Below are 279,303 nucleotides of genomic sequence, written 5' to 3'. Positions count from 1 at the left end.
CCTTATAAATGAACAAAAATCAATAAAATGTACATTCAACTTGAAAAGTGTCAGAATTGGTGTTGTGTGTATATTTTGAACAGGAATGTAAAAATCCAAGAGAAAAGCTATGTAAAGTGAAAGTTATATACATGTCTGCATGAGCATGATATTAATCCCTGAAAAAAAAATTGAGGCATGTTTCAAGAAAGGTATTCGGTAAGGGGATATGTCTAAGACACGTGTTTTTTTTTTTTTTTTTTTTTTTTTTTTGAGGGCTGCAGGTGCAAGTGACACGTCTGTTGCTTTCTGTCTTCACTGCATCTGCATGTGACAGTTAATAAACAGCTGTCATTTACAGGATTACGGATTTAATACTTAAATGTTGTGTAATTAAACACTTTTCTTACATACTGTATTCATGAAGAATAACATAAAGGAAATGTAAATATGTAAGACATGTGAAAATATGTGCGAACACACCATTCTCTTATTTGGGTGGAAGAAATAGTCAATTAGAAAATCATCAGAAAAATCAAATCCAAACATAAATTAAGACATAAATATACTGTAGGACTGGACTGCCATGACAAATAACACATTTTCTGTCTCCATCCGTCTGACATTAGGTCGGTTTCTTTTTTTATTCATTTTGTTTCCTTCATTCGTTTTCTGATTTAATGTGCAAAATAACAGTTCAGGGATATACAGTAGTATATATTATATTTACATTAACGTATGGGTCATATTTGGAAGCCATGAAAGGATTTGGCTACACAAATATCAAACATTTAGACTGGGAACCTGTTGTTTATGGACACTGATTTGACAAAAAAAAAAAAAAAATTCATATGAAATACTATAGTAGTTAAAAAAAAAACTAACACCACATATGTGTTTAATGTGATATTTTTCAAACAAAAATGGAAAAGGCAGCATACAGAAAATTTAGCATACAGAAATTGTGATTAATTGTATAGTTTTCAATATATTTCAACAAACATGAAAACATTTGACAAGACCTATACAATAATATTATATTTATTATTTTATAACATTATTCTTTTATAACATTCTCCAATCTATTTATGAAAATCATCCTTACGTAATTTAACCTTTAGAGTCAAATACAGTATTTATATTGCATTCCTTTGTTTATGCAAGAGCTATTATGAAAATATAATATTGGAACTTCTGTTTTAAGAATAGACAGCATTTCTAATGGATAACCTTCTAAGAACTACATTCTTTAGTCAGTGATTCATGCCTTTAGTTTCAGAGCACTTGTCTGAATCCCCTTGCCGCAGTAAGGGGCTCTGCTCATTTAAAATGACTCCAGAGAGTCTGGTAACAAATGAATTTCATGAGGTTGATCTCCATAAACCTCACAGTCAGTCTGCTGCGGTCACAGCAGGTCAGAAGAGGCTCAGCTGGAGCACTTTACAAGACAGGCCATGTTTTTCACAAATTAAACTTTCATGATGTTATGTGATAAATTTGGAGAGGTATGCTGGCTTTCTGCAAAACTGCAGAGAAACTTTAGTTGCATTAATTAATGTGTTAATTATAACGACCTGCTGTTTTATAAGGTTGTGCATAATTATGCATAATTTACTGTTATTACTATTTTAAATACGGATAACGTGTAACATTACTGTTAAATAAAGTTTTACCAAAGCTTCTATATATGCCCATTATTTTATCTGTGATATGATGACATTATACAGTCTTTATTTTTTCTCAAGTATTGTTAATAATTATATGGTGTGCAGCTGTCCTATTAAACGTTATGTAAAGTGCACTGCATACCAGGGTTGTATGTTTAATGTGAGCCTACAAAATTCTTAAGAAGATCAAAAGGTTAAAGTTCAGAAGGCTAGAAGTGAGGGTCACCCGCCACCTTCTGGCATCCTGCTGCCCCCCAAATCTGACATGAGAATTTCTTGAGAATTGTTTTGCATGAACAGTGTACTGGAGATTTTTTGTTTGTTTGTTTGTTTTAAATAAAACTACTTGGTTTGATTTGTGTGTAATGTAGTGCAATGATATTCATATTTGTAGTTGTGACTTAAGAGTCCAAAATTTTGGAGGACATTTTTACAATGTTTGTTTCCTTGCACAGATGCTTTACTCAAATCTCAAATAAGCACGTGGTGTACAGAAATTAATAGTGTCTTATTGTGAAAAAGTCTGTGAATGTGATGAATTTTGTGTATGTGTGTGTGTGTGTGTGTGTTTTAATAAATATAAGACAACAACAACCACAATTATTATTATTAATAAATTAATTAATTAATATAATAACAGTAACAATACTAATACTACTACTGCTAATAATAATGATGAACTGTATTAAACTTCAGGGAAAATAATAATTCAAAAATGTTTTTTTATTAAAATATAAGCCAATCTCCATGTCCCAAAGAGAGTAATAATGGATTAATTAATATATACTTATAAATGCTATATAAATGCTTCATTCATTCATGCATTCATTCAATTCAATTATATTTATAAAAACTATGGCTAGCATATTGAAACAAAAATAACAACCTTTTTTTTTACGATCCTCATCTCCATGGTAAATAGAGTAAGTAGTTGTAACAGTGTGAAATCTGAGCCTGTGTCTTTAAGAAGTGGCCCCATGCAGTGGGAGCCTGAGGCGCCTTTAGCCAAATTACTGAAGTTCAGAGGAAGTGACGGGAATACGGGAGCTTTACATGTTAACGTTAGACGAACAGGAGAAAAAAAACTGTATAAAGAGAAGGCTTTTAAGAAGAAAATGTTCGTGTATAAATAACCCGGTGTTTTCTGAATCACGAGTAAACATTAAATGGAAATTCAAACTTGATGGAGGCGCAATTTCTGCGACCACGATCGAGCTGCAAGTAACAGTTATTTTTCTTATTATGTGATTTAGTCATCGAACGTTAACTAACCTAACGTTACCTCTTTAAAAAAGTTGTTTACATTCGCTTTCCACCGTTCTGTCGCCTGTTTTAAGTAATTTGCTCTGACGATATGTCCCATTGTTGTGTTAAATGAGTTTACATCCTTGGCGTCTTTTGTAATGAACTCGAGAGCCACTTTACAGGCTTCAGTCCAGACAGCGTTCGTCGCGTTTGCGCTGCTGTTGTCGGTAAGTGTTTGCTCACGGTTGACGGTGCTCGTTCGTCTCAACGATGGTCAAATAACGGAGGAGCTTTTAGAGGCGGATAGTGAGAAGGACATTATAACAGTTGAGTTCAAGCAGACAGACGGGACTCTCATCACATTCCTCTCTGATTTCAAGCGCGTGAGTATAAATCCAACTAAATATAATTCAACCACAAGTGAACTGAAAATAATTAGAGGAGCGCACTTTTAAATTCCTGCGCAGCCCTGCTTTATCTTTATTATTGTGTGGCAACAAAACTTAAAGTTTGATTGTGCAAAAGTGAAGTGTTTATGTTTGTTGGACATGCAGCACTGTTGGTATTCTTATACTGTGATATGTGAATTTCAATACTATGGTATCTCAGAGCTATTACGTAGCATTTTTCTGAAAAGTACCATGGTATTTTAAAATACATATTCCAAAAACATGGATGTACAGTGATACTTTTTTTGTAGGCTAAGTATTATTATTTTATTTTTCTCTTCTTATTTTATGAATCACATTACACACATGTATTCTTTTCCAGCTTTTTATGAATGTTATTTTAAAAGGTTGGAGAACTTTAAAGTGGCATTGTTCAATTAATATTAGACCATCTATTTATACAAAAGTTTGTGTTGATGTAATCTTGCGCCGGAATTCATGGCATCTTTCATTGGCTAAGTCCCACTCTTGAGGCCGTTTGACCGACATGTCAAACAACCAATCACAATTTGTTTCATTCATCGTCAGGTTTCGGTACGTGGGAATGTTGCCACAATAACATGGCACGAACCTTAAATATTTCACATACTTTTTAAAAAATCCAGCTTTTAGTTGCTCCTGATAAGTACTCCTCATTGCAGTTGTAAACACTAAAGTTTTCTTCATTCGTGAGGGGGTTTGGCGCCAAGGGATCTTTGTTTTCAGGCCAAACGTTAAAGAACGCGACACACACGTCTCGTTGAAATCCTGTAGAATTCAACCAATCCGATGACGACTTCGAAACTCCTGAAGTGTTTCCACTTTTGTGTCCCATATACATCAGACGTTCAGCCAGCGGTCTGTGGGCGTGATGTCTGAGGCTGAGACTAGTGTTGATGTAAATTACTATCTGAAGATCATATTTTGTCCAAAAAAACTGTCAGCACTCTGAAACAGCATTTTTTCCCCAATGTAGAAATCTCTTCCAGACCACATTTTAGTCTGATAGCTTTTCATCCATGGAAAGTTGGATGAAATCAAGCTGCAAGTTGCCAAATAGTCTTGCAGCCAAAGTCATGCTGTGGGCTGTAAGGGAAACATGCAGTGCAGCCAAAGAAACACAGGCCAGGGAATATCATAGACTCCATGATTATATATTATACAACTGTTAAGGTCCCTACAAAGGTCTAGGAGTTTAAAGGGACGCATAACATAATAGATGGACACAGCTGGAGTATCCCAAAATAATCATTTATTTTAACACAAAATACTCACAAAAGTAACCAATCATGAGATAGGGAGCCCAGCAACATAATAAGGAAATAACTAAACTAAAAGAAACAGGCTGGGGCTCCCTACTCCAAAATAACAACAAAATAGGAGCAGGAGACGATGTGGTAATGGAGAAGTCTGTGGCTGGCAGCGAGCGCCTGAAAGGGTCCGCCTACATCCATTTTATAGCCTTGTTTCCCCAGCTCGACCAATCAGAATCTGAAGACAAAAGAATTAAGAAATGAGCACTACTAATTATTTGAGGACTCTGGGCCGGGGCGTACGTGAGACGCACGTAACAACAACATTGCAATTAAATTCATTTGTCCATTTTTTTGTTTGTGTTATTTCACACTGATTACCCCGAAACGTTAAAGCACATGATATGGATGAATTTAAAAGAAGGTTTTGGGTTCAATACAAGTTATTGTTAGCATAGTGTAATAACATTAAAATCACTTTTCAGTGCAGTGGGGTCTCCCTACAGTCGAAATCACATTTCAGGGGAGCAGGGAGATTTGCTTTGTCCACGGAAAATTAAAATAATCGGCAGTATAACAGTAGCTCAATTCCTCACTCTGTGTAACAAAATCTACAAGACCTTTCCAAAACAAATATTCTTCTAGTTTTTTTTTTTTTTTTTTTAAGAAAAAGAGCCTGTTCCCTAGCTGATGTTCACACAACTCCAGTCATATTCAGTATGAATACAGTTGTGCAGTTACCACTAGGACGGAGGCAAAGAAAAGCAGTATTGTTGTCATGAAAGAGAGGCTGTACTCTTGGTTATATGTGCATATGGGAACAGTTAGCATGCTTTGCTCTGGGTAAGTTAGTGGATCAGCTGATGCTCAGAGTGTGGTAAGAATTTACGATCGAGTTGCATTGCATGTGCTCTGAAAAGCTGGAGCCACTGTATTTTAATAGTGTTCACAAAATAAAGGCTTTAAAAATAGGTTCTATCTAATGCAAATTTACTTCTAAGGTAAATCCTTTTTTTTCAGCACCCTCTTATAATATTACAACTCTTGGTAAATAGGATTAGAACAGGCTATAAACATATTTTCACTGTTTATTATTTTACTCTTTTATATTACATTATATCTATATTGGTACATATAGATAGATAGATAGATATTAGTGTTTTATTTAAATATTCAATAGACTCTTACCTTTGATTGAAGTAAAATTATGGGAAAAAATGCAAGTGAATTAAATGAAATAAATATTTGTTCCACCAAAACCTCTTTGTGAAGCTGTTGTTCGGGCAGAGGGAGGTTGTACAAAGTATTACATGAAGGCTTGCAAGGCATTGTGGCACATATATACAGTATTATAAAGTAAATATTTTTGCAAATGTTTTTAGGAATATTTTCAATAAAAGACCAAGTGAATAAACAGTGAAGAAATGTTTGACAGCCTAAAAAACTTTATTACATCTAACAACATTTGCTGAGGTTTATACAAAAGTTTATAAAAAGAGATTTTTTTTTTAGATTCTCATCTTTTGCAGTTTAGCCTCTCTGTGAATTCCAAGTAAATCCCTATTGTTTAAGGATTAAATATTTTTACTGGAAAATAATAAATGTCTGTAAATGTAAACTTGTTCTTCTAATTTGCATGTCCTGTAATTTCATCGGAAAAATATCCTGGTAATACAATCCCCTAATTCATGGATTAAAATGTAGGTTATGACTGTGTGTCTAAGCACACGTTTTCTTCTTCCTCTTTTTTTCCTTCTAATAGCATGTAAAGATTTTTCGTGCACTGGTGCTTGGGGAGCCAGAGAAGGGCCAATCTCAGTACCAGGCCCTCTGCTTCATCTCACATTTGGATAATGGAGAGCTCATCCCCAGTGAGGCCATGGCTCGACTCAGACAGGTCCATTTTTAAAGAATTTTACAACACCATCTGTGGCACCCTGCTTAAATGAACAGCTTAGGCTAACTTTCATGCTGGTCATCAAATTTGTCTTTTATTCACCCTAATGTCAAATTCAAACTTGTACAGTATACAGTATTTCTAAGACTTACACATGTATGTTATGTATTCATAATCAGCAAGATGAGAATTATTGAATCACTGATGGTGTATTGTCAGTATTTTCTGTGTTATGTGTCTTAATTTCTTAGCACTAACTTTATACCCTGAGGTGTTCTGAAGTTTCTTATTTGAACCCAACAGAAAAACCCTCATGTGGTGCGAAGTGCGGAGGAGAGACGTGGTGTGGAAGAGTTCACTATGAACGCGGTGCTCAACATGAGTCGTTCCTGGCACCTCAGTACTCATATTCATAATGTCTGCAGGGATGCACGAGACCTTGTGTACACAAGACAACAAGATGTCAAATACTGGCTGGACAAAGGTTAGACAACAGGGCCATTAATGCAGTCCCGCTAAGGCTGCAAGTGACTTTGTCGCTGCATTCAGCTAGTGTTTATACTGTGTCATTTATGCTCATGCACATTCCAAGTGCTGTCATTCTTATGTTATCAAAAGACTGCACATCTCAACACAGCTGAAGAAATAAGAAAAAGAGCCATCAATGTAGGAATCACACTCAGTAAGAATGCTGACAGTTCATTTTCATGCATTTTTTCTTGTATCCATGAGTGTGTTTACAGACCAATCATATAGAATAGTGAAATTTTAGTTTTTGCTCTCGAAAGCTGTTCTTCGTTTGCATGTTGCTGGATGTCACCAGCGAAATAGTTGGATAGATGGACAGATGCTCAGACAGACAGACCGACCGACCGGCTGACATACAAAGAATGACAGACTGACAGACAGGGAATGACAGACAGACAGACATACAGTGAATGACTGACAGACAGACAGACAGTGAATGACAAACAGACAGAAAGTGAATGACAGACAGACAAACAGACAGACAGTGAATGACGGACAGACAGAGAGACAGTGAATGACAGACAGAAAGACAGACAGACAGACAGACAAACAGACAGACAGTGAATGACAGGCAGACAGACAGACAGACAGAGAGACAGTGAATGACGGACAGACAGAGAGACAGTGAATGACAGACAGACAAACAGACAGACAGTGAATGACGGACAGACAGAGAGACAGTGAATGACAGACAGAAAGACAGACAGACAGACAAACAGACAGACAGTGAATGACAGGCAGACAGACAGAGAGACAGTGAATGACAGACAGAAAGACAGACAGACAGACAAACAGACAGACAGTGAATGACAGGCAGACAGACAGACAGACAGAGAGACAGTGAATGACGGACAGACAGAGAGACAGTGAATGACAGACAGACAAACAGACAGACAGTGAATGACAGACAGACAGAGAGACAGTGAATGACAGACAGACAGAGAGACAGTGAATGACAGACAGAAAGACAGACAGACAAACAGACAGACAGTGAATGACAGACAGACAGAGAGACAGTGAATGACAGACAGACAGAGAGACAGTGAATGACAGACAGACAGACAGACAGTGAATGACAGACAGACAGAGAGACACTGAATAACAGACAGACAGACAGTGAATAACAGACAGTGAATGACAGACAGACAAACAGACAGACAGTGAATGACAGACAGACAGTGATTGACAGACAGACAGACAGACAGTGAATGACAGACAGACAGACAAACAGACAGACATTGAATGACAGACAGACAGACAGACAGTGAATGACAGATAAACAAACAGTGAATGACAGACAAACAGACAGTGAATGACAGACAAACAGACAGTGAATGACAGACAGACAGTGAATGACAGACAGAAAGACAGACAGTGAATGACAGACAGTGAATGACAGACAGACAAACAGACAGACAGTGAATGACAGACAGACAAACAGACAGACAGACATTGAATAACAGACAAACAAGACAGTGAATGACAAACAGACAGACAGTGAATGACAAACAGACAGACAGTGAATGACAGACAGACAGACAGACAGTGAATGACAGACAGACAAGACAGTGAATGACAGACAGACAAGACAGTGAATGACAAACAGACAGACAGTGAATGACAGACAGACAGACAGTGAATGACAGACAGACAAGACAGTGAATGACAGACAGACAGACAGACAGACAGACAGACAGTGAATGACATAAATAGATTTTTTTAGGATATTACTAATTTTATTACTAAATTTTAAATAAACACTGTTCTTTGGAGTGTTTTATTAAATGAAGAGTCCTGGGATAAAAATGTCACAGTTTCCACAAAAATATTAAGCATGGTTTTCGACAATATTGATATTAAACTGTTTCTAACATTGGTAATAATAAAAAAATGTTTCTTGAGTACCAAATCAGCAGATTAGAATGATTTCTGAAGGATCGTGTGACACTGACGACTGTAGTAATGATGATGAAAATTCAACTTTGCCTCTAAATTACATCTTGAAATCCATTCAAAAAGAAAACACTTATTTTAAATTGTAATAATGTTTTGCAATATTACTGTTTTAGTGTTAGGGTTGAATGTGAGTGCAAAAAAAGACTAGTAACCTGCAAATGTCATATCACTCTATATTATTTACAGTAATTTTGTTTTGTGTCAAGAATTTATTTGTTTATTTATTTATTGAAAATGACTATGATTGCATTCTCGGCCTTTTCAACCAAGTCTTTTTCTCTTTGACAGGGGTGGAAGGTTCAATATTTGAGGTCTTTCCTCAGAGTCTGAATGTGACTGGCTTGGAGAGCTGCAGCTCCACAACAGACCCGTGGCAGCCCTGTGCCTGTAGTTACAGGTTAAACCTGGAGTGGTTCCCCTGTCAGCTGAAGTACTGCCGGGGCCAGGGGCCGAACCCTTACAAGTGTGGCATTAAGAGCTGCAGCAAAAGCTATCGCTTTGACTTCTACACACCTCATAAACAGCTGTGCCTTTGGGATGAGGACACTTAGTAGGACCTCACAAAGGAAAATTACTTTTCCTCAAAAGGTTTTTTTTTTTTTTTGTGGAAAACATTTTTGTAAGGTACTCTACAACAAAGTAAATATTTTACTGAAAGGAATCGTTTTGATAATGAGATTATCTTGAAATTACTTGCGCGCTTCAGTGTTTTGAAAGCAGCTATACATTTTGTCTCAACAGACAACTTTCTCTGACTTTAATGGGAGTGGGGGAATGGGTATTTTGATATGGATTGTCAAGCCATTTGTCTTTTCTACTTTGGACATCACTACAATGGTACCTCAGGGCAGGAAATTGTGCTATCATTGAAGTAAAGTTTTATATTTAGTTCTGCTTAGGGTAGCTCTTGTTTTCATTCTTTTTAGTTTTTTCTTGTTACAATTTTTGAATGTAAAATTCTTAGCTATCCATAACATTCAAAATGTTGATGATAGAATTAGTATAAAGCAGAGTATTTTGATAAATATTCAAATCCCATTGTACAAAATAATTACAGTATGATGTCGGAATGTTTTTTGTGTGTGTGTGTGTGTGTGTGTGTGTGTGTGTGTGTGTATTTTAGAAGGTTTCTAAGCTGTTTGATTTTTGTTTTTTTGTTTTATGTTAAACCTTATTCATGTTCTTTTACTTGCTTTTACCATGTTGCCTTCAGGAATAGTTCAGACAAAAATGAAAATGTTACTCACCCTCGGGCCATTCAAGATGTAGATGTAGCATGAAGCAGAAATGTAGCATTACATCACTTGTTGACCATGGATCCTCTGCAGTGAATGGGTGCCATCAAAATAAGAGTCCAAACAGTTGATAAAAACATCACAATAATCTACAAGTAATCCACATCACTCCAGTCTATAAATAAACATCTAAAAAGCTATGTGCTTGTTAGAACCAATCCATTTGGGACTTTTTTTTCCCGTTTTTGGGTGAACTATTCCTTTTAGTGCTTCAGAGACTTGTGATTCTGCCTACTGCATTGTCAAATTATTGCCATGTAATACTCTGCAACTGCTGCAACATAATTTCTTTGAGTTTTCAGCATCATCATAAACATTTAAATAATTCACACGTTTGCTCTGTTCATAAAGCTGTGAATGTAAAACTGTAAGAAAAGGCCTAAGTGGCAGCTAAGACTTTGTCTCTGGACATATTGTGATGTCAATTCATTGCAAATTTATTCAGTAGATGCTAAATTTCTTATTCTCAGCTAAGTTGCTCTCCATAGCCTTGACTAATTCTAATTTACATTTCAATTGCAGCTGTCTTATGAAGAGTCCTTCGCTTTGGTTTGTGATATCTAACATGGGTGTGTGAGCTTCGGTCAGGCGAGGCTTTCTAAAGACACAGCCCATTATTCTCTTACTTGCTGCTTTCTTGTGTCATTGTCCTAAAATAATTTCTATATATTTCATATAATATTTCATATAATAGTTTCTCTAATTTATATTTTTAGACTTTTTGTATTTACAAGATAAAGCATTTGTGATTGGTTAATGTGGTTCTGCATGCAGTGTAATTTTTCACATAACTACTAAATTTTGTGTACTTTCTCACAACAAGAGACCTCAATATTTATTTTTACATTTTATGTATAAATTTACAGTTATCTGCAATCACCTTGGTACTAATTTCACAACCCCTATGCCTTTTTTTCTTCTCACACTCAGATGGCTCAGACTGCATAATGGTTTTAGTCAGGTATGTCATCGTGACCTCTGATCAGTATTCATAGGTCTGTGTGGGACACTTAACACCCGTTCACTTTGCGAAGAGACACTGGGTGCCACTGAAAAAAAATGGTGTAATTCAAAAATTATTATAAAGACACTGTAACACAAGTAACACATTAAACAAAACATTTGGAAGAAGAAAGACAGAAATAGTATTGTAAAACACTCCAATAATTATAATGATTTGAAATAAAGCATTTTAAAATGCTTTAGTAGGCCTATTCCTGCTATTTTAAGTATCTGCTTAATTCTTTATTTAAATTTTATAGTGAAAACACAAACTATAGGCTACTGAGATATACTGTACACTAAAACACTATCTGTAAATGTATGTACATTAGAAATGTGTGTAATGTAGTATTGCTTATGCAAAATAGTGCATACTTGTACTTCATCTGACTGAGTAGGCTACACTGTAGGCTATATGTCGTGTATTTTTGCCTCATTTGTTATGATGCGGGCGATCCTTCAATACTAAACTACTGTATCCCACTGTAAAGTCACCTTACATCAACATGTTAAATGCATTTGATTTCAGGTAAGCCTTAAAAAACATAATGTGCTCAAAGTAAACTATTGTTTGTTTTGTTAAACCATAATCTACGTACAAATCTCATATGCAAATTGTCAACATTACGAGCACTGTGCGGTGTCTCATCTCCTGAGAGACTGAATGCTGCCCTCTAGTGTAAAGTCTTCATTTATGTTCACTCTGGATGGTGTGACGGTAAAATTCATCTTTAGAAGGTAAAGTTATAACTTATTAACGTAACGTGGTTAATTCATGAATGTGACCTAGAGGTGGAACTTTACCTGACAGAGTTTATATCTGCACAAACACGCTCTGCCATCCGCGACCAACCAAACGCAGCTGTGCACACACGAACTGGATTAGCTAACCGATGTTAACGGTTTTTACTTTAGGATAAACGTTTAGTGGTAATGAAATCTCCAAAATGCAGTACAATGACACATGGAACAAATGTGACATGGATAGTATTATAAATTATGGTGGCATTAACTTAGTCTAATAGGAATACATTTCATAAAGCCTACATACACAAATAAATTAATATAACAGAATTAAAAATAATAATTTAAATAATAATTCGCAGAAATCAATCAGGTTTCCGTATAATAACACTCCACCCCTGCACTTCACATCCTGTAGTCATGAGAAACCTGCTGGTGGTCTAATCAAGTGGAATAGTGTGGGGGATATAAACAAAAATCTCTTTGGATACAGTTTAATAACTGCAAAAAGTAAATTAAAACTCCTAAGAGAGACTTTCAGTTGGCAGTTTTGCTTTCAAATCTATTCCCACAGAACTCTGGCTGAGAAACAAACTTTTGGTCTCTGTTGTGCAATGAATGACCTGTCGCCCTTTTAATGCCAGAATAACGAGGCAGACCTCTGAGATATATGTTTGGAACCATTACATTTGACGTAAGTGTAAAAACATCACTTTGGGAATTTATATCAAATGTAACTGAAGTCAAATCTGTTCTCACTAGTAAAAAGAACAATCATATTTCCTGCCTTTATGCATATAGTGATGTATTTGAATAAACAGAGTTATGCCATGTTCAATCAAAGACAAAGCACACTTCAAGTTTGCCAGTGTACATACAGGCAGGCTTTCACGCATGCTCTTATTCTCAAGCTTTTCGAAGTTTGCCGTCTGCCTATTGTTGTTTTATGCAAAAAGTCAGAGGCTGGATAGGACACACGAGGGCCTTATGCAAATGACGTGTCTATCGGCTGGTGTGGGATACTGAAGAGGTGAATGCTCTTCTACTAACCCACTTGGCTAAATGTGTCTCTCTGAACCTTTTTGAGAAAAGTTCACTCAGTTTGGCACACAAGACCTGAGAAAAGCACCACAGACGCAGGGATATAATCTACAGAGCCTGGACCCGGGGAGCTTTCCTGCTATAAGGTAAGTCTACTTCTCAAGGTTTTTATCCAGATGTCTGCTTTCTTCTCAAACAGGGACCGTTTTGTGGAATCATATTGTTTTGCATTCTACCTGTTCGCAGCTCTCTATATTGACAGATTTAAATGTTTTTGACTAGAAGAGATTAGGGTGGAGAGACAGAGTGATTGTGGTGAATGGTGAATGGGGATACCCTTGCTCTTATGAATATTACAACAAGCCCTTTACATAAAGGAGACCATTTGAAAGCTCCACGCATTAGAATAAACCTCAAGATGATTTTACTGGCTGGGTCATGACATGAATTGCCCCAGTGTCTGCATAAAGTTGTGATCCTGTAGGTAAATCAGCTGTATTTATCATTACAGATATTAAGATGAGCACAGAGGCTGTTGAACAGACAGAATCTCAGCATGAACAAGCTGGTAAGGAGACTTTTCACTCCGTGGAATATTGTCAGTTCCCTCGGAATGGTAAAATGAACTTTTAACTAATGTATGATAGCATTTGAATGTAAATAACACGAACATATGTTATCGATTATATGGCAATTAGAGTTGTCTGTTTACGCCTTTTAATGCTGTAAAATAGCATCAAGCTGTGTGTCTTGAAACAGACTGTAATAAGTGAAAAAAGTATAATAAACAAATGTAAATGTTAAAATTTTCTGTGGTACATTAGAAATATTATGTGATTTTTACTTAAATCCATCAAACAATTTCACAGCTTTTAGATCTAAAGGTGGATTTTCATCAGCTAGCTGTGTAGAAATGGTCTCAGAAAATTGTCTGTTTTTCCAGTTATTGAGTCTTTTATTGATCTGTGGTTGACTGCGAGTACTGAGTCGACTGATTCAGTTTTACGCTCCTTTGAAATGAGGATCATAATTTCGAGAACTGCCACCGGGCTTCTTCACAATAACCGTTTGTGGTTATGACCAAAAGTTTAACTCTGTGTTGATGGGACACACTGGTCACGCTCTCGCTTTGTGCCAACCAAGTCGTTTTTATGTGGATTTCTATTTATACATTTTCTTTTTACATTTTATTTGCCTCCCTAAATATGTGTATTTATAAAAACGAGTTCATCTTGCAGCTTAAGTTCAGTTGACTTCAGAGTTCATCGGACATTTGTGTGCGTGATGAGCGCAGGCTGATGGATGAGAAGTCTACCAGGATGTGTGTGGCGGTTTGTTTGCAGTGAAGCACTCATAGCCTCAGGCAGTACTGAATCATGGGCTGCTCACAATGGCTTCAGTACGGAACCATCTTCTTCAAATGAGGAACCTGACAGAAATGCCAATTCAGAGAGAGTAGGGTATTGTCACTGAATGTTGAATATATATTTCATTTATGTTCCATCACCTCTATGGTGTGAAATGTTTGAGTAGGGATTAGGGTTATGGTTAGACCTATCAGATGTCCCATCAGGTCATGTGATATCTACAAATATTTGAATTGAACGAAAAATGTTGTTCATGTTTACAAGTAGTCATGTTACAAAAAAAAAACAAAAACAAAAACATACATGCAAAGTATATTTATATCTAAATCTAGGTTTTTATTTGTATTTTTAAAATTAAAAAATGTAATTAAAATTAAATTTATGCATTTAGCAGACACTTTTATCCGAAGCGACTTACAGTGCATTCAGGCGATCAATTTTTACCTATCATGTGTTCCCAGGGAATCGAACCTACAACCTTGCTTGACAATGCAATGCTCTACCACTTGAGCTACAGGAACACTTATTTTATTGGGAACACAATTTTTAAAGACATTGTATTATTTTGGAGATGCAAAGACACAGAGAGCGAAGAGATTTGATGTAGAAACAGTTTTAATTTAAAAATTGCTTGTAAATTTTACAATTAATTACAAAGAAAAGGCAAGTAATGTTGAATTAAAGATGACTTTTTTAAAATCTGAAAATGTAGTCCTGTAATATTTTTTATTTACAACTTTGAACAATAATTTTAAAAGTATCATCATTTATGTGCAAACACACCACTCTAACCATTCTGACTTTAAGATCAGCGATTTTCAAAGGATATGATGTCATTCAAATACAGAAAATAGGATACAGCAGGTTTTATAATCATATTAATGTATAATTTAAAACTGTGTGTGTGTGTGTGTGTGTGAGAGAGAGAGAGAGAGAGAGAGAGAGGTTAAGAGATGCACCTGGAGGTCTGCAAGTATTCAAATGTGAAGGCCTCTAAAGGTTGCCATGGAAACTCATTTGCATGATCTGATGATTTCCATACTGGAAGTTTGGCTCAGGAGAAGGGGAGATTTCCATATTGTGGAGCGAGTGAGTGCCGTTCTAACCACGACCTCATAGAGATAGATTTGAATTTCAAATGAAGGGAGATTGCCTGGTATTGATGACCTTTGAACCCTCCCTGCTCAGTTTAATGGAACATTTGCGAGTTTGTTTTCATGGTATAGTCCATTATCGGTCTAATGATGAAAAACCCTGGGAAGAAATCGTGATAAAAGTCTAAATGAGAACTAAAAGGTTTTGTCAAATTAGCAGGATCCAGTGGGAGGCGGCTTGAATGTTAATGCATAACTCTCAGTCTGATGCTAAATGTGATTATCTTTTCATTTTACAGACATTGAACAAAACGGCTTCACCAGACAAGTGAGTATTTACAATGTTTTACTTAATATCCCTCATCGACTGGTTTGGTATTCAGAGCAGCTCATTGCTCCTCTTATAAAAAGAAACTCTTGGGTTCAAGGGTAAACAGTTTGAAGGATGACAAAAGTTTCCTAGCGTTACTGTACATGAGACATCTGAGTCATAATGAATGAGCTTCCTTAGTTCATCAGATGAGCCTGTCATATGATCTAGTGTTGAGGACAGTGCAACGTTTCGTGCACAGGAACTAGCTTCAGGCTTGTCAGGGAATTTGCATACTGTGCCTGCGGGAAGGGAAGAAATGTTTGTTAAAGGCCCTCTCCTGCAGAACGAGTCCAGCAGCCTTACTGGTCTCTGAGTACACACAAAGAGCGCATGCATACACACACACACACACACACACACATGCCTGAGGACCAAAACACACCAGCGAACTGCTCCACATCTTCAAATGTTCGTCAGGTTTGTGTTGTCTAACAAAGCCGTTGTTTCATGTACAGATTAAGACTGAGAACCTGAATGATTCACCTCATTCTGGAGCGTCCCACAAGACATGCCACTTGACTCAGGGATCACCGGTGCATGGAGGTCACCTCACTGGGGTACGTCCTCATCAGCCCAGTCATACGGGAATCATGAAAGCCATCAAGTGCATGCTCGGGTCATAGATTTCACATTTAACAAAGACGCAAACTTAAAGCCTGTTTTGACACTGTAACAGTACTTTTTGACACTGTAACAGTACTTTTTGACTCTGTAACAGTACTTTTTGTAATAATACCTAAGCAACACTTAGGCAACACATTTACATTTTTAATTTCTAACCAAACTAACTAACTAAATTTAATGAGAAACATTAATTTTAGTATTCAAGTATTTAAAAAACGTGGTAGTATTTGTTAACTGTCTTTAATTCCTAAAATAAAACAAATTCTATTAATACGCTAAAATATAATCTAATGCAATTCAATTTAAACTTGAAAAAAAGATGTTAATTAAGTATTCTGTTATTCAAACATTTATGAGGGAAAAAAAGCAATTTATTAAATATTGGTTATCATAATTATTCAATTATTTATAAAACTTTGTACTATCTGTTAACTATTTTTAAATAATAATAATACGGTAAATTAAATATTTATCTTTTATTTGTAATGATTTAAATGAATTAAATAATTTTTTAATACAGCAAAATATAATCTAGTCCATTATCACCATTAAAAATAATGTAAATTAAAAACAAAAGCAAAAAGCATTAGGTTAATGAGATTTTGGGGGAAATGTGCTTAACTGTCTTGAAAGTAGTGTCATAATGCAAACCATCTTAATAGACTTTATGCAAAATACGTTTTCTTCGTTCTTTCTTTTTTTTGTTTTTGTTGATGAAATGTGACCTGAGCATGTTTTTGTGGGATTCAATCCTCTAAACTTAACACAAAGTGGGACTGTGGTAAAAGATGAAACAAGCAATGGCTGATTGGTGTTTTTTAGGAGCTGTCCTCCCTGCACCCTCTGCCCCAGCTCGTCCTGATGCCTGGATCTCACCTGTCCTCTCCTTCATCATTTCTCCTCTCACAGGCCCAATCAGGACACCAAGGTCAGTAGATGTACAGGCTCATTTTAGGGGTAATGCATCAGTGAGAACATTCTTTTTGTCTGATGTAACTACAGTACATGGGTATTTAAATACTGTTTTCTTCAGCACTGCTGCAGCCCAATCTGCTTTCCTTGCCCTCCCAGTCCCAGACAGGACTCCTGCCGCACCAGCCTGGTCTCGCACTCACACCCCAGGTACATCACAGCCATCACAGTCTTAGATTACTTCTTAAATTGGAAATAAATAAATACAACTGAAAGTTACAGTAAAGTAGAGTAAAAATAACAGTAAAGTCAACACTGTGAAATATCAGGGATACAAGTGTGAGAATAATTATATTTTGTTTTGCACCTCATTTTTATTATTATTTTTAATTGTAATATTTTATTAAGGTACTATTACTTTTATTAAGGATCAGATAATAAGACAAATGGCATATAAGCAAACAGAAATGATAACAGCTGATTGCCTAGACTCTAATGGTTTTGATTTTCTCATAAGGCAATGGGCAGGTCAGGTCTGGCCGGCTCCTCGATGGACGGACACCTGGATATGTCTCACTTACAGGTGCCGAAACATATGGGGTCACCACAAGATGAACCCAGTGACCTGGAGGAACTCGAGCAGTTTGCCAAAGCCTTCAAACAGAGACGCATCAAACTAGGCTTTACTCAGGTCAGACTACCTGCCTGATATTATAACTGTTTTAGCTGGATATTTGATAGTTTTTTATTTTTATTTTAATCAAGGATCTTTATCTCTCTAATAATAATATCGATTTCCCATTTATATGAAAATCTTTTTATTTAATATTCACTTTCTACATCTCGTTTTGAAAACAGACTGTAAGTTATGAATATTATCAGCAGCAGAACAGAATTGAGAATGCATTTTAGTTTTGATTCAGTTCCTGAATTTGAACTGAAAGTAAAGCAGTGAACATGATGCAGAATTAAATGGGTTAGGAATTAAATAAATACACTTAATCATATAAAATAAAATCATATATATTCATATAACCAGTCTAAGTTTTTTTTCTAATGCATTTAATTTCTCACAACAACACAACATGTAAGAAATGTGTATTTTCCAATCTATAGGATAACTGCATTTAAATACATTTCATGATAACACTTTACAATAAAGTTCCTTTTGTTAATGTGTTAACTAACATGGACAATATATTACAGATTATTATTAATCTTTGTCATTTTTAGCTAATGAAAATACAGTCATTCATTGATAGTTGACAGTGCATTAACTAATGTTAACAAGCACAACTTTCCATTTGAATGCATTAGTAAATGTGGAAATTAACATTAACTAAGATTAATAAATGCGCTAGAAGTATTGTCCATTTTAAAGTAGTTAACTTTAGACTGAAAAATCCTTCTAGAGCATTTATTAACTAATGAACTTTATTGTAAAGTGTTACCCATTTCATTATATTTAATACATACATTTTTATTGACTATGGTGTGCTTTGTGTTTATTCAGTGAATAATCAAGCATATTTAGCCAAAACTGATGATGTATTTATGCTTGTCAGATGTATTAAATTCGAATATATATTGATTTATTGACTGTTTTTATTATTGATATATATAGTTGAACTAAAAAAGAAGCCAGTTGTGTAATACTCAATGTTTCTCAGCTCTGCTGTGGACCTGATCCAGTTCTCAAACTCTCGTGTGTTGTGGCTGCAGGGTGACGTTGGTCTGGCCATGGGAAAGCTGTATGGAAATGACTTCAGTCAGACTACAATCTCACGCTTTGAGGCTCTCAATCTAAGCTTCAAAAACATGTGCAAGCTCAAGCCCTTGCTGGAGAAGTGGCTGAGTGACGCAGGTATGTGCCGCTGCCCTCTCGTGGACAGAACTGACTAACGTTTTCTCTGTAAGCCTCTGTTTTGAGGACTGGACTCCTGTAAACCTTCCTTTCACTTCCCTCTCATCAGAGAACTCACCATCCGACTCCATGACCAGCCCCACCACCTTACCACCCCTGATGGAGGGTTATGGGAGGAAGAGGAAAAAGAGGACAAGCATTGAAACTAACATCAAACTCACACTAGAGAAACGCTTTTTAGATGTGAGTCTGTGGTATTTTACTCATATTTTTATTACTATTTTACATTTTTAACATTTTCTGCTTTCATTTTCATTTTAGTTCACATTTTAGTAATTTTGTTACATTTTGTCATTTATATATAATATATACATACACATATATTTATATATACGTATAGTTTTAACACAGTTGTATATTTTGTCTAAATATTTTTATTAATTTTTTTATTTTATTTTTAGTTACTTGTTTTTACTTATAGTTACTTATTTTAGTAAGTGAATCTAAACGAAAATGAGAAATGTTGCCTTGCCAAATTTATGAAATTGAAAAAGTTGAACTTTGTTTAAGTATGGTTTTAGCTATTAAAAAATCTTAATGTGAATTTGCAGTTTTTACTTATTTTCAGATGCTTCAGATCTATGAGCATTATATATTTTTTACTTGTATTTATTAGTCGTGTAAGGTGGAATTAATTAGGGAGAAGGACATTCTAGATAGCATTTGATTAATACAGAATGAGCAAAAAAAGGATGATTAATGTTTTTTAATGTTTTTTAATTGTTTAATGTTATATTTTATAGTAATATACTGTAGAATAATTTTGTAGCATTTATAATTTATTATTTAAAGTTAATTTAATCAACATTGTACATTAGCATGAGCAGGTTTATGCTTAAACTATAGATTTAAAAACTATAAGGTGTCACTGCTTGCTCTAGACGGGTAACCATAACCTGCTTCTGGTAAGCTGTACTTACTAACACTGTGTAATGTAGTTTTGATTCAGCAATGACAAAGTGCAGCAGTTTGTTTGCAGTGCCCCCTGCAGGCTGTGATACATAAACACACTTTCTACCCTATACAGAACCCAAAACCCAACTCTGAAGAGATCACGCTCATCTCAGAGCAGCTGTCCATGGAGAAAGAAGTAGTGCGAGTTTGGTTCTGCAACCGGCGGCAGAAAGAGAAGCGGATATACTGCCCCATCTCCAGTTCACCCATAAAGTCTCACAACTACAACCCTCGTCTGGTGAGTCTGAGTCAGCATTATTCAACCGCTCTCTAGTAATGATTCATTGAATACCTTAATACAGTTCAGAGAAAATTAACATGAGAGAACATGATCGATAATGCACATGTACAACATAAATGGTGTCATGTTTTATTAGGAATAATCTCTGGTTCAATGTGGACAGAGCCACACTTGTTTCAGCCAGGATGTTTTTAAGAAAAGTTTTAAGTTTTAAGAAAGTATTTTCCACCAGAGAACAGCTCTAAACATTAGATTAATATTATATGGTTGGGGTCACTAGGACTTTTTTTTTTTTTTAGAACTTAATACTGGATTAATTAAAAGTGACAGTAAATGCATTTATGCATTAATTCAGCTTTGCCATCACAACAATAAATTACATTATAAAATAAGCATTTAAATTGTAAAGTTCATTTTAGTTGTAATATTTCACAATATTACAGTTTTTCTTGATTTTTGTGGAGTGTCTTTCGTGCTTTTTTAAATCTCTACTTGATGAGATAAACTAGTAGCCACAATATAATGAATCTTAAATGAATAATTGGTTTTCCTAGCATGTTTATAACATTATCATCCTCTCCAAACTGAGTGTGTTTTGGAAGGTTTGTGGTTGAAGGGATGTTTGTTTTCCATAAACAAGTTCTCCACCCAATTTCCCACTAATCCGGTTCATTTCCTGTTTCAGCCTTCCACTTCCCGCTCATTCAGTCCACTCGCCACTGGAGGTGGTAAGTATTGAGCTGGTGCCTCGACAAGCCACACTTCTGCCATTGTAGGAAAATCTCGTCTTGAGGGATTTAGAATTTTTATTTCTTTTAATCTGCCTTTAATATCCAATGATACTTCCATTAATACTTTTTAAGAATCAAAGTTCTGAGCATTACAAACATAACAGTGTGATGTTCTGTAAAGCTGCTTTGAAATTCTATGTATTGTGAATAGCACAGTACAAATAAATGGGATTGTTGTGTTGTTCCTGCAGTGTCATCAAGCTCCTCCCCCAGCAGCCCCAGTCGAGGCTCCTCCCCCAGCACTCTCTCCACTACATCCAGTCCACTGACCGCACAGGGGGTCAACCAGACGTTCAACACCACAGGGTAAACCCACAGCATGTAACTTCACATGCACACCCATCTTAAGTTGAACTAACCATAGGACCAGAAAACTGTACAAAATGATGAATTGGACTCTTCCTCAGATCCTGGTATCGCTGGAACACCACATCATACCACCACTGAGCCCCCCTGAAGGCAACAGCTTCACTCATTCTGTAATGTTTACAAGCAGCACTAAATGAGACGGCAGAACGCAGAGAACCACTGTTCTTCTTCAGGGCTTGTGAATACAGCTTCACTGCTAACTATCGAAGGGAAAAAAGCACTACTATGCAATGGCACATTGTTTAGATATGCAATCTTGCTACAAAGAACATGACAGGCATGTTCAGCATTTTCAGCCGAGCTTTTATTTTGCATGAAACCTTATTTCACTTTCTGTGTAATATCTCTGTGCCAATTTTGTTGAAGATGAAGGCTCATATCTGGCTTTTTGTTTATTGATAAAGTTGATGTGAAAATCTGCATGTAACCCAAAACAAGACCACTGACTTTTGAGTATCTTGTTTCAATATAGCTTTATTAGACTGTTGTTTCTTCACTGTTGTTTTAAATGATGTAGCAGGATACTTTTTACTTTTATTGGCTCCGGCTCTGATATGTGCAGTGACGCTGAGACAACATATAGCAGAGTGGTCAACATAGTTTACAGTTCTCGATATATTTCCGGCACACACCTAGCTTTGTGTTTCTGAACATTTATGAGGATTTCTGGCAGGGAAAACATTTTTATACGCCTGGTGTGGAATATGTGCATCTCACACTATTTTTATGCAGCATTGTCCAAAGCATTCGAAGTTCCTTGAGTTTCACATTTTAGCTTTTGTGTATGATTAATAATATCTAGTTATTGTTTGTTTGGTTGTTCTTTGCTTAAAAAAAAAAAAAAAAAAAAAAAAAAAAAAAAGATTTTGAATAACATTTGTATATTTCAGTTTCACTATTTGACATTAAAATTTGCACTTATGACGTCTCACTTTTTTATATATATGTATACATGTATATATACTTTACAACCCTTATGCAATGTACAGGTTTCAGTTAATATCTTTTGAGCAAAGTTTTGGATTTAAGAGCACAGTGCAGCGAGCTTTGTGATTGTTTCATACATAATGAGAATTCTGACAGTGTTCACTGTATATAGACATATGAAAGCATATTTCTACCTCATAAAAAAATGCTTTGGTCAATCATATTTATGAAATAAAATTTTTATTTTTAGAGGTAAATGATGAAATGCAAGGTATAATTCTGAAAGAATTTTGAAATTATGCAAATCAAATTTTTTATTTGTAAATCTATAATTACAAATCTAAACTTTTTGTCCTAACTATGATTAGTACCTTTAATTTTTCAATTATGTATAATTCTAACTTTCATCACAATTTCGACTTTCTAATAAAACGGCATGATGGTAACACCTTCCAGTTTCAACTGAGTAAAAAAAACATTATTTAACTTCAGTCCTTTATCGCAAAATCATCATTTAGGTTAAAACGCAAGTAAAACTAAATTGATTTATTAAGCAAGGCAAGGCAAGTTTATTTATATAGCACATTTCGTACACAATGGTAATTCAAAGTGCTTTACAAAAAAGAAAGTAAAATAATCATGAAGAAAAATAATAACAAAAATAAAACAAGCAATTTTAAAACTTTTAAAATGATTAAAACATTTAAAACAGTTAGAAAATGATTTTACATAAAAAAAATAAAAATAAAATAAAACAGTGAAATTATAGTGCAATATTATTAACATGATTCTAAGACAAAACATAAATCCGTCACATGCAACCTAAGAGTAAACATTCACAGTTATCATGAAGGGACACGTCATAAATGATACTGATAGTAAATACAAAAATGACAAAGCAGAACTTCAGGCCTTCTAAAGCATAAAAACAATAAAGAGATTAGCCTAAATGTTCTTAATAATCAGTTTTGATTTCACAAGAAGACATGATGTACCCTACAAATATTTTGATCTTACTCTTAGACTTCAGAAGATGTGGATGGCATATAGTGTATTAGCTCTATGGACCACTTTGATAACACCTGTTTGAAAATATAGCATTCTATGTTCCACACAAGGTCATATGGGTTTGGTAAAGTTACAAGTGACTATCCTGCTTGTTCCGGAAACAGGTGTAACTTGATCATAATACAGTACAAAACGTTAGTTAGTCATTGTCGCTCAGAATATAATAAAGGATTTGGTGCGTCAGCATGCATACAGATTGAAGGTGTAACGCAGGGAAGGGCTTTTATTTTAGACTCACCTGGACAAACCTGTTTTCTGAGGACACTGATTGGCTCAAACGTGCCGTTCTGTCCCGCTCGTCTGGTTTTAGCTGTACTGTTATTTCCCATCCCACAGTTTCATCCAGAGCATTCTGAGTTGTACACACATCTGGACTCTACAGGACAACATGCTGAATCTTCTTTTCATCCTGGGGATCTTGTGTCCCTTAAACTTGGCAGGTAAAAACTCAATTTTTATGGTTTCACATTTTCTACTTCTAGCTACTGTTGCATAATATTTGTTGTTAGTAATTATTTGTTATAAAACACATTTTATTCCAAGGGGTCAATTATTGTTTTCTTCTTAGAAATAGAAATTCGACTGCTGGATCCTAAAATAGATGGTGTGCTGGCGAGTCGGTTCCCAAACTCTTTTCTGCTGGGTCTGCCAGACTGCAGCGTTTATGGAAACAAGTCCGCCGAGCTGCTGTACACAGAACTGCCGTCCAATGAAAACAGTACGCGCATCACTTTCATCCTGAATGTGGCTCACGTGACATCATTGAAATGTTAAGCATTATGACTTATGTGTGCTGCAGAAACAAAGAGTTTCATCGTCCCATCTTGTTCTGTCACTCGGCTGGGGTTGCTTCTGCAAAACCTAAAAAATGGCACAACATACAAGTAAGTGTGCATGTTTGCATGCATATGTGTGGGTACAGTTATGTATCACGTGTCAGGTTTGTGTGAGGTTTTAGGGATATGGTGTATAAGCTATAGTAAATGTCTTTATCCATGGGAGTTCTTTACTATAATAAATGTATGTGTGTGTGTGTGTGTGTGTGTAACCATCTAAACCAAGGCTAAACGACAATCTTAATTGTTTTTCTTTTTCAGCATGCAGTACAAAATTGCAGGCTCAAATGATACAAGTGCAAACTTGACTATGGCGACTACCAATGGTATATACAGAAAAAAATACAGTTATTTCAAGTGAGCTTCTTGTAATATACTGAATGATGTAGGCCTATGTGGTTGTGATATATCTCATCTTTCTTTGTAGTCATTGATTTCCAGCAGATAGACAGTGGTCTTCCAGCGCGCAGTGGAGCCATGGTGGTCATCACCGTCATTCTGTCTGTGGCTATGGCGGCCCTCCTCATCGGCCTCATTGTTGTCCTCTTTTCCAGCTAGCCTGAACATGATGCACTTCAACACTATAAAAAAATTATAATATAGATACATTTCAGATACTTTGAGAGATCACTTTCTTTTTCAATTGAAGTCTACACCAGTACCTGGGTGCTTACATTAACAGGGAATTACACAAATGTATATATTAATCAATTATTTAAAACTGAATTTCGCAAAATTGTGGTGGTGTAACTCAATTTAAAATAAATCCTGTTCCTAAATATATTTCTTTTTTTTTCCAACAAGCAGATTTTAGCCAAAAGGCTGAAATAGGATCTAGAAATCTAGAAATTTATACTGTAGAAATTGCTTTAATAAGTACATTAACTAGGCTTTTATACTGGAAAAAAAAGCTTTCATGGGCAGACTGGAATATCAGGCACTTTCACAATAAAATAAACTTTTTTTCTTTATTAAATAATATAATAATAATAATAATAAACTTTGTTTTCTTTCTCTGTATCATTGTTTCTACACTGGTGATTTTTTTCAGCTAACTTTTTATTTAAACCAAACAAGACCATAATCATATCTAGAACATTCTATTATTGTTTTGAGGAAAATATTAAGACCAGACCACTATGGTAATGGTAATGGTAAAGGAACCAAATAAATAATAAGACTGTTTTGTACAGTAATCAATAATATATTTTTTAGTTACTTTAAAATATTCATATCTTAAAAGTGCAAGACAGAAAAATGCTGTTGTCGTCACAATAATTATGAATTAAAAAAGAGAAAAAAGGTTGAATATTTTGCATCACTCGATAATACAGTCTCTATAGTAAGTAATTCTTACATTCAACATTAACAACAAGTCAAAAAGGGTAACTTTTGACTGTATAATAGTCTATGTATTTTAGACGCTTATATAGGCTATGCTCGTATATTTCTGCCAATTTTCGCTCATTGTCAGCCTCTGCTTTTCTGCAACAAACTAAAGCCTCCACGTGAACTCAGCGCACTTACATTCAGATAATAAAATAAATATGCTGCAATTATCTGGAATTACTTTATGATTGTTTGGCCAGTCTCAAGCATAGCTTTAACTTCTCAAAATACAGTCGGCTTCAGATTAGTTTTAATTAGTTTTAATTAGTTTTCCTGCCCTTGCCTGGAACCGGCCCTGATGTCAGACTTACTTATTTTGTCTTGGACAATAAACCCAGAACAGAATGTTAAACAGCATATTTATAGTCAAATGTATCTGCATATGATGGGGAAGTCGTGGCCTAGTGGTTAGAGAATGTTTGACTCCTAACTCTAGGGTTGTGGGTTTGAATCTTGGTCTGGCAATACCACGAATTAGGTGCCTTTGAACAAGGCATTGAACCCCCAACTGCTCCCCGGGCGCTGCAGTGTGTGTGTGTGTGTGTGTGTTGGTCTTTGTGATTTATGAGGACATTTCATATGAATACACGCCACATTATGAGGACATTTTGAATTACGAGGACATGGCCTGTGTCCTCATAATTCGGCCGATGTAGAAGTGTTCCAACAGCTAAGGGGAGCTGAAATCCAAAGTTTCTCCACATGTCTTTATATATATATATATATATATATATATATATATATATATATATATATATATATATATATATATATATATATATATAAATAGCCTTGTGGTTAGAGAGTTAGACTCGTAAAGAGGTCGCTGGTTCGATGTTCAGTGCCAGCAAATGACTGAAGTGATAGCTGCACACTGCTTACTGTGAGTATCTTTGGATAAAACTGTCTGCCAAATGAATACATGTAAATGCGAATGATGATGGACATTCATATCACAGAATATATGTTATTACAAAGCTATATTAGGTCAAATGTACAGACAGCTGGTTGTTCTTACAAAATACATTGTTTCACCCTGGAGAGGTTAATTTTGTGATTACATCTAGCTGGATGTGCCATTTTTCTGCTTGGTACAGTTACAGCCACAGTACTACAGGAACACAAACTTGAAATATCAAATCAAATTATTTTGATGTATTATTATTTAATAAATGTCATTAAATTGTACTGACTCAGAGTACCTGGACAAGCCTTGTGTTACCAGTTTCAGCAGACCTGAGAATGTTGCCTACACTTTGTTAAACCATTTGTCCTCCTAAATCACGTTTGTCCTCATAAAACACAATGTTTTCACGTTTGTGTTTGTGTTAAACCGTTTGTCCTCATAGATCACGTTTGTCCTCATAATACACAATGTTTTCACTTTTGTGTTTGTGTTAAATCGTTTGTCTTCAAAGATCACGTTTGTCCTCATAACACACAATGTTTTCACGTTTGTCCTCATAACACACAATGTTTTCACGTTTGTCCTCATAACACACAATGTTTTCACGTTTGTGTTTGCATTTTTAAGGTTTCATTTAAAGATGTTCCTGGGGATGCATATAAAAAAATAAATGGCTTGGTTGTCCAGGGATAAGACATTGGAAGACATAAAGCTCATACATTCACACTTAGTGAAGAAGATGAACAGAAAAATAATTACTCTTGTTTCTGATTGAGCTAATTATTGAATTATGTGTATGCTTGGTTAAAGAGATGAGTTTGTAAACTTAAACTGATCAAGTGTGTCTAAATTCTGAACAAGGCTGTGGTGGCTTTCAAAGTTCAGGAGTGAAGTCAGAAAACTGTTTACTGCCTTTTAAAGGATTTTGATATTCAGGGCATTATTAACAGACCAGAACTTTGTGACCAGAAGGGTTTGACTGACAATAGTCTCATAAGGGTTCACAAATACATTGAAGTTTTAAGCCATTTGGCCTCAGGCCAGCAGTGTAATTTTAATACTCAATGCCTTAATTTTGTGTATGTTTAGATATGTCCTATTAATACATGTGTGTCCCTTTAATACACAATAATGGCATGTGTGTGTGTGTGTGTTATAGCTACTGTCCTCATAATAAAGGTTTTTATCATAGGCGGGGCTTGCATGTAAATATGTCCTGTCCTTATAATTGTGTATTTTGTCAGGTTGTCACAATATCACTTGTGTTGAGTGTAAAAGAATTTTGAAGTGAGATCTGTGTTCTGTGGCTAAAACAAAATTTTTTGATGTGCACCTCAACTCTGTAGAGCAAGTAGAAAGGGGTGTCCCCATAATACAGCAAAAAACTGGTTTGGGCCAAAGTGTCCTTGTAATACACATAAACCCGTGTGTGTGTGTGTGTGTGTGTGTGTGTGTGAGACTTTTGATGGGTTAAATGCAGAGCATGAATTCTGAGTATGGGTCACCATACTTGGCTGAATGTCACTTTCACGTTCATATGGACAGACTGAATCAATATGCACAAAATATAGCCTAATACTCCCAATTAGCTTTATGAACTATGGATGAAAACCTGCTGATACCTTTGACTGCTAATAATCAATCAATGATTTCCACCTGTTATAGCAGACGATCAATATCACCACAGTTTGTCTTCTTCGAAGAGAAGTTCTTGCATAGGCCTAGTTGAAGAAATGTATTTACAGCTTCAATCCAAAAGCAGATTTCTAGATCATGACTAGGACATGAATGAGGAAATAAACCTAAGAAGATCATTCCCAGCAGCACAGAGGAGCTACCAGCTGCCCCTCAGCAACACTAAAGCCTCCTTTTGTCCTGACTACAACACAAAAGTCAAGTCAAGTCACCTTTATTTATATAGCGCTTTAAATAAAATACATTGTGTCAAAGCAACTGAACCACATTCATTAGGAAAACAGTGTGTCAATAATGCAAAATGACAGTTAAAGGCAGTTCATCATTGAATTCAGTTATGTCATCTCTGTTCAGTTTAAATAGTGTCTGTGCATTTATTTGCAATCAAGTCAATGACATCACTGTAGATGAAGTGTCCCTCCCGCGACAGCGGCAAGGAACCGAAACTCCATCAGTGACAGAATGGAGAAAAAAACCTTGGGAGAAACCAGGCTCAGTTGGGGGGCCAGTTCTCCTCTGACCAGACAAAACCATTAGTTCAATTCCAGGCTGCATCAAAGTCAGATTGTGCAGAAGAATCATCTGTTTCTTGTGGTCTTGTCCTGGTGCTCCTCTGAGACAAGGTCTTTACAGGGGATCTGTATCTGGGGCTCTAGTTGTCCTGGTCTCCGCTGTCTTTCAGGGCAATAGAGGTCCTTTCTAGGTGCTGATCCACCATCTGGTCTGGATACATACTGGATCCGGGCGACTGCAGTGACCCTCTGATCTGGATACAGACTGGAAACAGGTCTGTAAAGGAAACAGGTCAATTTAGGGAATCATTTAAAGGGGGGGGGGGGGGTGAAATGCTCGTTTTCACTCAATCTCCTGTTAATCTTGAGTACCTATAGAGTAGTACTGCATCCTTCATAACTCCAAAAAGTCTTTAGTTTTATTATATTCATAAGAGAAACATAGTCTGTACCGATTTTTCCCGGACAAACACGACTGGCTGGAGGCGTGACGTTTGGGCGGAGCTAAAGAATCATGAGCGCCAGTAGGCTTTTGCGTTGAGAGCGTCTGGAAACTGTGACATTACCGTGAGGAAAAAACATCATCCAAAACAAACCATGGCTTACAGTCAGATTCAGCCGTTTATTTATGATCCAGAATCAGATCCCGAGGCTGAAACTGAATGAGAGCAGCAGCAGCAATGACTCGCTCCGAGCGGGGCTCAAACCCGGGTCTCTGGCAGGGGAGGGGACGCAATAACAAGAAGGCAGAGATGTTTGAAGCAGTTTTACTCACCGCCTGCGGTTCCAACACATAAAATAAAATAAACTCCATCCACTGGTCCCTTAATGCTGTTTTTTCTTTGGTAATCTGTGCAGGGTTGTCTTGCCCTGGCAACCAAAAACACTCTCCTTTTGTGACATTTCGCGACGCTCTCGCTCTGATCAGTGAATGTCTGTTGTGCTCTCAGTGCTCTGCTATACGGGAGCGCGCGCTCTTCCGGCAGACGTGCCCTCAGGACCCATATAAGGAAATTCCGCTCCATCTAACGTCACACAGAGCCATACTCGAAAAAAACTTTCCGAAACTTGTGACAAACCGGAAGGAGTATTTTTGGAACAGAAATACTCCTTCAAACGTACAACTTAATTTTTGAAACTTTGTCCATGTTTAGCATGGGAATCCAATTCTTTAACAGTGTAAAAAACTCAGTGTGGCGAGTGGGGCGGGGCCGAGAGGCGTGGGAACGAGGAGTGAGGCCAGGTGTAGTGATTGGAGATGAGCTACACCTGAGCCCCACCGTCGGTATCGAGTCCCACGTAGGAGATGGAAGGATATAAAACTGGAGCGACGACCGTGAAGGACGAGAGAGGACCAGGCCTGGGATATTATTTTATGTGTTTGCTTTTATTTGTGCGCGTCAGTCGCCGGGAGGGGCTGACGCGCTGTTTTGTTTATCTTTTGAATTATTAAAATTATGTTTTGATTGTGCGCCGGTTCCCGCCTCCTTCTTCCCGATGAATAGGAAGTCGTATTGTTACAGTGGTGCCGAAGCCCGGGAGAAGGAGGGACGCGCTGCTGAAGATCCCTCGCCACTGTGGTGAATCCGCGGTGCCCTCGAGCTGGCGAGGTATGTGCCGCCAGGGACGCTCGAGGCGGTGGGCTGGAGCGAGTTGCCGGGGACGGGCGAGCTCGCTGCTGGCCGCCCACGATATGGAGGGGCGGCTGCCGTCCGTGAGGGAGCAGAGGAGTCGGCGCCGTTCGCCAGGGGGCCGGAGCCTGCTGCCTCCGCGAAGGAATTCGGAGGGGCAGGGAACGGGGGACTCCTGCTGGCTGCCCAAAACCGGAGGAGCCGTCGCCGTCCATCGGGCGGCGGAGGAGTGTCGCGCCGTCCGCCGAGGGCCGTCCAGTGCCACCGCCGGGCACCGCGGAGGAGATCACCCAGCTGGTGGAGGGCCGAGCAGCAGTGCGTCTGGGAACCGGATTTTTTTTTTTTTTCTTCCTCTCTCCCCTCTCTCGTCCTTGTCGCTCCTCCTTCCATCTCCTTTTCTCTCGCCTCGTCTGTCCTACCCCCAGGTTCCTGCAGGTCCCCGTGAGCGGTCCCCCCCGGAGGGAAGGGGGGGGGGGTGGAGTAGAGCGCAGTCTCGAGGGTACCCCCCGGCCTGCGAGGGGCGATGGGGGTATGTGGCGAGTGGGGCGGGGCCGAGAGGCGTGGGAACGAGGAGTGAGGCCAGGTGTAGTGATTGGAGATGAGCTGCACCTGCACCCCACCGCCAGTATCGAGTCCCACGTAGGAGATGGAAGGATATAAAACTGGAGCGACGACCGTGAAGGACGAGAGAGGACCAGGCCTGGGATATTATTTTATGTGTTTGCTTTTATTTGTGCGCGTCAGTCGCCGGGAGGGGCTGACGCGCTGTTTTGTTTATCTTTTGAATTATTAAAATTATGTTTTGATTGTGCGCCGGTTCCCGCCTCCTTCTTCCCGATGAATAGGAAGTCGTATTGTTACACTCAGTATGCATGAAATAGCATTTCACCCCCCCTTTAAGATTTTAAAGGGAATTTGAACAGAATCACTGTTTCACGGCTGATCAGTGAGACGCCCTGCGATTCACTGAACGAGCCGTTTAACATCAAATCTGCGCTGGATATTAATATCCAAAGTATAGTGAAAACACTATCAATTAGCACAGTAACAAGATCGGCAGTTTAAGACATTAACTTATAAGCACAAAACACAAGATACTTTTCAATATGAATAAGGCTTTATTAGATAAATCTAAGACATATAAACTAATCTAACACATAAACGCACGCACGCACACATTCACACGAGAGAGAAAGTCATGAAAGAATGATTTTTAGAGAATGAAAAGAGAGTGTGAAGTCCCAAGTTTACAGCAATACGTGAAATTGCATAGACATGAACAACCATCAATCACTTAATTAACCCTCGCATTGAGTTCCTCAGTAAGGTTAAAATTATATTAAATACACCAGTATAAATCAGTCTGGAGGTAAGTTACTTGCGTCTCCTGTGTAAAGGGAGTTCCCTTTGTTGTCATTGAAAAGGGGGGTTCCCAAGGTTGCTGATTGGCTGGAAGTTCAGTAGTCGCTGAAGTGACGTCTTGGGAAGCCCGTGGTTGGGCGTCACCTGAAGACGTGGAGGTGTGGGCTGTTTGAAGTTTTAGGCAGGCACTCAAGCTCAGATTCGGAGACACAGTGTTACAAAACTTAACTCAGAACACGAAACTCTCAGTGGAAAAGAAAAGAAACTAAAGTAAAAGAACAGAAGTAAAGTTTGATGAGATTAGGTGGTGTTCCTTCTCATCATGATCTAAGTAGCAGCAGCGTGCAGACCCAAGCACACTGGAACCGTGCTCAAAGAACGCTGACAGTAATGAGTAAAAGCAAAGCTGAAAAGCAAAAGCTAAAAGCAAAATGTGATGGTGTCCTGAGTATTTAAACTGGCCTCTTGGACACACCTCAAAGGTTGTCTTGACCAATTAGATATTGTCTTTGCTTTCGGTGTCATAAATCATATGTTATCTTATCAAGCACGTGGTCTGAATTTTCCTGCTCTTGCAGGGTGTCATTTTTGATTACTATAACAAGAATATGATACATTTGACAAATAACTGATGGTCAGAAACTTTTCAAGCTAGAAGATTCAATCACACACATACCAAACAGGATTATGAATCCTTAAGCTATTCAATAGTTATTAAAAAGACATACACAATAAGTGATTGGAAACATGATAGTCAAATGTGTGGGTAACATATAAATGAATATGGAGTTAAGCAGTGGACTGATATTCATTTATAAGTCCTTTTGAGTTAATTTTGGTCCATTTATATCTAGAAAAGACAGTTCCTGTGCCATTCTCTGACATAAGGACGTTCTATGGAGACCAGAGGTTAAAAGGACCTCTTAAAGGAATTTCAGTCTGGTTCTTCTAGGTGAGGGGAAGTCAATCCAATGATCTTGTTTGTTCTCATGGGTTTACATGTGAGGGTCAGGCTGTGCATCTCTTTGACCATCAATCTGAATTACTTGCCCCAAATTTGACAATCTCTTTTCCGAATTGAAATTGTCAATAATTGTTCTAATGGTGTTAATGTTGAAAGCTGTTCTGTGAAAGAGTTGGTTGGTTAGCTTGCTTCAGACTGTGGTGCTATGCATTGATTTACAACATCCTGTTGTCTTTCTGAAGAATCGGCTCCTCATGTTTCAACCATGCTCCCGATCAAATCTTTAATTTGTCTGGTTCGGGTCTGATACGCTACAACACACACACACACACACACACACAGCTCTCTCTCTCTCTCTCTCTCTCTCTCTCTCTCTCTCTCTCTATATATATATATATATATATTAAAGCAAGAAGTCGTGAGTGAATTTATAACTGTTAAGGGGCATTGTTAGGCCAACAGGAAGCGGAGTGACTTAAACCCCCTTAATTCACTGTAAACCACATCTTCAAAGGGTTTATTGCTTTTATAAAATGCTTATTCCATATACATAGTAAGGTTACACAAATTAAAACAGAGCAAATAAAGTGTAATGATATTAATAAAAAACAGTGTTCTTCCACCAAATAATGTAGTTCCCCAGAATCAGTAGTGGTTGCAACAAAGTGATTGCCGAGCAACACACAGAAGTAAACAAAGGTGTATGTTTGTAGAGTCATTTATGAATGAATCATACATTTATTATACTATTTATAAACCTTTGTTAATGTTAATGAAAAACAGTCGTTCACTGTTCATGCTAATCCAAGTATAACCTGTCCCTTAAACTACCCTAGTAATTACCCCAGAGCCCCAACACCCCCAAAACCGTTACAGCAGTCAGCGCTGCCACGAACCACCACACCTGTTCTGAAAGGGTTTGCGCCCAGTGAAACTGCATGATGAGACCTGCCTGAATGAGTCAATGCTCGAAAACTCCCTCTCCTGCGAGTGTCAGGTATGAGAAAAGCAGCGTTGCACACTTTGGTTGTTTGCCACTTTGCGATTATGTCATGCAAACCCGAGAGAATAATGCCTGGAGAATGCCACATATATAAAAAATAAAATTAAGTGAAAGATTATTATAATGAGATGATATCTAATGCAGCTGCCCTATCATCACTTTTCACAGATGAAGAGGACGCTTCCTCTGTTTGTTGTAAGGTAAAGGGTGCACTGAAGGGGAGGACGCCCAAAGCATCTACTCACAAGCTGGGCCTGATGCAGTTTTTGTTTTTGTCTTTTTGTTTTGTTTTTTCACAATAAAGAACCATTTGTTTAGTGGAAAGATTACATGGATGTTAAAGGTTTCTTAATGGACAGAAGCTGCCCATAAATAAGTTTTATTTTTGAAAGTGTGTAGGCTGAATTATTTTTATTTTATATTTTTTCCTAGCATGGCTTCAGTCATTCTTTGTCTCTCTCTCTATCTCTCTCTCCCTCTCTCTCTCTCTCTCTCTCTCACACACACACACACAAATCCCAAATTATGAAAACTGATTCCATTTTAATTTCTGTCTGTCTAGAGAGCACTTTTTCCTTTTCCCTTACAGTTCCAGATGAGTGGAAAAACACAATCCGCCATAATCTATGTTTCAGCAACAGTTTAAAAAAGACCCTGCAGCAGGTGTCTGGGGATGGCAAGAGGAAGTCATGTCTTGGATGGCCGACAGAGACTGAGAGATGAGATTAATACACTCACGGGAGATTCATTCAGAATGCTGACAAGGAGCATGAACTATCCAGGCGAGGACTTGGATCTTAAAGGGACTGAGTGCTGAAGTAACCTGATTTCCCTCTCATTTGTGTCTGTTACAGATCTGATTCAAGAGCTGGTAGAGCAAATGACATCATCATCAGGCTGGGCAACTGGAAGTGCTGAGACAGATTTTTCTTTATGAACTTGTGAATGTTAGCACTATTTGTTATTACTGTTATCACTGTGTCGTTTTTCTTTTTGTGTGTCTGTCTTTTCTTCTTCAATGACACATTGAGCCTTAAATAAACAAATGCATTGACGTGGCTGTTAGCTTAAAAAAATGAATGCCTTAAATCTATGCAATATTATTATATACTGTATACACACACCAAGTAATTTAAACTTCAGGGATGTCAGTCTGTCCAATTATAGGAAGCATAGGTGATTGTGAATCAGTTTCACCTGTTTTGGTGCACTGGAGAGGCAACAGCAGGACAATCTCCAATAAGGGAATCCTTTTAAAGGTGGTGGCCACACACAGTTGTTTTTAGTTTTGTTAGGGTCCTTGTCGAGTTAAGCTTTGTCTGTAGCATGAGGCAGTACCCAATCAGGTTGCACAGGTGTCTAGCTCCTCCAGGATGACCAGACCTCCATGTGTTAGGAAATGGTTCTCTTACTGCTGTTAGGTACCAGGATGAAATCCTCAGAGCCGCTGTCAGATCTTATGCTGGAGCAGTGGGTTCTGGGTTCCTCCTGGTGCACAATAATGCACGGCCTCATGTGGATAGTTTTTAGATGACCAGTGCATTTATGCCATAGACTGGGCCACACATTCCCAGACCTGAGAACCTCTGGAACATTATGTTTCGGAGCATCTGAAGCCACAGACCGTCTGGGCTCTCACTGATGCTCTGATCCAGGACTCAGGACACCATCATATGTGATGTACTGTACTTCATGCAAGTTGGATCAGCCTGAAACTTCAGTTTTATTTTTTCATGGATTTTTGGTGTGATTGTGAATCCAGTCCTCAATTTGTTGATGCTTTTGGTTTCCAGTGACTTTGTCACACAAGTTTGTTCTTAAATTATAAAATGTATATAGATCATTTTCAAAAGTAATATTTCATTAAAAAGAAATTGTGATTTAAGTGTCACCTTTTTGGCATTGTATAATATCTCAAAGGTTCAGAATTAAGTTTTATTTTTTATAAAATATGTATCAGTCAACATTTATTTATATAATATGTAACACTTTTCCAAACAAATTGAAGCAGTTCAACTGCTTTACAGGCAATTGTATTTGTTATTATAATTGTATAAGTTATTATAAATTTTTACAATGGCAAAAAAAAAAAGAAAGAAAAGAAAACAGTTTTCTATTTTAATATATCCTAAAATGTTATTTATGCATGTGTTGACAAAGCTGAATTTTTTGCCTCATTACTTCAGTCTCCAGTGTCATATGGTCCTTCTGAAATAAATCGTTTAATCATTTTAAAGGGAGAACTCATCCACAAGAGGGCGCTATTGCATTTTTGAAATAAAAAAAACGTCACTATGTTTGGACATAGACAGTGTGTGTTTGGACAACATCACGCTTGTTGCATTCATTCACTAAAGAAACAAACCCCGAAACAGCCAAATGGGCGCGTTTTATTGCTCTATCTGCAGAAAAACAACACATTTATGGGAAAAGCCACCAGAGCAAACTTAAAGTAATTCTCGTCAAATTCGTGGAAAAGGTAAGCGTGCTAATAGGACACTAACGTTAGCTGAAGATGCTGCCACAGTGGCTCCAAATGCGATTTGGACACACAATGATTACGCTTTATTGGTTAACGCATACAATAATAAAACATTAAATAAAGTAAGCATTTTTTGCAGTTCCTTTTAATCAAGTGGTGTCAAAGTGAGAATTGGAGGATGAGTCGATGACCTGTAAATGTTTTTAATGTCGCATGTTTTTCTTGTTTGTAACGTTATAGGTTTTGTTCATAAAAGTTACATTAAGCTGCTTATCTTTTAATCTCCGATATGTTTCTCCTGGTTAAATAAAATTCAGTGGCGTTCACCAAACTAACTATGAACTACGTCAGCTGGTTGACAACCACAAAATGTCATTTATATATGTTTATATGTTTGGTGCCATGAACAGTAATGCCCGTATTTGTTGCTCTTTGTAATAACATTTCTTTATGTTATAACAGGTCAAAAAAGCGCGGCGGACCATTAAAAATCCTCAGGTGGAGAAATCCAGTCCCCATCACGAGGAGCAGTTCTGGTGTTACTGCTGCGCGCTGGAGGTGCAGAAGCACGTGACTAACAGGAACATCAGCGTGCTGTACGGAGGACTGCTGGAGCACGTGAGCTCACATCAGAACCCGTGAGAAACAGCGGAGTTAGCACTTCATACACTCACCGCTTCTCATTTCAGCCCAGAGCACCGGACAAACACACACAAGTTCTGGTGGGACAAGCAGAGCCCAAACTGCGAGAAAATCATAACAGAAGAGGAAACTGAGAGGTCATTGCTTGCTTATTTAAGTTTGGGGACATGGGTGTGTTTCATAATTGCTGTTAAAGTTTGCAGATGTTCTACAAAGAAAGAAATAATTATATGTATACATATATTAGAGGTGGGCATAGATTCATTTTTTAAATCTAGATTAATCTCACTGTAATCTTGGAATTAATCTAGATTAAAATGGATCATTTGAATTCTGCCGAAGGCATTCAGAATATGTGTGCTACCCAAATAAAATAATGACTAAAAGTAAGTCTTTTAGAACGGGTTTCTAAAGCCAGGTGGTGCATTAGACCAGGGGCTCATCTCCTGTTTCCAAAATGCATCACAAAGTGCTTGAGAAAGCTGTAAACTAATTCCACATTGCACAAGGTGCAAACAACCTTACGCCTGTTTCACACATACTCCGTCTGCAGTGCGTATGTGTTTTGTATTTTTTTACACACCCATGTTAACGGATTCAAGCGTTCACGTGGTTGCGGTCCGTCAGTGTGTTCCAGGAGCGGTGCGTCTGCAGCAGTGAAGAGATCGTTCACTTACCGAGTAGCGGACTGAAAACGCGTCCTGTGTGAAAGCACAATGAACATGAGTCCGTGCTGCTTCTGCACCACATAAGCCCCTTTCACACTGCACGTCGGACCCGCAATATTCCCGTAACATTGCCTGGTCGCCTTCTGTGTGAAAGCAACCACGTCCCGGAATTGATTACCGAATCGAATCCGGGTCGGGGACATAGTAACATTGCAGTAATCGATCCGGAACGAGCGCTGTGTGAACAAAAGCCAGATCTAATTCGGTATCGAAGTGATGACGCGCGTTATCGCGCGACTCTTTTACCGGCTGTTTTGAAGCAAGATCAACATTCGCGACGAAAACACATGTGCAAACTGTAATGAAGCAGAGATCAGTTAGTTCCTCACTTTCCGCGCTGACGCAGAGATCGTTTGCTTGCTTCAGTTAAAGTATAACGTGCCAAGTGTTGCCAACTCGTACATTACACGTCACGCGCTGATGTCACGTGTCGTTACGGGATCTTCAGGGGTTGTGTGTGAAAGCACGCACATATACCGGGTCATCACTGGCTGTGTGAAAGTGCCAAATCTAGCGACCAGGGAACAATTACAGGAACACTTTACCCCTGTATTTGCCGGAATGGCAGTGTGAAAGGGGCTATACGTAACGCACAAGGACTGCATACACACTGCAGACGGAGTATGTGTGAAACAGGTGTGCATCTTGTCGAGGTTTGCATTGGGAAGCTTCTTTAAAATAAAAAATTCCCTGAGGCAAACCCGGCGGCTTTAGCTGCGTCCATGTTAGCACGTCACGTTTGATGTGGTAATTTCACAGTAGGCATACACACAGGTTTGAAGACTCGTTCTCGCCCCCTACAGTGCAATTCAGTTATGCAATTCAGGCATACATCCACGCTAAAATATCATGGTGAAAGTCATGCGTAGTATAGACCCAGCTCTCAGCCCAAGTTTGAGAATAGATTAATGGCGATATTTTTTTTTATCGCTTGAGAAGAGTCTCCCATCAACGCAGCATGTTAACGCCTATAACGGCCCACCACTAATATATAAATATATATATATATATATATATATATATATATATATATATTTTTTTTTTTTAGATTCAAGTCTGAGGTTTCCAAGGCTCTGGAACAGTTTGAGGAAAAAGAGGACGTGCTTATTAAACAGGTAAAGACATTTTTACAGATACTATTGGTGGTAATGGATGTTGTTTTACCATATCTAAACATTTCTTCTCTTCTTTCATCCTCAGCAGGTGGCAGTGATCCGATCCCAGGAGCAGCACAGACTGGACGTCCTTCAGTCATTATCAGAGGTTGGTTTTCCTGGGATGCTCCAAGCGTATCCTTATCTCAGCTCTCAGTTAAAATTAAAAAGCTTACAATTATGAATTAAAAATGAATAGGAAATGTTATTTGTGACTCTGTTGCTAGTTAGCCTTTTTTTAAAGCATGTATAAATTATGATGTTTAAAAGACATGGAGTATTCCTGTTGACTTTCCTGAATCAAACTTAGCCTGATCCAGAACTGGTCCAAGCTGCTGAAGTGGACCTGCATGCAGCCAGGTAAAAGAAATGCAAAAATGATGTTATCTGAACACTGTTGCACCGATACCTCTCTCTCTATATCCATTCCAATACACTATTATTCAAAAGTTTAGGGTCAGTAAGATTTTAATTTCTTTCAAGAAATGTAAACTTTCGTTCAGCAAAGATCCATTAAATTGAACAAAAAGTAACGCAGAGACAAATTTATAAAATACATTTATAATGTTCATAAGAACATAAACTTATTTCAAAATATTAAATTCTTGCCGACCCCAGATTTTGTAATAGTTATTGTATTTATTCGGTATGAGAGATATATTGCAGGTGAAAGAGTTTAACAGTAACGACAGTACATTTGTCATACAAGACTCAATTGTAAAAATCTCAATAATAAATGCATAGTTGTGTCCAGATATTTTACTTCTGCTAATACAAGTCAAGGTTTTAATATGCTGGTTCCGGTACTGATAAACAGAAATTACATTTGATTAAATTTCTTCTTCATTATCACAGAATGATCAGATTTATTTTTTCTTCATAATCTGAAACTTAAGAGTTTCTAATGAGTTTTGATGTTTGATAGGAAGTTCTCACAGTCGCTTTATGAAATGGAGGCACAACCCGGGCCGAGCCACGAGGATTTCAGCTCACACAGTCAGTGGAATGAACCAGAACTCGGCTTAACTTTCATTGGTTACCAGGTAATCTTCATAAATCTATAAATGCAACAATTATTGATTAGATTAATAAAGAAGGTCAAGGATCATTTAGGTTTGCTACTCCTATTTGCAGGACTCAGCCAGCAGTGGAAATGTTCATACCGGTGAGTAAAATAGACTTGGTTTGGGTTTATTCTTTGAGAAGATACTGAGCAGATGGTGTTGAACTGTAGGAGCTGTACCGCCGTGGCTTCTTGAGGAGCCTGATGAAGCCTGGAGCAGTGGACAGCAGGACATGGGCCCATCACTTCAGGAGTTCCTCAAGCACAGTGTGTACTCCAATCTCATATTCATACTCTCCGTCTTGGGCTTTTTAAACACTTAAAAGCGATGATTCAATCATTTACGCACCCTCACATCGTTCCAGACCCGTATGAAAGAAAGTTGGTAAATGAGCAGTTTCAGTTCCCATTGACTTCCATTGTATTTTTGTCCATAAATGTAATACTATATAAAAACATACCTGTATTTTTCTTAAAACTGAATCTTATTTTAAACAGAAGTAGTATTAACTTAATATTTTAATGATTTTATATTAAAGCTTGGTTCCATTGACTACAATGTGCTTCCATTTAATAATTTGATGCAAAGCACTCACGGTATTGTGTACATGCATGTTTTTACATTGTACTTATATTTGAAAAATATTGCATGTAAATACATCTGTAATATAATTATACTGTTGACCCACCCTTACACCTATGAACACAAGAATATGAACACAATAAGTACATTATACTTATTTTTGATCTAAGTAAATGGTAGTTAATGTAACGTGGGACCTCTTACCATTTTGATCTCACTATTTATGTATGTTAAGCCAGTTTAAGTAGTCAACCAGGTTTATGTTCATTGCAAGTTGTTTTGCGTATATAACTGTGTATGTTACAAATAAAGAATCTTGAATTACAGACGAGCAAGAGAAGCTCAAGAGCTTCCGCCCAACCGAGTGTGTGCAAACTTTGACCACGGCTCACATACTGATGCCAACTGGCTGCCATCGTTTGGACGTGTGTGGAATAGTGGCAGGCGCTGGCAGTCAAGGTGAGCTCGAACTACTGCACATTAGCAGGTTCATTCACTTCTTGTTCTTATTGACACTTGTTTTTTTTTCACCCTCAGGCATCAGTTCAGAGAAGAGGAGGCAAAAACGAGGGGGAAGAGGGAAGATGTTGGGAAAGCAACAAAGAAGCAAAAAGACCTCAGTAATGGAGAGTTATGAACACTGGATGCCCCACATATATCGGCAGTATGGGAAAGGTGGTGTATGCATTGGCTTTCTCATATTGAGAACTGTTTAAAAGCAAGCTTCAATTTGATGTGTTTCAACTTGTGTATTTCCAAAACAATCATTATGAAGGGCTTTGCACAAGAAATGAACATCACCATTTGCATTTCCAGTTTATTTAATACATTTTGCTACAGATGTTGTGTGATTTCCTTTTTGGTCATAAATCCAAAACCGAATATTCTTCCCACTCTCCTCGAAAGGTAAAGGTGAAAAAATGAAGACATAATGTGCAATATCTTCTTTCCATTTTGAACAATACATCAGTTCATTGAAATTTAATACAATCTTGTCTATTAGAGCTATTTCATGTTCTCAATGGAAAGCCAAGATCATATTAATGTTCAATAATATAATAAAATACCTCAGACGTCTAGACAGAATAATAAAAATACAGATTACATTAATATTAAAGGATACCTTGCAGTCTTTTGTTTTTCTTCTTTTTTTAGTAGTTTCTGTTAAAATAATACATGACTGAATGCTTTAGAACGCAAAAGAAGAAAAGTGTCTCTGTAAGAGATGCAGTGTTGGTCATAACTGTACAATACATTACATTTAAAACTGACCGTTAAGGGTCTTCATGAAGCTTCTTTCTATTTAACTTCATTCTCAAAACCAAGAATATCTGAAAGCTGGATCGGGCCGAGCTGCGCGAAACGTGTCGCATCAGCTCGACCCGACGACATTACGAAAGGTCCGGTCTTCCCTTGGCCGCAAGCCAGAGAAAACACTTTCAGTAGCTTCATTAAATAGCGAATAATGTGGTTTATTAAGAGAGGAGGAATGAGGAGAGACACCACCACCATCATCAGCCCATCCTCAGACCCTTTACCTTCATCATCAGTCAGCAAACATTGCCAGTTCCTCTCTGAGACGTCTCATTTCAGGCTCACGTGACTGATATTCTCCGCACATGCTCTAGCGGTACAGGACTTCAAGCAGAAGTTTTTCACCCCACTCACCACTGTTGTCAAAAGTGGTTTCTACATCATAAAATCACGTATTACACACGCCGTATTGAATTGGAAGTCAGGTCAAAGATCTGTTTAGCTATCTTAGTAAAAATCATGTGACCACTCATGCTGTACTGCCATTGGTTAATATCGACTCTAACGTTATCAAACTTCATGAAGAAATGTCATGCAACCTGGGGAAGTTTTGTAGATCCACTGAGTTGTGTAGTTTACCCTCAAACCTCTTGTTTTTTTCCCCCATCCATCCTGGTTTTGATAGTGACGGAGGTTTGCTGCTGTGTGAATGCAGCTGGTGGAGCGAGAGGTGAGGAAACGTCCTTACATGGCAGTCTTTCTCAAAGTACCAAGACCATGCTGGTGTGCAGATGGACAGAGATTTGGAGTGAGTGATTGGGGTCGTCCTGTATAGTGAGCGTGAACAATAACTCCAGATCTCCTGTCTATTCTGTCTGTCTCTGTCCATGCATGAGCACTGTTTGAAGAGGAGCAGGACTGCAGCAGCCCAGGGTCTCGGTGTCTCCTCCAGTCTCAATAAACCGAAAGAGTGCTCTGCTTAACTAACTTTTATCTGAGAGAGAGAAGGATAAAAGAGAAAGAGAAGTATGAATGAAAGCTCTTAGGGCAGCACACCACCAAACCACAAAAGGTAGAATTAAAAGCGCAGTACCTTTGTTTTCCTCTGTGTCAGTAGCGGTTTCCTCTGATAGCCTTTGGCGTAGCTGATTATACTTGATTTCTGTATCCTGCAAAACAGATTCAAGTATTAATGTTTTTGTGTGTGTGTAAACCGATAAGACGGACTTAAACGAGATAGACACTAAAGTCACTTTAAAAGGTATGAATGTTCTTGCATTAAATCAGTTAAAAAAATTATTTAAATTTAATTTCTATTTTAGGAAAGGGGGCCCTTGCAAGGGAAATATTTATATTGGGGATATAATGATACTATGCCATTATTTTACATAAGTTAAACAATTGGAAGTCAAAAGCATTAAAATGTTTTCTGGACAATATTTACTGTAATTACAGCATATATTTCTTTCTTTTTGTTCCTATTATTGGAATAATAAAATTTTCAATAATTTTTTTTTTTTTTTTTAGCTCTTTTCACAATAAATTCCAAATACCCGAACAGCCAGCAAGCGCAACGAGAGATTTAATATAGAAAAAACTTACTTCTGAGAAACAGTCCACAGCCCCATTTGTAAGCATATGCCATTAAGTTTTGACGTAATAAAATTATATAATATTATTCATAACTCGTATAATTCAACAAAACTAAAGCATTATATACATTCAAATAATTTTTGGTCATTGTCCCTAATAAAACTGGTCACAGATAGACAAATATACAAACACGTCACCTTCAGATGCTGCAGGTCGGCCTGTAGTAGACGTATGTGTGTCATGATCCGTCTGTTGAGGTTTGGTCCTCTGCTGCTCTGAGAGGAGGAAGACAGGAGCTTCTTCAAGTCAATGCCTGAGTCTCCCCCGGCCACTGGCTCCCCGCTGCTGCCCTGCACCTCATCATCTGTGCTGCTCTCGCCTGAGCCGCCACACACCTCCAGCACCATGTAACTGCCTGCGGAGACTGACACGAACCAGAGGAAGACTTACTAGACTGAAACTGTGGTGTATATGTAGTGTAAAAGTAGGGTTCATCCAAATACACATACTGCCCTAATATATATTTTTTCAATGATCTGAAACATGTGACACATTTCAAAGCAACTTATATAATGCAATTAACGTCCAGCATGTAAAGCACAAATTTGTGGTACATGAGCACTACTAGATTCCAGGATTTTTCTGCATATAATGGACTTCAATGGAGATCACCGGGCTGAAGGTCCAAACTGAAGTTTCAGTGCAGCTTCAAAGGGCTCTTCACGATCCAAGCCGAGGAATAAAGTTCTTATCTAGTGAAACGATCGGTCATTTAAAAAAAAAAGTATAATATATATGTGTATATATATATATATATATATATACACGTGTATATATAAACATGTAATGTATGTATATATATATACATATATATATATATATATATATATATATATATATATACACATACATATATCTGTCATTATATGATATATATAATAGCTCGACTCACTAGCTCTTGACGTTCGTCTGCAAATTCATACATTACGTAGTCACGATGGAAAGTTCACACATAGGCGAAAAACTCCATCTCATTTTCTCCAACTTCAGAATCGTCGGAAATTACCTTTTTTTGCCAAGGGCATTTGACTTTCTTTGCGTGTTCACTTTGTAATCACTGGGTCGTTACTTCCGCCTGCATCTTAGTGACCATTCCAACATGACTATGTAATGCACAAAGTCGAGCTAGTGCAAGATGAGCATTTGTGGTTAAAAAGTATGTACATTTTTATCTTTTTAAGAAAATGACAAATTGTTTCACTAGATAAGACACTTATTCCTTGGCTGGGATCTAGTAAAGCCCTTTGTAGCTTCACAGTAATTGCAGTTTTGACCTTTAGCACGTTGAGTCTCATTGAGTCATAATATGGAAAGAAATCTGGGAATGTTTTCCTCAAAAACCTGAATTTTTTGCGAATTAAGAAAGAAAAGACCTGGGGGTATAGTAAATTATCAGGGAATTTTTACTCCAGAAGTGAACTAATCCTTTCATTCGTAACAGTCTAAACATAGTGTTAAGAAAGAAAATGACCATTTCCTGATGACTTGATAAAAATCAAAACACCACAACACACCACAATCCTCAGAGGTCTCAAAGAAGCCTGTGTCTCCGGAGGGCAGTTCCTGTGCGTTCTCTGCCCTGTCTGAGCCGTTCGCAACAGTGGAGCTGATCGCAGTGCTGTCCTCTGATCCCTGCTGAGAGCCAGTCCTAGCCACATCTTCCTGCTGCTCTCGTCTTTCACCATCTCTGTCTGTGTCCTCCTGACTGGACATATGGTTGATCAGGAGCTGCCTCAAAGTTGCCACTAAAAAAAAATAATAATAAATGAGTGGACAAATGGACAGACTAGGAGGCTTACAGTGAATCCAAGACTGTTGGACTTCAGTAGATGTCCCTACCTGTATGATTTTTCAGTGTATTAGCAGAGATACAGCTCTTAGCAGGACTACAGTCATGTCTTCTACTCACGTGTTCTGAGAGCTTCGTCAGCTCGGAGTGGCTGGAGCTCAAAGGCCTCGGCCTCGTCCTCGTCTATGGCGATGCCCAGCCTCGAGCGCTGCTTCAGGAATATCAGTCGATCGGTCACATCGGCCGCCTCGAACGCTTCATCATCCTCAGCTTGATCCTGTAGTGAATTTTCTTCTTCATCCTCCTCATCAGATTTGGTCTCAAATGGGTTGGTGCTACATGGTGGGGTCGGCATGACCTCAGTGCAATCTTTTTCTACAGAAATACACAGAAAAACTTGAGTCATGCAAATATTTTGAAAGATATTTTTGAGGACGGACACCGGACGTGTTGCCAGTCCCATGCTATATCAGTTGAACAACTACTCTGTATGAATTAACCACTTTATTGCCAGACTATTATTATGGTATCAGTTTTATATTTACTCTCAAAAAATACAAGAAAGAAACAAGTTTACCTGGAGGCTGAATGCTCACTAAAGAAATAGGCTCAGAGTCTTTGTTTAGTTTCTGAACACCAGAGTTCATCAACTCGACCGCTTCCCGTTCCCCACTGCAAAACATTTCATATGTTTAACATCACCTTACAGCTTATAAAACACTTCTCTCATATTATAAATGATATAGAAACATTAAACTCACTCAGTCTGAGGCAGTGGAATGATGTTGAGTAGTTTGGTCTTCATGCAATCTGCTCTTTGTGTTATCAGACACTGCCACCTATTGATTGGAAATCCAAACAAACATTGCAAGTAGTAAACAGAAACCGAAATATGTTGAAATGCTAAAATTAATTGAAAAAATTAGTTTAGAAATAATAATAATAAAAGGAAAGCTATATGGGAACACATAAAAAATTAAATGCTACAATATTTTATAAACTAAAAATAACACTATAATATAAATAATTAAATAAAACTCAATTAAACAACAAAAAAAAACTATTAAATAAACATTCATCCACTATTAATTCTGTTTTAGAGGTACATTTTGTTCACTTTTAATAACCGAACACTCTAAAAGCAGATCAAATGGAACTATGGGTAAAGAATGCAGCACTCACGTCTTTTGCTCAGACACAGTCTGGGCCATTAGTTCATAGATCTGGGCTCCATTATCAGACATAGAGATCACAAAGAATGACCTGTTGTCTGCAAAGCATTCAGACAACAATATTAGTTCAAATTACTCTTGAATATACTTTGTTTCCATCAAGAAGCAAATAAACACCTTTTATACATACATCATGAGGTTTTTGACAAATGTATGATCGGACACATTTTTCCCCCACTCAGTCTATCCTGTTTTTAAAAGCAGTGCTTCTTCTTACCGGTGGCGACGGAGCGCACCATCACAGTGCTGAGTTTGATGATGGGGCTGAAGATGTGTTTGGTCTCAGCGGTGCCCGCCAGATTCTTACTGTGGCATTTTAAGATTAGCTTCTCATCTTGTCTTTGAAGTAGCACCAATATATCCTCCAGCAGCAATGTGTACAGCTCTGGAAACACACACCACATCATATGAAACCATTTCGCAATAATATAGCATTAGATTTTATATAACACACTTTTGCAGCATTTAATTTGTGCCCCGATGTCAACTTATAATGTCAGTCGTGGTTTCTTGCACCAAACACAGTCATAATTTAGTTTCTCATGACCATTTCCGCCTCAGAATTAAACGGTCTGTTTTGGGAATGCATCTTTAAGAGATAATTAAGCAAATAATATAATAATGATCTAAAAGTCAGTTCTCTAATATGAGTTTGGGCCACGGTGAATTCTGTGACGAGCCACACCCACCAATCGTTTTGTCTTTGTTGACCTTCCAGGACAGCGGTCCCTCATGCACCATCTTCCTCTTAGTCAAGTCCAGGTTCTAGATGGAGAGTAAAATCCATGTTGTTTATAATAAGCGGTCAGTTACAGGTTAATTATAAATCGATTTCAAATACGAGGTCTCACCTTAAACTCGGCGATCATGGGGTTCTCGCTCTGTTTCAGTGAGGACAGGTCCAGTCGTCTCTGGTAGTCCTCCAGCCTCTGGGGGCAGCAGAGGATCAGAGATCAGGTCAGCATGTTTTAGATTAGCACTGATCTGCGGTCAGGTCCCACTGTGGTATTGACTCACCTGTTTGTTCTCAGCTTCCTTCACCTCCTGGTTGACGTGAGTCAGAATATTTCGGCAGCATTCGCCAGCCTGTTTCACTTTCCTTCTCTCCTCAGGATCCTCTGCGGGCAAAAACCAGCAGTCAATCATTCACAGGTTACAGACTAACCCCACTCACAAATATTACATATTTACTGTACCCGATCACAACTGTCTGATTCAATTGTGAGAATACAGAGATCTATTATAGGTTCTTAAGATATCTCTAAGGATTGGATTAGATTACGATTCAGGGGGATGCGATGTGATGATAAAACGATTATCAATGCTTCCTGACAGATCTATTTTAACATATTAGGTGTCTTAAGACATAATTGACTGTCTACATAAATTTTGCATCATACATAAAAGCAGTTGTAAGTCATGAGTGCATTAAACAGCTAATGTATACTGCATTCCAAGCAGCATGAAGTACACGTTCATACAGCATTAGGAAGTCAAAAACTGAATATATGGGAAAAGCTAAACTCAGAATCGGTTAAAAATCGTTGATTTGAATGCTGCTGATGAGACCGTACCTGTGTATTTGGCGATGTTTTCCAGGAGCAGGGGATACTTTGTGAGTCTTTGAGTCTCCACAGGAATAATGTCCTTCAGCTGCAGCCTGCGACAATGACGGTTACTCTCCGCCTCCTGAAATACAAACACTTTCATGTTAATATTACATGTATTATCTTTGCCATCTGTGGAACAGCCAGATAGAAAACATACACACACGCTCGAATGCAAGTAGAAAGCAACCACTGTGCTATTAAGCCACTGACCAGTATGAAGGAGTTGAAGCGCTGGTCTTTCTTCTGTTTGCTCTTGATGAGTTCCAGGGCGAAAGGCTGATTACTGCAGTACGTGCCTGCAGCTCTTTTGATCTTCGCCTCCTCTTCCCCACTGAACTGTGGGAAAAAAACACAACTGAGCGTGAAATATCACTGGTGGGTAGTCTAATATTAACTCATTTTAGATGGATTCTAGCTTGTTAAAACTAGTTATTTATGATCATTAGCTGGTCCAACTTGGATTAGTTGGTAGATAAAGCCAATTTGTAAGAGAAACAAACCAGCTACCATGTTCAAGCTACTCCCTTAAGCCAATATGATCAGAGTTTTTGGTTTTTATTTGCAGGAAGCTTTCTTTAATGTATATTTGCTGCTTCTTACCCAGGAAAGCAGATCATCTCCAATTGAGTCAATGAGCGCAGTCTCATTTTTCTTCCGAACTGCAGTCATTTGTTCCGTTAAAGACACTGAAGTGTAAAGAGAAGAGGAATGCATTTAGATGAACGGTTTACTTTAGAGGTGTTCAAGGATTTAGGGGGGTGTGAAGTCTTGTGTTTTACCGTGCAGCTGAACGATCTCCTCAAGGTTGCTGAAGATGTTTTTGATGTCTGCAGGAGGCAGGATGGCCTCTCTGATCAGCGGCTGGTAAAACACATTTTCCAGAACCTTCATCATTCGAACATGTGCTCTCTCTGTGTAGAACAACTCTGTGAAAGCAATGGCAGCAGTTGTGATTACTTTAGGGAGACACTTCCCCACCACTGCTCATACAGTCCACTACACTTGTCACTCACCGTTGATGACTTCCTGTCTCTTGATTTCGTGATTGGTAAGTGTGGACAGGACGTCTCTGCTCACCAGCGTCTGCCAGTTAGGAGTCTCTAGCTCCACCTCAACACACTGATCATCTTCGCTCTGCACCTCTCCAGAGCCCAGCGGCTCCATCCTGCTGGACAAACACAGCAAACGCTCGTCAAACCACATGTCTAATCATTTCAACTCAGAAAACGTTGAAAATGATTAGTTTAGAACATCTGGAACAATCATTTTTTACTGTTGTACGATTTACTGCTAATTAACAATAAAAACTGTGATAATCAAATTAATTCTTACAACTAACAATGCAATCAGCGTTTTCAAATGCAATTAGCTCAAAACATTTTTATAAATCAAAATATTTATATTCCTTAAAAACGTTTAAAATGAATTTTAGTATTATATTGAGAAGTACATTTACTACACAGATAATAATATAGTTCTGTTAAACCAAACTTTTATTCTAACAGATTAAGCTTCTCTGTGAATTTGAAGATTTTTTTTTTTTTATCAAATGATATTTGAAACGCTCAGGAGATGACCTTCATGTAGAGAGTCCTTATATAATGTCTATAATATATAATTATACAGTAAATATATATATATATATATATATATATATATATATATATATTATATTTATTAATAAACTTATATATATATATATATATATATATATATATATATATATATATATATATATATATATATATTTTATATATATTTATTAATAAATATATATTTATTAATAAACTTGCGCAAAATAAATTTGATATAATCGTGATGCATCGTGATATCGTATCGAATCTTTGACTTGATAATCATAATTGAATCGAATAGTGAAACCAGTGACAATTCACACTCCTAATGCACAGACACACACACACACACACACACACACACACAAACACACATAAATATATATATATATATATATATATATATATATATATATATATATATATATATATATATATATATATATATATATATACATATATATATATATATATGTGTGTGTGTGTGTGTGTTTTCATATTAATGCCTATACTGTCTGAAAAGGCCGTGAAATGATATCAGCCTTGACCACTGAAAAACCTGCACTGGTGGAGCACAGAAGAAGCCTCACCTCTTGTCAGACCTGGGGGTGCCGGTCTCCTGCGTCCTGTAAGGGAAATCACATTCCAGTTACCCTACAGAAGTAAGAATCCCAACATCCCAAAAGCTGCATGTTCTCAACGTTCCCTTTCTCTTCTCAAGAGCACCAAGTCATGAGGCACAAGCTTCATTCTCTGTGTCTGTCCCAGTAAGATCATTTACAGAGCAGAGCACCACAGAGCAAAGCTTTGTTTCAAACGCTGCGTGTGCATCGTCACTATAGAGAGTTAAGGAACAAAAATAGCTGTGAGGCCTGTATGGTGGCCACTGAGACAGATGAGACCGCTCTTACTCTTAACAGTCTGATTAGGAGACAGCGACTGCTTGTCTTAAAATGAAAATACAAATTCAGTGTAGAAGCATTTTGTCCAGTCAGTATTAAATGTCAGATTATAGTCTCATTCAGAATGCAGTAGAAAGAGACTGAGCAAACAGAAAACAGATGTGATTTGATAAATCTGGATTGTGCGCAGTGAGAAAAAGCGATTTTATTCATATAAGATCGCTGGATGTGATCACATGACTCACTTTTCTGTCTCAGCTTCCTCCTCCTGTAGATGCTCCAGTGTACAGGGGCTGAAGTCAAAGTGAGTGTTTGAAGAGGACGAGTCCTGCGATTCTCCCGGGATGACACCGTCTCCCAGTCTGGGAAGTGCAGAAAAGGGAGGTCCACCTAATCCACAGCCAGAGAGAGAGAGAGATAGAGAGAGAGAGTGTGTCAGAAAATGAAAAGCTCTTGAAATCAGACAACTTGAAACTGGTCTTTGCTGGGTGGGCTTTTCCTATTGAAAGTTGAAACAAAAACAAACAAACTATACATTTATGCACACAATGAATGAAGTCTCCAACTGAGTCACGTAAGAAAAAAATCCCTCTCTCTAAATGTGGGCACATCCGATTTGACCATCTCCAATTAAAATGTAAAGTAAAAATAAATAAATAATTTAAACTGCAAATTATTCTCTGACAAAGGTTAGTCAGCAGATCTGAGCCATGACCCTGATAACCAGGAGAGCACTGGCATAGCTCAGACAAAGCAAACCAATAAAAACATCTCAAATCAAACCTGGGGCAGTATTACTGTAACATCCTAAATTACAATCCATGGTTACATGCCTTAGAAACTAGACCTTATTCAAATCTTGAGTCAAGAAATAAGATTTGTTTTTGTAAAACAGCTGCAGAAAATTTGTGGAAATATATTGCAAGGAAAGGAGAGAAAGAGGAATCATTAAAGGGCAGATAACAACAAGAAGGGACAATGACAGTGGAGAAAAAGAGGAGAGAAAGAACAATAAGGTCCCATGAGTTAATATTAGTTAATGCAGTATTTATTTTTATTTAGACATAGTATGTATTAATCCTAGGCAACGTTAATAAATAATAAATTAATAAATAAACTGTTAATTGTTAGTTCATGTTTACTCGGGTCTATTAATATTAACAGATGCAACTTTAGATTTTAATACTGTTGTAGCAAATGTTCTTGGTTCAAATTGTTGGTTCATGTTCACTGTTAGCTAATTTTAACAAATGAAACCTTATTGTAAAGTGTTACCAAGAAAATAAGTATGACTGATCTTCACTGGCGGGATTTTCTATTGATTTCAATCTTTAAATGACTGACCATCCCAATAATAACCAAAAAGATTTGAAAGAGGAAAGCAGACCACAGACACTTGACAGGAATGATGTCTCACCAGTCTCCGACTCTCGGCTGAAGCTGTCTGTGCCCTGTGCTGCCGGAGCGCTGTTAGGGGGTAACGTGACCAGGGTAGCGGTGCCATCTGGGCCCTCACTGGACTGACTGCCCCGTACGGGAGGAGACGACCCGTCTGCCTGCTCTCCAGCGCCCAATGGCAGCTGAGGCTTCGTCGGTCGCTGCCTCGGCTCCAGAGCCTTGCTGACTGCAGGGAGAGAGAGAGAGAGAGAGAGAGGGAGAGGGAGAGAGAGAGAGAGAAATCAGTGTTGGGGCCGGGTGAGTTTGAAAGACTCTTGGGACAGCTGACAGAATTGTTCGTTATGTTTATGTGATGTAAAGAGCTTTACTGACAGGTATATTTACACATACAAGGAATTAGTTTTGGTTCCACAGCACAAACAGATTAGAGTGACGAAACACAGAATAAGTAAAAAGGAAATAATAATATACCTCAAATATATAGATAAAAATACACAATATACAAATATATATATCCATTTTGGAAGGACTACCTTACGTGATTTCTTCCTCTGTTGCTTGTAATTTGTTCTTCTCATTTTATTACTAACCGTTTACTCGTCTTTACTAATGCTTAAACTTGTAATAGTTAGTAGTCGTTCCTGTGATATCGAAAACTGGAATCGAGAATTGACAACATTTTGATATTTTGACAACATTATGTAAAATCAAAACCAGCTATTTATTTATTTGTTTGTTTGTGCGTGTGTTGCAGGCCCAGTAGGAAAAAAGACTTCACTTTGAGTTCTGCATGGTATGTGTCCCTTCAAAATATAAAGAAGATTACAAATAGGTTGTTGTCTGTATAAAATGGTCACAAATACGGAAGTAAAACAAACCAACAAGGAGCTTCACAAGGAACTACATAATACATAAACTGAAACAAAATCTTTTCACTGAGAAATTAACCCGTTTTTTTCCCCCTTTAGTTGTAAGACTATTAAGTAAACTCAAGTTTTCCTGAGAAATATTATTTAAATAAGTTACTTTTTTAAATACTATTTCACCATCTGTAAAGCCTAGAATTAAACAGATCTCTTATTTTGCTACTGTACCCTGAAGAATCATAAAGCTACATGTAAACGAGCTCTGTTATGATTAGCTGACATTTCCCCTACTGACTGCATAACTACAAAAATCATTTTGTGTTGTAACCCAGTGGTTTCTCAAGGCCAGATTACTTTAAAAGGTAAAAAATCATATTAAACAAACACACACACACACACACACACATCAAGATTTATTTTGCCCCCTCAATAACAATAGTACAATATGGGGACCTTTTTCGATGGACGATGGGGCCTTTGAGGGGGCCACTGGTTTAACTGTTAGTGAAATGAACCATAAACTTACGTGATGAAGGGTCAATCCTGCTCGGCCTTCTCTGAGGAAAAACATTTGGAAATCTTGTTTTCTTCGATTTCTCCTCATTTCCATCTTTCTCAGGCTTCTTCTGTTTAGAAAGCACAGAGACACTGGTTTGGTTTCATGGAGTCATTTGGAGACAAAAACTAAGGATGTTCGCTGAGAGTTTGTACCATTTTCTTCTTAGGGAAAAGATTCATTAGCTTGGGCTTGTGCTTCACTTTTACACCGAGCTGCTTCATATACGACAGTATCACAAACTGCATGGTGCTACTGTGAAAGAAAATGACAATATGAGAAAAAAATAACACTTGGAATCTGTTCAAATCCCTAACTTTAAGTATGAACAACAGTAATGCATTCACATTGCTTTATTATATATGTATATATACCCAGGTGTTGAGGATTCAGTCAAAACTGAATACTAGCAGATATATAGTTTTCTAATTCAACCTTTGACTTCAACTAAGTTTCACTCTTGTAGTTCTGCTGAATCATTATCTGTAACTTCCAGCAGGGGAAGCAAGAGCTCCGTTCAGTCCATGCCGAAATACTTTATAGTGTGCAGAAAATTATTCTGACAGCTAGGACCCCAGCTGAAGAACTTCCAAAGCTGTTCTCACAAACACTTACAAGCCAAACAGATGACTTGTACAATGCGTAACCGCAGTCAGTGCCAGAGCAGAAATAGCCCTCACAAGCTCCTGTCAGAGGCTTCATGAGGCTCCACTTGCTTGCATGCCATCTGGGTGGACACACAACGCCTCAATCCCTGCTGCTGCTGCCCATATGGGCTCCTGATTGATCATATGCTGCAACTACACACCACTCACAAGACTGCAGCTAAAACTGGGAGGGAAACTATAGGGCTAGTATGATTTGTAGCCTGTATTTGCCTTTAAAAATGTACCTTTTCAGACTTAAATGTTTGGTTTTACTACATTATAAAGTACCGTAAAATTGTGCCATTTTATTAAATATACAATTTCTATGTGACCTTGAATTTATTCCTCAAGCTATGAGGCTGGACAGTGTTTCGGGGTTAATCTAGGGTGATATAATTTGTCATTTATGGAAGGAGAGGACATGAGAATTCCCCTTACCACTTGTCTTCCTCTGTGGCCTGTGACGTCAATCTGAAACCAAAAAAAAGTTGCACATTTAATGAAGTGTGAGAGACACACACAACTTCCAATGTTTTACTTCTCATTTGAAAGGTGTAAGGTTTAAATATTATTTACCCATTTTGATTGGTATATGTTAAATATGTTAACATAATCAGTTTAAACTCAATGCTATCATATTAGTCTAGGTTTAATCTTAGTTAATCTAACTATTCAATACAATTCAATTCAAGTTTATTTTTGTATAGCACTCTTTACGATACAAATCATTGCAAAGCAACTTTACAGAAAGCTGTAAATGACTCTATAAAATAATAGAGAGACTAACTCTATAAAATAATGTAACATTCTGTAAATCAAGTAATTTGGTCAAAATGACATCATTATCCTCTGAGGAAGTGAACACAGCTAAGAAAAGAAAATGCTTCCTCTTTGTTCCAACTTTATTTTCATTTTGTTATATTCATCAGTTGGGAATTTTTTTTTTTTTATTTAAAAGTCTATAAAGTATTTAAATCAGCATTACATTAGCATGAATTTCTCTTTTTAAAAAGCCCCTTACAAACTGTTACGAGTAACCTATTACCTTTCTCAAGAAATACACAATTCTGATCAGTTTACATACTGGACTCTTGCAAAATTTACATACTCCTTAAAAATGTACATTTATATAAAAGAAGAGGACCAAGAACAGAGCCCTGTGGGATACCCTGTGTTAGACGAGTATTGCAAAATTTGAAGTCATGGACAGCAATTAAGTGTTCTCTATTAGTGAGAAGCTGTATCTTTTATAAATATATTTTAGGTGGCTTATATAGCAAGTATATTCACATACATTTATGTCAGAATTGCACTTACAGTACATCTTCTATCTTAGAGATGATGTGCTCTGCACAGGATCGCTCTTTTTCCAGAGCCACACGGTCTCTTATTCTCTCTGTATCCAGACGGGTTAGCTCCGCTTCAGCTAGGGTCAAACCCATACTGCGCTTGTGCCTGAGACATACAAATAATACATGGGTGAACATACTGGAAAAGGTGGATTTGTCTGACACTTGTGCTGAAACAGAGTTGTAGAGTGTGTTTGGAGGGTTTTATCTGATTTTGTGTGTGTATTAGGTAAGTGCATTTCACCTGAAGTCTTCTAGGTTCTTCTGGATGTCAGGCAGAAGTGTGTCCTGCAGTTGCTGCACATACTGTCGGTGGACATCCTCTGAGTTTGGTTCCGGCCTCTTCCGTTCCACATTTACTGAGTGTGCAGTACGTTCTACATTCACACAAACATTTATAAAAGTCATGCAAAGTTCCACTTTAGTGTCACTAAAATGAGATGGGTGGCTTTTAAAAGAAAATAGATGAACAACATATATTGTTAATCAGACGTTTTTCCTCATTTACCAATAAATCAGTCAATACAGATTAATTTAAAAGTAAAAAACTAAATACAAAAGATAATATAGTTAAAATGTTTTAAACAAGTGATATTTTGCTGTTTTCCTTTTTAATAACAAAAGTTTCCACTTACCCAGGTCAGAGATGATGGATTCAGGCACTGTTACTTTCAAGCTCTGTTTAAGAACAAAATGCAACTCTTAATCAGAGACCACATCATCTGTGACAAGCTAAACAAGCCGAGACTGTTTTAAAGTTCCTCACAGCTGTTTTGTCTATGAAGAAGGTATCCATGAGGATTCGTCGTGTCTCTTTGGAGCTGGTCTGTTTGTAAAGTTCAGCATAGAGGTAGCACAGCTGCAGAGCGAGAAGGGAAATGAGTGATGAGACTCATCTTGTCTGAGACCAAACCATAAGCATGCAAGAGAGATTCATGGAACATGGAAAGTAATATATATATATCTTTTTAGATGCCTGGAAATTACAGGTTCGTGGGTAAGAGGGGTGATCGATCTCACCAGAGGCGCAGGGTCAAACTGAGAGACCACGTGATGGATGAAAGCTGCCAGGTGAGCAGGCCGAGACTTCAGAAAGTCTATGCTCTGAAAACAGCTACACTGGCCATTCATCTAGAGACAGAGGGAGTACAAATTAATATATAATATTCAACTTTATGATTTAATGCTAAACTTAAAGGCATTGCTTGGGTTGGGCCCAGACTGGATTGAGGTCCCGGCAGAGGGATTGCCATTTCAAATGCAATGTGGGCATGTAAAGCAACACAACACCATTGAGAAAAGATACTCAGTGATTTTAAACAAATGAGAAATGATTTAATGCATAAAATTCTAACAGGAGTGAAATTTTAATTGTGTGAATGTTTGTGTGAGATCAAACCCTTACAGATAGAAACAAAGATGTCTCACCCATATTACTATGACTGGGAGAAATGGAGGAATATGGTGGAAAAGGTTCTGCCTTCTAAATACAAAAGCTGATCAACCTTTCCCATAGAAACTTAGTGTTCTGAGTTTTGCTCTTAGGACTACACATGTATTCGCTTGAGCAAACTGAAATACCTGGATGCTTTTTAAAACTATTTGAGCGTAATGTTTGTTTTCACATTTATTGTTTCACATTTAATGTCCAGTCATTACAATACAAAATATACACAATTAGGAATTTCGTGTGAGGGCAAATGATTTCCATACAAAGTATTAGTAACGTGTTAAAGTTGGTGACAACGATTCACTGTGCTGCTCGGTTTTAAAGTGATTTCTGTGAGAAGTCCACTGAGTTCAGACACAAGTAAAAATACAAACACACCTGGGAGTGCTTCATGGTAAAAATTGAAGTTGTAAATGGCACAACACTCTTTTTTCATGTTTCATTCTAGGGCTGGAGCAGAATATTCAATTTTGAGATTTGAATATTCTTTTCATTTCTTTTTTCATACACCTGGCATCCCCCACAAAACGGTTCTCATTCTCAACTGCTGTTTTCTCACCACCATCATTTCTGTTGTGTTTTTTTTGTTATTGAGAGGAAAGCCTGCAGCACGCATTACAAATTATTCTAAACTCTCAGCAGCATAGCCAGCGCTGGGAGGTTTGCTTGCAGTATACCACTGTTCAGATATTTCAAACTTCTTTTTACCCCTAAGCAAAGAACAGATAACTTTGTTGTGAATACATTAGGGCCTTAGTTAGGCAGCTCACTAGTGTTTGGAGTAGAGCCTGTGAGTCCAAAAATGAAAAGGAAAAAATAAACATACAGACAACAACCGAGCCACGGTCACACCTACCTGTTCCTGCTCTGTGTCAAAGTCTTCATCTTCAGCACCAATGATGTGTGCTACCGGACGAGAGGTGGGGGTCCCCACACTCGACTGAGAATCCTAAATGAGAAACATTCAGATCATGCACGGCACAGAAACTAAAAATGAAGGCATGCTGTCAAGAGGTCACTCACAAGGTCAGGTGTGTCTTCAGCGTCCGGTGAAGGACAGGAGTTGAGGCTGTCTCGGGGGGTGGTCTTTGGGCTGTGGCAGGGGGTCTCTCTTTGGCATGGGCTCTCTGGGACAGGACTGGGAGTGACCTGCATGGATCAGTTGAGAGTAAATGTCAATCACACAGAGGAATCACAAATCAGCATCTAAGCAAATGTGTGAAATGTGGAAGGTGAAGTTGATGGGGAGCAGCAGTTCAGGAGGTGTACTGACAGGGGTTGTGGTATTGTTGGTCCATGGTGGCTCCAATCCAGCATCACCCTGCCAGGAAGGAGGCCGATCCGAATCTCGCCCTCCATCCTCCTGCTCTCCTTCTCGTGGCCTTGGAGATAAGGAGCCATCCTACAACAAACACAAACAGACATTTATTAGGACTGGCGTGACATCATGACATATTGCAAGAAAGCGAAGTGTCATTTCTGCACCACCAGTGGTGCTTGAACATTCAGAGTCACAAAAAAGTACTGTTACTGAAGCCCATAGAGGTCAAGCATTATTATTTTCCTGCCTAGTTTTGATGATGATGTAACATGCAGAAACTTCATACAACTTTCCTAAGAACAGAAGAAAAAAAATAGAAACTACTGTATGTTTATGAACCCTGGTATTTGGTGTCACCAATTTCTAAAAAGGTGTCTTTTTTAATGTTAACCATGATTTTTTTTTTTTACTTAAGTTAAGTTATTATAGTACTACAACTTCAACTAAACAAAACTGAGAAATGCTGCCAAATAAAATGTTTTTTTTTTCTTTTCTTTAGGTAATGAAAATGTTTTTAGCTTTAGTTAACCCTAGACTACACGATCTAAACGTCCAATGGAAGCTGAACCAGGGGTTTCCATTTGAAATATGTTACTTGATGTCACGTTCCACATGTTTTTCTGAGAAATACAATTTATAGACATTACTAATTCCAGCCCTTAAAGAGCCAAATTACGATGTAAAGTGATGGTTAATTTTCTCAGTTGCCTTCACACCTGCTGTTAAATACAGTGTCACTTGCAAAAATGTATGATTTAACATGAACAAACTCAATAAGTTTTCCTTTAGTTTCAATTTTGATGAACTTGATATTATAGCTGAGTGTGTATTTATACCAAAGAATACCAAATAAATATTATTTGTGATTGGGTGAATCTCATGAATATTTCACCTCACAATATTAATAAAGAAAATACAAAACTATGTTTTGCATAAAAGAAACGAGGCCCTTAAGTGAAAATATGGTAATTTCAATTAAGCACATCTAATAAATGTAAAAAATAAAAATAACCCAATGTATTACTGTAATGCAAAGATCTCACACATTTTTTCAACATTACATTAGCATGTGTATATATAGAATGTATTACAGTATTTCTCTTTTATTTCACATTTCAGAAGTGAGAATTCCTCTGAACCACAGCCTGTTTGTTGGTTCGTGTGCGTGTGTGTGTGTGTGTGTGTGTGTGTACGAGTATGTACCTGTCCAGTCCCAGTGGGCTTGCTGAGCTGCTCCTGGTGCTGTGGAATGTGCTTCTTGGCGTCCTGGATTTCCTTCAGTAGTTTAGTTGTAGGGTTCCTGCTCTGCTCCTCCGTCATGGCCTGTAATTTATCAAACATCGCAGAAGATCTGATTATTCCCACGTCTCTTGTCATAGAGGATGTGAGATTGAACACTCAGAGAGTGCTGTCACGACATCACGTGGTTGATACAAGTGCACTTAACTGTATGAGCGCAGTGACGGCCTTAATCACACATCAGTCAGTCTATAATAATAGCTTCAGTTCTGCAAATTAAGTCAGCAAGCATGCACAATACAGAGGAAAGAAACTCAAAGGTTTGGAACAAGAGAAGGGGTTTTTTTCTATTATTTTACAAAGTAAATATAATATAAAAAAAGGAGTCCCAAAAACAGAAATATCTGATCATCGTCCATACATCGCTGTTTGTATTACACTTGCATTACCAAGGCAACAACTGACACATTTGTATTTTATTCCACAGAGCTCCATTATGAGCACCACAGTGGATCAGTGGAAAGTCAACCTAGTACAGCAGTGTATAATTGAATCCATTATGAAAGGAAATAGTCAATTTAATAACCCAGGAATAACTTTTGTTTGCTGCCTGTATGAAAGCATGTGACTGCTGTTGCTGTTTTGCTGCTTTGATGCTTTAAACTCAACCAGAAAAACACATGATGAGTTACTGTAGTTAAAAGGCATACAGTGCTATGAAAGAAAGAAGGCAGATGATATGAGGCTGAGGGAGATCAAGGCTGTTTCTCAATGATCTGAGCTCTTACCCATACAGGAAGAGGGGTCTGTTTGCGCTCCGAGGGGCTGGGGGAGGAAGACGAGCGGTCTGGACCGATGGGCCCCGGGGAGTGAGGGATGGTGAGCGAGAAGAGAGGCCCCTCCTCCCCCTCGCCGTCTGAGAGGGGGATCTGAGGCAAACCCGGCGGTCTCCCCAGCACGGTTAGGGCCACGTAGGAGCCCGCTGTACACAAACACACCAGCAACTGTACAGTACTGTTCATTTTAAACCTGAATAACTTCACTAAAATGATTAAAGTGTATGACACGTTACTTACATTTTATTAGCTTTACAACTTCTACATGATTTGAATGTGTAACTAATGTCCCATTGACCTGCATAAAAAACACACATTAAACACGCTGATTAATGGAAAATCATAGATGAATCTTAAGAAGGCACAGTCAATTTCTATTATTGATTTTTTAAATACGCCTATATTGTTTTTATTTATTTGTATTTTCGGTTACTCCAGTGAAAGTTAAACAATGAAAATGAGACGTTGCTCTGGTACCTAGCAGAAATAAAATAAGTTTTGTTTTAAATATTTTATTTCAGTTAATGTTTATTTTATTTAGTAGCAAACTTTTTTTTTATGGTTTGAGTTTTAGTTATATAATATGATATGAGCATACACTACCATTCAAAACTTTGGGTTTAGTAAAAAATTTAGTACTTATTATTATTACTTTTATTCAGCAAGGACAAATTAAACTGGTCAAGTGTAACAATAATAACATGTATAATGTTTACATTTTAAATAAATGCTTTTCTTTTGAGCCATCTATTCATCAGTGAATCTTGACAAATGCTCTGTGATATTTTTTCATAAAATAAATAACGGTAAGAAATGTTTCTGGAGCACTAAATTAGTATTTTAGAACGATTTCTAAAGGATTGTCTGAAACTGAAGACTGGAGTAAAGATGCTGAAAATTCAGCTTTGCCATCATAAGCACAAATTACATTTAAAAATATATTCGAACAGAAAATAGTTATTTTAATTGGAAAAATGATTTCACTTCATTTTTAAGCAAATAAATGCAGCTTGGTGCAAAAGAGACTTCATTCAAAAACATAAGCGTACAGTCCCCAAACTTTTGAATGACAGTCTACACATCACACCATAATTATGATTTCTGAACTCATAATTAGGACCAGAGAAATATGTAGAGCTATAATTCTCCATTCAGTCAGCAGGTGGCAGAGCACAGCAGCGGAGACATCCTGGACATCAGGTGAGTCTGTCTGGAGAGTCTGTGTGTTGTAGTTTCAGGGCTTCAAGACACAAGCCTCAGTAACAGTCTCTGGGGTTGGTCAGACGGATTGTGCTCCTTTTGAACCGAATCGTGCCATTTTCTATTCAAATCGACTTCTCTTACTAATAAATCTGAACTTCATCACGGTGGAGCCCCTGATGATCCTCACCTTTATGATCCGGTCGCCTGTCTGAACACCAGCTCGCATGGCAGCTCCATCTACACGCAAAAGAGGAGAAAGAGAGAAGAGAATCATGCATATCCCACGGTGCCATCTGATACGGTCATTGTGCCATGGTACTGCCACAGTACAGTGTATGTAGCTTGAATACACATTCTTACTGCCTCACTGTAGTAACAGGAAGCGCAACTATGTATTTAGCACTGTTAGTGTCGTAATTATACTGTACTGTGGTGTTACACAAACAGATAATTATCCATGCCTTGGTGGTTAAAGGAGACAAGTGTGTATTTAAGTCACTCGTGAAACTGTTCTGCATGTGCATGTTATGAAGGGCAAAACAAGAACGATGAACAACAGGGATTTTGTCTTTCTTACCCTCTTTTACAAGCTGTACAAACACAGGGTTATCGCCGCTCACTGTCAGCCCAAAGCCATTCTCATCTCTCTGGATGATAACACAACGCTGCACAAGCCCTGAGAGACAGACAGAGAGGGAGAGAGGGGGATAAAGCAATGGAAAGATATGGGGGGTGCAAAAAAGAGGACGAGGACTTGGTAAGTAGCAGTCAAGGAGCTGGATAGAGTGTGTTCACGTACAGTACAGTGGTTGTGTGTGTGTAGTACCAGATCAAACGGCTGAGAGACAGTAGATAACGCACCCAAAAAAAGATTTCTTAAAAGGCTTGGAACATTCCAGATGCACTCAGTCAGCACAGTGCTTTAGAAACTACATCAACAACAAATACCTGTTTCTTTTCTGGCATGCTTGTGACTTCACAGGAAGTCTATGTGAGAAAATGTGAGAAAGCTACTCAACCATACACAGCTGATCAAAAGTGCTCAATAAGATAAAAATAAATAAATAAATAAATAATCTAATAAATTCATGATTGATAATATAAGATGTCTACTGAGCACCCAATCATAATTAAAATGATTTGTGAAGGATCATTTGACACCAAAGACTTGATTCTATGGAAGCCTGTTTCCGCCACTGGATTGAAAAAAAAAAAAAAAAAAAAAAAAAAAATTCTGAATATATATATATATATATATATATATATATATATATATATATATATATATATATATATATATATATATATATATATAAACGTACAATTCTGACTTTTTTGCAAAAATAGTACAAACTCACAGATGTTATAATGTCAGAATTGTGAGATATAATGTCAGAATTGCGAAATAAATACTTTTTTCTGCGAGTTTATATCACGCAATTATGAGAAAAAAAAGGTTTTTATTTTTTATTCAGTGGTGAAAACAGGCTTCCATATGATTTAGCTCTGGCATGACAGGAATAAATCATATTTTAAAAGATAATAAAATATAAAACATTCATTTTAAATGGTAAAAGCCACAATATTACTGTTTTGCTGTATTTTTGCATTGGAGAGCACAAGAAAGACTCTTTTAAAAATATTTTTTTTAAATCCCCATTTTTAAGAATGGTAGCATGTGTGTAAAATTAAACCTCATTTGACGATATAAATGTGCTCAAGGAGAAATTTAAGAGATTGTAGTATATAGCAAAGTCTACAAGAAATGGTGTTCTCAAACTATTTTACTTTTGTAATAAGACATATTCCTAAATTGTACAGATTTTCAGCAAAAAAATGATTAATAAAACATTCATAATAAGTATTAGTAGTAGTAGTACTAGAATAAGCAAGAGAACTTAACACAAATTTAGAAAATTATGGGTCGTGATGATACCAAAACGATTGATTGCAAAATCTTTTGCGAAAGATTGCAAAAATACTTTAACATGTTAACAAAAATAATGTTAACATGTTAAATCACAATTTACATATATATCTTAAGAGTGTATAAATAAAAAATTAGGTAAATTTTGATTTCAAGATGACTGTAAAGTGGGATATCCTTACACTACTATGAAGAGTATATACTTGTAATAGACCTTTTGTACAGATCATAAATTAAGCCGTACCCTGCAATCAATCAGGCACATTTGTGTCAGCATCATCACATAACAATAAATCTCTCAACTTAACTAAAATCATAGTCCTCGCAAACAGATAAACATCGAGATACAAAACACTTGTATGCCAACTAAACAGATTAAGATTCAAGCATACTGTCATTCAGGATCTGACAATGTAAATGTGTAGCACAAAAAAACGTTTGACGCCTCTGCAGACTGGTGTCTTTTAATGTTTTTACATGGACACTGCTTGTGTGAAGTGTGGATGTGTGAAAGAAAAACAAGAACATGTCAGACAAGTATCTCACCAGACTGGATCTGTCTGCAAAGTGTTTTCACGAAACACTGTGGTGTAAGTTATAAACTATTCATGTGTGATGGCTACAAAAGTGCATCTTCTTCCATTTGTGCTACTAACACAAAAACAGGCACCCGCACACATTCACACACACTCTGGCTGAGTGTAGCCAATATATTGAAATTGATTGACTGGTGTTTTCCAAATTCGTGACAACTACACTAAATAAAACACAACCAGACGACCTGCCTTTGGTATTGTATTGCTTTATGGATGTGACATCTGGCCTGGATGAATTGAATGTATGCATCTTTCAAACCTCCTGGAAACTGTTGGAATGATTGGGATGATTATATCTCGCTCTCATGCATTATTAGAAAGGCTTATTCAAGAGAATCACTCGTTTGAAAGATCGTTTCAAACTAGTTGTTTTACCGGTTGTATTCAGTGTAAATGTATGAGGCTGTCAACCTGAAAGTAATAAGAATCGTCTCCAAAAGTAACTCTAGTAAATGTAGACAACATTGTTTGTAAAATGTAGCGTAGAAATGGGGATTTCAATTTCATTTAAGACAAAAACACCCAGATATGTTGATTCCCCTGTGAAGAACCTGACCAAATTAAAGAAGCTAAATATTTTATACTGTGTGATGAAAAATAGCAGTATTTAAAATTAAAAATTTATATTTATTGTGCTGAAGCCAAAAGCAATGATTAAAACATTATCTGGAAAATATTATCATCAATAATAAAAAGAAAACAGTATTTGAAATTGAAATTTTAGAGTATCATGTATGTAGCTTGCATAATTACCATAGTTATCTTTTTTACATGTGAAATATACACTACAGTTCAGTATATATATATATATATATATATATATATATATATATATTTTTTTTTTTTTTTTTTTTCAACATGGATGCATTAAAAACTTTTGAACTTTGATGCATTTGCTTTTAAACTTTCTGTTCAAAGGTTCCTGAAAAAAAGTCACAATTGTTTCAACATTGTTAATAATAAAAGTTGTTTTGTGTGTGTGTGTGTATTTTTGTTTTTATGGTAGTGTACACATTTTATAAATTGAAACATCCTGCATTAATAATTTTATATAAATCTTAAATATAGACTATCATCAATATTAATATAAATGTATATGAAAAAAATTGTGCATGTAATCTGAGTTGGTTATAAATTTTAACCCAAATGTACAAAAAAAATTAATAAATGACAACTTAAGCTTAAATCAATAAATCCAGATTTTTGCATGCACAAAAAAACTTGTCTATACCGGTTCATGGATGTGAACCCATGTTACAAAACTAGTACGTTGTGTTGGTTGTCAAACTACTTTATTAAAAAAATTTTTTTTATTTAAAATAAATTCTTAGTTAACAACTTGGGCTGAGTGCACTTGGTCAAGTCACCACAAAGAATTGGCTAAATGTTTCAAGCATCTGTTCATACATTCTGTTCACTTACATCAAACAGATGGCTGTAAAGTAAGTTTAAAAGAAAACTAAAGGCATGATAGATTAAAAAAGCCAAACAAAGTGAGCTAGAAAGAGACTGCAGAAAGGTTAAGGTGTGTGAGGACAAGGCACAGCACGCCACCAACATAATGCAAACGGTTCAAGATTGCTGACAATTAAACACCTTTGAGCAAGTGCAGTTCCATCAAAGTACAGCCTGACACCAAGACATGCTAAGAAATAGATGCAGGTCAAGTCTGATGAGCGGCAGTCATGAAAGAAAAACAATGAGGCTCACACACACACACACACACACACACACAAACCACAGCAAATCCCCAAAGCAGCGGCAGTGACCCAGTGACTCTTACCGCAGGACTCTGGCCTTCTGTCGGATACTACACTTTGAACAGGCAGTTCTGACAGCAGAAAACATGCGGCACACACACACACACACACACACACACAAACAGCAGGAGAAAGAATACGATTATGACAAATCACACAAAAAAAAGAAAAAGTAACTAATATTTAGGTTTTATATGGAAGCATTATGCAAGATTCAAAATGCAAAAATGTTTCAAACAAAAACTTATAATGAATAATAATAAAAAACTAAAACACAATAAAACATTAGTTCTTAATCTCACTATCTCTTGGGCTCACGAAATCAGCCACACTTTTACCAAATTTGAGACGCTTTATCCATGACCAACAGACACCGCTTCCTTTTCCTCCCGACTCAATTTATAAAACGATGACTCAGACCCATCTGAGACACACCCTGTATATCCTCCTTGATGACTCAGCTAGATCCCTAACTCTAATAAACCTCCATCCTCTCTGATGGGCGCACAGTTGTGTGTCCTCGCAGCAGGATGAGAGAGAGAGAGGGATTACAGCCCTTTGACAACATCTGGAGCTTGTGATGAGATGGGCCTCCCACATAATGGTATAACCAAGCCGCTAAAACGACATCAAGCCCAAAGCGCTGGGAATTAAAGAGTTAAACTTCCATACTGCATGGCAACATGGGCTCTGGTGTGCTTGATTTGATCACTTCAGTCATGTCTGGTTAATCCCAAGTAAGATTATAAAAGAGTCATGATTTCAAGCCCAGGTTTGAAACACAGATGTGAGATAAGTTCCCTTCAGTATACAAGGAGCAAATTTTCACAGCTAAATGATGATAAAACGAAATAATACATTCTCATGGAGCTTTTTCCACTGAGTGTGAACACTCAAACTGTGACAGTGCGCCATTTTGTTTTTGTTATCTGTTTTTGTCATTTGTTCATGTGTCTGGAATCAGCATTTGATATTGCTGTTCGCCGAGTAAAACAGCAAAAAGCATAAAATATATAATGCAAAAAAATAATAATACACCAAGTAAACAAAATAGAAAAAAATATAGAAATATAAAAAATTTATAATTAAAGATCCTCTTCTTTTTCTTCTCTGTATTTCTCCTCTGCTCTAGTTTGTCTCCTAATCCAGTTTTATCTCATTAGACTGAATGTAAGGGCCTGCAATAATGCGGTTTGACCAGTGTGGCGCTCTAGAGCAAGACCGTGTATTTTCAAGACGGTGTAAACGCAGCCCAACCAAACCAGACGCTGCTGACAGCGCCATATGAATACGTAAATATGTGCTGCACGCTTTCCTCTCAATAATGAAATAAACGCAACAAATATAACAGTGGTGAGAAAACAGCAGTTAAGAAAGTATCTGATCATAGCGATGTGGATAAGTTTGCACCCGCTCGGCAATCAGCACTCCAGTCACATCATGTTTATTTATATAGCACTAAGATTGATGGTAAAATGATCATGATAAAATAATGCTAAAATCTTTTTATTAGTAAATGCAAAAATAAATAACTGAAATAAATAAATACAAAATCATATTATTACATTAAAGTGATAGTTTGGTTTGAATATGTTAAAGCCTAATCTAGCTATACACTATAAGGTGTTTCAAGTTTTGAGTTTTAAGCTAATGTTTTGAATAAAATAATTTCGAGTCTAAAAATAAAATGTCTTATCACTAGGGTTGTAACAGTATTTGTTACAAGTTGGTTAGAACAAGCAAGAGTATCATACCGTGAACATTTGCATTTACTACAGTTGTATAATAATTATAATTTTACAGTGGCATATCAACGATTGTATAATTATCGTAATTTTACAGTGGTAATATAATTGTTTGACATTTTCAAAAGCTGAAGTAATTACCTTGTTTTATTTATTAGTTAGAATGTGTGTAACCAACTGTAAAAGCTAGATAATAGAACAAAGCCTACTGATTAATATGTGATATGTCAATTAATCATTATAATGACTGTTAGAGTAATCGATTATCCAAATAATCATTTGTTGCAGCCCTAGTTTTAAGTGGTATTTTGGTTCTCTTTTTAGGCTTGGCAACCTAAGGTCTCATTCATTTTCATTTTATGGAAAAGGTATTTGTTATAAATATTTTTGGATATTTTCTCTGCTGCATAGATTTAGAATATTTATGTAAGGCTGTATTGAAACAATATGTATTGTCAAGGGCGAACTGAATTTAATGGGTTATGTTAAGCCAAATACTTTTTAAAGCTTCATATGTTTTATGTTTTTCATTGTCTTATTCTCATTTTCATATGCCTCGATTGAAAAGTTTGTGGTCAGTAAGATTTTTGTAATATTTCTGATTAGGTCTCTGCATTGAAGGCTGCATTTATTAGATAAAAAAATAAAAAAATAGTAATTTTCAGTATCACATGATACTTCGGATATCACTGTCTTCACTGTCATTTGCTAATTCGGTGCTCAAAAACATTTCTTATTATTTTGAAGAATGTAAAAGAATGTAAAAGTCTTTCTTACTTATTTAATACATCCTTTCTGAATAAAATATTTATTTCTTCAATAAAAATAAATAAATAAATACAAATCGTACTGACCCCAATTTTTTAAATAGTAGTTGCCGATATGTTTAATGCCAGGTTCTATTGTTTATGGGTAAACAATCCCTTTAAGAGTTGCACATCAGCAGTGACCAACGGTCAGTGTTAAGCTTTTAAACAAGGTGCTGCTCCAGCATTTAAATGATGATTGAGGCTCATGTGGTCCCTCTGAAGTCTGGTCCTGCTGTAATTAACTTCATACAAACTGAAACAGTCCAGGAGCATACACCGGGTCTGCATTCAATCTCACCGCCACAATAAATCTACAGGCATACAGTTCACTGGTCTTTAGAGCAATGTGCACTGTATCTGCACACTAACCAAGCTGTCACAACCCAGATATATGCATTTGACTATAAATAACCTGATTAAATTGGTCAGTTAATTACAGTTTCTTCTTGTTTTGCACTACAAAATATTCTTGGAGTGCGGAAAAAGACAGTTGTGCATAACTGAGATGCCTTTCAAAGAGAGGTTCTTACCTGTGGGGTCAAACTCATGCGAGGAGGGGACTGACGCCTTGTCGCTTTTGGGTTTTTTGTCTGGGGGATGGTCCTTGCTGAGAATACTTCCTGTCCTGTGCACAAATACACACAAACGGGAAAAGGGTCACCGTCTCTGCCACATCATGCTATTCTTATCCATCAGCACAAAAAACCAGACAGGATGTGTGGATCCACTTACAAAAGGTCACACTTGTGCACCCCGTCCAAAAACAGGCACAGAGAGAGCAGACAAAACATTTCTGACCAACACAATGCAAACTACTGTTGACTGTGAATTTGATGGTTACAAAGAGCTATCATGACTAGGGATGGGTCAGGATGATCAAATAGTCGTCCCTTGATCATATTTTGAGTTTAGCTATAATATGGTACTTTAAAGAGGATGAATTTAATAATGACACTTTCAAGACCAGACTTTAGCATGCTGACACATCTGAACAACTTACTAACCACAATTTTTTGAACGTGAAATAAATCTATATTTTCCACTAAGTAATTTGTTTAAATTCATCAGATTAAGATTTTTACAACTTCATTTTAAATATTTTAAATATTTAATTCCTAAAAAGCTGGTGAGCTTTGGAAACCTATCAATGGCATTTTTTTTTTCATATTTGGCAAGTGTACGTTTTGGACCCTGCACACGCGCAAATAAACAAGCTGAAACAGCAAGAAAAGATAACTGTCTACAAGCATGTAGAACTTGAGTTAATGCTGTGGATCTGAGAGTTTTACTATCACATGTTCATATCAGCGGCAGCATCAGTGTTGTGTCTACGCTCAATCTGCTCATATCGCTGTCTGCAGAAAACTGCCATTAGCTGCCTGTCTGGCTGCTGTGCTTCTCTCTGGGGCTATGAGGGCGTTTCACTAGGAAAGAGCAACAGGAGGGAGGCACTGCACTCACCTGCTCGCTTTTTTGGGAAACCTGAAAGACAAAGGAAGTTTTTTTTTTTTAGAAAAGATGTTTGAAAAAAAAAACACGCTAATAAAGAATAACAATAGTAATTTGATTTCCACAATACCATTCAAAAGGTTGACAGGATTTCTTTTTTTAACAGTGACAAGGTCTAAAAAGAAGCCTTTAAGAGCACCAAGCCTGCATTTATTTAATAAAAAAATACAGTAAAAACTATTTTATAGTAAACTATATAGTTTTAAATAATGGTTTTCTATGTGAACATATTTTATTCACAATCTTTCAGAAATCATTCTAATATATTGATCTGTCACGGTGTGGTGCGTGAGAGAAGAACTTAAACGAGGAAGATGATGATGAAACAAAGTCTTTAATAACCCACAGAGGGGAAATCCGTAAGGAGATGGCACAGACACACGTACACAACAAAACCGGAACAACCAAGAGAGGAGGAGCCGAGGTGGAGACGGAGAGCCGATAAGCCAGGGCGACAAAGAGGATCCGGAGGGCCAAGGCGGAACAGACAGCACCAGCGACCGAGGCGAAGACGGGGATCAGGAAGGCCACAGTGGAGCCGGAGCGACAGAGGACTGAGGTGGAACAGGAGGGCAGGAGGAACATGACAGAGTCGAAGGTCAGGTCAGGGTCAGAGTCAGGATCGAAGAGCCGAGGTGGAGTCCGGGACTCAAAGGCTGGAGGTGGAGACAAGGGATCCTCAAACCATGACGCTGATGGAGAGTGGCAGACCCATGCCGAATCCAGTGCACAGATGGTGGGCTGAGGGTGAGCTCATTGGCTGTCAGGATACAGCGGTGACAGAGCTGAAGCATTAGGAATGATAGGAGGAGGCAGGAGAGGGAGGGTGGGTGGGAAATCCAGGCATGTATACAGTTCAGGGTAGCTAGAGCGCTCAGATGAAGGCGGAAGCAGAACAGACATGTCTGCATATATATCCAGATTAATAAAATCATCATTACTGTCCATAGAGCGCTGCTCACCCTCGGCCATGATGCAGTGGGCGGAGCTCTGCTAAAGAAACATTTCTCATTATGTTGAAAATTTCAGTAACACTTTACCATAAGGTTCTATTAGTTAATGTTAGTGCATGTACTAACGAACATGAACAAGCAATGAACAATACTTTTGTTACAGTATTTATTAATCTTTGTCAGTGTTAATGAAAATACAGTCGTTCATTGTTAGTTCAGTGCATTAACTAATGTTAACAAGCACAACTTTTGATTTTAATAATGCATTAGTAGCCTAAAATTTGCATCAACTAAGATTAATAATGTAGAAAGTATTGTTCATTCTTAGTTCATGTTAACTGAAGTAGTTAACCCATGAACCTTAATGTAAAGTGTTACCAAATGTTTTTTTAGGATTCTCTGATTAAAAGTTCAAAAGAACAGCATTTATTTGTAACAACATAAATGCCTTTCACTTGCTCAATAAAATAATAAATATAATTGACCCCAATCTTTTGAATGGTAGTGAATATGTGTGATATTAACTTTATTCTAAAATAACATTAAACATGTTATCTCCGTGTCGGCAGGAGTTGTAGGTGGGCGGAGTGAATGAACAGTGCTCTCTTCCTCCCTCAATACCCATGGCTGAAGTGCCCTTGAGCTCTGGATATATAGCTGCCCACTGCTCCGGGTGTGTGTTCATGGTGTGTTCACTTCTCATTGCTGTGTGTGTGCACTGGCATGGGTTAAATTCAGAGCACCAATTCTGAGTATGGGTTACCATACTTGACAAATGTCACGACTTTCACTTTCATATAAATGTTAATAAAACATATTAAAAGTTGATAAGAAAAACCAAACATAATCTTACATTACGGTAAGGGTAAATAACAATACAGCCATTTCTGTAATTCAACAAAGAAAAGTTTTATATACTTCATAACTATTTAGAAAGGACTATTTATTGATAATCTAGTGAATTATAATTAGCACAAATAAACAGTCTAGTGGAATCTCTACTGGAAGACATTCTGTCCTCAGCAACCACCACTAATGACTTTTTCCAAACAAATCCAAACAAGCCCACGAGGGCCATGAAATATTATTTTTCTGTCTTGTTTTCTTAGGAACATTACATCATTATTTTTGCAGTTCTGTTGGTGCAGAAATGACACGCTCTGCTTTCCCTCACTATTATGTTGTAACCGCCTATATACACTGTATGTGCACCACTGATGGTTATTATTGCATAATACATTTGAATATTTGACTTTCCATCACCCTAAACATTCCCCTGACCCATGTGCAGCCAATAATCTGTTTAGTGTGTCTTCATATACTGTACCAGGATCAGATTCAGCTGTAAGCACTCTCTTGGGACCCAACATTACCTTGGACAAAATGTTGTCTTCTTTCAAAACACAAGACTGAAGGCTCATCCTCTTCACAAAGGACATAGATTGCAATTGCTAAAAACATTTTGGTTTAGTGGTACATTAGAGCTACAACCAGATCCTAGTAAATGAGCTGGTTACATGGTTTATAGTTGGACATTTACAGTCATTAGCTGCTCCAAGCTGGTCTACATGGTTGATCAGATGGACTACCAGATTGTGAATCTTGTTTTGCCTGGCAGATCATATTGCTCAGACTAGATAGAGCTAACAGACAACCTTTGACCAGCAGGCCAACTACCATGACTAAAATAAGGGACAGGTCACAGTGGTCGTCTGGTGGACCACAAGTCAGTTGGTGAAGTTGACTATTTCAGCGGTTTTCAAACATTATAACAAACTTGAGGATTATATTGTGAGGGATTCACTTTCACTGCATGAAAAAAAAATCTTTCATTTTGTTCTTGCACTAAGGCCAAAACAAATTATTTACATTTCTGTAAAATATAACAAATAAACATGTCTAGAACTGTATCACATTCATTTCTTAAATATATACATGTATGTGTGTGAATTTATATATACATATAAATACACACAGCACACACACATACATGTATATTATGTTAACACTACATTTTATTTTGGAAGTGATTGATCTCAATTAATCCATTTTTTAGGGTTATTTATTTTTTTTTAACCCAAATGCTGGGTTCAGCCTATTGGTTCATTTTATCAGGTTAATTTTTTTTTTTGTATTTTTTATTTTTTTGACACAGGTAACTGTAACTCAGCTGTTGGGTCATTTTTACTGTCAATACAAATGATGAACACCATCACATAAACCAGCACCGGGTCAGTCTAACCTAATGCTATCTGTGCCAAACCAGTTAAACTGGATACATTAATGGTAATTTTGTGTTCTGTCCTGAGAGAAAACTGCCTGAATTAAATTAAGGTTTTACACAGTATTTATATCAAATTCTTACTGAACAAATACTGTCACACCCCAAAAAGTTTTCTGAATGTTTTTGAGTATTTTATGATTGCAAAAGACTGACTTGCCATTGAATAGAAAATACTGTACATGATTTGTACTTGTCCTATATATACAGTACAGACCAAAAGTTTGGACACGCCTTCTCATTCAAAGAGTTTTCATTATTTTCATGACTATGAAAATTGTAGAGTCAAACACAGCTTTTGTTTGGGGTGTTTTTGTGAGTTCCATCACGAAAGATCTCAGAGGGAATGTCAGCCACATTAAAAAAGTTAACAGCATAAGTCATTTGTGTATTAATGCGTATTAGAGATGCGAACCGTTTAAAACGATTCAGTTAGATTTGGTGAACTGAATGATTCGTTCGTGAACCGGATATCCAAACTGCTTTGATTTGAACTCTCTCTCACAACAGACACAGAAGAGAAGACAATGCTGAATAAAGTCGTCGTTTTTGCTGTTTTTGGACCAAAATTTATTTTAAAAGCTTCAAAAAATTCTAACTGACCCTCTGATGTCACATGGACTACTTTGATGATGTTCTTCTTACTTTTCTGGACATGGACAGTAGACCGTACACACAGCTTCAATGGAGGGACTGAGAGCTCTCGGACTAAATCTAAAATATCTTAAACTGTGTTCCCAAGATAAACGGAGGTCTCACGGGTTTGGAACAACATGAGGGTGAGTTATTTATTACATAATTTTGCTATCTGGGTGAACTAACCCTTTAAGTCTCACCAAAGAACAATTAATTGATTAGGTGATTTTGAAAGTATGTATTTTTGTATTTTTGTACTCTACTACTTCAAAAATCAAAACAAACAAAAAAAGCATGAACATGTTAAGCTGATATGATTTTTCCAGCAGGGATTTCTGCTCATGACCACAGAGCGGAAAAGACATTGGTTATGTACAGTAAGACTTTCATCAAACACACAAGTTTTGATGTTTCCATGGACATCAGATCCTCCGTTCTCAGGAGCCACATGTATTTTTGACTTGTGCGTCAGTCTTAAACATGGCAGACTCCTGAGATAGATCACAGCGATAAACTCTGCAGCTCAACATGCAAGAGTCGCCGTATCTCATCAGCAGAAAGGGTACCACTCTTGGAGAAGGAGCCTCTTTACAGAAATAGCTCAGACATCTCGTCCTCCCTCCCTCTCGGCTTCTTCCTCGGGTGTTTTTTGTTTTTGCTGCTGTTCCTTCCCCTCCACAATGGAGCTCCAAACGGGAACAATAGCCTTCACGTCAGAGCTGGCCCACTACACAGCAGCCCTGTGGGCCTGATTCCCGGAAACAGAAAGGGCTTCTGGCAGGGTCCCCTGTTTCCTGAATGTGTGAATGAGGGAGGGAGGGGGGAAGGGGCGTTTGGGGTGGCTAAGAGTAAAGGCAGGGGGCAGGACTGGGCCAAAATAAAAATTCTCAGGGCTTTGCTCCCTTACGCTTCCTACTTCTCTCTCTTTTCCAAAGCATTGCTTTCCCTTTCTCTCGAAGAACGTCTTTAAGCTTTTAACGGCCAACAAACAAAATCACAGCTTAAACATGACTGAAACCTGAAGCACTGCCGATCCAGGCCACAACAAACAAGGTGGGGATAAAGGAGAACATCAATTCTCCAAGAAATCAAATGTGAGGTTTTTTCTTAATGCTGTGCGAAAATTAAAGAATTATTGACTCAAAAGAAAATCTGAAAAGTTATTAAATCTGATTCAGTCTGGCCTCTGCTTTCGATAAGAAGGGAAAATCTGTAGGCCTAATTATCTTGTGTGCCTTTGTGGAAATGGGGAGAGCTTCATAATCTAGTTCAAAAGAAATTTGATAAGAAAAGAGAGCATTAATGTCATACTTTAGTCTGCGTGATGATTCAGCTGAATCACAAAATGATTCAGACTGTTTAGTTAACCTGTTTCTTGATTCATATATATATAAATGAATGATCCAAATAACAATTAGTTCGCATCGGAGCAATGCTGGTTTTGATTCTAAACAGCAAATAACAGACCGATAAAATAAGACGTGACTGAAAAGATATTGTAAAAGAAAATGGTTCACTTGGTCATATTCCTCCTCAGACAAATATTTGATCATTAAATCTTTACTTATTATGCAGTAAAGAGTTTAAAGGACACCCACACAAGATACTATACTCTGGTTAAAAACTCTATTACTGTTCCCTCGTTTTATTTAAGTAATATATTTGTCGACTCCAATATTTTGGGCTCCATAGACCATAAAAAAAAAAAAAAAAAAAAAAAATGTCCAAATATTCTCAGGGATATATTTTAAAGAACTAGCTATGAATGTCACAGATCTGCGAACAGTCTCTATATAGAAGACATCACAGAAACAAACATGAAACACTGTTACCATATAGCATTTGCCATATATTTTTAAATCACTAAGTGTCTGTCTGTCTACACACATATACACACCTGGTGCATCATGCATCACTGGTCATAACTGACACAATCAATTAAGATTAAGTGAATAATAAAGATATAAATATTAGTCTATTCTTCAGACAAAGGTATCGTATCACAGAAACCGTAGTAGCGACAGATCATTTCTTCCAATATCATATATTATGACGTACATCCAAAGGCAACATATAATGGAAAAAGAAAAAATGTAGGGTGGGAATTGAAAGATCTGAATGACAGCTTGAGGTTGTAAGAAAGGGGTGGGGTAGTCACATTAATTGATTTGGATACTTCACCGCCATACAGAGGTCTGTCATTTCATGGGGAAAAACTAAAAATTAAACATTATTATTAAAATTAATATATTATTAATAATGCATTTGGTAGATGCTTTTATCCAAAGAGACTTATATTGCTTTGAAAAGTAATAACATTTTATAACTTCATGCATTCACTGAGAATTGAACCCATGACCTTGGCATCACTAACACCATTCTCTACAGTTTGAGCTACAAGAATACTGAACACATGAATGGACATAATTGTCTGAAATAAGATCATCAATATACACGTAAAAAAAAAAATGGAGCGAATTTCCTTTTCATGCCTACTTTGAGACTTGTGAACATGCAGCACGAGTTTTGGAGCACAGTCCACTTTCGCTGTAATAAAAAGAGCAGCTTGCACATTCTGAAAAGTTTCTCCTTTTACATTCCACAGAAGAAAGTCAGTCACACAGATTTGAAACAACATACGTGTGAGAAAATGATGACAGAATGTTCACTTTTGGGTGAACTATCCTTTTAACACTCTGCTGTGCAAGTTACTCAAGACATAAAACCATTTCAGACAAACAAACTATGGGACAATCCACAATTTCTAAAACCCTTAATCCATTAAACTATTACTGATCCCAAATCAGTCAAACAGTAAATGGTTCCCAAGCCACGTCTCTCAAAAACACCACCAGCAATGTAGTAGTACTCAACAGTAGCAGTAGATCTGAAATATGATGCCATTGTAAAAGGGGAATAATGATTATGCTAAGCTGCTCAGAAAACATTTAGCACCTAATTTTTCCTTCGTTTGATGGCCAACAGCAGCCTTTGGATTATAGAGTCATTTGCGTGTTTTTGGTTGTATTTGAAATGATTTGTGCATCTTTGCCTCACTGAGCTCTTAAGCTTGTTAGTGTAAGACTGGACTTTAACCAAACAAGTTATCAATGAATCGCACACAGGAGCACTGGTACACAGTATTACACACATATGCACCAACTATGTTAATTCAAAGAACCATGTAAGAAAAAACTAAACAAAAACAAAAAAACTAGTTTTTTATTTTATTTATTTTTTTACTTTTTTAGATGTTTTCTATGGTAATAACATGTTATTGTAATATGGAACAATGACAATGTCTTGACTTTGGAAGTGGTTCCCCTTTACAAAAAAAGTACTGTGGTGAAACAATGGCAAGTGATTTTTTCAGATGGTAATACCATGGTTAACATACCAAAGCTTTTCCCTGGTACTCTACAGTGCTTTCAAAACACTACCATGGTAAACGCCCACCAAGCATAATAATACCATGGGAATTTCTTGTGTAACATGGTAATACGCTTTTTATTAAGATATGTGTTTGATATCACGTGTTTCTGGCCTTGTACCATAGAAGTACTGTGGTTTTCTTTGTAGTTTACTGGAGTATGCAGTTAATAACACGATACATGAATATGTTAATCAAAGAACAATAACTATCAGATATCATCAATGTACCATGGAAAAACCACATATTTTTGTCTATACTGGAGGAGGTTCTCCACATTAGGTTAAATCAAAAAATATATCAACTAATGAGGAAAAAAAACACCATTGGATTCCTTCCTTCTTTGTTTCCATCTATTTTGCGGGTAACACTCTTCTCGAATCCTATTGGCAGGCAAGTCTTAAAATATGTAGGATCACAGCAGAACTTGCCTCAAGTGTGATGGTAACAGTGACCACACTTTCTGTCCTATTGCCCCATTTCACTGTCTCAAAGTGCTTGAAGTATGGGGTCTCATCTCCAGAGCAAGCTCTCATTCTGCCCCAATAAACCCGATGAGAGCGACAGAACCAGTGTGCTCGGGGATGTACATTTCTTCACGCTAGACTGTCTCTTCACGTTTTATTATGATTAGGATGGGCTGGTGGGGGCAGGGACTGAGAGGGTGAGAGGAATATATTATATTATATTATATATATATATATATATATATATATATATATACACACACATACATACACACACACACACACACACACACATATATATATATATATATATATATTTGGGATGTTCATTTTAAGTGGTTAACAGTTAACCGACCGTTGAGAATTTTGACCAATTAATACAATCATAGTTAAACAATTTAAAAAGTCATTTATTTATTTTCAGTAATTTATCAAAATATTTAAAAAGGTTTGCTGCATGGTTAAAATATGCTATGCGTATAAAATATTTTGTTTTTAGAAAAAAATTAAAAAACAAAACATAAGTCACGTATAATAAGTCGCATTTTATTATTTCATTCAGAAACAAATGTTAGTATTTCTAACGGGTCACGACACTTATTCTTTCTAATTGAATTCAATTCTAATTTAAATAATCAGTCATCACCACAGTTAAAAAGTGTGGGATTGATCTATTTTTATGGTTTTAATAGAAGACTTTTCTGCTGACCAAGGCTGCATTTATTTGATCACAGACACAGTAAAAACAGTTAATATTGTGAAATATTATAATGATTTAAAATAACTTGTTTTCTATTTTAATATATTTTAAAATGTAATTTATTCTTCTGATGGCAATGCAGAATTTTTCAGAAGCCATTATTCCAGTCTTCAGTGTCATGATCCTTTAGAAATCATTCTGAAAAATCATGCTGATTTTTTTGTTCAAGAAACATTTCTTATTATTATCTAGGTTAAATACAGTTGTGCTGCTTAATAATTTTGTGGGAACCATGATATTTTTCAGGATTCTTTGATGAACAGAACATTGAATGGTACATTATTTTAATGACTTTACTGAATGTGCAGAACTTGATCAGAAAGCTGTAAAGTAAATGAGACTGCAAAGATAATTAATAGTTTGTGTATGCAACACTATTCGATCACTTAAATGAAAGTGATTCTGAGGTCGGGTGACTTTAACTTATTGAAAGCTGAGTTAATATGAAAAGCCCTGTTTTGATTCTGCTTTGAAGAAGTTCAAATGATTATTCAATTTCACTAGCTTCCAATTGGCAAGAGAAAGTCTAACAGACATGATACTGAGAGTTTATGAATGCAGATTTGCTTTCATCACATTTGTGTGGGAGTTGAATTGTGATTAAAAGGAGACTTCGGTGCATTTTCGGCCTAGTTCCTTTATTGCCATTGTCAACAGCGCATGCAAATGCTGCGGTCTTTGACCATAACGCATCTTTAAAACCATATCAAAGATATTTTAAATAAACACAGTGGACGGCTCACAGAGGCAGAAGCTGAGATAATATTTTCATGAAACTCTTCATGAACCTCTGACTGCAGAAAAAATTGATCAGCACTGGTTTTACTTGTACTGGTCATTTGTCAAAATCTACCTGCAAATGGCTTACTTACTTAATGACTCTAGATATTAAACTACAAACAGCAATTTAACCTATTTTAACATCAAAAAATGTGCAAACATAATGGTAGGTTAGGTCAAAGGTCAAAGAATATGGATGAACACAAGCTGAGGCACATAGCATAGCAGTGCAGTCCCAGACTTGAGATTCTCCCTCCAGAAAACAGCATTTCTTCACCGATCACAAACTCAATTTACTCACACAATTCCTCGCTTTAATCCTTTTAAGAACGAGTGCAAAAAGGCTCCGGGCTCCAAACAAACACGATTTACACTTCAGAAGATACAGTCTGGTCACAGTGGTGTGAGAAAGATTTATAATGATTCGTGAGTGTAAAAGAGCACAGTGTTCATGACAGATGCAGTGGTTTCCTCAGGTCAATCCCTGCAGGCCTCAATCAACTCTTTAATTGACAGCGTACACGCAAGAAACACGCCTGACATGAGTCGAGACTTGCTCTGTGCACCACTCATTAGAAAACTGAAATGACTTGAGATACATCATGGTTAGACTCTATGTCTGCCCCCTGGCTACTGTTACTTGTTGAAACTAATGACGCATATAGTAAAGTATGGTGAGACAATATATATTATAATATAACTTTAATCATTACAGGCAAGTAAATAATTGAGCCCAGATGTTATAATAGTTAAAGAATTTCTAAAGTCCCAAAAGTCAATATGAACCCTGAAGGAAGAATGTTTACGTAGACAAAAAAACAAAAATATTATTACTATTATGGAAAAATAAATTAATTTAATTTAATAAATATGTCTAAAATCTTTCAAAAACATTTCAAAAAATGTATTGTTGAGGAAAAGAGAGTTTTGATTGTTAAATCAGTTTACAATTAAAAGACAGTAAAACACTGCCATAAAAACAGACCAAAGAACAAATTCACAAACGTGAATGAAGCCTATTTGTTAATTTACTGAAGTTGTTTTTCCAAACAATACTAAATATACTGTAAATCAGTGTTATTTTTAGTGGTCGACCGATATTGTTTTTTTTTTTTTGTTTTTTTTTTTGACAGCAGCTGCCGATATCTTGGAAAGCAGGTGTGTCGATAACCGATATAAAGCCGAGATATTATTATTATTACCATATTTTTCGGACTATAAGTCACACCTGAGTATAAGTCGCATCAGTCCAAAAATACGTCATGATGAGGAAAAAAACATATATAAGTCACACTGGACTATAAGTCGCATTCATTTAGACCCAAGAACCAAGAGAAAACATTACCGTCTACAGCCGCGAGAGGGCGCTCTATGACTTCAGTGTAGACTACAGGAGCAATGAGCAGCGTAGAGCGCCCTCTCGCGGCTGTAGACGGTAATGTTTTTCTCTTGGTTCATTTCTCTTTGTTCATTTCTCTCAGTTCATGTCAAATTAATTTTGATAAATAAGTCGCACCTGACTATAAGTCGCAGGACCTGCCATATTATGAAAAAAGTGCGACTTATAGTCTGGAAAATACGGTATATATATATATATAAGAAATTTAAAATAATTTGACAATGGATTAAAAAAAGAAATGTGTAAAATAACTTACTTATACTTTAGACGACAAAGTATTTTTCACAAAAAACACTGTAACCAACAAGGCACTTAGTATTCTGGGAAGTTTGTGTGCACTGGGAATCATATTTTTCAAATAAAGCAAAGGTAACACACATTTTACATACAGCACACAGAGAAAATGACCTGAATATGACAGTGGGCAAATGCATAAAGCACAGCATAATTTGAAATCATGAGTTTAAATTTGTAAGCATTAAAACGGGCCGACCGTCACACAAAGAACGTGCAATCATGTCACATGCACACTTCACAAGATCTCACAACTGGATTCAACTAAGTTTGCAAGGTTTGTGAAATTAAATGTTCATTAGTCATTCAAACATTTGTTTAAATTATATAAACGTGTGTTTGCTTAATGGTAACTTATTATAATGTTTGCCTTTCTATTACTAACAATATCTAATCAATCGTTATAATACTTTCTGTATACATTAATTCCTTTGTTTAAACGTTCTATCGTAATTTTTAGACAGACTTCTATCAGTATTAGACAGACCTGTTAATGACGACAGCGAACAAGAGGGAGAATGTGAGCACTGTGTGCTCTGGCGCTGGCTTTCTCAACACAGTCAACAAAAAAAAAAAATTACCGGCTGATGTCGATTTTTATAAAGTGCCAAATATCAGCCAATATATCAGCCTTGGCGATATATTGGTCGACCACTAGTTATTTTATTATGTATATATGATTATGATTATATTTATTAATATTTCGAATTAACTTTTATATTATATTTTCAGCCTTCATTTTAATTTTAGTTTCGGTTTTAATAATTTTGTTCTGGGTTTTGTCATTTTATCAACTTTTTCACATAAAATATAAATATTAGTGCTGAAATTAGAAAGACGAGCGAGAGGGCGTGAGAGAGAGAGAGAGAGAGAGAGAGACATCCTCTCTGACTGTCAGTGTCTGTTGTTTGGCAGCAGTGTGTGGGATTCTCCACATCATCTCACAGATCAATATTTCAAGCATGCTCCAATTACACCAACTCAATTATATCAGTCTCAACCCCACTGAACCATACAGTTCATTTAACCAAATGGATAAACCAACCATTGAGCGTCCAGCAGGGCAAAAAATTTGACACCAGTAACCAGACGGACAAAGAGCTCAATACAACATTAAGTGCCAATCCAAACAACAGTACACAGAGCCAGAAATCCAAACCAACTCTACCATAGACACATTAATACAGCAGAAGAGAAAGTTATTCATCTCACAAAGCATGCCAATGCAATGTCTTAATCAAATCAAAAGAACAAACAGATAGATAGATGGATGGATGGATGGATCACCTGTTTTCACTGTCATAAAAACGGGCTGATGACTTCCTTGTTCTATGAAATCCCTCCTTCAGAAATGCGTAATGAGTTCTGATTGTGCCAATGGTTCCTGTGTTGTGATTCGACAGCAGATGAGCGCGCGCTGCCCTCCTGGAAACGCGATTGGGCTTGAACACACATGCTGGAGACGTACTTATAATCACAGGAGCCTTTTTACTGACAAGATGTGCATGAAAATCGCATTTGATTGTTTTGCACAGCCCTAACATCTAGTTAACAAAGCTAAACAGCGTTGGCCTTTGTTACACTTACCGGTTGTGGTCCATAAACAACGCCTTCTGCAAACAAAGAGGGAACTGCTCCATCTTTCAAGAATAATCTTTGTGCGCATCCGGCATTAAACTGATTGAGATTGAGGAAGTTGTCCTCAGCAAGCTGTCCTCAGCAAAATGTGCTGCACATAGTTTTACATGTGGATTACAATTTTCGGGAACTGAGTTAAACATAAATTGTAACCATTACTCTCCAAGTACAGCGTCCCTGGGAAGCCCAAACAAAGGTGAAAGGACTCAGAGATGAAAATAACTGCGTTTCGACGACATGGCGACAAGCGCAGCTCTCCCTCTTTTCTGTGCAACAAGACCACGCCCCCTTTTTGTGAATTCATGTGGGCCGGTTTAGTCAAAAAACTGTTTTAGTGACGTCATTACTGCAGGAACTAGAGGGATGTAGTCCAAACAGGTCATTTTTTGTAGGCGAATTCTGTTAAATAAAATATCTCGCTTGGCATTGAACTTTGAGCTTTAGAATTTTAAAGATATTATTTATACTCTAACAACAACATTACACACTAACTGAAGTTTGAAACATGGGATCACGAAGAAGGGGACCTTGAAATCAACTGATAAAGGCATAAACTGAAAGGATTTTGAACTTCTCTAGCATCTCATGGTACATGGTAAATGAAAGTCTGGAGGCTGTATTCTCACAGTTAGCACAACTCAACAGAGACTGCACTAAAGAGCACTCACTAGATTCATGGTCAACACTCAAAGGACATAATTCTTGACTAGCTACTACACTCCAAATCATCAGATGGCTGCGGTCTCTTTTAGTGTAGAGATCAGCATGACATTTTCCTGGCATTGTCAGCATAAGAACGGTGTTTTCAGAGTTGTAGGACAGACGAGAACAGATTTTGGATGTTTTATGACTCTGTATACCTGTATGAGTCTTGCTGCGATATGACCAGTCGAACAAAGAGTGAACAAGGGCTACAGTTTCCCACAGTGGTAAATTACATTTTTACGATTGTTATGTTGGTTAGTGGTGAGGAGATTCAAATGCAAAAGCTGTGAGTTTTGGACTGGACATCCAAAGAATAGGAAAAAAATGAAGATATTTCCAAAACTCAGAGAGACCTCAGGAACCATTGAAAGCAGTCATTCCGGTTCTGATGCCAGAATTCCCAAAAACCCAGGACCCCGCTCTATTTATAGCAACTTGATTACGAAAAAAAAAAAAAGGCACAACAACAATACTCTCATGTCCTGAATGCCAAAAATACCAGACAATTCCTGAGGGGTGATTCAAGCACTGGCCTTTCACAGCCTGGCGCTAGAGTCATATGCTTTTATCTACTCAAGTCTAACACTAGCCATTACAACAAAACCTTTTACCATTAACAAATAAACTAATCCTTACTTTCTTAAAACAGCTCTGCTCCAAAACCTAGAGACCTGCCTAGGTAGACAGCCTATACATATTTGACAGTGTGAACAGCCCAAACCAAATGGAATCTGATTTGGGCCACTTTCACATATTTTATCTAAAATCTGATTAAGGTCAGATTTAGCAATGCAATGCAACATAAGTCTGAACGGACATATCGGAATTGATTTTTACATAATTCCACATAGATCGTCACATAGATCGCCACTTGTCATGATTCTGTGATGATGGGAGTCACTGCAAAGATTTTAGAAGTTCCTTATGACAGACAGCTGTGGAGGCAGTCAGTGAAGTGTTGTTATACTGTGTATTATAGTGACAGCTCTATACGAGCTAAACTTAAGAGGTTGCACTGTAAATATTTAAAAACTTTACTCTTTATCTCTCCCCATCTTCTGCTCACAAATTCGATGGCTTTTGCTGCAAATCAGCTTATAAATGATCATGATCGGCCGATCGTTAATGCGCATCTCGTCAGTAAAGCCGGTTTCTCTAATCAGCAGTAAATTCCATCAGGTGCGTGATTTCACATAGAGCAGCTGTTACTACACAGAGCCAGATGCGCAAAGATGCGCAAATCCACGTTCATTTTCAACGTTTATTTGCGCATCTTCTCAGTTAACAATGGCTCTGAGTATTAACAGCTGCTATATGTGAAATCACGGACCTGATGGAATTTACTGCTAATTAGAAAACTGGCTTTACTGACGAGATGCGCATTAACGATCGGCTGATCGTGATCGGAGCACCCCTAACGCAAACTATTACTTCTATAGCCTCTGTGTTTACTTTCGTATGACAGCGCTCTTCATGCCGACTTGTTTCTTGTGCGCAAACAGATCAGTTCAGCATTATCATCATCACACTGGAATCTGATATTGGCCACATTTAAAAATGATAATGTGAACAGCCATAATAAAAACAATTAAAAAAAAAATCAGATCTGAGCAATAAATCAGAATTGTGCACTTATGCCTGCAGTTTCAATTTAGCTAAACTGTCCACCATGACAGTAGTTGAACACAGAAGTTTGCATTTTCACTATATCACCTCTTGAAACGGCTGCAAATGCATCATACCTCTGTTGTGTTTTGATTAACTGAGGTCTGACAAATTTCTGAATGTTAACGATGCATGAAATCAGGCTTGAGAAGAAGCACTAGTATTTATTATTTGCGTAGAGCATGTTTCAGGACTGTTGCCCATGTAGGCAGCAGACTGCAGAGCAGCTGACTGCATTTTAGAGTAGAATCTCAGGGAATGTGGGACCTCAAAAAATGTAGCCTTCTCTGTTTCACAAATCACTACAGATTTCTCTGAAACAAAAAATGCCAAAAATCTTTCAACAACCAATAAAACTAGTGCTGCTTGATTTGAGTGGATGAAAACTGAAGTATGGATGGAGAATAGACGAAGCGAGAGATCTGAGCACAGAAGGAAAGAATGCTTTCAAGACCAGATAAGCCCTGCAGCAGGAATGAGATGGTGAACAGCGAGAGCTATACTGAATACCAAAATCTTTCAGTTCATGTCTCGGCTATGAAGTAGTTTCCAGGCAACTCCCAGGTCTGTCAGTAGCCTCTGCCTCCTCTAGTTGATAAATTTCTGTAGCGCAGGCATGTCCCAGTGCTGTAACACCGGGGGAGGTTGGCTTGTGCACTTTGTTGGGAGAACAAAAACAAAAGGCTGGGCTCAGCAGTTGCTTTTGTCACCAGTTACTTAGAGTGAGAGAGTACACTGAAATTTTAACAGTGCAATACATCTGGGGCCTATTCAGGTATAGAAACATACCATTCTCTCTATCTGCAATGTTTGATGATAAGGTTCAGTTGTCTGTTGATTTTTGACATTTGCTGAACTTGATGGAAGAAATTTTAACCACGTGCCAAAACGATAAAGCTATGTTTCTGGGTTAAGATCTTTTGTTGCTCCTGAAACATAAATAATGTTTCTGACAAGCTACGTAATATCATGTTCATTGTCGCAGATGAATCGCCTTTGATAATGAACGCGATATTGCGTAGCTTGACAGTGATCTACGGCTCTGTCTATTAAATGCCGCTCCATTTAAAAGCAGGTGATGGCGATTTAGCGGTAATTTAATGGGAGCATTGAATCTTCTTGGAGATTGTTTCATCGTCTTGACTATTGTAACTGAACGCGACGTGCAGTTTGAATGCTGAATGGAGGATGACAGAAAGCCGCAGTGAAGAGAGTTTACGCAAACTTGAATTTAATGACTTTAATATTATCTGTATATCTGTCCCTCACATTAATCTATGTAACCGCTTCAGAAAACATGGAATAAAGTGCACGCAAACTTTATGATGCTTTATGAAGTTTATGCACCTTTCACAGGCTTAAACAATAACACAGAATAGTATACGCACAATATCAGATTTGGATTAGAGCCCGACCGATATATCGGCCGGCCGATATGAGCTTATTGCATTTAAATCGGCATCGGCGTTTATAACGGCCGATGGAACATGAGAAACGGAGTCTCATGCTTTACTCATGTTATGAGTGTTGCATAGTTTACCCACCAGAAGGAGCTCTGCAGCTCCAGAGTTGACAACAGCGCCAGAAATCCACTAGCGAAGAAAGCGATCAGCCAAGCCAGCCACGGAGATTTTTTTTCTGTTTTGACGGTGAGTCTGTCGTTCTTCATGTGAAATGATTTAGTTCATACACTGTATATACAATGATGTGGTAGTTCTAGCTAACGGTCCTATCATTATCACTTATAAATATTCTGTAACATCACTTACAGCCGCTTAATGCATTGCTATATTAGAATCTATATATTAGATTAGCCACGGAGCTAATACCATGTTTATCAGTGGAAGAGTGCGAACGTTAATAAGATGTCAAACTATAACGTTATCGTTTAACTTATTCTAAATATATCTGCAGTGTTTCCCACATAATGACCGGGTAACTGTGGCAGGGGGGCAATGACTAGAAGTTATGTACAGCGTGCCTCGAAAAAACAACAGCTGTTATGTTATTGAATGAATTCATTAAAAATAAGTCATTGCACTTACATCAAATCACGATATTGACGAATATCTGTAAGTATTAAGACGGAATAGTCTGTTTAAATATGAATCCTGCATGTTCTGCGTGTCTCTGTTAATGAATGGTGCAGAAGCGCCTCTTCATTCATTAAACACACGTAAGCGCGCATTAAGCTCGCGGTGAATTCAGCGTCCGCTGTCTCACTAAATAAGCACGTGAACACATGAACAACATCTCCAGAACTGCTCTGACAGTCACTTCATGAGCATTTGACCGTTTGATTTAAGTAAAAGCAGCATCACATCACACACACAGAACTGTAAATGTACGCCAACCCGTCAAAATAAAAGTCCAGTTAAAGGCTGTTGTTCAGCAGAATGTACAAAAGCCTATCATAGACCCAATTACTAAAATATTCGATATTTACAGCCTTATGTTATTCTAACGCTTATATAGCTTCCTTTTTAGCAGGCCCCTTAAATGCTTGCTATTAACGTGATTGAAGGTGTTTCTTCTCAAAATTGACAGCGGTGTTTTCATGACACTAACGTTAACCATTCAACTTCGAGTAGGTGCGTCAGAAATGATTAACCAGAGGGGACATGTAAATAAATGTGAGCTGAACAAGCGCTTTTTTATTTTATTTATTTTTATTTTTTACAGATTGTTTCAAAGCAGCTTTAAAGACATAACAGGAAAATGTTGTAATATTGTTAAATAGAAGTAGGTAATAGGTAATACCTATTTGTTGACAAATAAAAAATATATATATTTCTCATTTTTGCCTATGTAGGAGATCCCTGTTTATTATCATTCTAATTCTAATGATGACACGAGTAATGATACATGGTGATATTATTAATACACATGCTTATTCTTTCTCTGTCTCTTTCTGCCCTACAGATGGCTGAAAAAGGTGAATGCTGTAGCAGCAAAGTGTCGGACTACTTCTGCAAATACTTTAACTTATTTACAGAACACACACAGACTGTTAAAACCAGCTTCAACTGGAAGAAAGTAAAAGTGTTAAATGTTTAAAATCAGACTGTTTTTTTGACCATTAAAAATATATACTTTTGATGTGCAATTGTTTAGTCATTGAGACTATAATCTAAGGCTTTTTTTTTTTTTTTACATAATCTCTTCTGGAAAATGGTTTATACAGCCCACATACATAGAACAGGCAGATATTTTGCTATTGAATGTTGTGTAAGTGCAGTATATAGGAAATGGGTCTAATATCCAGTTTATTTTCAAAATCAAAATATCGGCTTATAAATCGGCTCTTTTCGAGTTAATATCGGCATCGGCCCCCAAAAATCCATATCGGTCGGGCTCTAATTTGGATCCGTCTCGTCTGACCGATACCCGATCGAGCATAAAATGGCAGTATTGGAGCAATACCGATACCGAGTATCGTATCAGTGCATCCTTATAACTAATTACAGGAAAGGGGATTTGGGCAGGTTGGAGCTAAACTCTGAAGGACTTTGGCCCTCCAGGAGCAGAATTGGACACCCTTGCCCGTGTTGCCAAGTCAGCGGTTTTCCTGCAGATTTGGGAAACTTTTATACCTCTGCCATGTGTAGTTTTTTTAGCCTGCAGGTTGAAGCAAAACCCCCTGCCCCCATGGAACGTGATTTCAACAGAGATTTAATGCACTGGAAGCAGTTTTTGACCTCCCTGAACACAATTTTGATAGCGTGATAGCATTCCCTGGAATGTGGACTGGTTTTGAGTATCAAATGGGTTGGTTTTGTTTCGCAGACCTGGCAACCCTGACCCCTGCCCTAAAATCATAGCTCATCAAGTTACACTGTTCTCACATCTCATAAATACAAAACAGTTGCAACAAGCTGTTAAAATGAAAGCAGAGATTTCCTGTTAATTACGGTCACAAGCACATTCTGATGTTCCTGGCAGATGTCAAGCCAAACCAGAATCCCTGAGTCTTGCCGTCATCTGGGAAAGTCCGAGAGGGATGGAGCAGGCAGACGTGCAGTGCTATAGTTCTGTGGGTTTGGTAATGGTCTGCTGGAGCAGGAAGCAGACGGGCACGGATGCTGAGTGGAACGTGTGGCAGGGTGGAGCGGCCAAGCCCATCTTATCTCCCTCTCAGAAGCAGATGTTGCTAGCTGTGTGGAGCAGAGATAGTGATCGGGGTGCGCCTCCTGTTGAGACTCGCTCCAATGGACTGGAGAGCCAAGAGGTGGGGGAGAAAGCGGGATACATTGGGGATACAGCTTTACAGGCCCAACCACTGATTCTGACAGCAGAGATTCTACTGAGCCCACAGCAGGTCAAAACTGTGTTTCTTAAAATGTTAAACATCAATCTGATGCCGATTCAAAACCAATGATAAAAAAATGCCATGGTTGAACATAATATGAATCATATCTCAGCCAATTTCAACATACGATAGATTTTTTTAAGTGTGCCACTTGAGATGACTTTTTGAGATTGTCTGAAAACATGTGTTCTCAACTGTGTACTTCACAACTGAATCATCAACACAAAGGTACACAAAAGTACAACAAATTATACTGACTGTATGCCATGTTTTCTTTTGGGTCAAATGAAATGCGTCATCTACCCCTGAGCCAAGTCCATTAAAATGCTTCACATTTCTCAGACAATTGCCCATATGATGTACAGCTCACAATGGTTTAAGAAAGCAACAACTGCTGTCAACATGATCAGGTTCTTCTAAAGCTTACTGTACATCAACACCTCTGGAAATGAACAAAAGCATAAAATTTTTTCCTTATGTGAAACCAGTTTTTCTGTCTGTGAAACTAAGAACTGACTATCATATAAATGTCGGCATATAACAGCAACATAAACAACCTGTCTGGAGCAACCTTGGGGGGCCTTACTCAAGTGCACAATGGTTATAGATACTGAACCAGCAATCTTGCCTGTCTGTTTGACAGAATGGTGGACAGGGCTACTACTACTAATAATAATATTATTAACATTTGTGTTGACAGCACCATCTCCACTAGTGAAGTATGCTGCTTTCCCAAAAACACCAGTGCCCTAAAGGCTCTACTGAATGACAAGAGACCCTTAAAGAAGGGAGACAGGGAAAAAAAACGAATGTTTACAAAGAAAGCTTAAACTGACGTTGAGGGAAAGAGTTCAGGGACACCGAACAGTAAGACTGTTTCGGGAGCAGCAGAAGAACCTGGAGATGGCCAACAAGCTGAACCAGTTTTTAAATAGTATTTAGTCAAGGTCCTCTTTGGTTCACCACCCAACCCCCATGACCTACAGCTCCCTGAGACCTCACAGCTCCAAATGCTTTTCACCTCAAAGATTGTGACACAGAGATTGTGAATGTGGCATCTACTTACACAACTTAATTAAAAATATAAGAAGCAGAATTTAACGAAATACTTACACATTTAAAAAATGCCCACAGGGAAATGTTTGAGTGACGAATTGACGTAAGCTGCTGCACTGGAACTTTTTAAACAAATTGACTTCCATAAATAAATCAGACTGGATGATTGCTAAAATAAATTTCTCATTTGTGCCTCTGTCTGCTTGAGAGCGAGAGATGAATACACAAGTTCAGTTTTAAATTCTCCCTTGCCTCATAAAATTAGCCCTGACTGCACCAAGAAATATCATGTGAGTTTATGCAGATACTTAGGCTAAATGGTATGACATTATATGAAAGTAATAAATAACAAAAGTGGTACTAGAAAAATGTAAGTTAAGGAAAAAAGTGGCTCCAAGATCAGTTCTTGTAAGCTATTTTTTCCCATTCTCATATTCTTACATACATTGATTGTTATAGAAAGTGATGCATTAGATCCCTCTTGAGTGACACACACTTTTGTCCACGCTTTAACAAGTCTGATGTAACTGACCTTTCACAATCTGGCACGCTGAGGGAATGCCACAATTGTAAGACAAAGTTGAAGCATGACATGCAAAGATGATCAAAGTCGTACTGCAGAAAATATATTTCAGGAACAAATAAGATAATGCTTGACTGAAAATGCATTTTTGCAGTGTCTTTTTCCTCCCAACTTTCACAACAAAGACACAAAGATCTGGAGTAGATAATTGCAGTAAACAACCTCAACAACCACCTCATCCCAAAGACTGTAGTGTGTCAGCAGGTCGACGAGCTGTATAGTCGGCCTGTCCAAAGGTTGGATCTGTGAAGGTCAATTTCTTTCCTAACTACTCGTCTGGCACAGGAGGATGGGAAAGCAGCAGCAACATTACTTGCAGTTTCCAAGGTGATGCAGCTGGGAGAGTCAAAGCGCCTGTCACGTGTGTGTAGCACGAGGACTCTGTGTGCTGTTCTGGCTCCAATAACTCCAGCCTCCAAAAGCAGACTGGCTCCCACAGCCACTTCCTACTTTTTCAACACGGGTCTTTAACCCCGTCGCTGTCTCTCTCGCTCACTCTCTCTCCCCAGCCACACTTCCTGTGGGAACTGTAGGCAGCAAAGCCATTTAAGAGATTAACATCCTTCAGTCCTTTCAATTTAAACAGGCCTACTACTTTAGTTATTAAACTCATGTTAATTACACTGAGATAGCATTAAACATACGGTCAGTTAGTAGTATGGTGCAATTGTGTATTGGCCTCAGCTCTTCCTAAAGAACAGTTATCCGTATTAAAGCTTTTTTTTTTGTTTAGTATATATATTCTAGCAAGTACAAATGGACCAAAAATGCTGCTAGATTTGCAACATGTCAAATTTGTTTGGCGGAAACATCGAGAGGTGCATGTTTCCAAAGAACTTCAGAATTTATCACTTGAGAACCGGATCCTTTTTTCGGTTAACCGAAAACTGGATCAACACAATTACCAAAAACAGAAGTTCGGTTTTCAGTAAATCAAAATTCATTTGAGGCATACAAAATGCCTGGAAATTGCATTTTAGTGCATCACTACTAGATCGCTTTGAATGCTGCTTAATGACACCGTACAGCCTTCTGTGTGTGCATTATGCAAATCCAGTGAGTATGTAAGTTATGGGAGTAAATCGCAGTAACACTTGCACATATCCTTTTCAACCATGCAGTCTGAAAAACTGATCTCTCATAAATACTGGGAGAAGCAGCGTTTGTAAGAAATCACAGTGTTTAATAGTCTAGTTTAAATCACCACAGCTTTTAACACCATGACATTGTGTCACTTCCTGTTGTACTCAAGCTCCACCCCTCCCCCTCCACTTCAGTGCCATGATTCACTATGGCCAGAGTCTGAGAGTCTCTCTATTTGTTTCTTTAATTTCTCCCAACTCTTTCCAATAGCCCATGTTCACGCAATCAAACTTTGTATTATCAAAAGCTTTCTGAAAGACATTTGTTCTTAATTTAGAAATGAACAGTAAGTCGTATTTGGTAGGGAACTCTTCTCCTCCAGTGTCTGGTTCGCTGGGGTGTGGGCCGCCATTAGCAAGCTGAGGCATGTCAAGCACAGTAAGAGGGGGGTATTTAATTAAATGGGCCAAAATTACCATGTGGAACTGCTCATCTATTACTCATCCTTTCTCATGTCATTTGTGTTCACTGTAGGTGAAATGTTGAAGACTGCAGGTCTATATTTATGTGGTCATACACAGTCCCGAAAGGGATCCTCATTACTAATAGGCAGCGCTATCACCTCCAATACACGGATGCAAAAGTTGTTTTTAGTACACTATATATATGTATTACATATAATATTTCTGCAGTAGTACATTGATGTCATATAAATTTAGATTTATTTTGCAGCAATATAATTTTGTATGCCTCAATTTAATACACATTGATTGACCTTTTAATAAGCGGTTTCTGTTTTTGATCGAAATGGCAAAAATTGGATTACAAAAGCTACCATCCCTACCCCACAGACGATCCTAAAGATTTAATTGGTCATGGCAATAACAGTGCTGACTGCCTACTGCATGATCGAGTTGACCAGTGAAATTGGCTGTGGGGTGGTGTTTAAACTAAAAATAGCTGATAAAATAGGAGTAAGTACACTATGCAGTGTACACTATTATTCCTTAATGAACACAGCTGATTTTGGGTCCGAATTATAATTATGACATTTAATGTTTCTGATTGACTAATGCAATAAAGCAATAATGAATGTTTACAACAATATTTAGAAAACATAAATGGCTAAGATCCCTTAACAAATCAGAAATGGCTTTGCCATCAAAACTTCAATTAAATGTTTGAATAAAAGTGGAAAACTAGAAAAGATCTGTCTCTGAGCAAGAGAAATTAGAAAGATTATCTCATGGTATTTAATATATTATCATTACAGCATTATTCAGCACATCTGTTTTTCAGGAATTTCTCAATCTCTCACAAACACGCTCGCACATATTTTCTGCACAGCCAATGAGAGAGGCACATAAAATGCTGACTAGGCCTGCCGACCATCAGCTGACCAAACATAGCAAAGCTTGCCTTCCACCAACAAAACCATCCTAGCTGGGGAAAGCCTGGCAGGTGGCCCTGCTCCATACATCTTCTCCATTCTCTGCTATTCTAAATCAATAAAATTAGACAAAGACTGAGCCCTCATTAGGATGAACCTAGTCTTGCATACCCAGACCTTCAGACTGACGGCTGAGGGTCTGCAATCTATGGCAGCTTTCATTGGCCAAGGCCCTCCCATGACAACCAATGACAGTTAGTTTCATTCAGTGTCACATTTCAGGGTGTGGAGATGTCGCCACAATAACAGACTGGTGTGTTCAATTCTCGAACGTATATATTAAAAGATTCTTTATATATTTGACTATGAATATTTGACATAGTTTTGAATATCCGGCGTTTAGTTGACTCTGTTAAGCACTTGTTGTCACAGTTGATAACTCGATGGCTTTCTTCTTTCTTGAGAGGGTTTGGCGCCACAGCATTTTTGTTTCGAGGTGGAACATTAATGAATGCGACACACACATCTCCCGGAAATCCTGTATAATTCAACCAATCCAACGACAACTTCAACACTCCTGAAGTGTTTCCACTTTTGTGTCCCATATAGGGGTGTGACGGTTAGTATATAACCGTGAGACCGGCGGTTATAGTTGAACACCGTCATTAGAACTTTATAACCGCCAAAACCGTGTCACTAAAATATTTTACAAACATTTTTTTATCAAAAATTATTTTCATTTTTTAGATAGGATCATCAGATGCGCAATATATCGGGAGACATGGTTTTTACCACTTAATGAAGTTTTGTAAATTGTCAGACATGATATTTACCACTTTAAATTTTGCTTTGTAGAAAACCTTTCTTAAAAACGAATTTCGTTTTGAACAAATTTTATCTTAATTTTAATAGATGTTTCATCAACCAATTGCATGTATTTTAATAAATAAAAAGCAAATATAGCAGACAATGATAACCGTGACATGGAAGCACCAGCGCGCCGCGTTCACTTGCACTGCACTGCACTAGAGCGCATCTCATTGTAAACGAAACTCAGCGTAGGCCTATGCCTCATACTCTAGCATTAAATATTGTTGCTGCATCCTTTCCAGAACAGATAATGGCTTTTTTTTTTTTTTTTTTTTTTTTGCGCGGATGATGAGTTTTGTGACAGATCTCCTTAATAAACGGAGGTCTGAAATCTCTGCCCCTTTACCGATCAGAGCGCGCGCTGACACGGAGTTAACCCGCTATCTCCAAGATCAACCAATTGACTCTACGGCAGATCCACTAGCATGGTGGCGAGACAATATGAAACAAAATGAAACAAGCTATCCGCCTTACCCCCCCCCCCCCCCCCCCCCCGGACGGTTATGTTATGAACCGTCACATTTGACTCACGTCATAACCGTCATCACCAATTCTGAAACCGGCACACCCCTAGTCCCATATGCATCAGACGTTCAGCCAGCGGTCTGTGGGCATGACATCCAAGCCTAGAGACTAGGATGAACCAGATTCATATCAAATACACCCCGTGACATCCGTCAAATTAAACTGGTTGGTTGTAAATCACCACATGAATATGAGTCTAAAAATAATTTTTCAGAAACGAGGGACAAGCAGACTTGCAAGATTAGTGTCATAGTGTCACTATGAGTTTATAGGGAGCGAGCACCTGTAGCAGAATGTACCTGATGGTAAAAATCAGGAAAGACACTTAAAAGCTAAAATGCCAGGTTTTTTTTTAACAACAGTTTTTAGTTTTCAACAACATATATGCAGAACATAATTATTATTATTTTGATTAAATATATATATATATAAAAAATAATCTATCTATTTGAAGTATTCTCAAATTTTGTAATTCTAGATTAAAACTTGGGGTGGGGGGGGGATTTAAAAAGTAAATTTAAATACTTTTTTCCTGTTTTGAGCTGATATGGGATAAAAAAAAAAAGTACAACATAAAATATTTGAGATTAAAATGTGCCAGCTCATGTAAACAATTAGTTTTTTGAAACTGTAAAAACCTGTTATGAACGTTTCTTGATTAAACAACAGCCCACTGTTAATAAACCATGCTAAGAGTTTCATGACACTGTCAGCTCAAGTATAATCAGTGTAAAATCATTTATGTAAATGCACTTATAGAGGCTGCAATTTGCTAATACTTTTACACCAACATAAGAGCCAGAGCCAAGATTTTTTTTAACAAACACTAAACCTTTTCCCGTTGTTTGACTTCTCCAATGAAAGATATTTAAAGTGATGTCTAAAGAACATGTCTGTATCTTAAAGGAGACATATTGCATATTGTGCTAAATAACAAATGTGTGTGCTATTCTATCTATAACTAAATGTGTTTGCTAATGGCCTGTGCTTCACTGTTGTTTTTTTAATAATGAAATACAGTGTTTATAGTACAGTTTACAGTCCTAGGTTGTAGGGCTGTGCGATATATCGAAAATATCGAAATATCGCAAATTCGCATATCGCGATATGCATATCGTAATGATTTGCGATAGATGATAAAGTAATACAAAGCTATTTATAGTTTTACGACACAGATCAACTGACACGCGGACGTTAGTTGTGTGTGTGCGTGCGCATAGCGCCCGCGTGCTCACTGCTCTGACGTCTGACCATCAACAAGCCAGCACGCAGTGAGTGACGCGCTCATAGCAAACTAATATGATAAAATGAGCCAGCCTGAGACATCCGCAGCTGCTGCCGACGATTTAGTGCCAAAACGAAGAAGCACCTCAAAGATATGGCAGTTTTTTGGATTTAAAAGAGATGACCACATGCAGACTGAAGTTATATGTAAAACATGTAAATCTCGTGTAGCAACGAAAACGGGAAACACTTCAAATCTGTTCAGTCACCTCAAAGCAAAGCACAACGATTTGTATCAGCTATGCTCTGCAGAAAAATCTTCAAGCTCAGGTGAATCAACCCTCGTTCACCAACCCAAGCAACAATCCATATCATCAAGCTTCGAAAGCATAACACCATATCCTGTAAGTTACCGCCGTCATAGAGAGATAACCGAGGCCATTACACGCTATCTGGCAAAGGATATGGTTCCGATCGCCACAGTCGGGAAACCAGGGTTTTTGCACCTGATGAATACCATCGACAAACGGTACAACATTCCCTCTCGAACCTATTTTTCACGCATTGCTATCCCCCAAATGTACGAGCATACTCGCGACCGTGTCATGTTGGAACTGAGAGATGTCGAACATTTTGCGTGTACAACGGACCTCTGGTCCAGTAGGACAACAGAGCCGTACATTAGTTTAACGGTTCACTTTATTGACAAAGCCTTTAAGATGAGAAGTCTGTGCTTACAGACAGCATATTTCCCTAGTGAACACAGTGGGGAAAACATAGCGCTGGGACTGCGAGAGGCTTTGTCTGGCTGGAATTTGAATGAGGCGCGTCTAGTGTGTTTTACCACTGACAACGCAACCAATATGATCAAAGCGGCGGAAATAAATGGTTGGCCCCGACTACAGTGCTTCGGGCACAGACTGCACCTTGCTATTGGTAAGTCTTACTTTTTTATATCAGAATATTTAATTAGTTATCTTAACATATAATAACTTTATTAAACACATCTTATTGTATACTGTCACAGATATTTTAGTGTTGATGATATTTAAATTAATAAAGAATTATACGTTAAATTATAGATGTAAGATTTATTCAAATTAATGTTTAAAAATGAAACCAGAACTTAATTAAAACGATTGAAACTATTTTATTTCTATTTATCCAGAAAATGCAGTCAAATGTGACACACGCATCAGTCGTGCTCTAGGAGTGTGCAAAAAGTTAGTGGGACATTTTTCCCATAGCTGGAAAAAGAAAGAAGCGCTAAAGAAAGCACAGAGAGAGCTTAACCTGCCAGAACATGGTCTGATCACAGAGTGCCCTACACGATGGGGCACTAAGCAACAAATGATGGAAAGGATCCTGGAACAGCAGAGGGCTCTGTCACAAGTTCTCTCTGAAAATCGGAGTACAAGACATCTGGTTCCATCTTGGCAGGACATTGAGGTCCTTGAGTCCGTAAACAAGGCATTGAAGCCACTTCAAGATTTTACAGATGCTTTGTCTGGGGAAGAATACGTGAGCATTTCCTATCTACTTCCAGTTCTTCGTTTACTGAACATACAAACCCTTGCTGCTGACGAGGAAGACACAGAGCTGACATGCTCAATTAAAACCAAAGTGCTGGGCTACATGGAGGCAAAATATGAGGATCCTGCAACCCAAACTCTCTTGAACATTGCAACTTTTTTAGATCCAAGATTCAAAAAAGACTACATTCCTAAGGAACAATGGGAAGAAATTAGTTTAAGGATAAAATCAGAAATGAAGGTAAGAATATTTTATATAGCAAGAATGATTTGAGCTCATTAATAAAATATGGAGGTACTAATCATTATTTTCCTTTTCTTTTTTTTCTAGGAGGCACAACCTGCTGTTGCCATATCATCATCATCATCAGTGGGTGCTGCTGTGTCAGGTGCTGAGGCTGAGCCATGTCAAAGTGCCACAGCCACAAGTACAAAGAGGATGAAGAAGTCTTTAGGAAGTCTCTTACAGACCTCAGTCACATCTCCCTCTGAATCCTCTGACCATGCAACCATTGAAGCAGAATTTAACAGCTACATTCTGATCCCCAAAATCCACAGTGAGCAGGACCCTTTGGCATGGTGGGGAATTCACAAGGTAAATTTCCCCCACTTAAGCAAGCTGGCGGAAAAATATCTTTGTGTGCCTGCCACTAGCACACCATCTGAAAGACTTTTCAGCACATCAGGCAATGTAGTTACATGTCAGCGTGCATCCCTGAAACCAAACAAAGTGGACATGCTGGTTTTCTTGTCCAAAAATCTTTAACAATTTTAGCATGAATGCTAAAATCTGACTTGGCAAAAACAAAACAAAAAGAGAGCAAAGAAGTAACTCCACTGTTTCTCAAGTGTTTTTGTTTACTTGAATGTTCATGTTTTCAGGTTGATGTAGGCCTAACTATATAGTGGAGCAAAGTATTAGTGATATTTTTATTTTCTGTTTGTTTACATTTTTAAAATGTAATTTTAACATTTAAATGTAATGTTAAAATGTAATTTGTGTTAATGCAACATAAAAAAAAACTGCTGTTGTTCACTTTCAAAAGTTGTAGTGATTTCTTTCCCCTAAATAATTTGAAATTTTGGTTATATAATTTCTCTTAATACAATTTTAATTGATTTTAGAAAAAATAAATATTGTATCGCATATCGAATATCGCATTATTTAGCAAGATATCGCATATCGCATTTTTCTTCAATATCGCACAGCCCTACTAGGTTGACACTTCTGACGTGATTAATGTAGCAGTTTTATTGGGCTGTTCAGACCAGATTTTGTTTGTAAATGAATTAATCCATTATATATCTTGCTGCAAGGAGTCCTTTAAACAGCCTCAATACTTTAAAAACCTCAACCTTCATCTTGGTCTTGTTTCACATGGTTAATGTAATGCTAATATTCATTTAAAAAATAATAATAATAATAGTCACTCTTTCTTAAAAGACATACATTTTTAATAAAAGTATACAGATATAGATTTACACACAAAAATGAATTACTGAAAAGAAAATGCTAAAAATAAGCTACAGCGACTAACTTAATGGAAAGAACATTCCCCTAAAAGCCATTTTAAACTGCCTATATGGCTCTCTTATGAGAATTCATACAAAATGGTCATATCATAAAGTAATAAAGCATCTCCAACTTGTGGCCTGGCCCAGTTGACAGACATTGTTTATGAGTGATGTCACCACTTCCCAAGAGGGGCTCGTACCGACCACAGATCAGCGAATTGCTGTGACAGAGAGCAAGCTGAACAGTACAGCCTTCAGCAAATGTTCAGCGCCATCAAACTTGCCACAAGCTACATGAATTCACTACTACAAATAAGATCACAGACATTTTTTGGTGTCTGTTTAGTTAATGTTAGCGTTATAAACTAACAGATTTCAGCTAACATTGCAGTCCTGGAAGATTATGAGGACTCACGGTCATATTTGATTGGTTTTGTAGTTAATATTTAGTTGTTGTTACAGTACAGACTACAATATTACACATCCACAGCAGGCTGACAAGAACAAACACAAACAGGTTTTTCTTTTTTTTTCTTTTGTGAGGTTATTTTAGAAGAAAATGAAGGTGAGTAAATGACCATTTCCATTTTTACGTGTCCTCTCATTTTCCATTCAAACATTTTCCTTCAAAAGCTATAAACAGTAGAAGATTCCAAATCCAAGATCTAAACAAAAGCACTGTTAAAAATGTTGCTTTGCTTAAAAAGAAGTCAACTAAAACACTTTCATTTTTTTCCAACTTATGATATCTTGCAAGTAATGAATATTATAGTATTTAAACATTTGCTTGGTCATGAGTAATTGCTTCTTTAATTTGTTCTTAATCATTCAATGTGAAGTTCAATGTTAGACTGAACCTAGTTTCCCTATTAGGTGTTTTTACAAATATACACCTGTTTAGTCATCAAGGCAGTTTCGGACACAGTTGTTGTGTTACTATGCAACCCAACAGATACATAAGCTTCTTTCTCACACCTGCACTATTTTTGAAAACATAAAATGCTTTTGGGAAGCTGTTGAGATTAAAGTGGTGATGTATAAAAGATTTCCAGAATAAAAAGGCTTCTGACTCACTCACTAGTGGCAGACGCATTTACTCAGACAAATGACGAGAGCTGAGCGGAGCGTTTTGCTTTGGTAAAACTTTTTTCAGAGAAGAGACTGGAGAAGCTACCTGAAGAAAAATGCCCACATGCTTTTTGAACTCACTGCCAAAACTCCAGTTGCCCAGTGGAGGAAACCAATGTACCACTGCAGCAAATAAAAGCCATCAATAGAACATCTTATTCACTGTCTTATACATTAAGTCGTTTTGGCTATCTACACCAACAACACTTATGCACATGTACTTACAGTGTATTACTGACCCAGATCTACATTGACCAAAGTCTTATTAACTTAGCCAATAAGTTATTATTATTCTTTTTTTATTATTTATTATAGTTATTATTATTTCAAAACACTGCAGTGTAGTGATATCCGGTTCGCAAACAAATCATTCGATTTAAGCGGATCTTCAAATCAGTTCGATTTGGTGAACTGGTTCAAGAAGATCCGGTTACCGAATGATTCGTTTGCAAACCGGATATCACTACACTGCAGTGTTTTGAAATCTCACAACAGACCCGGAAGAGAAGACAACGCTGAATAAAGTCATAGTTTTTGCTATTTTTGGACCAAATTGTTTTTTGCGATGCTTCAAAAAATACTAACTGACCCTCTGATGTCACATGGACTACTTTGATGATGTTCTTCTTACTTTTCTGGACATGGACAGTAGACCATGCACACAGCTTCAATGGAGGGACTGAGAGCTCTCGGATTAAACCTAAAATATCTTAAACTGTGTTCCGAAGATGAACGGAGGTCTCACGGGTTTGGAACGACATGAGGGTGAGTCATTAATGACATAATTTAGATTTTTGGGTGAACTAACCCTTTATATTAATGCTGCTCCATGTGAAAGTGCGCAGGTGATGGAGATTTAACGCTGATTACAGAACCGGCTTTAACGACAAGATGCACATTAAATATCGCATGCGATTTATCGTGCAGCCCTAGTAAAATGAGAATGAAGTCAAAAATTATATCTTAAATAGATTTTCTTTATCAATTAACTTCCATTAACTAAATTAAATCAACATTTGGTGTGACCATCCTTCGTGTTTAAAGCAGCTTTTGCCCAAGGTGCCCTTTCTCAGGTAGCTTTGTAGGTAGGTTGCTTGAAGCATCTTAGAGACATGCCTCAGTTCTTCTAGATTTAGTCTGACTCAGTTTGTTCTGTTTCTTCATGTCATGCCAGACAAACTGGATGATGATCAGATCAGATCAGATCTCTGTGTGCAGCACTGGCTGTTGTCAGACAAAAATCTCACTGGATTATTACAATTAATGGCAAAATTAATGTTTGGAAATGTAAACTGATATTTCCTACTGACACAGTGTTGTAATAATTTTGGTCACCACTGCATATATATACACACCAGAACATATATAAGCTTTACCGCACCCAGAACATCACCTTACCAAACCAGCCAGACCCTGCTCAGACTCTGACACTGAGAGAGCTTTAGTCCTGCTGTGCACCACACATGTATTCATGCAACTGGCACAATGGATATAATCAAAAATAGAGTGGGTGTAAAAAGATAGAAGTGTCAAACAACATGCACCAAGGCGTAACTCCGTACACAGATGACAATACATCTGCTTACCCAGCATGCTTCTGCATTTTGTTCTTTGAAGCATATGTGACTGGTCGAGTAATTCAGGTAACAACTCAAGGGGTGGAAAACCTCAACAAGTGAGTCACATCGAGGCCAGCTGTGCTCTGAAGAGCAGCATTAGCAGAATACAGCGAGATACCTGGAGTGACATACTGACCCCATAACTAAAGTGCTTCCTGTCATGAGCTGTGTGTTCACAGGTGTGTGCAATCAACACACATCCAGGCAGACTAATGCATCGCCAAAACAAAACAGCAGACACAAACCAAACCATCAGAGGCTATAAAGTGTGTAGATTCACATACGTTCACATACGTTTATCTGAAAGACAGTCAAGTACATGTGCAGCAAGTAAATAAGTATTCTTATCAACTAATTTGTGAGAAACAGGTTTTTAACTGCATTTAAGACCAGACAGAACGACTTCAAACTAAACTCATAATAATGTTATCCATCATGCTCTTTAAGATTGTTTTGGCACTAAGCACTGAACATTAACTTTGGTTTGGGTTCTGTATGGGGATATTTACTCATATTTCAACAGGTGACTCACGTGCACTACATAAACAGCACTGTGGCAGAACTATGGTACAGTAATGCCAAAACCATGCTGTGTGATGGGATACTAAATGATTGTTACAATAAAAATACTTGTACAATCATATTTACATGGTAATCCAAGATATTTCAAAGAATACCATGGTTCCAGTACCACACATGGAAGTACCACAGTACATTTCTGAAAACTTTTGAGCTCTTTTAAGAAAACAACCTTATGAAAAAGTATAGTGACGGACAGCGCCGTCATGGTAAAGTTATAATATCACATAGTAATACCATGCTATTTTATAGTAAAGAATGACAGCTATTCTAATAAACCAAAGTTTGTACATAGCATCCCGAGGTAGTTATAAGAATACCATGGTATTACTATGGTAAATGTCCAAACATCATGGTCTTAACCATGGCACTTTGTAAGTGATTTGTTTCTGTGTGTATTCCCACTTGAACAACAAAGCATTCATCATATATTTTGTTAAAGGCTGCCAGATAAATCTCAACAATAGTGTTTTGGATATGTATAAACAGCGTCATAAACCTAAGACAGGTCACTATCATTATCATAAACACAATGTAACCTAATATATATATATATATATATATATATATATATATATATATATATATATATATATATATATATATATATATAATGTCATAATTTACCTCTCAGCAAGCGTGGACTGTGTGCCGCTCATTGGGCTTTCCTTTCTTGATTTTCTTCAGCTCTTATCCAATTAGCATTTTACCATAGTAAAACACCTTTGTATTTGTGGAAAAAAAAATAATATAAGCAAAAACCAACAACAGCCTGGTGGCACTTTTAGATTTTGACAGTTCCGTCTTGATGTGAATGGTGAAGTCTCCTCGTGAATGTAACAAGCTTATGTTTTATATTTCCACGGATTGTCTATGTTGGTTCCCGTAGTCATTTGACTGTAGCCCTACAGGACACAAGAGTTAGCGAAGGAAACCGACGCTAAACGCATACACATAGATGATCAATGAAGCAAAACGCGTGTTGTCTGAGAAGCTTCATCATTATCCCAGCCAAAATGCCTCCACGCAGACCGACAGGCTTCCCTCGCCTCTGTCTGGATACTGGATACAGTCGTCTTTGTCAATCCCAAACCACGGCTGGAAGTAAAGCCAGAGAAATAATCTTTTGTTAATATGTTGCCTTACGAATGAAGGAGACTGTCAGTTCAAAAGCTCGTCGCTCATATTACAGTCCCGAATGTTACTTCGTCCGCCTCGACGGTTTTCTTTCATTTCTCTCACTGAAATACTTCCAACTCGGCATTCCTAAACTGAACCTACTGAAACGCAGAATTTTCTGTACTGTAAAAGTTTACAGTACAGACTACAACATCAACTGAACCGCTACTGTAAGTCTGTAAACTAAATATACATCCTTTTTAGGCCCCTTACACGCTGAATGGACTTTTTCTCCAGAAGAATGTGTATCCTGGTCACTTCCAATGTGTGGAAATCTGGGGAAATTCACTCAACGGATGGATTAAAGCATCCGCACGGTTCAACCGTTCATTGTAATCCCTTCCCCACATAGTCCAACTTCCAGAATTCCCATATTTTCCACTCCAAAATCGGGAAATAACTTTACAAATCGTTTGATGTTTGCTCTAGAGGCAGCGGTTTAGTCCCCAGTTCAGGAATTCTGCTCAAAACAGCTTCGTTTCGAAGTGTAATAAATACAATCCAAACATAACGGATGTGCAACACATAGTTTCCTCTGGCGAAATGATTCCCTCTGTTCTTGCAATAATTTGTTTGTAAACTTTGGTTTAGTCGGGTCCTTCCCTTCTTGTCTCCATGTTTTCCGAAATTCAGTAGTTTTTAGCCGTTCTTTTCCCAACTATATCTGTACACCAGTGACTTCGTCTCTATACAAACGCGGATTAAGAAAACACACAGATGTGCGTTGTCACACGTGTCAGTTTCGCGCTGTACGAAGATTAAAAACGCAAACGCAAAAAATCACAAAAATCCTGATAATTCCCGATTTTCAGTAAAATCACATCCCGGATCCCTACGCCTGCGACGCTTCACCACCTTTTGGCGTATCCTTCCGCAGTCAGCATATCGCCTTCCCAAATGTTGTAGACTAACCTACTGTATAGTTGTCAGCGGTTAAGTACTGACAAACTATAGGTAGTAAATTAATAAACATTAGAATCTGTAAAAAAAAAAAAAAGGTGTGTTCTGATGAAGAAACAGATCAATATTTCAATATTTATGCATATTAGAAAAAAAAAAGGGAAACTTCGATATACATAAATATATTCAGCATAAAACGCCGTATTGAAACATTCAATAAAGAATCTGGAAATGAACCGTGAGAGATAAGTTATCGTTTACAGGCCTAAAAGAATTAGGATGAAAACAAAGATTAAATTAATAAAAGCAATACAGAAAGAAAGAAAAAATCTGGGAATTAAAGACTTGTTGTGATTAAAGTTGTGATTTATTTGTCAATAGTTATCAGGAGCATATTTAAATCTTTTGCGCCACCTAGCGGTTTATTCCTACTGGTGTAGGAACTAAAAAACAAACTAAACAAATTAGTAATTGCCTTGTTCAGTAACATTTATCAATAATCAACTATATATATATATATATATATATATATATATATATACACACACACACACACACACACACACACATTGGATCAAATTACCAAAACCGGACCAACAAATAAGCTTTTGGTAACTTACTTAACAACTAACTTCTTCATCTGAATCCACAAATATATCTTTAGTATTTTAGTATTTTTTATATATCTTTACAGAATTTTGTTTGTGCAGCAAGACTTTATTCATATGGACTCATGCATACTGTCTAAAAGATCTGCATAGTAAACAGCCCTATATACAGCCTTCTTGCATTTTTTTTTTGCCATTTTTACATTTTCAGAGACCCTTTACTGTGGATACATTGGCTATTTCAACCAATCACATACATAATGCTTCCTGCCTCCTGTTTAGGGTCTATTCTTTAACAAAACCATTGCTTTAGGTAAGAGAGAAGAGTACCAGTTCAAACAGATCACACAAATGGATTGTTTAAATGGATTGTTTGCCCCAAAATGGAAATTCTATTACAGTTTACTCATATTTGTTAGCCACTGACTTCAAAAGTATGGTAAAAAATAAAATGGACGTCAATTCTAACATCAACTGTTTGGTTACCAACATTCATTAAAATACCTATTCAGCAGAAGAAAGAAACTCATACAGATATCAAACAACTTTTGTGAGTAAATGATGACAGAATTGTAATTTTTGGGTGAACTATCCCTTTAAGTTGCTTAAATCTATTCTTTTAAATCCAGCAAAAATAACTCATCAGCTTTGAGGATAAACAGGTATGAATTATACAGGAAGCCAGTAGTCTTGCAGTGCTACAAGAAACCACTTGCATTTGAAAATCCTCAAGATCAAGATGTCAGTGGTGAATTGAATTTGAAGCAGACATTCAGCAGACATGCCTGAGAAGAAACTGTGTGAGTGTGGTTAGTTTGGGTTACTTTCAAACTTCTTCTAATTTGAAGCAGCATTGTATTTGGTCTCCAAATATCACTGAAGTTCCCTTCTGCCTGCTGAGGAAATACACTGGTGTCTTTTGCAGTAACAGGCAATGACATTGAGCAAGGACACCTTCTCCCACTGACAGACTCAATGGCATTAGAAGATTTGTTCCAAGAGTGTAATGCCTTTGTACTGTTCTGTCTGAGGAAGTCCTGCTTGTTTTGGAAATGTCATAAGAACTCATAATATCTTAATATTTGATAGAAAATTCATGCCATTTAATAAAATCTTAATATGAAATCTTAATAAACCTTAAAAAATAAAAAATCTTGATATGTCATTGGAAAGTAATAAAAATGTAAATTAATAAAATCTTAATATGTGATGTGAAAGTCGTGAAAATTGAAATCCTATCATGGACAATTTGTGGAAATTAAAAAATCTTGATTTAATGAAGGTCATGAAAATAAAATTCTTAGAGTGTCATGCAACAGTTGTGGAAATAAAAAAATCATAATATGTCACCGAAGTGAATAATATATTAGTTATGAAAAGTAATGGAAATTAATAATATATTAATATTTAGTGGAAATTAGTAATATCATAATATGTCTTTGAAAAGTCATGGAAATTAGGAAAAATCTTTATATGACATGGGCAGTTTGCAGAGTAAATCCAATTTGAGAAAGTCAGAAATGACAGGAATAGCCATACTGGCTTTACATTTTTGTAGGTATGTTTTAGATATAGAGAGTTTTTTAAATATCCATAAAAATGTAACCCTGTTAAATTAACAAAATATTTTTAGTTATATCAGCAAAAATTCTATTTCCCCAGTCCTAAAGCATAGAAAGGCCTATCTGACTTTAACAGCATGTCCATTAGCATCATTCAACTTGTACTGTTCCTTCCATCGCCTGTATTTGGTGCGAGTTTTCTTGCAGGCAAAACGTGCAATGTCTATCATGAAGATCCAGGAGAGAGTGTAAATAGCCACTCCACCGACTTTCACGATGAGCGATGGCTTCAGAGAGGATAATTCACAATAGAGCATTCTGCTCCCAACACCAATCCTCACAGAGGCAAACAGAAGAATGAAGAGCAGGTCCACCACGTCTCCTGCTAAACTCTCATAGCGGCCCATGCGCTTGAGGAACCAGCGGGCCTGCAGGAGCGGGTTGGTGATCTCACTGCCGAACAGGACAGCACAGGTCTCGATGCCCGACTCGCCCAGCCCTAGTGCCAGCACGAGTCCAAAGATGCTCATGGTGTGGTGGGCCAGCATCACCGGACCCTCAGTGCGGAAATACACACACCAAGCCATGTCAAAGAGGAAGTATCCTAAGCTGAGCACAAGAGCCAGGATCTGGAGAGATGTGTTTTCAGTACCTGGAAGAGAGTCAGAAGTCACATCCAATGAATCACTTACTGCACCAAATTGAATGTATCTATTCAGACTGGGCCTCTGAATGAATGTGTTTTTTCCTGCAATATATACAGTATGTAAACCTGATCAAATATTACAATCAAATAATGTTGAGTACATTTTTTCTCATGTTTATTTATTACTGTTTTGTTTAAAAGGTTCAATAAACCGTTCCATTTAATAGAAAATGTTTTGTTGTTGTTGTTTTTAATTTCGAACTATTATTTAATATGTCAGGCTTTAGAGGGTTTTCCAAACAGGACAACTTACCGGGGTGTGAGAAAGGCCATGGCCCAGCAATGAAGCCAATGTAGGCAGTCACACAGACGATCAGGATGCCGTGGAGCAGAGTTACCAGTCTGCAGTTCCACTCACAATCTCTCGCTCTGTTCCAGTGACACAGCAGCACATACAGAAAGAACCAGCCAATCAGGCTGCAGCTCGTCTCCACAATCATCAAAGGCATCTCTGTACTGAAAAGACAAAATAGACATATTAATAAGATGAACAATTGTGTAGCAAATATTTGAAATTACTGACTGCATCAGGGTATTAGTTAACTATAACTAAAATCAAAAAGACTTGAAATCAAATATGCATTCAGGTATACACCTGTTCAATTGGTTGGTAAAACAAATCACATGCCAATCACATGGCAGCAGCTCAATGCATCTAGATGTGGTGAAGACCACTTGCTGAAGTTAAATCCGAGCATCAGAATGGGGAAGAAAGGGGATTTAAGTGAATTTGATCGTGGAATAGTTGTTGGTGCCAGATGGACTGGTCTGAGTATTTCAAAAACTGCTGATCTACAGGGATTTTCATGCACAACTATCTCTAGGGTTTGCAGAGAATGGTCCGAAAAAGAGAAAATATATCTAGTGAAGTGACATTCAGCCAAGTATGGTGACCCATACTCAGAATTTGTGCTCTGCATTTAACCCATCGGAAATGCACACACACAGAGCAGTGAACACACACACACACTGTGAGCACACACCCGGAGCAGTGGGCAGCCATTTTCATGCTGCGGTGCCTGGGGATTCGATGTCTTGCTCAAGGGCACCTAAGTCGTGGTATTGAAGGTGGAGAGAGAACTGTTCATGCACTCCCCCCACCCACAATTCCGTCCGGCCCGAGACTCGAACTCACAACCCTTCGATTGGGAGTCCAACCCTCTAACCATTAGGCCACGACTTCCCCAGTGGCAGTTGTCTGGACAAACATGCCTTGTTGATGTCAAAGGTCAGAGGAGAATGTCAGACTGGTTAGAGATGATAGAAAGGCAACAGTAATTCATATAACCACTTGTTACAACCGAGGTACACAGAATACCATCTCTGAACACACAACACATCGAACCCTGAAGCAGATGAGCTACAGCAGCAGAAGACCACACCGGGTGATGCTCCTGTCGGCTAAGAACAGGAAACGGAGGATACAATTCACACTGGCTCACCAAAACTGGACAATAGAAGATTGGAAGCTACTTGCAGCAAGCTACTTGCAGCAGTCACAAAGCTCAAAACATCTCAGACTGCTTTCTTGAACATTACAGTAAATTCACTTTACTCAAATGGCCTCCACAGTCACCAGATCTCAATCCAGTAGAGCATCTGTGAGATGTGGTGGAACGGGAGATTTGCATCATGGAGGTGCAGCCAACAAATCTGCAGCAACTGAGTGATGCTATCATGTCGATATGGACCATAATCTCTGATGTCTGATACTCTTGAGTATTATGCCGCCAAGAATTAAGACAGTTCTGAAGGCAAAAGGGGGTCCAATCCAGTACTAGCAAGGTGTTCCTAATAAACCGGCCAGTGAGTGTAATTTAACTAAAATGCATTTTTTTTTAAAACATATTTAATTCAGTTAGATGCTGAGGCCACATTCCTCATTTTTATGTCATGTGACTTGATGTACAAACAAAACTCAAATAAAACATAATGATCACTATATACATAGGCTACTTAAAAAAAGCATAACAAAGCAGAATTAATAAAAAATTAAGATAAATAGAAAGTTTAATCAAATATAAATTGTGTTTACCAAATACTTAACATTTCTGGCTGCATCATAGTTATTATAATTAACTAAAACTAAAACCATAAAATCAAGTTGACACCATTCCCCATTTTCATTACAATTTTAAATATGGATACTAATTACAAATATTAATAATAACTATAATGGTATCTAATCAAATAGTTTAATCTAATCTAATCTAAATGTTTATCTAGTTTTACATTTTACAATATGTTACACCTTAGATAAGAGATAAGTTATAAAAAAAATGCTTAATATCATCTCAGTTGAGTGTCTTAATTGTTCAAATGCATTTTGCAAAAAACTCATTTACAAACCTCAGATACAGCTCTTGCGTATGGACCTAAACATCCTGGTAAATCCATGAGGTAGCTCCAGGCCTCTCCGCAACCCAGTGCATTCTCAGTGCATTACAGATCATGTCAGGACATCATCCATGCATGTGACATCTCCGACAGAAAAGTCCTGCAAGCGGTGTGACACGACAGACACAACCACGGTGTAAACTACAATGCTTCTGATCGCTCACTTCCTTTTCTCTCTGCAGCCTCAAGCCGCTTTAGCCTCTTATGAGATTAGACTCTTCACTCCCAATATACCCCCAGATAAATTCCACACTACATTCATCTGCCCATCCTATGACCTAACAGTGGGGTGATTTGTGCCCTCATAAACTTCCCACTTTAATTTCATTCAAGCTTTACTGTAGTAAGGGGGATTTGGGAATTGTGCCAAAAAGGGAAGTATTGTGCAACATCTTAGTCTCAGGTGCCTGAAGGTCATTACTTATAAGACACAGGATTAGTTTTATAGTCACAGTACACGCCAATCAACAGGGACACATTACTGCTAGTAGAAAAATAAAAGAGAACGGCTTGCGGAATTTGAAAAAAGTGATGACATAGGCTACATAAAGGTTTAGAATTTTTTTTAATGGTTTTCTAAAGAAACTTTAAGTGATCAATTTTTAAAAGAACCACATTTTTGTTAGTGTAAAGAAAATTTGGAAAATAAAAAAAAAATAAAAAAAAAAATAAAAAATTTCCACTATATAGTACCTTTTGTGTGATGGAAAGGTTCCATGGGTGTTAAAGCAACTGCATGTAGTTCTGTGTATTTTTGTGACTTTGGAGCCCCCTACAGTAAAATGAGTGGTATTTACTTCAGTAAACAGAGTGGTGGACAGCTGTACACAGTCGAGCATACTTCTTTTGTCACATACTGTTTTCCGCTTACTATATAGCAGGGTAGTATGCCATACTGAATGCAGCCATATGTTCTCCATAGCCCTCGCGGTACTGTGATGTCATACATCGACTGGTCTGCACAGCACGATTCATAACAGAGCACATTAAATGGCAGTGAAGTGATGCAACTGATGCTGATAGATCACGTGACAATGACAACATGGAGAATATAGTACGTCCAGATTACATTAATAATACTAGGTATACAGAACAAACTCTTTTTCTGCGGTCATGAAGTATAATTACTTCTACAAAAAAGTACTTAAAAGAGTGTAAAATGCGATTTTGGATGCAGCCACAGTGTGAAGTGACGGGACTGATGCTTGTAGGTCACATGACAATGACAAAATAACAAATATTGTATTTCCAGGTTTGATTCCTGCCGTAAAGCAATCAACTCTTGCAGAAATACGTACATTAAATTAAATGTACTAGGTAATTGTACCCGATCAATATTATAATCTTAGAGAGCAGACTTTTTGGGACGTTTTTTTATGAAAGAAACAGAAGCCATTCAGTATAGAAGTCAGTGTACCATTTGAAACTGACATTTAAAGGTAATTTTTTTTTTTTTATTTTTTTTTTTTTTTTATTTCAGAGCCTAAATAATAACCTGTGATTCTCAAACGAAATTCAGTGGCATAATGTAAATGAAAACACCCGGATGCTTTCACTTTTCAAGTTCACCCAAGAAGGTCCAGTGATTTACAATGATTATTAAACAAAGTAAAACTTGAGGTCATATTAGCAGACATTGGTTCTGCCATCGTAAATGAACATCAATTCATGTATGCTCAGTTTTAAGAGAGAATTGTAAACATGTCGAAAGATTGTGCTCTGCTGTCCTCATGCACATATAACAAATTTAAGTAAATATTAAAATATGAAACTTCACATTTTTAACGACAAATCATATTTTGTTATTGTTGCCATGTTCTCAAGTATTTTGGACTGATTTCTAAAATCTGGTCTCAGTGCTGTTCCTAATTACTATCGTTTTGATTCTTGAGTATAAAGAAATACGGCTTATTGTTATAAATACATGATGAACTTGAGAAATGTCTGAAAATGTATTTATTTATTTATTTCTGGACAAAACGACAAAATAACAAGTAATAAAAATGGGAAACAAAATAACACAATTTCAACAAGTTTTAAGAAACAAGAACATAATTACAACAATTTTTATAGTTAATGATGACACAATTGAATCACTGGTAACACCCCATATCAAAAACCTGTTCCTTAACTTTATCACCCAGGACATGACAATTTAACAAATTTATTTATTTATGTTTTTGTTCAGCAGGCCAAGCATTATTAACTATAAGCATAGGAATTGATCAACTGTATGATGTTTTGTGGGGTTGGTTTGTATTGTAAGCTAAAGTATAACTGTCAATCCTCTGAATGTCTTTATTCCATCTGGTTTAGTATCCTGTCAATCATCTTGCAATAATGTAAATAATCAAGCTATAATTAATAAAGTTTAAATGGGCTTGACCAGAGCATATTTCTGAAAGCCTGTATTTCTGCTAAACAATTTTAAATAATAAATTCCTTAAATAACAACATGGTAAGAGTTAAAGAGTTAAAGGGACTGAGCAGAAACAGAAGTGATCCACATGCACGGATGTCTGATAATGATAAATGAATCCTGATTCAGAACAGCTCGAGACCTGTGTGTGATTTTAGTGACCTGTAGAGGGCAGCCTTCCTCTACATTTCTATCAGTTTGAAATGGAAACTATTTTGGGTTGAATTAAACATATTTCATGATTTTAGTCATGTCTTTCAGACATTTCTGATTATTGTCATAAGTAAGAATGACTCATGTTTTCAAATTTCATTATAAAAATGATGTGTCTGGTGAATTTCTTGAACTTCAGCACTATGGAATTAAAACTCAGAATAACACTAAAGGGGTAGTTCACACAAAAATTTAAATTTGCTGTGTTTTTTTTTTTTTACACAAACCAAGATTTTTAACTCAAACCGGTGCAGTCTGTCAGCAGGGCCGTGTTGTCCTAATGGGCAACATGGGCTGCAGCCCAGGGCCCCAAACACTAGGGGGCCCCCGAGACAATTCTCTTTTACTAGCCCAAATAATAAAGACTTTTAAATATAGAAAATGAGTTAGGAGTGAAAATGGCAATCAAAAATATGTTTAATACACAAATATCAGCAAATATGAAGCAAATAATTGTATTTAACTATTTATAGGTTATCTGCAGAATTAAAAAAATAATAATAATAATTATGAGCTGCACAAGTAAAATGAATACTGCATCAGTGGTGTTGGACAATGTCTATGGCAACATACAGTATTGAGCCATAAAATTACACGATTTACAGTTCAGAAATAATAATAATAATAATAATAAAAAATCTTATAGGCTACAACAGCATTTCAGCCTTTAGACCATTTTTATGAAAACAATTGATAAATCAAGCACATAAATTATGTCAATTTAAAACATGAACATTACTGTCTTAATTGTTTAGATTTGAAGAAGGCACATTAACTTCTTACTGATTTTAAACTCTATGTGTTTGATGCGTAAAAAAAAAAACCATGAGTTGATATTTGCATTGATCTGACCATAAACAACAAGAAAGGCTTGTTGGGAATGCACATCCATTCTCTGCCACGAGGTGGCGCTTTAGGAGAGCTCAAATATCGCGGTTTCCCCGGTAACGGCTGTACACAAAGCAGCTCCACGCTCATCCCTTCAGATACATTCAAATTAAGACATCCGCGCCGCTTTTTGAATTGAAAAGTGCTGCTGTTGTGCCCAATTTATTTGGCAGGGGGTCAAAAATTGGGCACAACACATGTACTAGAAAAGCAGCCCACACTCTATATGTTCTCTTTCATTAAAAACATAAAAATAAAAAATAAAAATCATTTTCATACATTCATAGGCTACATATGTTGCCAGTATTTACAGCCAGGGCCACGCAGAGACTTAACATTGCACTGTCTGTCAGGCTAAAACACAATAAAAAAATACATACACAATCAAAACCAAATTAAACCCTACAGCTTGTGACGATACATTGATGTGTAAAGACACAAAACGATCGGTCTGTGCAAGAAACTATACTATAGTATTTATGTAGGTTTTTTTTTTTGTTTTTACCTCTGATTCATGCAGTGTCCGAACTGTTAGAACTCTCCTGAGCGCGTTCTCAGCAGTTTCTTTTTGCGTTTCTTTTTGCTTTATGGCGGATCACAAATTTATAAGTGCATTACCGCCACCTATCTCTCAAATGGACCATTGACACTCTATCTACAATCTCAATAAGGAGTCTCAATGGTCCACTTGAGAGCTAGGAGGCGGTCGCGTATGCATAGTCATGAGCCGCAGGGTTTAATTGTTTTATTTTATTGTATGTTTTAGCCGCGATTCTCATTCACTTCCATTATAAGAATGAAAAGTTGCAATGGTTTGTGTTTAAAAATCTTCATTTGTGTTCTACTGAAGAAACAAAGTCACCTACATCTTGGATGCCCTGGGGATAAGCAGATAAACACTTTCATTTTTGGGACAACTATCCCTTTAAGAACAATATGTTTGACAAACGCAAATGTGCCCTTCATAAGTACTCATCTCAATAACAGATATCATGGAAACTGTGATTTAAATAAAACCAGCTTGGATCAGCAGATATTGTGATCAGTGCTGCCGGATGCTTCACTTGCAGACAGAGACTCTGTAAAAACACTCTTCTGTGCTTCTGGATTCAGATCTGCCAGAGGAAACACAACTGGACACCAGGAGGAAAGACCTGCAGTGAAAATGGTGTAACAAATGTGAAGCTTTTCAAGAACGTTGAATGTAACAGAACTTTATTTTTTTGGGCTAAAATGATACAAATAAAAAAATGCAAGCATCAAACGCATCAAACCACAAGTACTTAATTTACAACCATATGTAAAATCGAACATAACACATTGCGAACTGTTTTTGTAAACAGTCTACAATGAGAATGATAGTTTGCACTATTACAACAGAATTCGCTCAAGAGAATAAGCAGGGAAAGGTGCCAGTGTAGTATGCAGTGATTCGACAGTGTTTTGACAGGTCTCAAATGGCTCACACTAATATTTAGACAATGGAAAGATTGTTAAACAACAAAAAGAAAAGAAAAGAAAAGAAAAGAAAAGAAAAGGTGCCTGTGTTTCGGTTGTGAAGTGAACATGACTTGTAGAGAAAAATAAGCTGTACACAAAAAGACACAATCGGCCTACTTTTTTTTTTTTTTAGCTTCTTTGATGGAATTTAAGCATAAAACAACATGAGAAGAATGCATGAGCTGAGCTATAATGAAATATGAATTGTCCAAGTGTGGTTTAGTGTTTTAACAATAGTCCTGGAGTTATTAGGGTCCAGTTTCCTCAAGCGCTGATGTAGATAACATGTGTCACGTCTTTATTGAACAAAAGTAAAAGCCAAAGCCACATTCAAGAACATGAAACAAGAAAACACTGCACATTAGAACAAATCACATTAATCGATAAATGACAGATCTCAAAAACTGTAATGGAACCATAGGTTTTTAGGCTAAAACGTACTGCTTCTCATGGCATTTAGGAAAACAACAAAACTTTCCCTTCACCAGATTCAAAGACATGCATGAAACAAACAAAGACAACACAAAGGTTTCAGTGTAAACTAACACTGATGTGAATAAAGACACGTTTCCGCAGGCACTGCAGTTGAGGCAGAAACAGAGGGAGCTGCGATGGCCCTCAGCAGTCACCACACAAAGAGCTACAAAGTCCTTCCCTACCACTATTTACAAACAGTACATGAGCTCCGCAGTAGTTTGAGTTGGACCGTACACACACTATTAAGTGTTAGCTCAGTATCATTAACTGAATTGACTGAATATTTATGCCGTTATCCAGGCTGGATTGGGTTTCTTAATATCGTGAAGGTCTGTGTGTTTTTGAAGACTACACATCTGTTATTCTCAATGCCTTTATGGAATGGACAGCCCTTCAAACTGAATTTGCATTTATTATTTGGTCCATTGGGGTTTTCTGGAACATCAGGAGTGACGGAAAAGGACTGAAAATCGCAGATATTTTCTGAACAGAGCTTAGAACGCACATCTGGAACGAATAAGGTCACAAGTAGATCAATCGCTAAGCATATTTATAATATATACATTTTTGTGGTCTAAAAAAAGGACACCGAGCCTCATTAGTGAAACAAGCAGAATGAAAATCATTTGTAAAAAACAATTTTATGCAAATGGTCAAGTTCAATCAATGCATTCATTTGTGCTTGAGGTGATGACATATTTTTGTAGGCCAACTCGGAAGTAAGCATCATCCTGTTTTTCTTGAGCAAAACCCAACAGGATTTTTCCATCAATTTTTGGGTTTCTGTATTTTGTGTCAGAATAATCCGTCAAAATATCCTGAGCTTGTATTAACCCGAGACCTTATTTCAGACAATACCAAAAACCATCGACTTCAGAATGATGGAAATTCGTTTCCAGACTTTGGCCTACAAAAAAATGACATCCCTGCAGCACTCTATTGGTTTTTGATGCAACGTGGTGCTCACATTAGATGTAGACAGGGTGTAAGAATGTTTTTACTCAGTCATTCATTTTGCTTGTGGTTAATGGATGGAGCTCGTGGTCTTGAAATTGGTCAATGGTTGAAGAAAAACAATGGTGAAGAGTAGAAAACAGAGAACAATCTTCCTTTATCGCTTGCGTCCCATGTATCCAAGCATGGATACTGCTGCTCACACACGAGATACAAAAGTACAGTCCATCTTATCCAGAGGTCCACAAGAGGTCCTCCAGCTCTTAAGACTTGATTTTTGGGTCAGCAGGGAGGTTCAGTTGACATCTTTAGTCGCCCACAAGTCTTCACTTATTTGCTAAGGGTGCTGTTCTTTATTCCAGGAAAAAGCGGCACATAATAAAGTTAAAGAGATGTTCCTTAGGTTTTCTGATCATGGTAACAAGAGTTGAGTACATCTGTTTACCTGGTGATTAGGAGGTTTCTTTTCCCCATTGACGCCCTTCAATAGTACAGACTCCTCCGTCTTCTTTGCCTTCATCTCTACTACGATGTCATCTTTGTTAGTCTTTTCCTTTGTACTGTAGGCATTAATGCTGTAAAGATTAACACACAGATACACCACACTGCAATATTTGACTGAATAGATGTTTTTCTGTACTTCTGAACTGAAGTATATATGGCATATGCAATTTGCTGTTAGAAAGTTTCATCAAAATGCCTACAAGAAGTGAATCAAAAGTTGTTTCTCATGAAGACCATCTAAATCTAAAGTGAGAACATTTGTTTCTCTAAAGTTTATGCTCAAATGCTTATTTTTGCTGACAAATAAATTGACCCATGTATGAATTTCTATCTATAAACATTAGTAACATAACATGAAATAAACATGAAGCTTTACAGCATTTATTGATCTTGGTTAATGTTCATCTTCATGAACACTATCATTCAAAAGTTTGAGGTCAGTATATATTTTTTTATGTGTTCTTTAATTCAGCAACAATGTATTAAACTGATCAAATGTGACAGTAAAGACATTTCTAATGATACAAAAGACTTCTATTATTTCAATTTGATTTCTTTTTTATTAAAGATTCGCAGAATCTTTTAAAATTTGAATAATTTAAGACAAAATAAGAGAGAACATACGAAATTAATGTTATTTTTATTTAGTAATGTCCTTTTACAGAAATTATTAAAATAACCCCATTCAAAAGTTTCTTAATAATGGTTCTTAATACTGTGTGTTCTGTTACCTGATGATCCTTGACTGTCTTTCTGTTTTGTGATGGTTGTGCATGAGTCCCTTGTTTGTTCTGAACAGTTAAACGTTCGCAAGAACGCAGCGTTCTTCAGAAAAATCTTTAAGGTCCTGCAGATTCTTCAGTTTTCCAGTATCTTTGTGAATTGAACCCTTTCCGGCAGTGACTGTATGATTTTGAGATACATCTTTTCAAACTGAGGACATTTGAGGGACTCAAACACAACTATTTAAAAAGATTCAAACATTCACTGATGCTCCAGAAGGAAACAAGATGCAAGATGCCGAGTGTGAAAACTTTTGAACATGATGAAGATGTCCAAATTTTGTTGAAATACCTTTTATTTATTCTTATTAATGCCCTCTGGAAGCAACAGAAGATACTTGCATGTTTCCCGCAACACAAATTAAGAACAATTTACCTTGATCTTCAAATTCCAAAAGTTTTCACCCCCGGCTCTTAATGCATCGTGTTTGCTTCTGGAGCATCCGTCAATGAATCATAAAGTCACTGCTGGAAAGGGTTCAAATACACAAAAATGCTGGAAAACTGAAGAATCTGTAGGAGCTGGAGGATTTTTCTGAAGAACAGTGCTCAGTTTAACTGTTCAGAACAAACAAGGGACTCAAGAACGACCGTCACAAACAGAAAGATGTCGTGGTTCATCCAGGTAACCACACACAGTATTAAATGGTAAATGGACTGCATTTATATAGCGCTTTCTACAGACCACATGGCCATCCAAAGCGCTTTACAATTTGCCTCACATTCACCCATCCACTCACTCATTCACACACCGACGGCGGTGTCTGCCATACAAGGCGCCATCCAGCTCGTCGGGAGCAGCTGGGGTTAGGTGTCTTGCTCAAGGACACCTCGACACTTGGTCAGGTGGAGCCGGGGATCGAACCACCAACCTTCCGGTTTGTAGACAACCTACATGAACCACTGAGCCACTGCCGCCCCATATTAAGAACCAAGAGTTCCCAAACTTTTCCCAGACCATTTTTTTGTCTTGTGGTCTATATGTAAAAATATCTTACTCAGGACAGTACTAAATGAAAAATAAAATTCATTTATGATCTATGATCTCTATTATTTTGTTTAAATTATTCACATTTTCACAAATTCTGCAATTCTCACAAACGTGCATCCCACTGTATATACTATATATACTACAATACCATACTGTTAGACATATATATTATTCATTTTAATATATTCTTAGATGTATTTTAATCAAATGATTCATTTATTTCCTTAATGTAATTTTTTGTTGTTTACTTATTATTAAATATTTATTAATACAGTTTTTCTTGAAACTTTCCCACAGATCCCCTAGCACTTCCTCGCACCCACTTTGAAAACCACTGTATTAATGTTTACTAAAAATCTGGATAGAAGGGAGAAAGAACTACACACATTTCTTGCTTGCCTGAGCGTCCACAGGGTAACTTGCCCTTTTTATACAGGAAGTAGAAGACACTGCCCAGGACGGCCAGCAACAAGATGCTGACAATAATCACCACAATAATCACTCCACTGTTATCAGCTAGAGAAAAAGAACAACAGATGCCAGCATTAGTATGACTGACTGATATATAATAACCAATGAACTATTACCATTTCAACAAGACAGTCTTAATTCATGCTGAAATCTAAAAATGGGCTTTTTAGGCAAAATACAAATGTGAAATACCCTTCTTGATCATGAAAAGGGCTTCTAAAGAACACATAACACTGCAGTTTTTAACAATGGCTGCATCATTTGTATTCAAAACATGTGCCACATGACAAGGACACGTGTACTTTTAAATGACACGAGTTTGGTATGACACATATAATTAGGGTGTTTTAGTAAAGAGTCAAATAAAGCAAATTAAGGAGCGCCATTCCGAGGAAGCGTCATCAAATGCTATAAATAAACAGAGAGAGAAGAAACAATTGTCTGGGAATGAATTTTATGAGTTAAATCTACTCAGTAAAACAGCAGGCCGCCACCACAATCTTCACCATAGTAGTTTAACAGTCTCAGTTGCAGCCCAGCACTTCAAAACATTTGTTAAAATATTCAGATTGAACTAATTATACATTCATCTTGGAAAACATTCAGCACTGGATCTGCCCCTGCAATCTGAAGTAATGTCTGCTTCCATTTTTGCTTGCTTTCTCTCTCTCTCTCTCTCTCTCTCTATGACTTCTCTTCACACAGAATTTTAAATATGCCCAGAGGCCGACATGAAGAGCAAGCTAACCGAGTTGCTGTGGAGGCTTTGCCTTATAAAATCTATGAATTATTCAAATACATTAGATGATCTTTCATTGTTTGGTAGGGTTGGATTTTGCAGGGATGAAACGGACTGGGTGTTGATTCAAAGCATACAATCCTTTCTAACAGACATACAGAGTGACAGAAGAGGGGGGAAATAAAAGTTACCCGAGGTTTTTCTAGCCGTTGGAGTCTGGGAGAATGGAACTGGGAGAAAACAACAGACAACATTAACATTTTTAATTGCAAAAAAAAAATAAATGACAATATTAAATTGCATTAGAAATCCGATAATGAGACATGGTTTTGAGAAGTAAAGAGATTTATAACTTTACAAAAACATGTTAAAATATGAAACAGCTCAACTGGTTTTAACATTGATAATAATAAGAAATGTTTCTTGAGCAGATTTCAGAATGATTTCTGAAGTACACCGAAGACTGGAGTAATGATGCTGAAAAATTCAGCTTTGCTTCACAGGAATTAATTACATTTGAAAATATATTCACATAGAAAACAGTTATTTTAAAATGTACAATTATTTCACAGTATTACTGCTTTTACTGTATTTTTGATCAACTAAATGCAGCCTTGGTGAACAAAAATGATGTAGTGTACTTATAAATTTTATAATTTAACACAAAATAATTATATACATAGATAAAATAAGATAAAATATGTATAAAATGTGACAATAACCTAAGTATAGATAGTACATTTATATTAATAGATAATAATAGATATTACAAGAAATATTATGTTCCTAATTCTAATAAATGTGTACAATTAGAATACATTTAGTCTATTATATTCAAGTGACATATTTAACATGAATAATCAAATATATTATAAAACAAATAATCATCATCATGATTAATAACAGTGATTAATAGTTACTAATAATTATTATTATTTAAAAAAAATTATAATCAACTGGATGTGCCTTGATTTTCAGTGTTAGACTCTTACTGCTCTTGATGCTGTACGTCTTGGTCTCTATTCCAAAGTCATTTGTTGAATTGCAGACAGCAATAGTGTGAGTGCTAACTTTAAGAATCACAACGCTGTGGACTTGATCCTCCGTCTCTCTTTTAACCACCTCACGCCAGCTCTGAGACTACAACACACACACATAAACAAGACAAAAGCGTGAGTCCACAGCTCAGTGTAACACGAGCCGAGCGCTGAGAGGAAATCTTTGTTACCTGACTGCCGGTGATGCTCCAGGTGATGGCGGGTCTGGGGTAACCCCTCACCTCACAGCTCAAATTCACCCAAGCCCCGACTTTCTCCGTCAGCTCAATCTCCCTCTCCGCGTCCTTTATCTGAGGGGCGCCTGGAGGAACAGATCCAGTAACTCTTTTAGAAACACTAAAACTAAATATAAAGCTCTTTTGGTGAGGTCAGCACTTGATGGGCTCTTCCTCACCCTGTACGATGATATGGACAGAACCGCTGGTCAGCAGGCCTGGAAGAGACGGTACAGTCACCTCACAGTCGTACTGTCCAGCTGTGTCAAACGTGGCGTCCTGCAGCTGCATTATGTGTCCTCGTCCAACCTCAATCCCATCCTACATACAAACAAACGTGTGCAAACACATGACGAATGGACAGAGTGAAGAGAGGGTCTAAACAGAATGTGGGAGACCGAATGAACGTGTCTAGACTGCTGGAAGATCAGTGAATCACACTGTAGAGTTACCTTAAACCAGACGGTAGACGTCTCTAAAGACGACAGGGCATTGCAGGTGGCTGTCAGACTCTCTCCTTTCAGCATGACCTCGGAGTCTTTGGGCACCACCACAGCTGGGTCCAGATCTAAACACACACACACACACACACATATATATATAAATGGTCAGTAATTCAGAGTAAAAGCATTGTTGTGAGTCTGATCTGAATTATATCAGCTTCATTTAAACAGGGGGAATAAATGATGACTGTTTATTTGAGTTATTTCTTTCATATTGCTCCAGAAAAATATCACTTTTCACTTAAAAATATAATTTTTTTAAATACATCTTTTAATTACAATGATTAAAAAAATGAATAGAATTAAACCAAATGTATGTATTTTGCCACATAAATAGAAAATGTGAAAGTTTTCTTTTTAATAATAATAATAAAGGGTATAACTCATATTGCTAATAATATTTTTGTCATTTGTTTTCAGATTTAAATCCTTTTGAACAAAAGCATTTGTAAAATTAATTAATACAATTTTGGAGTCTGTAAGGGTTTTTTTTTTTAAAGAAATCTATTATGCTCCCCAAAGCTGCATTTCGAAGTGATACTGAGAAATATCATTACAACTGTTTTATATTTGAATACATTTTTAAATGTAACTTATTCCTCAATTTTCAGCATCATTACTCCAGTCATAAATGTCACATGTTCATTGAAATCATTCTAATATGTTGATTTGCCGGTCAAGAACCATTTCTTGTTATTATCAATAATAAAAGTTGTGCTGCCCATTATTTTAGTAGAATCCGTAATTCATTTTTTGGTTTCAATATTTTTATGGATAAATAGAAAGTTCAAAAGATAAATCTTTTGTAACATTCTAAATGTGTCATTACACATACAACTAGTGTCTTTTTTTTTTTTTGAATGGTTGAGAAAATGTTAAGTGTCTACAAACTTGGCACCAGTACTGACAGATGATTCGATTACAGTGGTGTTACTGTGTGTGAGAACATGAGAAGCTGAAGGTTGGACTCACAGTGTACAGTGAGCTGTAGGGTGTCCACCACCTCATCACGGTCCAGAGAGTGACATTCATATGCACCGCTATCTGCACGAGACACTTCCTTCAGAACCAGCAGCCCCTGAGAGGAATCCAGCTCCACATCTGACTGTTATGAGCAGGACACACAGAAGACTGTGAATGTCTATCATACTGTAATTAAGATTTCCTTACGACTCATTCAATGATATTAAGCGTGTTTGTAGAATTTAGAAGTGAAATTAAAAGTGGTCTGCCATCTGCATCATTTGAGAACCACTGTTGAAAAATCATCTTGTCATTATGTCATTAAAGCAAATGCATATTAAACGTACTTAAAGCTGCTTAGAGTCAGTAATGGTACTGTTCCCTCTGTGCATATGAAGCACATTGCCCGGCCCAGACGTCCTTCTTCTGAATGCTTTACAGCCACCCATTCAGAAACAAACGAGTCCAAATAAAAGAGAAAAAAAGAGACTATTCTCACTTGTTCTCGGCTGAAAATGATGGGTGCTGGGGGGTTCCCATCGCCTTGACAGTGGATCTTCACTTTGTCCCCCTCTTTGACCAAGCCCTCAGGCCATTCTTTCCATATCTTCACGCTGGTCGTGGGGTCTATGTGACATAAGCACATACACAAAGAGCAACAGGCCATGAATTTTATTTCATTCAAATGTATCTGGCCAAGGCAAAATAATTCTCATACTCAGTTATTACTGTAAGTCAGTGCTGGCAAAGCAAAGACCTTTGTAGCTGTATCACAATAAACACAACTCAAAACAGAGTTTACCATTAGCAGTGACCAGTGCTGGGTACTAACTCATTACATGTAATCTGGATTATGTAATATGTTAAACAAGTAATTTGTATCGTTCACATATTAAATTAGTGATTTCATAATTGAAATAAAGTGATATCTAATGCACTTCTAGTTATTGATAGCAAACAATGGATCATATTTCCTTTCTCTTTCTATTTTTACATCAGTGTGGTATAAATTATTCCTCTTTAAATCAATGTGACTTGAGTCAAAAGTAATCTAAAAATAGTCAACAGAAGTAGTCTTATTAGATTACCTAGAATGTGTAATGTGTTACGTTACTAACTACAATTTGTCTCATGTGATGTTTAATCAGTAAGGGGCTATGTTTGTAAGTAATGTACCCAGCACTGCCTGTGACACACGAAAGCTATCTGAAATATAAAAAACATGAAACTTCTACAAAGTCATGTTAGATCTGTTAGATCTAATGCCATCGTTTAACCTTAGAGGGATTTCGGACCAATGAGATCTCATAGTGGGCGGAGCTATTCAGCAGAATGCAGGAGATACAAAAGCCCAAGCATCCAAATGTTATTTAGCTTGTCCCAGCTGCAAAAATATACCACATTCCACTTCATCAAAAACTCATAAATGAACTTACAATGAACTGTAATATTGATGCCTTTGGACTCGGATGTCCTGACAGCTCCTGGGACAAAATAGCTGACTTCACAGGAAAAGTGGGCGTCTTTGTCTTCCTTGGTCACCTTGTAATGCAATTCACTCTGCACTGTATATAGACCACTGAATTCCTTCGTCACTAGTGTTACCACGTTCGCCACTGACATGAAACACGCACACAACCAGACATACATTCACATTAGTGGCAATATTTAAGAGGAAACATTTCCTAATTCTTCATATAGACTCTGCTGGAAAAACCAGGTCATACAATCTTTAGGAGTCTAGCAGGTTTTTTAACAGTGTTGCTTGTCCAGTGTGGTCTACCGGCTCAAAAGAGCTTGACCAAGATGGACTACCAGGCCAGTAAAGGTTCCTCCAGTCCAGCTGACCAAACAATGCACACAGCCTGGACCAGCTAATGACCTAATAACCAGCTACAACTCTGTTCACAACTCAGGACAGAATTTTCTTCATTGGGGATTAAACGGATTGTGAATAATTGATTTTTTAATCAATATAAGCTGATATTAGACAATGAATTGTGTATGCTCATTCACCCTATTTCTGCATGCAGATTTCCTTAATTGTCATCTAACACTCACTTAAAATTATACAGCTCATTGTTATCTTTAGCTAATCTCAAATTGAATATATATATATATATATATATATATATATATATTTCAGACTGTACATTATAATACTGTGATGCCTTAAATTCTTTTGTGGTATTTAAAATAACTTATTTTAGCTTTTTAGTTTTTTATTTTATTTTTATTATTATTATTTGGACAAGAATTTAAAACCAAAATTTGCACCCAATTTGCTATTTATTTATCTGCCATTTGTTGGTTAATGGCCACAACATATAAAAATAATTTTCAGATTAAATGTATTCAGCTTATTAGAATTTTAATATATCTACATCATAAGTCTCAGAGGTGAAAGAAGTTGTCGCATTTTGAAGTAAAATAACACATATAAATCCTTTTTTATAAATATATTGTAAACTCATGATCCTTGCACAATAAGAAAAGAAAGGTTCGTTTTGATTTGATGTTTACTCTAGGCTAGATTTTTCATAATATTTAATAATAAAAACAAACATTAGGACGCTTGTCTAGAAATTTATTCATATTAATTAATATTATTATTATTGCTCGAAATTATATTAGAGCTTAATTATAAAGCAAAATGAATGATGATAATATTACAGATAAAAATATATAGATAATAAATGTGTCAGTGATGAGGTCTGTATGATTTCACTCACAGCCAGTGGTGGGGTGGATGGGGATGTGATCTCGGTACCATGTGATGTTTGGCTTGGGAAAGCCTTCTCTGGTCTCACAAGATGCAATCTAACCAAATAAAAGACGTGTAAGCTTAAACCCACCATACAGTATATGACTCACACAAACCTAACATATATCCATCTGTGATGTACCTTCAGTGGGGAGTCACCGGACACAGAAACTCCAGAGAGGACACCTTCAATCACAGGAGGCTCTGGGGGGTCTGAAAACAGACAGTTTTAGTATTTATACTTAGAAACTGAGGAAAAGAAGCAACAATATTAGGGCATGTAGTGAGAATGTTCAACTGACTGGAGTGGAGACTTACCAAAAACCTTCAAGAGAGTCCTGCCCTCTCCATTGCCTGCTGCCAAACCACTGACCTGACAGAAAAACTCTCTTTCATCAGACAGCTTAACGTCCTGAATGGTCAGAGTTTCTCCATCACTGTTTGATAGCACACTGATACGATTGCTGTAGCTCGTGTCCTCGTCCACCTTCTGCATGGTCAGGTCGCTGTAGGAGATCCTCACCCGGTGACCTTCACGTTCCCGCTGAGGATGATGGGAAGTTAAACTTTGACTTTTGAATAATTTTAATGTCAGCCAGGCAAAATGTAAAAATATCAGCAATTAAACTGCACATATCCAGAAATATTAAAGTGTTAGCTGACGCAAAAATGTAAGATCTGTCATAATACTGTCTATTCATCCTCATGTCATTCCAAACCCATAAGACTTCCATTTATCTTGAACTGTTTCCATTCATATAATTCTAATATTCTTTCATCATTTGGTCCATCTATTGAAAGTCCATGCAACCAAAAAATTCACACACAAAAAAAAACAAAGTACACGCAGTAAAAGACATTGTAAAAGTGGTTTAATCCAAGCCTTCTGACTTTATTCCAATATAAACATTGATTAACATACATAGAGCTCATCAAATATAGTAAACCAAAGCTCTAACATACTTGCTTGTTGTCACACAAACATGTTTGAGTTTCTGCAAGAAACAATGAAGTTTATTCTCAAACACCAAACAAGTCTAGTTGAGCTTCGGTTTATCATATGAAATATTGTCTACGCATGCTGATCAATGTTTCTATGTGAATAAAAGCCTAAATTTAATCTGTTCTCCACATAAAGCGATTGCATCACTATAGGAGACTTGAATTAAACTGCATTACTTTTACAAATCTTTCAGGTTTCTTTAGAATATCTTAATCTGTGGTTGAAGATGAACACAAGTCCCTTTAAATCAAATTAGTGAAAGAATCTTAGAGCTTATAGGACTCACCACAAACCACTGGACCATGACCATCGTGGGCTTCTCAGTGAAGGTGTACAGGCAAGGGATCTCTGCAGATTCATCCATGTAAACCTCTACATTGTCCTCCATCCTCAGATCCACTAGCGCCCAAGCTGCCAAAGTAAACACATTGAGATTGTGTGCTTGAGGTCCAATGAGAACAACATTAACAAGCTTTTAATGCATTTTAGATTGCACACTAATGTTTAAGCCACAGCCTAAGAGAAAACTCAATTACAATCCTATTAATGTTAGGTCAGCAGCAGTAAAACACTCTCTTTGTTAAAACTGTTCAGGGTCAATTGAAGTCTGTACATGATGAAAAGATCCTTGCATGTTCTGCACTGATTGTGGGGTGAAATAATTTAGGGCTGATTAATATAGTAAAAAGAGAACAAAGAAGAATTTTTTTTAAACTGAAAATGAAATTATATTTAGCCAAAACAGATAAACAAACACCGCTGGTGACACAGGTCTTCATGTTGTCATGTTAAAGATGTTATCATGGTTTTGACATTTTTCATATCCTTAGAGACTTCTGCAGAATTCTGTGATTGTAGTTTGCATGCAGGTCTTTGTTGTCATCCTGTTGTGATTGTTATCAGGACAGCTCACATGGTATCTATGTTTTGTTTCAATTTTCCAGCACTGCTTGTTGGGGGAAAATAAATTTAATTCCAATGCACAGATCTATTTATAGCAAAATGCATATTCAAATTAGCCAATATATTTAGTAAACAAATACACAAGGGACATAAGAGGTCCAGAACTTGACTGAGGAATGTTTAAGTTCTGCAGAAGTTTTTGTAATTCTGCAGGCAGATTCTCTGCAGCATTGCTGATGACCCAGATTTGTAGATGCATTGATCTTGCAGAAGCTGAAGGCTAAATCGCACTGGCTCAGCTTCACATGGCTGGCAATATTACTTTGAAGAATGCTCGAGGCCAGCATACCACATCAGCACTGACTGAATCACGGGAAAATAAGAAAAATCATTAACTCCATACAAGTTATTTTCCATATGAGCTATAACATGTTATGGCTCTTGAATGCATTTTCATAGAAAGCAGGAGATAAAACATGGCCCATTAGCTTACTTCATAATGCATTAAGTGTATTATCTTTGCAGGAATATGAAAAACTATGAATGTACATTTTAGATGTTAAGCTGAATCTTACAAAAATATGTCCAGGTCCATTTTAGGAACAATACGTTGAAATGTTTTGTGTTTAAATTTTCATTTAAATGTTTGCCGTTTCCGTCTCCTTCTTCCCGTGACTATGAAGGTTTTTATATATTGCTACAAAGACTTTGTAAAGACATTTAACAAAAAAAAATGTTTTGTCATCAAAGAAATAAATGGCATTTTAATATATACGAAAATAGAAAGTAATTATTTTATATTTTAATAATATTCCACAATATTTATTGTATTTTAAATCAAATAAATAGAGCATTGGTGAGCAAACCTATTTTAAAAATCAATAATACATTTTACTAACCCCAAATGTTTGAATAGTATTCATTCATTCATTCATTCATCAATTCATTAAATTTCAATGTGACACAAAATAAGATGTTTAGCAAAATGTACCGAGCTGCTCTTTTCCATACAACAGAAGTAAACAGGGACTGGGATGGTCCAATGTTTAATAGTACCAAAATATATGGCTCAAGTACTACATCTCAAGTCTTCTGAACCCAGACAATAGCCTTGTGTGTGAAAAAGACCAAAATATGAGTAAATGAAGACGTGGGTGAACTATTCATCTGGAATCCTCCCTGTCTTTACTTCCTGGCAGCCTCTTTTGTGGCAGCATTGAGGTTTTGAGTGGCAAACACAGACCTGCCAGCAGCTGCCGCCACACCAACTGAAAAAATACAGACTAAGTGTCTTTCTTTGCGATGATTATATTTGGCAGCGCACCTTCAATGAAGCACGGGGAAAGAACAGCATTTTTAAAAACAAGACCCAGATTTTGTAACCACAAGAATGATTTCAATCTGAAAATCTTTGTCTGACTCAGACATGAGCGATACCATTCATCTTCACATCTTCCATTCCTCAGATATCTGCGATCAAAACAACCGTCCAGCCACTGTGACTTTTCAAATGTCACTCTCTGCCCTCAACGCCCTTTTAATATCAAAAGAAAGTAATTTGTTCCTCCCGTCAGCCCTTCCGTCTCTCTGCAACCTGCTCTCTGTCTCTCTCTCGCTCTTTTTCTCAGCATGCAGTAAATAGGCTCGGACTGAAAGGCCTCTTTTTTAATTGGAAACATCTGGGAAGCAGGGAGCTGGACTTGTGGGGTGCCGTGGAGACGGGTTATTATGGGATTTCCACGTCCTTGGCGAGTGACTGGTGGAGGAGAGAGACGTTGGCAAGGGTTCAGGGGTGAAGCGGCTTCACAACAACCTCATCACTCATCTCCCTCCTCTCAGCGGTATGAGGTCAGTGGCACAGCGACTGCTGGGAAGGAGGCGATCTGGCTGTGTCAACAACACCCGAGATGGGTTGCCCTCAGAGCTCACGGTGTGTTTGTGATTGAATGATCAACGAGACATTTGGTTTGTACAATTTCAGCTCAACACTGCTAAAAATCATACCCTTAATCAATATCTTTGTTCAAAAATCAATCACTTGTTCAGGGGTGAGTTTCCCAAAAGCACCATTAGCAAACAACAGTTCAGTTGACACCAATATAGTTCAACAATTCTACAGCTCTCAAACTGTGTTTAGAAGTGTCTTGTTAGTCTGACACAGATTATGCTCTTGAGCACAGTAAACAAGCTAACATGCAGTACAGTCTATATCTTTTATTCAATTCTATGCATCCCAATGATACATTTTTGGAATTTGTATGTGCACGATTGTGCAAGGGAACCCTGGTGCATTATGTGGGACCAATGAATCAAACCACTAAATGGTTAGTTCCCCCAAAAAATGTTTCTTAAAAAATAAATAAAAGTATTGACCATAATGAAATATTAATGAATTAGGAAAATATTACCATAACATTTTAGTGGCTACATTTTTATTAAAACATTCACTTTATTCAATTTAATCATGGCCATGTTTTATGAATTTGTTCTGTCTATATATATATTTTTTATTTCATCCTTGCATGTTGTGTGTGAGGCTCCTAAGATATAACAATGGGTAAAGATGCTTTTTGGACCCAGATGTTGCAGCTAACAGCAGGGGCTAACAGCCATGCTAACCAACAAAACTCTGAACCCATGAATTTATCAAAAAGAGAAAACTGACCATAGAGGAAGACAGTTTGCGCTAACGCCTGCTATACTTCTCCTTGTGGCAATTCTGAGAATGCAACACAACACAACCTTCAGATTGCGTCATGAAGTCAAGCTTACATTTGAAAATAAAAATAATAATATCTGCCAATAAACCCAAATAAAAATACAATTATCATACTTTATTATATTACACTCAAGACCATTTCAAAACAAATAATTTAAAAAAATATTCATTTGCTTATTGAGTAAATTAATTTAGCTTTAAATGTTTATTTAATTAATTTTTATTATTATTCAAATTTTTAATATTTAGTTTTTTAATTATGAACAAGCTATGGACTATAAACACATAATTTCACAGATACCTCAGTTCATATGTGGATGTTGCGATATTTTTAGTAAAAATCTGAAGACATACACGTTTACAACACATCTAATACCATAACCATAGTTTTTAGCCTATATATAGCTGATCGTAATTACTTCAGACTAACCCCAACCAACATTATGCCTCTAAAAATGAATTATTACATATTCAGAATTTTAAAAAACGTACTTTATATATAGATAATTTTAACATTTTGCCCGATTTTGCAGCATTTTTGGACAATTTGGTTCCTAAAGTGCAGCTAAGTGAACCCCCCGACACACAAAGCCTTATTAAACTCACAGTCACATCCCGTTGGTCCCATTCTGCATTCACAGCCCATTTTCAGGGCTGCTGCCTTCCTCCCTCACCCCCTCCCTGTAGAACCCCACCCCTGCCGAGAGCTGCTGCCTCACTCATTGTGACTAAGACGCTGGCCCTATTTGCTCAGACCTCTCTGTCCTTTAACACAGCTTCACTGAAGCCCCCCAACTGCGTCCATCCACCCATGGCCTTTCAGTTACATGCCATTGTTCCCACACCTGGGGAACAAATCTCCTTCTCCCTGTCTGTCTCCATCCCTTATCTAAGATTAAAGCATCCTGAAGTATCTCACATTCATCCCTGTTTAAGTAGTCAGGTAAACAGAAAGATGAACAGAAGTTCATTGTGTGCCCCAAGTGGGGTTTTTCTTATCATTTCCAACAAACATTTTTGAAATAGCCTGGAACAAACAAGTTAACAATGATTTTTCCTTAAACATGGCTGGCTAATCGGATTAGCAAATGTGCAGAATATCTTGTCAGAGGAGATCTGAAGCAAAGACCTACATGATGTTTTCTTATCTGAGATAGAGAAAGAGGGGTAAGTGAGAGTGTCTAAAATAACGAGCTTTTAAAAATCTAGTTTAAAAAACATCTGCCAAGTCCTTAGGAATGTACGCATTGTATTTAAGTTGGTTTCATGTATATGTGTTTTTTTTTAAAAGAGGTCATATAACGTTGCTAAAAAGAACATTATTTTGTGTATTTGGTGTGATGCAATCTGTTCATGTGGTTTAAGGTTTAAAAATCACATTATTTTCCATATAATGTATATTATTGTTTGGCCTCTATGCCTCACTTTCAGAAACACAAACATTTTTACAAAGCGAGGTGTGCTCTGATTGCCCAGCAATCCTGTGCATTGTGATTGGCCGAATGCCTCAAGCGTGTGATGGAAATATTACACACATTTGAATATTTGGGTTGAACTGTTCTGGAAGAGTGTTGTAAATACAACTTAACCACTGGTTTCTACTTGTGTCCTCTTTAGGAAGGCAAAACAAAGTAGTTTCACAAAACACACGAAACACACAGCGACTCCAAAACATAGCGGCGGCAGCAACAGAGAGAATAAAATTTACGCCTTCTTTCTTTGCGTGAACATTTGGGCGGCATTATGCAAATCTTCCCACATTATGACGTGGACATGTGGGGGGGGGGGGTGTTAGAACGAGCTGTTTTAGGGGGGAGTATCTGATATAATTTCCTCTTGTACTTTGCATGGTTGCACTTGTTACTTGCAACATATGACTCTGATTTGTCAAACAAAGGTTTTTCAAATATTAATAAGCAGTTTTGTTACAAGGAAATTCTAAGAGATAATAATAAAAATATTATGCTGTTCTACTTTTTGAGGCTCCTTTTACAAAATGCTAAGAATGTCATAAGTAAAAAAAAAAATTTGGTAACACTTTAAGATTAGTGAACACTATTCACTATTAACTAGCTTCGCATTTATATTACCAGCATATTGGCTGTTTGTTAATACTTATAAAGCACATATTAATGCCTTATTATCCCTTATTAAACCCAATACTTCGACATAACAACAGCAACTACTTGATATCAATAAGCAGTAAATAAGAATTTATTGAGGGAACATTCTTATATAGTGAATATGTGTACCCTAAAGTGATTTTTTTTTTAATTCATAATTTTTTTTAAATACATTTATAGAAAAGTGTTTTCAAGATAATGTATGTACAAAGTTAATGTATTGACTAATCCAGACCAAACAATGTGTGTCATGTCACTGAACCAATGTAACACTGAGACAGAGAAGAGACAGATACCTAAAGCCCATGTATGTCAAACCGCTGCTCTGTATTATTAACATTCGGGACAGTTGGTCTGCGTACCCTGCAAACCCACGTCTGGAAACCACTAGTGAATATTTGGACGTGCTGACAGAGTTTCAAATAACACGAGTAAGGATGCCTGAAACCACATTGTTTGCACAGGATGATGACTAGCTAGTGTGTGTCTGTGCGTGTATAAGAACGCAGGGGTGGAGAAATTGTGGGCCACAAGCTGAAAGCGAGTTCCACTAAAAACCAAGATATCCTAACAATGGGATACGCTTCCACAATAATACTGCCACATATACATTGTGTCCCTGTTTCCCAAACAAAAGTGGACAGTAGTCACAACATCAGTCTGTCTTCTCATCAAAAAAGAAGACCAGCTTCTGTTTCAGCCCCAGCTGAGCTGAAATACATCTCCAGCTGATCTTTATTAGCAGTGTGACTCTGCAAGCAAACACAAACTCCCTCCCTCTCACTGAGCTCCGAGGAGACTCGAGTCTCCAGACAGTCAGTCTTCAATGATCTGTGATAAGTAAATGGGGCTCATCTATCTTTTTGAATAGAAAGGGCTTTGTGTTGCCAATATGAGAAACATTTAAAAACAAAGTTAAAGCTAAAGCAGTATTTGACCACAAAACAAAAGTTCTCTCATAAGTAACCTAACTTTACAAAGAGGGCTGCATTACTTTAGAAGAAAAATGTTTGATAAAAAAAAAATATATATATATATATATATATGTAAAATGTAATAAATAAATAAATAATTTACAGTACCACTGTAAAATTTCAATTATTTATTTTCTCATTATTTACATTGTTTAATTTAATTGTGCAGCCCTACTTACACACCAGCTTCATTTTCTGTTTTCACAACACAAAATGAATTATTTTAAGCATATATTAATAAGAACATACACCAAATGTAAGTCTACATTTCAAAGTAATATATTTTTTTGAATGCAAGAAAATGAAATCCATTTTGGTGTTAATTTGAATTTGGTGTATTTTGTCAATTGGTGTATTTTGTAATAATTAATAAATTAATAGACATTAAATATTGATTTGAGTGGGAATTATTTTATTGCTTACTTTTATAATATACTAAGATTGTCCACTCAGAATCTAGTAAGCAGAGCACTGCTAGAAACACTGTATATATTCTGAACTATTTCAAAAATACCAAAACTTATTTTAAAAAGACATCGGTGAAAAAGATATGATGCATCCAGACATTTTATGCCAGGTTTGACTACTTGTGACCTTCATGTGATGTTTAAAATGAACCCAACCAAGAGCTGTGGCATATGGCTTTAGAAGACTTGGACTTTAGCACACAGGTCATATGGAGCCTTTTTATGGTGCTTTTTTAGGGCAAGAGTGTGAACCACCATCCATTTTCATTGTACATAAAAGAGCAAGTGAACTCTTGTGTTGCACAGAAAAAAATAATATTAATCATACAGGTATGGAATGACATGAGGGTGCATTTAAAAAATTTTTTTGGCTAAACTACCCCTTTAAAAACATCTCTGTGCTGTGTTCTGTTAGCTTTATGCTGTGAACAGGCTGGTTTTCAACATGGTGCCCACCCTCCCCCTCTGGCACTAATGTGTCACAACAGACCTCCTATATAGATCGCATTAGTATGACTGAGCACCAAATGAACCTCTATGTTAGATCTGTTGAGTGGACTGTTTTCTCAAAGATAGCCTGCCCACTGAAGGACTCACTAATCTTGAGTCTCAGTGTCAATTGCTGCCGTTTGATCTAGAAATCCAAGTAAAGTTTGCTAATCTATAGCTTCAGGCCTTCTAAATCAAGGCTCTTTCACCTGTGTCTTTAAAGTGTGTTGAGTTGGGAATCCGTAAGCCTTGTGAGAGAAAGGTGAAGAGTATTGGAGAAAGGCAAGCGTGACCTACTCTGGGACAGAGAGGGAATCACCAGTCACAGCCAACACGCACCTGGGATCAAAGAGGTCACACACACACACACACACACACACACACACACACACACACACACATACTTACTGCCTCACTGCCCACCTCCTAAATGACTTAACAGGGGAAATGTGTCCAATTTTATTTATTTTCTGCATTTGATGAACTGGTGTTGTATGAATTCAATCCAGTCATACTACATCCAGTATGTTGGTATTCTTATGTGACCTACAATGTTAGTGTTGTCATTTACAAATAAACAACTCCTTTCTTGTGGATAGTTCACTTTATTTTCTGGAACACAAAATTGTGTTAATGTTATAGTTAAAGTTAATGGGGTCCAATCTTCATTTGCTTTCCATTGACACAAGTCATAAAGGTTTGAAACAACATATGGGTAAATAAATTATGACAAAAATTTCATTTTCAAAGTTGGAAATTAATTATTCTATAATTAAAAATTAAAGTAATTATTTAAGAAAAAACTCCTGAGTGTAATCTTCATCAAACTATTTTAATAGTGTTTTTTATTTAAATATGTGTTTTATTTAAATTTAATTTTGTGATGCCTAAATGTACTTGCAAAATGATTGATTTTATGTATTTGGTGCTGTATTTTTAATTTATTAAGAGAAAATAGTGGAATTTTGATATTAGGCATTTATCTGTTTTTGGTCATAACAGGAAAATAGCAGTATCTGTCAGAATATTAATATCTGTTCATCCTTACTTAAATTAATGTATATTTCACAGTAGAATTACAATTAATTATATATTTTTTTAAATCAATACAAGTTGACTTTTCAAAAATGATTTACTGTAAAGTATCCAAAAACAAGTATGCAGCAGATTGTGGGATATCATAGGCAGCAAAGGTTACAAAAATCAACTGTATGTGTATCTTATGCTAATACACAAATAGTCAAACTAACATCAGTTAGATCTAAGAAACTTCCCACAATGCTAAGTATGCACAAACATGCATGCACAGATGCACACATTATCTGTGTGGCCTCCAAATCTGGTCTCTCTTTGTGAAGCGGAAACTGGCACAAATCCTTCATGATGGAGCCTCGTAAGTGAGACGGCCTTTCAGTATCTGCCGCCTCCATCCTCTCTCTGTCAAGCACACAAATCCGTCTGAGCGGCCCACTATCAGATCAGATCCTCACAGCTGAACAGTGCATCACAGCTCAAGATTATGTGCACAAGCAAAAATCTTTTAAAACTTTTTTGTTGTTGTTGTTTTTTGGTGACCAATGACATCCACTGTATGAAAAAAATAAACACTGACATTTCTCGAAATATAGCTAGTACTCCAAATGATCACAGAAATTTTGGGTGAACTATCTCTTCAAACTCCTGTGATAACAAGCCAGACTTAATGCATCGCTAATTTGCTGTTTGTCATGACAAATTTAGCAAAATATTGTTGAGACTGCTGTTTCTAAAAGATCGAAATTACTCCCTCCGGAGCATCACGCCTCCTCGTGAATATTTCAGCACATGTATGCAAGCTAAGCACCCTTCAAGAGCTATATTAATGTTTCATTTACAGACAACATACTGTAGATATGCTGCTGAATCTGAATTCTCTTCACTGAGTGTCCAGTGAGACATAGTAGATTTATGGCGATCTACATTCAGTGAAAATCTTGCATTCAAGACAAAATCATTAAGCTGCAAATGTTTAGTGCACAATAAAATCAAGTTTACATGGTGTTTGAATGCTTTGTGTTTTGCAGTGATCTCTACATACTATTTTTCAGTACAATGTCAGCACACTGGGATGATGCTCTGGGCCTTTATACAGTAGGCTGATCCAGCTGAACACCACATCTGATCCCAAGAGGCCAATCAAAACCTGATTAACATTACAAAGGAGGCCAATCAGGAATATCCCCCCAGGCTCATTAAATAATAACTGCTCTATTACAAGCCCCTGATGAGGGTGAAACTATTTGCCCAATGGGGCAGAACCACAAGTGAGAATTCCATGATAAAATTCCTTTCCACCTTTTTATCCCATGACATGAGTATGAGCAAATTAGACTCATTATTCTTCTTTCAAAAGCAACATGATGTAAAACTAAATTTTTATATTTTCTGAAAGAAACATGAATGATTCTTAACGACACAATACTTGGCCACAATTCTATGGTGCTGACAGAAAATGTAACATATTTGTAGCCATTAAATATTTTTCACATTATTTTCTATAATAAACTACACCCATTTCTCAATACTGCAATGCATAAATAAATAATTTTATTCAGCATTAAATTAAAGCTGCAGTCAGAAAGTTTTGAATCTTTGTTGCCATCTTTTGCTGCGTTTCCACCGAGATTACCCGGAACATTTGTACCAGGATCTTTAAAAAATGTTTTTACATTTTACATTTACAGTAAAACTAATTATGATATCAAATACCAGTGCCTCCTTTCGTTTTCATTTAAACATAATAACAACTGCAGAAATGTATGTACTTATGCCGCGTTTCCACCGAAATTACCCAGAACATTTGTACCAGGAACTTTTTTTCCCAGGAACTTTTTTCCCCCCAGACCTGTTGCTTTCTGCGTTTCCACCGGGGTGTAAAGTACCGGGAAGATTAGGCAAATAGACTGGTGACCTAGGTTTGAGCGCGTTTCTCAATACAAAGTACGCTGATTTTGGACATGCATCCTCAGTAGTTCAGACTGTGCGCATTCGACTCGGGAGTGTGATGTCCGCAGCGACGCAAGTCTGGTAAATCTGCAAACAGCAGCGTGCTTGAACTTCAGTCAGCTCGCTTTGGATACTGCTATTTTCCTCATTGTACATTTACAATAAAACTAAATAGGATATCAAATACAACTGCCTCCTTTAGTTTTCATTTAAACATAATAACAGCTGTAGAAATGTACTTAGTTCAGGGATATTTGTATATATACAGCCATTACAATGAAACTAATTTATAAATTTGCCTTTTTTATTCATTTTAACATATAAATAAATTGAATACAGACCAAAGATTACCTGTTAGATTTACCCAAAACGAATTATATCTTATGTTTAACTACTAAAGAGACACCAAAGCCAGCGGCACATATCAGAAGGTCTAGCCAAGGTGAGGCTGCTTCTCGGCGGATACATGAGGACTGAGCTCTCGCTGATCAAGTGGAGCTCACCATTTCCAAGATCGGCGAAAAACATTTTGAAATAGGTGCTGTCTTTTTAAATAAACCACAGATTTGAGTTTTAAACAATTACATTCTCGCTTGAAATACTTTTAAAATTACATTTCAGGACACAATAACAGTAATATTTTGAAAATGATCCAAATAAATGGTGGTTGAACTCAACCAATGCTGCGTGAACTCAACCAATCAGGATGTTTAGTACCCAAGTCCCGCCCAAGAAACTTCTGGAACTTTGAAAAAGTACTACCTCGCCAGCAGGGACTTTCTGAGGGGCATTTTTTTACCCGGAACTTTATTTAGTTCCTGGTAGGGCTGTCACCTTTGTGAAAAAATCATTTTCAATTTTTAAGACATAAATGTTCATTGAATAGATTGTAAAATCGATTTTCCATGTAAAAAAAAAAGGCGTTTCCTTTTTCAACTTCAATTAACGGACGAACTTCAAGAGAGCACTGGAAACGCACAAGTGAGCAATATTTCTTATTTATTGGCATGAAGTTTCGTGCAGAATAACAAACAGCAACAGGAGTGCAACATTCTCGAAAAAATACATATGCAGAGGGGACGGCTGCCATAACAAAAGAAAAACATCACTGCAGGCTTCAACATGGCTGCATTTATGATTTAGGCAATTCAAAAATCTCCAAGATTATTTTAAATAATGATTCAATACATTTCAAACAACTGTTCAAAAAATTTTACTTTAAATGTATATTTCCAGCTGTTGAGAAGACACGCTCTGACTGTACTGATGTCCCAGGGACACTCAGGTACAGCTGCGCAAGGTGGGGGTATTACTGCCAATTTTCCATCACAAATGCCGGTCGCTGTCAGCTTGCAATGGTCCTTTTCTTATCTCAGAATCTCCTGTAACTAGATGCGTGAATGAGGCGAAAAACGCGTCTTTACATTGACTTAACATTGAAATCATTCGCGCTAGAGGCTCTTTTCGTGTTTGGTGTGAATGCAGCATAAGAGGTCACTTTCGACGTCACTGGGTCTTATAGGCGCGTAAAATTGCTGGTATTTTCTGTCTAGCTTTCGCAACGCATACTGTACTTTCGGAATTCTTTATTTTCTTTTTTTGCTTGTTTGTGAGTTTTGTTACATCTATATTTTTAATTGTTTAATTATTTTAAAATTTATAGTGTGCATATTTGGTTAAAATTGATTCCCTATTTTCATTTTCGAAACTTTTTTTGGTTGGTCTGATCGATTGTGCAATCGATTTTCGAACTAAAAAAAAGTGACAGCTCTAGTTCCTGGTTCCTGCGGTAGAAACACACAGAGTACCAGGCCAAAGTCCCTAGCTCCTGGGTAAAGTTCCTGCGGTGGAAACAGGGTATTAGTTCAGGGATATGTACAGCCATTACAATGAAATGAAATAATATATTAATTTGCCTTTTTTATTTAAATTTTAACATATATAAATTAAATTCAGATCAAAGATTACCTGTTAGATTTAACCAAAACGAATTATATTTTATGTTTAACCACCAAAGAGACATCAGAGCCAGCGGCACACATCAGAAGGTCTAGCTGAGGTGAAGCTGCTTTCAGCGTATACATGAGGACTGAGCTCTCGCTGATCACATGCAGCTCACATCTCTGAACTCAGCGAAACACAGTTTTAAATAGGCACTGTCTTTATAAATAAACCACAGATTTGAGTTTTAAACAACTACATTCTCGCCTGAAATACTTTTTAAATTAATTTACAGGACACAATAACAGTACTATTTTGAAAATGATCCGAATAAATGGTGGTTGAAATCGCAATGCTGCGTGAACTCAACCAATCAGGATGTTTACCACCCAAGTCCCGACCCCAAAAGTTCCGGAACTTTGAAAAAGTACTACCTCGCCAGCAGGGACTTTATATTAATAGGTTCATTTTTAATGAAGAATTTAAAAATTTAATCACAGCTGACTATTTGAATATAATACCATAAAATGTTAAAAGATTGAACAAAAACTGGAGAAAAAAAAACTTCTTGTGCATTTCATATTTTATACCTTCATATCTGTTAAGACACTCAGAAAACAAACGTGGCATTTCAGAGGAAAGTGAAGGTGTTTTTCATGTTATCTTCTCTTAAAAATCACACCATGGAGTATAAGCTTTGCTGACATTAAACAGAGAAGGTCAGGTAAAACGAGACTTAAGACAAAACCTATATCAGCCACTCCGGCTCTCTGTTATTACAGCCCTATAAATAGCGGCCCTGTATCACAACAGATCTCATGATGAGCAGAACTTTAAACAAAAGGCTCTCTTGTCTGGAAGAGAGTGCTTAAAAGAGTGATGGACTGGCAAGAAGGGATTGAGGAAGAGGGTGTGAGGAACCATCCGCTGGCAGAGACGTTAGATTTTAAGAAAAAAAAAAAAATCAATGCTTCTGCTCTACTGTATATTTCATTACAACCCTAGTGCGACTTTCATGGGTTGCTGCTTTCATGTGGAATAGCATTATGAAGTTGAAAGTGACCGAAAGATAAAAAGTGGAATTGGGGACCAACTAAGGTGCTTGTACACCATAGCACAGTCAATCATAAGGCCATATATTTTGCTCGAGGTATCAAGACGATCAGCATGTGCATAACCCCCAATCCTCCTCTATATTCTGACAAATCTTAACAAGCCCACAACAAAGCCAGATCCGTATTCCATCATGCCTTTCATCACACCCATCAGAGAGCTCCGGTCGGGGTGGGGGTTTAAGTGTACCGCATACTGTACCGCAGCGAGCGAGCTTTGTGCCGGGCTATTGCCACCCCCTGCAGAGACAGTCTGATGCCCTCAAAGAGAATTACAGAGTGATCACAGGTTCACGCCATCTCTAATGAGCTCAGGGCTGCCTGCTCTGCAGTCCTGCAAGACCCTCTCAGTCAGTCTCCTTCAGTGTTTGAGACTCCAGGCTATCATTCCACACTGTGAAAAACAATCTGTCAAATTTACAGTAAAAAACAGCAGCTGTGGCTGCCAGAACTTTACTGTACAGTAGTAATAATTGATATTTTACAGATTCAATTGAAATTCCCAGTAAAATGTCCAGTAAAAAAATAATAATAATATACTGACAACCACATTAAATGGGAAGTTCAACCAAAACTTAGAAATGACTGCTAATTTACTTGGTCACATTTTATTTCAGAAGAACAATAAAAAGATTTTTAGTTGAAACTATAATCCTTGGTGATTAATAAAATGCAAATCAACAGATACCATCATTTTGAGAGCCAAAAAAAGCATATCAGGCAACATAAGATGTATTCCCTTGGCCCCTGATGATAGATTGATGTCTTAAGAAGCGAAATGATGTGACTGTGCAAGAAAATGAACATTGTTTACAACAACATTCTTTTCTACAAATTGGTTCTTTCAGACAATCTTTTTCACTGTTCTACTGAAGAAAAAAGTCACCTACAGTAAATCTTGGATGGCCTGAGGGCAAGTAAATTAAGAGCAAATGTTCATTTTGGATGAACTATCGATTTAAAATACAATTTGTGAAGAGAAAGACATGAGGAATGAAAGTTCTTCATAAGCAGCTTCTCCACAAGTTTGGGTAAACGCTAATATTCTGTATAGAAGGTCCACAATGTCATGGTAATGCACATAATTACCATAAATAAAGCAATTTTAACTTTAGATTCTTTTTCACTTCCAAAAACTGTACATTTAATGGTATTTTACTGTAAAAAAAAAATTACTGTGTAGAGTAAGGGAATGTGTTAACCAATTAACAGGTTTTTACCGTAGGCTTTTTACAGTTTTTTACAGTTAAAAGTACAATCATTTGTTTTCTGGTGTATTTGATATTAATAGGTCTGAGCTGGCTTATACAGTCCATGAGAACAATTGCAAGAATGCCTTCAGCAGCGTCAGTGGTTTGTATTCCTGATGGACTGTTATTATAACTCATACGTAGGGATTGTTCAAAACCCTCAAACCGCAAGTATTCAACTTTATAGCATAAAACTTATTGTGAAATATCTGTGCTGTGCAGGAGTGCAGGAACCATCTTTAAAGTGGGAAACACCCCGTAAATATAAACAATATTATTTAAGTGATGTCAAATTTAACACTAGCCAACCAACCAACCAGTTGAGAAAGGCCTTATTAATGACTATATAATGTATAATTTCTAGGGATTCATAATATTCAATTATTTTCATGTTATGCAATACCCTGTTTTGCACAGGCAAACACCAATCACAGTGTCTTTAGAAATTTAAATATCTATTTCTGTCACATAAATTGGTTAAAGCTGGCTTGAAAAAGAAAGATATGTAAAAATCTTTCTTTTTTCTAGGACTGGATTACTCAAAATAAAAACGTAATTGGATTTGGCTTACTGTGATTATCAAATTATTTTAAGCCCTACATATAATCACAATATTTTTGCCTAAAAACTTTTTTCTTCTTAATTATTATTAGAAAATATATCAGAAAAAAATGCACTTAGATGGTTACTGGTTTGTGCTATTTTCAACTGCAAGTTCAGACAAATTTGCTGCTTCTGGGAAGCGGCAGAATCTGGAGTAATTGTGATTAAGGTAATCACTGAGGGTTCAATGCAGCTGTCACATCCATACAAAACAAACCAGTTGAAACAGGAAACATCATGAGACGTTCCTACCTCTGTTCTCAGTGCCCTGCAGGTTAGTCTGGGACTAACAGAGATTTCAGGGTGATCTCAATATATTAACTTGGTGCCCCAAGGTGAGAGCAACAAGATAAATGATTGTTTTTTGTCTTAATGCTGCTCTTCCCCGAGCTAAGTTCATTTCATTAAACACCCACACTGTGAACTCTCGTCCCCTCCAGCTCAGAGCACAACAGACTTCAACAACATGCTGATAAAACAAGAGCAGAGCCCCATCTGTACTCATACTCAGACTCATACTGCTTCTCATTACAACACAGACTTACACAGAAACCTCATATCTATTCTTGCCATTCTGTTACGACATTATCAAAACAGTATATTTGATAATAAACAAATATATATGCTAAAATGTATAATAAATAACATCACCAGTGCTTGTCTTGTCTCAAAGTCACACTGAGACATCAATCGCCTTGAGAAAAGCTTCTGTTTGGGCTTTACTGTGTTTACTGTGTTTCAGAGTCACTGCGAAAGAGCTTTATGGGATAAACACAGAATTTAAGCTTTGAGCACCAGAAGCAGGGTGACCCTGACATGACACATGGTGGCAAACAATGGCCTCATCTTTCTGATTCCCATGTGAAGGACAGTCACAGCTGGGCAAAAGGAGTTTCCTTTGTGACACCTGTTGCTTGTCCTTTTGTCAAGTGATTTGTGGTATTGGTGAGAAAGCCAGTATACAGGCAGGGGGTGGGACCACACACTATGAGTGACAATCATAACTCCTTTTTTTTTTATGTAGCCAAAGGAAGACCCATGTGACCTCTGGCCAGTGGAGGCCCAGAGTCCTGCAGCTCATTCATGGAATCCGGAACGGGCCGGTGTCCCCACTGGGCTCCTGGCACCAGGTGTTTTAGCAAAGTTTTAACGGTTTGGCTGCTCTCCAGCTTAAATCTCCATCCTGCTTGGCTGGATGTGACACCAGCATGAAACATACGAGAGTTTACATGATAATGGTAAATGATTCTTGCATATTGTAGTACACAGATTTGCTTTAAGGTATACTTACATGTAATAATTTTCAACCACTTTTTTAACAATAGCAACACCCTAGCAACCAGCCAGAACACTTAGCACAACCTTACAGCACCCTTAACTCCAAAGCAATAACCTAGAAATACCTAGTAGAAACCACAAACACATTCTAGCAACATCTTTGCAGCCACCCAGGAGCAACAAACTAGCTACACCCTAGGATACCCTAGCAACAACTTAGCAACCACCCTTGACAATAGCAAAACCCTAGCAGTAACCTTGCACCCACCCTTAACCATATAACAACAACCAAGAAACACCCTAACAACCAACCATCACATTATAGCAACATCATTGCAACCACCCTAAACTTACCTTAATGTAATAGTAACAACATAGCAACCACCCAAAATACCCTAGCAACAACATAGCAACCACCATTAACAATAGCAACACCATAGAAACAATACACCAGAACACCTTAGCGATAACCTTGAACCAGCCTTAAATTCATAGCAACAACCTAACAACACCCTAGCAACCACCCAGCACATCCTAGCCTTGTAAACAACCTTAACACAACAGCAACACCCTATCAACGACCTAGCAACTACCACGAACACCCTATAAACAAATCTACTTTACCTTTAACTCAACAGCAACACACTAGAAAGCCTAGCAACCAGCCTTAACTCAACAGCAACATAAAATATCAACTCAAATTTTCTTACCTGCTAAAATTTTCTCAGCTTCAGCACGTATAACAGTTTTCAAGAATATTTGGTTGAACAATTGCATGCCACTTTGCTCTAAAGGTGACATTTTAACACCAGATAATACGGAGAGAAGGGAAAAGAGTGTGATATTTAGATATCTCTTCAAACGTCAGGTTCAAAGATAACACCAATCACATTCATCTGAGGACCAAAAATACTCAATTCCAGAGCGTTCCTTTCTGTGCGGCCGAAAGCTGAATGAAGTCCTTCATTATTAGCATATTAGCATTGGATAGTATTAGAGTACCCAAGCACAAGAGTGATGTCACTGGTGAATTCCTCTTTCAGATATGAATGTATATTGGGATTCATCATTGTTTTTTTTTTTTAAGGCGCTTTGCTCTGTTAGGATCCTGTGCCAGAGCTAGTGGATCAGCATGGATCTTCTACAGTTCTGCAATACATATTGTGGTTTGGTGCCTTTCAAAATGGTTATAAAATATGGCTGGCATTTGTCTTGGAGGTCTTCCTGTGAAGTCTCGCCAGTTCATTTAGACTCATTCAGTCCCCAGTGTCAAATTCATTTGCCACCCTGCTGAAATGGAGAGAAACCAAAGAGCTGTTTAAAATCTAGTCAAGGCTTAAAGACATCTTTTTCTTCTTTGGGACACACTCAGTGTTTCATTCTCCAAGGCTTTTGGACTCTGGAATTTTAATTACTATATGTTTATATTCATTTGACTAATTGGTTCACTAACAATTCATCTTAAATCTGATTTGTTTTAATAGCAACAGCTTATCAAAAAGAGTCAAATACTTCATCTCACACCAAACTTTTCATCAGGTCATTGGACTTCACATGAAAGAGATGTAGCTTTGTTTTAGGGATTCAGTTAAGAGTTGGAAGAAAATAAGCTGTAATGTAGTGTAATGAGCATCATTTTTCTATTATACCGTCCAAATACTACAAAAATAAAATTTTAAACAGCTAGATATCACAGTGACTTTGACCACAGGAGGGTCTGGAGATGGAAGAGAACTGCATTTTAAAGCAATCCTTCAAGCAAAAAGAATTAAGCTACGCTCAATCAACAGCATCTGTTTGCCTCCTCTCAGTTACTACATAAAACATTCGCTCAGTTTGTAAAAAAATAACAAAAAACATGTTTACAATGTTGTACAGCGGAAGCCCAGCAGGCAACAGTACCCAGGGGTTTGAAAGCAGAAAATTAATTATTTAGTAAAAATGTTGGTTATTTGAGATGTAAAGTTATCTACATATTGTAGGCTGATGAAATGAACTTCACATTTTATTCACTAATTGTGGTAGAATATCTGTGGAGTAGTCTTAAATACGGCTGGATATTTTAAACCGAGCTGTATAGTTGAAATCTTTTTCTGTGGTAATCAACAGTTGGCTAAAGATAATATCCAACCCCGAACATCCAGCAAAGTTTCCACAGGTGTCCCTCACAACAATGATAATCAACTCAAAAAGAGATTTTCACTCCAATTTCCCACTGGAGAGGGGTGATTTCCTTTACCTGTTTCCCTCATCTCACTAATGAAATGCTTTATCATGTTGTGTGTTTGTTTTGGTTCTTTCAGTGTTAGAGTTCCTGGCGTCAGCTGTGAGAGCAGATGCCGGTCGGTCGGAGGCGGAGCCGGCTTGCTGTGCTGTGAGTACTCACACACTGATTCATCATCCTCACCAACTTGTTGGCCTTCACAGAAATGTATACCCCAGGGCCCAGGCAATAACAAAAGTGCATCTTTGTCATCATGATCATGCACTGGGAATAGTTCAGGCCTTCATTTCCTCCTCTAGTCACTCAAACAGAGAAAAACATTTGATAAGATATTTCAAAAATGGTAAACTGTGTCCGAAAAACCACAGGATAGAATTCTTCATGTGTCAAGGATCATCAGCAACTAGCTGTGCTCCCTCCAGAAAAATGAATAATTTATCAGGTATTAATCATTGCTGTTATGGAGGGTGCTTTCTTGTCAATACTCCAATACTTGACTGTCTTAACAAGGTTCTTCACGGCCTGCATGAGTCTCTGAATGATTTATTTATAAAGAAAGCAATACAGTTAGCTAAGTGATGCTAAATGTTACTATTGATGAAGGGGTGGTTGATCACTTTAGAGAAGAGGAAGAGTTGCAGGTCCTCTTTGTTGGTTAAAATGTATTTTTATCCCAGTTCCTGAAAATTATAATACCAGTATGGCTTTCTGTGCTGCACTTTTTACATAACTTACTCAATCTATACGAGTTCAATGCTGGTACACTAGATTTTGTTAATAAGCAAACACCTCTTACCTTTTTTTTATTTTTTATTTTACAAAATAAACGATTACTTTACAAAAATGCTACAATGCAATCTTGTATTGTGCTGTACTTACACGTTAATCAAGATAAAACCGCATATCAAAAGCAAACAAACAACAGTAGCAATTACAAATAACACCGTATCTAAAAAGTATGAGACAACTACAAACAAACAAAAAATGTCCTGTAGGAGCCGTGCTTTCACAGGTTCTGCCCGTAACATGAACAACATGTTATACTGCACCCCATAAACACAATTTCATTATAATATGGAGATACTACAAAAATAAGACATTTATATGTTGATTTCAATGAAAATTGTAAACATTGCTTCTCTTTGGTCCAGCTCAACCAAATGGCATTGGTCTTGGGGCGGGACAACCACTTGTCTGACCATTAGCAGGTGGGTGGAGTGTTTGGACCTGTTTGATAACAGTCATAATATTTGCGGTTTCATTTGATGTGCTATTCACGGGAAAAACAGTAACCTGAAAATGCTATCTGAATCTAAATTAACTGGTCTAAAATATTATTTGACATCACTGAATTCAATTAAATACATTCATTTATACCCACAAAACTATTTTTTATAGGTTAAATCACATAGAAATGGCTCTTTAAGTTCACAACTGCAGGTTCAAACTTTTTACAGTGTATATGTGGCATACAAATTTGGTCACGTTTAAAAAACATCTATCTAAAATATTCAAAATGCAAACAATGAATACACAAACACATAATGTGTGGTGTACATGTACAATTGTATGACAAGCTATGTTATTTTCCTACAGATTCCATGCAGGCATACTTAAATGTTATTTAATGAATTCATGATGACCCAACAATAAAAATCAGCCATCTTCCAATTCAGATTTATCCGATCTTGTCAGATTCAGATTTTACTCAGATAAATCAACAACACTGGAAGAGATTTCATGCATATCTTAAGTTGAGTTTAGAAAGACGCAGCTGCTGTAACATTATAATTGTAATTAATCTTTGATTCCAAGTCATTTGTGTTGACATTTATGATGAATTAGTGGTTATGGAACAGTCTTGGGAAAAATTTAATATTGCCTTTATTTTGGTCAAGGACAGCAGTTTGTAAGGGACACTGGAAATTTTAACAATTCTGTATAAAGCCTAAAATGCTATCATGTCTCACTTTATCCTTAAAAATCTGCTGATACAATCAATAAAGAGGATGCATTTCATTTAAACTCTCAGAAATTCGCAGTCATTTGAATATTGGATTTGAAAGCACTTCAAAGCCTTTGTTTCAATGACAAACTGCATATAAATAGCATTTATAAGCAACCTTGTTGAAATAAAATAGGATGCAGACCACAAAGGGTTCAGCCTTAATAAAGAAGATAAAACCTCATAAGCCAGATGAGAAGGTTTTAATAGACTTTGCTTTTTCATGCTTACTGACCAATTAAGTTTATAAAATATCCCACAAATTGGTCTGTACATGGCAGTGCTCCAACCAAATTAAGAGGGAAAGTGTTCTGCTCGATGATAGATAGTGGGACAGTGGGAATGGGATAGCTGGTCTCAACCACCCCATTCATGACACACTGTCATTTTCTAAAGAAATATGTAAAAATAAGTAAACCAGGCAGCTCTGTCCAGCATATCATATATCACAGCAGATAGCAGTGCCTGATAGCAAAGGTGTGAGGTCATACTGCAGCTAAGACACACAATATGCACATACTTTCAAGTCATGATAGTGTCAGACGAAATCTGAGTCAATGACGTGTCACATACTAATTTGTTTTGGTCTGAATTTATTCAAAAATGCACCTTAAATGACTTGAATACAGCTCTTTTATGGACATAAATTCAAAAATGTCCTGACATCATAAGACTTTTTAAGCACAATGTTTTATTATTATTTCTTTGACTTAAGAAATAATACTTTAAAACAGCTTATAAATATTAGAAAACAGATGTAAATAAAGTCATGTGGTGCAACATGAAACATTAAAAATAATTATAATTATATTATTACGTTTTACTTGTTTTCAATTAATCTTTTAAATACATTTCAATTAATTAATTGATTTTTGCCATTAATTTTATTTTCAGTATTTCACTGTATTTCAAATGTATTACATGTCATTTACTCATTTATGTAAACTGGTATCCGTTAATTTAGTTTGTATGAAGAATAAAACCACACTGTAGTGTACTCAATGTATTTCAATCCAAAAGAAACTGAACTTTTGCAAGCATAAAGTGTGTATGTGATAAGGGAAAATAAAGACTCTTGAATCAAATTTTGAGATCAATTCCACAAACCAGATCATAAATATTGCTCCTAATGGACACAAAGTGGCCCATGAGAGCGACTAGGTAAGCAGACACTTATAGGGTGAGAGGTTAAAGAAAAAAGACATCAGACATGAATATAGACCCCCAAGACCCACCAAGAAGGCTTCCCACTGCATGGAGACCAGCACCATGCTGTCTGTATAATTTGTGAGGGAAAGGATGTACTTCCAATGACTGCACTTATTCACTATTAACAAGAATTGATATAGCTCTCCATATTCACAGCTTTTCTGAGATACTTTAAAATAAATTCTGTCAACATGGTCGAGCTCAACTCAAGGCCTCCCTGGCACTTGTCCAGAGGCATGTATTTGATTAAGCCTGACATGAAGAGTTTAAATGCATTCACGAGTGTATCTGACACCACCTGGTTGAGGTAGCGTAAAGATGAACAGTGTATTAGTGTCTTAAAAACAAGGGTCCCCTTCAAGGCTTGAGAAGGGAAATTTATGACAGCTGGGGGACAGCTGCATCTGTTGATATTTGTCATTCATCTCCTCTGTTAATATTCAATTTCATTTCTACTGTATCAGTGATCTTTTTTGATCTAGCTTTCGTTTGATGTTCATGAATGTCCTTTAGAAGGAATCGTCTTATTCGTCTCCTAAAGTTCTTATCCCACTTGTTGGACTTTTCTAATTATGTTTCCCTCTCTATTTCTGCCTCACTATAAACTGTCTGTCAAAATAAATGCGAAAAGTAAAAAATATAATCAAAATTGTCTTATTATAATCTCCTGGAAATAATCATCTTCTCCATCATTTGATGAATAGCACCCATCATGAAAACAAAATTAGCTTTTTAAAATAACATGAGCCTAATTTGCATAGAAAGGAATGACACTGACTTTAAATATTTAAATATTCAAAGCACATCATTTATATAATTTTTTTTGAGAGAAAGAATTAGATGACATTTAGACTTTTGAGAGATTGAGATGTTCTCTGAAACTGAGATTACTCTGGAGAAGAATCTAAATTTGCTCCTAATGTGAGACAATAAAGAGATCTCAGTTGTGATAATTCGTTGTTGCAAGCAAAGCTAAAATGTCTGAGCTGCCAGTTATGATCAGGATATGTTACAGAATAATCTGAACAGTCTGATCTGTACATGAAAACTCAATTCTTTCTGATGGCTTTGACATAATTCTGCATGTCATGTCTGGTTTGATATGCTCTCAGTGAATAAAAGGCTTGAGTAAGACTCAATCTCCTTTGGCTGAATCCAGCCGTTCTGACCGGTGAGTACTGCCTGTGTGCCTAGCTATGTATTGTTAACATTATCGGTCTTTCTTTGTTTAAAATGGCACATTAGCTCATATTAACATTCAAAAAGGTTTGGAATTTTAGTCTACACAACATTTAAATAAATGATGGTGAATCCATCAAGCAGAAGAGTACAAATATTCACATCTCTCGCTCTATTACGTCAAATTTGCTGTATACAGTTTATGTAGCTTTTAAATACATATTTTGGTGTGGTGCGACAGATCGCTGTGTAAGCGCCTCAGTTCAGCGCTGAGCACGAGTGAGCCTTCTCATCCCTCCCTCTTTACTACTAGTTTAAACATGTTATAACATGAATGAATATCTCATGCCTCATGTTATCACTCAATCAGTGTTTCAACTATTTAAAGATGTCAATAAAACAACTTGTACAACACTTGTGAATCTCACTAGAATTTAATTTACCTCAGTTAAGTCATCAGTCCACACAGCTCGTTAGCTCGCAAGAGAAATGAAGTGCAGAAAAGAGCATTTCATAAAATACTGTATTAGTACTGTAATACGCATTATTTGCAATTTACATGTTTGCATAGTTTTTTTTTCATTTGAGTGCTTATTATCTAGGAAAAAGCTATTTTATGTTCAGGTTTTTTCCCCCCTGCTACCGAAACCATACCGAAATGTAGGGGTGTGTCGTGTGTGATAGTGACAAAAAATGTCAATCTCGATATTTTCTGGAATTTTGTTGATAACAAAACTTTTATGATATTTTCGTGCCAGAGGTGGCACAGACCATCTCAGACCATCTTGAGACCAAGCTGGCAAAAACTTCTTAAAAGCTTTTTGATATCTCAAAATGGTTTTTGTATAACTCATCGACAAAATGATGGCATGATGCCAAAATGGATCTGGGGTTGTGTTTCTGCAATTCTTTGGCATATCGAGACCAAACTTTCTGGGGATCATTGTCAAAATGACCACACCACATCAATTTTGGAGCAGCGCCACCTATACTGTAGATCAAAAGTAATATGCATTTACATCACATTATAGGAAAATAAAGTCATCAGCTGGTCTGATGCTCCCTCCCTTGATTGCTTAACCCCATATTTTGCCTCTGTTGTGACTAGCCCATTAGCTGCTGTGGCAGCACTATTTTTAAAAGTAAAAAGTTATTCCTTAGTAATTCCTTAGCTAATTTTTCCTTATTTTTTTCAGCATACTGTTGTTCTTGTGGAAAATTTTAATGAAACTTCTAATTTGTCCAACAAACAGCAGTTGGAAATGCCTGCACACTTCAGCTTTAAACTTCACAATTACAGATTTCTGAGAATAAATTTACTTAATGTCACAAAACATATAATGGCTAGGTCAATCTTTGCTGTGGTCTTTACTCAATGACTTTGTTCCAGAAGAATACCTAGAAATTACATTCCAATGCTGCCATATTAAATACAGGCCATCATCGCCAGACACATTCCCAGCAGAGAGCAACTACAAAGACCTGCATTAGCACAACAGCAGGGTTTGAGTGGGGCAATGAATTGTGGGAGTGCATTATTGAATATGCATGTGCATATGCACACACTCATATCTAAGTATGGGATCTGCCCGTATAAATCCACTTTGCTTGATTATAAGATCTACAGGGAGTATGGGAAACAGTGAAAAGAGGAACGCTGATGGCAGGATGTTGGCATAGTGCCCACGGCTGTGGGTGTCGGGTGATATTACCCCATTCGACAGTTACAGGTTTTCTCCTACAGTATTTTGGGAGTTTGAATACGACATACTGAGCATGATTCAGTCTAGTGAGAACCGCTGTAAAGCATCTGGGCTTTCAATAAGGCAATGTTCTGGTCAGAAAAGGGAAATCTATCCCAGCCAGAACAGCCGTGTTGATATTTCTTTGACGACAGAAACTAAAGCCTGCTTTTGTGTGCATGCACACTCCCCAAAATCCGACTCTTAATAGATGCACCTCTAGGAGAGAAAGGGCAAACTGTTTGTGTGGTTCTGAATGACATTTTAGAAATAAAGAACATTCTGTTTACTTCTGATTTGACTGAAATAAGTGAGCGCTAACCTTTATCAGCTTGATATTTATCAGACTCGTAGCCAAAAGATAATTTGCCCACACAATCTGGTGTCTGCAACAGCATATGGCACTGAAAAGATATTTGATGTTTAAAAACAAAAACAACAGAAAAAAATAACATCACTGACACATTGTTAGTAATGCACTGAAATAAATCTTCTTGGTGAATACTGTACAATGGGTCCCAGATTTTGTGGACTATTTTTATATGCTTTCAACATTTTTCAGCTGAAAAGTTCGGCTGAAATTTTGGCATATTGTTGCATATTACTCAGGAATGGTAAAACTTGTTATATAATAGAAATGGAAAGAAAGAGGAAAGTAAGGACAATATGGTAGCAGAGTATAACATGCTGGAGGACAAAGAGATGTGAAGGGCGTGGTGCTTCTGGAGGAATTTTTGCCTTCGGTTATCAGCAGAGGATTACAATGAATGTCTCGACAGCTCCTTTGTCAAGAAAGATACTCATACAGAGACATAGTATGACATATGTCTTGGTCAGATTTCAAAAACCACTGAAATTCATCTCGTGGCATTCCACCACATGATAAGACGTGTGCAGGATCACATGCTACTAACACCTGAAGAGCTTAAGATGATATGTCTAGTATATTTAAAGGTGTGTAAGTTTTACCACACTAATGGCACTAAACATAACCGATAAATAATGGTTAAAAAAACTCAATGTCTGGTAATGTCATTGCCCCCAAGATAGAGAAAATGTATAATGCATGGCCTCTGTAGGATTCTACATGTTTGAAAATATTCACAAGTGGTTCACCTTAAAGGAACAATCCACCCAAAACTGACAGCCAAAGACTTCCCATTGACTTACGAAAAAAATACAATGTAAGCCAATGGGAACTAAAACAATTTGATTACTGACACTCTTTAAAATATATTTTATGTTCCACAGAAGAAAACAAATCATAGCAACTTGATGGTGAGTAAACGATGACAGAACTATCATTTTTGGGTGAACTATCTCTCTATCTCTAACTATCTCTTAAAGTTAAAAGCAACCGACCACATAAGTGCTAAAACTAAATCACTGACGACACATTAGGAACCGCTTAGCAAAATACTTAGCCCTAGCAAAATCCCGCAAACAGTTTCTTCCAAAAATCCTAAAATCAAAATTAACTAATAATATTAATCTAATTATATTAAGTCTTAATCCGGGTTTTTTGGCAGGATTTGGCCACAGAGAATTACCTTGCAACCAACTGAAAAGCAAACACAGCAACTGAAGGAATGTCTGCAAAAATCAATAACGATTTTGCAGAAAGTAAAACATATGAAGGGCCTGAAGCCCCCAGCTCTCTCTGAATGGGCCGGAAGCCAATCCTGAGTGAAGGGCATGTGAGCATGATGGGAGGAGGCGTCTCAGACCATGGGGGATGGGGGCAGACAGCAAGACTGGAGGTGCTACTATTGTGGTGTATGATTTCGGAAACATGAGCAACCCACACGCATGCACACACATCCAGAATAAGGCATCCACATCTGTCTCCTCAAAAATAAGTTAGCAACCAGGTGTTTGCAGCTGTCTGTGGATTTTATCGTAAACCGAGAAAGACAGAGAGATGGAAAGCGATAAAGATGGACAGGTTTGAGGGGGATGAGAGGCAGTGATTCAGAGGGAGATTTTGGAGAAAGCATTATCCAAGGACTTCCAAAATCCCCCTTGCATTGTGAGGACTGCTGCCAGATCCCGAATCGGTTCCTGGCCAGTGACGTGTCCCACAGATGGGGCTCCCCAAAAGTGACGGGCTGCGTTCAGCCAATTAAATTGTGCATTTTGGAAGGGTGCACAAAGCTGGTTTTAAGTGTGTAGAATAACAATGAGAGAAAGCCGAAGAATCACAAGGGACATGGTCTGCAAAATTGAGCCTTTTATCAGTGCATACTATGTGTTTCCCATTTATTTAATGGCATTATAAAAACTGTCTACAGCTGAGTCCTTAACACTGCTGCATGAAGCATATAATTACTATAGATCCAAAAGCAGATTATTTTGAATAAATGGTGTAGGTGGGGAAATGCACTTTCCATGACAAATAAAGGAATAGACAAAGCAATAATCAGTAGTCTAATAATTACATATTTCAACATTAAAGGGATAGTTTAACTAAAAAAATCATTTTCTCATGTTATTTCAAACTCATGACTTTCCATTTAAAAAAAAAAAATGTCCAAACTGCTCTTTTCAATAATACAATAGCCATAAAACACTACTCTTCAAAAGTTTTGGAAAAAACAAAAACAAAAAAAGCCACTAATGAACTCCAATATTGCATTTATTTGATCAAAAATACAGTTGGATGGTTTAGTTTCAAACTTTGCAAAAAGAGAAAAAAGTGAGAAATAATGACATATCATAAATGTCAAACTTGTTTGAATATGCATAAGCATATGAGATTCAAGTGTATATTTTCAGTAAATATGAGTTGCTATGGGGTTTCGGAGGACTTGAACCAATTTTGGACCAATTTTATGGACTCTTTTCCATTTCTGGAGTATAACATCATCCATCCTCACTCCCACTATATAGAAAGGAACAGCCAAGACATTCAGCTAAATATCTCCTTTTGTGCTTCACAGAAGAAAATAAATCATACAGCTCTGAAATGACCAGAGTGTAAAATATGTCAGAAATTTCATTCATGATAAACTATCCTTTTAAGACTTATTTGCTCTTTTTATTATAGAGTAGCCTGTAAGAAAAAACTTGGATAATTTTAGCGTGGCAAACCTAATTTGGAATTCCTTTTACAGCTTTAAAAAAAAAAGTCTGAGAAAGTGAGGGAGAGGGGCAAAAAGAGCTGGCATCCATCCACTGTAAATTCTTCACCCCCTTCGTCGCACTTGGATGATTGTTCTTCATTCTCACGCTTCATTAATGTGGTCAGTCTCTACATCTGACTTTGACATGCCATCATATTCCACAGCTTTACAAATCTATTTTTTAGTTGGATCACAACTACGACGGCAGGTTGTGCCACACAGAGCTTGCCTGAAAATACAAGAATCCTCACAGATCATTAAATGAAGTAACATAAAACAAGCTGGCAGTTCTGATGGGCCTTGTCAGTTCATGGCAGCAGCAAGTTTTTGACACACTTCCCAGACCATACTAATATTAAAACGTAAGCCAACAAAAAATGTGGAGATGTGGAGCAGCCAAGCCAGACTGAGCCAGACAGGATTCCTTCACAAACTGGCTAGACGCTGTTTTCTTCATTCTTGAAACAGTCAGTGCTTTTAAGGTATCCCCTTGTTCAAATACAGCTCAGATGAAGACTAGATGACAAACACTGAACCTTTTACTGTCAACAACAACTGTCAAGTCACAAAAGGTTTTGATAAGTGCAATCTCTATCAGATAGTGATCGAATCCTGTAAACTCACCTGTGGATCTTAGAACCGCACACCTCGAGCAACCATCCCCCAGTCTGCTTCCTACCCATTGATATGAGGGCATTTAGTGAATGCCATGCCATTGTTTTCACTGAACTCAAAGCCTGCCATGTGCTCTTCTAGCCTGCGTCTCAGCTTATCACTATAGAGAAATCTTAGCACAAGGATCAAACCCTTGACTTCAGGGATGTGATCAAAAGAGATCTAATACTGAATTATGCTTGAAAGCAAAGGGCTGTTTTTCTTTGATTGAGCACAGAGGTGTCTCTTCGGGACTAATCTTTTGTTAACAGGTGTAAAATATTTCTTTATGAGTGAAATGGTCACCATAGTTAATTCCTGACCTTTCAGAAAGGTAAACCACACAAATGCCATATCAGTGACTTACTAGTGTTAGTTTGGATGCATTCAAGTATGTTTTTTATATTCCCTATCCTACTTTTATAATATTAAATGCATACTACTATTCAAAAGTTTGTGGTTGGTAAGATTTGTTAAAGTTTTTTAAAAAGTAAAAAGGGTAATATTGTCATTATGATTCATTCTGTTGCGCTCAATCTAATTTTTTTTAATGCAATAATATAAATCATGCATATTAAGAAGGGCATCTAAACAGCCTAATTATACAGTGATTTATTTCTTATGCAGCCACTGTGTACAATGGCAGACAGTGTGACTGTTCAGAATAACTGTATGAAAACATTACAAAGTAGCAGTGCATGCTTCAAACTGAATTTGGATGTTGAATATGAGGTAAGCAGAGACATAAAATAGACAAGTGCACAATTCAAGACTTGCTGCACACAATCATACACAATGCATATTTGTTATATGCATATATGTTTACAATAACAAGTGTTTAGTTTTGCTCAGGTAATTGCCTTCTTGCTGCCCCCTGCTGGTAAGGCTAAACTTGATTGGATTAGAAAGGAGATTAATTTAAACTCAATTTAAACTCATTGTTCCCATCAGTCAGATTCTATAGGCATCAGTGATGTTTTAAATCGCATTGCACCCATTTAGACATAATTGTGCATAAACAACACTAAATATCACATCGCTGCAAATAATGAGTTTTTAAACCCAATTGTGTAAGGCTCTCAGCCTTCATCTAATCCACATGTTGCTGCTCACTGGAGCTGAACACCAGAACAACAACGCAGATTATCCGTACATAGAGGTCTACACTGATTTGCACCTTCTGCCAAGCAAAAACAATAAACCTACACTGTAAAATATTATTTTGATTTTAACAGTAAATGACTGTAAAAATGCTACAGTAAAAAACTGTTAATTGGTTATCAGTAAGTTTCCATACTATATACGGTGAATAACTGTAATTACATTTAATGTAATTTTACAGTAAAATACAGTTTTTGGAAGTGAAAAAGTCATTGTTGAATTTACAGAAAAAAAACTGTAAATTGACACACCCAGAATTCCCTGCATGACACTTCATATTTTGTGTTTTTTCTTTGAAATAACAATGTTTCTTCTAGGTTTTTTTCTTATCAGTTGTGTACATTATGGTTTTATCTAATATCTAATGTTGTTAAATAAATGTTTATTGCATTATTTCAGTATCATGTGTGTTATATATCCCTAGCTTGTGGAGAAGCTGTTTGTGATGAGCTTTGATTTATCATGTGACTTTCCCATCACCACCAGATTTGATAAGTTATCAGTGCATTACAATGGTTCGAAACAGATATTAGTGCTTCAGTATGTTGGTTTATTAACATTAGAACATTAGATCAGTTAATGAAATATGGTATTTTATTGTGAATTTAAGTCTGTAAAACCTAAAATGTTGCTACAATATTTTTAACAGTGAAGTTTTGGCAACCACTGCTGCCGGTATTTTACTGTAAATGTAACAGATTTCTTTTTTTACATTCGACAGGCTTTTACATGACATTCACTGTCAAGAGTGACAGACGGGGCGCAACCCAGGATTGTGGGCAAAGAAACCCCCTCAAACCAGGAACAGCCACTCAATTGTATCGCCACCACTGTGGGTCACAGGCTGCTATGGAAAGCAGGAAGTCTAACGCAATGCATTTTTGTCAATGGCACACAATGCATCTCATTTGAACTTGAGGGAATTAGTAGGGACATCTGGACTAAAAATAGATATTTTGGCGGATGTTTTATATTAGGATTTTTCATTCAAGCTCTGTTTTTCACTTTTGAATGACAGGACCTTGGTCAATCCGAACATTTTCTATTGATACTTTCATATTACTATTCTGTACTGTTTTTAATATTGGGTCTTGTATGGTTAATCAAAATAAATAAGTTGTCAATGTGATGAGAAAGTGAATGAATGAGTAATTACTATATCAACAATAATGTAAAACATTAATGTTAATAACTATATATATATGTGTATGTGAGTGTGTGGTTAAATATTTGTATGGTTTATATATATATATATATATATATATATATATATATATATATATATATATATATATATATGTGTGTGTGTGTGTGTGTGTGTGTGTGTGTGTGTGTGTGTGTGCTTGTGTTTTTTATAATACTACTATGGTATATTTTTATTAAAATTATTATTATTATTATATGATACTGTTTTAATAATGAGTCGTACATGGTTATTAAAATAAATATGTTATTAGTGTCATAACTTACAAAAAAAGTGAATATTTATAGTATAATGAAAAAATAAATAAAATCTCTATATAACATTTTCAGTACATATTTCACCATCCACATCAATCACTGTAATTTGTAAGGATGACACTTTCAATGTCAAGTTCTTGGATGAAAAATCACCCCCTACATTGAAGGCGCAAGGTGACCCCTCTTAATCACAGGGGCTGTTATCTAGCGGGGTTCAGTCAATAATCCCAGGACAGACAGCTTTGGTTCATCTGCTGGGAAACTGGAGGGACCTTATTAACACAAGGGTGAACAGAAGGTAGGATAGGGGCTTATTAAAAAACCTTTTCCAGAAACCATCACAGGATAATCCTGATCCACACTGAACAAAATATATTAAGAGAGAAAGAGAAAAAAGGAATAAGAGTGGAAAAACAGTGTAGAAAGGTAGACAAAAAAGTAGATGGACGACACAACAGAGGACAGATAGAGATGAACAGGAGAGGATTATGCAGTGGGGGTCCATCATCTGTTCCCTAGTGAGAAGGGCTAGTTCAGTAGTTGTCTAGTCATGTATTAAAGAGAGCGCAAACACAGAATGAGACCTGCAGGGCAATGTGCACAGATCTAAGCATTATCAAGGTTGTTTTGAGCATTTAGGTCTACAAATATAATAATATATGATTTTAAAAAACTGAATATCGTGAAAATTTTAAGTGCCTGTACTCAGGTTGTATCTGAAAACAGACACACAAAACTTGTATTCGTGACCAGTTTAATGATCAGAACCACTTCAGACATCAAAAATATATAACCAGAGGCAACATCAAATCTAATTATGAACATCCTTTCAGTTTGAAATACTTGCTTTGTATAAAACACATTTGCTTTATTCACTAGATAAAATAGGTTGACTGGTAGATTATGTTTCAGAATAAATGCCATTTTCTAGTACAGTGCGTCTGTTTCAGTGTACTTCGTCCACCTGCTGTTTTCTATCAAGGATTTATGTGCACGTTTTTACATTTTGAACAGTTTACGTACCGTTTTCCGCAAAGTGAACATGATATAAACAAGATTCCATGGACTTCTGCATATTTAAAAGTAATAAAGTATTTATTTAAAATTTATGTGGATTTGCACAACGTTTAAACAAGCGGAACATGTTCATGGACTCACGTGCGGTGTGTTTTGGTAACAAACGTCACTCTTTTCAGAAGCGTATAACAAAGCCATACTAAGTAACTTTAAACAGTCGATATCCGCCCTATTACACAAAGAAAGGTTTAAAGTCATCGGTGTAAACAGTATTTTCTCGTACAGTCACAGGCTACTGTAACTGCAGCATCCCCAAACATCCGCGTGCATCCCATTCAAACGCGCGCGGTCTACCGCTCCAGAAAGTTTCTCACAAAATTAAACCACGACAACAAAAAAGATAGAAAGATTAAGTGAAATTGTCTTACCTTGCCAAGCAAGAGCGCACATTTGAAGAACAAGAAGTAAAAGTGAAGTGTTTGGCAGAGCCATGCTTCTGAAGTTATCCATCTGACTGAAGCGCGGTCGAGGAGCACGGCGGTTTTGGCCAGGAGGAGCGCGAGAGAGGGAAGAGAGGGAGGGGGAGAGGGAGTCGAGTTGCACAAATGCTGCCTGTCTGTCCTGCTGCGAGTGGGAGGAAATTTGGGACATTCACTTAATGCTCTCCACCCTACAAAATAAGGTTAAAATCATATTTATCGGGCAGGCGTTATGTATTGATTTTTTTTTTAATGGCGCATATAATACGATTTATTGTTCGGTTATTAACAAAAAAGCTGCCGTCCTATGATGCTTTGGACACTTTACCATGCTAATACCACGTTTATGAACATATAGTCTACTTAATAATATCATCAAAACCTTTTGTTGAATGAAAGGTTTTATGGACAAAGGTTTCAAGCATGAATGCCAACCAAGAACCTTAATTTTTAACAGTGTGATATTATATGGTATATAATATCAAAGTATCATGATATGAATTACCAGCTGATATTACCAAATTCCATGGTGCCACCACCACACTTTTTTTGTAAGTCTTTTGTAGGTCATTGTATGTGATATCTGTGTTTGTCCTCTTTGATAAATGCATTAATAATACTGTTTTTGAATATTGAATTTTGAAAGTCAGTGCATTATTGACGGATTATAGTGTTTCATATTTATCATATGTTAAAGCCACAAATGCACAAATGAATTTTATAATTTCAGTTATAATTTTCTGGCAAGTAAGTGGCCAGGAGATTTTCCTGGAGCAAAATTTTGCAAAAAAAAAAAGAGACCTCTCTCTTCTTTGAGACAGAATTTTTTTTCACATTGTTCTGGAAGGAGGTGTTGTTGGTGGATGTGTGTGTTGTTTTAGGACAAGGAACTCCTTCAGTGTGTCAGCATGCAGGTTGTTAACAACCTTTACTGTTATCACACTCTATCACTATCATCTCAGCTAACAGCTGCTGGAGGGAGGGGTGTGTGTGTGTGTGTGTGTGTGTGCAGAGAGAGAGGGGGGGGGGGCTGTCTGTCCAGCTGTCTACCAAGCCTCTTGCCATCATTCCATGTGCCTTTTACTCAAAAATATAACAAAAACATTCATTCATAACTGTGCTCATATACTGTAGTTCTTGAAGGTGATTAATGTAAACAGAATTGTATTTTTCCCACAATATAGGCGCTTGAAAAAGAGAATGCAACATAAAAGGTGCAAAAATAAAGCAGATTTTTAATAAGACTTTTAAAAAGATAGTAAATTTCAAACATTTTTATGAAAATTCTGTCATTGTTTACTCACTCTGATGCTGTTTAAGACCTGTATTTCTTTCTTTCTTTAGTAAGTCACAAAGGAGGCATTTTGCATAATGTCCAAGCTGGTATTTCAATAAAATGAAATCATATTGTGACAACGGCATTTAAAAAATAATAAATGCACCATTAATGTGGTCTATTAGTCAACTCATATGCATAACTTTGTGAGAAGAAGCTAATTATATTTAAAGGAATTTATTCACCTTCATGTTGTTCCAAACCTGACTTTTTCTGCTTTGAAAGACAGAGAACAATTTAACTGTTTTTATCTCTATTATGGCAATGAAAACGTATGGCCCAAAACCTTCAAGCTCGAAAAATGACATAAAGCTAACATGAAATTAATAAATACAGCTTGACTGATATTATCTTCTAAAGCAACACAATCACTCGGTATGATGAATGGATAAGAGAAATATACACCTTTCATATCAAGCCAAAATATTTATCAACACACACATACGCATTATTCATTAAATAATGCATTATGAACATCAAAAGCATGACATTTGGTCATTGGGAGAACCAGTGAGGTAAGAGTTTGGTGGACATGCTTAAATCTTCTTGAGTTCTATTTACATCCATAAGACTGGAGAAAGAAAATGAAGCATTCTTTTGAATATCTTCTAGAATGTGTTCTGCAGAATAACTAAATAAATGTTTAGAACGACATGAGGGTGCAAGGATGACAGAATATTTTTATTTTTGAGTAACCTAGCCACTGAAAACCACTTATTAAACTTATTCAAAAAATATAATTTATCATATTATATATTATCAGTGAATCAGATGGTCTGTTCCCCACACAAAGCTACCAACTTTAGAACACCTGGAATTCAGCGCACAAATCATATATGGATATTTTTTATGCTGTTTTGATGGTCCTTTTTGAAGCTTGACACCTCCACATGAGGGCACTTGATAGCAAAATGTTCACTGTTGGCTCAACTAACAGTCCCTTTAATAAAATCAGAAAATGATGCTTAAACTCATTTTGAGCGCAAAATTTAGTGTAATTGAACATTGGAAAGTCTCTTGATTTTTCTGTATTTTAAAACTCAGAGAGCGCACTTGAGCTGTAATTAGAACAAAAGCTGGCAGTGAAGGAAATCCAGGTCAGTATTACTAAGCAGCTCCACACGCTGAGCCTTAAGACTTACACGCGCGCTTTGAGGCCACTGAAGGAATCATATATGACCAAAGAGGGAAAAAGAGAATCGTACAGCTTTGATGTTAAGATCTCTCTCTGCCCCCACTCTCTTCTCTTCCCTGCTCCATCCACTTGACTCTCCTTCTCTCTGAAGAAGGAAATAACATTCAACTTCCACATTTGTTTATACATCATTCTACCTTATTCATTCTCTAAACAGCATATTCAAAACAAAACAATGGATTCTCTCAAACCGTGTATTATTGTCCTATTGTAAATTGTCCTATATTTCCATTGTACATCCAAATATCTTGTCTGAGTTACTTCATCTCACCAGCCCATCTGTATGTCTCAGAATGGTGTTACAGGTTAAAGCAAAGAGAAGATATGGGCCATATTGCAAGTGCAGAATTAAAGACTTCACACAAAAATGCAAATTTTTATTTTCATGTCAATCAACACTTGTATCTCTTCCTTTCTTCTATCGAAAACAAAATATATTTTGAAGAACGAAAAACATTGGAGCCCATAGACTTTTAAATGTATGGATAAAAATACTTAAAAAAAATGGTGAGAAAACTGTGTTGAACTCTCGTGTTTAAAAACTCCTGCATGAAAAAGGATTTTCATGTCGTAGCATGACTATTTTGCACTGGCTTCTCTACTTAGAATGCAATGAATTTTGTTTTGGTTTGTTGTGTCTGAAATTGTTATCTGTGCCAATCCAACTTCTAGTGTATTTGGACATATTGTATGCACCAAACTTAAAATATAAGTGATTGCATTATATACTGCAGTTCAGTTCAATGGACAGCATTTGTTAATATTGATAATCACAAAAAATACTTTGACATTTCTATACTTCCTTACTGAAAATAAGTTAATAGGACCACATTTTGGAGCAATTAAAATGCAGAAAAATGAAGCTTAAAGGAGCATTGCGTAGGTTCTGAAATTTCTAACCGGTGGCCGTTAGAGGAACTGCAGCCAGTCTCATGCTCGTTCTCAGTGCGCACGCTCTGAGACGTCATATTTTGTGAATTTTCGCGCCAATTCAGGCTGATAGAGGCAACCGTGGTGGACAGTCGAGGTGTCATTCTTCTTTTTAACATCATGGTTGGCTCATACATGTAAAAATGAAAACTCTATCTTAAAGATTTTTTTTTAAGTAAAAACCTCCACATAGCTCCTTTAAAAGCACTTACAATAATTATTTCAAAACGTATCTGAGCTGTAAAATCAGACCTTTTTCCAGTAATGTTGGTGGTTTAAGCATTGACATTGTAACAAACTGTACACAGAAAAGTTTGGTAAGTGTTTTTTCCTACTAAAATCATGTTAATATGCATATTGTATTTCATTATAATCATGTTAATATGCATATTATGCTTACAAATTTGGCGTTGTATATGCCTCATTGTAACCCAAATGTTTGCTTGCATATGACATCTTGTAGTTGTCAAACATTAGTGGACATTATTCATAGTTAATATGAATTAATATTAATTTGTGTGCTGACTTTGAACATCTATTAAATCTATGTTCAGAACAGTTCATTAAAAGTCACTGAACAAAACTTATAAAGAAAACTGAAGAAAAGCTCCAGTAGTATTTGCTTGCAGATGCCATTTGGTTGCATATTCGATCTTATGCAACCAGTTTCTGACATTTTAAGTGTGTCTTCTTTTCTGAGACCACTGTATTTAACTTAACTTTTGTAACACTATAGTGTCTGCAGATAATGGGGTTTATTTGGATCTGTGCTGTCATTGACGGAGTGATATCTGGGGTTAAGGGAGTTTTTTCCTGATCCACAGGTGCGTGCATTCTATCTATTCAACATCAGTTTGCTTTGCCAAGGACAGTAGGCTTCACATTCTTGTTATGCTCCCATAACTTCTTCTATTCCACAAACAGAAGACTTGGAATAAAGTGCCAAAGTTGTATGATACCATTTATGGGGGCATATGTTATTTCCTTTTTGGAGCTTGACAGCAGGTCACTATCAGCTTTTATTGTTTGGCAAAACAGCTCGCAAAACATCTCCTTCTGTTCTTTTATAGAAAAGTCCTACAGGTTTGGAACAACGTGTGAGGGAGTAAATGATAACATCATTTACATTTTTGGGGGAAGTGGCACTTTAAATGTATTCCCGGACAGCTGTGAAGAAAAAAAATCATCCATGTCCATGATGATGATCTGTTATGATTATCTTACAAGGTTTATGTGGATGGATGAGACCACCCACTGGATGGGTTCAGTTATGGTAATGATGCAGTGAGTGTGTGTGTGTGCATTAAGAATCCAAGTGTTTGACCTCACAAAAACTAGATTCAGTGCCCACAAGCACCTGCAGTCCCAACCTGCGTATACAGACACCCAACACCATCCCTTTGTGCAGATACCACATTTACTGGTGTCATCTCTCAATGACTACAAGTCAAAAATATTTCATTTTCTTGCCTGTAGCTGCTTCTTCTTATGTCAGAACACCAATCTGATTGGTAAAAGACCTTATTTACAGCTCATAGACATCTAATTGGCCATTGCCATGGCACCAGGGCAGGTCATGGGTGTAACACCATTACACCAGAAAATATCCAGCTATATTACTTCCTGACACCGAGCGTAGCTGAGAAAAACAATGATTGTGGGTAATGTGATTAGATTGGCTATTCTCCACCTCACGAGCAAGGCAGAGACTGTCATGCTCACCAACTCCAGTTTCACAGCATGGAGAGCAGTACGTGTCACAACAGGGGTGTCAGACTCACCCCAGCCAAACGTTAAGATGAAATATGAGAGTTTGACCAAGAGAGAACAATACTGCCCCCAAACCCCTCCTCAGTGACCCTTTGGGTGTGAAAGGTTATTTTTGTATACATGTCTGGGATCCTTTGGACCTGTAAGGATTTTATTTACAATTCTGTGGCCTGTTGAGACAAAATGTGAGAGGAAAATCCATGACATTGTTTGACTTACAGTGGTGGATTGGAAAATTGGCTAATTATTAGTCTAAGTGTGGATTTTTTAGGAAATGTATCTATATATAGCTTTCAATTCATAAATCCAATCCAAAAATTAGCAATTTTGTATTAATCTGATTCATATTAAAGAGACATGTGCATCCTTCTTATGGTCATTTAATAATCTTCATAATAAATCTCTTTTTCGGCTTATTTTATCTGTAAAAGAAAACCTGCCTAATTATGCACACCTGAATAGTTTTTCACTTCCAGCATCATGGACGATTATATATTAGTGATCAAATACAAAATTAATAGTAGTTATTAAGATCGATGTGGTTTGGAATTAGTAAAATGTGCTTGGGGGAAAAATTATTCATATTCATGATTAGAATATCAATGGTACTAATGGTAGTATGCTATTTCAAATTACGTTCAGAATATTACAGAACACTTGCTATTTCTGCAGTAGCAACATATGCAGATTTTCTGAATAAAATACAGAGACGACCTACTACATTTGGCAAAAGGTTTAACTACACACTGGGGAATACTGTATTCCCCAATGCAATGAACTTTCAATTTCCAATGTGACGAATGAACCAGAAATCATTTCAACAGCCATTGTAACGTCTTCTTCACTACATAGCTCCATTCGGAACAGCATACTAGTATACTACTCCAATTAAATAGTAATATCTAGGACATTTTTGTCAACAATTATGGTTACAAATGCAAAATAAACTATTTTATAGATAACTAGAAGCCTCTTGCGTAATGAGGTCATCATGTGACAACAATGCAGCAAAGACGTATCACTGTATGCTCTAAAACACACACACACACACGCACGCACACACACACACACACACACACACATATATATATATAATATATATATTAAATACTGGTAGTATGCAGTAAGCAATATGGAGGTTTTGTAATCTGTTCAGAAAATAATTAATTCTGAAATTTTGTTCATAATCAACTATATAGGTTTAAAATTGTGTTTCTCCTCCCATTGTCCAACAAACCTCTTAATGAAAGTGTCACGCTCATCCTCTCTTGTGACCATATAAGTGCATCTCAGTAGAAATATGAGAGTGTCTGTTTGCTGAAAGGGTGAAAGGCAGTCTCTGGGGGTATTGCTGTGCGTAAGTGTGAGTAATTTTGTGTGTGTGTTAGGAGGGAGAGGAAGGTTTAGGTTGACCCCTTGTAGCAGCCGTTACCATAGCAGCCTTCAAAGTGGCAATATTTGGCTAATAAACCACTGTGGTAAATCACCACTGACATACTACTTTCTGATTGGTTGAATGTGGAAGAAGGGCAGAAAACTACAAAGGGAAGTGGGTGGGGCCTTAGCAATGGTACGCCCCAGAATGCCTGGTGGTTTCTTAAAACTGATGGTGAGACGTTTTGTTGGGACCCAGGTGGCTACTTAAAGGACAATGTGAAGTATTAAACAGGAATATTGTCAACATTTAATCTTCATTAGGCTGATGGACAGTTAACATTCACCTCACTATGACTGTAGTGTCCCTTTACCTCAAACTCACACTTGATATCTTACAATGGTGATTTGTAAGAGGTGGAAACGCTACTCTATGATCTTTGAGACTCATACAAATGACTTATCCAGGCTACGCCCTGGGGTACAAAAGAAGGGACATGCTTCAGCAATCCAAATTTGTCATAGAGATGTAGCTGTCAGTTCCTCTTCCTTCACTTATATAAACACTGGCATAAAGAGAAAAAAACACAACAAGCTTCACAACTATAGATAACTAGATTATAGTTCTTGATAACTAGATCAGAAGAAAATGTGAGTGCTGCTTGATTAAAGGGATAGTTCACCCAAAAATAATACATTTTCTCACCCTCATGTCATTCCAGACCTGAAAGGCTTAATTTCTTGTGTGGACCATAAAAGAAAATCCTTTGAGAAATTAGTTGCTTTGTCCATACAATGGAAGTCAAAGGCTAAAGCTTTGTGGTTACCAAGTATACCTAAGAAGAAGCCATACAGGTTTGGATCACATTAGGGTGAGAAAATGATGACAGAATTTGTATTTTGAGGTAAACTATCTCCTCAATCAAAACTTGCAATTACAAAATTGTCAGTAGTTTTTTAGGCCCTTTTGGTTGCTAGCAAATTGCTATGGTTGCTAGATTATTCTAGGCATAGATAGGTAGATGCACTATACGTAAGCCCTCCATCCATATTGGAATGGTTAAAACTGACCCATGTACACTCAAGGGGCAAGTTGCCTGTGTGTCTGCAACCATATGTATACACATGAATATCTACAGTATATCTGCAATAGACTTCAACCGATGATTTTGCTCAACCAACACAACACAAGAAAAAGCCATTAGCTAACACAACATTTAAAAGTTACTGTAGTTTAAAAGCCTGTGATATTGAGTTAATACACATTCAAAACACAAACCAAAACATTCTGTGAAAGTTTATCCAATTTAAAAACCTGTAAAATTGAGTTAATATACATTAAAAACACAAATCAACACATTGTTACCTGTGTAAGATTATCCAATTTATACGTTTAAATGTTTAATTTATAACATTTAAATGTTGGTGGTTTTTATAACCAGAGGCTGTGGAATCTTGTGGCATCTTAGAAAAATCATTTTTATTGTGAGTGACGACACATTGACCATTCCAAGTTGACGGATTTATCGACGTGTCTGGAGCAGTCGAATGTTGAATCTACATCTTCATATCTATGGTACTAGGTCGTTGCTGATGTGTTTTTAATGGTTGCTAGGACATTACTCTGTGGTTTCTCTGTTGCTCTGTGTGGTTGCTTGGCCATTGCAAGGCGGTTACTGAAGTACATTGCTATGTAGTTGCTAGCACATTACAAGGTGGTTGCTTACAGTCTCCTAGGTTCTGTATGGGTAAGGACACACCAAACATGAGGAGAGCCAACTGTGGTGTCACCTCGCATTGTCTCGCATCGGTGAAGGAATCTGCACTAGAATACACCAGACAGACTTCAGCCAAAAGCCAACAAGTGTGTATGCTCTGCACTTGCATGAGAGAACACAACTCTTCTATACCAGCAGGTGGCAGGAGTCTGTGTTCTGCATCCAAACAGGGAAAATGGAATGTCTAGAACTGTGGATGTATAAAGCAAGCAATGCTTGATTTTACCATTGCTTACACCAGCCATTACTGTACGGACAGATTTGTGTAGCTTTTTTCAATCATCTTTGCTAAGTTGCAAATGGCCCTGGCATTGTCAGCCCTAGGTCTTCTTCTTGTAGAGAAAGAAAGATATGCATAGAAAGAGTGGAAGTGTCTGTGCGTTCCCTCTTTACACAGTCATTGGTTTGCTTTCATCAGTTCTGTTTTATTCTTTTGCTCACGTTCGTTAAGCGGAATAACCAATCAGAGTTCTCTCTTGCAGACGAGCACCACTGCTTTTTCGACAGAATAGTAGAATTGGCCAAAAAAAACAGCTGACAGTGTCCAACTAGAGCCAATGGTGTGGAACACACAGAAAAAAAAACTAAAGCCAACAACCACACAAGAACAACCTAACTTTGCCCGATAGCCGACTGTTGTCTTGGTGTGTCCCAGGCTTAAGACCAGGGGCCCAAGGTGCTTATTTTTTGTGAGATCTGGGATCACTAGACTTCATGATTAAAAATTGTATTCATGTCTATTGCACAAACAGTGAGGAATGAGTCACACCTCCAATTTCAATAGGCTTTGGGGTTTGTTCAAACTTAATGTAAGAGCAATAGCAACACCTTGCCGTAGCCATAATAAATAATTAAATAAAAATATAGAACATTGCTAATAAAACAATTTATTATTAGCAATTAACATTTGATAATAAATAAACAAACAGCGAAAGCATTTAAACAAACAGTGTGAGGTACGGTATATGCATGCTGACTGGTATGCTGTACCGCTCTTGCTTTAACCCATTAGAGAATAAAAGGAAAAAGCTGCAGGCACAGGTCAACCCATGGGCTCCTCTGAGATGTTTGAGACAAGGTCTCCAATTTCCCCCTGTTGACAAGGGTAACAAAATCAGCAGAACCCTGCCTTTGGCGTGGGCTTTGAGCATCAAGAGAGAAAAGCAATTAGAGCTCAGCTGTTCAAGGGACATGTTCTGCCACAAAGCCCAGGAGATAAATTCAGCAAACAAATTTGGCAAATATTACAGTCCATGGAGCAGTGACAGCCATGACTGCTGCAAGTGCTGCAGAGTGGCCCGCAGGCAGAGGCGGTCATTAGCGCATTGTGCTTTGGGCTTTGTGTATTGTGCCTCTGCATACTCAATCTCATTCAGACTACTGACTGGCTTAAAGAAACTACAGATGGCTGCATATCAAACAGTTAGCAGGCCCTTATACAGCGCTGCTCACGGCTAACATAGCCTGAGTTCACATAATAAAGTAAAATTGTTGAACTTCATTTTTTTCTGAATTTAGCACTACATGTTGCAATCAAGGAACACAAACATTATTCCATTTATTTAGCAAAGCAGTTTATTTTTTATAATAAAAAGTTAAAGCTCCTACTTACTTTTAGGGATTTGGAGGCTGTTATTCATGCTTTTATTTCCTCAAGGCTTGATTACTGCAATACCTTGTATGCTGGAATCAGCTGGTCATTACTCTCTCAAAAACAGATTGTCCAAATGTTGCAGCTCATTTCCTGACTGGGACAAAAAAAGAGGGAACATATTTCACCTGTCTGGGCCTCGCTTGATTTTAAGGTTTTGACTTACGTGTTCATTGCTCTACATGGACTTGCCCCTATTTATATATCTGAACTTTTACGTTTTTATTCTCGTCAGAGATCACTCAGGTCTTCAGTCCAACTGTTATTAAAGGTCCCAAAATCTCGGTTGAAAACAAAAGGAGACAGGTCTTTTTCAGTCTATGTCCCAAAACTTTGGAACACAATGCCTTTAACGATTAGAGCTTCTCCTACATTAAGCGTCTTTAAAGCCTCAATTAAAACCTGCCTTTTTTCTCAGGCTTACTCATAACTTGGTTGTATTTTGTATGCATCTCTTTAATGCAAGGGGTTGCAGTTTTGTGATGTACCAGGTTATGACTGCTTTTTTACTAGTGGTATACATTTCAGTTTTTATTGTTATTTTAAGTTATTGGATTGATTATTTGTTACGTTCTATTTTACTATGTGTGTTTTTTGCTCTGCTTGTGGAGCACTTTGGTCAGCATTCATGTTGTTTTAAGGTGCTATATAAATAAACTTTGACCTTCACCTTGTTATTTTGATGAAGTCCTAGTCCGGAGTAGAATTAGCACCTGCTCTATACTAACACTTCTAACAGTGCGATGCTTATCCTGAATTTCAGTAAGGTATACAATGTGAAACAAGGTTTTTTAACAACATAGAACCATTGTGTCTGCAGCTTTGTACAGAAATGTCCATGCACCGCATTTAGTGTCTGAGAGAAGCATTTAAAAATGGTGAACTGTGACGCAAACATGTTACCTGGTTGCATTGTCCCACATTGATTCAGGTTTCAACATATTCTTTAGAACAGCAACAAATTAATTTAAAACCTAAGCACTGGACACAACTGGAAGTGCGGGGCTTTATTTTCAGTGTTAGGGTTACTGTCTTCCAAGTACTGTAAAATTAACTAAAAGATGACAACATTTGGCTCAAAAATCTGAATTGGTACGTGATGCCTCTGACCCAAAGGTAAACTATGAACAGTGTGAAATTTGGAACAAGATAACCTAAAATGAAATTTATCCAGATCAAGGTCTGTTGCAAAATATATTTTTCCAGATCGCACTGCAAATAAGGCTAGCCAACCAATGAGTTTTTGTGCTTTTGGTCACATGATCAGATCTGCGATAGTAATTACTGCTTGATTTCCCTCCAATTAACAGAAATTGTTTTGCTTCTTTTATAAGCATCACCTACTGTCAAATGGTGAAACTGAATATTTAATTAGAACTGCTGTTTTTTATGCATTAGCCTGAACTGATGAAGTACTTGTGAAAAGGACAGAATATTTGTGAACAGGCATAAAAATCAAGTCATAAATATTTTGATCTGTTTTCCCAGACTGAACATTTTAAATGCTTCTGTGTTAGCATATAGATGACCTCAAATATATTGATGCTGATTTCATGGTGTCTGTGAAGCATCCAGTTTTATGTTGTATATTCTATAAGGGATTGTGTCGAGTTAAGGCTATATCATGTTAAGTGCAGAGGAGTCATTCAGAGATATGGGGGTGGATCGGCAAAGAATGGTGGAGTGATTTCATGGATAGTTTATGCCAGTTTCACATGGTAGTCAATAAGAAGGGAGCAGCTGCTATGGGTGGAGACAAGAGAAAGAGCAGGGGGTGGAGGAGAGACCGAGGCAGACAACAGCTGTCTGAAAAGAGATGAGGCTTTAAGGAGGGAAAGAAGGATTTCCAAAAATGCATCATGTCATTCTTTTTTGGGAACGATGCAAACAGTTATATGTTTGAATGTGTGTGTTGCCAGGGCGTTGTTAGGATTGCTAGGGTGCTAAGAAGTTGGTAGAGGGTTCTGGGAATTGCTAAAGTCAACAAAACCCAACAAATGTATAATATTTTGGTTAATGACTAAAGATTAGGTAAATGTTACTGTACCTTAAAAGAAGGGATTTGAATAAACTTGGCTGTCAATGCAGCCGAAATGGGAAAATTTGATGAAAACTGATGATTGACTAAAACAGAAACAGGACTGTGGCGTTCCCTTTTTGCTTAAAAAAAAAAAAAAAAGCAACTATAATGCATTTTGTTTTGGTATTGGTTTTGGAATTGGTGTGAATACAAAAATGCAGATATTCGATTCATAGAGTTTAAGGTGCAGTATGTAATATTGACAGCTAGAGGTTAAAATGAGTGCTGTAGTCCAAATATTGGAGAATGTTGAATGGTGATGAAAATTTAAATGAATTTATGAAATCTGGCAACCCTGGGTGTCAAAATACTATTGAGTAACTGGCAGTGCGTGGAATCACAAAGACAAAACAGGTTTTCTAAACAGGTAACATGAAGAAAGAGTCCATATTCTTTATAACAATAAAATCAATAAATTGTTGAAATTTTTATACCTGCTTTATCCAGAAATCCTAAGTTTGATCATGTAGAAAAGTAAATTTAAAGTTCATATCTTTAATGTTCATAGCACAAACTGCGCTGGGGAAGTTAGACAACAAAATTTTTACTTGGGGGCTTTGCCTTAGCATCTGTATTTGTCTCTCTGTCTCTCTCTCTCTCTCTCTCTCTCTCTCTCTCTCTCTCTATATATATATATATATATATATATATATATATATATTATGCAGATTTTGAAAAGAAATGCTGTGTCAGCAAGCAGCTGTGTGGCTGTGAGTGTAAAGAAGCACATAAGATGTATTTTTCAATCTGCAGGTCAAATGCAAGCTTGATCTTGTTTGGATCCAGCATTAAAGAGCTCTGCTGAATGACTGATATGTTATCACTAGATCTTAGTGGGGACCATTATACATGCAGAAAAGTCCCTGAACACAATCTTTTCTTTGTGGAAAGCCATGTTCTTTTGCAAGGAGGGGCAGAATTGCCTGTACTTTCAGTAGACAGGCATAATCAAATGACCGCTGCAGTTGAAAGGCACAGCTAGCAGCCACATATTTGACTTGTGCATGTATTTGATAAGAGCTTTTCCAAAATGAGTCGGCTTTCAGAAAAAGCATTTTGAGAGGGGGGTGAGAGGCATATTCTGTCAAAGGGAGGCCTCCATTATAGACTTCCTCGGGGCAATCACACAGGCAAGATAAATCATAGATTACTAGCGTGAGGCCTGATGGCTTTTCAGACTCATAATGTGATAAAGACTTCCATTAGTAAAGGGAACTCATCATTTTAATGTTAGCAAAGTGTGCATAATGAATTTCTCTCAAATTGTGTTTAATCTTAGATATGACTGTTGATCTGTATCACATATAAAGTGAACCTCTTTCCCACATAGATGTAGGTAACATTGGACAAAATTCATCATTTAGGAACTGGCTCACTTACAACTCGTGTGTGAATTTAAAATGTACACCACACCCACTAGATGTTGAATATGCACGACAGCAAGTTTACTGAATTTCAAAGAACAGTCACACAATTCGAATTACAAGCACAATAATAAACTATTACATAATTTTAGACATACTTTTATTTTTATTATTTCCTAATATGTAAAATGTTTGTCCTAAAACAGAGATATTTTACTGAATTTAATTCATATTCATGTCAAGTCACCTTTATTTGTATAGCGCTTTATACAATAATTATTTGTTTGCTTATGTGTTTATTTATTTTTATATATATATATATATATATATATATATATATATATATATATATATATATATATATTATTTTATTTTTTTAATACGTATTACTGTTTTCAAATAATTTTTCACAATGTAGCCACACTGTAAAAAATTCCTGTAAATTTACATGGAAATTTAACAGCAAATTGCTGTTTCCATGTAATAACAGCATTTTGCTTTTTTTTACAATGCATTATGGGAAGACTTGTTCACTTCGGTTTGCGTGGTCGATCAACAACAATTTGACACTGTTATTTAACAGTACTATACCCTATTTTCATCCAATGAGCACAAGGCGCCAGTTTGGAATATCAGATTGAGGTAGGTTTGCAACGATTTATTATTTTATTATCTTTAAATGACCTATTACTTTAAAATATAACATCTTAAACTTCTAATAAAGCTTCTGTGATTTAAATCAGATGCCTCAATTAAATTATGTGTTTTAACTAACGTTATAGGCAAATAATTGGTCGACCGATCCCAGACTGCCATCATACAGCCATCTTTATTACACAACACAGGTAAGAATCCCTAATTTTCATCCAACCTACATATTTTACCAAACTTTATCCAAGTAATATGAATGGGAATGAACGAAATCAATCTTTTTTTCTTTTGTGTTATGTGCACATTTCAGTCCATGAGATAGACAATAATTTATCTGTCGGTATAACTTAATTTTGCTCCGCGCTTAATTTAATCGCCCTTTTAAGTAGCCTAGCCTACTTATAAAATAACAATATAAAGATCCAGTGCATCCGGTTAAGATTTGCAGGCACACTCATAACATGTGTGTAGGATAAGTTAGTCAAGCATACACGTGAATAATGAAGTTTGAGTTTTGAGTGTTTATGAAACGGGCACATGTACAATTTATTTATTTATTGTCAGTAAATGTTAGTGAGGAACATTTTAAATTCTTGTAATTACTAGGTCAACAAACCGCTGCTGGCTTGATCGCAAAAAAATAATAGCAGCAACAGCGTCTTTCACTGCATCTGTTTCAGACATTTTAACGAAAATCTATGGCTTCGGTAGTTATTAACTAGATAATTCAGTATTTTTTTTTTGTGTGTGTCGTAATGTTAACGTGCGCATTCAGTCCATGAGAGACATCTAGAGAGACAAATCTGCCGCTCCGCGCTTATTTTAATCGCCCTGTTATCAACTTGGGCTACTTATAATTAAAATAGCAATATCCAGTGAATCCGGTTAGTGAACAGGTAAGATTTGCATGCACATTCAAAACGCGTGTGTAGACTACTGCCAAGCATGCAAGTGACTTATGAAGTTTGAGTTTTACGAGTAAAACTCGAATTTAATTTCGAATTACGCGTGTTTATGAAACAGGCTTTTTTTGTAAGTAAATGGTAAGTGAGGTATGAACAACATTTTAAATTCTTGTCTAATTAGCTACTGTAATGGTGCCTTTTCAAACCGCTGCTGACTTTATTGCAGCTACTAATAGCAGCATAACAGCGTCTTGCACTGCATCTGTTTCAGCCATTTTATAACGTATTTTAACGAGAATCGATGGCTTCGGTAGTTATTATCTAGATCTGTTCTTTACAACATGTTTCATTGTCAGCTCATTGTCAAGTTCAACCAAACATGATAGTCCTCTCATCATTTACTCCCATCAAAATATAATATTTTTTTGAATATGTTCCTGTTCTGAGTACAAAAAGCCTTTTACCTCTGTAGAATATTATCAACGTTATCAGCAAGTATCACGTTAAGATTAGTCAGTTGTCTTAAATTGTTATCTTTGACAATAGATGTCTGCTGACCTCGAAAAGATGGGGAACCTGCCTGTAAGTCCTCGTTTGATCCTGCTTGGTAAGTATATCATATTAGACATGTCTGAAATTTATTTTACAAAAAAAGTTTTACTATTATGAAAGGATTCACATTTAAGTGCTTCATTCTAGAGTTTAGGCTACTGTCTTTGAATCATGTTTTATTACACTGTGCTGGTTTGAATTTGAGGACATTTTTATTAATCAAAGACAAGTTTGAGTCTTTACAAAAAAATCACTACACTTTATTGTATTGTACACTTTTTTTTCCCTCTCGGAGGCTGGCTTAGCATTAAAGGAGAACTCCGGCGCAAAATCAAAAAAAAAAAAAAAAAATCCCAGAGAACATTCGACTTGGTACCAATGTGTTACTACACCCGAGGTTCATCTTGCACCAGAGTTCTCCTTTAAGTTAAAAACAGACTAAAACAACCTTTCTTTTTCCTTTTTTTATTTTTATAGAGATATTGTAGGTTTTGTTAAATTGTAAGAAATGACATTGTGTGCATTTTTTCAGGTTATAAAATAATGTACTAATTTCTAACTACCTTTTCTACACCAAACTCTCCAGAGATCATAGAATAACCATTAATTTATCCATTCCTTTATGATCCAGGTGTTAATCCGGGGCCAATGGATGAAACAATGGATGATCAGCCTCGAAGGCCGAATAATCTGCGAGGGTGTGCAGCCAACCTTTATCTCTGGACTTGCTGCATTGTTCTCTTCGTATTACATTTTTAATTTGCAGTACCAAGAGGAAGCAGCATCCACACTAGAATTCCTTCAAAGGTAACAAGTTTGGACTTATTTTATTTATTTCTAATTAATATGTTAGTATTAGTATGGTGACAATAGAATCCTCAAGCCATCCTTACTTTCTTCTTTGAGCCGAACACAGTCGGAGTTATAAAGAGAAAATAATATTCTGGCTTCCCAGCTTTGCAATGGCATTGAATAGATCCCGAGTTTTTGAAGCTCCAAAAACCGCATCCATCCATCATAAAATCCATACGACTCCAGGGGGTTAATGAAGTGAAGCGATGGTTTTTTGTAAGAAAAATATCCATGTTTATAACTTTTATCAGCTATAATCAGCCGTACACGAGTTCCAGATAGAGTCGAGTTCCGGCAGAAGAATGACCTTTGACCCGACATAAGAAATCTTATATCAAAGTCCTATTCTTTCAAAATGTCTTAAGCCCTATTCGGACGGGACTAGCTTCACAGGGGGACGTTAGAGAAATGTATGCTTGACAGATGTACTTTGAGATTTGAATCCTGTCCGAATCTGCAATGTCTGTCTTTTTCTCACACGACCTCTGTAAAAATTCCAGAGCAAATGACCTACTGTTTTTCGTCAAACTCGAGGGTCCTCAGATTAATCTTTATTGATGCGTTTATTGGAGCTTCAAAAACTTTACAAATCTGGGAAGGATGTTATGCATTATGGCTGGAAGAAGAAAGCCATATACACTTATGGTTTGAGGGTGAGTAAATTATGGGATAAATTATTGTTTGGGATTAACTATTCCTTTTAAATCATTTTTCACTGAAGATATTATCCTCTTATTTTTCAGACATTTTTGCATTTTGATGGGTGCTTAATTGAATGCACTGAATAGTACTTGACTAGTATTTTTTTATTTGCCTATTTTAGTTTACAATAATTGAGCAGTATTTATCTGGTGTTGTATCAGAATAATAAAAAAAATACTAACTTGTCTTTATTCCTTTTTTGTAATCCATGACAAAAATAATGTGCAGGGTTATAATAGCATTTAGAATTGAAATTATTGGGGTTTCATTGTAAAAACTAATACTGTAAAAAAACAGTTAACTACTGGCAGCTGTGGTTGCCATTATCATACTGTAAAAATACGGTGTGTTACTGTTTTTGAAATTAACAGCTAAATACTGTTTTGACAACTACAGCATATAGCTGTTAAATACCAGGCTGTAAAATTACAGTTTTATACTGTAGTTGTCAAAACGGTATTTAGCTGTTAATTTCAAAAACAGTAACACACCGTATTTTAACAGTATGATAATGGCAACCACAGCTGCCAGTATTTTACTGTTTTTTTACAGGATTATTTTTTACAGTGCAGGTAGCATGATTTAACATGCAGTGTTTCTTATATCATTAGACTGCTGTACACAGTAGAGTAACACCTGGTCAGTTTTCTTCCTGGCCTTAAACCAAACCACATAGTTCAACTGCTATGAGCTGTTAACAGAGATCTCATTCTTAGGTAGGGCACAAATGGCTGCCATTAGATGCCAGTACCATAATGCTACAGATGGTATCAGCCTGAAGCCACTCCAGTACTGACATGTATGGAGCTTTCTCTCTTTTTTTTTTTTTATATAAGCTTCAAAACCACAGATGTCTGAAATGCGACATTAAATCTTATGCATGCGGAATAGGGTATACATGACTTAAATATATGAGTAGAAAACAGTTTTAAAGGTTTGTTTGTTGGATGTTTACTTGATTATATAAAAATATGAAACATGAACAATAAAAACAACACCTTATAATTATAGTTTGTATTAATTTGATGGACAGAATTAAAACATTTCTTTAGTTCTTGTACCATAATTATCAACTTCCAGACAGCATATCTAAAAAACAGAGCATGCCACACATCAAATTAAATACATGCACAAACGTGCATTCCTTAAACAGGGATCACTGAGTTGCAAAGAACCATTTTGCCAAAAAATAACAATTTATACAAATTGAACCCCTGTCCCAACTATGTGCTAGGAACTCTATTCTGTTTTTGAATACATGCATTTCAGGTATTTCAAATACAGTAGCTGAGCACTGTGATCTCAAGGGATAGTTTTATCTTTGAAGATCTTCATTAACACTCTTTAAAGGCGCTAGCAAATAAACCATCTGAAAATCCTTTATAAAAGCCTCTTCTATAGCATCATACCTTTGAAAACTCATGGGTTAAAATAGACTTTAAACACGCACACACATACACACACAAAAAAATAAATAAAACAATTATTAGATAACAAAGAACCATTATACCAAGGCTGCATTTATTTGATTAAAAAAGAGAGTAAAACGCAAAAATATTATTTTAATAATCATTTTCTATTTTTATATATTTTAAAATATAAATTATTGCCGATGACAAAATTTCCAACATAGAGTTTTTGCTGCTTGATATTTTTGTGGAAACAATAATAAAATAAGATTTAAAATTTTTTGATAAGATTTGAAGAAGAAGAAATGTATCATTTTATTCAGCAGGAAAAATTTGCCAAAAATTTGCTATAAGTTTGATTGCATCATATAATAATAGCTCATAATTTGTTTGATTACGTCTTTAATTGATTTTTCTATGCATTTTTGCCATTCGCAAATAAACTGACAATCACCACTAAGCTTCTACTAAATATTGTAGAAACGTAACTTTCTGTAAAGTTGCCTTGCAATGATTTGTATCGTAAAAAGCAACATACAAACAAACTTGAATTGAAATAAAGAATACAATAAATTGATAAAAAGTGAAAGTTTAGCGCTTTATTGAGATACATAGGATTTATTTTTCAAATTCTTTTGAACTTGAATATCTACTTTTATAAATATTTAGCATTTATTTACATGCATATGATTATTGAGTGGGCCAAAGCATGGATAAAGCCCACATTTTCACAAATGTACAGACAGACATTTGTGAAAGCCCCGTCATCTGCCTTGTCCAGTTTTATTTGGAGCGGTGCCAGTCTTTGTTAATGTGGTCTTTGAGGGGGGGTAATTGTGCAGCGGGATATTGCTCTCATCCCCCTCTCAATGAGTGACAGAATATAAAGAGCCCCACACCTCCTTCCTTAGAGCTGCCCATTACTGCTTCTCTCCAGCCTGCGTCGGTCCCTCTATTGTGCTGATGGCTAGAGGTGCACCTATTCACATCCACATCCCACCTCCTCCAAAGACAAACGTTTTTTTTCTCAACTCAGTTTCCATGCTGCCACAGTCTGGTTTACGCTGGATAGTGTTGCCAAGGTGCTAGTCTAACTGATCAGGGGTTATTCTTATGATAGTCCAAGAAATACCACACATATTGGGGGAATCATCAAATCATCACTCATTCCAAAAAATGGTAAAAAAGATGGCTGATCAAAAATATATAAATGATACGCTTTTCTTAAACTAAGACCTCAAAATGTTTAATTATATAAATATTTATTTATAAGTTTTATAAATGCTATTGATTTCAAAACATGTACACCTATACCTTTCAAAAGTGTTGGGTTAATAGCATATCAGCATATTAAAAATGATTTATGAAGGATAATATGATACTGGAGACTGGAGTAATAGCTTCTGAAAATTCAGCTTTTTGATCACAAGAATAGATGATAACAAAATAATATTTTTAATATTTCAAAATATTAGTATTTGTTCTGTTTTATATATATAAATGCAGAAAATGCACAAAAAAAAAAAAAAATCAGCAAAACAAACAAACAAAAAAATCAACAAAACTCAGTATGCTGTAATTAAAATCAGAAGTAAGTCATGGTTTAACAGAAGTCATCTCATGCTGGGGACCAACACCCAAAACATATGCTGTTGACCAGATATTCTGCTCTTTTCAGCAGATCTCAACAATGAGGAGATAAAATTGTAATGTAATCATCATGATTGCTGTCATTCGTTCAGACAAAATATTTCTGCCAGCCAGTCTTAATCCGCTTATATCTCTGGATGAGATATCAGTTCATCCAGTGTTTGTGGAAACAGCTATAGATCAAGGCATCTCAGCACGTATTTCGTACCTGGGGCCAATTTGGTGGCTGAGAATGTGAAGGACAGTGGATAGAAAGATGAATATGAATCTCAGACTTCTCAGAGCTCAGTAAGGCACGGAGAAGGTGACCTCTCCCTGACTGGGCCGGGCTGGCGTCCTAAAGAAGAACAAACAGTCTGTCACCAGCTGTCCCCCAGAATATGCCAAGACTGCTCTCCCACCCACAATGCACTCCTGTTGCTTACGGCCAGAAGGCCAAGGGATGGGCACAATGTGGAAATGCTCCTCACCCGGATTTTTGGGGATTAATAAAGCTGCTTTGGAGGCCCTAAATATTTCTCAGTTTTATCTACCAGGACTGTTACATGTTGTAATGCTAAAGTGGAGAAAATAGAAAAGAAGAGTTGCATGGGGAAATTTACCCCGACAGAACAGTTTTGGTGACCATTGACTTACATTGTATTAAAACACACACACACACACATTTTAAAAATTCTTCAAAATATTTTCTATGTTCCACTGAAGACAAAAAGTCATACAGGTTTGATAACAGAATTTTATCTCTTTAAGGGTATAAACAACACATCTCTCGTAGGCTTTAACATGGAAATCATATTTTGGTTTCTCCTCTCACTGAAATCTGATGGACTCAAATGGCAAGTTATATGTGGCCAAATCTGATATTTTCTTTTCAGATTGAGATTACAGTCACTTTTACTCATCCTCACTGGTAGTCATGGTAACAAAACAAATGTGTATTGCGTCACCACGCAGGAGACCTTAGCAACGGATGTTTTGCCACAGATTGTATTTTTCATGAGGGCAGTATCCAAATCTAATCGCGTTTGTTTGGAATTAACAGAATGAAAAATGGTGACATAACAGCCCACTGTGCAACAAATAAAAGGTCTAATAGTTCAGGCTGATGCCTTAACAAAAATCTGATATTAATCCAATTTTATACCACCTACAAAGGTGGTTTGAATTGGACTTGATGCTTCAAAATCAGCCGCCACGATACCAAGCCATTGCTATGCAGCTGCTTTGGTGTTCTGAGTACGTTTGATCAGTTTTTGGGGTGTGCTATGTAGTTGTTAGTGCAACTTTTTGGTGTCTTTATGGCCCTTTTTTAGTCAACGAGGTCTTATTTTGCTCGTCTGTTATCTGTAGCTGCAAAAGTCCAAAAACATTCCTGTGCATACAATTCACTAGAGATGAAATGAAAAATAGTGGCAGCAAAACACTACTTTTATTCCTTTTTCACACTCACTATTATTACAGGGGTAGATTATCAATCAGTAAAGAGGCACAATACAGTGTTGTGACCTCACAACACTTTTACCATAGTGCATGATTTGTAAACTAATACATTTTGTTGTCTGCATCACATGACCAGAACAATATGTTTGGCTTTTAACAGCAGACTTCTGTTCAATACGTCACATGATCTGCAGTCCTAAAAGAACATATTCGGAGGAATGTTGTCCATACAATGCAAATCAAAGGTCACCAAAATTGGTAGGCTATCAACATCCTACAAAATATTTTGAGGAATTTTGTTGGAAAGAAAGGCAGGTGAAGAACATGCTGACAAAATTTACATTTTTGGGTGACCATTGAAGTATGAGCAAAAGTCATGATAGCGAACACCGGTAATAACCAGTGTTTACTCTCTAGTCAACACTTCTCAGGACCCTGCAGAGCTTCCCCTTCCTAAAATCACAGTTTGTCAGAAGTATTGAACAAAGACCAGGTTTATGAACATTAAAGTAAGCATCCTTGATGTTTGGCCAGATATAAACTATTTTTAGCTCTCAAATGATACACCTTCGTGGAACTCGATAGTGCCATAAGGTTTTGTTTCACATGACTTTGAGGCCCTTCCTCAGAAGATTCAAACATCCCCAAAGCAACAGAGTATCTTGTAGTGTTGGTGTGATGCAATGCAACAGGGACAGCAGCGGGCCGTGCTCTGTTTGTTTCAAAGATCTGAACAAAAACACTTGAGTTGAATGCAACTTTGTTCCACCTCAACTATATTGTGGATTTTCCTCTTATATCTTTGTTTGGAATAGGAAGCCCTTTTCTAAATGAAATATAAATGATATAAAATAAATATCTGTCTTTTTGCAGATGATTGCATCAGTATGTATAGAAGTGTTTAATAGCCTTTTTAAAGAAAATCCTGAGTTGGCTTCAGAATGGATAATCTGTATGCAGAATTGATTCATTCTGACTGAGTAAGGAGTAGATTTGCTTTTGCAAGCAGAGCTTTCAACAGTCTATTGATTGTCCACATGAGCTGCTTGGCTGTATTGACGTCTCTCACAGTCTGGTTTTACCTAAAAAAAAATGTATAGGTTTTATGCAACTAATTTAAGATAGAATATTTCTCACACAACCTTCCACAAATGATCTGGTAGGCCCATGCATAAATCACAGTGAAAGATAAGTTTTGTGTTAAATAAGTTGAGTGACATGAAATGGATTCGGTCTTTTCTCACTTTCCTCATTTGTATCACAGGAGTATAAAAAAAAATAGCTTTGAACTTCATCTGCTCGAGTGTGTTTGCCTCTGGTGGAGACGGTCTCTGAAAGATGTGGTGGAGGGGGTGACGGGGGTTTTCAAGGCAGTAGTGCATATTTTATTTATTGTTCACTGCAGTACTTTCTGATGTTGATAGGATTGAAGTCTCAAAATTACCTTTTACTTTTTTTTTTTTTTGAAACTAACTTTTAGTTCATGCTAATGACTGCTGAATGTCAAATTAGTAAACAGATTTGAGTACACATTACTGATTGGTTTTTATATTTTCTATAAACAGATAGTTATGGTTCTTGATTCTGATTGGTTGAGTCGTGTTCAAAGCTGTTGTAAATTACTCTACAAACATACACCTTTGTTTACTTCTGTGTACTTTGTTGGAACCACAACTGTTTCTGAGGAACTACATTGTTTGGTGGAAGAATTCCGTTTTTATTTATTTCATTACATTATATTTACTCTGTTTTATTCTGTGAAACCTTACAACGGATATGGAATAACCATTTTACAGAAGCAAAAAGCCATGTGTTTTACATTGAATTTATAAAAGCTAAGGGGGTTTTACTCACTCCACTTCCACTTTTTGGTCTAGCAACGCCCCTTAGCCATTATAAATTCACTGTAAACCACGGCTTCACAGGGCTTTTTGCTTTACTCTCACACACATTTGTATCAGTGTATCAATAGAAAGTTTGATTCAGATCAGTTTATATCAAAGAGTTCTTTCACACTTAATTAGTCTTGCAAGTCTGATTCACTCTATTGAATCGGTTCATCTTAAATGGCTCTCTCACGTATGTATCTACAAGTATCCACGCTCACGCTCATTTGTATTTATAACTGGAAAGTTTGATGTACACTATTGAATCAGTTCATCCTTAAATATCACTCTCGCATTTGTCCTTATCTTTAAAAAGTGAATCATATTAGTGTATCGGTTCACCCTAAACAGTTCTTTCTCACATATAGCATGACGATTGAATCAGTTCATCGAATGGTCCTCAGTCACACATATGTAGCACTATTCATTGTATTGATTTGAGCTAATCCTTAATGGTTCTCTCTTGCTTACATAGCACAATAAAGTCTGTTTTGGGAAAGTCTATTGAATCAGTTCATCATAAACAGACCTCTCTTACATGTTGCATTGGAATGATTCATTCCAGTGAATTGGAAAAGAATGATTCCGAAGCATTCTATTGAATAAGTTCATGTTTGTCCCCAACACACCAAGCAAGCCAAAGGCAAAAGTGGCAAGGAACCAAAACTCTTACCAGTGATGGACAAGGAAAAATCTTGGGAGAAACCCATTCAGTCGGGGGGCCAGTTCTCCTCTGGCCAGACGAAACCAGCATAGTGTGGTCTAATACCAGGATGCAACACAGGTCAGATTAAGCAGAGGACTTTAAGTGCCCTTTTGGTCCAATCTAGGTGCCCCTGGACCCTAATTGTGCCCTCGTAATGCAATTTTCCCCTACCCCTCCTGAGGTCTATGCACACCACTGCTTCAGTTGTTATAATGAGATGATTCATGAGTGTGAACTCACTATTTTTAGCAGTGAGTGACTTTGACTATTTTAACACAATCGTCAAGAAATCAACTATCTGTGATTGGTTGCATTGCTCAACTTTACAAAAACACGTTGTAAGTAGAAACTTTTGACATCCCCCAGAGCACAACACAAATATGCATTGAATTCTGCAATATCTGTGTCGCCAATATCCTGTTATCACAGTTTCAGATGAGGGTGCTGTTGCTTTTGTTTGAGGGTTTTCACTGCGTGAGAAGTTTCAGTTGCACGAGTCTCACGCTGAATATGTGAGAGTTGGCAGCCCTGGAAACCATTAGTTGGTTTCATTGCATGTAAGTAGTCTCTATTTATAGAGGATGCATTTTATTAAACTCAGCTCGGTTCCACGCTGCTGTTCTCTCATAACTCATCACCTCAGTATCTTCAGGCTGGAGCAGGGCTTTCTGACTCCAGCTTGTCATTGCATGGGGGTGTGGAGATAAGGGGTCTTTATTGGTAGACCCTGCTAATCTGACTTGGCAGGAGGGATTGAGGCCAGGCTGTCCGGATCGTGACGCCTCCATCCAGAAAGACTTTTTATGGATGGCCCCAGCTGCTCTGGATACGTCTTTAATGAGTGATGAAAGAGGCAGACGTAGAGTCAGGCAGGTTGCAGGACCTCCCTCCTCTAATCCACCCGATCCTTCACTGTGTCTGTCTCTCAGTCCTCATTTAGGTGCATGCCCTCCAGCAAATCCAGAGCTATGATTCATTTTTACATGAGAATAGCATTGCCCTTTGGGTTTTCCAGCATGCACTGGGTGCCTCGTAAGGTTAACACTGCAAAAATCTTATTCTAATCAGCATCAATATCTCGATTTCTATTATTTTTAAATATGAACGATGGATTTACTGTACCTGAGATGATATTAAGAGTCCAATCCAATGTATTATTAAAAGTTATATATATTTTTTAACATTTAAATTATGTGTTGCATTACTGAAAAGGTTACATTTGTTCTTCCTCATACAAATATCTTTCAGTATACTTCATTCGTGGAAAAGAATGCATCACAATACAAACACAAACTCATTTTATTGCTATTTACAGTTATGGACAAAACTACTAGCATATCAGTCTGTTACATTTATTTCTAACTTTTGCACTTAGCAACTCAATCCAAGTACTGTCATTTAGATTCAGACTATGTACAAACAGAGGTGTTCCTCTGCTGGTGATGAGGTCCTGTAGAAGTCAATATGAATTTAAAATCTTTTTTAAGGGCAAGACCTTAAAATATCTCCTCAGACAACATAAAACTTTCTGTAAAGTGTAAATCCCACCAGGCTGCTGGACACATCAGTTTGGGCATTGTAGGAAATTTGGGCTAATCGAATGCAGATTTCACTGTACTGAACATAAAAGGCACTGAATCGTAATTGAGAAAACCCAGTGACTTTGAGGAAGGAGAGATGGACTGCATTTCAAATGTCTGAGGAAAATATCTTGATTACAAATGTACTGCTTCGATCATGGTACTTGCTTGTTAATTGTACCAAATAGATTGTCTCCCCCTGGTGGATGGACCATGCAATTTCATCACAGGGCTGTAAGTTTGGAGGTGTCAAATGTTACAAATAAAACCTCAAACCTCATCCAGTCCTTTATTTCGCTTGTTAATCTTTCCTAAAACATCCTGCAGTTGTCCCACAGTATCCATCATGTGTCGGATGCCGTCTTGGAAATTTCCCATTCCCTCTCGCCTCCATGAAAGTCGCAGTTCCTCGATCCATTGCAGCACTTCATCCAGCTGTTTCTGCGTTTCTTTCTGCTCCTCAAGCTCAGCGAGAAGCACTTGCTTGGCGCACACCTCGGCTTGATAAGCCTGCAAAAGCTTTGCAATGGAGTCCTGCAGCTTCATGAGCTCTTCTTTGCCTTCTGGGTACTTCTGATGCAGCTGGTCGTCGGGCAGCAGGACATTGCGAGGGATGGACAAGACGCGGTCCATCAGCATTCCCTTCATGCGCTGAAACATGATTTCAAAGCGCTCCTGTAAGAACTGCCGCAGTTTTTGGGTGCTTTCTCGGGCTGCCAGTCGGAGCTGCGCTGGGGGATCCTGGCCTGGACACAATCTTTTCACAAACACAGATTCAACAGCGACCAATATGTGATTGAGGGAGTCTCGAAAGGCATCACCGACTCGTAAAGTGCAGGTCTCTGGGGTGAAGCCGAAGAACTGTGCTTCATATAGACGCAGGGATTCCGATCCCTCTGAAACTATGGTCATGAGAGACAAGTTAAGCCACAAATATATACACTATATATTTAGTTTTGCATTTATTTTTAATTTTCTGCATCATTACTCCAGTCTTCAGGGTCACATTATCCATCAGAAATTATTCAAATATGCTGATCAAGAAACATTTCATACATATATATATATATATATATATATATATATACACACACACACACACACACACACATCTATGTATGTATACATGTACTTATATGTATATATGAATATATACACACATATGTACATACACACATATGCACATGCATGCATACATACATACATACATATATATATATATATATATATATATATATAAATTCATATAAACGTACATATAAACATACATAATCATATAACGTATACATACGTTCACACACGTATATAACATACGTTAATATAGCTGTGTCGTTAATGCGGTTTCTCAAAACAACGTTAACGTTAGCCATATGAAACTGACAATTACATTTACCTACATGTAAAACTGACTAAATATTTTCTAAGATTCTAGAGTTACAGATTAAATGTCATAACTATTTTCCCCCTCGTTATGATATTGTTGATGTTGTGTAAGTTATTCAAGGCAAAAGGCTGGAAAACAAGAATAATTTTACCTCCGCTCTCTGCCATATCTCCGCTGCCCGCGCGCAGTTCAACCTTCTTCGTGCGTCACTCAGGACAAGAGTGTTTGAAAGCGCTACATCGTCTCCTGGTGGTTGGGAGCGTAACGACGTGAATGCGCCTTTTTTTTACTGTCTATGGAATGCGCAGAAGATTAAAAAAATAAACTAACTATAAATTAAATCGATTTTGGACTTTTTAAGAAATAAACACATCCACTATAGAGGCATGTTAGGAATAAGCTCCTGATAAAATTAACAGTATGTTTTTTTTATTTCTGACTCGAACCCTACTGTTGTTATTTTATGGGCATATTCCCATACCAATGTGAAACTTTCAGTTCAACAAAAAAATTACAATATTTCCATCCAAATCTTTACCAACCAATAGAAAAATGCCATACAGCCGCTGGGATAAAACATTAATTTCCACGTTAGAGGACCAATCAGAGCAGCGAGATCGCAAAGCGACAACCAATTAGATTGCTCAAAACTAAAACCACCTCCTTTATTCGCTTTCCCAGATGATGACGTGTCCAGAAGGTACCGGAAGCAGCGTTGTTGCTCCAAAAAATGGCATACCAGACGATCCGACAGGAATATTTACAGATTCCAGTGGTCACTAGATCTTATACCACCGCCTGCGTCCTCACTACAGCCGCCGTGGTAAATAAATTTATGAATATCAGGGTATCGAGCGCTATTTTCTGTCGTGTCCTCGTCCCTCTGCAGTTAAAGCATAGCTGGTCTCCTGTTGGATGTTATGAGGACGTATTTACTTAAAAACCTCCGGTAAAATGTCTTACCTTTACAGTTAAACGTCAAACGGACTGCTAAAAGTAACTTTGCTTTTGATTTCACTTATTATTTGACTGTGATATTAAGTTACCACTAAACGCCGTTTGTGTGCCTGCAACATGTCATTCGTATCTGATTATGGCGTTTCATTTGTTTTCACAGCAGTTAGAACTCATCACACCTTTCCAGCTTTACTTCAACCCAGATTTAATATTGAGGAATTATCAGGTAAGCGTCAAAATAAGCTTTTCATTGAAGAATAGTCTGCTTTGTTTTAGTTTTAACCTGTAAAACCCTGATATATTCAATAATAGTCATAATAACCCTTTAGACTATATACAATATAAATAAGAAAAAAATAGTTTTATGTTTTGTATACATTATTGCTATAAATATAATTTCAAGATCTCACAGCAAAAACGTGTACAGAACCCAGGTGGACATTTTTAGAAGGCCTTTTACTTCAAATATTATATATAATATTTGTTCTATAATTAAAATGACAGAAGGCATATAGTAGATTGTGTACAGTAGGTTTTCAGCAAAGTTTTGATCATGTTGATAATTTTGAGGCCTTAGAAAATGGTGTATTTAATATGATACGAAAGGGTTAATGTTGCAGCATGTGATTCTAAATTTTCTTTGTTTGTGTTTTCATAGGTATGGCGACTAATAACCAACTTTTTGTTTTTTGGTCCAGTTGGGTTCAACTTCTTATTCAATATGATATTTTTGTATCCTTTATTAAATCATGTTCTTAGTGAACCACTAGATTGTGTAGTTATCCGTGTAATGGATCCTTGACTGGAGTCTCACAGGTACCGGTACTGTCGGATGCTGGAGGAGGGCTCCTTCAGAGGGAGAACCGCTGACTTTGTCTTCATGTTCCTCTTCGGTGGCTTTCTCATGACCGTATCCTTCACATATTCTCAAAAGAGAAGAACTCTTTACATTGACCTCTATAACTTCTGTCTCTTCTGTATATAACACACACACACACACACGTATATATATATATATATATATATATATATGTGTATATATATATATATATATATATATATATATATATATATATATATATATATATATATATATATATATATACATACATACATACATACATACATACATATATACATATATATATATATATATATATATATATATATATATACATACATATATATATATATATATACATATATATATATATATATATATATATACATAATTATAACACTGAAACATAACTTGCTCCAGAGCACAGAATAAGTTACTCCGGCTATTACTCATCCTGAAAGTTACCATCGTGTTTGGAACTGAAAGTTGCATTCATCCGCTTAATTCCCCTTAAACACAACGTCACATTGCCTGCTTCCTGTAATACCCCCTGCTGACATGGCATTAAAATATCAACAACCTACCTACATAGGCATAGTAAAAAAAAAAGAAAAGTTTCAAATTATTTACTTTCATAAGTTTATAAAAGACTGAAAAAAGTGCAAAGGATACATTTAAATAATATAATACAGTATTTGGTTGGTTGATACATATGGTATTGGAAGCAATGTTCCAACTTTGGCATGTTTTTATGAATATACAGGTGCTGGTCATATAATTAGAATATCATCAAAAAGTTTATTTCACTTATTCCATTCAAAAAGTGAAAGCTGTATATTATATTCATTCATTACACACTGATATAGTTCAAATGTTTATTTCTTTCATTTTGATGATTATAACTGACAACTAATGAAAATCCTAAATTCAGTATCTCAGAAAATTTTGATATAACTTAAGACCAATACAAAGAAAGGATTTTTAGAAATCATAGCCAATTGAAAAGTATGAACATGAAAAGTATGAGCAGGTACAGCCCTCAGTACTTAGTTGGGGCTCCTTTTGCCTGAATTACTGCAGCAATGCGGCGTGGTTTGGAGTTGGCTTGTTTGCTGGCCAATTAAGAACAGGTATACCATGGTCCTTAAACCAGGTACTGGTAGCTTTGGCACTGTGTGCAGGTGAAATTCGCATCTCCATAAAGTTGGTCAGCAGCAGGAAGCATGAAGTGATCTAAAACTTCCTGGTGTACGGCTGTGTTGGCCTTGGACCTCAGAAAACAGAGTGGACCGACACCAGCAGATGACATGGCACCCCAAACCATCACTGACTGTGGAAACTTTACACTGGACCTCAAGCAACGTGGATTGTGTGCCTCTCCTCTCTTCCTCCTTGATTTCCAAAGGAAATGCAAAATATACTTTCATCAGAGAACATAACTTTGGACCACTCAGCAGCAGTCCAGTCCTTTTTGAAGCAAGACACTTCTGACGCTGTCTGTTGTACAAGAGTGGCTTGCCACAAGGAATGCGACAGCTAAAAGATGCTATAGATCAGGGATACTCAAATCTGGCCCAGGGAGAACCGCTTCCTGCAGAGTTTAGCTCGAACCCTAAACAAACACACCTGAGCAAGCTCATCAGTGTCTTTGGGATCATTAAAAAAATCACAGGTAGCTGAGGTTGATCAGGGTTGGAGCTAAACTCCGCAGTGCATTGGCCCTCCACAGTAAGATTTGAGGAACCCTGCTGCAGATCATCATCCTGTCCTAGTCTCTTTTGAGAAGTTCACAGAATGAAATACAAGTTTTGTGGTACCGTGGGAAGAAAAGAACAGCAGAATGAGTCACCTCTCACTCTGACCTCTAGATGTAGACTGATAGAGCAGCTGACCTCACACTGTGGTCAATACAGTATACCATATATAAGCTTTTATAAGATTAAGAACAAACATTGCCTGTTACATTTGCACAAATACTAGTTATAACATTCTTAATGGCTTTGCAGATATTTGGCACATTTGTGAATCTTGTGTTCTTAGGCCAGGCTTTCACCATCATGCTGGTGTACATCTGGAGCAGGAGGAACCCAAGCGTGCGCATGAATTTCTTCGGCCTTTTGAATTTCCAGGCGCCTTTCCTCCCCTGGGTGCTCATGGGATTCTCTCTGCTGCTCGGAAACTCCATCATCGTGGACCTTTTAGGTAGAGATTTGTCTGAATGATCCAAATGTTATAATTAATGCAAATTTTAATATGAAGGAATCATTTTTTATACACACACAGTTATGAATGAATCTGTTGTTGGTGTGATTTCTGTATTTTCAATGTAAGGCATCGCAGTGGGACACGTGTACTACTTTCTGGAGGATGTGTTTCCCAACCAACCCGGTGGGAGCAGATGGCTGAGGACTCCCTCCGTCCTGTGAGTGCTATAGCTTTGGTTATTAGTCTGCATATAATGAATGAAAAGTAGAGTGTAAACATCAGTATTGTGAAATATTATTGCACGTTTTCTGTTTGAATATATTTTAAAATGTAATTTATCCCAGCGATGGAAAAGCTGGATTTTCAGCATCATTACTCCAATCTTCAGGGTCACATGATCCTTCAGAAATCATTCTGACATGCTAAAGAAACATTCCTTTTATTGTAAATGTTGAATTATTTGTTTCAGCAGAGCTGCATTTTTTTTAAACCATAAGTTTTTTTGTAAACCTATAATGTCTTTACTGTCACTTTTGATCAGTTTAATGTATCCTTGCTTAATAAAAGTATTAACTTCTTCCTTTTTTAAATGGTAGGATAAGTGATAAACATGACACCTAACTGTTTTCAACATGTGAACATGGTATTAATCAAAGAATGCTGGAAAAAAATTATGGTTTCAACAAAAATATTAAGCAGCATGACTTTTTAGAAAATGTGAAGTGAAAGTGACATATAGCCTAGTTTGGTAACCCATACTCAGAATTCATGCTCTGCATTTAACCCATCCAAAGTACACACACACACACACACACACACACCATGAACATTTATGCTGCGGTGCCCAGGAAGCAGTTAGGGGTTCGGTGGATTGCAGAGACTCAGATCCACAACCTTTGGTTTAGGAGTCAAACTCTAACCATTAGGCCACGACTTCCCCTTCTTGTAGATAATAAAAATAAGAAACCAAATCAGAATTTTAAAATTAATCAACATGAATAAATTACTTTTTTAAATCTAATCAAGTAGAAAACTGTTATTTTAAATTGTAATAATATTTCAACTTGTTTTTGTAACTGTCATTTTTCATGAAGATAAGAGCTTAAGAGATGACTTAAAAAAAAAAATGGTAAAGAATGGTGATGTGAAGAGACCATTTATATGAAACATCAGTATGCAGTTTTTCACACCCATACTTCTGTGCCATACAATCTGTAACTATCAAAGAAATAATTAATATTATGTATGTGTGTGTGTGTGTCCCTGGACCATAAAATCTTAAGTCGCTGGGGTATATTTTTAGCAATAGCCAAAAAAAAAAGACAAACTTTTTTTGTGTCCAAAAATCATGTTCCATGAAGATATTTTGTAAATTTCCTACCGTAAATGTATCAAAACTTTACTTTTATTTTTTATTTTTTACTAATTTGTGATTAGTAATAAGCATTGCTAAGAATTCAACTTTAATTATTTTCTCAGTATGTCAAATTTTTTTTTTGCACCCTCAGATTCTAGATTTTCAAATAGTTGTATCACGGACAAATATTGTCCAATCCTAAAAAAACCATACATCAATGGAAAGCTTATTTATTCAGCTTTCAGATGATTTATAAATCTCAATTTCGAAAAACTGACACTTAAAGGGATATAGTTCTCCCAAATAGCAAAATTATGTCATTAATAACTCATCCTCATGTCGTTCCAAACCCGTAAGGTATATGCATGGTATACACACAGTTTCAATGGAGGGACTGAGAGCTCTCGGACTAAATCTAAAATATCTTAAACTGTGTTCCGAAGATGAACGGAGGTCTTACTGGTTTGGAACAACATGAGGATGAGTTATTAATGACATAATTTTGCTATTTGGGTGAACTATCCCTTTAAGACTGGTTTTGTGGTCCAGGGTCAGTTGTATATATAATTGAAGCAATCAAAAACAACAAAGAGCAATGATATACAGGTGCTATAACAAGTCTCCGTTAGCTTTACACAATACACTTAGCAAGGGCTTTTAAAGAATATAATAAATAAAAAGAAAACAGATAGAATAGATAAAGAGTAGAGCAAGATGTATGTATGTATGTATGTATGTATGTATGTATGTATGTATGTATGTATATATATATATATATATATATATATATATATATATATATATATATATATATATATATATATATATATATATATATATATATATATATATTAGGCTTTGTTTTGAAGTAAACATCCTTTTTTTTTTACTTTTCAGTAAGATGCTGTTTGATGCACCTGAGGAAGACGCCAACTACAACCCTCTCCCTGAGGACCGTCCAGGAGGTTTTGCCTGGGGTGAGGGTCAGCGACTAGGAGGCTAGTCTCAACCCCCATGTGCCTGCTGTCTAATGGACATCTCTGAGTGCAAAAGAAGGAAAATCTTCTTCTTTTGACTCGTTTCGCTTGTGTAGAAAAGAACAGGAGCTTCACCCACTGAACAAGAGAGAGACTTGTAGTTTGTGTGCCTGGAAATCATACGCCTCGAAATATCTGCAAGGCCCATAATGATCTTCTGACTGTAGAAAGGTGTAAAAAAAAAAGAACTGACTTTTGATATGTTGCTGTTGCTGCCCTGAACAACAGCGAATACAACCTGAGCAGCTGTAAAATACAAATATCTATTGATAGTCACCATTTAACTTTTTTCTTTCTCTTTTTCTTTTTTTTTTTTTAAATAAATGTATAAAAAAGTTTCAGAGTACTGCTTGTTTGTGTTGTTTTCTTTTTCTTTTTCCAAAAAGCCTTTCGTTTATAGATTCTCAACATCGATTGAATTTGCATAATCATTTCCACACAAATGTCTCATGCGGTGCTTCAACAGAAAATGACAAATCACTTGACATTTTTAGAAGATGTATTGCATTCATAACAACAATAAGAGAAAGATTGGTTTCTATGAAAGTAAACAAACTTGTCTTATTTCACATGCTTTTAGAACTTGTTTTTGCTCAAATAATGTATAATATAGTAGTTAAAAATAGTAAATGTAGGAAGAATAGTTGGTTTCTGGCTCTGCTCATGTGTCCGTCTGAAAGGGAAATAATTGTCTTCCTGTCTTTTATACTATGTCATCATAATCCTCGCCGTCATCGGACATTTCAATTTCTTCGTAATCCACAGAGACAGCGTCTTTGTCTTGACTTTTATTATCGACGGTGGCGTACTGTGGAGTAATGGTGTGTTGTTGGGGCGCAGGAGGATTTGTCTCATCCAAGACCTCCTCATAGTCCGATGCGGGCTCCAAATCCTCACAACTCTGATCCACTGGAAATTCAGATATGATATTGAACTGGTTACATTTCTGTTTGCTTGTGGTGATATGCAGAGAACAGTCTCAAAAGCCTTTATCCCATCCACATACCCTAGTAGCTATTTTCAGTGAATTTGCAAGACTTCAGATTGATTGAAATTTTGAATGAAAACCGGGAGGCTTGTGACTGTCCCATTGACTGCCAAGTAACTTGCACTGTAAAGGTCCAGAAAAGTATGAAAAGCATTTTCAGAATAGTCCATCTGCCATCTATGGTTCAACTGTAACGTTATGAAGCGACGAGAATACTTTTTGTACGTGAATAAAACCAAAATACACATCACTATAGCGCCATTTTAGAGAATATGAGCTGGACACAAGCCGCTTACGCTCTTCTGTGTCAGCTGTGCTTCACAGATGCATTGTTTTTGTTCAAATCAAAGCATAAATACACGTAGAAACCGTAGTCTCAACACAGAATAGTATACACAGTTTGCATTCAGCAGATAATCTCCAAAATATCTATGGGAGAGTCTGAAGCCTCCAGGTTTCCATCCAAAATATCTTAAATTGTGTTCTGAAGACGAACAAAGATTTTACGTGTTTGCAAAGACATGGGGGTAGGGGATAAATGACAAAATCGATGACACAATTTTAGTTTCTGTGCAATCCCTTTAACACCGATAAAAAGAAGAGGCTGTGAGGGACAGACTTTTAGTCATGGCACACTATAAAGGTCGTTATTTTTGCCAACTCACTATTTTATGGAGTTTTTGTCTATTGAAAGTTTTCAGGAAGACATTTTGTACACGTGCCTGAGTGTGCCATGAGGCATCAATATTTTGATCAGTTTTCCTGGAGAAACTGTCCATTTTAAATGTGTATATCTGCTAAAAGATCATTTTGTCAATGTTAATGACCTGACACACATGAACTGAAAGCTACAAAACTGGAGTTTGGGATTTCATATATCAAAGGGAAGTGACTCTCGAGTTCAAGAAAAGCCTTTTATTAACCTTCTTCATGAATATTTTTGCTCGTAAACGAAAATGAAAGTAAAGGGGTATGTATAAAGTAAATTAAAGCATCTATGATAATATATTAAAACGAAACTGACCAAAATGCATGGATTTGAACTGATCTCTGGAAGGTAAGGGTGGTCTCTCATCCTCAAGCTCTTTGAGATGAACTTGGTTGTTCCTGTAATGAAAAAAAAAGTCATTTATTTTGGAGTGTAGCACCGTATTTTGTGAAATAAACATCTAGTCTGACAGACTTACTGGGTTTTGAAATTTGTGTCATTGTACTGATTTGGTCTTGCTTGTGTACTGTACCAAGCAGCTAGAAAAAGAGGAAACAGAGATTGAAGGATTGAAACGACAAATTTTATAATAAAATTAATCAAACAAGAGAGTTATACATCATTCAAACTGCTATAATAATATAGTCCAACCCTTTTAAATTATAGTCATATTTGGGGATTTTTTTTTATTGTATTTTTTTACAATAGCTGTAAACATAGAGTTAATGGGTGGTGAATTTATTCATTAAATGTAAAAAGTGTGATAATTAACCCCTGTTGAACACAATCCCTGTCCAGTTTCCAGATGTTTTTTTACCTCTTTTACTGATGCAAACATTGATGATTATGAAAAGCATTACTATAAACAGAGACACCAGAATGATGGTCAGAATTAATATTATCCAGAAGTACTGACGTAAAAACTCCATCTGTGAAATGAAACAGAAACTGTTCAGATTCTGTGATATATCACTATCAGACAAGGATATTTAGTTTATAACATACTTGAAACTCCTGCTACTTCTTCTTTTCAGGACTTTTCAGGCATATTCTTGAAGTTTCTTATTTTCCAGTCAGCTGTGTTTCCTGGGTGGAGAATGTAAAGCTGTGTTTGGGTATACTTTGAAAGCTTTTTTGTAAGTTTAATATGCTTCTAAAAGCTTCTTGTAATGATAGAAAACGATTCAATATGCGGAAATGAATACAGTCATTTTTTTATTTGTAATATGTCAGATTTATCTCTATGTTGCACAAACAAAGTCTCTCTAGCTCTGTCATGCTCACAGCACTCATCCTGCAAGAGACCAGGCTTTACACATGATTAGCTGACTTCCTGCGTCAATCTTTTATTAGCACTGGTTTTAGCACTTGCAATGCCACCTAATGCATCTCATTCCATTAAACTTTTTAGATTTAAAATTGGTTTATTTTAACAGTTCAGTATTTTAATAATGTACAATATTTTCACAAACAGAATGAGAACATAGACCGTTATTCATAAACTGAATTGTCAGTGCAGACTCACAGTCCAAATGGTTATAACAATCAATAAAGGAAATAAAGTAAAGAAATAGTAGGCTATAAGGAAATATAGTAGATCACATACTTAACAGATTTCTGATCTTAGATTGGTTTTAAAAATATTACTAAAAAATAAATAACCAATTAAATACTGTAATGATTTGTTTCTGTATTCTAAACCACACTGGTATTGCTAGTAATTTATAATCTACACTTGTTTATTATTTAAATTTTTTTTATTTCGTGAAACCAGTTTTACAATGGCTGTTCGTAAATGTTAGTGAAAATGAAAATCAGATGAAACATAATTACCTTTGTCTTCAGTATAGATCACATTGGCCTTGCACATGTTCTGTAAAATGCCAATTACAGAAGTGTCACAAACATCTGGGCATTTTAAATAAATTATTAAAATCTTCAGACCTCCCAGCCTCTGTCCGCCCACCCGTCTTTCACACTCAAGCTGTAGGTCTGTGTGTGTTTTCTTAGTAGCGGAGAGTTGAACTCTCTCTCGCTCTCTCTCTAGAGAGAGTGAAAGAGAGAGAGAGACTGAAAGATGGTGTAAAACTTCTGCTATTCTGCAGAGATCTGAATCCAGGCATGCAATTCGCTGTCATTACAGAAAGGGGCTACACGTCTACAGTGGGCGTGACCTCGGGGATTTATTTGTTTATTTATTTGTTGTGGTATAGTGGGCGTGGGCCGTGGATTATTCAGGTGCTTATTTACTTATTTATTGTGGTCAACATAAGCCTTAGGACTCCCAGAAGTATATTGTTAGTTGTAAATCGACTGTGTTTTTAGGAAATGAGCTCAAGAGACAGACAGAGAGATGGTGCAAATAACTGAATCAGTCTCATGTTTGGTAGCAAACATAATCTCTCTTCTTTATTTAACAAGGTCCTAAAACTTAGGAATACGTGAACACAACACAAAGCAATTTTTTTCTAAATTGTTCTGCGATTGATCGGTTGATTGATTATTTATTTATTTATTTACTGTAGTATAGTGATTATTGCGGCTTTACATTCAGTATTTTTTATGTATTTGTTGGCTGGTTGGTTGGTTTATTATGGTAAAGTGGAGGATGTCCATTCAGTGAATTGTTCATTAATTAATTTATTTGTTTATTAATTTATTGATAGTTTCTATTGTTTCCTTGGTTGTGCATAATTGTAGTAGTGTCATGGACAATTTGCTGATCTTTTTTTTATTATAATTTTTGTGTGTGTGGATTTATTTTTGTTGCGTAGACTAGGGTTTCATCTGAAAAGTCAGTGAATTGTTCATTAATGTATTTATTAAAAAAATACATAAATAAATTAAAAATAAACAAGACACATATACAGTACAAACAGTAAAAATAAAATTGCATTTATAAAATTAATAATAAATATAAAGAACGCAAACAGAATGTCAAATTAATTATTCATGAGTTACTGAACGCAGCTCCGCCCATTTGGTGCGCGCATGCGCAGTGCGTGTTATTTCTACAATGACGTTGCTCAGTCTCCAGTAGCCTGTTCTGCTGGGCGCTCCTCGCTTTCCTTCAGTGAGCCGCTTTCCTAAACTCAGCACCGGGAAACCATGGCCGAGCAGGCCTCGGGATCCTCCCGGCCGCCACAACATGACGGTAAGCGTCTTTCGCCACAAGGAGAGGTTTATCGTGCTGATTTAGCTGTGCTCGTTGTAGGCCTGCGGCCTGTTCGTGCACGGATTAGCAAGCAGCAGTTAACCGGCTGAAAACCAGCTTTGCCTATTTATGAAAACACTCATATGATGCTTTCATGCTTGATATGTGTCGATGCTTCTTGCACAAAGCACTGGCTCGTCTGGTTACACAAACGCGTGTTTATATGATCAACATGTTGATGACAGCTGAACTGACAGGACAGACAGGGGGTTGCTTGTATATGTTTTAAGTCATTGATTATCATGTCTGCTTGTTTTTGTTTGCAATGTTGTTCAGATGATGACGTTATTCGCATGCATCTCCGTTTATACAGTGTTTTGATGTACATAGTTATTTCAGCCATGCATTGATGTATATGTTTATTGATGTATATGCCACATAAGCACTAACAAAAAGTGTTCTTGTTTGTGTGTGTGTGTGAAATACTTGTAAATGTCTCATTGTATCTTTATAATACTATGGTAAACGTTGCAAGTATACTCAACATTTTGAGCACGATATGAGCAAAATGTTTGCTTGAATAATATAAAGGACTCAGTTTATGACTGGATGTACCAATAGGGGATTAAAAAGAAAAAATGTTCTGTGATGTTATATATGTTCTTTGTTTGTTTGTTGTGAAGATAGTAGTTACGCCTCTGCAGTGTATTAAAGGAATAGCTCACCCAAAAAGTAAAATTTGTTGAAACTTCTCTCACCTTCAGGCCAGAAGATGTAGATAAGTTTGTTTCTAAACAGTTAGATCCCTCCCTCCCCATTGGATCCTCTCCAGTGAATGGGTGCCGTCAGAAGGAGGGTTGTGGATTATTGTGATATTTTTAATGAAGTAATCCACAGTCCAAAAGCTGTTTACTTGTAATATTTCTGTATTTGGTTGTGTTGTGAAAGTTTGCAGCGTATGTGTTGTCAAACAGATTTTCTTAATTTGCATGTGTTTTTTTTACAGCTCTCTCAGCCACCATAGTTTTCGCTAAACAGTGCTTGATCTGTGTTTATTTCTCTCCTGATTCCAACAAGACTGCTGAATTAGCCATAACCAATTATTTGAAGCTAAAAATTTTCTTGATGAGATGTGTGTGTATATTTTTTATTATTATTATTATTATTACAAACAGTTTTCCTCCCCATTGTACTTTAATTGTTGTACTGGAGTCTTGTGGATTATTGTGATGTTTTTATCAACTGTTTGGATTCTGACGGCACCCATTCACTGCAGAAGATCCACTGGTGATGCTTCATTTCTCCAAATCTGTTCAGATGAAGAAACAAACTCCTCTACATTTGCGATGACCTGATGATCAGCAAATTTTCCTTTTTTGTTTGTATGAAGTATTCCTTTAATATTGTCCGGTATAACTCCAATGACATTTAATGGGAACAATTCTTTTCAGTTCTTAAGTCTATGCACATGCTGCTTCGATCCCGTTGAGCTACATTTTTGGTGTAGGTTAAGTTTAGATAAAAAGTCATCTGTCATCCCTGAAGGTTGCTGTGGTTGCTGTGGGTGGAGTCATCTTTTTACAGATCTAACAGACACTTGCTGCACTACTGCATATTTGTTTGTAAAAACTCGTATTTAGGCCTAATTAAAGTAAAACCAAACAATAGAGATGTATGATCTGTCCTGACATATTCGGGGTTCACTGACCTATGTTTAAATGAATCTGCCAGCTAGAATAATGGCTATTAATCAAGCTTTATTCACATCACCTGTGGCTCTGATTAAATCAAATATCTGAAACATCATCTCATTCACATAGTCATTTCTATTATATTCATTTTTATGTATTAAATGTATTTTTTTATATGAGTTATTCAATTCTAAGCAGTAAAATGTCACCGGGTTCATAATAATTGTAGTCTTTGGTTGCTGATCATGGAGTTTATCACATGTTTAGGGGAAAAAGGGATATTTTATAACACTTGAAAAGCCTACTGCTTCGAACCTCAGTAAAGAAATCAAAGTAGCTTTGTAAAGGTCCAAAGAGCAAGAGAGGGCCGTGACATGTTTGATTAGTGAATGAGAAACCAAGTTGTCCCAAATAAAATAACCAACATGTAAACTCCAAAGAATGTCAGCTGTCTTTTAATTATTCATCGGACTAAAGTTTTATTTGCTTCTAATTAGTACAAATACAACCCAAATTTTGAATATTAAGAAAATGAAAGACATTTATATTTTATACATCTATTTATACATCTATAATTTTTCTTCATCAAGAATCCTGAAAATAAAATTTTGAACGAAAAATGTAAACATTGAGAATAATAAGAATGTTTCTTGAGCAGTAAATAGAATAATTTCTGAAGGATCATGTGACACTGAAGACTGAAGTAATGGTTCCTGAAACCTTTTTTTTCATGTGACGTGAACATGTGACATCGTTTGCTATCACAGGAACAAATTACATTTTGAAATGTATTCAACAGAAAACCGTTGAATGTGTAAAATGCAATAATATTTAACATTTAACAATATCATAATTGACAAGAACGGTAGTGTATCTTTGAACAATAAATAAAAATACCTAAACAAATACTATATTTTTTTTTTTACAAAAAATCTAAAGGAAAAAATAAAAGAGAGAGAGACACTGTCAGTGTACTGACACAACACTTCTATTCTTTAGCCAAGCAAGCATGATTATCTCAGTCTCCGAATAACTTTTTATTTATTTTTTTTCCCATAATTTTTTTGTGTCCCATCAAGGCTCATGCATTATTAACATATATTTTACTCCCGAGTGTAAAGAGCCAAAGTGCCTTTCCGAGGTTGGAGGTGTAGATTTTTGTGAATGTGTGGCACTGATGGATGTGTTATTGCTCCAGCAGGGGTTCTGCAGCAGCGCGCAGCCGAGCAGGAGCAGGATCGAACCGACTTCCTGAAGCTCAAACAACAGCTGGAGATGGAGTTCAACCAGAAACGGGCCAAATTTAAGGAACTCTATCTGTCCAAAGAAGGTAATATATTGTTTAAATTATCTGCTGATAGACCATTAAGATACAGAAAAATGTTTTTTGTTTATTGAAAATATTTGTTTTTAGATTTGCTTGTTTTGTTTGTTTTTAGTTTCCGTTTTTATTTTATTTTTTATTCATTTGTGTTTGTATAGTTTATTTGCTTTTGTTTGTTTTTAGTTTGCGTTTTTATTTTTTATTTGTGTTTGTATAGTTTAATTTTTATTTTATTTGTTTGTTTTATTTGTGTATATTTTTCGGTGGATGTATGAAGTTAGTTCTTGAGGTCATATGGTTCACAGGTGTAGTTCATCATCACATTATCAAATTAGTTCAATAGATGTGTAATGCATCCGTAACACATTGTGCATGGATGCACACATAGATACAGTAGACTGAACCACAAACAAACAGTTCAGCCGTCATCATATATCTTTATTTCACAGTGAATATGTCCTGGGGCAGGATGAAACTATTAAGCCGGATAGATTTCAAGACTTTTCTAACAACGTTAGCAGGGATCTGAAGACAAGGCTCCATTTACACTTAATACAAATGTCGCAGCTGATCCAATCAGAAGTGGAAAAAAGTAATGAATATGGTTGCCAACAGATTCCAATTATTAGTCAAAGTTAAAACATCATAATGAGGACATGCTGTGATAGTGAAACTGGTGCTAGTGGCCTTATGGAACTGAAGCTGTCAGTTCCTTTACATAAACCTTTGCTCTTGTCCCGTAAATATCTCAGAGGAACTGAAGAGGCAGGCTGCTATCCTGGACAAGGCCCAGACAGAGCTGAGCAGTGTGCAGATGCAGCTGACCGAGGCTAAAGCAGAGATGGAGACCATCAAAGCGGTGGCCACCGTCTCTGAGAACACAAAGCAGGAAGCCATCGACCAGGTCAAGCAGCAGTGGCACGAGGAGGTGGCGTCACTGCAGGCTATTATGAAAGGTAATAAGATACTGATTATTTTCATGCTAGTGTCTGATAACCGATACGCTGAACCACTTTTTATTTATTGTCCTATTTCTGCTGTTTGAAACTGTAACATAATCATTCATCACTGTCCTGAAGGTGACTGAACTGCTGTACGACAAGTCTAATACTCCTTTGAGTAATAATAGAAAGTGAAATACATTTTGCAAGGAGCAAATTAAAGATAGCACCCTTCAATGCCATCAAGCCACTTTAATTTTATTCTTTAGACAAAATTTTTGATGAAGTTGCGGGAACTTGCAAAAACTGCAGTTTGATGAAAAAGAGAAAAAAAGGTGACCCCTCCCCCCCCAACACCCTGTTGTCACTAGGCTACTACCTTACTGTAAAGAGTCATTTCTTATGACTTCCTATGATAAGCAAGCATACTAAATCACAGAATATTTAAGTTCTCATTCTGTTTTATTTCAGACCTTAATTAACACATGGCTCAAACTTACAAAACATTGAGTCAAACAAGTTCTCTAGCTTTACAAAAGGAATATTCAACAACTTCTGTAAAAATGAATACAAATAAAATATTCACACAAATATACAAATGCTGTTTTACAGGAATTGCAAAGTGCAATCTCTTACTGCAAAGTAAATTATTTTACATACTACTAATATACTTACAACTGTAAGGTTTTGGTACTATTCTGTAACAAAAAAGAACAATCTTACAACTGTAGAGGTGCATCAACTTCTGAATGAAACTTCAACAGTCCACTGTGAAAATGAAAACTAACGGCCTATCATTCGCCATCCTCATCCCTCTCTCAAAATAATTTGCCCCCACTGTCATGTAACACACTGCTTCGTGTGGTCTTTGGCGCTTATTTTTGTTGGCAGATGAGAATGATTTGCGTCCTTCACCCTGGTTTCACCTTGGGCTTCACAGATGATGTTCACGTCGCGCAATTACGTCACTTCATAAGGTTCCCATTGGGAAATTTACGATTTACTTGTGTGAAGTAAACGCAACATTTTTCAACTTTCTGCTAAGATATATGTGACTTTTGCAACGAAAATTATTATTATTATGAAATCATGCTACCCCCGCATATTTTGCTTCCTGAAATCGGCAATTTATGCGGCGAAAGCGTGGCGTATTTGAAAAAATGCGACCCCCGCATAAATATGCGGCCCTTGGCTGATTATGCATTAAATCAGGCGATCGCATAATCACGTTTTTCTGGAGGGACTGGATATGCTTTGTGTAGGCTATATTATTACACACTTCGGAGTCGGAGTTTAATATTCACAGACACAGTCTATATATATATATATATATATATATATATATATATATATACACTCACCTAAAGGATTATAAGGAACACCTGTTCAATTTCTCATTAATGTAATTATCTAATCAACCAATCACATGGCAGTTGCTTCAATGCATTTAGGTGTGTGTTCCTGGTCAAAACCATCTCCTGAACTCCAAACTGAATGTCAGAATGGAAAAGAAAGGTGATTTAAGCAATTTTCAGTGTGGCATGGTTGTTGGTGCCAGATGGGCCGGTCTGAGTATTTCACAATGTGCTCAGTTACTGGGATTTTCACGCACAACAATTTCTAGGGTTTACAATGAATGGTGTGAAAAGGGAATAACATCCAGCATTCAGCAGTCCTGTGTAGGGTTGCACCGGTTGACCGGCCATAAATCAGAACCGGACAGTTTTTGCTTAAAATACAGCAAACGGCTGTTTTTTGTGCGCACGCATGCACAGACTAAATTGTAATAATTCGCTGTGTGTGGAAATATTTTGAAATCTGTGCACAGGACACGGGCAGCCGTTCAGCGCTGGAAGTGCAGAGCTACATGTCTGAGGCACAGATAGCAGGAAGCGATCAGCTATTGGTGTACTAACACACCAATAAGAGTCCCTTTCCTGCTCACTGCAGCTGCGTGAACGTACTGTATCTGTTCGTGCCCTCGCGACAGTGAAGGGATGTTCAGCTCAACTTCCTGTGTGTTGGATGAGAAACGAAACATAATAAACTGTGACAAAACTTAAATGTTTTTTTTTTTTTTTTTTAAGTATAACTTGCATACACGTTTTCAAAGCCAGAAGTAAACGTCAGTTTTGTATAGGATGATTATTTTTATTTTACCTTAAAATGACATCGACTTAATTTGATTTTAAAATCACCTGCTTTTGCACACTGAAAAAAAGTGGGTCATACTTTATTTTAGGGTCCAATTCTCACTATTAACTAACCATTTACTATGACTTTTGCCTCATTTAACTCCTTATGTGCTGCTTATTAATAGCTGATAAGGTAGTTGTTAAGTTTAGGGTATTGGGTAGGATTATGGATGTCATGCATTATATGTACTTTATAAGCACTAATAAACAGCCAATATGTTAATAATAGACATGCTAATAAGCAACTAGTTATTAGTGTGAATTGGACCCTATACTAAAGTGTTACCTAAAAGTGTTTCATTCATCCAATTAAAACGTTTTAGGGTAATGATTCACATCTATATTTTTTAACTTGAGACAATAGTTATCTATTTTTCATTGGCTCAAGTAAAAAAAATATAGATGTTAATCATTACCCTAATTGTTTTTTTTTTGTTTTTTTTATCGGATGAATGAAACACTTTGCATCTTTTTATTCGCACCAACATAATTTGATTTTAACATTTTGGAATAATGCATTTATATAGCATACTTTTATTTAGTCTCACTGGTAAAGACCTTTTTTTTATTTAAAAACTAAAATACTAATAAAGATAAGTGCACAAAGTTTTGTTGTTATTATGTCTGTATCCAAAAACGGTAGACCCTTTACAGATTCGATTGATGTATTGCTCTTATCTGTACGATTAAAACTGAAGGTGTAATTTAAGTTCTTTTCGGGGGTTATCAGGAGAAAATGACTCATAACGTGTATCCGCGTAAATAGACTCCTTCAAACGTATTTTATAATGTTAACTTATATAATAATACTTAGTATATTTAAAAATGTTAATTAGCATTGGATCTGGTAGCATTGGATCTGGACAGGAAGGATAACTCTAGGAGGGGTGTGTCGCAATTCTGCCTTCTCAAATCGCGATACAGATTCGTGGACCTGCTTATGGCGATTTCGATTTCATATCGCATATCGTTACAGCCCTATTATATAGTAAATTCAGTTTTTATGACTGGATTCCACGATTCCGTCAATTTTTGTTACTTTTTAGGTTTTTTTATTTTTCAGTTCTAGCTTTAGTTGAGTTTTAGTTTTTGATTATTTCCAGTTAATGTAATTTTGTTTTTTAGCTGCCAGGACAACATCATTTTTTTTTTCATCTGATATTTATTTCATTTTATTTCAGCTTTACTTGAATTAACAAAAATATTTTGTAAAAATTATAGTTTAAAAAATACTTTGAAACTTTTGAAATGTTATTTTAAATTGTAATGTTTCATAATATTATTTTTTTAACTGTATTTTTTTATCAGATTGATTCAGTTTTGGCGATCATAAGAGTGTGTTTTTAGTTATGTGCCTGTATACAGTTTTGAGAGTTGTAAGTTTTAGTTTTTTTCTGCCATTTATCTGTAAACCTAATATTTAAGCACTGCTGGACATACCGATAATCAGTCTGTCTCCAGTAAAATGTGTTAAATGCACTTCACTCATGTTGGTCACTGAATGTATTTTTATATTAGCCAATATATTTAATATATTAGCATTCAAGGAGCACATGATGTGTATAGACAGAAGTCCGCAGTGCGTCTGTGAGTTAAGATTCAATGTAAGACTTGTTAAATTGGCATTAATGAACCCTATCTAGGCAGGGAAGGATTCGCAAGATTTCTACATTTTGATCTCTGATCTCGTGAATGTAAATTGTTTTTTGAGGCTTTCTGTTTGATGCATAAATCCTTATCTTGACGTGCATGTTCAGATGCAGAGCGAGAAGTTAAGTTGCGGTCCCAGCAGAAGTTGGAGCAGGAGCGCGCTCAGTGGGCACAGTACCGCGATGGAGTGGAGCGAGAGATAGCTGAGCTCCGCCGCCGTCTTTCTGAGGGACAGGAGGAGGAGAATTTGGAGAACGAGATGAAGAAGGTCAGATTTACTTTTAGCTTTTTAATTCCCTGAACTGTTAAAGAGATGTACAGCCATTTTCTCTGAATCGAGTGTTTGCATCATGTTGGTACTGGGTGTGTTTAGCGAGCTTGGGTTTGTTTTAATCTAGGCTCAGGAGGACGCAGAGAAGCTACGCTCGGTGGTGATGCCAATGGAGAGTGAGATTGCAGCGCTGAAGGCCAAACTGTCAAGCACAGAAGATCGAGTTAAGGAACTCGAGGCAGCAAAGGTTAGACGTAATTTAAAAAAGTGGAACTGAGAGCAAGACTGTTTTGTTCAGATATATTATTAGAAGTGACTCATTTCTATGCAATTTCGTTCCTTTCATGTGCTTATCATGACGTCGTGAATAGACAATTTTTCACACCTAGATGAAAGAATCATGGTTGTATACTGCCGTGCAAAGGCAAAAGACCATAACTTTGTTTTGGTCGGAAATGAGTTATTGATATTTTTGAGACATTCAAGACCTACATTATCATGTGGATAAGTATCTTTAGTCTATTTCTTTCTTTTTTGAGAAAATAATTGGTTATCTTGACAGTAACTTCTAAAAGCTCAAGAGAAAGTCAAATTGAGTTACGGTGCTCTGCGTTTGTTTCAATCTGAAATGACTGTGCTGGTCTGGAGTTATACGGTATTCTGCCTATTCTGTCCATTAAAGTCTGCTGCATTTAAATTACGGCATAACTTGTGTTATTTTATCCATCTATATAATTCGTTTGTCTAAAAAATTGCAGACAGATCGTGAACTTCCAAATTACTCCATATAACAAAGTACTGTAAACAAGCTTACTGTAAATAACTTGGCAACAGTAATTAATCGTAAATACTCTTTATACTTTTTCTTTCTTTTTTATAATGCAGATTATTCTCTTAGTGCCAGCATGTCAGTCTGAGGCCGTTCGTGGACTCGAATGCCGTGACAGCATAGCATGATCACACACAATCAGTAGTAACAGTTCGCAGATAAATCCATATCCTACATTTTCTTTTAACCCGATAAAATCCATGGCAGTGAACATCAACGCAGATGTTAAATCCACAAACATGCTGAGCATTATGTCTTGCATCCTTTAAGAAGCCTACGTCTTGCCTCTTTTGACATGCAAAATGGTATCCACTCACGTTTAACTTTTTATCTGATTGTTACGATCAGAAAAAAAAATTATACAGTCACATTACTGTGTTATAGCCTATAAAACACCATCACTAGATGGTGACCAGCAACCAAATATTGTAGATATTGTGGCCATTACTGCCTTTTGCCCAATTGGCGTGACTTCTCACTTTTTGCCGACAATGCAAAGGCAGAGTACAGTAACTTCAAAAGAGGAGTAAAAATCATTACTGAAACATCGAAATGCCAGATATCCAGTGTCCTACCTATAATTAATTTGTCTGGACAGATGCATTTTTTAAACTTATTTATCTCACACTCTTAGTTGAGGTCTTTTGCCTTTGTAGGACAGTATAAGTATAAAATTACAGCCGTCAGTTATGATTGTGACTGTGATATTGTTTTGGCTCTAGGAATGAGTAATAAATCAGCTGAGTCTTGTAAAAGCTGGTCAAAGTCAATGACCCAGCAACTATCTCAGTCAGTAGTAAAGATGAAAGCTTGTAGAGGAGTCTGCCAGTTTATTATCAAACATAAAATGTTCATTTTGAATCCGCTATGTGACACTGAAGTGTAAAGGTTGTGTGAGCCTCCGTTTATGGATGCTTTTAATCATGAAAAACAAAGTTTGAAACATGTGCTTGGTGAATTCCCAGGTGAAGGAGCTCAATCACGTCCTGGAGGCTGAGAAATCCTGCCGAACAGACTTGGAGATGTATGTTGCTGTCCTCAACACCCAGAAATCTGTCCTTCAAGAGGACGCAGAAAAACTTCGGAAAGAACTACATGAAGGTATACGACCAAAATACTGTGATGCAAACATTTTAGTTTCATAGAACACAAAGTTTTTTTTTTTCTTTATGTAATTTTACATTTACATTTACTTGTTTTGGTTGGTTGATTGATTGGCAATTTGAGTTAGATTTATTTATTTTATTTACTCACTTTTAACAGCAAACTAGAGCGTATGTCCAAGCAGGCACTGATATAAGATACAGTTGATATATAATAAATGTGTTTTTTTTCCTCTTCTTCTATCGTTTAGGGTCATTTTAGGCTTTATATAAGTATATTTGTTTTATATATATATATATATATATATATATATATATATATATATATATATATATATATATATATATATATATATATATATATATATATATATATATATATAAGAAGTTACTACTAGTTTTCAGCAAGGCTGCATTAAGATAAGAAGTGAGAGTAAAGACATTTAAAATGTTACAAAATTTATATTTCAAACAAGTGATGTTCTTTTGAACTTCCATTGTTTTAAGAATTAATTAAAGATTCATATTTAAAAAAGCATAACCGTTATCAACATTCATAATAATAATAAACGTTTCTTAAGCACCAAATCAGCATAATAATTTTGTGTTTTAAGAATCATGTGACCGTTAAGCCTGGATTAATGACTGCTGTAAATTCAGCTTTCAGGAATAAATGACATGTTAAATTACATTTTAGAATAAAATGTATTCAAATAGAAAACATTTATTTTAAATGTTATTCTTAATATATTTTAAATAACAATGTAATTTAAAGTAATTACATTTTTTACAATATTAGCATTTTTCTTTTCTTTTTTTACGTTTATCTTACCATAACATTTTTTTTGAATGGATAATATGTAGTCATAACACTTAACAGTAACATTAGTTATTGAAAAGCATTGCAGTTTGCAACTATTCTATACCTTAGTGTCATACAAGGAAGTGCATACAGGATGTGTTTTTGCATTCAGAAACAGAATGCAAGGTCTGAAACCATGTTTTTAAAGTTCAAATATTTTTAACTAGACACTGCCTTTAAATTCAGCATTTAACTGAATTAAGCATACTGTCAGTCGCACAAAAATAGAACAAATGCATCCTGCGTGAACCCTCCCCTACTTAACTTGTATAGTAATAAACTCAATTCAAATGTAAAATGTAGTTTATTCGTTATAAGGTTATGCATTAGTATTTTACATCATACATTTTGATAAGGTGTCCATTTTTTCACTGTTTTTTTCACATTCGCACAGTAATTTTCACTTGCGACTGTGAGTGAAATGCTGGTATTGAAGAGCCGTGATAGGCTAGAGACCTTTATGTCTCATTCTGAGTACATAGCCAGTTGATTTGAGTTGAGTGATGCCCAGTTTGAATGGTGGCTTATCTTCCAGTGGTTCACCTGCTGGAGTTGGAGCGACAGCAGCACAATCAGCTGAAACACACTTGGCACCGTGCCAACGATCAGTTCCTGGAGTCACAGCGGCTGCTGATGCAAGACATGCAGCGCATTGAGAGCGTTCTGTCCTCCGAGCAGCTGCGGCAGGTGGAGGAGATGAAGAAGAGGGACCAGGTACTTCTGTTGTTTAATGAACTGGATGCATTCATTAAATCAGTTCTAAAGCTCAGGCTTAAACCAATTCTCAGTTGAGGTTGTTTAAGAATTATAAAAGATCTGGTTGTTTACACTGTGTCCTAACCAGACATGAAGCAACAAGCTTCCAGATTTAAGTTTTTTTTTTCTTCTTCTTACTAAAAGCTAAAATGCTTCATGAAGCTCCGAAAAACCCTTTGCCAGTCAGAACATTTTAGTTTAATGCAAAACATTATGAAGCAGGAGTTAAGACCAAACTATGTATTACCCATAAACATTTTACATTTATTACAACATATAGAGTATGTCTAGAAGCACTAGATCAATCTTTGAATCGTTATCTATAGATCAGGAGGGATGTTGATTAATAAAAATAAAAAAATTATCAGATATTTCACATTCTCCAAATTACTACGGAAAGACATTAAAGAGTCACAGTAACACAGTATTTAAAATATTTAATATTTGGAATTATTCAATATTATTTGTTCCTTGTAATCTTTTTACTAAGTGGTATGAATGTATAGGGCACGATCACTGATACCGACGCCTCTGTTAAATGTGCGTGTTTTTTATTTTTATGTTCTCCTATTAAATAATTCCAGCCATTAAATATTTCAGGCCTTTGTTTATTAATTTATTTTTAGTGTTTTTTTTTACAATACACATTGTTTCAAAACAGCTTTTCAGAAAATGCATGCATTTATATTTCAATTTACAGTGATCTGTTATCAGAAATGCATATTTGTCTTTATATAATTAAGTTTATAACCTTTACAGAACATTACAAATAGTATAACACTATAGTTTGAGTTATTAAAACAATGAACTTAAAACAATATTCACATAACCCTATTATAATAAATGTCATATTTAGCTGTGCCTTTTTATGTAATGTTTCAATGAGACCTTAATTAATTTATCCCCTCTTCTTTGGTATCAGTATTTTTATGTGAGGGTTGATCTGGTTGATACAGCGTCACTGGTATTAATGGTTCTTTTTTTTAACATGCCTTTTTTGACTGATATGATATCTGTTGTTATTGGAATTTCAGTAACTTCTGATTCAAGTTCCAATTCAGGAGCCTGTGGGGTGTCAGTTCACTTCTAGTTTATTTTTATGAATTGAAGGGGGGCATTTCTTAAATTCTGAGAGTATTTATCACTTGTTGCATTATCGTCTTGCGGACTCCTGGTTAGTCTTGCGATTACTGATATGTACTGATACTGATAAGTATTTGCATATTTGTCCAGGAAGAGGATGAGAAGGAGAGACTGAGCCAGGCTAAAGAGGCCAGTGAGGATGATGGGACAGAGCATGCAGAAGCAGTGGAGGACTCTCTGCTCGGACTCTCCATAGAAGAGGTTTATTTATTATTTTATTTTATTATTATTATTTCTTTGTCTTCTTTCTGGATATATGATCTAAAAAAAAAATACTATCAAAATGGTTGTAATCAAAGGCAACCAAACAATAAGAATGTAAATAATCTTTAAAATGTAATCAAATTCAATGTAACGATTCCTTTTATTTTTTGGCAAACAAAGTGCTTCCCAACACAGGTTTTTTGTGTGTGTGTGAAATGTAAACATGAAAAAATATCTCAATTTGATAATGTGGTCACAGCCCAACTGTTGATTTATTAATTCTTAATGTCACAAATGTCACAACATTCTGCGTGATACTGTTTATTTTTATGCCTGGACTTTCTGCAGTGCAGAAATGATCGCTGAATGCTGTGTAAATAGGATTTCAGTGAATTATTCATAACTTCTAATCAACAATGTCGACTGTATGTTTCCTTAAATGTTAAGCATCTTGTTTTCTTTTCTTTTTCTCATTTCAGTCCCACCTCAGCCAGAGCATCCACAGCTCTTTACACTCTCTGGACGCAGACACCCCGAGCCGTCCGGACGCCTCTGACCCTTATAAGGATGGGCTTCGGAGGGTGCAGTCCACTGACAGCCTGGGTTCCTCAGGAGGGGCCCTACAGTCTCACGGGCTGGGCGGACAAAACAACAAGGCCAAGTCAGCCAGCCAGCTGGACGAGTCAGACTTTGGTCCTCTAGTGGGGGCAGACTGTGGGGGCTTTGACAGCATGGACACCTCCTCCATGTCATCCCTCCAGCCGGGACACTTTCTCCTCACCAAGGACCAGGAGAAGGCCATTAAGGCCATGACCCCAGAGCAAGAAGAAACCGCATCACTCCTCTCCAGCATCTCTCATATTGCCGATACAGCTTACCTTCCTCCGTCTGGCTACCGATTGGTCAACGAGAGCGAGTGGAATCTGCTGCAGCAAGAGGTCAGATAGTAGACGCTTTTTAGGGGCTGATTTAGTTTGTTTCAGCCGTCTCTATTTTGTATTCTTTGTTGTGATCTGAAACGAGTTATGGTTATGTTTGGAGTGGGCGTGGCATATTATCATTTTGCTTTTTTGTACTACATAGAATTTATACTGTTAAGTATGGATTGTTTTTTTTTTTTAATCCACAAAATTCATGAATGATCAACCACATGTGCTTTTATATGGCCATTAGAAGCCTACAGTGCAAGCATTGTCCAACTGCATGAACAAATGCCTCTTCTGAGCCTTTCTTTTTAGGGAAACCCAAACATCCAGTGCAACCAGTGCATTGGTAGTTCAGTTTCCAAACAAATGAATCTTTTGAGCTGGTTCTTTTTAGTAAATCAGAAACATGAAGTGTAACCATAGGCAGTTCATTTAAGCTATAAGGTTCGAATCACTGTAATGAATCCTTCATTGAATCAGTTTGCTGAATCAACATCTGACTCATTGAACTGTAAGTTGCCATTGCTTCCACTAATGTCCATTTCAAAATGAAGTTTTGTAAAACTTGCTGACTGATGGTCCTTCATTGCAAAAACAGATTTCTGTTTGAAATGCAGGGCACTGAATCCCACAATGCAATGCACATTTCGTTTGCATTCTAATGAATGATTTGGATCAAAAATGTGTGACTTTTGAATCATTTTAACTCTTATTTGGTAACCCGACACTGCTTGTTTAAACGTAATGTAACAAGGTCACGTGACAACAGTGCAGCATCCAGTTGTTTGAAATGAATCCGCAATAATACTTTCTGTATTTGTTTTTGGTGTGGTTTGACCCCAGCTGAAGAACGCTGGAAGGAAGTTGGGGCGGCGATGTGATATGTGCTCTAATTATGAGAAACAGCTGCAGGTCATTCAGGGACAAGAGGCCGAGACGCGAGATCAGGTTTGTTTTTTACGCCGCTAAAGTCACGTACAAGATGCATAATGAAATGATTCAAAGTGCCATTCTGTAGGATTGTCATACAGTGAACTTCCTTTGGTGGTGCCTTCAGGTTAAAAAGCTTCAGGCCATGTTGCGGCAGGCGAACGATCAGCTGGAGCGGACCATGAATGAGAAGCAGGAGTTAGAGGACTCTGTCAAACAGGCCAATGAGGAAACTACTGGCAAGGTAAAGCTCATCTCTCTGATGGACTTGGGGAAGCACAAATCTGTTGGATTGGATTGCATACATGCAAACTGGAGCATCATATACAGTGAGGAAAGTGTAGTAATTGTTCATCTTTAGATGTTATGTTAAGGGTTATGTTTCCACCCCTAAGGAAGCATACTAACAAAAATGGAAACTGGCTGATGCCTGGTTAGACAGCCACAGTGTCTTCACAGTATTTTTCATAAAAGTGAAGAACATGCAGACTGCTCTGAATGTTACTCTTCTTCCGAGTCAAACGACTTCAGTGATCTTCATTTGTCTGGTGCACAGATCTCAGAGTTGAAGCAGAAAGTTCAGGAGTCCGAGTCTCTCGTAAGCGCTCTCCAACAGGCCTTCAGCCTGGCCAAGAGGAACACCCAGGAACAGATGGTATGACCAAAAACACACACTCTTACACAGCAACATTGACTTGGTTTAGATTTAGTCCTGTTTTGAATTTCTTCATGTCTGTGTGATTTGTACTACTGTGTAAAAGTTTATTTTGGCATTTAGTGTTCATGCTTTCTGGACTTTCTTGAGGCACATCTGTTTCGAATCTAAAGTTGCACTATTGAGGTATAAACCTGACGCTGTTGTGACATGATACCCTAAATAAATCACCTTTGAAAGGTTTCTGTCGGTTAGTTATTACCTGAGGAATGCTTTGTGAATCTCTCAAGGTCACTGATGTTTCCATTGGCAGATTTCTTTAAAAATCCTCTTTTATAATGGTTCGTTTTCCACTTTACTTGGAAATATGTTTTTATGGCTTCTAGAGGGTTTAGTAGACTAAGTGGTGTGTGTGTGTGTGTGTTCAGGCTGTGCTGCTACAGTCCAGAGAGCAGGTGACCGAAGAGCTGAACAGACTGCAGAGAGATAATGAAAGTCTTCAGGGTAAACACAGACTTCACATGACGCTGCAGCAGCAAGAGGACTTTCACATGCCCGCCACTGTACAGGTAACACAGCACCTTCTGTACAGTTCCACTGAATTTCATCTAGCTGTTTATAACATGTCTTGATCGTAAAGTGTTTGATTGGTCCACCTTCTTTAAGCAGCATAGTAAAAAATAGTCAAATAACAGTAATTCTGCAGAAAAGGCTTTTATTTAATCATGGTTAGGAGTTGTTGATGAGACACTCTGATGAAGGCATTGTTGGTTGGAATGCATCAGTGTGCAGTTTTATTTATATATATATATATATATATATATATATATATATATATATATATATATATATATATATATATATATATATATATATATATATATATATATTCATAGAACTTGATAGGAAGACATTGGAAAATTGCTAAATAAAATCTTAGAACATTGTGAAACTTGGTTATTTTGTTTGTGCAATAGTGCAAATTGTAAAATAGTGCAGACTATTTAAGTGGTTTTAAAAATACTTGTCCCCTAATCAAAAGTTGTTGAAATTAACTGTGCAAAATGATGTAGCATCTGATTTGCCTGACATGTCACAGAAATTGTGTATTTTACTGCTAAGCTCATCCAATCAGATTATAGAGTCTAAACAATTTGTTTTGGAATATTTTGCCACTGTAGGAGCTTCAGAAGCTGGTGCTGCAGTACAGGGAGGACATTGTTTCTGCGCGCACAGCAGCGGAGCATTTGGAGGAGAAGCTGAAGGCTGAAATTCTGTTCTTGAAGGAGCAGATTCAGGCAGAGCAGTGTCTCAAAGAGAATCTGGAGGACACTCTACAGCTGGAGATAGAGGGCTGTAAAGAAGAGATCGGTGAGTGGATTACAGATATCAGTTGATTTGGATAGTCAAAGAAAGCGAACAGTTGGACGCCATGATGGCTTATAAGAGGACTCCTCACATCTGGTCCTGGAGCACTGATGTCCTGCAGAGTTCAGACTTCAACACTGTCAAAGCTAAACTCTGCAGGGCATTGGCCCTCCAGGACAAGATTTGAGGAACTGCATTTGCTGCACAATTCATTGAAAAATATCAATCATATACTTCATAAATAAAAATACACACACACACGCACACACACACACACATATATATATATATATATATAAATAAATGGAAAAAACATTTAATTCACTAGATGATTGAAAATTCATGGTTATGCTATAATAAAGAAACCTTTTCAGGTTGAATTTGAAGCCAAGATAAGCACATTATGAAAGGACTCGATGATAGAGGATTGTTCATACCGCCCACACTTACCTTGAGCTCAGCAGCACTGGATGTTTACACTGGCTTACACTGAGGCTTTGAAATATCAGTCCAACTTCTGTTCCAAAGACTGATTAAACTCTCTGAAGGCTGTGTGATAGTCTTTCAATCAGAGGAATGCACACATTTATCTGCTTCTCTATCTCTCATGGTTTGCGTTTCAACACTGTCTTTTTCTCCTTCACTTCTCTCTGCATTGGTGACTTGTTTTCAGACATCCTGGAAGGTATGAATCCTTGCCTGACTTTGTGTTTGTCTAGGTCGTGTCTGTCTATGGTGGCACCACCGACGCCGTCATAACCCCCCCCCCCCCACCCCCCCAAACCCATTAGCACTTTGTGTACAGAACCTTCTCTATAACATCCACATCACTTTAGCTGTGTACTATACTAATACTAATGTCTTCACATGATGTTGGGTTCAGCTCAGTGAAACTAATGCTACTTAAATGTTAATAAAAATACCCCTACCCCTAAAAAGCCCTAATTAATACAGACATGGTGATAAATGACAATATAAATGTATTTCCTCAAATCGCTCAGCTGAAAAGCTGCACACAATTTGTATTCTTTTATTTTTATTTTAAAGCTACTCTGTTGGGCTTTGTTACTTGTTAAAGTAATAAAAAACCTACAGTGTTTTGAAACAGTACATCAGCTGTTTGTGCTGCTGAATAATGTAGTTTTTCATGTAGCATAATTTTATAATGTAGCATATTTTTCAGTTTGTAAGTCCCCAGCAGTGCTCAGAGCAATAGTAGTAGTCCAAGCTCGAGGAAATGGAGATATTAGCTTAAACATTCATTAAAAACACACTCTCAACTGTTTACTTGTAATTTCCAAGTCATGTTGAACTCATTGTCAAGTCACACTTTTTCAATTTTGATACTGGCTCAGTCAGCAGCACTAACACAGATCTTTAAGCGAATGATTCTTCGTGTTACCGAGGAGAAAGCTTGGCTTGTTCGCGTGTTTTCGTCAAGAGCTAGCCATGCACTGACTTTGTTCCTGACTAATGAAAAACACAGCAATAGCATGTGACCATAGTTTTTGTTTCTTATGTCTTGCAACCTACAGCGTCTTTTTCCAGCTTGAAAACCGAACTGGAACGAGTGAAGAGTGAGAAGGAGCAGGTAGGGCAGGCATTCAAGGCTGATTTTTATTACCTTTTGGCTTAAATGTCACAAAACCAGTAAATTATTTATTTTTTTATTTTTTTGCAGAATAGTATTTGTGAAGTGCATTTTCTCAATGTATTATTAAATAATGATTTGCATGCTATTCATGGATAATATCAGTATTTTTCTCACAATAGTTGAAGTAATAATAGGGGTATTTTTCCCACAGTATTTTTAATCATCATCATCGTTTGTTGTTGTTGTTGTCTGTACTTGTTGAGCAATCTGCTGATTTGTACAACAGCTGGAGAGCAGCTTGGCGGAGAAGAGCCAGATGCTGGAGAGCGTCCAGGGCCTGAAGAACAGTCTGGAGCAGCAGCTGAAAGACGCCCTCGGCAGCAAGGTCTGAACCCTCGTGTGATCGCTGCGCTCTGCCTTCGCACTAGACTTCTTCATGCTGATCTTTGAGTTATGTTTTTCACAACTCATTGCAAAGTTCAGAGTCCACTCCGTTTCCTGTGCATGTGATGGATCAGTTGATGAGATAACCAGGATTCTTAGACCATAGAAACCGCAGTATCAGATTTGCATCAAACAAAAGATTGCATGTTCGTTTGAATTAATATAATCCTGTATTATACAGTAAGGTGAGACCCTTATTTACAAATAAATAAATAAAAATGTGTGTGTTGTAGAGTGCTTTGGAGACTCAGGTGTTTGAAGAGAAAGACAAGGCACAGAGACTTCAGACGGAGCTGGATGTCAGCGAGCAGGTCCAGAGAGATTTCGTCAAACTGTCCCAGACCCTTCAGGTAAACACAGCTCGCTAGTAGAACATGAGCTCTGCTTGAGGCACAACACAGCATGCCAACCCTTCTGGGAGATGAGAGCAGCTTTTCTTTTCTTCTCCTAGTCATTCAGTCATATGACTTGAGGCAGAATCACACTACTTTACAAAACTGCTTTTGCCTCACTAAATAAAAAGGGTATCCACCTCAAGTGAGTGCATGTTTTTAATGAGAAAGAGTGTCAGTGTGAAATGATTTCATCCAATTGAAAGGTGATATAATATTTTATCACATTTTCATTCTCCACTCACTCACTCACACACACACACACACACAGAGCTGAAGATACAATGTTCTTGTTCTCCCTTCAGGTGCAAATGGAGCGTATCAGGCAGGCAGACTCCTTAGAAAGGATCCGTGCCATTCTCAATGGCACCAACCTAACAGACATCAGCCAGCTTCCTGAGACATGATGTCACTTCCTCCTTCCCATGCACAGAAACACACACACACACACACACATCACCTGACTCCATCGAGATAAACCGAATCGAGCGAGGAACACTTGATCCTGCAGGTCACGGTGAACACTACTGATTTCTACTACTGCTATCCAGCTTGTCCATGCGTTCGCAAGAGCACGAAGACTCCCGGCTCGATCCGAGTCGAGGGTTTGTGTCTTATAATGCAGTTCTCCGCCGCGGATGCTGCGAGGAGCCGCTGGTCTTTCAACAAACGCTGCTTTTGTTCCTCATTCAGTTCAGGAAATGAGAAAAGGGGTCCGTGAAAATCAAATAAGGTGACTTTTTCCCTTCCCAGACCGTACCAAAGTCCCTGTCTCTTCCACCTTTCGTCTCTCCCTTCCTCATCTTTCCTTCTGCTAAGCCAGCAGCAGTGACCTATGAAGGAAACGGACACTTCGGAAGTGTTTTGTACATAACTTGTATACAGATTATTTGTGTATATTGCGTTCGTTAAGTTAATACACAAGACTGTGATTCCCTTCTTGACCCGCCTCCTACATTTTCTCAAGCGACACCGGTTTTTTTTTTTTTTTTTTTTTCTCTCGTCCGCCAGGCATTTCACTGGGATGTAATTACTAGCTGCGTCGTATCACTTTTCCTCAACAACCATCGTCTTAGACCCTCCAAATCCTCCGCAATCCATGTTTTTTCCCCCACTTCCTGGCAATTTAACAAAATTGATGCCCTTTGCTTGAAGTTACAGCTACATTTGTTAGAACTGATGTTTTTGCGTATCTTTCTGTATAAGAATGATTATTTGTTCTTTCAGAAGAATATTGCAAACACATCTGCTGTTTTTTTTTAGTTAGCTTCTGATCTGATTTTAACATGCGCTTGATTTGTGTCAAGTATACGGAAACAGCACTTGCGCTGACCGACTTTTACCCATCATTCTGCTGTTTGTATATTAATGAAAGCACACTATGTTTATGATTTACAGTCATTGTGATGTCCTTTGGGACTAAGAAGTATTTTCTGTACCGTGTTAAAGGGTACAGTGGTCGATGTCTGTCTTATGTGTGGCGTAAACAGAAAGCGCATGGGATTCACAGAACCAAAGTTGATCATGTTGACCTTAAATTCTCCAATCTGCGTATTTGGATAGTTTAAATCCTAATCAATGAGAAAAGGAGGAAACAAGGAAAGGGCTTATTAAATCATTTTCTGGTTCATGTTTACTTTAAAACAATGGCTGCCAGGCGATGTGACTCAACTGCAGGAAACAAGTGCGTGTGATTTATATTCAGTGGCCTAAATGGCAAAAAGACCAAAAGTGGCATGTGATTATGGTATGGTCTTTTAAAAATAATTTTAAAAAAAGTTCAAGCTGTAGAATTAACCTATGACTTAAGAATGAAAAATCAGCTGAAAATTTGAAAAATCTAGTTAAAGCTATTTCCATGCATGCTGAACATTGTCTCCTAATCCGTGTTATTGGAAATCTGAATTCAGTCAAAAAAAATGTGCAGCTTGATAAATACAACGAATTGTTTCCTGAGCAAATTCAACCTCTTAATCAGTATGAACTTTAACAACGCTACTATAGTATGACCAGTGCTGCTGTTGTGATCCGATGATGATGAAGCTCTCCTGTGTGAATATGTCCATTATATTATGACCAGGTGTGTTGTGGTGTTGTTTGATTTTTATTATCTGTAAGTTGCACTTCATAACGCTCACACGTTTCGACACTGCAAACACACGTAAGCGATACTTCAATGGCTTCATGTTTCACTTCAGTGGTTTCGACATCAGAATATTTGAAGAACTACATTTTTCATTAGCAGACACTGCTTGAACTCTAATAACTGATGTGGGGCAAGGAGACTAGCGTTTTTAATGAAACTTGTTTTAAATAGACTTTTCTGCAGTCAGTATAATTTATGATTCATTATTCAGTCATTTGTACTGGGTTTGTGAAGAGTGATAGTTCAGATACTTTCACAAAGACAACGGTTTTATTTCTGTTCTTTGCATGCTGTGTTGCAAATGCAGAAGCCCTTGCAGATTTATATACTGTATGTACATATCCCTGTACATATCTATATAATAAAACAATCTGAAAGTTATGTTTTATGTGGATTTGTAGTCGGTAGCCGATCCGTTTCCCTTTTTCACCCCCTTCAAAAGATCATATTAACATATTATGTCAACATGTCTAATGTTTAATACTTTGGTTATGCATTGTTTTTAATGCATTTGATGTTTTAGTGTTTACATTTAACACCGTTTAATACAATTTCGAACAAATAAATCTTAGTCATGCTTTGGTAAATCCAAATTATGACATAGAAGTTATAATTGACAAATCGAAATTGAGAATTTTTCAGTCAATTGTCAGTCATAATTGAGAAAAATTAGCTAAAACAAAGTTTGTCAATACTATAAAAAAATCATTGTAACAAGTCAAAATTGAAAGATAATTATGAGACAAAAAAATTACAAGATAATTATGAGACAAAAAAATTACAATTACGAGCTGACTGACAAAAAATGACTTGCTATGAATGATTATCAAGTTGTCATAACTGACTTTTTATCTCATAACGACTTTAACCGTAAAAGATTATGAGATAAAGAGTCAACTGACAGTCATAATTGAGATGGCGGAAAATTTATGACATAATGAGAAACAAAGTGAAAATTGACAGGCCAAAATTGAGAAAAATTTGGACGGTCAAAATTGAAACGTTGACTGAGTGAACAGGCAAAATTAACTTTGATAGTAAACAAGACATTGTTGGTAGAGCTCAACGTGTACTGAGCCCAGGACATTGCTTCCCTCCACTACAGTAATTACACAAGCTCCTTGTTCTTGACATGATTTCTGCCTTGTGATTGGAGGAGGGAAGGAAAAGAGGGAGAAGTCTTCAAATCCAGCATGACCTCTTCAGAGAAGTCATACTCTCAATTCAGAAAAAAAAAACGCCAATTCCCAACACTAACTGTCTCACAGCAACACACAGAGGAAAGAGTCACTTCAACGTACAAAACTCTTTATTATCAAGGACGTGTACATATACATACTTATTACAGACAAAAAAAAAAAAAAAACTAGTTTATACAAAAATCCTAACTATTTATTTCTTCAAGAACTTCTGAATGTGAGATGTTTAGGACACGTACTGTCCTTTAAAGAAGCTCTACAGAGATGTGATTTAGCTCCTCTGTAGTTTCTTCTGTAGCCTGAAGACCGTTAATAACTGATGGTCAGAAACTGAAATGGTTCTTAATGTCCTTGGTCTGCTTCATCATGCCAGCGATGTGCTCTCCCCTGCAGGACAGAAACATTGAACTAAGTGTCAAATGCATATAATAAGTGCTAAAATGTGTAAAAAAAACAAAAAAAAGAGGAACCTTCATTAACTCATTCTTATTGTCATAAGACATTTGAACATTTTACTTTTTGTCGATTCTTATTTGACTATGCATTTAAAAATATACAAATAACACACACTTTACATGTAAGTGTGTATTAGTTTTTCTTAACATTAAAATATGTTGTGTTTTGGTTGTGGGTATAATAAGACCTGATAACACAGGAATAAGATGCTCATGATCCTACAACAGACCTCTGTAAAGGGTTGTCTTATACATGCTTCTCACTTTACAGAATGAATGGTGCATACCAGCACTGGCATTTGGTGCACGTGTGAAGTGAAAGCAGGTACATACTGTTCTTTCAGCACTCCCTGGACACACCTGAGTGTGAGACTGGAGCGAGCCAGAGATGCTCCTCTATTCATCTGCTTCTTCTGATATTCCTTCTTCAAGTTCACCTGGCAACACATTACAGCACACAGTGAAACCGGGGAAATAACATACATCCGCTCTGCTCATGCCAAAAGAGGAACATCGCCAAAACAAACTAGGCTTTAACTTGGATACACTGAAGCAGCATAAATATAATACTGACAGCAGCGTTAAACAGACCTGTTTAATGCCGTTGTCAAGGTGACGGAGCTGATCGTGGATGGTTTGCAGTTCCTTTCTCAAGTCCTTCTCACTGTCTGACAGCACAGGAAGTGGACTCCGCAGACCTCCCAAAACCTGTTTTACTCTATAAACACACAAAGCTTAGTTACAATAAATTATTATAATTTTTTTTTTACTTAATAGGAAGTTTTGAGTTCAGAAAAAAAAGGCCATTTCATTTTTTTTAGATTTAACTACGTTCAAATAAAGGTGAACCTGTTCATGATGGCTTCTTGTTGATACTTGGCTTCTTCATGTTTATCAGCGAGCCGCTCCGAGCCTCGCTCAGGCTTTTTCTACAACACACGATCACATCTCTAGCATAGGCACGTGCCGCAGTAAACCACAGCATTAATGACTCTTCTGTACTGAGCCCACTGTCTTCCACACTACACTGTAATAACACCAGCTAACTGTGTTTCTGTGAACACGTGTGCTTGTGATTATTGTGATTCAGGCAATGCTGGGGTCACCTCTCTTCTCTAGAAAGAGCGAGATCCTCCAGCTGCTTATTCTTCTGGCCGCTCAGGAGCTTTACTCTGAAAAGGGGACAATAATGAAATGAATTATTTTGATTATTTGATCAATTATGATTTTTTTTTTTTAAATAAGAAGTCGCCTAGGTTCACCAAAGCTGTGTTTATTTCATTAAAATACAGTTAAAATGTTGAAGTATTACAATTTTAAACAACTGGTTTTACATGTTTTAAAATGTAATTTATAAGTGTAATGGCAAAGCTGCATTTTCAGGAAGTCTTAAGTGTTCAGAAATCATTTTAATACACTGATTTCATATCATACGCTGCTCAAGAAATACTAATTATTAAAAATGTTGAAAACAGTTTGATACTTTTTTCAGGATTCTTTGATGAATATAAAAGTTTAAAAGAACAGCAATTATTTGAAATCGAAATCTTCTGTTCACTCTTCATCAATTTAATAAAGAAAGAAATAAATCTTACTGAGCCCAAACGTCTAATCTTCTATGTACAATCTTAAATTACACATGCTTCACATATTTGCAGTTTATTTATTATACAATATTGATCTGATTGCGGAAGATGCGCTTTTAAGATAAAAGTATATATATATATTCTTAAAAAAAACAAAAAAAACAATAGGCTTTACTGCATCCTTGATAAATATATATTTTTATACACACACACGCTAAAAAAGCATATTTAAGCATCCCTTAAGCATATTTAGATGATGTAAACTACTGCTCAATAAAATAATTCTCAGTAATATCAGCTGTTAATAAAACTGATCTAAAACCAGTATATCTTGTACCTTCTCTGCATCTCTTCATGAGCCAGGCCCAGTTTGAGGATGTACTCCTCTCTGAACACTTGTGTGGCTCTGCTCAACAGCTGCAGACATTCTGGAGGAGGAGGAGATGAGTCCTTATCACTCACCCTAAAATACACACACAAAACACAAGACTGTAACAGCCTCAATGACCGCTTCAGTAATGTCCATTCATAAAGCTGTATATTACTAACCAGTGTAATGTGATGTAAAAAACATGTTCATGTGCTTCAGCTACATTATTGAAAATGGTAGGTGGTTTATTATTGGTTCAAGATGGTCTGCTAGCTCTAACTGGACCAGGATGAACTAACAGGTCAGGACCAGGTCTTCCAGCTGATGATCAATCTTTTGGAACCGTGTAAAAAGTTTGTTTTAATACAAGTGGTCACATTTTACCTAAGCATTAATGGATTGGTTGAGCTGCGTGCCAGGATGTTGCGAATATGCTGTTCAAAGGAGTCTTCAGCCAATCCACGCAGAGGAGAGCTTCCTGACCCCGCCCCCGGATGAGAGCAGAGCAAAGGAGGGGACGGTGGACGAATAGAGCTTCTAATTGGACATTTAAAAAGAAAATCTTATATCATCGTATAGATATAAATAAGTAGTATGATTTAACACTAATTTTGCAGTCTTTTATTTGATAATTGCATTAAGCTATTTTACGAAAATCATGCACATTTATTTCAATTTTACGTGCAATATAATTCATTATTAGATTTCCGTCACAAACTCACAAAGCCCCTGAAATTCCCTTACAGACATGCATTTGGGAAACCCTGACCTAACAAAGAGGGAAGGAGCCAGAGTGTGCTTGTCACATACAGCAGAGGGAGCAGGAGACACTCGTAGGTACTCGTGATGCAGATCATGGTGGCTCCCAGGGACAGGTCTGACACGATCCAAAACCCACACACTGAGAGAGAGAGAGATAATACAAGAGGAGAATTTTAATAAGCAACAATAATCTACAGCACTTACTCATCGTCCCTTAAGGTTTTCTTAAACATCTGCAAATTGGGCTTTTGTTCACAAGAGATCTGGGTTTTAACTGTCGCTTGTGGTGCCATGGCACTGAAATGTTCATTTCCTGTGAGTGTTGCTCTACCTGTTAGCGAGAGGACAGGATGTGCTCCACTATGCAGCGCTGCTCTGCCGCCAGCTCCTGCAGACTGTCTTTATCCTCCTCATCTGCACAGAAAACACACAAACCGAGTTCTTCAAATACTGTACTCCTCAATATTTAAATGTTGCAATGTAAAGGTTACACTCACCGGACTCCAGAAACTTGTTTTTTGAATCAGATGAGACCTACACTGTGTACACCGGCCTCGTGGTGACACAGAGGGTCTGAAACAGAAGATTTTTGACAAAAATGTATACTTTTATTCAGCAATGGTGTATTAAATTATAAAAAAAAAGGATAGTAACAACATTTGTAATATTACAAAACATTGCATCAAATAAATGTTATTCTTTTGAACTTTCCATTCACCAAAGAATACTGAAATAAATGCATCAGTTTCCACAAAATTAAGCAACATTTTTTTTGATTTTATATATATACACACACACACACTTTTCAAAAACAGAAGATGGGCTTATTGAAAATACAAAGTTAATCTCTGCCAGCAGGTGGCGCTTGCCGAACAGCAGAAATATAGCTCTCTCACACACATTACAGGTCAAAGGCTTTTAATGCTTTTGAAACAAGTGTCTTCTGCTCACCAAGGCTGCTGTAATAGTAATATTTAGAAATATTATTTCAATTTAAAATAACATTTTTTGTGTATGAATACATTTTAAAATCTAATTTATTCCTGTGATTTTAAAGCAGAATTTTCAGCATCATTACTTTAGTCTTCAGTGTCAAATGATCCTTCAGAAATCATTCAAATCATTTTAGAAACATTTCTGATTATCATCGATGTAAAAACATCTGTGCTGCTACATATTTTTTTTGGAAACTGTGATCCATTTTATTTTTCAGGATTCTTTGATGGATAGAGAGTTCAAAATAGCAGCATTTATTTAAAATAAAATCCTTTGACACATTATAAATGTTTTACTGTCACTTTAGATCAACTGAATGTGTCCTTGTTGAACAAGAAAAAAAACTTTATAAGTAGGAGTGTAAAGCGCCAGTAGGTGGCGCCAAGTGATTGTGTTTATTTGAGTCATTCGTTCAACAGATTCGTTCAGATTGCTGATTCATTAAGACTGAAGCAAGTGCCTGTCTTTATGAATGGATCACTGAATCATTGACTTGAATTATTCAGTCATGAAACACCAATGTGTGTAAGTCACTTAATGTTAACTACTTGTTTCCTGAATAAATATAATCAATGTGAAAGTGACGTGACATACAGCCAAGTATGGTGACCCATACTCGGAATCCGTGCTCTGCGTTTAACCCATCGCAGATCAAGGGCACCTCAGTTGTGGTATTGAAGGTGGAGAGAGCGCTGTACACTTTCTCCCCCCACCTACAATTCCTGCCGGCCTAATACTCAAACTCACAACCCTTGGATTGCAAGTCCAATACTCGAACTGTTAGGCCATGACTTCCCATGTCAAATCTGCAATCGTGCTGACAGCACTCTCTCGGCCGTCTTATTTTGCTTTACTAGGTTATCAGATGTTACGAAAAGTCTCACTCACACACAAAAAGGATGCTCAAACCTCATCTGGCGTAACCTTGTTACTGTCAAAACATTATTCATTATGAATCAACATTTACACTGAATTTAATCAGAATCATTCTCGCCAAAATTGCTCAGTTAAAACTGCTCTGAGTTTTACTCCATGTCCCATGCTCATCTGGCATTATGGGAATTTAGCACCGGCCGGAAGCAATTACCAATCTGGTTCCACGTGTGCATCGCACCAGTGTACGTACTTTGTGACAGAAAATTAAAACATTAGCCTATAAATTATGAAGGCTACATTAAAAATACTGCAAACTGGTAATATTAGTTTTCTTCAAAGCCCTCTCAAAACGTTTAATTCCTGTAGGAATACAATTTCATCATTTTTAATGCTGTTTATGCAAAATCATTTGAATGACTTTTAATGCTTTTCAAAGCCCAGCAGAAACCCTGTATAATATTATGACATACTACTACATAACCGAAAGCAATTTGATTTGCATCACCATCAAAATACATATTACGATATATTATAAGTATTTAAATTAGGGTGTAGTCTCTGTGTGTGGTGAGTTCTTGTGTCACCTCGGTGTAATCTGATCGGACAGGTGAAATCTGACTCGGTAATCTCCTCTTCCTCCTCCCCTGAAGCCAGTCTGAGTGTCAGTTCCAGCTCCACACACTCAAACACATAAAGCGAAGGCACCGTCTCTGAGCCTCGGGACCATCTCTCTACTGCCTGAATGCACAGAAACAGAGGGGCTCAGCATCTCGCACACTGGACAAGCTGCACTTGATGATGTGTGGGATGGATTGATTGAATTCTGTCTGTCTTACTCCTCCATCCTCCTCTTCCTCTGCCTCTAGCACCACACAGTGGTAAAGCATTCCTGATTCAGTGGCGATAACCAGGATGTTTGGGACACAAGGCAGGCAGAGCACAGCACACGCGTCATAGCCATAGTTATCTTCTGCTGCGGGGTACATGGGTAATGGGCCCATCGGCTTTGCTAAATTACGGACACTAAGAGAAAGATGGAAGATCAATTGAGCAGCTCTCTGATGGGCTTCACATTAAGAAATCATTGATTGGAACAAGGATGTTTCCACAACAAATATGCAATGTTCCCTTTAAGCTGCACGCGTGTATGACTGCAAAGAAAAAATAATATGCCGCGCACAGGACAGACATAAAAATTAGCTATGAAAGCTCTAATAAAAGGGTATGTTTAGATAACTATTTAAGATATTTTTTATATTTATATATATATATTTTATTATACGCTATTATATACTTATAAGCAGAGGTGGGTAGTAACGAGTTACATTTACTTCGTTACATTTACTTGAGTAATTTTTCGGGGTAACGAATACTTTTCGGAGTATATTTAAAGATGGGTACTTTATACTCTTACTTGAGTACATTTTTTGGGAAAAATCTGTACTTTTACTTCGTTACTGTGGGCGACGCCCCTCTCGTTACTTTATCTTAATGCAATAAATGCTTCAGTTTATTCCAAACGCGCCGTCTACTTTTCTCTGGACAATGAGCGATGCCCATTCGCGAATGATTCATTCTTTTGAGTCAACTCTGTTCAAAGGCTTGATTAAACCAGTCGGCAAACGAGTGAATTGGTTCATGAATCAGTTTGATTGAGTCGTTCAGTTCCATGCTGCACGCGCTGAGCTCTGAAGCGGTTCACTCAGAGTTGTAACGTTTAAGAATACCAGCAGCGTTGAAAACGTGGCTATGGAACTGCACTGAATTGAAAGCAAATCTGCAAAGTCTATTATTTGCTTGCGGTGGAGATCCTACTGTTTAACAGGTAATAACTTGGGCTACATTCGATTACAGTACACGATACCACTGTGTCATTAGTTTGTTGTACGTGTGTGGCTTATAACAGGTTGAATGCAGCTTCCAAAAGACAAAGAATAGCCGATTAAGATTTTATTAATTTTAATACAATCACACCAGTGCGAGTAGGTTCAGCAAGTCATATCATCAGCTGCTAAATTTAGATCTGTGATCGCTTGCTGGCGCTGAGCCAGAGACAGACGCGTTTTTACAGCGCTGCGCATTAACCAATCACACACGGTTCTGTTGAGCTTTTGAATGCAATGGCCAATCAGAGGTGTTCCGATGAGTCATCGCTGAAATGCCGGTGCTTCCTTCACTCGCTCACTGACTGAATACCTCTTTCTGCCGAATTCTCTCGTCAGAAACAACAAAGTGCAGATGTGTGTACGAATCTATAATTAAGATATTGATTTCACAGTGTTAACAGTTTCAGTGATTTTAATGGTAGTTTCTGAGAGTGAATGAAATCTAGACTGTCAGTGAAAATTATGTTTAATGTAAATGTTATTTGCTCTCTTTCTGAACAATGAAAGATTAGTAGCAATATATCACATTAACTTTCAATGTTAAATTCACATTTAAAATAAAGTCAGTCGTATTAAAAATGTTATGGCATGATACCTATATTTGTTACTTAAATAAACAGACAGGGTTTTATAATAAATTACATAAATTGGATTAAAGGCTGATGAAATATATACATTTATACACACACACACATAACTTACATTTTTTGTCTATATATCTATATAAAAAAAGGCTCCGTATATATGACCCAAAGTAACTAGTAACTAACTACTTGAGTAGATTTTTTATCCGATACTCTTTTACTCTTACTCAAGTAACTATTCAAGACTAGTACTTTTACTTGAGTAAATATTTCTAGAATTACTTTTACTTTTACTTGAGTAAAGTTTTTGGGTACTCTACCCACCTCTGCTTATAAGCCTAATACATAATCAACCTTAAATTGGGAATTCATGAGCAATAACTGATTAATTTTTTCATATTATTTTATATTATTATAACTGTTTGGCATGTTTGATTTTTTTTTTAGTATTTTTTGGCAACAGCACTGTAAAAAAAATTCTCATGTAACCTAAAATCAAGGCTCAAATCAAATATATATAGCACATTAAAGTTAAAAGTTACACTTTTTTTGTGGTATAAAAAATGTTTTTGCTCAGGTGGCCGAAATGTTTGCCCAATAGAGAAAAGTTTTGATAAGCAAGAAAATAAATTACTAGGAACATCGCACTTATGTACTGAAACAAAAAAATAAATAAATTAAAAGGCAAATTAGGCATCTGTGTTAACATCAGGAACACTCTAAAAACGGCTGGGTTATTTTTTAACCCAAAATGCTGGGTTGAGTCTGTTGGGTCATTTTGTTGGGTTATTTAATTTCTTTTTAAACACTTTTGGGTAGTTTCATTTTACCAGGTGTTGGGTTAAACCTGCTGGGTTGCGTCGCTGGGTTGTTTCAGGCCAGCGCTGGGTTATTTAACGCGCCTTGAAGATGTTTAAATCGCTCCCCAACTGTCACTTTGGAAGAACAACGGGGCAAAGCCACGGCTTTCAACTGTTTTAAGGTAAGTTTATTTAATGTTTTCAATAATAATTATTTTAAATTGGCAGAATTATAACTTTTTTTTTGCAGCAACAATACTGTTAAACGTCTACAGGCCAACATTATTTACGTTAAATGATGAACTGTTTACCTCAAACGGCCAACCTACGTTACGCGACTCGCATAATCGTGTTAAGGTATCTGAGACGACAGATTAATAAAGTTTTATTAAGTTTCAGACAGTGACTGATGGCTGAAATATGCGAATACCTGTGAAAATAGAGGAAAAACTAGTTTCTGACACTGAAAAGCGAATTTGATATTTAAGTGAGTCAAATGAGTTCAAAAAGTGAATACGACTTTCTGCTCTAATGTAAACGCCTGCAGTTGTCCATATCGACATTTAAATCATACAAATTGCGTACAATATAGTCGGACCGCAGGTCTAAAAGAACCGACGACCCAGTTCAAGTAAACCGGTTCAGTAATTCTCGAACAAAGTGATTCCCGGAAAAGAATCGACGTCTCAGGGCATTTCAAAGTGCGCGCACGCACAGCGAGTGACGCTGGCCGCGTTAGTGAAGTGATTTGATGCTTTTGTGGTTTATAAAGTCTTTTTACATACAAATTATAATTCAAAATGTGTTTTTTTTTCCTGTCAGAAAAGCGCATGGATACATTTGTGAGAGAAAAACTCGTCGAGTGCAGTCTTATTGAGGCGTCTAACGGTAAGTTCGTGTTTATTATACATTTTACATAATTGTTTGTCTGTGATAATCAACTAACGTTAACCCTCACGTAACTTAAACGCACATATATTTTCATATATTTTGTTCTATAGTTAAAGCTGCAACAGAATGTACCTAATTTATGAGCGTAAACATCATATATTAATTTTCCAGATCGTGTTTTTGACTTGTCCTTATCACTTTGGTACATCTATAAGTTTTTATATATGGACTGTTTTACCTACGTGACTTGTCATAGAAATGTCTGTGTGCGCATGCAGTGTGATCTCCCTTATCTGTGCCAGTGACTGTGTGTGTTTGATATAGCCAGCATATTAACATAAAACTGTGATTTATAATGACTGGAACATCCCATTGATTAAACAGTTTGAAAGCACACCTTTCAGCCAATCACTATATCATATTCTGCTTCTGTAGACCAACTCATAGGTGAATTTAACTCATAATCATGATGGGTCAATTTCATGATTAACTTCACACAGTTAATTGAACTGAATCACTGTTATTAAAACAATTTGTATTTTTTCTTTTTTTTAAACTTTATTTTAAAGGTTGGAACAAACATGGAATTCCTTAACTGAGCAGAGTCCACAAAACCCCATCCAATTGTCGTGGCGATTTAAAAATGACAGCAGATCTCTCAGGCATTGATCATAATCAATGGACAGGTAAGGATATTCTGCACTATTTTCAAAAGGAATTGCAAATTGTATATTTAATTGTATTTTTCCACATGTGGACATATACATTGTGAAATAGTCCAAACTCAATTGAAAAGCATTTGTATTTCAGATGCCTTACACAGAAAGCTGTCAATATGTGTCAAGGGTGGGACTATACTATGGGGCGTGTTTGTATTGGGAGATATTTTGTAGTTTTTACCCCAAATCTCTCACTGTTTGCACTCTGATGCACGTCAGCAAACAACATTGCAGATCTACTCTTATTTACCTAGCTGCATCTTACCCTATATTTTATTCCTCCGGTGAAAAGCATTTGGTTAATGGTGAATATTGACCAATAGTACCATGTGGCTCTAACGGTTAGCAGGGGATAGTAGCTGCATTTGGGGTAAAAATGACAGAATTATTTATTGTGTGAGGTGCCAAGAAAATAGGGAGATTGCACTGTCTGTTCTTTATCACACATCTCTCGGAGCGGCAGCTGCCTTTAGTAGTGCCTTAACCTCCATTGTTCAAAGCATTTTGCACAGTTGTCTTTGGGTGACGTCACCTCCCAATACAAACACTCTCCATAGTATGGTCCCACTTCTGGCAAAAATTGACAGTTTTCAATGTGAGGCATTGGAAATTCAGATGCTAAAGATTCCATTTGAGTTTTGGCAGGTAACATGTGCGACACAGTGAAAAAACAGACATGGTAATTCATAAAACCTCATGTACTTGTTCTTATGTTGCATCTATGCTAACATTAGTCTGTTTCTCTCTTATTCCAATGTCACCGTAGCCACCCGTATCCAGTACGTATCCAGATCAGATGGAGATCATCATCTAGAAAGGACCTCTACATCCCTGAAAGACCGCGGAGACCAGGACAACTAGAGCCCAGATACAGATCCCCTGTAAAGACCTTGTCTCAGAGGAGCACCAGGACAAGACCACAGGAAACAGATGATTCTTCTGCACAATCTGACTTTGCTGCAGTCTGGAATTGAACTACTGGTTTTGTCTGGTCAGAGGAGAACTGACCCCAACTGAGCCTGGTTTCTCACAAGGTTTTTTCTCCATTCTGTCACCGATGGAGTTTTGGTTCCTTGTTTTTCTTTAGTTGGGGACAATTAATATCAAGCGATATCATCCACTTGATTGCACAGAGGGACGATACATCACTGAATCAATGACGAATTGACTTTAACTGAAAACTGAGTGTTTACTGTTGTCCCTTTGCATTATTACACACTATTTTCCTATTTAATACTGTAAAGCTGCTATGATGCAGTATTTGTTTAATATGACAGGCTTATTAGTCATAATACATGGCAAATACAGCTACAAACTGACTTTGTTTTTCCATTTGAAATTTGGCAGTCACTGTGCATTCATGAAAACTGAAACCGTAATTTTTGTTCAGTGTTTTTGAAACAGTATTTTTGTTCAAGATTTGCAATTGTGTTTGGATTGTCACAATTTGTCACATGTGGAAAACGCAATTGAAAATATAATTAGCAATTCCTTTTTAAAATTGTCCTTCTGTTGACAGGCTCTATAACGGAGTACACTGCTCTCAGGTGTAGATCTTTGCTTCAGAGCTTAAGTGTTTGACAATAGTTCACCCAAAAATGAAAATTGTCACTAATTATACACCCTGGTCTGAAAGCTCTCGAATATCAATGAAAATATCTTAACTTGTGTTCTGAAGATGAACAAAGGTCTTACGGGTTTGTAACGGCATGAAGTTGAGTAATAAATGACAAAATTTTCATTTTTGGGTGAACTATATGTTGAACTACCCTAAGCACTGCACATCTACCTACGTAGGAGTCTTTATATACTTGATATAAATTTAAGGACATCTTTAAATTATTTTACATTTAAATTTAAAGAATGTTAATTGTCAATGTCATTTCACTGTGTATTTAAATAGCTAAATATGTCAAAATGTAATAGTTCAACAGCTAGACAGGTCATTCAGATATAATTTTCTTATTTATTGCAACTGTATTTCTGTGATTTTTATTTATTTATTTTGCATTTGCTGGAAACAAAAAAAGGGAAAATTCCATGTTGTTTGTCATTGGTACAAATTTTTTAATGTCAGATGGCATTAAAAATATTTTTTAACAGTCTAAATAACCTGTATTCTTCATTATTTATTAATCCATGATTGCTTTATTAAGCAAAAGTGAAATTATGAGAATAACCCAGCAAGAATAACCCAGAATCATAAAAATGCAAACCCACAAATGGTAAAAATGACTCTATCTTGGGTTTTCTCAATAACCCAGCATGCTGGGTTAAAATGTGTAAACCAGCATGCTGGGTTACTTTAACCCAGCACGTGTTCTGTCCAATATTTACCCAGTGCTGGGTTGCCAATTGGGTTATTTTTAACCCAGCCATTTTTAGAGTGAAAAACATTCGTTACACATTTCTATACATTATACATATTCCACATTTTACTCATTACTATGTGACCAGACATGAAATTTATTTTTTATTTTTTTTACAAATTCCTATTAGTCTTAAAGTCAGTACAATAAATACTATTATGTATATATTCAAAATATGTTTTCATTTTATTTTTAATATGTTTATCATATTATTTTTTTTTTCCACATCACTAATTGAAAACTCAGGGAAGCTTCTGTAATTGTCATAACAATAATGTCAAAAATGATTTTAAGATTATTTATACTAATATTTTTAAACTCTTGAGTTTAGTACTTTATATACTTGGAATTAGCTTTTCTTTTTATATTTTTGGTTTTCAAATGCAGTTTTAATTATTTTCTTTGAACTTGCCATATTATTATTATTTTTTTTTTTTCAATTTTCAATTTAGCTTTAATATATATATTTATTTCAGTTTAATTAATATTAAAACAAATAATAAAAGTAATAAAAAATGAAAAAATCAGTTAGTTGCCAAAGAAAAATGTATTTAAGTTTTTAAAAAATATTTTATATATATATATATATATATATATATATTAGTGCTGTCAATCGATTAAAAAAAACTTAACTAATTAAATCGCACAATTTTTTTAAATTAATCGCGATTAATCGCAATTAAAAGACTGAAACTTTTTGGATATGTAAATGTAAAATGTAAATAATTAATGTAAACTCAAGACAAAGAAACTATTTAAATTCAAAATATGATTATTTATTGGAATTTTTGTTTAACTTGTAACACAGATTTTCTCATGTAAACAACATACCTGCAATAAACCATCAATATCCTCCAAATTAACTGTTGGCTTGAAAGCCATATTTATTACAGAAATAAAAACACAGGCATGTAAGTACCATTTGAATTTCAAAACAATCAATGCCAATAAAAAACAAAAATTATTTCCATGTTGAATTCTAAGTGGACTGCAAAAAAATTCCAAAGTATAGTCATTGCCAGTGCTTTAAGTGGGCCGGTATGCACCAGTACTCAGTACTGCCACTTCCAAATATAGCTCTTGAGCGTACCGCCACCTCTCCGTGCGCCCAGAACGTGCTTGTAGCGTACCGGTATGCTCATTTGGACATCTGTTTTAATAGAGGTTTTAATCTTTTACCTGCACCGCCGATTTTCAGAGCGCCCTTCACAATGCAAGCTTCTTAATTCATCCCACCCAGAGCAGAAACTACATTACCCATTCACCCTTAAGTTATACAAGTGAATAGCGCATGTGTTGCTTTTCCCACTGTTAAGTGTCAACAACTCAACGTGGCCGGAGAAGGTGTGTGAAACTCGTTGTGAGTTATACTAAAGCAAAATCTTGAGTATTTATTGTCTGATAAACATTAAAAACTGTCTGCGGAGGTTGAGTCGTCCTGCAGCCCCCGCTGGCTGCTCATTGGCTGCAGCATCTTTTTTCTAAGTTCTAAAAAAATACTGTAGACGGCAAGGCACAAATTTAGACATTCATTTATCTAATTAATCTATAGCCTATGCACAAAGACAATATGATCTTTTTGTCGCCTTTTTGTTTTAAAGCTTGATGAAGAGAGAGAGCGCAAGTTGCTGCAGCTGAGGAGGACAGTGATGCACGCGTACAGGAGTGATTGACAGTTCGCGGCACTGTGTACAAAAAATACTCCGCTACACAATTATTTCGTTATTTTCGTCATTATTACAGTCATTGTTTTTTTTTTTTTTTAAACAATGACATTTGAGTTCATGATTTTAATGTTGCTGTTTCTTGTGGCAGACTGAATGAAGAGTAATGTTTCTTGTGGCAGACTGAAGAGTAATCCGGCAGAGTTTTATACTGAAACTTTCCGTCTAAAAGTACTTCCTTGATCTTATCCATATTTCTTTGCACGTTGAACACACATAGGCCACAACTGGAAATAAAAAAAAACTGCAAACGCGTTAATTGCGTTATTTTTTTTTAACGCGTTAAATATTTCAAATTAATCGAATGCGTTAACTCGCTAATTTTGACAGCACTAATTAATATATATATATATAAATACCTTTTGTTTTTGACCTGAAATGAGATTCACCCATATAGATTATAACACTGTGCAACATTTGTATGGATTTATATAATTTAAATTTTCACTTTTTTGTTAATGTGTTTGTTACCTGTGTGTGAGAGAAATATAGCTCAGAAACGTCTCTCCATTCCCATACAGAACGTAGAGTGGATACACCAGCAGCTCTTTCTTCACACGCAGACCGCTCAGATGAGGAGGATCAGCCAGCGGTCCGAAGTCAAACGCCACAGCCGTCTCCCCCAGAGACGCTGCATAGGAGCGTCTAGAACAGAGAGACACCACAGCAATACAGTTATTTTGTCCATAATATATCGGTTCATTTATTTCTTAACACCTCATTTTTTAGATCCAAGCAGATTACGGCTAGCTTCTAGATACCATCTAATAAAATGAATAATACAGCAGCCAAATTATCGTTCGGAAGAAAAGCGTCAGACTTACCCTCTTGTATGAACAATGCTTTCCTCGTCCACCTGAGACACAGATAACACTTTGGCAGGTGACTGTGGCTCATTAAGACTGTAAAATCTGTGGAAAATATACATTGTTTGTAACTAACAGTAATTCTATTTTTACTTGAAAACTTTAAAGAGCTAATTCACTTCGAAACAACCATTCTGTCATCATGACAGAGTAAATGACAGATTTTTCATTTTGGGGAGAACTGTGTTGAACACCTCCTCTGCCAGTCATTTGTTTCAGATACCTGATGGTGTTACCTTACCTGATGGTGTTATCTGATGTCAGGAAAACCAGGAGAGGCTCCTCAGTTTGGCTGGGATACCAAGCAGCCTGTCGGAGTGTCACAGAGGGAGAACTTGTGAAGAAACGTTCAGCCACAGGAGTCGTCCTGAAAAGAAACAAAGAGAATCACATAACACTAAAGGACCTGGAATAATGCCGCTGTCCTAAAACCGAACGTACTCACTTGCAGTTGATCTGTATGCGTCCACTCTCGAACTCTGACCTCTTGCCCCAGCGCTGAGGGAGCTCCAGGACCGTCGCTCCCCGCTGACCGATGAGAGCCACGTGATCCTGCGCGGGGCTGACGAGCACCTGACACACCTCAAACAGCGGCGTGTTGATGCACAGCAGAGTCTACGGGACATCGCTCGCTATTTACAAGTAGCCAGAGAAATCAACACACCTGACAGACGCTGTTCAGACACTGACCTGGTGTTTAGAAGTGTCTGTGTCGCCGTCGGTGTTCAGCTGTCGCAGGTTTGTGGTGTAAAACACACTCTCAACGCTGTCCCATATGAATAGGTCACCATCCAGACAAAACGTAAGGTTCTTTGCTATTCTTTTGCTTGTCCCCTGAGGCTCTAAATCCCACTTCCTCAAATCTTACCCTGGAGGTCCAATGCACTGCAGAGTTTAGCTCCAACTCTGATCAAAGACACCTGTCTGCGATTTTCGAATGATCCCAAAGACAGTGATTGGCATTGATTAGCATGCTCAGGTGTGTTTGATTAGGGTTAGAGCTAAACTCTGCAGGAAAGTGGATCTCGAGGTCCAGATTTGAGTATCCCTGCTCTAAATGAAGCCTCTCTTGTAATTTGCTGAAAATATCATGGCTTTTCAGCGCTTCCCTCCAGCGAACGACTCCATGTTTTCCAGTGTTTCCAGAATAATGTCGTCAGAGTGATCCACCAATAGGATCGCGCTACACGACTACAACTGTCCTGTTGCATCGCGGGATTTGTAGTTTATTAAGGCGTGTTGTCGTTTCAGAACTTTTGAACTGTTCCTTGCAGGTTTCAGACTTATGTTTGGAAAATTTAACTTAAACGATTCCGATTTATGTCCAATAATTCCTTATTCTTCTACTACTTCTTAATGAGTAGTACAAAGTGAGTAATGAGTAAGTTTACAAAAGAGTATAATAAAAATAAGAATAATATGGCAATTATTTCACTATTGTGTACAGCAGCATACTTCTTAAAAATGCTGATTAATTATATAGAAATTAATATTGTTGTAGTGTTCATATTGTTGCTTTTGTTTTATTTTTATTTATTTACTGTCCCTCCTAGACGCTGCATTAGAAACACCCTCTAGTCTTTTAGTAATTTGATGCAAAGGTAATACAATACAAAGAATAGTGTTTTTAATGTACATACATTTAAAAAATATAACAAATATGAAAAACTATTGAGTATTTACGACACTGATGACTGTTAAACGTGTCATCACAGTCTTGTGAAATGGTGCCATTGTAATTTATTCTTTGTATAAACATGCATGTAATATCTCCACCTTATGCAGTGTTGGGGAAAGTTACTATTATTGCATTAAAATATTGCGTTACTTCCTAAAAAATAAACTAATTACATTATTAATTTTTATGGAAAGTAATGCATTACGATACTTTAGTGTTACTTTTTCTTAAAAGTAACGAGATCAGCCTATCTTAACACAAATGTTATGTTATGTTAAGCTGAAGTTATTTTTGCTTATTAGTATGGTTGATCATCGACGGTCAGCAGTGAAGACATTAGTTAATAAAATGTAATTGAATGCATAAAGGATATTTGTGTTATTTAACATGTCGTGAGTTTGCATTTGACTGTTTTTCTTCATTTTAAAGAATACTGAATCTGAGTGAGATAAATAAGTAGTCTACATGTTGGCATTTAGTCTAGAACTAGCTACAGTAACATCATGTTCACACAACGCCCTCTGCACTCCTGATTTCTCTCAACATGGGGACAGGACAGCTGTCAGTCAATAAATGGGAAACAAAGTAACTGCCTTTACTTATTTGAAAAAAGTAACTGACATATTTGATCTTCTAAATTAAAAAGTAATGCATTACTTTACTAGTTACACTTGAAAAAAAGTAATCTAATAATGTATCTCATGTTAATTGCAATGCGTAACCCCCAGCCAGGGTTGCCAGGTTTCTACAACTAAACCCGCTCAATTGCTACTCAAAACTAGCCCAGTCACGTTTCGATGGGGATAACCGGTAAAAAATCACATTATGGTAAGGTGAAATTTTTTTTTGGTCCTGGTCAAATTCGCATTGTATGTGGTAAATATCACGTTATTTGGGTCGCTTAAACCCACGGACATGAAAAACAACCAGCGCCAACAGTGTTTAAAGGCAGGGGTACAATGGTGTTTCATGTATTCAGAGTTGTTCACAGTGTCAAAGAGATGGATTCTCATGTTAAACATGGCCAAAGTTGTAAAAAATAATTTGGAATTTTTGTGCCGAACATCTTACTTCCAGGTTGGTACACGTTTCGGCTGTTTTTTTTTCGATCGTGGATCGTGGAGCATTTCTCTCTGAAAAGTGTGCCCACGCACACGTCGAACAGAGGAGAGCGAGACTGCGCACATCAACACGCTTCATCGGGAAATCGTAGGCAGCGCTGCATAGGATTTGTTTGAGAATGTCTCCAAATAAGTGTGTTTTTGGATGTGAGGGAAAGTTTACCGTGTTCAGCTTTCCCAGGAACCCAGCGTTACATGAACAGTGGATGCAGTTTGTTTTTCTGGGGCAGCAACGGAGTGTGTCACCTTTGTGTGTTCTCGTCATTTCAGTAACAAATGTTTTATAAACAAGGCCCAGGTGGTCGATGCTGGACTTTTGAATGGTCCCAGTGATAAAAAAAAAAAAAAAAAACCCAACCCATTCATGTAAGTACAACTGCATCAGATTTCTGTCTTTTGTTGGAAATCAGCACATAAGTGAATATATGTTAATGGAAACAACACGAAACATCAGTATTATAGCTCCGCCCACAGCACGCCTCCAGGAGCTCGGCTTAGCCCACCCCTAACACCGCCCCTGGTACTAATCTGTAGGTACTTGATATTAACATGAGATTAGGTGAAACTGTATGTTATGTACCCTTTAAAGTAGCCCAATTCCGCGGGAAAACCGCGGACTTGGCAACACTGCCCCCCAACACTGACCATATGCAACTGATCTCGGTATTTTGAAGGTAATATATGGCACGCTCTCAGTGCTGCGCCTCCTGGCGGTGGAATGCGGAACTGGAGGAATCTGTAAACGTGTGCATTGTCTTCGCAAACAGTCAGTGGTGCGCCTTCGTGCCGATGAGAGCTCCTCCGGCACCTCTCCCGTGTCCACGGAAATTTGGCGCCGAGCGTGAGCAACATGGAAGTTAAATGGCTGGCAAACGGAGTTGTTTAGTGCGCCTCACGGGGACCGGAATGTCCCAGAAAAGGGACGCGAACTCTTACCCTGATGGGTACAGGGTCCTCAATTGCAATGAACTACGGGAGCTCCTCCAAGATGACGAAAAAATGAATCAGATCGTGCGACTCAGTGAAGAGGTATTTCTTCGGTTCGCAAACACCATTTAGACCTTTAACAGGATGTTTCTTTGCATGCCTGTCACTGTTTCTCTGATCAGCTGTTGTACTTGTCATTTAAACAAACTGTGCTAGATTTTGGTCCATGCACCTATTCGACTGCTCGTGGGATCTGTAGCGTGTTTTATGCATTCCACGCCATCACACACATCCTGAAGCCCATACAGAGCTGCAGACCAGTGCACTGCAGAAGCACTACAGAGACCCACACACTTGATCAAATCATGTTTTGTGGAGACGTTATTTCTTAAGGGAACCGTTTCCCAAATATTTACCGTCAGCGGTTAAAGTTTTGTGCATTGAAAGTAAACTACGAATTACACTATTTTAGTAATATGCTTCTTCACATATTAACATTTAATTTACTATTCCAGATTGGCCAAAAGTGTTGACAAAAACGAGTTTTCCCCTCCTTTGATATAAAAATCAGTTTTAATGCGCAAGCCTTCGGAATACTTCATTCTGATTGGTCAATCGCATCATCAAGCAGAGAAATAATTTCATACATTATATAAAGTGACTGCTCAACTGCATATTTCACTGTTGTTGTAGAGCAACACACCAGCACGCCATAAAGTGATTAATAATATAATAAATCACAATTGTTGCAGTATTCATGCTGTTGCCATTTTTATTTATTGATTTGTATTATTATTCTAAATAGTCATTTTTTTTCACAACAGATTTAACAGGATATTTTTATTAGCTGAAGCTTTAGGCTTAACTGAAAGCAATATATTACTCTTAAATTCTTGCTAAAAATGCTTAATATTTCATGTTTAGTTATTTATGCGTGTATAGTTAATGCCCCCCACATAAACTGTCTAGGAGTTGCAATAATGAGCGGCTGACTGTAAATTATCTCCTTGCATTTCAAGGGTTCATTGTAATGCAGGCCGTGTTCATTGTGTTCTATTCCTATGAATGCATTTGAAAGGCATTTTTTAGGGCTGCAATATTTTCTGACTCCCCATGTTTAGCCATGAAATCTCTGTCCAGTTTATATGAGAACTCCTAAGGTGCATCATTCATTTTCAGCTTAGAACATCTTTTCTCATTTGGGACAGATCTGGTGTCACTGTAGACATTTAAGACTTAAATTGCTCTCGCCTGATACCAGATCCCTGCAGGAAACCTGAGCATGTTATTGGAAATCTAAGGATAAATATGTTTGCTCTAGGTCATAAAAATACATCCTCAGTCTTCATAAAATCTGATATACACATCATATACAGCACTTTGTGCTCATAAACTGAAGGAATATTTTTTATGTCACGCTAAACTCAATTTTATTTATCTGTGGACCCACAACAGGAAATGTCCTGGCTGCACTTTTTTTAACTCTGTGAAAGTGAATGAGGACAGAGGGTGCCCAGCTCAGAAAATGATAAAATCACTCTGTAGTTTGCAGAGGAGTAGTAGCTAGTATTCTTAAATCTCATGCTTGCACATGTTCAGACTTGCCTCACGATTGTTCACTAGGCAACACTTGAGAAGCATTGGAGACACGACTGGCTTCAAATGTATATGACGCATGTAAAGAGAGAAGAGCAGCCAGGACATTCCTTTAAATATCTCCTTTGGTGATACTCAGGAAAATCATACCAGTGTGTAATGACATTTATGAATTATAACAGAATAAGTGTTGTTTGACTACCTTTTATATTATTTTATAGTAGTTACTTTTATATTGAATAAGCCTTTTTTATATTTTCACTTTTCGTTTTAATTTTAGTGTCAATTTTTAGTAATGTTACTTTTTTCGATTTCATTAGGTTTCGTTTTTATATTATTATTATTATTATTTGAAATTATATTTCAGTAGTTTTAGTACTTCAGATTCAACTTATTTTATGTAGTTACTGAGGCAATGTTTCTATTTTTGTGTGTGTTTGTTTTAAGTTTTTCATCTAATAAACATTTATTTTATTTTGATAATTTTTTTCATAATTATTTAAAAACCAAGTAGTTTAGTTTTAGTTAACAATAACAATTTTGGCAGGCCACATTCGATATGTTACAGATGGTAGATGTGTTTGTAACAGTAGCATAAGATAAAAATGATAACTCCACATACAGACACAATCTGCATCTTATGGATTGATGGGCTTTATCAATGGCTGTGCCATGAGAGTTATGCGCTGGGGTCGTAGAGGTCAAACTCCTAACGAATTGTGATCGGTGAGGCCCATCACTATTCCCATCACAAGGTCAATTCATTAACACCAACCGAGGTCTCAAAGCCAACCCCCTTGAAAGGATAACCAGTGCTCTGGTCTGGATACAGTTATTTCTCTTGAGCGTCATTCCCTAACGAGATGGTGGGGATTTTATTCAATGGAAAAGACTCTGTAATTCCCAAGCTGTGCTCTTTCCTGTGAATAGCAATTTGACGGCCTTTATGGTTAATTTTCTATATATATACAATTATCGTTAGTAAACCGTTTTCATTTCTTTTAAAGAAAGTCATACGTGTCTAAAAGGACATGAGGGCGAGTGTATAATGACAGAAGTTTCGTTTTAGTTTGGGAGCATTATTTCTGTAAGGTATTTTCCAGTTTGTGACTGTAGGCATTTGTTTTATGACTATTGTATCATCCAGCCCACATGGTCTCCAGAGGACTTGCATCTGTGTGCGGTGTATAAACAGACATACAGGCAGCTGCAAACGGAAATAGATGGTCTGTGTCAATTCCTGTTTAGGGAAAATACTCTCTGTAGGTCCGGGATTTTTACTTTTGCATTAAACGGCAACAGAGAAAGAGAGAGGAAACTGGCGAAGAACAGAGATATTAGAGAAACATGTGCTGAAGACCCTGCTGTTTCCCTCCACATTCCCGACCACAAGTGTGAAAGATGTGCACAGAAGCAGGGCTGGACTGGGACAGTTATTGGATGGGTGACTCATGACACATGCGGCAAACACAACAGAATGGAATACTAAGAGCCTCAGGACTTTAAAATATGCCCCAGTCACTATAAGACTGATCATAGCCCCATCATGAAATGTGAAAGAGCATGTGTCTTAGCTGAGTTTGTCGTACGAAGCGCCACATGCTCACCAATATAAGCCACATCCATTCCTAGAGTTGCAAATGCTCAGGTGAATTGGTTTTAGGCAACAGAATGCATGAAGTTTTAAAGAGATGCTCCAATAGAGCAAAAAAAAAAAAACTCAGTCTAACTCAGAAACTGATTGAAAATTTCACACGCGCTGAATTAAATGTGAAATTTTGCAGAAATAGTATTCTCCTGTAAAACACATACTCTAGTAGTCTTTGTTTTATTTACAACTTTGGAAAGGTATTTTTTCCATAAGTTGCCTGAATGAAAATTCAACTAATCGGTCTCAAAAAGCCCTGTATAATAGTTGGCTTCAGGTTCAGTGTCACATGTGTCCTAGTAAAGGACATATATAGTGATTGAAAACTCTGAAATCAGTTGTGAGGCAATTATTTAGTTGTTAATTGTGAAGTGGTTATATAGTTGAGATGTTGTCTATGTATAATGTTCCAAATCAGTAATTTAGGACGTACCATTTCAATTAGGATTCTACCTTAGAAGGCAGCTACTTTTTTTTTTTTCATATTTGGAGTCGCAGTTTTTTATTTTAATTCTTATTCAAAGTTTATGTGATGGAATGTAAAGCGTTCAACAAACAATTAATAACTGATGCGTTAAAAAATAAGACAAATCAATGTCCACTAACAAGAAAGAAACTAATAAAGTAATTTTATTAAAAACTCAAAATAAGAGTTTTATGGATTTTTTTTGTGACTTTATTTTTTATTTATTTTTATTATGTGTGGTAGCTTTGTATTATTGTGTGTAGTTTAATCCTAAATTCACTTTTAGTAGATATACAAATTTAAAATGTACTTTCTATTTCTCTGTTGCTATATTGTTAACCAAACTAAAAATATATAAAAAAAATGTTTGTTTTAAATGAATTAAAGCTAAAATACAATAAAACAAAATATAAAAATTACATGAAAAATTTTGAAAAGATATTGCCTTGGCAAGTAACTGAAATAAAAAAGTTTAATTTGAACTAAAATGACTAAAACAAAAAGTAAATTAAATTTAAAATGCTAAATTCAAATATTAATAAAAAAACAACATAAAATTGCTAAAATGTTAACATTAAAATGAAAAGCAAAAATATAAAATAATTCAAAATATTAATAAAACTATATAGCATTGTTCTAAGTAAATTATTAATGACTCGTGTTGCATGACCCAGACTCTTTGCTCAATCGAATGCTCTGTAGAATAAGGAAGCCCCTCCCACTAATACCCCCTGCAACTGACAAGCACAACGTAACTGACGTCCTTTTTCATTAAAAAGGAAGAACCTTTTGATATGTCTTGCCGAACCTTTTATTTAAAGGGTCCTTAAAGTGTGACAAAAAAGAAGGAGTTAAAAGTTACTGTTCTATCTTATTTTTTTAGCAATTCGCATGCAAACTGACTTTCAAACTAACTGAACTTTCAAAAATTATGGATATTTAGCACAGCATGCTTCGGGATATGTTGTTCTTTTTTTTAAAGTAAGAGATAAATATTCATGATTTGACCTCCATGTGTAGTTAAAAAAGATGACATGAATACTGAGTCCCGCTGAGCAGTCATAATTGTTAGGCAGAGCATCAGAGTGACTGTAATTTCTGGGTGTTAAGTGCAAATGGATTAGGTTTGCAGGAGAGATAAAAAGATCTTAGTCTCTGCTGAAGCCACGCTTTGCATTATGGGTGAGAACTATAGGAAAATATATGACTACCCATATCCAATTCATTACCCAAACCATTTATCATTTTGTCTAGATCCTCAAAATGGCTCTGTAGGAATTTAAACGATCCTTCCCTGATCATACCCTGATCATTTAGTGGTTGACAACATCTGTATTGTCTTTAAATAGATTCCGAAACTATAAGTGGAAAGATAGTGTGCTCTTTGTTTGCTGTGAAACCATGGAAATGCTTGCCTTGTCGGAGTGGGCTGCATCCATTATCAAAAGATCATAGCCTAAACTCTATTCCTAATTCTAACCATAACCATCCCCTAAAACCAGAAACAAATGGTAGGAAACTTAACACTAGTATGTAGGCTTGAATGCTTGGCCACCGCATCGCATTAATGTGGTCCCGTTTTACATACTTAACGTTCATTCTTGCATAGCGGTAACACACTTTAGTACTCAAAGGAGCGATTTAGTTGTAGTAGTTGAGCTGATTAAAAAAGAACTGACCATAAAAAAAAACAGAGTATGCTAATGGAGAGAATAGAATGCCTCGGAATGCTGAGATTGCAATGCATGGCGTTGACAAATTCTGGATTTGCATAAATAGATGACTTAGAGACTGCATTTAGTATGTTTCAGGCCTAACCATCACTGCCAATAAAGAACCTTTATTTTTAAGAGTGTATTTAGCTAACTGTTAATTAAAATGATGTCATGACAACACTTGGCTGATGACACACTATTCCGAAACCTTCATTAGTGAGTCTTATGATATTTTCATACTTGGCTCATTTGGAGCATTTGTTCAGGAACCTAGCACGTTTTCTACCTCAGTTTGGTTTATTTAGGCAAGTAAGAACACTGCAATCATGGTCGGATCCGCTCCAAACCAATTGCTCCATGATCGCCTGAACAAGGTGGTCTCGGCCTGATTGAAAAACTCTGGAATGGTTTGGTTGTGGTGAAAAAACAATCCAACCCAATGGACCAGTGATCCAAACTGAAACATAATTCAAAATGGGAATACATAAAAAGCCACAGCATCTGATATTAAGATGTTGTGTAATTGCAGTTCTCTGAAACAGGTGCATTGCGAGAACACTGTCCACCACAAAACCTTGATTCCCACTCTCTTGTCAATCCATCTGAATGGTTGACATTAACCAGCAAAATCCCAAAACATAAAGAGGTGCACTCTGACCAATGAGAGGACAGTTTCACTCACATGTGACTTGCATAAACATATTTTGGTATGTTTCCTGTTCTGTAGTTGCTATGAAAATATTAATTGACATTTTTATGCATTTCAAAACTTTTGAAATGTTGCCTTGTAAAAATGAGCAAAACAGAACAAAGAAGAAAATGCCATGATTGTAAAAATTGAAGTCCCTGTTTATGGTCTGAAAACACCCTTAGTAACTATCCAAGTCCATTTCATGCTTTTATGAAATAACTGGGCATTGCTAAAATATCTAATATCATAAAATGTGTTTATTTGCAAAATACTAATACATTTTAAAGGCCATCAATTAAGAAAAGATGCTTTTTGATTAAAAAAATAAATAAAATAAAAATGATATACTAGCAGGGTCTATCCTCTTAAAATAAAGGATCCAAAAGGAGGTTTTCGCAGCATTGCTAATTTTTCATTCCCAAAGAACCTTTCATTGATCAGTTCTTAAAAGAACCATTTTTTTCTTGATTTTAATAATTCAAATAAGCTTTTTTCCAATAAAACCTTATTCTTTTTATACTTTGGAAAGGTTCTTTGGATGTTAAAAGATCTTCACGGAACCACTGATGGCAATAAACAACTCTTACAGTATTTTTAAAAGTGTATTGGTGCAAAACCCTTGAGCCAAACCCTAAACCTTGGACCTAAATGTAGTCTTCATCCCTTAAAAATTGAATGGCGACAAACTGGGACAGCACAGACATCTCATGTGTTTGCATTTTACTCTTCAAAGCTCCATTCGTCATGCAGAACTGATGCGTGTAATTTGCAATCATTTAACATTATGTGATTAAAAACCTGCTAGATGTTTTCCATCTGCGTTTGATGAGGGATTAGTTCTGAATATTTACATTGCTTAGTCTGTCTATAATAATCCTTTAATTAGGAAATTATTATCTGTTCTTTCTGTGCTCCGCCATTCTGGAGAAGTCGTCTCAAAGGAGAAACATTCAGTCGTCACCCACTCTCTTGAGGAGTTGATGGAACGTCCCCATATAAACAGCAATTATGTCGCGAGTTGAATCAAGCAATTGACCTTAAAAATAAGAGGTTTGAAGTCGTTTCCCAACAAAAAGAACCTCGCATAACCTCGACTACATTATGATCACGTATGCTGTTTTGAGTTATTCTAAGCAGCTCAAGGATTCCAGTTTCATCGTCTTCAGAAGATGGGGGCTTGATCAAAGGGGACCGCCGTTCTCATATTCCCCCTTAGCTAGATAGATTCTGTAATAGATGTGCCACCAGTGGGAATATCACCACTCTGTTTGGGGTCTTGCACGGCATCAAGAAGGAAGGCAAAATTCTCATATTCGTTGAGCGAATGAATCATTAATCCTCTTTTATGCTTGACTAAGCACGCTCAGTCTTCATAATGTTCCCCAAGTTTTGAAATGCAAGAAACGGGCAGTTAATATTCATAGCAGCAACAGAAGAAGAAAAATGAAGTTCTGTTACGACCCAAACCTTCACTTACAGTAAAAGTAGGGGTCTGTGGTTTCGACTGATGTCTAGGCCTTTGCGAATGCTTTCCATGAGACATTGGTTTGGACGTGGCTCTGCTTTTCCCTCCATGGTTAGAGAGTGGTCTTTGGACATGTCATGCAGGACGGCATTGCGGGTAATGGCACTTTTTTTAAGGGCATGTGGACGGATTTGTTCCGCAGCCATTATAGCAGGATTATTTTGTCATGGGGTTTTATTGTAATTAAGCAACACGTGGTAAACTGAGGCGGTTGGTTAGTCGAGCATTGTCTTCATTTGCGCTCCAGGCGGTGTCCCATTTTCAACGGCAAATCAGTGGAAGAATGCTCATTCGCTTTCATCTAGAAATCATCAACTTGCTATAGAAATATAGTTGAATGTCAATATTTAGTGTCATTCAGACAGTTGTGGTGAATGAGGTCTTTACCTCCAAGATGCTCTGTTGCTGTTTCTGATGCCATCATGTGTGTTTTATTTTCTCTCTCTTATTACTTGAATCGTAAGCCTTCCTGTCATAATCATGAATTAGGCCTTAAAATCAGTACTATAATATGAATTAAGCAGAATCTTACACTCTTGAAAATAAAGGTGCTTCAAAAGGTTCTTAAAGCGATGCCATAGACAATCCATTTTTGGTTCCACAAAGAACCATTCCGTCAAAGGTTCTTTAATGAACCATCTCTTTCTTACCTTTTTATAATCTGAAGAACCTTCTTTTGCCACAAAGACTGTTTTGTGAAACAGATGTTAAAGGTTCTTTATGGAACCATTTAAACAAAAAGGGTCTTCTATGGCATTGTGAAGCACCTTTTATTTTTAAGAGTGTATGAAATGTTTATTGATATTAATTTCCCAATTCACAAGCCCTCAATTCGAATGACTGCCAAAATTGATTCACTCGTGATTCTTTCAATTATATTTCAGTTTAAATATACATTTTACTTGAAAGAAAGAAAAAAGAAAGTCTCTGTTCAGCTGCTGCTATTAATAATACAAGAATTCTAGTAAGAAAAAGGTAAAGGAGTAGTTCACTTATAGAATATAATGACTCAATGAGACTCAACGTGCTAAAGGTCCAAACTGCAGTTTCAGTGAAGCTACAAACTGCTTTACTAGATCCCAGCCAAGGAATAAGTGTCTTATCTAGTGAAACAATCTGTCATTTTCTTAAAAAGATAAAAATGTATATACTTTTTAACCACAAATGCTCATCTTGCACTAGCTCGACTTTGTGCATTACATAGTCATGTTGGAATGGTCACCAAGATGTATATGTGTGTATATATATATATATATATATATATATATATATATATATATATGCTATAAAATTATGATGAAGATTATAGCTCTGGATTGGTTGTATATATTATGTACTGTATACTTATCGTCTTCTACAAACTGTATATATGAGACTGTAATATAAAACTCTTTTCATCCATCTGTAATTTAAAATATATTGATATAACTGAAAGTAGCGATAGCTTGATTCCATAACCACTCTGCTGGTTAATTCTGTAAGTTAATTCAGTGAAGGAACCCCTGGGCTGATTCAGTTGAACTCCCGAGTGTGTCTTGAGTCTTTTTGATGGATTGAATGACTCATTAGGGCCCGAGCCAATGGGCGCAGGGCCCTATTGTTCCCCTAAGGATTATTCTTATTATTAGGGCTCAAGCCTGGAGGGCGAGAGCCCTATTGTTTTCCTTAGGATTATTTGTTATTATTATTATTATTATTATTTATTATTATTATTTTTCTTCAAGGTTTCGGGGGCTTTTGGGGCCCTTAACATGCTTAAAAAGTCTTGAAAATTGGCACACACATTGGAACCTGCGGCCATTAGGGCCGGGCAGAGACTGATACACGGGCGTGGCACAGGGGCTCTACAGCGCCCCCTGGAATGCTGAGGGCCATATATCATACATACTTGCACGTAGACGCACAAAACTCGGTACACATATAGAACTCATCAATACAAACAACTTTCGAATTGCATATCATAGGCTCCGCCCAACAGGAAGTTGGCTATTTGGGGTTTATTATTCATATTTGTCGTCAAAGTTGTGGGGGCTTTTGGGGTCCTTAACATACTCAAAAACTCTTGAAAGTTTGCGCACACTTTGGAATCTGTGGCCTTAATGAGCCTGCAGAGTCTGGGACCTGGGCGTGGCACAGGGGCTCTACAGCGCCCCCTGGAACACAGTCATAAATGTTGATGTATAGCTCACACATACTTGCACGTATTAATATGAAACTCAGTACACATTTAGATCTCATCGTGCCTAACAACTTGCGTATTGCATGTTATAGGCTCCGCCCAACAGGAAGTCAGCTATTTAGAGTTATGTAAAAAGCATATGCTCTGGAATTTGAAATACTTGTCATAGGTTTTTTACTCGATTGCCGCCAAACTCGGTCAACATGATCTCAAGACAATGGGGATGAAAAATTGCCAGGGGATTTTTGATATCTCAAACGGTTTGCTCGTGGCGAGGCGTTGAAATTATGGCGAGAAATGAGAAACAGGAAGTGTCTAATACCATCCACATACATTTCCTGATTTTAATAAAACTTCATCAGATTATTCATTGTATGATGTCGATCGCATATATGTGACTATTAGGAGTCAAAGTTATAGCGCCACCAACTGGCAGCAGGAAGTGTGTCATTTTCAAAATGCTTTGTATTCAGCATCTTATTTTTACTCGATTTGCTTCAAACTTCATCAGAATAATGTTAAAACACAGCCTATATTAATCTGCTAGGGGGATATTGATATCTAAAAATATTGTTGCCGTGGCAACATGTCAAACTTCAATACTTCTCAGGTGATTTTAAGGCATATAACATACTTAGAATTTCATGAAATTCAGAACACATATCAGTATTTATGATAACTAGACACTGGCAAAAGTTCATAAGAGGGCGTGGAAGAGGCACTCTATAGCGCCACCTTTTGTCAAAAGTGGGGGGGTTAGTTTTAGCTACAGACACCAAACTCGGTACAAAAATTGTTCTTATCAAGACGGACAACTTTCTAATTCACAGTCATCAGCTACGATCAACAGGAAGTCAGCTATTTTGATTTGAATGCGGATTTTTTTTTACATTTAGCTGTGAATTAATGCATACTGCTCAGAGGAGAGTAACACTATACACACCAAACTTTGTCTACATGATGCCAAAACATTTTAAACAACTTAAATTGCCAAAGGATTTTGGATAGCTTGAACGGTTTTGTAGTGGTGATTTTTTTAAATGACAGTAAAAATGGAATTATTAATTGTCCTGCATTTTTAAATTCCAAACACTTCAAAACCTTTTTTCATACAAAAAAAAAAGTCATTCTGAGTAAATATGGATAGTTTCACGACTTTACAACACTGTATGGATAACAGAAAATTAAAAAACTGTCAGACATCTCATCTCACTCTGTCCCTCTGTTTGAGTATTATGTGCTGAGACTTACATTGTCTGAGAGAAAATGCGCCCCTACAGGTTCAATTCCTTAAAGGGAAATTCGACTGAAAGGGAGGAGACTGTCTTTTGGTTTCACTTTTAAATCGGTTAAAATACAAATAAATACTTGGATTTAATTCACACTGACAAGCTAAACCAACATATATGATTATTATCAGGTCAGGACTCATTAATAATTGATGTGTGGTCAGTGATAGGTGAGAAACACGAGAGATAAATCACTGCTCTGAGCAGGAGCGTGTGGAATGACGAGCTCAGAAAAAAACGAGTTTATTCTTGTTTTATAGCTATTAAAAATAAAGTATTGCAGCGATATCACACAATTCACCAATTAGAGCACACCAAGAGCTAAATTAAGATGTTTTTGAACTGTTTGTGTGAAAATGAAATATTCGCGGCTGCCTATATCTGAAATCACTGCCTCTGATCAGCGCGTACAGTGTCACAAGTTCAAAACTAACGAATTTATTCTTGTTTTAGAGCTTTTTTAAATAAATTATTGCCATAAATGCACACAATACATCCATTATAACACAACACGAGCTAAATGCAGGTCTTTTGTGACCCGTTTAAGTGTGCAAGACTATTTGAAAGCGCGACTGGCAGAATAACATTTCTCTCTCGAGCTGCAGGATTCTGCCTTTCGTCGTAAGAACGAACACATCAAGGACAAGATTATTTCAAAATACATAATAGCTTGGCTAATATAAACGAAAACAGCCACGTGAACATAAACTGTTGAGAAATAAATCTAAAGTGGATCTACTGGAATTTAATATTAAGTGACCGCATATACCAGCTGCTTCTGTCTTAAATTTTAATCTATATAAAAAATTAAACTCATTCATCTTGGCTGCTTGTTTAATGTGTGTACGTATCTATTTATTATTTTGCTCTAACAAGACTTAATCTATATTTAATTAAATCAATTACATTTTATTTTACATTTTATTTTTCCATTTCTGCATCTAAACGCCTAAAAACCTAAAACATGCTCTATTATACTATTGTTAGCAATTTCTTTATCGTCCAATTTATCTGGTGTACACGCTTTTATTTTCATAATAAACTTGTTTGTTAGATTATACACAGTTATAGTGGTCTATAATAAATATTGACAGGTTTTATTCAAGCTGTTTAGAATGATTGCCTTAGGCTAATTTTTTAAAATGTAAATCCAAAAAAATAAATAAATTAATTAAAAACATTGGAAAAGAATAACTTGTACTTTTTTATACATTTTGTATAGTTTCATAGTTTATGCATTATAGTTATAAAAACAAACAAATTTAGCCACTCACATAGAAATCTTAGGCCTTATCCTTTTCTGACAGTTTTAGGGATTTTTAAAAATCCTAAAAAACCTTATTTGTGCTGCAAATAATAATTTCAAACTAATCTGATACTGACCTCTGACATCCTGTGACATGATATTTATTTGAATTTACATAATCTCATGGATGTAACAGTAAATCTGTTCAGCTCACAGATCAAGACTAAGCTGTAATGCAAGCAGAACTTTCACAAATGCTTGTAGGTCAATAAAATCATTACAAAACACTTACAAATCATTTAAGGGATTTGATAACACTGTAAAATAATGTCTAATTTGTTAACATTAGCAAATGCATTGATAACACTTTATAATAACTGCACTCATTAGTAAATAGTCAGTTCATGCTTTATAAAGCCTTGTCCCAATATTAATAGTCAGTAGTAAGCAGTTTATAAATACAGCTATAAATAGCTTGTTCTTGGTTTATAAGCACATTTATTAAAAAGGAGAATAAAGGGTCAGTTATCTTCCTATGAAAAATAAAAAAATAAAAAATAAACAAACAACACAGATTGATACAGAACTCAGAAATTTTATTGTGGATTTATGATAAACTCAGCCTGTAAATGAATTCATACTCCTCCAAGAAGACACAAGTAGTTCACACCAAACTGTTTTAACATGAAGCCAATATACTGAAGATGTTAAATTTCGAATGGGTTTAGGATACCTTAAATGGTGTGGCCATAGCGATTTATTAAAGTAACATAAAAAAATACAATAGTTATTTTACTATATCTTTAAAATTTTTAATTCCAACTCTTCATAATTTTTTATATACGTAGAAGTCATTATTTGAAGGAAGCACAGTAAGTTTCATAGCTTTATCATTTTCAAGAGCCAGCATAAAATTAAAACTATCATAACATATAAATCAAGCTTGCAATTCTTAGTACCAATAATGGCCACCAGATGGAGCTATAGGATTACTTTTAAATAATTATTGTAGAAACAAGTATGATTTAAATCATTTATAGAAATCTTTCAAAGAAAAATAATATGAATTTTATGTATTTTACTGATAAAATGACCCTCACTTAATTAGAATAACAAGCCGAAGTATTGTGAACTGTATATTAAGAATAATTCTTTATAGGCTTTATGGACAAATACGTTTTGAGTGACTCTTGAAGGATCAGCACCACATCCTCTTTTACCACTGTTTAAAGAATGTATCTAACAGTACAGGTGCGGATGAATTTTGAATGGCTTGAATGGTTTTGTCGTGGTGATTTTTTGAAATAACAATAAAAAAGTAACCGGTAAATGTCTTTTATTTTTTTAAGTGCAGCTTCTAAACACTTCAAAAAAATGTAAACATAGAAGACAAGTCATTCTGAGGAAATATGCATGGTTTCATGACTATACAACACTATATGGATGATAGAAAATTAAAAAACTATCATACATCTGATGTCACTCTGTCCCTCTGTCACTGTGGGTAATGTGTCTGTGTGTGTGTGTGTGTGTGTGTGTGTGTGTTAAGTGAATTAGGTGTGAAACTATCAGGGAGCATTTAGTCTCCAGCGCCAACATGTTACAGAACTGCCACTTTCCTGGAGTCTCAATGGAAAGAATTACAATGTGTCAGGTTCTGAGAAATCAAAGATTCCAAAAAATGATTTAATTAGAATACCATGAAGTATTGTGAAATACTATATATTAAGACTTTATATATAGGCTTTATGAACAGATTAGAGTGACTCATGAAGGACCAGCACCACCTCCTCTTGTCCGATGGTTTGAGGAATAAATTTTCCTGAATCCGGGATTAAGATTTAAGGAGCTCATTTTTATTCCACCTCCTTTCCTGAAAGTCTGTCTTGCAGAATTGACTAAAAATTAATCTTCACATTAATTCCTAATTATTTTGCAATTATTTTTCAGTTCTTCTTGACCTGTTTTTTTTTCTTCTTCTTTTCTGACCTCATGACCCAGTCAGCATTTTTGTACAATGGTCAAGTCTTAACTTATCCATTTCTGTATTGCATTTGTGTTTGATATTTCTCATGAGTATTTCATAATTTTCGACTTTGAGTTAAAACAGTTTGAGTTAAAACTCTTTTTTAGCGCATTTCATCTGTAAAAGAAAACATGTCTAATAATTCTGCACATGAATATAAGGAGTTTTTCTCTTCCAGCTTTCCTGGACTATTGTATAGCACTCATAAATGATTAAATAAAAAATAATGGTAGTTATTAAGATTGATATGGTTTGGAATTGGTAAAATGTGCTTGGAAAAAAATCACAATAAAACAATGTTTTAATGTTTAAGTTTGGAATATTAACTGACATGAATGAATGCTATATAAATATTGTTCATGTTAACATAATGTTTATAAATGAAATCTTATTGTAAAGTGTTACTATATATATATATATATATATATATATATATATTGTTCTGTGAATGTGATTTTAAAGTCTAGATGATTCGGATTAACCCTTTAACTGCCATATCCTTTAAAACCTCACTGCCAGAGGGATATTGTGAATGCATGTGCCCACTGGGCACAGTTTACCTGATGCCACCGGGGGTGGCGATGGCATTGGTGGCTTGAGCCCGCCATCGCTGCTTGCAGCTATATTTTTTATTTTTTTTTTAACCTTCCGGGGGTTTTTGGGGGCCTTAACATACTCAAAAACTCTTGAAAATTGGCACACACATTGGAACCTGCGGCCATCAGGTCGCCGCAGAGACTGGAACCCAGGCGTGGCATAGGAGCTCTACAGCGCCCCCTGGAACACCGTTAGAAAATCCTGAACCATAGCTCACACATACTTACATGTATTTATATGAAACTCAGTACACTTATAGATCTCACTGAGCCGAACAACTTTCACACTCTATGTCATAGGCTCCGCCCAACAGGAAGTCAGCTATTCAAGGCTGTTTAATAAAAGCATGCTCTGGAATTTGAAATACTCCTCTGAGGTTTTCCACCCGTTCGCCACAAAACTTGGTGAACATGATCTCAAGACATTGAAGATGAAAAATTGCGAGGGGATTTTTGATATCTCGAACGGTTCGCCCGTGGTGAGGCGTTGAAATTAGGGCACAAAATTTGAAACAGGAAGTGCCTAATAACATCTGCGTACATTTCCTGAGTTTCATCAAACTTCATCGGTTTGTTTATTGTAATATGTTACTCGCATATATGTAACTATAAGGTGTCAAAGTTACAGCGCCACCAACTGGCAGCAGGAAGTGTGTCATTTTCAAAATTCTTTTAATTCAGCGTCTTATTTTTACTCGATTTGCTTCAAACTTCATCAGAATAATGACAAAATACAGCTGATGTAAATCTGTTGTGGGTATACTGATATCTAATATAGTGTTGCCATGGCAACGTGTCAAACTTGAATATTCTGTTATGGTGATTTTGAGGCAGACAACAAGCTCAGATTTACATTAAACTCAGAACACATATCCGTATTAATGATATCTAGACAATGGCATAAGCTTTTAAAAGGACGTGATAGAGGCACTCTATAGCGCCACCTTTTGTCAAAAGTGGGGGGGTTAGTTTTAGCTACAGACACCAAACTTGGTACATAAATTGTTCTTATCAAGACGGACAATTTTCTAATTCACAGTCATAAGCTACGACCAACAGGAAGTCAGCTATTTTGATTTGAATATGTATTTTTGGCAAATTCGGCTGTGAATTAATGCATACTCCTCACAGGGGAAGTGCACTATACACACCAAACTTTGTCTACATGTTGAAAAAACATTGAGGAACTTAAATTGCGAATGGATTTTGGATAGCTTGAACGGTTTTGCCGTGGTGATTTTTTGAAATAACAGTAAAAAGGGAAACATTAATTGTCTGGTATTTTTAAATTGCAGCTTCCAAACATTTCAAAACCATTTTTCATTTAGAAAACATGCGATTCTGAGGAAATATGCATAGTTTCACAACTTTACAACACTGTAAGATTAAAATAAAATTATAAAACTGTCAGACATCTGATCTCACTCTCTGGCATTGTCTCTGTGTGAGGGAAAGGGGGGGGGGGGTGCTTGAGGACCTGCCTGACAGAGAGAGAGAGAGATAGGGAGAGAGAGAGAGAGTTAACATCTCTTTAATCACCAGAAAAAAAAACTGTAATTGTGTGTTGTTGATTTTTTTCATCATTACAGCTTAAGAAATCTCTCTATCATTTTCTATCATTTTTAGGGACGAAAAAAACCTAGTACAATTTGTAATCTTGCTGATTTAACAGTAAAACAGTTCAGCTCACAGATAAAGACTAAGCTGTAATGCAGGCAAACATATTTTACAAATGCTTATAGATCAATAAAATTGTTAAAAATGCTTTTTCACAAAGTACATAATAATAAGGCACGTTGATATTCTGATGACATTTTTTTCCAAGTACATTTTACCAATTTCAAATCACATCAATCTTAATAAATACTATAGATCTGGTATTTCATGATTTATGAATGATATATATAATTGTCCTCGAAGGCTGGAAGTGAAATACTCATATTCAGGAGTGCTGAATTTTTAGGCATGTCTTCTTGTCATGCATTGGTCATTGAGCTCATTGTAGCGATGTTTCAGGTGTTGAAATAGATTTGTTATAGATTATACAGGTTCACTGTTTGAAGAGTGTATACAGTATGTGTATGTGGTGCAGACGCAGTAGCGAGAGCATGTTATTGTTACGCAAAAACACATTGAAATAATGTGCGAGCATGAATCTCTCCGCTTGCATGCACATTTCCTTTACTTTGACAAAAAACGCGTCCTCTGATACATGCTGCTTTTGCTCGGAGAGCGTGCGCGCACTTAAAACTCGTTTCCTCTGCTCAAACTGTGTCCTGTGCACTCACAACTCTCTCTATGCTCATGCGCTAGATATTCATTCTTTTCACACCTTTCTACTTCTAACCTTTTCTGTTCACATCTTTTACCATGTGCAGTGTGAATGCTCTGATCCATTAACATGGGCTCTGAAAAAAATATGCATTACAGATAGAGCTTGTGAACCTGGCCTTGCATAGGTATATGCACAGTCTGTCCTGTTCTCCTGCTCCATTTAGGAACGCTTCATTCGGACTGGTTCAGATAGCAACACCAAACTTGCAGTGTGTAATACCTATCATGGCCACCACCAGATGGAGCTATAGGATTACTTTTAAATAATTGTTTTAGAAACGTCTATAAAGCATTTAAATCATTTATAAAAATCTTTCAAAGTAAAACAATATGTTTTTTTAAAAGCTAATGAATTTTACTGGTAATATAGTTTTATATAATAATTTCAGAAATGTTTATAGATCAATAAAAGTATTTTTAAAAATGGTTATAGATCATGAAAAGTGCGAATAAGCTCTCTTTGGTTTACATAAGTTAATGCATTAACTAACATGAACTAACAATGAACAATCTATTTTTCAGATAATTTATTAATCTTTTTTATGTTAGTTATTCCTATCATTAAAAATATTATTATTTATGTTTTTTCACAGTACATAAACTAATTTTAAAATAAAAATGTAATAAAAAAATATTATTAATAATGTATTAAAATATTTTAACTAAGCTTTAATTAACATTTATATAAACACTTATATTGAAAGAGACTGAAATTGAAGTAATTTTTACTTTTAAAAACCACTTGTAAGACACAGTTAACAAATGCAGTGAGCAGATGAAAGGACAGAACAACAAAGATATATAGTGCCCCCTATTGGCAACAGGAAGTGTCATATTTTACACTGCGACAAACTACTCCTAGAAATTTTTTGACATTAATGTCTTTTTCGTGGTCAGTCTATCTTGAGTTTTTGTTAAGGGTCGTGTCCATGGCGCCATGACAAAATTGATGTCTCGCCATAGGAAGAGAAGTTGTTGTAACTCAGGCATAAAATATTCGATCTTCCCCAAACTTCAAATGTTTGATAAGAGTCTTGGCCTGAACACATCTGAAGGAAAATATTCCATTATAATGATAGCGCCACCTGCTGGCAAAAAGAAGATTGGCACATATAAATGACTTTGACATATTCCACTTATATTTACGACTTTAAATGCATATTTCTCGCCGTTCGCTTTTTTTACTAAAGCCGCTTGCTGGCGGTGAGCCCGGGTGCGAGGGCCCGATCATCGCTGCTTGCAGCTTTAATTTTCATTGTTTTTGAATTGATCCATACTTGTTGCACAGTATGTTTTTATTTACTACATAAGAGTTATTTGTTCATGAATTGGATTACTCTTGCTATGCTGTATCATGTTTTTATTTCCTAATAAGAACCAATTCTTTTTGTATAGTCTTACATCTTAGTAAACTCAGACTCAACTAAAAGCCTTGCCAAGTTCTCAAGAAACATAAGGATCTTTCTCTACACATCAAACACATTAGCTAAAATCCTCAGTCAAGTTAGTAATAAAACTGAAGGCTATTATTTTCTCTTTTAAATTTCCTACAATCTCTCTTGGACACGTTCATGGATTCTGTGCCTGGCATAATAACCTAACCTCATATGACCCCTGAGAAATTTGATGCATTGAGTTGCATTATTCACACTCACTCTGTACGCCTCATAAGTCCTGAATACATTTCAAGTTCTTTGTGTTCTTGCTTTCCTGACTTCTGTGGTGACCTTGATGGCCATCTCGTTTGAGGAACTGCATTCCTAAACCGCATCTACACAGGATCCTGATCCAAAGGAGTAAAAAAAAAAAAATCCCTCAGCTGTGGAACGTACTCTTTCAATATGAACTCTGTTTATACGCTATGTGATAAAACCTCAAGTAATACAAGCTTTCGCTTCCAGCTATCTCTTGTAAATCTGATGCAGCCGTGATAAGTAACAAGACATCCTGTCAATCTAAAACATGCTAGCAAGAAGTTAAAAACATGTTAGAAACATGCTAGCAACATGCTTAAACATGTTAATCTAATAGATTATACTTGAATATTCTAACAGAGTAAATCATGCTAGCAACACAAAGTAACATGCTAACCATGCTTAACAACACTTTATAAGAAACACTATTTGAGACACGCTAGCAATGCTTAGAAAGGTGCTCTGGTGTGCTTTGATCTTATTGACCAGATCTTATTGGTCTAAAAAGGTTTATTGGGAACTGAACTGTTTTTTTAATGGTTTCTTTGGGGGTTGAATGAGGTCTGAAGTGGTCTAATATGGCATGAGAGTTCTTTTATGTCTTCGTCTAACTTTTTCTGCCTTTTTTTTATATATATAAAACATTCAAACCTCAAAGTTTTCTCAAGATTCTCAAGATCTTCTTTTCATGTAATATTGTGTAATCATTTTTTTGCTTCAATATTTACTGTTATTTAATAGAAGAAACAAAATGTTGGCTTTATAATACTGCATTTGCTATTTTTCCACACACAGTATAAATGTACACAGTACATAAAAAATGCACTTAAATGTCCCTATGGTACTCATCGCTTATCTTGGACTTTCTTTAGGTTGTCGGATTGATTGATTGGTGTTAGATTGTATGAAAGATGATCAAACCTTTGTGTTCTGCTTTTTTGTTGTTCTAGTTTTGTTTCTTGAGCGATGAATAACTGAAATTTGTGTTCAGTTCCAGGAGCTCCAGCTGGACAGGGAATCCATGTTAGTAACCAATTGGAGTCTTGCAGAAGAGAGCCTTTCGCGACGCCCTCACCTCCAAAACGGAAAGCTGCAGTTGGCTGCAAAGTACAAGGAACTGGCAAAACTGACCACAGCCTGCAGGGAAAAGCAAAGCCGACTTGGTGAGTAGAGATTTAGGGTCTTGTGCGAGTGATGTTGTGAATGCGAACTACACCAGCTGTTTCTCATTTTCTTTATGGTTCAACACACGTTGTGTTGTTTGCTTTTTATATCAGCTATATCTAGGGCTAGGTGAAAAATCCATATCAGTATTTTATTGATTGTCTCGTCTTGCTGTATGAGGAGACTCCAAATTAAATTCATCTCCAAAGCTGATTTTTCACTTCATGGTTTCCTTTGATAAAAGGTACTGTTAAATACAGACTGAAACTCAAAAATCCTCATGACAAATCACCAAAATAAATATTCAGTTTACCTTGTAGAATAATGCATTACTATTGTATATGATTTTCATTAATAACAATTTCAAATGGTTCATTTATATTAAAACATAAAACAAGGTATCCAGAGGGGAAAAAGAAAAAAAACTGAATCTGGGGGGAAAAAACGAAATGGATTTTATGGGGTCCTAAATGAAAAGATTACTCTGTTTAAAATGTGAGCCCAACACAAATGTGTCAGGATAAACATCTTTCAGGGAAAAGTTATTCTGTGCTCCTCCCCAGGTTAAAGCCATGTTAGACAGTTCATTAAAGCATGTTGCTAATCTGATGACCGATATGTGTTGATACGCTGGCTGTTAACTGAGCAGTTTAAGAATAGCATCGGGACACTGCTGTCATGTGTTTCTGCTGGTAATATTTCAATATCTCCAGGCAACATTGTTCCATAATAACACACCCTGATGTCCGGAGCTCCTCATTTATTCAACGCAAGAACGGCTGACATGCTGACCTATGCCTGAATTGTTGATCCATCCAGCTGCGATATCTCCAATGCTGGAGCAGCATTACCTTTGGTCGCCCCCTCACCAGGGTGGAGTGTAGCGGTCAGGTCCCAAAGGGGTAGTCTGGGGCCACAAGGTCCCCACCTGGCTTCCCCACCTCTTTTCAACACTATTCCAGGAACAGTTGCCCTCATCTGGATCAGATGTACTTAAGGTGCTGAGGTTTCACTTCCCAAACTGTTCCTCAGGGGTTCACAAGGGCTAGTTGTCCTTTTTCTCTCAGCGTGGCCAGAATAAGATAAATATTATTGTGTTCTTCCTTGGTCTTCCTCTTTTGGCTGAATGCTCAGCATAAATTTCTCATCTTTTTTTATTGGCCCGCTGACATGGCATGACTATTATTAGGTTGTACAAGAGAGAGTTTGTGAGTTAGAAATCAGTCCTTTTGTTATTGTTTTCTTTATTATTTTAGGCATCAAAGTTCATAATGGTACATGGTCAGGATTTGAGCATGAACTCTTTTCAATGGTTCAATAGTCATGGGATTCTGAATGTTTATTAAACCAAGGAAAATGAATGGGAAGGGAATCATTTTGACTGGAGTTTTTCTTCAGTTTGTAAAAACAATAAAAACATGTTCATAGTAAGTCACTTACGATAGATGACTGTTTGGGCGATCGGACTGGAAGTTTTACTAGCAGAAATGTAAAGAAGGCATTTTTCGGTAAAATCTATTTAGTAAAAATGTATGAATTTGGCCTTGAATACTTATCTTGGTGGATGAACTTCTGGTTAAGGTGTTATCCTGATTCCTGTAGGTAAAATTTGTTCCAGGTAAAACAGTGCGTTATAGATATTGATAGTCAAATTCCTTTCATTTATGCTTTTACAGATATTTTGCAAATTTGAATGTTATATTAGTTTTACAGGGACCTGCCATGAATTGAAAGATCAATGGATTTAAGCTGTGTTTTGGGCTAAAAACAATGACAGTGACCGTATTGAATTAAACCGAATGAGTTTAAGAAACTTGTTGATACTCAGTTTAAACATATTAAGTGTCTTGTAATGTGGGTTTACAGTGAAATAGCACATTTAAAAAATGGTGCAACTGTTTAGTTTGCTTCTCTGTTTGTTTAGGCCAAGTCAAACAACAAGTATCTGTTGTGTACACCGATTTAAAAAAAAAAAGAAATTTGCAAAGGAAACTGCTCAAATGAAGTGGCTCAGCTGGGATCTCAGGGGAAAGCGTTGGAATTCTGGAAATCTTTCTCTGGAATTCTTGCTCCGCTATCATTCATCGCTGAACAGCCTCCCGTGTGCATAAATGATTTAGGCATGTGGTGGCTGTAGAGACAACAAGATAAGACCGTTGCATTAATTCATGTATGGTCAGGCTGTATATATTTCCGCTGTAGCCCACAACATTGAGCCACCTTCCATACTTTTGGGCCCGCCTTTTAGCCCTTAGACCAAAGAGGCAGATAGGAACTATATGTTGACGTTTCTGGCCCCTCCTCACCATTGTGCAGCCCAACTAGTGATGCAGATCCATTTGAAAGGGCTTTTGTTTGTGACCCCACTTCCAGTGCTGTTCGAAGAAAAGGCAGAGATTCATATGATAGTCAGAAAGTCTCAACCAGCCCAGCAGCGTCTGGGAACTGAAGTCTGAAGGAGATAGCTGAAAAAGAGTGGAGTGAAATGCCAGCAGGAAATTGAACTGTTTTGAGCGGGCAGAAAGGAGGAGACAGTGGGGTTCCTTCAGTGTCCAACTGAGCAACAAAAGATCAGCAGAGATATCTGCTAGTCTGCTTACATGCTCTGACAGAGCTTGTACAGGAAGTTCCCATCTCCATGGCCACATGGGCAAAGATCCGCTCCGGACGTTTTTTCCCTTCGCTCTCACAGCTGCCAGCTAGTGACAGAAGGAGGGTGGAATGTTCACCTTCCTGTCACCATGTAGTGCACATGTACCAGTGCCTCCAGCTGCAGGCTACAGCCGGATGGGTGGGAGATCGTTCCCCCAAGACCAAACATCTGATTCTCATTCCTTTAGACCCGAAAGAAAGAATGAAAAACCGTTGGATTGCTCCATCAGCTGAGACCGGAGTTCTGGCTCAGAGGATTGCGAGTTATTACGTAATACGCCGTGGCTGCGACAGACGTTAGAAGAAGAATTTGGCTCTGGAAGGTGCACAACTTGTTTCTTCATGGGAATTTAAATTTAACTCGACGAAGCCACCATTCCAGGTGGTTTTGTTCCCACTCAGACTTGCTCATTTGCTTTTAATGCTTTTGCCAAATGTGTACATGCATGACTCAGGTTAAGTCTCTTATTCCTACTGTTCTCCCTCACATGTGGCCCACAGCACATTCTTGGCCTGTGCTGGTATGCCATAGACTATCCATCCTGCTTCAAAAGCAAAGAATACCACCAGTGCCCTTTTATTGTTAACCTAGCGTAACGACACCGTCCTTCTGACCTTTCACATACACTGCAACCTATCATTGACATCTCAACACATACCCACTTTCAAACGCCCCACACTTTACCACAAAAACCATCAACTCCCCCAGAGGGGGTTCAGCTGTCATTGTGAGCATGAAAAGGGCATCTGTGTCTGTAAATCACGTGGAAAAGAGTCATGCCGGTGCAGCCAAAGAGGCCAGGGAAATCTGTGAGAGTGCATAGTTCTTACTGATGGAGGAGCTGCTAATTACCAGGATGTGAAGTCACTCTGGCCCTCTCTCCGTGTTTGAATGCAGGGGGCAGTTATCAAAGCTGGATTGGGGCCACTGAGCTACTACACTCATGAGGCTTAATCACTTAGCAGGAGAAAGGGGCCTCTCACAAGCTTTTGAAATCAATCTCCTGAGAATCCAACCCAAGCTGGGTTCTCCATGCCAAAAGCCCTTAGAAAAAATAAACTTGATACATTATGTTGACATTTCTGCATTTACTCTTTCACATTGGCTTAAGCTCAGTGACACTGAAAGGGAAGGAAAACTAAATGCTCTGCTGAATATTAGGAAAATAGCTCAAACCTTTTCATATAAAAAAATCCCACTAATAAGCATATTGTTTGTATTGTGATAGATTGTGCATTCTTCTGCAATACCATGTATTAAGAAATAAGATATACGTATTAGTACAGTATTATAACAAGGCCCCTTAATGATAATTGTTTTAATACTAAATCTAATACCTAAAAAACTAGAAAGTTGAAAATATTTTTCCTTTGATGTTAAATAAGTGCTGCTAAGTATTTTTGGGAAAACTTTAACATATCCTTGCTAAATAAGTATTCATTTATAAAAATAAAAAAAAACCTGACCCCCAAACTTTGAATGGTACTGTATATTGTTTCAAAATATTTCTATTTTGAATAAATGCTGTTCTTTTAAACTTTTTATTCAGCAAATAATCCTGAAAAAGGTATCACAGGTTCCGAAAAGAGAAAGGAAAAAAAAGCATTGGTAATAAATCAGCATTTTAGAATGAAATCTGAAGACTGTAGTAATGGTTGATGAAAATGGAGAGGAATAAATGCACATAAGACACTTCTTTGAAAACATTACAAATCTCATATATAAACTTTAAAATATATACAGTAGGATAAAAAAAGGATAATGCAAAGGATAACTTTTATTATCCTTGATTTTATTATACACGATTGTTAAAAGAGATTTAGTCAGCTGAGTCTGTTTTGAGCGCGTTGCTATTTATTAGAAGGAAACACATGCTGAACTTTCTGTCAAGCCTTTTAATTAAACAGAAAGGTCTCCTCAGGCATCCCTGTGTTTGGGCTTGTGTGGTGTCCTCACATTGTCTGCTTTGACCCGAGGAAAACCTGGACAAAAGCCCTCAATGAGTGCATTCTTCAGAAGGGTGCTGGTGTGCTTTCCCCTCTAATTTAACACCAGAAGTGACACTTTCACAGAATGTTGCAGTGCAGAATCATTCATGATGTCAGTTCAGTGCTTTAATCAAGAATAATTTACTTCCAATCACATTGTCCCAAACTTGTATGGCTTTCTTCTGGAGAAAGATCATTGACTTCTGACTTCAGTATACTTATAGTGACTTATAGTGCAGAAGCCAAATGGACTGCTTTTATGGTTGTTTTTTGTATCTTCACTGTGAAATGTCATGCATGATGAAATTTATGTAATTATCCTTTTGTGTTCCATGAAAAGAAATACTGATTTATAATATTCATGTTGATTTTTTTCTTGCGAGTACGAGAGGATGTGATGTGTGGGTTGTCGCGTGCAAACCCACTGGGGAGCATTAGTTGTCTGAAGTTATTCCTTTCATTCTGATGACAGGAAAGCAGCCGGTGGTATTTATCTGTAAAGACCACAAAAGAACACCCACCGGTTATTTTGACAGGAAGTGAGGGAGTGTGTGCATACGCGCTTGCAAAGAATAAAAAACTTTGCAATTTTTTCCTGTGTGCATGCACACATATCAATTAAGTCCATTAAAGCTAGTTTGGCAAATGTAATTAAACAATACCAATGTGGAATAGATGCCAGATGATCAATTATTCCAAATAGTTTGGATGCCATCCATCATTGTGGCAGTACACACCTTAGTTATAGAAAGTGAAAATACTCTTGAATGAAAGATGAGAGGCCAGTGGACAAATGTGTTGACATCACAGCATTAGCTTGCAATGCAAACAAAACGTTTGCTAAAGTGTTGTGATAGAAGTCCTTGTGTAAATAGCACTTTGCTTCCATACATATTAATAAGTCCAATCCATTGACATATGACTTGGGTTGACAGCGTGCATTGTTTAGAAAAATTGACTAGTCCACTCCAGCGAGTCTTGCATGCTAAGTTCGTTTCGCTGCTCAAGACATGGAGAATGTGTTTTCTCATGTGTTTACAATGAACAATTGATCTTTAATTAATCATTCACCAGTGTCAGCTAATATCTCATGCTTCGAGGCATGCTCATGCATATTTTACTGACATAATAATTAGGGTTGTCACCTAGCTGGAAAGATAAAAAATAATTAGGTTTCAGTTCAAAATGCTTTATTGGCATGAAAAAAAAAAAAAAAAAGATTTATTGATTCTGCACTAACACTTAACAATAACAGGAGCAGTGTTGTAATTGTTAACTTATTGAAACTGCTCAAAATAGTTTTCATTAATTGTAATAAATCTGAGATAGTTAAAAATCGCTTGTTACCCTGGCCAAAAACTGAAAATAAGTTGAACTACTAAGCTAAAACAGAAATAAAATTATAGAAATATGAACCAACCACAAAATAAAACCACTAAAACCTAAAATAAAATGAAAATCAACTAAAAATGTCATACTAAAAGCTACTTCAAATATGAATAAATACTATATTAGTATAGAAATAATATCAAAGTAAAACATGAATCTTAATCTCATGTGAGTGGATATCATGTGAAATATACATCACTCCTTTACATGTAAAACTATAAATATACAGACTAGTGGTCGACCGAAATATCACCAAAGCCGATATATTTCAAATATCGGCATTGACCGATAAGTTTATATTTTGACGGCGCTGAGACTGAGAGCGGCAGCACCTGAGCGCGCAAAGTGCAAAACTCTCTCATGTTCATCATCATCATTAACAGTTCTGTCTAACACGGATAGAAGTCCGTCTAATAATCAGATAGAATGGTTAAAGGAATCAATGTATGCAGAAAGTATTATAACAAATGCTTTTATTTTAGGCCTGTGTGAAGTGTGCATTTTTATCCAGCATTATCACGTGTTCTCTGTGTGAATTGAATGCTTTAAACTTTAAACTCGTGATTTCAAATTATGCTGCACTTTATGCATTTGCCCACTGTCATATTTATGTCATTTTCAGTGTGTGCTGTATGTGAAATGAGGGTTACCCTGAGTTTGTTTGAAAAATATGATTCCCATTGCACACAAACTTCCCAGCTTGTTGTGTATTATGTAATGCATAGCAGTGAGTCATATCGTTGACATATGACTCAGTTTGACATTGCATTGCATTGAGAAAAAAAGCCTGTTCCACTGGGATGTATGCTAACTTTGATTTGCTCCTTAACGGTTGGAGGATCAAATGATTATCTATAATTCATCCAGCATTCACCAGCTTATAATCAGAGACTCATGCATATCTTTGTACAGGTATGTATCTTTTGGAGGATAATTTCCAAGCCAGCAAGATTAATAATCAAGAATTAATTCAGCTGAAAATGCTTTACTGCAGACAATCAGTAGTCTTCATTCCTTGATCTTTGGATCATCTCATATCCTGCTGGAGAACATGATCATGAACAGGTTTTGTTCATGCAGTTCGACTGCTGCTGTCATTAAAGCAAAAGAAGAACAAACCAAATACTAATGCACAATAGACATTGTGAAATTCATGTCGAGTTTCCATTCAGTTTGTTACATTAATAAGTATTATGAGCATGTGAGTTTCTGCTGATGCTGACAGTTGATTTAACAGGATCTCTCGTCAAAAAGAAATGCACTTATATTAGAGTTGCACTTGTAGTGTTCTTTAAATTATAAAGGTATATTTAAAAACTGTACTTGTAGCTAATACACTATTAATGAAATACATAAATAGAAATATTTAATGAAAAGCCACTGAAATGTACTTAAGGGGGGCACAGTTAAGTACACTTGAGAGCAAACAACCTTGTAAAAATATTAAATGTCAAAATAATAATGTAAAAAGTTTTACTCTAAATCATTAATGAAATGCATTTATTTTGATGTGTTAATCTTCTAAAGAACATAAAAAGTAACTGAAAAGGAATTGATTGTAACACTGATATTAAATTTAAAGTTAATATAGTTTGAATGTGCAACAGTACAACTTCATCATTATAAATATGTAATTATGGATATATTTAAATGCATGACATAAGTTTCAATAGAAATGACATTAAACTGTATCTGTTCATTCGGCAGTGCACATCACTGACATCAGACATCATTATGAAATTGCATATAAAGTGGGCACTCTAAAGATACTTTTATTTCATAGTAATGTAAAGAATTATACATTGCAGTTGAATTGTTATTAATATGCAATTAAGTGACTTAAAACATTCAGTTCACACTTAAGTATATTATTTTAAATATAATAATATATATTTTTTAATGGTAAGCTTAATTTTACTTTTTTCACAATGCTTTCACAATTTTTGCCTTTTTAGGGAATAAGAACGATTAATGTTTTTCTTTTGCAGATACTAACAGGATACTAAAGTCTGACCTTAAAAGACCTTTTATTTGGAGCGAAACGATTTTGTTCAGTCAATGAAATCCATTAGCGTTATGCATTCATGCTCTGGTTATTGATCTCTGAAGTTCAGTCCAGGTGAATGATGGATTTCCTTCTCTGATTGGCCATTTCATTCAGTTCTCACTTCTTTTTTGCTATTGTATCTATTTTGGTTTCACATGACCATGGACCGTGATCTGTCATGTCACTATAAAAGCTTTGGGTCCTTAGCTTGGTCTCCATCAAGAGCCATTGTAACTGTGAGATCCCATAAGCCCCAGGTCATATCTCTGGCTCCAGAAGTTTCTTTGCCATGAAGTGGGCACCCTTCGGCTCATCTGCATGGTTTCTCCCCAGTATGTAGGTCACCCACAGCTGCTCCCCAAGTGTTTGTTTGGCTGTCTGTCGCCTTCCATTCACGTTTCATGTCGTGGGTCATGCACGTGGTGTGACACTCCCCCCTCGCTCACGCCATCATGCCACAGCAGGCACACGGCCAGAACGTACAGATACACACTAATGCATGTGACATAGTGGACCTGTGATTATTCATGTCCTGAGAGCTGGGCATATAGCAGAAGTATTAAAGGTTGTGAGTTATTGGCAAGGCCCGTGCCTGATTGTTGACATCAATCCATAGTAGTGACGAGATGAATTAAGGATGAAGCTCATCATAGTCCTACTTTCATGAGAGGATATCAAATAGATTAACTTGAACTAAGGAGCTGTTAAAGCTTGGAAAAGCAAGTCTGGAGATGCAGTAACTCACTTGAATAGAAGCATGGTATTAACATGACTATTTGGATGTGGCATAATGGTAATGACATGTTTTTGGTCACTACCATGATTATTACAGTGTAATTATCAGTTTTTTCTGCATTACTTGCTGGACCAAATAGAATCACAGTCCGTTTCAGACACTTACAGTTAGAGATGTTCCGATACCCTTTTTCTCTTCCCGATACCGATTCCGATACCTGGGCTCAGGGTATCGGCCGATACCGAGTACTGATCCGATACCTGGGTGTATATCTGTATATACAGCTGTATATACTACTAGCCCTGTGTAAATTGCTAGAATTTTTTTATGGTGTGCTTCAGACAGATCCCTCAATAAAACATGAACAAATACATGGTGAACTACTGTATTTATTACAGTATTTTTATTATCTAACATGAATTTGACAGTATTATTTATTTTCTTATGCAAAAAAGAACTTCAAATGCAGCCAAAAATCTAACACCGCAAACTAAAAAAGGTATTTAAGTTTTACAATATAACTGTATAAAAAAACTGCAACAAATAAGTCTAGGAATGTAAAAAAAGATCTATTAATCAGATAATCTCTAACAAGTAAAAAACAAGTAAAAAACAAGCAACCATCTAGGCATAATTATTATTATTATAGAGATGTATTATTATTACTGTAGGCTACAACAGTAGCTTTATATATTGTCAATTTACTCATGTAAACCAAACATTTATTTTAATGGGCTGCCATGAAGATCTTTGAGTGTCTGTGTTTATGATATGACAGTATTCTCAAATGAAACGGTAAATTCTCATGAAGTGACGGTTTATGCGTTCGTGTCCTCATGACACACAGCAGAGACTACAAAACAGCGAGCTCTCGCGCATCTGTGCCAGTCACCCACAGAGATGTAGATTTTGCGGGAGTAATATTTAAATAGTATTTTGCAGTTTAATATTCACAGACACTAGTATATATTCGGCTACTGTCTGGAGCCCTGCGTTTTGACTTACACGGAAGCGACTGAACGCAGTTGCCGGTACTGAATATACTCGAGAGTCTGTAACTACCGGTACTACAGAGACATACTGCTAACCACTGATCTATAATATAGTAGCGGCTTCACTGTCTTTTGGCAGTTTAGAATGTGATGAGTGATCCAGTCATATATAGATCAGGGCTGCTAACGCGTTTTCATTTCTTCTTCGCTGCTCTAAACAGGGGTTGCTTGTGGCAACACAGCACAACTTCCTGTGTTTTCAATGCATTTTGAGCAGCGAAGAAGAACCGTGCAGCGGTTAGGCAAAGCTTGCGGTCATAACTAGGTCTTTTTTAAGAAAATGGTATCGGATCGGTATATGGGTTCATGTACTCGCCGATGCCGATGCCAGAATTTGTTGTGGTATCGGAGATATTTCCGATACTAGTATCGGAATCGGAACAACTCTACTTACAGTATGTTACATGTTTTGCCACAGCTGGCAATAGCAAGTGAATTAAGAAAATGTATCTTCCAGAAATATTGTTTCCCAACCATGAAACTGCTTTTTGTATCATTTTAACGAAGGGGGAAAAAGATAAATAAAACAAATATTATCTCTTGACAATCAAATTATAAAAAAAAAAAAAAGAAAATTCGTAAAAATGTAAAAGTCTCATTTGACAGTTTTGATCACTTTAAACACAAGCTTTCTCCAAAAATAAAAATAAATATTAAAATAATTCTTATAAACCTTCTTTTAAAAATGTCAATGACCCAAACCTTTTGAGTAGTAGTGTATATTATAAATGTTTATTTATTTGATATTTTTGGTAAAAAGAACTGAAACATTAAATTAAATGAATAATATTAATTTTTGCGACAGATTTAAAATATTTTGCTAATTAATTTTTTATTTTTTTTTGTGGTGAAAGCAGTGAAAATGTTGGTAGGAAGTTCCAATAACCACTAATAAACACCCTGTTTTTTCGGTTTTCATTGTAAAACAAAATATATTATTTTATTTTTTTTCACAGTGTTGGATTACCATTTAACCGGTGTATAATCATACAGTACCATTATAATTACCAGTTAATACCTTCAATTTACCATGGTACCTCCCCAGTAATTTCCTCAGGAACATTTCCATCTTATAACAGAGGTTTGTTTGGAGAGCGGCTCAGCTCAGTCGAGCGCAAATGGTGTCATTGCCGTGACCCGTGTATGCCCTCGGTGGCCACTAGCTCAGCTTTCATATCCCCTGTGGACTCAACACAGCACATCTGCACATTAGCATAATTGCCGGTTGCTGTAGCAACCCCAGCACAACACTTAGAGGGTCTGAGCCCCTCACTGTCATCAGTGGACATGAGCTAACAGAAAGTGACTGCATCCACCCTCACCCTCAGGGTCCTGCAATAACACTGTAAAGAGACCTGAGAGCAGCTTTACACAAGAGATTCTTCACAGCTGAACACACTCTAGATGTACTTTCACACACTGTTGTGATGTTCTTTTGTCCTACTGGCACACAGTTACCAGCCCGAGAGGCTGCATTTCTATTTGTGCAGTGGGGCGCTATAAGCTAGTGTTTTTATATATATATATATTAATATTCAATTTATTGCATCATGCAACAAAAGGGCCACAATAGCAGTCGTAGCATGTTTCAAATCTTCTAAACTGTGCAAAAGCTTTATGTGAAGAACAGACAGAAATGGAAAATCATCCTCTCGTGCATAGCTCTCAAATCTAATGCATGCTTGCACGTTCAAAGAGTTGCTGACAGACTTCGTAAGCAAGTTTTTAACCCACCGCTCGCATGATTCAGTCAGGAAGTCTTTAACCTGGTTACTGCGGGTGGTAATCAGCCTATTTAACAAACCAAGGTATGAAAACATTTCTTATAAGCAATCTGCGGTTGCTTAACCAAATGCTTTAAATTCTCAAGTTCTTTAAAGTCTAGATTCTGATTGGCTCTCAATGTTTTTATCGTTTATCAGATGAAAAAATAGTTCTGAAAGTGATTCTAACAATATCGTTCCTGTGTGTCGCTACTACTTTGCTTTTCTCATGTAATTACAATGAATATTTAGAGTTAATATTTATAGCTATTGTCATTATTGTGAATGAGAGAGGAAATTATATTGATATCTGAAACGCAGTTTGGTAATATAGCAGTCATTTATGTTTTGTGTATAATAAGACAAATAGTATTTTGCCATCTTTTTCTATTCTGTTTCATTTGAATTGTTTTACACAGTTAGGTTCTTAACTTTTTTTTTATGTTTTTGAAGAATGTCTTGTTCAAATGGTTCAAATATTTTGTCATTTAATTTTTATTAAAACAAATTAGTCCATTTGTATCTAATCATCAGTCTCGCCCAAAAATTGTCCTATCATAACATACATGAATGGAAAGCCTATTTATCCAGCTTTCAGATGCTGAATAAGTTTCATTTTTGAAAAATTGACCCTTATGACTGGTTTTGTGGTAAAGGGTCACATTTTACTCTGACTGAAATTTATGAAACTTTTAGTTGTTAATTAATGGAAAACAAAAATCAAAAACACAAAGTTTACTGCTGTTTAACTCTTTAACTACTCAATCATAGCAATCTTCAGCTATTTACTGTTTACTAGTGGATTAAATGAATGAACGTGTTTTTCTTCTAAGCATGTATGTTCACACCAAGATGAATGTTCAGAGCCAAATTTAAATATACTGTTCAGACTGATGCAAACATTCGCTTTTTGACAAAAGTCGAGAATACACTAAGCAACTCAAAGCAGCTTTTGTTTTTTGCAAAAAAAATGTAGCTCTTTTTTTGCTATAAACATTTGCATGCCATCAGTATGGCATTTTTTTTTTCATGAAGAGGTGATCTAAGCTCTTTTCCACCTACTACGAAAGTGAAATCACATTTTCATTCAGCCTATCTGCTGATTATTCATTGATTATTATAAATTTGCTGATTATGAAACCAAATTGTTATGTTGCTGCGAAAAGACCTTTAGTCCATTGATAGATTATTGAAAGATAAAATGTACAATACATTTCCCTACACATATCAGTAACAGTTCATTTTGATGAGTGAGTTATTAACAGTGTCATGTTTGTGGTTTTCCAGAGTCCTTCACGGAGAAGCACAGCCCTCAGACTGCCCACAATCTGCTCCAGGAGGAGGTTGTACGTGCCGAGGAACGGTCTGAGGTGATTTCAAAATCCTTTGCTTCCTTTATATACCCAGAAACTCTTTGTGCGTCTATTCTCCTTAGTCCCTGCCCACTCTCTATCAAAAGACAAAAATGTGGTTAAATTTTGACATTGTTTTTTTTTTTTAGCCTGACGTGGTTTATTCCGATATTGTTGAAAGAACATGCCTTGCCAATTGAACCAAAGTAGAATGAAAGCCTAACAAACGTGCAGAAGGTCTTTACTCAACACGACACAATCCTTATTTACATTGAACTGGTTGATCCAGTTCTGAACTTGAGGGTGAAAATCCACCCTAAAATCCACTAACATCTGCAGTACTTACAAAGATGGATTTGTGATCTAATCAATGATTTAAAGCATTGACAGCCCATGTGTCATAAATAAGAGAGGAGGCAAACACATCCCAACTGAAGCATTGTGGCTTGTTCCAGAAGTGGAAAACCAGCACTCCCAACGTTTCATTCAGAACATTTCAAAGCACATGGTGTTCAGGTGTCTTTCCAATTAATGTAGATATAGGTGTATAACCCAACTTAACTTTTTTTTATTTGAACAGTTTGTTTAACCTTTAGACAAAGTATATTTTTTAAGTTTGTGTTATTCTGTGATGCCACAGGCTTTTATAGCTCAAATAGTATGATATAAAAGTATGATATTCATTGTTACCAGGCAAAAACTGTATGTCTGATTGCTTATAATAATGGGACCCAAAAAGCTGAATGAAATGAGGTGTCATTTACATGTAATAGACTATACAGATTGTTTCAAATGAATACAACGGTTGTAATATCAGCCCTCGTTGTCTCAGAAATGGTTCAATCTGTTTATCTGTTTGTTCAGCATCACTCCTGACTTCAGTGTTGCATGATTGTGATTGCTGCTCAAGAAACATTTTTTAATATTATCAGTGTAAAAACAGTTGTTGAAAACTTAATATTTCTGTGAAAACTAAATTGAAATTTATTTGAAATATAATTCTTTGGTAACAGTGTAAAAGACCTTACTGTGACTTTTGATCAATTTAATCCTTTCTGAATAAAAGCATACAGTTCATTTAAAAAATAAATAAAATCCTGCTGACCCCATTACAATAAAACCATATGTAGGCACACATTATGGTGACGAATGCCTACTGTGAGGAGCGAGGAATATCACAACAGTCTTTAATAGTCCAAAACAAGGGTTACACAGAGCTGGCTGGAGATGCATGTAGCACATCACAACATTCAAGACCCAACAAGGAAACATGGGGCAGAATACACTATACATAGTTTAATCAAATAAGACAATTACACAAGGGAGAAACTGTTTCACCACTTCCACCCCCCAGAAGATGCGCCATAGAAACAACAGAAGGAGGGATGGGTGGGACCTTGTGAGGAGGCTCTGGAGGAGGTTGGACATCTGGAAGGGGGTAGGCAGACAGAGTCCTGGGAGGTAATTAAGGTGGGATGAGCCAGGGAGGAGACAGGAGGGACTTGGAGCAGACGGTGCAAGGTGGGTCCTAGGCCACAGCCGTAATCACAACCCACAGTGGAGCCATGGAGGGGGGAGGGCTGACGACTCAAGGGGGCCGACTGACGTCTGCGGAGCAGGTGGTAGAGGAGCCCGAGGCATAGATAGAAAGCCAGGGTGATGATGAGGATCTGGAGGGCCGAGGTGGAACGGATGACTTTGGTGACCATGTTGTGGAGGCATGGATCCGGAAGGCCATGGTGGAGCCAGAGAGACAGAGGACCGAGGAGGAGGCGAAGGGAAGGAGGAGCCTGACAGACCCGGAGGGACAGAGGAATGTGGCGCAGCTGGGGAGTGGAGTCCTCAGGCGACAGATAACAGACCAAGATGCAGCCGGAGGGGCGAAGGAGCCTGGCGGAGCCAGTGGACTGCCAAGCCATGGTGGAGAGGAGAGAGCTAGGAGCCATGGTGGAGCTAAACTGGCCGAGGTGGAGTCTGGGACTCAGAGGCTGGAGGGGAATGCACAAGATTCTCCAGCCATGCTGACGATGGAGACTGGCAGACCCGCGGTGCTCGCACCGAACAGATGATGGGCTGAGGGTAACAGAGGGTCTGCAAGACGACAGCGGTGGAAGAGGCAGGAGCGGGAGGGTGGGTGTTTATTTTTTAGCCTCTATGATCTCAGGGCTGCCCTTGGGAATAGAAGCCCTCTCTGGGCTAGACAGGGAAACAGGCATGACAGAGGGCTCAGACAAAGGAAGGAGGAGAAGGGCAAGGTCATCATATAAATCCTTAAATTGTCACAGTTACACAGTCTCAGATCCAAAATTAGTTCACCCTCAGCCCTGGTGCTGTGGGCGGAGCTCCTCTCTGTGATCTCACTGTCCATGGCTCTTTTCCGGCATTGTAGTCATTTGCGGCATCGGCTCTGTGGTGATCCTCAGCTCTGTCACTCCGTGCGGCGATGGCTCATCGGTCGTGGTGGTCTCCAGCTTGTGGAGATGTTTAGCTGGGCACTGTCTCTGGGTGTTCTCTTGAGTGGGGATAGACACTCTCCAGTCAATGGATTATAACTTCTCTCCAGCTTAGTCCAGTGGTGTCAGGTAGGTCGACAGGGCGGTGGTAATTTGCCGATCCAGAACAGTGAGTTCAGCGCAGCATCGTTGAACGCCATTAAAACGGCGAGCTAGCTGAATTCAGCCACATAGTCCAAGAGGGGAATGTACTTGGGGGCTATGGAGGTGAACAATGAGGCGAGGGGATCCATAGGGAACACAGAAAACAAGACACCAAACAAAACATGGAAAACAAATGAAGGGGTAAACGCAAATAAAGTTTTTGTTGGTTGGGTCTTCTGCCACAAATGTCTATTGTGAGGCACGAGGAACACGGTGACAAGGCAATATCACAAACAACAGTCTTTACTAGTTCAAAACAATGGTTACACAGAGCTGGCTGGAGACACACGTAGCACATCACAGTGACTACGTTTACAAGCTGTTAAGATTCGGTAGGTTAAGGTCACTATTTGGGTTTCTGAAACATTCGGGATAACATGTTTACATGCGTGAGCAGAGAGAGTTACTCCTGTATACATGGAATGTGTAATCAGTCGCCAATATCCCGATGAAAACGGTGACGCACGGTTAGCGTCTGGACGTAAGAAGCAATATGCGTCATTTCCGATTCTTCTTCCTATATCCAAAGACTCAAAAGACCAAGATTCCTTGCGAATAGAACATGCGCAGAACACACATTTTGATGGGGATATGCCGAAACGCGTTTACAAGACCAATTATTCGGGTTAGAAAAGGGGTACCCCAGGTATAATATGAGCATATCCGGGTTTTTGCCGGTGTTTACATGGCCGTGCGCGACCGGGTTATTGCTAATATCCCGGTTTTGAACGGGTTATTGGCTGCATGTAAACGTAGTCACTGTTCCTCCGACAAGGAAACATGCGGCAGACAACGCTATAAATACTAAGCCTAATGAAGGATAACAAACATAGGTGAATAAAATGAGACAATCACACAAAGAAAAAACACGCACATATAGTCAATAAACCTGACAACTGTTGTTTATTACATAGAGTTGTTGACTCTTGACTTTTTATTTATGAACCAACTGGATGGATTCATTGAAAGGATCTGACTCTGGAGAACAGTTTGTCCACAAACTGAACATCATCATTCATGTGATGTGTTGATGTGTGATGTGTTGGCATCACAGACTATTCAACAAAGGACTTAAAACAGCTCAGCACAACATGGGCCATTAGGAAAAAATAGCCTACTCCTCAGATGTCTTCTCCTGTTGTCTCAGCCGCCCTGCCCTATCCGTTTGGCTTTGTCTGATTGATCTGCGTAGGTTTATCCGTCCTCAGGCTGCAAACAAGCACTGTCTCCCACCCCACACAGGCCCAAACGATAGCTATGTGAATTTGTCCTTATGCTCCTGCCGTCTGATTGATGATCTCATTCCATCATAAGTAAGCTGTACGGAGAGCCAGCCTTCAGCAGGACGCATGCCAGACAAAACATCAGTCCAGCGCGTGTGTTTCTGAACCAGATTAAGCCATGGATTCCCACAGGACTTGCATATTCTGTTAGTGCAACAGCGTCTGGAAAAGGGCTGACGGCACACGTTCATATACTGTTCTCATATGAAACTATACAATTTTAATGATGCCTTGATTGAGAATTGAAAAAAGCTAATAAACAGCAGGAGACCACACGAGACATAGTTTGATAGCTGTGCTTTTTTCCTTTGAGACAAATGGTCCTTTTAAAATAAAGTCTTTGAATTTTTATTTTTTGGTTATGTGTAACATTGGGTTAATGCAATTGTAGTTTTTCTGTTGATTACACTGTGGGAAACCCCATAAGCATTATTGTTGTTGTTATTATTATTATTGTTAATGCTTGATTTGAACAAGTGAAGTATTTGAAGTATTAATGGCTTGTACTGAGGGACCCAAACCATATCTACAGACTTAGTTGTGGGCTCTTTGGTCTTGGCCCAATAAACAATTACTGAGCAATGTCCTAGTGTTATTTTGATATTTATAAAAATAATAATTATTATTTTATTTTCAAGTTTTAGTAACTGTAGTATTTAAATATTTATTTCAGTTGCCAAAGCAAAAATCTAATTTTTGTTTAAGATTTGATTTATTATTTTTAATTCCATGTTTTTATTTCAATTAACAACAACAACTACAAAAATTATATAGTTTTAAATGAACAATAACAGTACCAGGCTAGAGTTACTCGTTGCATGTTATTGTCTCACACTGATGTGTAATTTTCCAGGGGTGGTGTCCTAAAAGTCTTTATTGCTCTGTTTGCAAGGACATTTAGGGGGTGGGTTTGTGCAGACGAGACTTCTCAATTATTCAGTCCCACATACTGAGACAGACAGACTGTAGACACCTGACCCTTCCAGCCGAGCTTTCCACAGACACAGGGTCATGCTAAATTTATTATGTGATTATTTGTGCAGACATCATGTTTGTCTGTTAAAGCCTACAAAGTTTTTGTCAGCTAACTTAAAAAGTTAATTTCAGGGGTAAATATATTACTTTAAAGAACATCTTACACCTGCTAAGAGCAGCAATAGGCTGGTCTAAACTGTTTTTTTCCCCCAGCTGTGTTTATTTAATGCAGAAATATTTATTTAAATGATTGTAATCAATTGGACTGCATGAGATTATGCCACCAAAGTTGTATTTTTATGCCACCATTTTTACTTGGTTTTGGCTTTGTCTTGGAAGACGATGAGTCAGAAAGAGGATGTTTGCGTCTGCGTCACACTTGTTATGAATCCGGCTTGACTTCCTGTCCTCTAATGCCTGTTTATTTGTCTCCTGACCTTCACAGGAGTTGCTGGAGAAGTTCATGGAGGGCCACGTGCCCCTGGAGGAATTTCTTGATTCATTTCAAAGCCACAGGAAGACGTACCATATCCGCCGCGCTCAAGCCGAGAAGCTCCAGGAGCTCAACAGGCCCCACAGGAAACCGAGGAAACAGGAGGAGGAGCTGAAGAGGGAGGAGGGACGTAAGGAATCCCGGCCAAACGGCATCAGTGCACACGGCCCTCCTCGTCTCTTCCAGGTCCGATACGGTCTGACCCCGGCCATCCTGCTTCCGCTTTCCTCTTCCTCCGCTTCAGTCCTACCTCCTCTGGACTCGCGCTCAGGCCAGCTGCAGGTTTCAGGGCCGTGCGCCCGTCCCTCCTGCCCCAGGCAGCCCGTCAGCCTGAGAGTAATAGGACAGTTACCCGGGTGGCCGGTGAGACCGGTCCGACTGCAGCAGCTTTACAGGCCCAGTCCCCATCAGCCCGAGCCTCCGTGTCGATAACGCTCAGCACGAGTTCGGCATGAAAGCGAAGTTACGGAAAGACCACATGAAGCCTTCATCAAGACAATATGTAAAAATGATGCGGCCATGAAATCAAACATTCATGTACCCAAAAATGGAGGAGAGCGGAAAGCCATAAAGTATTTGTTAATGTCGCTTGTCATTGTTGCTTGTTCGTTTAACTTCGTTCTGTTTTGTATTTGTGTGGGTTTAGTCAGGACGTGGCCGGAGTGTAGCTGCTGTTTGTATGAGGGAAGTGCCCTGTTTCTTGAGACACTGCTTTTTGACTGGAAGGTCTTTTGGGCCAGTGAGGGACTTGTAAAATTGCACCATTTTGTAATGTTTATGGGTGTTCAATAAAGTCTAATCATGATGTTTATTTTAAACTTATACCTTGGTTGCTTCATATTTTATTTTCTGTTTCCTGCTCTTAATTTTATGACTACACTCAAAACTCCTTTCCTCTCCTCTTATTTTTGTATTATTGTTTTTATATAGAATCACTCTTAAAACACAACTAATTCACTTAAAATTCAAAAAAAAAAAAAATCAATTACAATTTTATTGCATGAAAAAATGCATTGTGACATTTATTTTAATGACTTAAAATTATTTAAAATTTAATATTATTGTGAACTATATTAATATACACATATACAGTTATTGTGAATATTGTGAATTACTTATTAGAATTACTTCTAAAGAGAACTGTGTGTAAACTGTGTCACAATGCAAAAATATTAGTGTTCCTAAAACTTGGGTTGAAACGTGACCCAGACATATTTTGTTGAGATTCACCCTACGATTCTTTTGCTGTCAGATAAGTTTTGTTATATTAGGGATTTTCCTTCCAAGTAATACACAATAAAAAGATTACAAGTGTAGGCTAGATGAACTCAGAATGTTTTGTCTGTGTAAGAAGGGTTCAGAAGGTTTATTTATTATTGACTCAGCTGCAGCCGAAGTCTTTGAAAGCCCAAATTTTCCAAACACTTTGTTGTTTCAAGTTTTTTCAGCCATTGGAGTGGAGTTTGTATTCAGAAAGCATGGAGACGCTGCTGTCTTGGACTAAGCTCTCAGACGACGGCTGATTTGCTGCAGGGTTACTCTTAAGACAGTTGAGCAGCGTTACAAATAAACTCAGATTAGCACAAAGTACATTAAAATAAGTGTGCTCTTAAACCAGCGCCAATGAAAATCATATCTAAGATTGAGGGATTTACTTATTTATGGAAATCCAGTAATGGAGCATCCCTTGTGGACTTCAAACACTGTTTATTTGTTTGGTTCTATTTCCAGGCTGTGGACGGCTCTGTGTTCACTTCCAGTGGAGATTGTATTTTGAGCAGCTATGGGAAAATATGTTGCATTATGAATTGAGATGAAGAGATGGAGTGGTGTTACCTTTGCTTTTATCGTCCTGTAGAGATCAGTGAGAAGGTGCAGAGCAGAAGTGTTTACTTACCTTC

At 36.8% G+C, this 279,303-nt stretch overlaps 11 protein-coding genes and 2 pseudogenes across 27 annotated transcripts; 8 read left to right on the top strand and 5 right to left on the bottom strand.

Annotated features, from left to right (window-relative positions):
• The first annotated feature begins 2,647 nt into the window (after positions 1–2,647).
• oafb (OAF homolog b (Drosophila)) lies at positions 2,648–10,577 on the top strand. The gene is made up of 4 exons (XM_026253744.1): positions 2,648–3,274; positions 6,335–6,469; positions 6,773–6,953; positions 9,242–10,577. Exons 1-4 carry the CDS (start codon positions 3,050–3,052, stop codon positions 9,502–9,504), a joined length of 804 nt encoding a protein of 267 aa, XP_026109529.1. The 5' UTR covers positions 2,648–3,049; the 3' UTR covers positions 9,505–10,577.
• A 1,104-nt stretch (positions 10,578–11,681) lies between these two features.
• Positions 11,682–22,507, top strand: LOC113081765 (POU domain, class 2, transcription factor 3). Of its 2 annotated transcripts, XM_026253743.1 has the most exons (14): positions 11,682–11,779; positions 13,087–13,181; positions 13,547–13,603; positions 15,796–15,824; positions 16,325–16,426; positions 17,316–17,421; positions 17,527–17,615; positions 17,923–18,096; positions 19,128–19,269; positions 19,379–19,512; positions 20,357–20,521; positions 21,210–21,252; positions 21,507–21,621; positions 21,723–22,507. In XM_026253743.1, exons 3-14 carry the CDS (start codon positions 13,555–13,557, stop codon positions 21,760–21,762), a joined length of 1,188 nt encoding a protein of 395 aa, XP_026109528.1. In that variant the 5' UTR covers positions 11,682–11,779; positions 13,087–13,181; positions 13,547–13,554; the 3' UTR covers positions 21,763–22,507. The 2 variants fall into 2 exon arrangements, with proteins under 2 accessions (XP_026109528.1, XP_026109527.1); XM_026253742.1 differs by lacking the exon at positions 11,682–11,779 and having other exon boundaries at positions 12,988–13,181.
• A 1,524-nt stretch (positions 22,508–24,031) lies between these two features.
• Positions 24,032–25,448, top strand: upk2 (uroplakin 2). The gene is made up of 5 exons (XM_026242428.1): positions 24,032–24,119; positions 24,248–24,397; positions 24,479–24,563; positions 24,777–24,841; positions 24,943–25,448. The coding sequence occupies exons 1-5, from the start codon at positions 24,068–24,070 to the stop codon at positions 25,071–25,073; spliced, it is 483 nt and encodes a 160-aa protein (XP_026098213.1). The 5' UTR covers positions 24,032–24,067; the 3' UTR covers positions 25,074–25,448.
• A 10,832-nt stretch (positions 25,449–36,280) lies between these two features.
• LOC113081748 (coiled-coil domain-containing protein 84-like) lies at positions 36,281–41,355 on the top strand (annotated as a pseudogene).
• A 1,190-nt stretch (positions 41,356–42,545) lies between these two features.
• LOC113081670 (rho guanine nucleotide exchange factor 12-like) lies at positions 42,546–104,328 on the bottom strand. 9 transcript variants are annotated; one of them, XM_026253694.1, is made up of 40 exons: positions 102,904–104,328; positions 69,808–69,828; positions 68,877–68,971; positions 65,816–65,863; positions 62,087–62,185; positions 61,697–61,746; positions 60,547–60,604; positions 60,259–60,452; positions 59,435–59,554; positions 58,184–58,312; positions 57,934–58,059; positions 57,767–57,859; positions 56,481–56,591; positions 56,227–56,319; positions 56,096–56,138; positions 55,705–55,837; positions 55,429–55,566; positions 54,550–54,582; positions 53,620–53,719; positions 53,435–53,534; positions 52,062–52,268; positions 50,890–51,034; positions 50,333–50,368; positions 49,182–49,336; positions 48,948–49,094; positions 48,769–48,854; positions 48,379–48,504; positions 48,133–48,247; positions 47,576–47,676; positions 47,410–47,487; positions 47,248–47,323; positions 46,776–46,943; positions 46,509–46,596; positions 46,088–46,165; positions 45,904–45,998; positions 45,447–45,701; positions 45,052–45,282; positions 43,675–43,901; positions 42,978–43,053; positions 42,546–42,878 (listed from the first exon to the last, which is right to left on the bottom strand). In XM_026253694.1, exons 1-40 carry the CDS (start codon positions 102,933–102,935, stop codon positions 42,868–42,870), a joined length of 4,317 nt encoding a protein of 1,438 aa, XP_026109479.1. In that variant the 5' UTR covers positions 102,936–104,328; the 3' UTR covers positions 42,546–42,867. The 9 variants fall into 9 exon arrangements, with proteins under 9 accessions (XP_026109479.1, XP_026109486.1, XP_026109492.1 ...); XM_026253701.1 differs by having other exon boundaries at positions 49,182–49,333; XM_026253707.1 differs by having other exon boundaries at positions 53,435–53,531.
• LOC113081732 (zinc finger BED domain-containing protein 1-like) lies at positions 96,322–98,490 on the top strand. Its single transcript, XM_026253741.1, has 3 exons — positions 96,322–96,839; positions 97,072–97,676; positions 97,767–98,490. The coding sequence occupies exons 1-3, from the start codon at positions 96,368–96,370 to the stop codon at positions 98,199–98,201; spliced, it is 1,512 nt and encodes a 503-aa protein (XP_026109526.1). The 5' UTR covers positions 96,322–96,367; the 3' UTR covers positions 98,202–98,490.
• A 2,101-nt stretch (positions 104,329–106,429) lies between the features above and the next one.
• LOC113069372 (transmembrane protein 136) lies at positions 106,430–109,825 on the bottom strand. The gene is made up of 3 exons (XM_026242415.1): positions 109,581–109,825; positions 107,485–107,687; positions 106,430–107,177 (listed from the first exon to the last, which is right to left on the bottom strand). The coding sequence occupies exons 2-3, from the start codon at positions 107,678–107,680 to the stop codon at positions 106,645–106,647; spliced, it is 729 nt and encodes a 242-aa protein (XP_026098200.1). The 5' UTR covers positions 107,681–107,687; positions 109,581–109,825; the 3' UTR covers positions 106,430–106,644.
• Positions 109,826–114,346: 4,521 nt separating this feature from the next.
• LOC113081639 (cell surface glycoprotein MUC18-like) lies at positions 114,347–159,261 on the bottom strand. Of its 5 annotated transcripts, none has more exons than XM_026253659.1 (16): positions 159,119–159,261; positions 126,359–126,483; positions 125,388–125,613; positions 125,212–125,282; positions 125,038–125,125; positions 123,742–123,921; positions 122,805–122,932; positions 122,315–122,447; positions 121,292–121,407; positions 121,019–121,160; positions 120,795–120,925; positions 120,559–120,706; positions 119,758–119,796; positions 118,743–118,872; positions 116,525–116,654; positions 114,347–116,430 (listed from the first exon to the last, which is right to left on the bottom strand). In XM_026253659.1, the coding sequence occupies exons 1-16, from the start codon at positions 159,198–159,200 to the stop codon at positions 116,410–116,412; spliced, it is 1,890 nt and encodes a 629-aa protein (XP_026109444.1). In that variant the 5' UTR covers positions 159,201–159,261; the 3' UTR covers positions 114,347–116,409. The 5 variants fall into 5 exon arrangements, with proteins under 5 accessions (XP_026109444.1, XP_026109450.1, XP_026109456.1 ...); XM_026253665.1 differs by having other exon boundaries at positions 114,347–116,425; XM_026253671.1 differs by having other exon boundaries at positions 116,525–116,639.
• A 25,422-nt stretch (positions 159,262–184,683) lies between these two features.
• LOC113081629 (protein MIS12 homolog) lies at positions 184,684–186,620 on the bottom strand. The gene is made up of 2 exons (XM_026253649.1): positions 186,516–186,620; positions 184,684–185,882 (listed from the first exon to the last, which is right to left on the bottom strand). The coding sequence occupies exons 1-2, from the start codon at positions 186,529–186,531 to the stop codon at positions 185,251–185,253; spliced, it is 648 nt and encodes a 215-aa protein (XP_026109434.1). The 5' UTR covers positions 186,532–186,620; the 3' UTR covers positions 184,684–185,250.
• A 411-nt stretch (positions 186,621–187,031) lies between these two features.
• On the top strand, positions 187,032–193,097 carry LOC113081598 (derlin-2-like). Its single transcript, XM_026253645.1, has 7 exons — positions 187,032–187,187; positions 187,482–187,547; positions 187,980–188,053; positions 188,138–188,231; positions 190,169–190,364; positions 190,494–190,584; positions 192,622–193,097. Exons 1-7 carry the CDS (start codon positions 187,095–187,097, stop codon positions 192,725–192,727), a joined length of 720 nt encoding a protein of 239 aa, XP_026109430.1. The 5' UTR covers positions 187,032–187,094; the 3' UTR covers positions 192,728–193,097.
• A 4,354-nt stretch (positions 193,098–197,451) lies between these two features.
• On the top strand, positions 197,452–219,417 carry LOC113081544 (rab GTPase-binding effector protein 1-like). Of its 4 annotated transcripts, none has more exons than XM_026253640.1 (19): positions 197,452–197,612; positions 200,505–200,633; positions 201,380–201,583; positions 205,521–205,681; positions 205,812–205,931; positions 207,479–207,614; positions 209,014–209,192; positions 210,468–210,578; positions 211,061–211,519; positions 212,351–212,455; positions 212,565–212,681; positions 212,994–213,092; positions 213,521–213,661; positions 214,274–214,463; positions 215,134–215,145; positions 215,996–216,051; positions 216,341–216,439; positions 216,732–216,848; positions 217,196–219,417. In XM_026253640.1, exons 1-19 carry the CDS (start codon positions 197,567–197,569, stop codon positions 217,295–217,297), a joined length of 2,583 nt encoding a protein of 860 aa, XP_026109425.1. In that variant the 5' UTR covers positions 197,452–197,566; the 3' UTR covers positions 217,298–219,417. The 4 variants fall into 4 exon arrangements, with proteins under 4 accessions (XP_026109425.1, XP_026109418.1, XP_026109427.1 ...); XM_026253633.1 differs by having other exon boundaries at positions 200,502–200,633; XM_026253642.1 differs by lacking the exon at positions 215,134–215,145.
• Positions 219,418–220,365: 948 nt separating this feature from the next.
• On the bottom strand, positions 220,366–236,266 carry LOC113087833 (nuclear pore complex protein Nup88-like; annotated as a pseudogene).
• A 2,271-nt stretch (positions 236,267–238,537) lies between these two features.
• Positions 238,538–278,224, top strand: LOC113081582 (vacuolar protein sorting-associated protein 37D-like). The gene is made up of 4 exons (XM_026253643.1): positions 238,538–238,947; positions 258,842–259,013; positions 271,930–272,012; positions 277,355–278,224. Exons 1-4 carry the CDS (start codon positions 238,780–238,782, stop codon positions 277,832–277,834), a joined length of 903 nt encoding a protein of 300 aa, XP_026109428.1. The 5' UTR covers positions 238,538–238,779; the 3' UTR covers positions 277,835–278,224.
• The last annotated feature ends 1,079 nt before the right edge of the window (positions 278,225–279,303 follow it).

The sequence above is a fragment of the Carassius auratus genome, chromosome 5, assembly GCF_003368295.1.
Source record: "Carassius auratus strain Wakin chromosome 5, ASM336829v1, whole genome shotgun sequence".
NCBI lineage: Eukaryota > Metazoa > Chordata > Actinopteri > Cypriniformes > Cyprinidae > Carassius > Carassius auratus.
The sequence above is the reverse complement of the archived record's forward strand: the minus strand, read 5'-3'. Positions and strand labels throughout refer to the sequence as shown.

Coding starts and splice junctions, on each gene's coding strand:
- oafb (XM_026253744.1), top strand. CDS start 3,050: ATGAACTCGAGAGCCACTTTACAGGCTTCAGTCCAGACAGCGTTCGTC. Junction 3,275..6,334: donor TCCTCTCTGATTTCAAGCGC/GTGAGTATAAAT, acceptor TCCTTCTAATAG/CATGTAAAGATTTTTCGTGC. Junction 6,954..9,241: donor CAAATACTGGCTGGACAAAG/GTTAGACAACAG, acceptor TCTCTTTGACAG/GGGTGGAAGGTTCAATATTT.
- LOC113081765 (XM_026253743.1), top strand. CDS start 13,555: ATGAGCACAGAGGCTGTTGAACAGACAGAATCTCAGCATGAACAAGCT. Junction 16,427..17,315: donor ATGGAGGTCACCTCACTGGG/GTACGTCCTCAT, acceptor GGTGTTTTTTAG/GAGCTGTCCTCCCTGCACCC. Junction 21,622..21,722: donor CAGACGTTCAACACCACAGG/GTAAACCCACAG, acceptor ACTCTTCCTCAG/ATCCTGGTATCGCTGGAACA.
- upk2 (XM_026242428.1), top strand. CDS start 24,068: ATGCTGAATCTTCTTTTCATCCTGGGGATCTTGTGTCCCTTAAACTTG. Junction 24,120..24,247: donor GTGTCCCTTAAACTTGGCAG/GTAAAAACTCAA, acceptor TTTTCTTCTTAG/AAATAGAAATTCGACTGCTG. Junction 24,564..24,776: donor AAAAATGGCACAACATACAA/GTAAGTGTGCAT, acceptor TTTCTTTTTCAG/CATGCAGTACAAAATTGCAG.
- LOC113081732 (XM_026253741.1), top strand. CDS start 96,368: ATGGTTCCGATCGCCACAGTCGGGAAACCAGGGTTTTTGCACCTGATG. Junction 96,840..97,071: donor CAGACTGCACCTTGCTATTG/GTAAGTCTTACT, acceptor CTATTTATCCAG/AAAATGCAGTCAAATGTGAC. Junction 97,677..97,766: donor GGATAAAATCAGAAATGAAG/GTAAGAATATTT, acceptor TTTTTTTTCTAG/GAGGCACAACCTGCTGTTGC.
- LOC113081670 (XM_026253694.1), bottom strand. CDS start 102,935: ATGAGCGGCACACAGTCCACGCTTGCTGAGAG. Junction 46,944..47,247: donor CAACAAAGACAAAACGATTG/GTGGGTGTGGCT, acceptor GTGTGTTTCCAG/AGCTGTACACATTGCTGCTG. Junction 45,702..45,903: donor AGTGAGCATTCAGCCTCCAG/GTAAACTTGTTT, acceptor GTATTTCTGTAG/AAAAAGATTGCACTGAGGTC.
- LOC113069372 (XM_026242415.1), bottom strand. CDS start 107,680: ATGCCTTTGATGATTGTGGAGACGAGCTGCAGCCTGATTGGCTGGTTC. Junction 107,178..107,484: donor ATGGCCTTTCTCACACCCCG/GTAAGTTGTCCT, acceptor ACTCTCTTCCAG/GTACTGAAAACACATCTCTC.
- LOC113081639 (XM_026253659.1), bottom strand. CDS start 159,200: ATGGATAACTTCAGAAGCATGGCTCTGCCAAACACTTCACTTTTACTT. Junction 122,448..122,804: donor TCATTTTCAGCCGAGAACAA/GTGAGAATAGTC, acceptor TGCTCATAACAG/TCAGATGTGGAGCTGGATTC. Junction 120,707..120,794: donor GGAGCATCACCGGCAGTCAG/GTAACAAAGATT, acceptor TGTGTGTTGTAG/TCTCAGAGCTGGCGTGAGGT.
- LOC113081598 (XM_026253645.1), top strand. CDS start 187,095: ATGGCATACCAGACGATCCGACAGGAATATTTACAGATTCCAGTGGTC. Junction 188,232..190,168: donor TCGGTGGCTTTCTCATGACC/GTATCCTTCACA, acceptor ATGGCTTTGCAG/ATATTTGGCACATTTGTGAA. Junction 190,585..192,621: donor CTGAGGACTCCCTCCGTCCT/GTGAGTGCTATA, acceptor TTTACTTTTCAG/TAAGATGCTGTTTGATGCAC.
- LOC113081544 (XM_026253633.1), top strand. CDS start 197,567: ATGGCCGAGCAGGCCTCGGGATCCTCCCGGCCGCCACAACATGACG. Junction 197,613..200,501: donor CCGGCCGCCACAACATGACG/GTAAGCGTCTTT, acceptor TTATTGCTCCAG/CAGGGGTTCTGCAGCAGCGC. Junction 216,849..217,195: donor AACTGTCCCAGACCCTTCAG/GTAAACACAGCT, acceptor TTCTCCCTTCAG/GTGCAAATGGAGCGTATCAG.
- LOC113081582 (XM_026253643.1), top strand. CDS start 238,780: ATGGCTGGCAAACGGAGTTGTTTAGTGCGCCTCACGGGGACCGGAATG. Junction 238,948..258,841: donor TCGTGCGACTCAGTGAAGAG/GTATTTCTTCGG, acceptor ATTTGTGTTCAG/TTCCAGGAGCTCCAGCTGGA. Junction 259,014..271,929: donor GGAAAAGCAAAGCCGACTTG/GTGAGTAGAGAT, acceptor GTGGTTTTCCAG/AGTCCTTCACGGAGAAGCAC.